General features: G+C 52.8%; 2 protein-coding genes and 1 long non-coding RNA gene across 6 annotated transcripts in view; 2 read left to right on the top strand and 1 right to left on the bottom strand.

Annotated features, from left to right (window-relative positions):
• The first annotated feature begins 41,172 nt into the window (after nucleotides 1-41,172).
• KHDRBS3 (KH RNA binding domain containing, signal transduction associated 3) lies at nucleotides 41,173-200,910 on the top strand. Of its 4 annotated transcripts, XR_010730189.1 has the most exons (11): nucleotides 41,173-41,693; nucleotides 93,036-93,154; nucleotides 112,705-112,821; nucleotides 118,386-118,532; nucleotides 121,538-121,677; nucleotides 134,541-134,736; nucleotides 159,655-159,737; nucleotides 191,050-191,108; nucleotides 193,106-193,256; nucleotides 194,763-194,827; nucleotides 200,710-200,910. XR_010730189.1 is itself a non-coding variant. In XM_066265612.1 (9 exons), exons 1-9 carry the CDS (start codon nucleotides 41,606-41,608, stop codon nucleotides 193,195-193,197), a joined length of 1,041 nt encoding a protein of 346 aa, XP_066121709.1. In that variant the 5' UTR covers nucleotides 41,173-41,605; the 3' UTR covers nucleotides 193,198-193,726. The 4 variants fall into 4 exon arrangements, 3 of the variants coding, with proteins under 3 accessions (XP_066121709.1, XP_066121711.1, XP_066121710.1); XM_066265612.1 differs by lacking the exons at nucleotides 194,763-194,827; nucleotides 200,710-200,910 and having other exon boundaries at nucleotides 193,106-193,726; XM_066265614.1 differs by lacking the exons at nucleotides 41,173-41,693; nucleotides 194,763-194,827; nucleotides 200,710-200,910 and adding an exon at nucleotides 42,910-42,928 and having other exon boundaries at nucleotides 193,106-193,726.
• A 47,499-nt stretch (nucleotides 200,911-248,409) lies between these two features.
• LOC136329720 (putative uncharacterized protein ENSP00000383309) lies at nucleotides 248,410-252,923 on the bottom strand. The gene is made up of 4 exons (XM_066266382.1): nucleotides 252,816-252,923; nucleotides 252,325-252,532; nucleotides 251,510-251,705; nucleotides 248,410-250,030 (listed from the first exon to the last, which is right to left on the bottom strand). The coding sequence occupies exons 1-4, from the start codon at nucleotides 252,921-252,923 to the stop codon at nucleotides 248,410-248,412; spliced, it is 2,133 nt and encodes a 710-aa protein (XP_066122479.1).
• A 12,946-nt stretch (nucleotides 252,924-265,869) lies between these two features.
• The window catches only part of LOC136328454 (uncharacterized), an 11,218-nt gene continuing 684 nt past the window's right edge, over nucleotides 265,870-276,403 (top strand). The window contains exons 1-3 of the long non-coding RNA XR_010730040.1: nucleotides 265,870-266,046; nucleotides 274,938-275,031; nucleotides 276,244-276,403. The exon at nucleotides 276,244-276,403 is cut by the window's right edge and continues 684 nt beyond it. This is a non-coding gene — a long non-coding RNA (uncharacterized lncRNA). The remainder of the gene's footprint in view (nucleotides 266,047-274,937; nucleotides 275,032-276,243) is intronic.

Here is a 276,403-nt window from a genome sequence, read left to right as displayed (position 1 = left end):
CCTTTTTCATTTGTGAGGCGTGGTCATGTATTTTAGCGGGGACGTGCCTGTTTATCGGATGTAAGGAATGTCTGTGTTCGAATCTCAGCCCACAGCTTTGTAGTGCACGAACCTGGAGCTCCTCTCCTCGTCTGGAAAACGGGCACAAGGGTGTTCCTTCCTCAGAGAGTCGGGTGAGAGTGAAAGGACTTAACACAGGTTCTGGGAGCAGAGCTGTTCTCGGGGCACGGCCAGAGGTCTCTGTCATCATCACTGTTGGGTTCACTCATTTCTTTGGCAAACTTATGATGCCCCAGGGCCACGTGGTGGTGGAGGGCACTGTGAGGAGCAAGGCCTGCTGCTCATGTGTAGAGCTGTTCTCACCAGAAAGTGAACCGAAGGCCAGTGAGGGGAGGGACGCGTTTCTAGCCTGTCACTTGGAGTAATGTGAGACGTCCCCACATGTCCCTTTCGAATGACAGCAAGCAAGGCCACTGCTGAAAGACAAGGACTCCTATTAACAGGGAGCACAAAGGAGCCGGGCATATTACCATTTGACTTTGCAGAAGGAGAGGCGAGGGCGCTGAGTGGGGGTCGGAGGCAAACGCCGCCTCAGAGGTCACCGGTGGGATCGCGGCCAGTGGAGAGCTGCTCCCCCGGCCCCTCCCGCAGCAGTGACCGCGGAGTCCGAAGGAAGGAAGGACCCAAATAATGATCTCAAAATATTATCATCATTGCCATTTTTGACAATCAGGTCCTAACTTACATTCCTAGGGTGTTTTCCTTTTCACGGGCGTTAGTTTCAGTTCATTTGTTTATTTGAACCTTACTATACGCTTGTGAGTCGGCAGAGGCTGGTCGTATTTTTCCTATTTTGACTTGTAAGCCGAGGACCAGTTATGTACGTGACCTACTTAGGGGCAAAGCTGGAATCAGAATCAAGACTCTCCACCCGGCAGGCTAAAGATCTTCCTCCTATAAATATATCCCACCCCCTTTCTGGTTGTTCCTGAAGTCCAGTCCAGGGCCAGACTGGCTTCTGTTCAACTTGACAAGGAGAACTCACTGTCCACATCGAGGGAGCTAGTGGTCAGTATCATGCCGCTGCGGTCAGTGTGCTCTGCTTCGGGGAGGCCGTGTGCACAGCGCCGTCCTCCGTCCCACCCACAGGTTCCCAGACGTCGGAATGTGATGTATCACAAATATTTTGAAGACAAACATAGGGTGGTCAATTTTGTGTTCTGCAAAATGAGAGAATACAAAGTAATTTGTAAAACTCTACCACATCCTATCACAAAGAAGGACTATCTGGCATTCCCTCCAAAGCCCCCAAACTAGGAAGAACCCAGCATCAGACCGAGGATGCCCCCTGCAGAACGGGTGAAGGAACACCTCAGACAGAGGCACTGCCCGTCGGGGGTGCTGAGAAGTGGTCGCACGGCTTGTGCACCCCACAGCTCCGGGGCCGGGGGTGCCGTTCACGAGAAGCATCCTGACTGTGCCCCTATTTTATCACTTCCCCACACACCAGCAGATTTTTTTGCAGGAAATAAACTGACAGGTAAGAGTCCCCCTAGCATGTCAGTTCGATAATTCATGATATTCCAGGAGGATATAGACACCATCTGGTCCAGAACCGTCAAGGTGCGCTTTGAGGATCACGGTGGAGTCCATCCCATCTTCCCAAGGGCCACATAGTCTCAGCAGAATGAAGCTTTACTTCCGTTTATGTAGTAGCCCCCCATGCAAGCATTTGTCGAAGACAGTGTTTTGCAACAAACAAAAGTTGGGAAGCCACTGGTCCGGTCCACACACCTCATTTTACAGAGTAACACAAAATCCCCAAGAGGGCATGTGACTTGTCAAAGAACATGCAGTGTGTCCATGGCAAACCTGCTTGGCAAGAGGTTGGAAAGATGGGGACCACTTTGGGCAGTAGAAGTTGATACATCGATCGCAGCTCCACAGCATGTCAGCTTAGAGCTTTTGGATAATCAGAGATGGCCTTGTTCTTCACTATTGCCTCTCCCCCCTCTCCCGGAAATGAGAAGCGGGGAGGAGGCAGACAGACAGACTCCCGCATGTGCCTGACCAGGATCCGCCCGTCATGCCCACCAGGGAGCAATGCTCTGCCCATCTGGGCCATTGCTCCACTGCAGCCAGAGCCATTCTAGCACCTGAGGTGGAGGCCATAGAGCCATCCTCAGTGCCCGGGCCAACTTTGCTCCAGTGGAGCCTTAGCTGTGGGAGGGGAAGAGAGAGACAGAGAGGAAGGCGTGGCAGAGGGGTGGAGAAGTAGATGGGCGCTTCTCCTGTGTGCCCTGGCTGGGAATCGAACCCGGGACTCCTGCACGCCAGGCCAACGCTCTACCACTGAGCCAACCAACCAGGGCCACTTCACTATTACTTCTTAACCCCTTGGGAGCAGTTTCTAGGAGTCTCTTGTTACTGTTGCCCTAGTGGCGCTGTTTAATCACTTCCCTGTGCCTGTGACCTCTGCCCTGCAACTCTTGGTTCCCTCCCATCCTCGAGGTGGGCTCAGCCGTGTGACGCACGGTGGCCACTGAGGCGTGGAAAACCCTGTGCGCAGGCTTCTTCCACCGCCAGCTGGCTTTCTGGGGGGATGCATGTGAGAAACAGGAGGAGAGCTGAGTGTTTTTATCCAAGGGCGTTCTAGGTGAGCATTTCCTGAGACATAGTTTATACACACAAAAAAGTGTTGTCTATCTGAAATTCAAATTCAACTGGGTGGCCTGTATTTTTATTTGCTCAATCTGACTGCTCTGTCCCCAATGAAGAGCCTCCGGGTCAGCTGACTGCAGACACGCGAGTGAGCCCGGCCAAGATTAGCGAGCCTGGCTCAGCTCAGCAGAACTGCCCAGCTGATCCACAGGCTCAGGAGAAAATGAAATGTCTGTTGTTTTAAGCCACAGAGTTCTGGGGTGGTTTATTACGCAGCATTAGCTGACCTATACATCCAGCCTCTCGCCTTAGAAGAATTACTCTGGTAACACAAGGAGCTGTAACAGAAGGAAGCCATAAAAAAACAAAAAAAAACAAACCACGCGTATGAATAGAAACAAAACTTGCCTCAAACACAACCTGTTGATAACGGTGTCCTTTCTGAAGTCTCTGACGGTTCACTGCAGTCTATGTTCGCATTGCTAGCAGAGTGAGGTGCCTAGTGTGTGTGTGTGAGCTCCACCCCTCAACACACACACACACAATTCTCCAGATTTGGGGAGATGTCGTCTTTTTAAATGCCTGGTCACTATTTATCTCTGAAATACACTTTTGAAGCTGCACAGGCAGCCATTCTAGGAAACCATGACAACCGAGGTCGCTTGTTCTTCAGACCCTCTGAGTTCTAAAACAGCCAGAACGGGCTGGGCTGACTGAGGGAGAGGCTCTGTGATGACTTCAGAGAGAATGAAGTGCACGATGGCCTGGCTTCCCTTCCATCCTTCCGTGTTTGCCTTGTTTCTTAATATCACAAGAAAAATGAGCACATTTCCACTGGGAAACTTTCCTGTAACACCGATGTATATAGCAAAAGGCAAGCTCCCCCACCCCCAAAGAGACAGATCTGATCTACTGTTACATGCTCTTCAAGGTTTTTTTTTCTAAGCCCCAAACACACACAAATCTGTGTCTAGTCTACACACATAGGAGATAATAACATAATCACGGTTGTGAAAATTGCTGTTTTCGCTTAAAATATTCCATGCAGCGCCTGACTCTTTGTGAGCGAGTGGAGAGCTTTTCGTGGGCCTGCGGAGAATTGTTTATACACTTCCCTTTTTAATGGGCATTTAGGTTATTTCCACTTTCAATGTTAAAAAATAAATTTCCAGTTAATATCCTATTACATGCTTGCGCCCAAGAATGAATCTTTGTTTAGGATGTTTTCCAGAGAAGTAATGCTCTCAGGCCAAGGGTACATTTTCAGTTTTGATAGCGATTATCAGATTTCCTGGTGGCAAATCTCTACCAATTCATCTCCTATCAACAATGTGTGCAAGTTCCTATCCCCACACATCTCCCCTGTCCAGGGTTATCCGCCTCTGATCTTTGCAACTCTGGGAGGTGTAAAATGTGAAGTTATTTTGATCTGAACTTCTTGAGCAATGAAAGGAGTGTTTATTTATTTATTGGCTGGACATGTTTCTTCTGTGCCTCAGCCCCTTTTTTCCATTGTCCTTCTGGGCTTTCCTAATGATTAAACGATATTCTTGATATATTCTGAATGTTGATTAAAAAATATAATCTTTTATTCCAATAATTTCATCCCTTTGACTTTATTGTCAAACTAGTCAAACCCAAGCAATTCTTTTCACTATTTAAGTGTTCATTTATTTATATATATATATATTTTTCACTTTTTAAGTAAACTTTTAAATCTAGAACAGGTTTTGATTTACAGAAAGAACTGTGAAGAAATACTGAGGGTTCTCACACCCCACACACCGGAGGTCGCGGGGTAGTGACGCACTGTGTTTGGTCGCGCCGTACGTTGTTACTGCTAAAGCAGTGTTGTAACAGCAGCAGGCGCTAAAGCCCGTGCTTTGTTCATATTTCCTTCACTTTAATGTAGCGATCTTTTCTCCTTCCAGGATCCCACCTGGGACACCGCATCGTTCTCGGTCATCGTGTCGCCTCAGGCTCCTCTAGGCTGTGACCGCTTCTGGTGTTTGATGACCGTGACAGTTTGGATGAGTACCGGTCAGGTGTTTTGCAGAATGTCCTTTAGCTGGCATTTGCTGTTTTTTCTCATGAGAAGACCAGGGTGACGGTTTTGGGGGAGGAAGGCCACAAGGGAGAAGTGCCACTTTCGTCATATTGTATCAAGGGTACATACTGTCCACGTGACGCGTCACTGTTGATGTCAAACTCCATGGCCTCTCTGAGACCGTGTTTGTCAGGTGTCCCCACCAGAAGATTAATCTTTTCTTTCCCCTTTCCATATTGTACTTTTGCAAAGAAAGTCATCCCATACACCCACCTGTGAAAGTGTGTGTGTGTGGTGTGTGTGGGAGGTATTCTCTATTTCCTGGAGGGCACAGCATCCACATAAATCATTTGGACTTTTTCCAAATGCATGAAGAATAGTCTGTGCTCCCCCACCTTGTTTATTGACTCAGCCATTTATTTACATCTGGACCCGTGAATATTTACTTTATATTTGGGATGATAACCCAATAGTCCTCTCCTTTCTGTTGCTCAAGTTCTCACTTTGATCACTGGGAGTTCTTTCATTTCCTGTCCCCTTGCTAGCTTCTCCTTCATCATTGTGACTTTTTTCTTTTTTTTCTTTAACACTTCCTTACTTTCTGGCATTACAAGGCTCACCTTCTGTACTATTTTCTGCCCCTGTCTCGAATCGCCCAGCCCTCCAAGGACTCCTGGTGTCTTTTATTGGAGAGAGGTATTGGCAAACAACATCTGGGTGGGAGGTGTGCGTGTTGCCAGAGATAGTGTGAGGTTTTTACTGGATTTCAATCCTGTAATAGTTGTTAGCGGCACCTGATCGGAGATGGGATTTGAACTTCCCTAACGACAGACAGCATCGATCACTTTCTCACATGTTTATTTGCTTTCTGCGTATCTTCTTTGATGAGGTGTCCGTACTGATCTTTTACCATATATTCTACCATAAATGGTGGTAAAATATATATATGCCATAAAATGTACCATGTTCACCATTTCTTTTTCTTTCTGTTTTGTTTGTTTGTTTGTTTGTTTTAGTGAGAGAGACAGAGGGAGGGACAGATAAGGACAGACAGACAGGAAGGGAGAGAGATTAGAAGCATCAGTTCTTTGTTGTAGCTCCTTAGTTGTTCATTGATTGCTTTCTCATATGTGCCTTGACCCAGGGGGTTCCAGCTGGGCCAGTGACCCCTTGCTCAAGCCTGCGACCTTGGGCTTCAAGCCAGTGACCTTTGGGCTTAAGCCAGTGACCAGGGAATCATGTCTATGATCCCACTCTCAAGCCAGTGACCTCAGGGTTTTTAACCTGAGTCCTCTGCATCCCAGGCCAATGCTCTGTCCACTGTGCCACTGTCTAGTCAGGCTGTGTTCAGCATTTTTAAGCGTACATTCACAGTCTTGTATAACAACCACCAACACTTGTCTCCAGAATGCTTTCTTTTTCCCCAAACTAACCCTCTATCACACCCATTCCCTTCTCCCCGCAGCCTCTGGGAACTGCCAGCTTAGAGTGGGGTCCCCAGATGTCCACTCTCAGGGACCCCAGAACTTCTCCCTACATAACACGCATCCCAATTTTAAATAAATAATATGCAACCGTAGTTTCATGTCTGTCTCCCTCGCAGAGGGCAGGGACGAGGGCACATTGGACCCCCTGGCCTCGCCTCCCAGGCACGGCCAGGGACTGAGCGTGAGTCTCACTGCCTGTTCTGAATCCCTTCCTGCTCAGAAGGCCTGGAGGGAGTCCTCCCCTCCTGAAGCCCGTCAGCACTCAGTGCGGGGGTGGTTCCAAGAACAGGACATCCGATGTGGGTTCTGAATCCCTTCCTGCTCAGAAGGCCTGGAGGGAGTCCTCCCCTCCTGAAGCCCGTCAGCACTCAGTGCGGGGGTGGTTCCAAGAACAGGACATCCGATGTGGGTTCTGAATCCCTTCCTGCTCAGAAGGCCTGGAAGGAGTCCTCTCCTCCTGAAGCCCGTCAGCACTCAGTGCAGGGGTGGTTCCAAGAACAGGACATCCGATGTGGGTTCGATCTGAAGGCAGTCATGGCCTCATCCCCAGCGGGAAATCGAATATTGGGAGTGCTGGGCAAACGTTGGCTGTGAGACAAGGCATTGCAAAAACAAGATGCACTCAGGGGACCATTATCTGGCTGTAAGCAAAAATAAACGGGAATAGAGAGTCCAGAAATGTAGATTCTTAAAGGATTCAAAAACAAAAAACATAACAAACAAACAAACAAAAGAACTGATTCAAGACTCCAGATGGTAGAAAATAAAAATTTAGAAAGTCTTTATCTAAAGATACAAACAAACCCTGCCCCAGATCAGATTAAGAATGTGGTCTAGGCCCTGACCTGTTGGCTCAGTGGTAGAGCATTGACCCAGTGTATAGATATTTTGGGTTTGATTCCCAGTCAGGGCATACAGGAGAAGAAACCACCAGCTTCTCTACCCTCCCCCTCTCCCTCTCGCTTCTCTCTCTCTCTTTCTCTTTCTTTCCCACCAGAGTCATGGCTCAATTGGAGCAAGTTGGCCCCAGGCACTGAGGATAGCTCCATGGCCTCTACCTCAGGTGCTAAGAATAGCTTGGGTACTGAGCAATGGAGCAACACCCCAGATGGGCAGACCATTGCCCTGCCTCTGCTGTCTGTGGCTTGCTGGGTGGATCCCGGTTAGGGTGCATATAGGAGTCTGACTCTGCCTCCCCTCCTCTCATTTAATATATATATATATATGAATGTGGCCTACCCACTTAACCCTGACAGAGCCATGCATCATGGGTGAGGAAATAGACAAAGGATCTGTAAGAAATACACCCAGGAAAGCACTTTAGGGACACTATGGGTGCACAGAACTGACTGGAAGCAAGAACATCAAAAGTCTTTTCGGGTTTTGCGAGGGTCGTCTTACCAAAGATGCCACCATTTCAGACTAAAACAATCCTTGATAATTTGAGTCTTACGACAGACCTCGGCCCTCTAGCCTTCTATAAGCAAACAGCAGAATCCAAAACACTGTACAGTTTGTAAGGCAAGCCTCTTCCCAGCAGCCACTTGTGATGCGGTCATGAAAGAGAGTGAGCAAGGTGACCGCCCCGCCCAGTGGGGAAAGCTGGGACTACTGAGGGAAATGGGTGTGGTCTTTGTGCCCAGAGAGCAGGACCAGAGTGTGGGGGCATCCTCTCTGCCAGGGCAAGGAAGCCGGGCAGCGCCCGCCCCACGGGGTTCCTGCAGTCATTACCCCGTGCCTCCTCGTCTCTCCCTTTGAGGACGTGGACGGGAGATGTCATGTGGCATTCCTGTCCCTGCCCACCCTGTCCCTCGTGGTCCTCCAGACTCTTTCTCTCCTTCCCACCCACAGCGTGGAAGTTAATACCTCGGATGACCAAGAGAACCACGAGCTGGAAATGGCATTGTGTCCACCAGCCTGGGTCCCTGAGTGACCACGTGGAGCAAAGCCCTCAGCAACCCATATTGCATGGCTCTGCCAGAGAGGAGCAAGCGGTTACTGTGTGAGGATGTCCACCTGGGGGAGTTATTTGTTACAGCAGCTAGAGTCAATTATCCTGACTGATGCAGTAACTCAGACCAAAGCAGGCCCAGTGCCCAGGTCTCCCAATCCTCATCCAGAAACTGTTCTACTTTTAAACACCCGTCTGGTGCTGCGTCTAAACTGACAGGTCTCTCCCCCCAGGCCCACCCGTGTCCGCTAGAATAATGACACGGCCCTGCGGTTCCTCAGCCCGCCTCTCTCGTCCAGGTTAGCGGGCGTGATGGCCGCGCCGTGGCTGGCCCAGTTTCTCTTCCTCTCCCGTGTTGAAGGATTTTATCAAGGGCTGTAACCACACAATCACCCTGCTCCTTCGTGAGCGCAGACAACATTTCCTTTGTTGTTATTGCCCTGAATGTCCTCGCTCGCCAAGGCGCCTTTACAGCTGTGGGCACGGCCGCCTCCCTCTTGAGAGACTCAGGAAGATCCCTCAGCGCTTCGTCGAACGTGTCACAATATTTTTTAACAGTGATTCTTCTTGTGTTTTTTTCCGTGAGAGCCTCCTGCCCACATCTCCCCTGGTGACACCGGGAGGGGCTGAAGGGCTCTGACAGTGGGAAGCAGCTTTCTTGTAGCAGCAGCTGTTTCCCGGGGCTGTGCCCACCCCCGGCTGGCTTCTCTGTGCTTTAAACCCACCACCCCGGGCTTCCTCGGGAATGTGAAGGCTTGAGGTTACAGTTGGAAAGTCTTTTCTTATTATTCTTCTTTTCCATCAGTCGGGAAAAGAAACAAACCATCCTGAAATAGACTCTGAGCTCAAAGGAGCCAGGGCAGATGCACGGCCTTATCCAGAGGTTACCAGCAACAATGATGCTAATAGCAAGCATTTGTTTACAAAGCACGTCCAGGTATCATTCGTGTCCCCTCCACACACACACACACAACAGCTTGGGAGGTGCACGATAATTTGTTACACAGTCTTTGAGATGCAGGTCGTTGTGGCCACCCTGGGGAGACCCTGTCACCTCCCCCCTCCTGCCACCCTCACTCCACTTTGTTTAGATGCTTTTTCCCTTTCTTGATTTCCCCACAACATTCTAAGCTTATTTCTTGTATAATATTTGTCTGTTTTGAGAACAAGACAGCTGTTCCTCTTGGAATCCCGGACGCCTTAACCAGTGTCTGGGATGTTGGGAGCCCCCCAGATTCATTAGGCCGACAGTGAGCACCTCTAGGCCAGGACGTGTCCTGGGGATACAGGGTGAGGACGCACGGAGCAGCGACCCCCTCCCCGCATTCCTGAGGCAGGGCTCACCCTGCAGGCACCGGGATTCCTGAGGCAGGGCTCACCCTGCAGGCACCGGGAGGAGGAAGGAGTGTCTTTATTTCCATACTCGGGAAACGTGAGGACGGAAGACAAAGGGACGCAGCCAAGGTCTCGGAACTGGGGACGGGATCCAGTCTAAGTGCCGCGTCCATGCCGTCTCCCTTACGCTACACTGTGTCCCTCCCACGGGTCTCAGGGAGGCAGGAGCCCCAGGGCCTTATCTCCTTTTTAAAAGTACCATCCCTGGCCCTGGCCGGCTTGCTCAGTGGTAGAGCGTTGGCCTCGTGTGCAGAAGTCCCGGGTTTGATTCCTGGCCAGGGCACACAGGAGAGGCGCCCATCTGCTTCTCCACCCCCCCCCCCCCGGCCTTACTCTCTGTCTCTCTCTTCCCCTCCCGCAGCGAGGCTCCATTGGAGCAAAGATGGCCCGGGTGCTGGGGATGGCTCTGTGGCCTCTACCTCAGGCGCTAGAGTGGCTCTGGATGCAACAGAGCAATGGCCCAGATGGGCAGAGCATCGCCCCTGGTGGGCATGCTGGGTGGATCCCAGTCGGGTGCATGCGGGAGTCTGTCTGACTGCCTCCCCGTTTCCAACTTCAGAAAAATACAAAAAAAAAAAAAATGTACCATCCCTGTGAACAATCGTCACCCCTGACATTTTGTGAACACATACTGTGTCCTGGGAACTGTGCACGGAGAATGACACACATCACCTCATCGAGCTCTCAACAACCCTGGGGGGTAGGTAACCGGACGGAGGCTCAGAGAGCCCCTCAGTCCAAATCAACACAAAAACTCTGTAGAATGCTGGCGAGCGTCAGGAAGCAAATGGAGTCTGGAGTCTTTCCCGCCATGGTGTTCCATCTCCAGTAATCCACCAAGAAAATGTGTGTTGTTCTTGATAGTATATGTAATTCCTTCGGAGGTGGTCACGTTGATTCCCGTGGGATTTGAACTGTGGGCCAGGTCGGGCTTCTGTGACCAAGAGACCTGGGGCGGCAAGGAGGCCGTGGGGACGCCGTGCCCGCCAAAACCCCTCCCTGTGCTGCAAACTTGCTCTCCAGAAGGACACTGAGAGCACCGTCCAGCACTCGCCCCGGTGGGTCACCCTCCAATGAGCACATCAAAAACCCTGAAACCCAGTGGACAGTTCCCTTTCCGCTGACACGGGAGAGCGTCCCGCATGCTGTTGAACACATCCCCTCTCAGAAAAGCGAAGAACCACTTTTGCAAGTGACCCAAGACTAAACTTTTTTTTTCTTCCCCTCCTTCACCCAGAACGGCAGTCCCTTCATCTGTCTTACATTGTAATCAGATACAACCTTGGCACAATGAAGCGGAGGTCACGCCGAACAAACGGGCTCTTTACGTGCTCGGAAAAAGGTTCCTTTGTAACAGGGAAATTACAGCATTTCCGCGGAGGGAGTTCTTCTGAGAAGGACAGGCTGCTTTGTTCAAAGGGTGCTGATCTCAGCGCTCCGAGGAAGGGGCCCTTGCTGCCTGCGGCCTGTGGAAACTGGGGGGGCTGCTTTGTTTGTGGGAGCCCGCACTTGTTCGGGGGCGTCCGTGAGAATAGAAAGAGTAAACCGTCTCTTCTCCATGTTCTGATGGTCCAAAAACATCAGACAGAAGGTAGGCTGGTCCCCACTTGACACTTGGCTGACCTAGTGTCAGATGTCAAAGGAGCACTCGTGAGACGGGCTCCACTGCTCCCCGGGAGGGGGTCCTGAGTCACACTCTCTGTCCCTAAGCGTGTCGCCTCTCTTTTAAGGGGTGGCGTTCCGGATCACAGTATTAGACTTGCATCTGAAAGGAAAGACAACCACACAGCACTCCTGAGTGGAGGGAATGGGTGGGAAGAGAGGCGACGTGACCGGGACCCCGGGGCGCGCGGCCGTCCGCTGGAGCCGGGCCGGACGTGGGGAAACCACTCGCCAGGCACAGGTGTGGAAGGGGTGTGAACGGTGGTGTCTGAGCTGAAAAGCAAGGTCTGGTATCATTCCAGATGCCAGGCGTGTCATGTCTCAGCAGGTAATGTTATCAGAAATTAAGCGAAGTGTCTCATTTTCCCGGTGTCGGTTCTAACACGCGACGGTATTTGTGGTGTCGCAACCTCTGTTTTCCTTCCGTGAGGCCTTGTGCGTGAGAGTAGGGATTCTCTGTCTGCTGTTTTAATAGTCACTTGTGCTGCTGAGGGGCGGGTGCTTCGCTCTATGAAACCTGACTGTTTATGGCTAATCCTACAAGTTTTACCATACCTACTGAATTCCACGTCTGTGTTTCCGGTATTGGGTTTCTCACCCCCTTCGTACGTCATGAAGGAAACCAGTATTGTTATTTTGCATGAAACAGCTCCGTGGGGGGGGGGGTTGTGAAGTGAGACTTCTCACCCCCTCTCCTAGATAACAACACATTCCAAGGTGACATCATTTCATTTCATTCACAGCGTAGGGTGCTTTGTACTCTGACTCTGGGCAGGAAGGGGCTGCCGCCCTTAGCATCCTAGGGCCGCTGTATTACTTTTCAAGAAACAAGGTAAAGGTTTCATTTACAGGGAGACTATGAATGTCCTGTGTGCTCCTGACCATATGAAGGACAGCCACCTGGCTGTCCAGCCAGGGGCAGCGCGACCTGCAAACTTCTTACTCTATGAAGCCACTGAGATTTCAAGGTTCATGCATTAACTGGAACGGAGCATGGCCTGTCGCAATAGACCGCTGCTTCCCGGGGCTGTCATGAGGCTCACGTGAGATACAGGGCAGCACCTGACATGTTGCCGTGCTCAGTAAATGGTAGCCCCCCCCCCATCTCACTAAACCTGTGTCCACACCCAGACTGGGCCCTCAGCACAGGTGAGCAGAGAGAGGCTGACCTGGCACCCAAGTGGCCTGCTGTCCCTGCCTCGCCTCTGTGAATGTCACCAGCTCAGACGATGTCCTGGAGCCGAGGTGGGCATGTGCAAATGCAGTGTGAGGCTACCGGGGTCTGGAGAGTCGTTCATAGAGCTCTCAGGCGAAACAAGGCAGCTCTTGCAGGAAGAGAGTGGAGCCCGGGCTGGGGTAGATGTGCGAAGAGATGGTTTCCTCTCCTGATCAGGCCTTCCTTGGCCGAGATAATAATCAGCCGGGTAGCCCGGTCCTGGCCCAGGGCTGCTAACAGGGTCCGACATTCAGGGGACGGGGCCGCAGGTCTGTCCTGGCCCAGGGCTGCTAACAGGGTCCGACATTCAGGGGACGGGGCCGCAGGTCTGTCCTGGCCCAGGGCTGCTAACAGGGTCCGGCATTCAGGGGACGGGGCCGCAGGTCTGTCCTGGCCCAGGGCTGCTAACAGGGTCCGGCACTCAGGGGATGGGGCCGCAGGTCTGTCCTGGCTCAGGGCTGCTAACAGGGTCCGGCACTCAGGGGCCGGGGCCGCAGGTCTGTCCTGGCTCAGGGCTGCTAACAGGGTCCGGCACTCAGGGGCCGGGGCCGCAGGTCTGTCCTGGCCCAGGGCTGCTAACAGGGTCCGGCACTCAGGGGCCGGGGCCGCAGGTCTGTCCTGGCTCAGGGCTGCTAACAGGGTCCGGCACTCAGGGGCCGGGGCCGCAGGTCTGTCCTGGCCCAGGGCTGCTAACAGGGTCCGGCACTCAGGGGCCGGGGCCGCAGGTCTGTCCTGGCCCAGGGCTGCTAACAGGGTCCGGCACTCAGGGGCCGGGGCCGCAGGTCTGTCCTGGCCCAGGGCTGCTAACAGGGTCCGGCACTCAGGGGCCGGGGCCGCAGGTCTGTCCTGGCCCAGGGCTGCTAACAGGGTCCGGCACTCAGGGGCCGGGGCTGCAGGTCTGTCCTGGCTCAGGGCTGCTAACAGGGTCTGGCACTCAGGGGCCGGGGCCGCAGGTCTGTCCTGGCCCAGGGCTGCTAACAGGGTCCGGCACTCAGGGGACGGGGCCGCAGGTCTGTCCTGGCCCAGGGCTGCTAACAGGGTCCGGCATTCAGGGGACGGGGCCGCAGGTCTGTCCTGGCCCAGGGCTGCTAACAGGGTCCGGCATTCAGGGGATGGGGCCGCAGGTCTGTCCTGGCTCAGGGCTGCTAACAGGGTCCGGCACTCGGGACGGGGCCGCAGGTCTGTCCCGGCCCAGGGCTGCTAACAGGGTCCGGCATTCAGGGGACGGGGCCGCAGGTCTGTCCTGGCCCAGGGCTGCTAACAGGGTCCGGCATTCAGGGGATGGGGCCGCAGGTCTGTCCTGGCTCAGGCCCCTTGTTCAGACTTGGGAAAGGCCTCTGTTGTCGCAGGGGCCAGCTGATCCTTCCTAGAATGGACCCCTCCATCTGTTCCCTTCCAGACATGAAGGGCGGCAGCCAGGTTCAAGCCTCCTTGCTGCCTCAAACCAGTTGTGTGCTTGGGGGGGCTCTGCGCCCCCCAGTGCTTCCCACCTCTCCTGCACACGGCCAATGGGAACAGAGCTGCGCTTTGCACGTTTCAGGCGGCCACAGCAGGACCCACTTTTCCAGCAAAATCTTGTGCAGAAATCCAACATAAAGAGTGCAAAAGTAGAAACGATTAGGTCGAAGTAGGAACGAGGGCCCAGGGGACGCTCCACAGCCCCCTCACCAGCAGCCCCATGCTGTTCCTTGCTCTGCACGATTCAGGTGGGAAACTTCAGACGCTGGCCACCTTGCGGGCCCTTGGACCTCTGACATTCAGTGGCTCCTACTGTGTCTTTCACGAGAGGTTCCCCTCCCAGACGGGCCCTGAGTGACTGTGCCCATGGCTCTGGCTTCCCAGCAGTCTGTTTGTCTCTGGATTTTCTCACATCTGATGATGGGCTTCTTCTCTTTGGAGGATCAAGAAGGTAGCTCTTTAATGACTGGGCCCTGGCCAGTGGGATCAGTGGTAGAGCATTGGTCCAGAATGATGTGTATATCTTGGGTTCAATTCCTGGTCAGGACACACAGGAGAAGTGACCATTTGCTTCTCCACCCTTCCCCATCACCTCTCCCTTTCTCTCTCTCTCTCTCTCTCTCTCTCTCTCTCTCTCTCTCTATATATATATATATATATATATATATATATATATATCTTCCTCCCCTGCAGCCATGACTCGATGAAGCAAGTTGGCGCGGGCACTGAGGATGGCTCCATGGCCTCCACTTCAGGCTCTAAGAAGAGCTTGGTTGTTGAGCAATAGCGCAGCTGCCCCATATGAGCAGAGCATCGCCCCCTAGTGGGCTTGCCGGATGGATCCTGGTTGGGTGCATGTGGGTGTCTCTCTCTGCTTCCCCTCCTCTCACCGAATAAAAAAAATAATAATAATAACCAGCCTAGTGCCTGAGGGAGCCACCTCACTGGTTTTCCACTTTGGGGAAACAAGGAAGGTAACGATAGGAACCATTTTGTGAGTTTTCATAGAACTTGGAGTTTGCTGAAGAAATTATAGAGCGTTAACTCAGTTGAAGAACAGGGGAAAGAATGAGAGAGGGTGAGGCTGCCGCCTTCACCTATACGAGGGTCCAGTTTCTGCTCAAAGGGTGACCGGGGCTCAGTGAGGTGTGAGGACACTCCCCATGGCCCCACTCTGTTCCTCCTCTCCGAACCCCGTTGCCTGTGTCTCTGCTTCCTTCCTGCGACCGGAGGTCTACCTTCCTCCTCCCTGGATGTGCTGTCAGCTGCACAGACTCCCCACTCTGCGTCCACCTCTGCTCTGGATGCTGGCTCTGGCCTCTATGGGGTGACCCTTCCCACTCCCGTGGAAAGCAGCCCGGGTCTGGGGCCCCACTCGTCCTTGACACAGTGGGGGACCCCCAGCTCCCTGAACACCTTTTGGGCACCTTGGAAGTTGGATTCGGCTGTGTCCTTAAGGCACGGCCCGCGCCCCTAACCATGCCTCACTCCTGTCTGCAGCTCTGCCGGGTCAGGTTCTGCCCACCACCCCTTCCAGCAGGAAGTACCAGGTCAGCTCCACAGCTACGGCCTCACGTCTGCACAGCCCTTCTCGTTCTCCATCCTCCACACGAGCCTTGGCAAGTGTCGGGTGACCTCCAGGCGTCAGCTGTGACACCTGCCGGCGAAGCTCTCAGCTGGTCCTCCCTGATTCTGTCAAGAAGAGAGTGGGAGAACAGAAGGGAGAAAAGGTACTTTTAAAAAGGTTGGTTTTAAGTGCCCCGAAGCCTTTGAGATGAGACCCTCCTGGTTTCCGAAAGGAGAGTGGGAAGTGTGAACAGGATGCTGGGACACACACATTGGTGGCCCAGTATGGGACCAGACGGGCCCTCTAAGGCCAGGGAGCATACAGAGGCCACCTGCTCCCAATAGAGGAGGGGGCCGTGCCCCTGCGTCCCTACACGGTGTCTGGGAGACGAGCGGAGAGAGGAGAACAGCCCAAAACGGCAGGAAGAGGTCCAAGAGGAGCTCGGACTCAGAGCGGATGCAGCATGTCTCCAACAGAGACCGGGTTTAACGGAAATGGGCTGTCTCCGAGTGTTTTAGCTCGGAAGAGACTGAGTGTATACCCTCCACCACCATCTGCCCGTTACCGCTCCAGCAGCTGGAACAAGGAGGGCCCTGGGGCACGCTGAGATCATCTCCGGAGGAAAAATTAAGCCATCATTTCTGCGCTTCCGCGGCTTGGTGTGCACACTTCAGTCCCAGCACACAAAAGTGGGACACGGAGCGAGAATTATGGGACAGGGAGGCTGACGTCCTCAGCTAGCGTGATCGTTTAAGCCCTGACCTAACAGGTGAGTAGAAGGCGGACTCACAAAGAACCTATAGAAAAAGGGATTCCTGGCAGAGAGAACAACAAGAAAAATGGCCCCGGGCTGGGAAAGAGCTTGGCGTGAGCGGCCGGAGGTGGAGGAAGAGAGGGACGTGACGTCAAGTCGAAGATGTCAACAACGAACAGTCCGAGCAAGTCCTGGGAACTATGGTGGGACATCACTGAAGGCCTTTGGGTGGGGCCATGATGAAATCCAATGCATATTTTTTAGAAAGATCCCTCTGGTGATGTGTGGGTGCTGCTGTAGAGGAACACACTCTCGGGGAGCTCCGGACACACTCCACGCAGGAGATGACCGTGGCTCTGACTAGGGCAGGAAGAGGGAGGAAGGCATGGATGGATTTGCAGATATTTTGGAGGGAGACTCACCCAGATGTGTTGATTGCGGCTGGGTCGGATGTGGAGGTAAGGAAGAAGGAGCGGTGAAGAATGACTTCCAGGTTTTTGGCTTGAGCAGCTGGGTGGAAATCACTGTCCTTTATCGGGTTGGTGAATCCTGGTTGTGGAGACCTTAAAAATATGGCTTCAAATTGTTACCTCCCCGGCATCAAGAGGTGGCCTTTCGGTCTTCTTCCCTTGCCTGTCCTCACTGCACTGACCAGTGGAGGACAGCAGAAGTGGTTATGATGTCACGGCCAAGCCGAAGAAGACCAGGAAGTGTCCCTCTTCTTACCTGGAGCACCAGCGCCAGGTCCCTGGGTTGTCACGGTGCTGGTTATTATGGCTGCAAGACAAGTTACACAAATTTCTGTTGTGTCAAGCAACTGTTCATTATGCGTATGGGTTCTAAGGGTCAGAAGGTCACACGGATGCAGTGAGGAATGCCCATGGTGATCATGTCCACTCGGCCATGCAGGTGTCTCCAAGGTTGGGGGTTGGACTGATCCGAAGGTGCTCTCACTCCTGGGAAGACTCAAACAGCCAAGCACTGGAGCAGCTGGAGCCCTTGGGGCGCCTCTGACCCCCTGTGGGCCCCCCACCTGTTTGCAGCTTCATGGTGGCCACGTTAGTGTGTGTCAGTCCAGTAGTCTGAGGCCCTTCCCAGAGTGTGAGCCAGGTGGAAACTGTATCACCTTTTCTAGCCTAGTGTGGCGTGTCGCACAGATCACTTCCTTTCATAAGAAGCAAGGCACTAAAGCTGGTCCGTATTCAAGGGGAGGGAATTAGACTCACATTCTGGGGAGTCAGTGAAGGAAACACACAGTGATAGTCATGTACGAAGCTTGACTACCTTAAGACCACCATGCTGGAGAGCCCATGTATGGACACTCCAGTCAACAGTCCAGTGGAACCCAGGCATCCAGCGATTCCCACCGAGCACCAGATATATGAATGGACCCTCTCGAATAGCCCATGTGCTAATCACCACCCAGTGACCTCCATCAAAGCCGCATGGAAGGGAAAATCAGTCAGCTGAGTGCTGCTCTGCGTGAGCCACAGAATTATAAAATATAACTAAATGGAAGCTGCTTTATGGTCTTAAATTTTGGAGTAGTTTGTTACACAGCAATTCATAACTGTAGCAATTGGTGGTGTATCTATTTTTGGACTCAGTGATGGTTGGGAAAAGAGAATCAAGAGTTTGCTTGCAAACCTGCTAAGCTGGCATTAGTGCTGTCAAAGGCAGTTAGAGAAAGGGGCCAGGAGCTGCAGGGAACCAGCCAGGAGCCCTGACATTATCAGGAGACGGTGGCAGGGCAGCTGCCATGAAGCGCTGCTTGCCCACTCAACAGAACATGCCTAGATCCATGCATGCGTGCATGCGCTCATTCATGCATTCATTTATTTATGCCTGCATTCCTTGATGCATGCCTTTATTTATGCACTTATTCATTCATCCATGCATTCATTCATCATTCATTTATTCATGCCTGCATACATTGAAGCATGCATTAATTTATGCATTTACCCATGCATCTGTTCATTTGTGTGTGCACTCATTCATGCATTTATTCATGTATTCATTTATTCATGCATTCAGGGTTTTCAGCCTGGGTGAGGTGTTTAGCCTCTCTGAGCCTCACTTCCCTCATTTAGAAAATAGACAGTTCTCGTGTGCCCAGGAGCCCGGGATGCCAGCACCACATCATTCAACAACCCCTCCCTCCACCTTCCCGCCAGGACTGAGGCCAGCGTAAACTGAGACCCAGGATAGACATGGAAACCCTCATACCTCAGTGTGATCCTAAGAGAGTAGAAAAGATGGCTTTTTGCCGCATGATGGTCTAGAACAATACCCTGAAAGGAACAATGTCCTAAAATAAAATGCCATTTCTAAATACAACTTAAAATATCCAGGTTTCAGGTGACTTCTCCACCCCCACCTCCAAACTCACAGAAACGACGAGGAAGCCCGGGTTATTTATTTATTTATTTATTTACTCAAAACATGTGGGGCAAAAAGTCCTTTTCTTCTTTTTCACTCCTGAGCCCTATTCACGTGCCTTCCTACCCATGGGGACTCTTTTTTTTTTTATTTTTTATTTGCAATTGACAAATCTGAGAAGAGCTGCCGAGATTTTGTTTGGGAATCAGAGGGAGCGAGGGCCCTGCTGGGTCCCCCCCATCTGTCTGCCTGCTGTCTGCTCTTCTCTCCTGCAGGGGACACAGCGAGAGAGGACAGGAAACTACCCCCGGGCCAGGGCCCCCCGCACAGAGCGGCTGACGGACAGGCACACTGAAGTCCAAGCTGGGCGGTGGGGGGACGGTGACCTTCTTTTCAAATTGCGTCCTGCTTCCCCTCCCTGCCAGCGACCTCCTCCCACCCCTCAGAAGAATTCCTCCTATAGAAAAATAAGATAATAAAGCCATCACCGTTATTTTCCAGAGGTAAGAGAAACATCTTAAAGGTATGAGAGCTGTCTGGGGCAAGGGCAGTGCGTGCAGGGGCCGGGAAGGGTGAGAGGGTAAAAACGGTGGGGTCCCCACCAGAGGCTCCAGGTCCTCAGTGCTGCCTGCTCCTGGCAGAGACGTCACGAGGTCTCCAGGCTGCTTTGATGCTTTTCCGAGGCTCAGAGACAACCCTTTGGAGCCCAGGTGGGATGTGGAGCCCACCCCACAGTAGCGGGCACACCAAGCCTTTCTTCTGCAGACTGGTTTGCGTCGCAGGGATCAGGTGGGGATCGCAGGCGGCGGGGTGAGGACTGCGTGGCGGGTGGAACCGAAGCCACAGGAGGCGCTGGCTGGGGCCGGGGCAGGACCGGCCAGACCCGAACCTCTCTCCGACAGGGCCGCTCACAAAGGAATGAGCTCAACTCTCCGGTGTGCGTTCACCCCATAACCACCGGCTGCTTGGGTGCTTTGAAGTAAGACAGATTTATCTCCCAGCAGCCTGGGATGAAGAGGGAAAGGTACAAAGACCAGAGTGACAAAGCATGAAGTTGAAAGCGGTTCCTGCCAGCTTGCAGAAGGGAGGATGGGGAGGTCCAGGGGAATGGCCAGCCCCAGGCGTAAGAGAGGCTGCTGTCTGCTGTCCAGAGCGTGGCATGACCTTCCTCCCCTGCTGTTCACCAAGGTCTGCAGGACCCGGGAGCCAGCTAGGGCAAGGCTGCCTGCTGCAGGGCCGGGGGCTCCTCCCTCCGACGCGAGGCTCCCAGCTGGGATTCCTCTACAAAGATGATAACATCGCCTCCAAGACCTGCGCCCACCTTTCCAGGCCTCTGAAGGGGTCTATCCTCCGGGCATCCCTTGGCACAGAGGAAGACAGTTTCTGAAACCGCTCCGCCCTCCCTCGCCAGCCCTGTGCCTTTGTCAGATAATCACCCTCCTGTTGCCCTGTGACTGACTCTGAAGGGCGGGACTGACTCTGATGGGAGTGGACCTGGTTTGCGTCACAGGGATCAGGGGGGTGCCCCTGCCCTCTGTCAGGAGACTGGGTCTCCTCCGGTGCCCCTCTGGCTCTGCCCCGTATGCAAGTCTCTCCCTGTCAGTCACCCGTCTGTCAGAGGAGGGCACGAGCCGGGTGATGCCTCCTGTCCTCGTGCCTGCGGCCCCCCGTGACTCCACCATGGCCAGAGCCGTGTGCTCACCCCCTGGTGGCTCCGAAGCCTGGCGTGGGCAGTGAAGGGAAGTTAGAAGGAGCTCTGGAGAGGACCAGAGCGAACGGAAGCACATTGTGGAGGACGTGGGAGGTAATTCCTCGGGAACCGAAGGCTCTGTCCATGGGTGGGTCCATATGCCTTTCTGACCGCTGCTGGAACAGATGACCACACGCTTAAAACAGTGCACACGTGCCCTCCGACAGTGCCCGCGTGCCCTCCGACAGTGCCCGCGTGCTCTCCGACAGTGCCCACGTGCTCTCCGACAGTGCCCATGTGCTCTCCGACAGTGCCTACGTGCTCTCCGACAGTGCCCGCGTGCTCCCTGACAGTGCCCACGTGCTCTCCGACAGTGCCCACGTGCTCTCCGACAGTGCCCACGTGCTCCCTGACAGTGCCCACGTGCTCTCCGACAGTGCCCGCGTGCTCTCCGACAGTGCCTACGTGCTCCCCGACAGTGCCCACGTGCTCTCCAACAGTATACACGTGCTCTCTGACAGTGCAGGGTCAGGAGTCTGACAGTGCCTACGTGCTCTCCGACAGTGCCCACGTGCTCTCCGACAGTGCACATGTGCTCTCCGACAGTGCCCACGTGCTCTCCGACAGTGCCCGCGTGCTCCCCGACAGTGCACATGTGCTCCCTGACAGTGCATATGTGCTCTCCGACAGTGCCCACGTGCTCTCCGACAGTGCCCACGTGCTCCCCGACAGTGCCCACGTGCTCTCCGACAGTGCCCACGTGCTCTCCGACAGTGCCCACGTGCTCTCTGGCAGTGCGGGGTCAGGAGTCTGACAGTGCCTACGTGCTCTCCGACAGTGCCCACGTGCTCCCCGACAGTGCCCACGTGCTCCCCGACAGTGCCCACGTGCTCCCCGACAGTGCCCACGTGCTCTCCGACAGTGCACACGTGCTCTCCGACAGTGCCCACGTGCTCTCCGACAGTGCCCACGTGCTCCCCGACAGTGCCTACGTGCTCTCCGACAGTGCCCGCGTGCTCTCCGACAGTGCCCGCGTGCTCTCCGACAGTGCCCGCGTGCTCTCCGACAGTGCCCGCGTGCTCCCCGACAGTGCCCACGTGCTCTCCGACAGTGCCCGCGTGCTCTCCGACAGTGCCCGCGTGCTCCCCGACAGTGCCCGCGTGCCCTCCGACAGTGCACACGTGCTCTCTGACAGTGCGGGGTCAGGAGTCTAACAGAGGTCTCATTGGGCGAGAACTGCGGGTTGGCAGGGCTGGCTCCTTCTGGAGGCTGGAGGGGAGATTGCATTTCCCTGTCTTTCCAGCTTCTGGGTCCACGGCACTCCTTGGCTTGTAGCCACTTCCCTCATCTCCAGATCCAGCAGCGTAGCCCCCTCAGGTCTCTCTGGGACTCTGGCTCTCTCTCTCGGACCCTTCCTCCACTTAAAGCACCCTTCTGCTTATACCGGGCCCACCAGATAATACAGGATACTTTCTTTTAAGGTATGGTGATTAGCAATCTTAATTCTATCTGCAGTCTTAATTTCCCCTTTCTGTAAAAACTATCCAGTCACAGTTTCTGGGGGATTAGGACAAGGTCATCTCTGAGGGGCCTTTATTTTACCTTCTGTAAGATCCTAACCCCAGATCTCAGACGGGGCCAAGAAACTTCCCAGGCCTGTGACCTCACCTGTGGCCACTGACCCCATAATTGGGATGAGGCCTCCAGCTATAAACTCCTAACCCTGTCCCTTGAATAATCTATTTTAATTGCTTGTCCAACAGCGGTATTCTTCCTTGAACTGTAACTTCCACGAGGCAGGAAACAGTGTGTCTTGTTGAACCCTTGACCCCAAGCTCATACTGTATCCATCAGCATTGCTGTGTTAACAAACACCTCCTCCCCTCCCCCGGTATGCACACACACATGCACACACACAGCACCACCACCACCACCACCACCACCACCACCACACCTCACTGAGAAAACGAGGATTTATTCAGTGCTACAGATTGCATTCAGTTCCGTTCCGTGTGTGTTCACATTCAAAGACCCAGACAACAGTGAGGATATATAATCCTCTTATGGGGGGAAAAGGCAGATAATTGAGAATAGTAATACATTGCGCCCTAACTGGGGTTGAGAAGCACACGTCCCATCACACAGATGACTAGACGAGCCACATCTGTAAAGGAGGGAAGGGTCCGGAGGGGTCCCAGGGTGTCCTGTCATTTCCCTCTTCAGAGGAGGCGCCTTTGTCAGGATTGAAGATTAAAACTGTGTTCTCTCTGTCTCTCACGTTCACACTCTTTGCCTGATTTATCTTTCTGGAAGAATTATTGGGAGGCTAAGTCAGGCTAAAATGTGGTCTTGAGGGGCTGATGTGTAGTCCATGAACCTAAGTTATTATTCGTGATGGGGAGTTTGATGAATGCGAATATTTATCATGAAAACAGTAAGGAGCCACTGTCTAAAAGCTCTCCAGTTCTCTCTTACAAAGATGAAGAACGCCTGAGCAGGGGTTTGAATCCAAGCTCCTCGGCCGGCCAGGACCTCCCCTACTTCGTCTCTCCCGGCCGGAGCGTCCGCTTGCTGTGGCGTCGTGGAGCAGCTGACAGGGAACCGGCCCAAACCGCGCTTGCTTTCCACTGTCCGCCGGGACACGAGAGTCAACGATTCGGTAACCCAATTGTCCAACGCCAATTTTCTTCAAGATGATTACTGATAAAATCGGAAAGGAAACGTCAGCAAATCTGAAAACAGATTAGACGGAACGCGCCAGCCCAGCGGGCCGATATTAAATATTGTTTCAGTGCCTGGGATCAGACTTCGTGTTGAATCTAGATGAACACCAGGTCGTGGGGTTTGGATGAAAGCCAGGCAGAGTCGAGTCTCCCGTTACCCGCGGCGCTTAGATCGAGGTGGGGGCTGGTGCCTACAGCCACATACCTGTCTTCACCTCAGACGCGCGGAGATGAAAGACTGGAATCCAAGAAGAGCTGCACCCGAGATCAGAGTAACCCTACTGAACAGTCCACTGATGTACGCACACCATCGCCCACCAACCTCACCTGCTCAGAAAGAAATGGACGTTACTTTCCTCATGTAACAGATGAAGAACTTGATTCTTGTCCAAGTGCACAGAGGGCTGAGATTCAAAGCTGGGGGTTTGTCGGAGGAGTCCGATCATCTCGTTGGACCACACTGCCTCTTCGTCTGTCCTGAACCGTGGTAACCGCCTCCTACACTTGAGGTCAAGGTCTACTTTGGGTAATCCTATTTAGCTCTCTACACTGATTAGTTTAATTCTGTTCCGGCCACAGTCATTGCTGCACAGAAAAAGCTGAATGTAATCAAAATACCAACTATTCAAACAATTGTGCATCTGCAAAGCTGAGGACAAATTGAATTTTTAAACAACACATCGTGTTTTATATGCAAAAACATCTTCATTAATTTGTTCATTCAACAAACATCAGTTTCTTGCTGCCGGCAGACACCAGAACAGACCCTGGGGGCACAGAGAGGAGTATGAGCCAGGAGCTGTTTCAAGAAGCAGAGACCCTCGGCAGGGGTGATGGACCCCTCAGTGTCATGACGACGCTCCCCTCCCCACCTCTTGTCTCCTCCACCCTCAACTGCCCCTTTCACCGGGTTCCTGTCCCAGAGCCACCCGGGGACCTGTTTCCTGCTCTCTGGTATATTACCCCATCAGTCTGCACCTTCCTGAGCCGGTGCCAGTTCTCTGCCCCACCGTGAGGGGCCAGAATGACCTGTGCGTGAGCACAGGCTCCTCTCTGCTTACGTGAGCCAGATGTCAGCTGTGGCCCCCTGCACCCCGGGAGCCGGGTGCAGTAGTGTCGGCCCCTTCCGACCCCTTGCTGGCCCGGGGACATCCAGAGCTGTCTGGTCTCTGCCATGCCCGAGAGACTCCCCTTCTCGACTGAAAGTAACAAGACTGTGAAGTGCATCATTCTGAAGTCATTCCTTGACAGGGCAGGGCCAGGCAGGGCCCAACTCCTGCCCCACAGGGAGCCCCTGACCCCTAGATGGAATATTCAACAGCTATGCCCCACGATGCTCACATAGTCATTCACAACACAGGGAAATGCTTAGCTTTCCACAGAGGATCAAATGGCGATAGAAATGGTGTCCATACAGTATCGTGCTGAGACCCCGGGAGGGGGCAGGGTCTCTCTGCTCTGCCCCCCCCCCTTCAAAAGGGAGCTCTCACTGACTTCTCAGGATCCGGGTTGTTGACTCACTGCTCCTCTGAGCTCAAGACACGAGGCTGACCCTCAATCTCCTCTTCCTTCCTTACTGAATGGGATCCTCCCCCTCTCCTCTCTATACCCACAGCAGAGGTCAGAGGCCCCCTTTCCTTGACTTCCTGGTGATGGAGAAGGGGCGAGAAGATTGGAAATCTGGTTTGGAGGTGGTAGACTGCCTGAGGCCGCTGGCCTGGCCCCAGCTTACCAGAGAGCTCCTTTGGGTTGGAGCCCAGGTCAGCTGGCAATGAAATATCACACCTTTTTTGTGTGCGTGTGACAGAGACAGAGAGAGGGACAGAAAGGGACAGACAGACAAGAAGGGAGAGAGATGAGAAGCATCAATTCTTCCCTGCGGCTCCTTAGTTTTCATTGATTGTTTTCTCATATGTGTGTTGATGGGGGGGGGCTACAACAAAGTGGGTGACCCCTTGCTCAAGCCAGCGACCTTGGGTTCAAGCCTGTGACCATGTCTATGATGTCCATGATCTCACGCTCAAACCAGCGACCCCGTGCTCAAGCTAATGAGCCCACATCAAGCCAGTGACCTTGAGGTTTCAAAACTGGGTCCTCTGCATCCCAGTCTGATGCTCTGTTCACTGTGCCACCACCTGGTCAGGTGAAATATCACTTTTTAATTTTTGCTTTGCATTGTTTCTTGTGTATATCTCTTCTTTGTGGATCTCACTGGGAAAGACATCTACGGTCTGGACTGATTCAGATGTTCCTGTATTCCTTGGCTATCATGACGTCTGACCTTTGTTCCTTTAGATGACACATGTTTATTGAGCACCTACTATATGACAGGCGCTGGGGAGGCAGCAGAGAATAAAGGAGATGGAAGTTGCTAGCCTCATTCTAGAGGGAGAAAAAAGACTCTCAGTGGCAAAACAAAAGAAGTGAGCTACGTAGATAATGTGCCAGAAGGTGAAGATTGCCACAAAGTGTGAATAAAACTTTTCCTGTGCAAATGCCAGGGGGCAGGAGAGTGTGGGAAGCAGAGACTGGCTGGGCTGCAGTGAGTAGGGGGTGGGATGGTTGGAGTGGGGGCCAGGGAGGAAACGGAGGGGCCGGCAGGAAGGACCTTGTGAAGTCTGTGGCCCTGACGTCCAGTGAGGTGGGAGCCATTGGAGGAGGACACAATTGGACGCCTGTTTACACAATCAGACGCTTGCTGTTGTTCTCACCCCGTGTGTTCTGGAGAAACACATTCCCACCAGCACAGGTTTGCTGCTGGGTAGGATACAAGAGAAAACACTGAGGCAGGGCTCCAGCCTTTAAGGAAGTGACTGTTCTGTTTGAATGGACCACTTGATCCATCTCACGGGTAACAAACCGGGCCAGTGGCCAACTGCCCCGGGTGCAAATGGAAAGAGAGGGGGAGACAGTTTTCTCCGATCTCCTGCCGACCCCACCTGCGACATTAGAGCAGAAATAAGAACAAGGGCTGCTTTATCTTCACGGCCCGTCTCAGACCAGCTCCCACTCTCCCACCGGTGTGCAATCTGCCATCACAGTGGTGCGGCTTTCTGTGGAATAGTGGCCGACAGAGGGGTCAAACTTTCTACACATCCTCTGTGTTTTTAAATGCATACTCTAAAATATGAAGGCGTGAACAATTCATTGTACATGACTCTGGCCTTCCCGTCTTCATTCTGATGTCCAAACCGCCCTGCTGGCTGTCCCTTCTTGTGCGGTAGAGTACTGTTCTCCTCTCTGCCGCCTGGGGGAGCCGTGCTCCGCGCGGAGGTGAGGGAGGCTCCCGCCCACCCGTGGCTGTCCTACCGTCTAGGCCAGTGGGAGCCCTGAGTCTATAGGCGCTTTGCTGGCTCTGAGTGGACAAGCATCAGGCGAGGGTGTCAGTGGTGGCTCCAGTTCCCTGCCCCCAGCTTCAACCAGAAATGTTGAGCCCTTGTGATATTTGGGGCGGGAGGGAAGAGGACGAAGGGGTAGAAGGAAAAGAGAAAGAGAGGGAGGGAGGAAGAAAGAAAGATGTGAATTACCTCTACCCAGGAATTTCTGTTCCATTGACAACAAAGCCTGAGCTAGCAAGAACGAAGGCAGGCGGTCAACTCACAGAGGGCAGTGTGAGTGGAGGAAGACAGCGCTGAGGGGCCCCAGATGCATTCCAGAGATAAGTGAAATTCCGTGATGAGGAGGCTGGCTATTGTAAGAACGTCTTTGCCATCAAGAATGACAGAGTGGAAAAAAAAAGAGGGGTCCCATGCATCACAGGAAAAGCACTTTGTATTAGAAAAATGATGGTGTTGATATCGTCTCAACAAATCTTTGAAGGCCGTTCTTCCCCTTTGCATAATGAATGGCGGATAGCAGAGAACATACTCTGTGACAGGGCTTCGTTCTATTGGCGCTACCATCTAACGGACTATAGATCGTTCTAGAAGAGGTCTGGGCGTATAGATTCTGATTCCCTGGCTGTCAGAACAAGCACGGATTATCTGGCCGGGTTTCTCCTTCCCCCAGATCTCACCCTCGTGGCTCTGCAGCCAGTTGTTCTGTGTCTGTAACACGTGAACACGTCGTTCCCCTTCAGAGCTGAATGATGTTATGTGAGAAAAGAAAAGGCAGTGTTCAGACACAATGGGAAAAATTTTTTTAAATAAAAAATAAAAAAGGAAATGGGAATGAAAATAATTCCCCCAATGGAATGATTGTAATTGGCTTTTGTCAATGATTCATAACGGAATCAGGAAGAAAAAGGAACTATTCAAAGGGCGTCTGTTTGAGTGAATTAATTAAATAAGATCCTAGACTGTTGGAGCTAGAACGACCTTAGAAATAACCTGGCTTAGTCCGTGTCTGTGAAGATGAACCGATCAAGCCAGGGAGGATGGTGACTTGCAACCTGGTGAACTCGCGGGGCGAGCTTGGGCTTTGGAAAGAGGAGACCGGCGTTCTGCTTCAGCCCTGTCCCTATACGGCCTCGGACAACGCAGTCTGAAACCCTCTGGACTGCATCCGCCCGTCTCACGGGAGGGCTCCGGGCCAAGTAATCTTCCTCTCGTCTGTCACTTTCCTCACTGCCCAGTTCAAGCGAGCACTCTCCCTTCCTCAGAGCCTGTGCCCCAGTTTGTAATTTCCATATTCTGTGTCTTTAATACATGCCTTCCCCAGGGGAGGGGCAGAGACCGTAACTCCCTGAGGATGCAGCCATCTCCCTGTCGCTCCCGGGTGTCCGGCAGTGGTCCCTCCACGGTAACTCTACTGCACGAAGACAGGAACGAACCGCTGAGCCCTGTTCTGGTCATCGCTGAGGTGGAGACTCGAATCTGCATCTCCTGAATATCAATTACAGGAATAAATACATACATAACACACAGAAAGCTTTTTTTCTTTCTTTCTTTTTTTGGCTCACATAGATTTTCACTTTATTGACATGGATACCCATATTTATTTTTACATAACTGGCTTTTTAGACTTGATATGTAACAAAATATTAAGTAAGTTAACACTCCGTTTCACACCCTCAGCGGCTGAAACCCGGGAACTGATGCTCCTGTGAGTACAGGAGAAGGGTGCCCAGGATTTGAAGACCCCTCCTCCCGTCCTTCCTTTCCTGACCCAGGTCTCCGGATCACACCTGCAGAGAATCCCCCCGACCAGGGCTCTACGTGTGCTGTTCTCAATGCTGACACCGGGACTCCGAGCCAGTTTCCTTCTTCCTTTGTACGTGACACTGCCCCGCCGCAGAAGAAGACAGCCCAGTCTAAACGTGCCGCATAGGAGCTGTGTGCAGATGGCTTATGGGGCACATGTTAAAATAAATGTATGTTTTTTAATGGACTGAATGGAAAGACGTCCCACAAACTCCTGGCTACCGTAGCGAAGAGCCATCTGTTTATCTGTCCAGCTGACACTTACCAAGCCCCTCTGGCTCCTGAGCTGACACCACCCACGGGGGGTGGGGGGTGGGGGAGGGAGGAGTGAGCAGCCCCACCGTGAGGAAGCCCCGTGCTTGCCGGGAGCCCAGGGGAGGCACCTCCTCCAGGAAGGACATACCGTCAGGATGAGTTCTCCGGGGTTAATGGGCGGAGCCCCGGGATGGGGGAGGGCTGGGGTACAGGATCCTGGAGCAGAAACGGGCAGCAGACAAGTTGTCCTGCAACCTAAGGACCAAGGACAAGTACTCAGACTTTTTCACTGTAAGGAGATGAACACCTAGACAGGAGAGGTTCAGAGAATGGGGTGGCCTCTGCCACGTCGTGGTTGGAAGCCCCAGTGATCAGTTACACAGACCGTGGAGGCTGACAGTGGCCCCGGCAAGGTACGATGGGAAGCCAGGCAGTGGTTACCCCCGGTTTCGCCATCTAGTTCAATGTCTCCAGCAGATGAGGAGCTGACTGACCTTTGCCCTCAAGTTCTTTATCTGCGAAACAGCCATGATAAGATCTTTTGGCCGACTCTGTACAAAAAGGAATCTAATTTCAATGACTTCCCCACAACGCAATCCTAAGAATGCCAGCGTGTCGGCCCCTCCACATCCCCTCAGCTCTCTTCTCCTTATTTCAGAAAACAGGGCTTCCTCGGGAAAGGTGGTTTCCATGCAGGGAGTCTCCATTCAGACCCGACGGGACTTCCTGCTGTGAGACATTACCACTCACTCCAGCAGATGGGGTCAGGTTGTCCCTCCTGAGTGTCCCCTGCTCTTGCCCAGAGCTGTCAGGACCGGCTGAGATAGCCCGTCCCCAGGCCTGTGTGGTACGGAGAAGGGGCCAAAGGCAGAAAGAATGGATGAGAAGGAACGCTAGAGAGATGGAAGGAAGGAAGAAGGAGGGCGGAGGGAGGGAGGCACCATGTCCGCCCCTAGACAAGGTAAATCTCTCAGAAGCTAACAGGATCTAAAGTGAGTGTGGCAGAGGTCCGGGTTCGTTTAGGTCACTGTGGCCTGAAGCAATCCAGAACCTTCCTGCGAGAGAAGAACACCAGTCAAGAGTAGGAGTTACCCTGACAGACGGCAGTATCCTGAGATCACGGACGAATCTTCACTCCCCACCCCCAGGAAGCCCACGCATGGGGCCAAAGAAGGACAACAGGCCGAGGACGCCTGGGTCACCTGCTCCCGGACACCGCCGGACAAGCCGCCACACCTCAGCACCCTCTCCCCGCAGGACAAGGGGAGAACAGAGAGACCTCTTTACTGAAATGCAGCGAGGAGCAGAGAGGACATTCCTGGCAAGGTCGGGGTTACAGTGAGCGTCCCTCCCCTGCCGGGATGATTCCGGCTTTGACCTAGCGGCGAGTGGGAGGGACCCAGGGTTTGGAGTCTGGGTGGCATGGCTTTGCAGCCTGACTTACCAGTGACGTGCAGGGTCCCCTGGAGGCGATTGTTAACACTGAGCCCAGGGAGAAGGGACAGCTTGGCGTTTGTTCAAGGCCACCCTGTGTGGGTCTCTGCATAGTGACGTTCGTGAGTCTGGTATTCAAAGCTTACCACCTTGATATGTCCTCCTCATCACTCTTACCTTCTTCTCTTCAGTATGTCATTGTCATTGTCATTTTGCAGATGAGGAAACAGCGTCTAGCCGGGAGGTGATGTGGCTCGTCCGAGGGCACGCTGAGCTGCAGGGGCGGCGTCTGGGTCGGAGCTGTGCGTCTGGGAGTCCTCCACTGGGTCCGTATGTCCCAGGCCCACCCTCAGCCCGGACTGCGCCACCTCTGCCCGTTGTCATGACCGGCTCCTTCGTGTCAGAACAGTCACCTCATCTGTTTCTGAAAGAGGGGTTTTCCCTGGTCACACCACTGGCTAAGTCCCCAAGTCTTCCCCCATCACTGCTTAACCCTTGTCACTTCAGATAACTGCTCAAGATCTCCAGGTCCACCTCCCCCTGTTCACGTGACAGTGACACAGAGCCACCACTAACCGAAGGTGTGTCACCCTGCTCCTGGTCTGAGCACCTGCCTGTGTTACCTCCCTCGTTACATCTCATGTCTGTCTCACCACGTCAGCACTCAGCCGCCTAAAAATGCTGTTTTAATTCGTGAACAACGCTGTGAAGGTGACGTGACTCTTTTCATGTCACAGATAATGGAACGGGGACCCAGAGAGGTCAAGTCACTTCCTCAAGGTCAGAGAGCTCATGAGCGGCATGCCTGTCCCCTCCGTAGACTCTAGGCTTGATGAGGGCTGGGACCCTCTTCCTAACCCCTAACAGGAACTGCCTCAATTATACACCGCCACACATGGGGTGGAGCAGGGGATGAACACCAAGGAAGAAGGTCACAGAAGTGCCATGAACTGCTGGGGACACCGCTGCTGTGTCTCTGATCACGCTGATTTGTTGATTGACAGCCCAGGCACTGGCTTAGGGCTGGGGAGAGGTAGGTGAGTGAGTGAGTGTGTGTGTGTGTGTGTGTGTGTGTGAGAAGTTCAGTGGATTTTGTCCTGGTTCTTGAACTTAAACCACCTCCCCTGCCCCCAGGAGATAAGCCAGCCATAGAAGAGCTGTCGGCCTCTGAGTGCACAGAGGGAGAGGAACTGACAGAAAGTGGGTTAGCGGTGGGTCACGTCACACGGTGATGCTACGAGCAAAAGGGGGGCCTTTGCAGGTTCTGGAGCACCCATTCGATTCATTCAGGGTACCGGTCCCCAAGCCCCGAGAGCAGAGTGACTGGAGAGAGAAGAGGCTGGCAACACGGTCAGGGCCAAACCCCACAGGGCTGTCGGCTGAAGAACGGATTGTCGGGCTTCGTCGGAACCAGCAGCAGTGGGGACCAGGGGCAGGGTCCCAGCGCGTGGGCTGACGTGCGTTGTTAGAGGCGGGTCTGGATGCAGCGCCCGCAGTGGACGAGAGGGAGGCCGGGGGCGGGGCAGAAGGCCAGCGAGAAGTTGATGGAGAAGACGGAAGGGGAGAGGGAAGCGGGGGGTGTGAGATGTTTAGGGGGGACAGCACCGGGGGTTCCGGGGGAGTCCCTGTGGGGCAGCAGCATCCTCCGGGGCTGTGGAGTGATGGAGAGGCGTCTGCTTGGGCTTGACTTGGAGGAAATCGTCCTCGTGTTGTTAAACTGCAGCTTCTTCGGCAGAAGTGGCATCATATCCATATTATTTTGGGGGGAGCATAATATCCCATTCCGCTCTCCATTTCAGGAAATTTAGAAAACAGGCCGTCGGTGAAAGAAGCAATTTCTGTGGATTTGTTTTTCTTCATCCGCTTTGTACACGGTCCAATTTGACGAGAAGCTTCATTCTATTTCGAGGGGGACATGAACCTGTGGTAACAGTTACCGTTTCCTAAGCCCCTCACGTGCCCAATATTAGTTAGTAAATTTCAGTATTTCCGAAAGGTAGGTATTTACAGCTGAGGAAACGAGGCTTAGAGAAGTTAAGTTCAGTGGCCTTGCCTCTTCAGACATTGAAAGACCTTTCAGTGCTGAAAAAGATAAGAAGCGTTAAGTGACCAGCTAGAGGCCATCTCACACATGGGGCCCGGAAGCCTGGGCTGCAAAGTCTGTGTGCTTCCCGCTGTTGGACGCAAGTCCTCCTTCCATCCAAAGTGAAACGACGGCAGAGCCTTCTGCCAGTGAGCACAGGCGAGAAGCCGCCCTGTGCATTCATTACTTAGCGAAAAGGACACAAACAAAAAAAAGCAAACCCTGCTGTACACGTGTGTTCAGACCCGCCCACGCTTAATCAACTGACGTCATCCGTGAAATTCAGCCTCCCAAACCATATCGTAATCACCCAGACTTCCCCGTTGTTGTGCGTAGACTTTCGAAGGCAAAAGGGAGCAGGAAACCACTGCCCCGGCGATGTCACTGCTCTGTGCCTGAAGGAATGGGTGACATAGAAACGACCATGCCCATTTCACAGACGGGACCGTGGAGGTGCAATGAAAGAGGGAGCCGCTGGACCGCGTGGCACAGACTGGTCAAGGAAGGGGTATGGACTTCATTTCCAGGTTGCTAGTTAATTCTGTCGTTGGTGATTGAGAAGTGTCAGGGGGCAGGGGTTTGTTTTGTCCAAAAAATAAAAAATGTCATTATCCTTAAGGCTACAGAATGGGAAACAGTGGTGCTCAGTGACTCGTGTCAACAAGGGGGCCCCTCGTTGCTGACTCAAGCATCCTCTGCCTTTCTCATGGAAAACAGTTCTGATTTGCTCTCAGTGCCTGACGGGAGAACAGTGTCTCAGACCAGCACCCAACACCGAGGAAAGCGACTGGGCAAACTGGGTTCACAGAACTGAGACTTCTCAGTGAATTCACAAAACCTGCGTGGAGCACCTACTATGTGCCTGACCCTGTTCTCAGCACTTTCAAATATCAACTGATTCGTCCTCATAACCATTCACTGATACAGGTGCTACTACAATCCCATTTTTACAAGTGAGGAAACTGAGGCACAGAGCCGATAAGTAAGTAGCTAAAGGTCACACAGCTCGAGAGACGCCGTCTCCTTAGGTGATGATCTTGACCACTCTGCACAGCAGCCCTACACACGACCTCAGACCAGGGAGTTCTTCAGCAAAAGCAGGGGGGGAGTGGCTTTTACACTGATTTTTGTTTTTGTTTTTCTTTTTCTTTCTTTCTTTCTTTCTTTCTTTCTCTCTCTCTTTTTCTCTCTTTTTTAATTTTTAGAGAGACAAAAAGAGAGACAGAGAGAGGGAAGGAGAGAGACAGACAGGAAGGGAGAGAGATGAGAAGTCTCAAGCTCATGGTTGCAGCACTTTAGTTGTTCGTTGATTGTTTCTCATATGTGCCTTGACTGGGGGGCTCAAGCTGAGCCAGTGACCCCTTTGCTCAAGCCAGGGACCTTGGGATCATGTTGATGATCCCACACTCAAGCTGGCATCCCCGCACTCAAGCTAGTGAGACGGCGCTCAAGCTGGTAACCTCAGGGTTTCGAACCTGGTACTTCAGTGTCCCAGGTTGATGCTCTATCCACTGCACCACCACCAGTCAGGCTACGCTGATTTTCTTTTTCCTGATGACAGGGAGCCACCACTCCTGAGCCTGTCATGGATTTTGTTCCTGCTCAGATGCCAGAAACACTTGCCTCTGTTATTACTACCCTAACCGGATAAAGAAGACATTCCCTTTTCTCTCCCTGGCTGAGCCCAGAAGGGGCGCTGTCCACCCTGCTGGTGCTGATCTGGCCCTGTGCTGCCCCGGCAGGAGAGATGGAGGGAGTTCACTGCGCACTGAGCACACAGCCTGCATCTCCGTGCTTGTGACAGGGTGTTGATCAGTGCCACACGGTGTTCTAATCACTGTAACAACTCATTTAATTCTCACAACAACCTTATGTAGTAGGGACAATTTTTCTTCATTTTGAGGATGAGGAATCTGAGATACAAAAGGTTAAGTCCTTAGCCCAAGGACACAGGCTGCCCGCGGACACAGCTGGGGTCTGCGTGCACATGTCCCACGTCTAGAACGCCCCCTCTCAGCCTCGTGCCCAGCCTCCACAGAGGAGCAAAGACACAGGGGGCGCGTCACATTCCATCTAGTGGTCACCACCAGGCAGCACTTAAATTGGGGCTAGCATGAGTGAAGAACCGCGTTTTTATTATTATTATTATTTTACTTCATTGATGTAAATTTCAAAAAAAAATGGAAGGAATTGGAGGTGTTTTCCCATTAAACCCAACTTTGTGGTTTTACAGTTTTGATAGGACCCCATTTGACTTGAGCCGTTGACATTTGCATCTGGCTTGAGAGGTGCTTTTAGGTGCAAAACGCATATTGGAGTTCCAAGACTTGGAAGAAAAAGAACAGGAATGTATACTACCTTATTAATATTTCAAAATCATTGGTCACATGTTGAATGCTATTCTGAATATGTAGGGTGACATAAACTATCTTGTTAAGGCGAATTCACCTGCCACTCTCCCCCTTGTTAAAGTGGCTACTAGATAGTTTAAGATTACATGTGGCTCATTCTACTCCGTGCCCGCTGAGTGCCCGGCCCTGTACTCGGCACTCAGTGCTAACAACCTCGAAGGGCCTGTGTGAGGTCCCTCCTTCATTTACGTTACCAGAGGGCAAAGAGAGACCAGCAGGGGCTACTTGGCCCAAACCTCCCAGCAGGTCAGAGACAGGCCCACGCTGGGTTTGACACCTGCGTCCCAAGCTCAGGGTAGCGTGTCACGCAGAACTGTGCACAGATCATGATGATTTGTGCATCAGAGTGGCTGCAGCATTGCCCACCTGTGACCAGCAAGTGTGTGTGGCCCAGGCAACCGGGAGAGAATGGACTCTCAGGGTGAGTGAGATCTGACAGAGGAAGCTGCAACTCTCTCACGTGCCAGCTGCCAGCTGAGGCTGGACCCGGTCCCTCACAGTTGCCTGGATAGCCCTGGCACCCTACCCCTGCCCCTGTTAACAGCCAGCGTGGGATTGTGAGGTGTTATCTCTCGCCCCAGCATAAATCCAGATGGGTAGTGTGGAGGGCTTGGAGTGCGGGAAGGCTAGTATACATATTATGCAGAACCCAAACAAAGAACTCCATAGCAAGAGCACAGACTGGCAACCAACAGGGAGTCCACCTTTGTTTGCAGAAGAAACATTTTGTCATGGAACTCAGTGGACATAGGCACACAGCTTCCAGGTCACGCCCGTTCTTTGTCTACCACCATGGCTGCTCAGATGACGTCTTCATTGTTGAACTCCAGAATATAACACAAGCGGGCATTTTTCTATGTGACCTGGATGTGCTTCCTTTGGCAGTGGACTTCAAAAAGGTCATCACCCCCTCCCCACCCACGCACCCCTGGGTGGCTGTTGGGACGCCGTAGGTGATGAGTCCTGCAGAACTATTCTGTCTGTGACCCTTCTGCCAGAGCCGGAAGTGTGCGGTCTCGTTGTAAAGCAGGGGTCCCCAAACTTTTTACACAGGGGGCCAGTTCACTGTCCCTCAGACCGTTGGAGGGCCGGACTATAAAAAAAACTATGAACAAATTCCTATGCACACTGCACATCTTATTTTAAAGTAAAAAAACAAAACGGGAACAAATACAATATTTAAAATAAAGAACAAGTAAATTTAAATCAACAAACTGACCAGTATTTCAATGGGAACTATGCTCCTCTCGCTGACCACCTATGAAAGAGGTGCCCCTTCCAGAAGTGCGGCGGGGGCCGGATAAATGGCCTCAGGGGGCCGCATGTGGCCCGCGGGCCATAGTTTGGGGACCCCTGTTGTAAAGCATGCCCCGATGTGGACAGGATTACTCTGTGTGCGCCCCTACGTGGACTGACAAGAGCAAGCCGGAGAGGAGCCGGTTGCGGGTCTCTTGTTGGCTGTGGCAACAATGTTTCACATCCTGACAGCACTGTTGGAACCACAGCCTCCTACAGAACACGTGAGCTCCTGCTGACCGGATGCACTGATGTGGTCCAGCACCGCATCTCACCTTCCCGTCCCGGAGGCAGAGGACGGGGTGGGGTGGGGGCTGCCGCCGCACGGAGGGCGATAATAAAACACATTTCCATGAGACTTCCATCTGGGAACTCAGCGCACTTTTCAGGGTTTCTCAGCAAATTGTTCGCATCTGATCTCAATAAAAAAGGCAGAAAACGACGGCTGTTGGCTCCCCTTTTACAAGCTCGGAAAGGGAGAGTGAAAAAGATTTAGGTTTTAAAAGGATTATCAAGTCAGGCAGTGATGGGGTCAGCCATGGGGTCCCTGTCCCCTCTCCTCCCTGGTTCCTTGTCCCCAGCTGACTGCTCCAGGGTAGCTGGCCAGCCCTGGGCACGTCAGTTCCTAGTTCTCATTTCTATTTACTACTTTCTGGAATGTTCATCTTGGAAACAGAGAAAAGCTGAGCGTAGAGAAACATCCCTCCTTTAAGCTTTCCTTATCCTCTTGCGCTCTCTTCCTATTTTAGCTTTTTTCCCCCTTTCTTTTCTCATTGCCGTGTTCTCCCTCCCTCACATTTTTCCTTCCCTTTTCCCTTCTTTCTTCACCTTTTTTCCTTTTTGTGCTTTCACCCGAGATCAAACTTCACCATCCTCTTTCCTGGAAGGGGAGTTAAAATCCTATGTGAGATTTCCTTTCTGGGGAGACCAGGTCCAACCCAAGTGGTTATCAGTCTGACTCAACATGATCTTTTGGGGGCATGCGCTTCCATACTTGGCCACGAGGGGGTGTGTGCGTAATATCTGTGGCTTTATTAGCTGCTCATACTGGAGGGCTCCCCTCCTGGTGAAGGAGGCGGCCAGAGGGCCTGGAGTTTAAATCTGCCAAATAAAGAGAGGGGACAGACTTGTAGGGAACATGGATACAGAAAAAGGGACAGGTGTCTTCAGGTATGTGAATGACTGGGCTGAAAGGTCGGATTTCACCCATCGTTAGACACAGGTGGAGTGTGTGTGTGTGTGTGTGTGTGTGTGTGTGTGTGTGCGCGCGCGCACACTCGCAATTGTCTAATTCCTACCTTTGGGTCAGTTAAATGTTCTGAGCAACAGTTTCTTCACCTCTGGAAACAGGTGACTTGTGAGCCGATCTCCGTGGTTCCTTCCAGCTGCATTTTGTAGGACGCAGGAGTCGTGGGCAGGTGGGTTGAGTGTAACGGAGGAGAACTACTAACAGGCCTGCCGGCCCTGGGCAGGGTCCCCCGGGTCCTCCTCCAGGGGGTAAGCCTTTATAGTCACACTCCAGGTTTGAAAATACACTTCCTGCTGGAACGAGAGGGCTCAGGAATGGGAGGGAACAGCCTCGGAGCTTCTCTCCCTGACACGGGAATGACTGATGTCCAGGTGAGGCTGTGCCATCCTTTGGTGCTTGTCTTACATGACACACTCATTTGTCTCAGGCAGCTGGGAAGCAGGGCTGTTAGGAGACCACCGCTCGGGAGAAATGGACTGGAATGGGTGTCGAGTGCTTGCCGTGAACCAACAGCCTGACCATCGTGGAAGCAGAGGGGTGCCCAGGTGCCCGGAACCCGATGGATCAGGTGTGAAAAGGGGCACAAACAATGCCAGTGGAGGGAGGGGAATGTCAAATGCTTTAAATGCGGTCCTCTAGTGCCTAAGAACGAGCTAAATGCCTCAGTTTAAACCGTGCAACGACCGTGGGTAGGAAGTAGTCCTTTCCCTGTGCTCAGAGACATCAGCGGGCTCAAGGTCGCACGCTAGTGAGCAGGAAAGCCGTGGCCACACCGAGGTCTCTCTGGCCCGAGTCCAGAGTCCAGGTGGATTGAGACTTCACCACCCAGGGCACTGCAGGGTCTGGGGAACCGGCCTGGGGCTCACCTTTCCTTTGGGAAGAAAGGGCTCACCTTTCTAATCAAAAGGAAGAGGAAGTTTGTGGTATACAGAGCAATCTCGTACACAGGTGACAGCTGCCTCAGGGACACACCTTCACCCGTGTGAATCCGTGGATGACATTCGGTCTGACCTCCTCAGTCGGTGTCTTCACTTCCTTCTGTCCCCACGGGTGGGGATTCTGACTGCCGTGGTTGTGCTCGGCCGGGGCTGCAGGGACTGCTGTGGGGGCACCACGGTTCCCGAGAAGGGCAGTGACGCTCGGTGAGGCTGGTTTGGGAGGTGCCCCCCCCCCGCCCCATCTCTGGGCTGAGAGTGGAATCCCTGAGCCAGGGACCTGAGGAGAAAGGGCAGTCAGTTTCTTAGTGTAGGGCAGGGTCTCCAGGCCAGGGCAGGGTCTCCAGGCCAGGGCAGGGTCTCCAGGCCAGGGCAGACGGCCGCCCTGGCTGGCGTGGCTTTGGAGAAGCCTGCTTTGCCCGTGGCCAGTCCCGTGTATCCAGAGCAGGCCCTGCGTGTGGTCTGCGGTTTGGGAGAGCTGGGCTGGGCCGGCAGGACCGTGGGCCTGAGCTCAGGGGACCTGAGTGGGAGGCCTAGTTGCAGCTGCTTGCAGACAAATGACCACCTTCCTCCAACCCGATGTTCTCATCTTCAGAGGGATCGGAGGGTTGGTGCCCACAGGACGGCCGTCTCAGGAGGACCAGCAGGAAGGCGGGGAGGGGCCCCCCTCCTGACCCCCAGCCAGCAGTTCAGCCAGGTGGGTGGGCGGGGACGATTTCCTGAGCATCTCACAGATGCATTCATCTTCTTCCTCCCTGGAGGGTCCCACAAGGGCACTCCCAGGGCTGGGCACCTGCCCTCTTGGAAGGTTCTGTGAGAAGGAGGGTCGGAGCAGAAGATTCAGTGTCCCTGCCGGCGGCTCCGTGGTGTACAGCCCTCCCCACCAGCTGCTGGTTGACACCCCTGCCAACTGCTCAGATGGGGTGGGGGTAGGGGGAGGAATGAGGGGGGGTAGGAGGGGATGGAGCCAGGCAGGAGCGTCACAGACCGCTACCTGGGAGGACAGAACGGGAGGACTGAGATGGGGTTTAGCGTCTGTAGGCTTGCGGCCCCGTACTGACAGCTGCAGGGCTTGGGCATAGCGTCAAACTGCTCTGAGCCTCGGTTTCCTCCCTGGTAAGTGGCACGGAATAGTATCCTCCCTACAGGGTGTGGACAGAACTGAAAACAGTGAATGCCAGGCTGCTGGCTCTGCACCTGGCGCTTAGTACATGCTCAATAAAAGCAGCGGCTCCCACCCAAGGTGCAGACTGTCCCTGGGACAGAAGGTCGGCTGGAAAGGAGAATGAAAGAACAAGTGATGAGGGGCAGCTGAGCCTCTGGTCCCCAGTCCCCACTCCTGGGGCTTGTCCTCGTCCCAGACACTGTCCTTCTCCCTGCCTCCCTTTGCAAGCGGCGGTCGGGGGCTCCAGCCCTAGAGTGTGAGTCCCGTGATGGAGAAACGGGGGAGCATGCCATTCCTGTTACAGGAGAGAACACCCCCCTTGGGTGCTGCCCGCTGCCCTCCAGGACAGCGCGGGGTGAGGGAGGGTCAGGGAGGGGCTGGGGTCACAGCCCTTCGGGTCGCTGTCCCAGCAGCCCCACTCAGGACCCCCAGGTCAGAAACGGAGCAGTCTTGTTGCAGGCCCTTCGCTCAGTCTGCCGGGCAATGCAGAGCACCCAGCAGTGAGGACTACACAGGGTGGGAGCTACAGCTGAGGGGAAGGAGAGGTTTGGGAGACCTAGAGAGCAGCCATGCAGGGGGACTCAACAAAGATGGCCAGGCATGTCCTATGTCCTGCAGAGTGACGGGGGTGTCCTTATGAGTTCACATGTTCAACCTTCACAACTCTCTTAGGAAATGGGTTCTGTTATGTCTGCATGTTACTGACGACGAAACAGGCATAGAGAGGTAACTTCTCCCGGATACTCAGCCGTCATTCCACATCCAGACTGTGGTTCCGGGGTCCACGCATTTTCTTTCTCATTTGACTGCCTCTTGCAAGTTTAGACCAAAGAGCCATAGAGAAAGTTCCTGTTGGGACTCTAGTTGGGCAGCTTAGGTGGGAGCCAGGTCAGTCTAAGGTGGAGCAGGGGGTGGGGTGCTGGAGAGTGGGGGCAGGAGGAGGCTGAGGGCTGGGAGCCAGAGCAGCTTAGAGCTCCTGGACTTCCACTCTGCATCTGTGATCCGGGGGTTGCATCCTGAGTGCAGGGGGTGTCTGGGAGGCTGGGAGGAAGAGTCAGCCCCAGACAGCTGCCCAGAGGAGGGGCATGCCACTGCTTTATTCTTTCAGCAGACATTCCTGGTGCCCCCACACCTGCCCCACGGCACCAGGTGCTGGGGACTCTCTCCCCCAAAACAAAACTTAGTTCTGCCCATGAGATGCCCATAGTCCGATGAAAACAGAATTACAGCCTTGTGTGAACAATGGGGTGGGGGTGGGGGGGCGCACAGAGCAGTGATACACTTTGCACCAGGGGAGGGAGGAGGGGTCTTGGAAGGCTGCTCAGGGAAGGTGACATTGAGGCCAGGACATGATGTGGAGCTTTGGCGGGGGAGGCAGGACAGAAGGGAGTCCTTGGCCTGCTGGGATGGTTACTCCTCCAGCTCCAGAAATCGCAAACGGCTAGGGGAGGGTCGGCCTGGGAGGGTTGGCCGGGGCGGAGGGGCACAGAGGACATCAGCATCCATGTGCATCCAGGGGGCCCTCTTCGCGAGGGGGCCGGTTCCAGCGCGCTCCCTCCCTCCTCGTCCAGGCGGGCCGGCTGACGGGCGAAGGGCTTGACAACCCGCTGGCAACTCGGCTGACAAAGACGCCCTGAAGGGCACGGGCTTTTACGTAACCGACCTCCGCACCAAGGGTCTGGGGTGGGCGCCCAGAGCGCGGCGCCGAGAAAGGACAGCGCGCCGCCTTGTTTCCTTGCAAATAGGAGGGGACAGCAGAGCGAAATAAGTTAGGCAAGTCCTGGGAGCCGGTGGCCTTTCCCCCGAGCGCTCAGGGGTGAGCCCGGGCCCCGCTCGCCGTCCGCTCTGCCGCCCCGGCCCCTGATCCCGGGGCCGAGCGCGCAGCCATCCCCCGCGCCCACCCCTCCCCCCGGGATTGCTCGCTGGGTGACCTTGGAGCGGCCCCTTGACCTCTCCGGGCCTCAGTTTCTCGGCCTCTGCGTCTGGCAACACTGTATCAGCCCCGTGGGGCGCCCCCAGGGCCGGAGGAGCGCGCAGAGCAGGCGGGAGGCGCCCGGGACACCCCTCCCCGCGGGCGGGCAGCACGGCCAGCGCCGCCCCACCCGGCGACGGCGGAGCAGCGGGGCGCGGACCCCCGGGCGCGGGGCGGGGCGCAGCGCGCAGGCGCGGCGGGGCGGGGCCGGGGGCGGGGCGGGCGCTCGGCGCGGCGGCTCAGAGCGCGGGGCGGCGCGCGGGGTGCGGGTCGCGGCTGCTGGGGCTCGTCCGGGACCGCCCGAGGCTCGCCGCCCGCTCGCCCGCTCGCCCCGCTCGCCCCGCTCGCCCGCTCGCCCCGGGGCCCCTCTGGCCGCCTCGGCCCGCGCCCGCTCCCGCTCCCCCTGCGCCCGGTGCGGGGACGCGGGGACGCGTCCGGGAATAGCGGCTGCCGGCGCGGGGCGCGCAGTGGGCGGCCACCCCCGGGGACCGGGGCTGCGCGGCCAGTTCCCGCCCCGTGCCGCCGCCGCCGCCGGGCCGCCTGCCCGGCTTGGCTCGGCCGCGGCGTCCGGCCCGGGGTCCGCGCCGCTGGGGCGCGGGCGCGGTCGGGGGTTGCGGGGCCGTTGCTGCCCGCCCGCCGCGAGTCCGCGTCCCGGGCCCCGGCGGCCGGCGAGCATGGAGGAGAAGTACCTGCCGGAGCTGATGGCGGAGAAGGACTCCCTGGACCCCTCGTTCACGCACGCTCTGCGGCTGGTGAACCAAGGTGAGGGCGCTCTCCGCCGGCCCCGGGGGCCGGGGGCTCAGGGACGGGGGAGGGTCGGGGCCGAGTAAGGACGCAGGGCGGTCCGGGGGAGCCGGCTGGACACAGACCCCGGGGAGACTGGGGGAGCCCGGGAAGCAGTCTGGGGGCATTGGGCGGGGGATTGGGAGAACACGGGACAGCTGGGGAGAGCCGAGCTGTGTATTCGGGAGACTCGTGACGGAAGGGGGAAGGCTGGGCGGTCGGCCGAGACGGGAAGGCAGCCCGTGGGGACCCGGAGGATACTCAGGGGAAACTTGTGGGTGAGGACAGAGAGCGTCTGGGGGCTTTGTCGCGGCGGGGGTTGAATGATCTCATTGGAGAGGAGGGTGTTGCGGGCTCGGGGACCAGGGTTTTTGGTTCTCCTGAGCAACTGGAGAAAGAGCTGGAAGAAAATGGAAGGATTTGAGGGGATGGATGCAGAAGAGGTGAAGGGAACAGGTGCTTGGATTGTTAGCGAAGTTTGAAGACCTTGGAGGAGGTTTGGAGGCAGACCCCATGCACCTCAGAGAAGGACCCAGTGGTCCTAGTGGCAGAGCCCAGTTTCCTTTCTCAGCCTGTGTTTGTCCCACGTCTGGGCAGGCTCTGCCCTTCCTGGGGGCGAGCGAGTCCTGAGCAGCCTCGAGGCTGGCTCTTGGCAGGGGCAGGAGGGGAGAAGGGGCTGCCACAAGAGCCCCTCGTGGCTCGCCTTGCCTCGTTTCAGGAAGAGCTGGGTGGGTGACCCTCATTGGTGGCTGCCTCAGGGTTCAGAACCCTGACCGAGGAGTCTTAGCTGCCCATGCCATTTTAGCACTACTCCAGCCAGCTGAGGGCGTGAGCAGCCCTGGGAGGCACAGGACAGGGCACAGGGGCGTAGGGAGGCGTGCCCACCCAGGCCAGCATCCCCTGGCGCTTGCCTCCTCCGGCTTCCCCAGGAAGCTTCTGGGATGGAAGGTAAAAATTTAAGCCTTCCTTCTCCAGAGCGGTTTTCTGCTCCTCCTGTGTCTGGAATACATGTTTCAGATAAAGACGGGTTTGGAGTCCGCGTATCCTCTGGGTGGTGGCAGAGGCATTATCCAGTCCGATCCGTTACCTTTTGCACAGGATCACTCTGCAGCGACAGTCGGTAGTTCCCGAGACAAATCTGGTTGGCTGGTCTCGATGCTGGCTCCGGTTCCTTCATTGCTGAAAGTGGAAGATGAGGCAGACATATTCTATTTGTATGTAGATATCTATATTTTGAAACAGGGACCTCCGGTGTTTGCCTAATGCAACCAGTTTTTCAGAGTGGCGTGTGTGTGTGTGTGTGTGTGTGTGTGTGTGTGTGTACTGATGGTGGTGGCAGAGCCTCTTCAAGAATTGAAGCGCATTTGAATTGTTGAACAAGAATCGTGGACAGAGCTCTCCCAGGTTATTTTCATTTTAGGCTCATTTTGATCCCTTTAATGAAACAGGCTTGTGAGGAAGCAGTAGGCGTGCTTTCCTCAATGAGGGAAAAGGAATTTAAGTTTTATTCCCGGCTCTTCTGAACAGCTCTCCAGCTAGGACTGCACCCCTTGCCCTTCTTGGTCTGCATGTCTTTTTGTCTTCAGCTGGGCTGTCATCTCTGCGAAAGAAATGTCTTTGAACGTTGTGTGACTTCCGTGGCGTTAGAAGTATCTGGACTTTGGGACCCAGTGAATTTTTCTGAATAGGGAAGCTGAATTGGAGTTGTGTTGTATGCGGTTAAGGAAACAGTTTAACTAAAAGTTTAATGTGTTATTTTAAAAGTCACAATTACTCTTCTGTGCTGTGTTCCTATGATATTGTGTTGCTAATACAGTCAAAGTTCTTTTTGGTTTCTATGTTTTGTACCAGTGTTAATGGCTTTCAATTACTGTACTTGAAACAGATATTTGTCAATGTTGCCGTTTAGTGTTGTTGTTTTTTAATGTTAAATCTGATTATCTGACTTTTCTATTAAAAACATCATGTTTGTGAGGAGTGACATGTCTCGCATTAAACAGTTATGTGAAGGAAGGAAAGAGCTACTTGTATGCTCTTAAAACTGTTAAGTTAGGTTATTTCAGACTGAAAGGGTTTTCCCTTAAATCATAAGCTGATATCCAGCATGCAAAGCCCTGTCATTTAAAATATTAATTATGCTGTTATGTAACTCTAAAATTACCAGTGCATTTCCAGAAATGTCTTAAATCTGAATTCAAATGGTTGTTAGGAAGCTTTGATTTTAAATCTGATAACTATCTTATTGGCTAGAGGGAAGCATTTTTTTTTTTTAATTCTTATTTGGTTGGCTACATTTTAAACTATTTGCCTCTAAGGGAAACTATTTTTTTCCAGCAGTTATTCTGAATCTCGATACTGGGATGGGTATTCAGGCACTAACTTGTACAGGGATGGTGGTGGGTCGGCAGTGCACATCTGCGGACTGGCATGTAGTGGCTGTCACTAATGGTGAACATCCCCACATGCTAACACTGCCTCGTGTTTGCATGGTCCTTCACAGTTTCCGAGGCTCTCCGGCTCCTGCGATCTGGTTCAGCTCTCACCCTCGCACCCTTGGGAGGCTGACATTGATGTCTCCATCTTCCAGGAGCGGGAGCGGAGGGCCCGGTTCTGCAAGCTTGCAGGCAGCTGAGACAGATTTAATTTGAACCCAGCTCTCCTGTCTCTTAAGCACGTTGTTCTTGCTACTCCTGCCTTCCGGAAAAGATAGAGCCAACCGCTTTGCAGGTGCTAATTTAAAACCCTGCAGAAATCAACATCACTAATATGCTTGGTTCTGGTTGACTTACCTTGATTTTACAACAACAACAAAAAAGTGTCTTTCGGTGTTTGTCTAGTGGTCTTTTTAGAAGAAGCAAACATTCCCGGGAGACTTGTCCTGCAGGATTTTAATGGTCTGGCCAGGAGGCTCTTTTGAATTCAGGTCCTCCTGAAACCACTGTATGACTTCAGTGATCAACACGTTATGATAATGGAACAGTTTATAAATGAGGGGTTGTCACTTTAAGAAAAAATTAAGGCTTTGTTAGTGCGGATCAGTGTTCTAGCTAGCTGAATTATTACTATTTTCTTGTCACTAATAATCTTGAAGGAAAAACTTGAGCCGGGAGCACAGCAGGGGGCAGGCTCCCCAGCTGACCTAGGCCGGCTTTCCCACTTTCTGCGAGCTGGTGTGGTCTGGTGGCCTCAGTTGCTGACTTTGATCTTTATTCTCTCGGGATAATTAGTTCTCCCCCCCCCCCCAATATCGCATACTTTTGTTCCTTGACCAAAAGTAACGGGTCATGTTTACTTGATGGCAAACCAAATCAAAGAAGATTGGCTTTGCTGTTCTCACCCCCACCCCACCTCCCTCTCCCCCACCCAAGCACACCATGCTCATAGCATTGACAGTGCACTTTTTTGCCAAGAAGGTTAATTGGAGATGAAAGTACTGTTTCATGTTTTATATTATATTTGCTAGTAGTGGATGTGCTGACTCTGACCAAAAGCCGTCTCCAGAAATGTCTTACGCAGTATAATTTAATCCGGCGCTCCGGTTTTGCTTTGGATGGTTTTCAATACAAGCCGAGTAACCATTCAATAGGATTACGGGACCCTGTATTTTTCATTATCTGATATGATATACGGATTGGTGGCTGACCCACCGCCAAGTTACGTTTAGTGGTCGGTTACGAGAGGAAGTGGGACGGAGGGGGCGAGGGAAAGGCCGTCTGCGTCCAGGTTGATCGCGTTCATTGTTGGCATTCTGAAATAATTATTCAGGTCGCCTCAATCTCTCTGCTTTTAGGACTCAGTACTACTCAGGGTTTGCGTGAGGGGTTCCAGTGGATACAGTGAGGACCGCCACTGGGTACATCTCTCTTGTGACAAAACCCAGTGGTTAAAGTTTAATTTTTGAAGACCCCTCCTGGAGAATATTTTTGATTTGCTCGGATGTCATCAGGCGTGTGAAGTAAGAGAGAAAAGTGAGAATGAAAATTGCAGAATTATATTTAGATGACACTCTGCTTCACCCAGAGGAGGAAGTGATCAGTTAGTGTTTAATTGCATTTCTTAGGATTTTCAGTTTTTGTTTTGGGTGGAGAATGGATGTGATGACTCACATTTTTAGAGAATTCATTTCTTTTTTTAAATTCTTTTATTTATTGATTTTAGAGAGAGAGAGAGAAAGCGAGACAGAGAGAGTGACATCATTTTTTTTTTGTTCTACCTATCTGTGCATTCATTGGTTGATTCCCGTTTGTGCCCTGACCAGGGATTAAACCCACAACCTTGGTGTGACGAAACGGCGCTCTAACCAGCTGAATTACCTGGTCTGGGCAAGAAGCCTTCTCTGAATATTCTTTAGTGTGTTACAACCCAGAGCGACCCAATGATTGTGAGTGACGGCGTCTTGGGATCTGGACATTAGTGACAAGTTTTTGGAGACCCTACCATGCTGGTCCTCGACTAGGCAGAGAAAGTCACGGTTTCGGTTTCTGCTCCGGAGAGCCTTGTGCCTGCGCGTGCGCTAGTTTGAGAGTGAGTGTTAAGTTCAGAGGTGGCCTCTGCTTTCCTAAGGACTGTCTTCTTAGTCGTTGAATTATCTTGTTGCAATGCTTAGTGACCAGGTGGTTTAGGTTCAGCTAAGTCAGCCCAGGGATGTTTGCAAGCCACCTCCCCGTGCCCCTCCTCTAGTGATGCCGGTACCGGTAACAGCCCAGAAATGTTGAGGTGACCCGCCTGGTTTTTCAGTTGTAGAAACCGAGACGCCAGGACCTGAAGTGACTTACCCAGGGTGACACTCTTACAAAGTGTGCGAGGGAACGTTCAAGCCATTGTTCTTTGATCTCACCAAGCTGGCCCTCAGAAGTGCCAGGGTCACCCCATGATGGGACAGGCAGTTAGTACGGAGGAGATGAAAACGGGGCATCGCACCGTGTTTGTTTTCTTCTCTCTAACCTGTGCTGGAATTGGGACATAAACTGTAAAGCAGGCGTCCCCAAACTACGGCTTTCTGGCTGCATGCGGCCCCCTGAGGCCATTTATCCGGCCCCCGCCGCACTTCCAGAAGGGGCACCTCTCTCATTGTTGCTCAGTGAGAGGAGCACTGTGTGTGGCGGCCCTCCAACGGTCTGAGGGACAGTGAACTGGCCCCCTGTGTAAAAAGTTTGGGGACCCCTGCTGTAAAGCATCCTTTTTATATGTAACCCTTCCAACTTCCTCCCTGGGGCATCTCCTCTGACCACTTCCCTCCTCCCAGACGGGTAGGCGGCCCGTTTTCTGGCCCCCTCGGGCCGCAAGTGCTTTGCTCTGCTGGTGTGATGCTCGTCACTCTGTCACTGGGACCTCTTGTCCCCTGGAGGAGAGTGAGCTTCTGGGAGCAGGGCCTGGTCTTACCTCTCGGTGTCCTCAGCCCCCGACATCGGTCTTGGTCCCTGACCCCTTCGACTGCGGTCTTCCACGCCCACCTTCCTTTCGGGGCGATGTTTGAATCACCCTCTAGGAAGAAGGGTCAGTGTACGTGGGGTTCAGTGGTCACGCGCGAGCTTGGCTCACTAGGGAGTTAGAGCGCCCACGCTGGGGGCGGCAGGAAGTATCTATTGCTCCTCCGCGCAGAGAGAGGCAGGGCCCGAGGGAACAGCGGAGTGAAACAGGCTGGGGGCCATCCCTGCCCTGGAAATGCAGTGAACATTAGGGACTCTTCCCGGGGGGCAGGCAGATAGATGTTGCCAGGTCTGCTTCGAATCAGGTGTTCATGGGCTTTTATTCTTTCTGGAGGAGATTCTTCTAATACAATGAGCTCGCCTTCCTCAACCCCCTCATGAGGCTTCTTATAACAGATACGTCTCAGGTGCCACACAGACACCCAAAGCTGGAGGGCGCAGTGGAGAGAGTGGCTTGCGTCATCACGCGACCCTGTTGCTTGTTGTCACCCTCTCCCACAAGTAGGTGTTTCGTAGCATCGGGGATAATGATTATAACAAAAGCTGCCAAATTCAGGGCCTCTTTTCTGTGTCAGGTGCTTCCTGTGCATTATGCCTGATCCCATGTGACCTGCCAGGTTGGGGGGGGGGTTTCATCCCTGTCTTTACAACAGAGGCGCCTGAGGCTCGGAAATTGAGGGTAATTCGCCCAGTCCAGGCTCACAGCTGTAAGTAGGCAGGCTGAGATTTAACTGAAGCCTGCAGCGTTTTGATAAGATACGCTAAGGAGAGAGAGATGGAGAGGACAGAACTTGATGTTGCTGTTTGTTTTTAAGTAGAAGTTTCATGATAGTCGAAGGCAGTTAGGGATTTCTACTGGTGATGATGAATTTTTAGAAGCGGTTCCCGAAAATGTGATTTACTTTTTTCCAAAGCTAAGCTCTCCAGCCATACTTTTCAGTCTTGAGTAAGCATTCAAGAGAGGGATTTTTAATTATGCATATGTCAGTGGTCAGGCAGGAAATAGGACAACTTGTGGTATGGACGCTTCCTAAGCGAAATTCCCGGTAGAGCCTGTCTCTCCTGAAGGAACCTGTTGGAGGCACAGCCTTTGGGTTTTAATGTCCTGGTTATCACAGAACCAGGTTGAGAGTTGGCTATCAGGGATGTATAGTCAGTTTATGGTATGTTTTAGACATTCTCCATCTTCTAAAAATAGGCTTAGCAAAGAAGAAAAGTGTGTCAGGATCATCCGAGAACGTATTTCCACAGGCAGTGATGTTGGCTCTCTGAAGGGTGTGGGGGTTTGTTTGAATATACTTACCCTGCAGTTTCTAATAATAGTAGTTAATGTTTATCAAGAGCTTTTTCTGGGTTAGATGCTTTAGGTACATTATTTCATTTAATTCTCCTCATAGCTTTAAAAGAGTAAGTAAAAACAGAGGCATGGAAGCGTGGAAAAGACTGACAGCTCTCGGAGGGGAGGGAGTTGTGGGGGACTGGTTGAAAGAAGGGGAAGTATTTAAATATGTATATGTGTGTGTGTGTGTGTGTGTGTGTGTGTGTGTATATATATATATATATATCACCTAGACACAGCAGTGTGGTGTTGGCCACGGGGCAGGGGTTTATGCTGGGTGGGGGCGGGCAGAGGTGGGGACAATGGGGACAGAAAGAGACATCGCTGGGGTGGGCAGATGGTGGTTTGTTGTGTTGTGCCCTTGAGATCTGTATGGTTTTGTGAACCAACGTCATCCCAATAAATTCAATAAAAGAGTTTAAAAAAATTAAAAGAGTGAATCATTTTACCTTATTTTACAGATGAGAGAACAGAAGGCAGGAAGGTCAAATAATTTCCCTAAGGTCAGGCAGCTAATAAGTGGTATACCAGGGTTCGGATTCGTATCCTCCCACCGCCAGGGGGCACTGTAGAGTTCACCTGTGAGCGGCAGGTGGAGGAGCCTTCCCTGAGGCTGGGTTTTCCTGTGGGACTCCTTTGGGAAATTCTCTATCATGGTATTGGAAAGGTGCCCTGTGAGCAGGGCAGAGTGTACCACACTGAGGGGCATTTTTGTGGGCAACAGCCGTATTTAACAGGAGAAGAGCTGGTGCAGTAAGGGCCCTGCGATTATGGGTGGTGACAACTTTCTAGTCGGTAGCTCTGTACAGCGTCATTCCATGGAGCCTCAGTGTCCCTTGGATCTGTATAGTTGGGGATCTTATACCTCCTTTGTGGGTTGGTTTTAGAGACATGTCCGGAGTCGAACACACAAATAGGGCTTAAGGAACATGACCTGCTCTTTCTACAGAATGGCCCAAGACAGAAAGTGTAGTATTGTCACTTTCCAGACATGAAGTATATCATCATAATCTAATATCTCCAGCCTCCAGTTTCATGTCGGAGGGTAATTTTATGTTATTAGAATGGTGTTGGTTTTCCAATCCTGGAAATAAGGACGGAGAAACGCATTCTTTCGGAAGAAGCCTCTCTCATTAACCTCACGTTCGGAATTAGCAGCGGCTCTGATGGGCTTCTTGATGATGCTATTCCAGGAGGCAGCACCTGAGGCTTCAATGGACAAGCGGGGCTTCCATAGCCAGTTTTATGACGGCACGTCTTAGACACGTCTAGACACTCAGCAGCGTCTGTCCACAAGCACGGGATCTCTTCCTGTGCCTTGCTGAGCGGTACATTTCCATAATTTGTCACCAGCCAGCCCCTGCTGCTATTTTAAGGACTTGACAAAGCTATTCCTGGCACAGTACCGGTGCTCTTCCTTGCGTGGTAAGAGCGTGAGTATGCAAGAGCACCCTTTTTTGGCCTCTCTTGTAGATATAAATCTTCCATTTGGAGTCTCTGTTGGTTCAGCCTCCTGTGGAGAAATTATAATATAATGGGGAGGAGAAGGGGCAGTTTTCATTTCAGGCATTTCTCTCCTCCTCCCTCTCTGTATTTCAGTACTTACGCCATTTGTATGCTGCTCTTCGGCCACTAGATGGCGCCCCACATAGCGAGGTCGCCCTCTTCGTCCACCCTGGTCGCTGCTCCTGAAAACAAGCTTGCATGGCTTTTGATTTTCGGGTGCTGATAGTTATCTCTCATGGCTTGGGTATTTTATCCTGTCTAACAAGGATGTTTTTTTGTTTTGTTTTGTAGTCACCATTTCCTGAGTGCCTGGTGTGTGCCAGGGACTGTGTGGCTGGGCTATGTTTTTCACACCTCGTGCCTTTAGCCCTGGTGACCGCCTTGTGGAGGTGTTTTGTCCTCATTCTGCAGATGAAGAACTAACGGTCACATGGAGATATAACTTGTTCAGGGTCAAGCGGCCAACTTTCAGCTGAGGGCTTCCCTTGCTTGGAAGAAAAAGATGACTCGGAAAGCAGTGAACTGAAGCACTGTTTCTAAGGAGTGTGTTAGGGTAGTCTTTCGTGCCTCCTGGCTGTTGTAAGCTGTTCGTTTTGCTGGGGAACGTGACAGTTCCGACAGTTCCTTGCATTGGCCGTTGTCACTCAAGCGCTTGGATTGGTGTAAGGCGGCAAACGGCAGTTACAAAACGGGTGTGGCCATCCCGCCTTCCCCCTGCTGTCCGTGGCCCGCTGACTAGAGTGGGCTAAGGGATGCGGTCAGCCCCAGGTACAAAAGCTGGGGGAAATTGTGGGCAGGTGCACAATTCTATCGGTGGTCATTTTAGCAGAGCTGAGTGCAGGATCGAGCCCACGGCACCCTAGAAATGGATACTGAGGTTTCTTTCATCCCATTGTTCGTGTATTCCATTCGTCCTTGTGGAGCGTCCGCACTGCTACGTTGAGCTATGTGTTCCGGGCCGGCCGCTTCTCCGAGCCTGTTTTCCTTCATCTGCACGGGGCCGGGACGCCTGCCTCCTCAGTTGTCATTGGGATGAGACGACAGTGATTTGAATCTGTTTTTGTTTTATCCTGTATGGTTTGTTTAGTTTAATATCTATATGATTTCTATTTGTTTACTTTTGCCACACATTTTTAACAATATAGAATACTTACTATATATTTGTTATGTCTAAATAGGAGATTTCATCGCACATGTGTGTTTCTCTCCCTCATATGTTACCTTCTATGTCTGAATTTCATACATGGGCTCTTGGTTGTCAGCCAGGGTGAGGCATTATATGCTGGCTATAGATACTTTTTTTTCTTCTTTTCTAAGTGAGAATAGGGGAGATAGACAGATTCCTGCATGTGCTCCAACTGAGATCCATCCAGCATCCCCCATCTGATGCCAGTGCTCTGCCCATCTTGAGCCATGCTTGCAACCGAACTATTTTTAGCACCTGAGGCGGAAGCTCCCTGTAGCCATCCTCAGCGCCTGGGGCCAATGTGCTCAAATCAATCAAGCCATGGCTGAAGGAGGGGACGAGAGAGAGAAAGAGAGAGAGAGAGAGAGAAAGAGAAAGAGAGGGGAGGGGAAAGGGTAGAGAAGCAGAAAATCATGTCTCCTGTGTGCCCTGACCAGGAATCAACCCCTGGACATCCAGACCTCGGGCCGATGCTCTACCACTAAGCCGACCAACTAAGGCTTATATTTCTTTTTTTTTCTTCTTCTTCTGTATTTTTCTGAAGCCGGAAACGGGGAGAGACAGTCAAACAGACTCCCACATGCACCCGACCGGGATCCACCCAGCACGCCCACCAGGGGGCGACGCTCTGCCCACCAGGGGGCGATGCTCTGCCCCTCCAGGGCATCGCTCTGTTGCAACCAGAGCCACTCTAGCGCTTGGGGCAGAGGCTGAGGAGCCATCCCCAGCGCCCGGGCCATCTTTGCTCCAGTGGAGCCTCGACTGCGGGAGGGGAAGAGAGAGACAGAGAGGAAGGAGAGAGGGAGGGGTGGAGAAGCAGATGGGCGCTTCTCCTGTGTGCCCTGGCCAGGAATTGAACCCGAGACTTCTGCACGCCAGGCCGACGCTCTACCACTGAGCCAACTGGCCAGGGCCGGCTTATATTTCTTAGTGACGGTTTTCTCCTACCACCTGGGGCCTCCTCTGTCCCCTGTTTTCAGTTTGAGTGTCCTCAGGGAAGATAAGCAAAAGCAAAACACTGAGAAAAGCCCCTCTCACCTTTTGTTTACCTGCCCCGTGCATACAGCCACCGCAATCTAAAATTGACATGGAAATAAGAGTGACGATTTGGTGAGAAAGGGTAGCTGAGGACAGTGCTAAGGACGTCACACCTGAGTTCCCATCTCAGCTCTACCACTTCTTTGTGCTTAGACCTTGGATGCATGAACCCCTTTCAGCCTCATCCCCATGTCTGCCACGTGGTGAATAAGAAAGATAAAGCCCCTTGGGTTATTGTAGAGTTTAAATGAAGCATGTAAAGAGTTACTTTGTTTATGCCTGGTGTGTAACAGGGTAGAGGAGATAGCTGCTGCCACCTCCATCATCATCACCACCATAACTGTAACCAGCACCACCACCACCACCACCACCACCATCATCACCGTCACTGTTACCACCATCACCACCACCAACACCATCACCAACACCATCATCACTGTCACTGTCACCACCACCACCACCGTCACCATCACCACCGTCATCACCACCACCACTGTCACCATCACCATCACTACCACTGTCACCATCACTACCATCACCACCACCACTACCATCATCATCACCACCATCACCACCACCATCACCATCACCACCGTCATCATCACCACCATCACCACCACCACCACTGTCACCATCACCACCATCATCACCACCACCACTGTTACCATCACCACCGTCATCACCACCACCACTGTCACCATCACCACCGTCATCACTACCATCACCACCACCACTACCATCACCACCACCACCACCACCACCACCACCATCACCATCATCACCACCACCACACCACCATCATCACCATATTCACCATATTCACCATTTTCACCATCATCATCTTCATTTTTTACCAGGAATTTGTACTCTGGTGGGGCAGTAGCCATGTAGTGAGGATGCTTGTAGGAGTGTGTTAAGCGCTAAGGTAGAAGAATGCCCTGAGGTTGTTGGGGCTCGGGCAATGTCCCCTGGCTTCTCTCAGGACCTGGATGGGCTTTCTTGGGTCTTGTTGAGCAGGGAAGCAGCTGGATGCAGAAACCCCTGTAGTCAGGGGAAGGGACTGCGCAGGGGTGTCTCCTTTGAGCCCTGCTCAGTATTAATTCCAGCCTCCCATGTGTTTCCAACATTTCTTCATGTTCCCACTTATCACGGTGTCTTGTCATCATTTGTTTATCTGTCTTCTCCTTTCTTCCCCCCACTCCCATTCTTAAGACCTTGCTTACTTCTTCCTGGCATTAAAGTACTTATTGGGAAGAAATTTAAGCGTAGCGATGAGTTAAAAGAACAGTGCTAAGAGCCCCTGTGCACCCACTGCTTGGACTCACCCATTGTTAGCCTTTTCCTATATTTGTGTTCCCATTTTCTCTGTGTGTAGATGCGTTTTCACGACTCACTTGATAATAAGGCGGGTCTGTTCTCTCCCTGTCTCTCTGGATACTTAGATGCCTTGGTATATACTTCCAAGAACAAGGTCCTGCTCTTGTATAACTGAAGGTGCAGCGAAACGGGGGAGTTAATGACGGTTCGAGAACTTGTCTGACCCACAGTCCACAGGTGAATCCTGGCCCTGGGCCGTCTTGTCAGTCGCATCTGCACTTGGCTGTCAAGGGTCTTCAGTGTCTTGGTTCCTAAGACGGACGCTGTCTTCCTGCGCCTTTCCTATGTGCACTTTTGAATACTACACAGGCCATCTCCTTTTTGTCTCTCACTTGGGGTTGTCTGATATTTCCTTGAGACCAGATTCGCGCTCTGCTCTCGTCGGGCAGGAACTGCACTGAGGTGTGTGTCCTCCGTACACTTGTCCATGGGCCCAGGCTCAGTGCCACTTCTTCCACTGGTGATGATGTCAGGTTTGGTCACTTAGTTGGGGGTGATGGTTATCTCCACTGTGGAGTTACTAGTCGTTAGTACTTTTGTGAAGAGATACTTGGAGACTCATGAAAATAGTCCATTCCTCATCATACACTTCCTCATACATTTTAGTTTCCATTAATGTTTTTTACCTGAATTCATTATTATTGCGACGGTCCTAAAATGGTGATTTTCTAAATCTGTCCTTCAGCCTACATTTATTGGTTGACATTCTAACTGAGAGGAACCTTTTCAATTTTTTCTTCCCTTTCTCTTTCTTTCCCTCCTTCTGTATACATTCAGGGGGTTCTTCTTTAATTCAGTTGGTTATAAACCTTTAACTATCATTGCATATGTTGATGCTTAAATTGTCCCACATTTGGCCATTAATAGCCCTTTCTTGGCTCCTGTGTCCCATTGACAGGATCATCCCATACAATTTTTGAGGTTTTTTTTTAACTTTCTAGTAGCATTTTCTTCTGGGCTCCTCCTGTCTTTGGTTTGTCCAGCCCTGGAGTCAGCCATTTCTCCCCTGGTTCTGGTTTTGTTTAGTGCAGAATATCTTAGAAACCCAGGATTGGGCTGAAGCTACAGCTGCTGGACACGAGGAGCAGGCTTCACCTCTGCCCTCACAGCCAGCACGGCAGGGCGCACGCACCGCCGCCCGGATGGCTGAGTCTGCGACGACTTAGCTGGGCGGAGGCAGACCGTTCACTGCCCTTCCGTGCGTCTTCTGGGTGTTGATTTCTGGTGACTCGTTGATGGGTTGAAGTCCTTTCTTGCAAGATGAGAGCCTTTTAAAAACATAATATGAACATTATACGGAGCAATACAAAGAATAATTTCCTGAAACTCCTGAGAGTGTTTTCCTTGCTGTGGCAAAGTACTTACCATGTTCTCAATAAAGGCCAGTCTCGCGGCCGTGCCGTCCCATGTGCCGCCCCATGTACCGCCCCATGCGGGCGCGGCCCCATGCGCCGCCCCATGTGCCGCCCCATGTACCGCCCCATGCGCGGCCCTGGCCCCGCTCCGTCGAGCAAACCCTCGTTCCCTGGGTTCTCAGCTGGAGGGCAGAACGCCGGCACCGACCCGCTGGGTGAAAAATCTCAAAACTGCCCCCTTTAACCGGCTCAGAATAGATTTATCTTTACACAGTATGTTCTAAAATATAATTTATCGCTCTATTTCATTCAGAAAAGGACTTCATACCCAGCAGTGACAGGTGGCTTTCGTCAGGGAATGAGCCCATTCTCAGAGAAAGAATGTCCCTAGGGAAGGCCTGGGTCAAGGTGACAGGGGACAGTGACAGCGACCAGGCCCGGACCCGTCACAGCAAACAGGAAGCTGGAGCGTAAAGGTGGAGCAGAGCCAACCGAAAGTGTCTCTGAGCCCGAGGAAGCCAGGCTTTCATCACTGCTCGCTTCTTGTTTTTAGTAAGTTCCGGAAATGCACCGTCTGGTGTAAACTTGCCTGTGAGCAGTGGTCCGTGTGTCCGTGCTTCCCAGAAGCAGTGCGAAGCCCTGCCCGTCTGTTCTCTAGAAGCCAAAACCGTCGTTTCCGAGTCGTGCGTTGCAGGACAGACGGGGCCGTGCGGAGGGTCCTGGTGACAGAGGTGACGCTGAGCAGGCCCCCTCCTGCCCCTCCTTGGCCTGTGTCTCTGGGTCCTGAGGTTTCTCATAAAATTTTGAGTGGGTCCGTGAGTATCACTGTTTGTCTGGTTTGGTTGGTTAAGTCTGAAAAGGACCGGCGTAAGGAAATTACACTTCAGAGTCTGTCTGTCTGTCTGTGTCTCCGAGTGACCCAGAGATGCACGTGGAGGAAGGAGTGTCTTTACTGTCTGACACAGGGTCCGCCATCCAGTGCATCTTCGTCCCCTGCCTCATGCGTGCATGGTCTGCTGTGACGTGGATGAACAAGGGGACAGGAGGCGATGCCACGTGACCTCACCGTGCGTGGCCCCATCCTGTCTGTGTTTGCGTCCAGCTCCCTAAGTGGACACGTAGGCAGGTGTGTCACTTTGAGAATCACATGACGCACCATGAGCCTCAGTTTCTTCGTCTACAGAGTGGTCACGAGACGGTGGCAGGTTCCCTCCCGCGAGGTCGGTCCCCTCTCGATCTGCGGACCAGGTTCCTGCTTCCCTTCCCCCGGGCCGGACCCGGGACTCGGGGCGTGCTTACTGGAGCAGTGGTTTAGAAAGCCGCACAGGAACCCTTGGCTCGCCCGTCTTCACGAGGGCACCGGGTCACTTCTGACAAAGGGGGCGGAGCAGGGCGTGCTTCTGGGGGTTGGGGGCGTCAGGTGTGTGGCCCAGGAGCAGGAGAACCTGACAGTCGGACTTCAGACTGAGAGCCTTCCGGGGCTCACGGGCCGGCGTTCCCGGAAGCCGCAGGGGGACTCACGGGCCGGCCTTCCCGGAAGCCGCAGGGGGACTCACGGGCCGGCCTTCCCGGAAGCCGCAGGGGGACTCACGGGCCGGCCTTCCCGGAAGCCGTAGGGGGGACTCACGGGCCGGCCTTCCCGGAAGCCTTAGGGGGGACTCACGGGCCGGCCTTCCCGGAAGCCGTAGGGGGACTCACGGGCCGGCGTTCCCGGAAGCCGCAGGGGGACTCACGGGCCGGCCTTCCCGGAAGCCGCAGGGGGGACTCACGGGCCGGCCTTCCCGGAAGCCGTAGGGGGGACTCACGGGCCAGCGTTCCCGGAAGCCGCAGGGGGACTCATGGGCCGGCGTTCCCGGAAGCCGCAGGGGGACTCACGGGCCGGCCTTCCCGGAAGCCGTAGGGGGGACTCACGGGCCGGCCTTCCCGGAAGCCGCAGGGGGACTCACGGGCCGGCCTTCCCGGAAGCCGCAGGGGGGACTCACGGGCCAGCCTTCCCGGAAGCCGAAGCCGTAGGGGGACTCATGGGCCGGCCTTCCCGGAAGCCGCAGGGGGGACTCACGGGCCGGCCTTCCTGGAAGCTGTAGGGGGGACTCACGGGCCGGCCTTCCTGGAAGCTGTAGGGGGGACTCACGGGCCGGCCTTCCCGGAAGCCGCAGGGGGGACTCACGGGCCGGCCTTCCCGGAAGCCGCAGGGGGGACTCACGGGCCGGCCTTCCTGGAAGCTGTAGGGGGGACTCACGGGCCGGCCTTCCCGGAAGCTGTAGGGGGGACTCACGGGCCGGCCTTCCCGGAAGCCTTAGGGGGGACTCACGGGCCGGCCTTCCCGGAAGCCGCAGGGGGGACTCACGGGCCGGCCTTCCTGGAAGCTGTAGGGGGGACTCACGGGCCGGCCTTCCTGGAAGCTGTAGGGGGGACTCACGGGCCGGCCTTCCCGGAAGCCTTAGGGGGGACTCACGGGCCGGCCTTCCCGGAAGCCGCAGGGGGGACTCACGGGCCGGCCTTCCTGGAAGCTGTAGGGGGGACTCACGGGCCGGCCTTCCTGGAAGCTGTAGGGGGGACTCACGGGCCGGCCTTCCCGGAAGCCTTAGGGGGGACTCACGGGCCGGCCTTCCCGGAAGCCGTAGGGGGACTCACGGGCCGGCCTTCCCGGGAAGCCGCAGGGGGACTCACGGGCCGGCCTTCCCGGAAGCCGCAGGGGGACTCACGGGCCGGCCTTCCCGGAAGCCGCAGGGGGACTCACGGGCCGGCCTTCCCGGAAGCCGCAGGGGGACTCACGGGCCGGCCTTCCCGGAAGCCGCAGGGGGACTCACGGGCCGGCCTTCCCGGAAGCCGTAGGGGGACGCGCTCTGCAGGGTGTGTTTCTCTGGGCCGCCCCGCTGGACGGCAGGGCGTTCCATTCCAGTTCCCGTTCCGTAAGGATCGTGTTCCAGGCGCGGCTCATGCTGGGCCACCAAACAGGGTCACACTTCATGCCTGCTTGACGAGTGTCCAGCTCAGTGGGGAAGCGGCCAAATTAAGACGTTTATAGTGCGGGGTGACCAGTGCGTAACAAAGGTGAGCACACAGGCTGCCACGGCCCCGGGTCGGAGCTCTCCTTCGTCCCAGGAAGAGGATCCTGGTGTGGTGGTAGAGACACCTGGGCGGCAGAGGGAGGCCGACCTGGGCTGTGCTGTGAGTTGGTGACATCCCAGAGTCTGCTTCCCCAGAGTCAAACCCCGGACACCTGTGTGGACGGGCGCGCTCTGTCTGGCACGGCGCGTGTGATGAGTGAGGCCCTGCCCCCCCCCCAGGGCTCCCAGCACCTGCCGTCCCTCCTCCCACCTCTCTGTCCCTGCACGGTTCACACTCCAGACCAGTGGCTTCCTACCTTTTTACAGTTGAGGACCAGGAAAAGAGAATTATTTCGAGGACTGCTGAGGCAGAAATCACCCTGAGCATAAGCCAGCTTGGCTAAGAGCACTGGGTCTGTAATCTTCCTACGTCATCAGGGTGGTTCACTCTTTTGCGGACCGGCACAAAATTTCCGGTGTACCAGTCCCCGGACCGGCAGCTGAAAACCACTGCTTTAGATGATGATGATTTGTGGGGAGTTAGTTCTCCCACTGGAGTGAAAAAAAATAGACAGGAAACCTGGCTTGTTATCTTAGACTTTTCCTCCGGGACTCGGCGATGTCTTTGAAGTGGATGGTCAGTTGGTCTCAGATTCCTCTCTGTGGATGGGGCCCGTGCCTTCGTTGTCTCCGGATGCTTTGGTGAAGGAAGATTGGAAAGGGGTGTTTTTCTCCTACGTGAGTTTCCAGCCGCTGATTTTGAGGAGAGATCTGCTGTTGCTGAGGCAGGTGTGCCAGGCGTGTGCTCCCTGCCATGTGGGTACCAGCCTCGGGTCCGGGCCTGGGCCCTGTGGGAAGACTGTCTGTCTTTCTGTCTGTATGTCTCTGAGTGACCCAGAGATGCATGTGGAGGATGGAGTATCTTTACTGTCTGACACAGGGTCCGCCATCCAGTGCATCTTCGTCCCCTGCCTCGTGCGTGCATGGTCTGCTGTGACGTGGTGAAGAGTATTTATTATAGATATGGGCGCACACCTCTACCTCTCGGTCAGAATTCCCATGCTTTCTGCTTGTTAAAACAGGCAGGGTGCCCCCCACCCCCCAGGAAGGTTCAATGTGACATACGTGACACTGCGTATAACCAGACTCCCGGTTTCTGAGACCTGGGCTTTCATTCCTGGAACAGTGCCTGACACACAGGAGGCACTCAGGGTTTGTTGAATGAATATGTGAAGGCACCGGATGTCAGTCTAACTGAATTTAAGGTAAAAGCAGGACTGTACTGACAGATGGGGCTGGAGGGGCGGCAGGGGCTAGGACAGGCAGGGCCTACGGACCACTGAGGAGTGTGTAACTGTATTTTGAGGTGCTGGAGTGCCCCCAGAGGGTACAGTGCAAGGGGGTGGCATGGGCAGTTGTACATTTTGGAAAGATGGTTTGAGATCCTGAGCAGTACAGGGTGGGACATTTTTGAATTATGTAGCTCAGAGTTGTATGTGGTATTTCTAGACACCTGCTCTCACTGAAAATGCATTGCCTTGTGTTTGGAGCTGTGGTCAAAGGTGAGCCCCACGCCCACCCCCAGGAGAGAGTTCAGAGTGGAGAGCGAAAGGGCAGAGGAAGAAAACCTGTGGCCGCATCCACACCGAAGGCTCGGGGAAAGCTGGAGAACCCCTCCCCCCCAATTTCCTTTTCTTACGGTAACTAACTTCATCAAGTACATGCAATTCCCTTGGTGTAAATTACACTTAAGATTATTTTAAAAGTTGTTTCTTTGTTTTGTTTTTGTGGATTTTTTTTGGTGATGTATTTCTTTGCAGTAGGAACCGTAAAATTTGTCACTACTGGTGATGCTTAAGCAGAAACAGGGTCTCTGGGCTTCCCGGACGGAAGCGGATAAGGACCTGGAGGCCAGCCCTTTGGTGGGAGGAGCTCAGGGAACGTGGTGAGATGGTGTGTCGCCGCTGGTCTGTCTCCAAAGCTGATGGCTCTCGGGAGCTTTTCTTCATCACTTGACCACAGGTCGTTCAGGTTGACTTGGGGTTGGTTCATGCTTTCCGGGTGGACTTTAAATTTAGCTGGTACATGTGTGGTTTCAGTCCTCATTGTCAGTATAAGCTGACATGGCAGCTTTGTGGATGTGTTTGGTTAGTGCGGCTTCATCAGCAGCGGGTGAGTGGTCAGTCCAGATTCCATTCTGAACGTGAATCCTGCTGCCCAACAGAGGCTTCCCCATGCCTCAGAGGCTCCTGGGGGAGTGACAGATATGGAGACCCCATGCCAGGCAGATGTGCACTTCTTATTATTCAAGAACTTTGGCCACAGATGTTTGATACATGAGCTGCGACAGATTATTCTTCCCCAAGTCCTTCCGTTTAGGGGTTGGGTCAGAACACATTCTGGGAGATGCAAGGGAAAGGACAAGGACAAGGATTCTCTCTTGGAGCTTCTTTCTATAAGGAATGTTGCCTTACATCCCATTTTAGACTTTCTGACCTCCAGGACGATAACCTAATGCATTCATGTTGTTTTAAGGCTATTAAGTTGATGGTAAATTGTTACAGCGGTGATAGGAAACTAATTCAATGTCCTTAAATAATTATGAGCTATGTAACAGTAATAGTTGGAGACTACAATACCCTTTTGAAATAATGGATACAGCCACTAGTTAGAAGATCAGTAAGGAACTGGAAGACTTGAAGAACAGTATAAGCTGAATAGACTTAACAGATATCAATAGAACACAGTTCCCTAACAGAGACAATTCTTTCCTCAAGTGCTCTTAGAACACTCTGTGAGAGATCATATACTACTCCATAAGATAGACCTCAATAAATTTTACCATATTAAAATCATGCAAAGCATGTTCCCTGACCACAGTGAAGTTAGAAATTAATATCATAAAGGAATTTGGGAAATTCACAGATATGTGAAAATCAACGGACTCCTAAAATAACCAGTGAGCCAAATAAGAAATCACAAGGGATATTAGAAAACATTTTGAAAAGTATGAAGATGAAGACATAACTTACCAAAACTTATGGGATGCAGCTAAAGCAGTCCTTAGAGGCAAAATTATAGCTATAAACACCTAGTTATCTAACTTTTCATTTTAGGGCACTAGGGGGGAAAAAAGCAAATTAAATCTAAAACAAGCAGAATAAAGGCAGCAATACAGATTAGAATGAAAATTAATGGATAAGATAGAAAAACAATAAAGAATATTAGCAAGTGAAATGTCGGTTCCTTGAAAAGATCAACAAAATTAATGAAATTTTTGCTACACTTACTGAAAGAAGAGAGAGAAGGATCAAATGACTTAAATTAGGAATGAAAAAGAAGACATTACTATTTATTTTACAGAAACAAAAAGGGTTATAAGGAAAAGCTATGTACCATTGTATGCCCTTAAATGGCTTAGATGGAATGGACAGATTTCTAGAACACTTCCAAAACTGACTCAGAAAGAAATAGGAAATCTGAATAGAATGGTAGAGAGATTAAAATGATAAACAAAAACCTACTCACAAAGAAAGCCCAGGTCCAGATGACTTCACTGGTGAATCCTACCAAATATTTTTTAAAAAATTATTAATACTAATTCCTGACAAACGTTTCCAAAAAATTTAAGAGGAAAGAATAGTTCCCACCACATTCTATGAGAGTAGCATTACCCTGATTCCCAAATCAGACAAAAGATATCACAAGAAAGTCAGAGCAGTATTTCTTGTGAATATAAACACAAAAGTCCTCAACGAAATACTAGCAGACCAAATCTAGCAACATATAAAAAGGATTATCCACCATGATCACACAGGAGTTAATTCAGGAATGAAAGTTGGTTTGGCACCTGAAAATCAATTAATGTAATACAGCATATCAATGGTACACAAGAAAAAAACTCATAGTAATCTCAGTAGACACACAAAAAAGCATCTGACAAATTCTAATACTCTTTCATGATAAAAAACACTAAACAAACTAGGACTAGGAGGGAACTTTCAAAACCTGATTCAGTGTGATCTATGAAAAAACCCACAGGTAACATCATCCTTGGCAAGGTGTTTCCCTTAAGATCAGGAACAAACGAATATGTCTGCCTTCACCCCTTCTCGTCAGCATTGCCCTGGATGTTCTAGCCAGGGATGGAGGGTAAGAGAAGGAAACAAAAGACATCCAGATTGGAGAGGAAAAGATACTACATTATTAACTCCATTGGTAGATGACATGATCTTTTTTAGTTATTTATTTATTTTTAATTTTTATTTTTTGTATTTTTCTGAAGCTGGAAACAGGCGAAGCAGTCAGACAGACTCCCGCATGCGCCCGACCGGGGTCCACCTGGCACGCCCACCAGGGGGTGATGCTCTGCCCATCTGGGGTGTCACTCTGTCGTGACCAGAGCCACTCTAGTGCCTGGGGCAGAGGCCAAAAAGCCATCCCCAGCGCCCGGGTCATCTTTTGCTCCAGTGGAGCCTCGGCTGCGGGAGGGGAAAAGAGAGAGAAGAAGGAGAGGGGGAGGGGTGGAGAAGCAGATGGGTGCCTCTCCTGTGTGCCCTGGCTGGGAATCGAACCCGGGACTTCTGCACGCCAGGCCGACGCTCTACCACTGAGCCAACCGGCCAGGGCGATGACATGATCTTATATATAGAAAATCTTAAGGAATCCACTAAAAACTACTGCAGCTAACAAGTTCAGGACATTCCCCTCTCCTTTCCCTTTCATATTGAAACTTAGAATAGACTGTTCTGGCCCTGGCTGGGTAGCTCAGTTAGTTAGAGTGTCTTCCCAATGCACCAAGGTTGCAGGTTCAGTCCCTGGTCAGGGCACATACCAGAGTCAACCAATGAATGCATAAATAAGTGGAACAACAAATCAGTGTTCCTCCCTCTTCCTCCCTCTCCCCTCCCCCCTCCACCTCGATTTCTCTCTAAAATCAATCAATAAAGTAGACCATTCTGATAATAGAGTATGTGCTTCACTGGACTGTAAGTTTCATGAGGGCAGGGCCCATGTCTGTTGCAGAGCCCTGCGTAGCTAGCTAGCACCTGCACACGTGCCTGGTTCATAGAAATCACTCTGTATGCACTTGATAAATGAATACTTGTTAATGGAGAAAAGAGAAAATATACCATATAAAGAGGACAGTCGCATTCCTCCTGAAGCAACAATTTGGAGTCGTTGTTAATGTGTAAGATAGTTTCCTTCGCTGTTTAAAATTTTGTGTTTTGGTTTCCCATGCAATACTCTGACTTAATTATTCTCTTTCAGGCGTCCCCATACTACAGCCCGTGGGCCGCATGCGGCCCCTGAGGCCATTTATCCGGCCCCTCCGCCGCACTTCTGGAAGGGGCACCTCTTTCATTGGTGGTCAGTGAGAGGAACACTGTATGTGGCAGCCCTCCAATGGTCTGAGGGACAGTGAACTGGCCCCCGGTGTAAAAAGTTTGGGGACCCCTGTCTTAGGGGATCAGAAAGTTGGGAGCACTGTTGTTCATGGCCGTGTAATGCTCCATATGATGTCTGTTGTCACGTCCTTAGCTGACTTTGTGCTAATGAGCATTTCCAGTGTTTGGAATGGACAATCCCAATGTGTCCCATCCGTGTCCTTACACATTGCCCATTTCTGCCCATCAGCCTGGGTGTGTTACTTTGCCATGAGCTCGTGTCCTCTTTCGAGACTGGTGTGTTAGAAGGAAGCATGCAGAATGCAGGTGGTTTTGCTTTTTTTTAATGTTTTTATATTCAGTGAGATGAGGGGAGGCAGAGACAGACTCCCGCATGCCCCAACTGGGATCCACCCAGCAAGCCCACTAGGGGGCGATGCTTTGCCCATCTGCTCTGCTCTATTGCTCAGCAATTGAGCTCTTCTTAGCACCTGAGGTGGAGGCCATGGAGCCATCCTCAGCACCCGGGGCCAACTTGCTCCAATTGAGCTATGGCTGCAGGAGAGAAGGAGGAGGAGGAGAGAAAGAGAGAGAGAGAGAGAGAGAGAGAGAGAGAGAGAGAGAGAAGTAAGAGGGGAAGGGATGGAGAAGCAGATGGGCTCTTCTCCTGTGTGTCTTTATCAGAAATCGAACCCAGGACATACACATGCCCTCAGGTCTTTTAAAGATGCAAATCCAGTCAAGTCACTGCTTTGCTTACAGCTTTTCTCTGATGCAACATTTCTCAAGACAGAACCTTAATTTCTCAGCAGGGTGTTCAGCGCCTTGCTTACCTGTCTTCCTGTCTCTGCCACTCCCCTCTGTGGTCCTGTTGATTTCTTGTCTGACTTACCAGAGCCACGTGTTGTTCTCAGTGCTCTGTTGTTTTCTGCAATTTTTTTTTCTAATATGACTGTTCTTCTCCCTCTTATTATGTCCTTAACTCACTAATTTTCTCAGGGGTCAGCTTAGGTGTCATCACCCAGAGGAAACCAGTTTCCCACCCACTCTGAATTCGGGACTGGGGACCCGCCCTGTCTTTCTCTGAGCGGCCGGCCCTTGCTCGGTATACCTCCAGCAGAGCCTTTGTCAGCCTGGATGGTGCTGTCCTTCCTGCTTAAGCTCCCCTTTACTGGGCAAGCTCCCGAAGGCGGGGAGCACGGGCCCTATTTTGTGCTGGCCTTTCAGCTGATTTCCTTGGGGTCAGCCCCCAGACGTTGGGCGGCTGGGCAGAGTCCATCAACATTTTAAAGGTTCTATTGTAGATTCCCCCGTCACGCTGATTTCTGCTGGTAGTGTGTGTGAATGTCCTTAGATGTGGGGGGGGGGCTTCTAAATCGCATGGAGAGAGTATCCTTTGAGATAATTTGTGTTATCACTGCTCAGGCCGAGATTGTTTAGGGAGATGCTGCGTAGAGAGCGTTTAGTTGCTGGACTCTCGGCCTGTCATCTCTCGGGGGTACTTGGTCATAGGGCCTAATGCTCTAAACTAGCAAGGTGTGGGTATTTGGTTTTCCGTTTTCCGTTCTGCTGTGTGGTTGCCTTTCAGACGTAATTGGTTGTTCCTTGATGGGACAGCCAGAGAGCTTTCTTTGACACTCAGCCTAATGATCAGAACAGCCATCGGCACACGGGCACAATTCACACTTTCTCCGGACTTGGAGGGGCTCTGGGACAAGCACTGTTGTGTGGTTTCCTTACGGTTCTGCAAAGTTATAAAAAAAGGGGTACAATGTGGTTAAGTATTACATTACTATGTGACTTTAGAGCTGCTGGTTGGGCCAATGAACTACGATGGCTAAGGGTGTCCTGGGACAGAGAGAAAAATAATTAGCAGTGGTGTGTGTGGTGTTCGGATGTGCATCTAATGGCCTATAATAGAATACGGGTCGTTTCGCAGGGCTGCCCTGGGACGGGAGACGGTTAGCTTTATAAGGCTTAGCACTGGAGGAAGGGGGGAAGAGGATAGGAGGGCTGGGAGAGCCCACCAGCTTCTGGAAGGTAACCCTTCATCACCGCGCCGAGCTTTGCGTACGTGTGCATCGTCCCACAGGCACCTGTGTGCCTTCACTTCTCTCCACCCATTTCCATGTCTAAGGTGTGTGCACGCGGATGTGTGTGCACGCGGGTGTGTGTGCACGCGGGTGTGTGTGCACGCGGGTGTGTGTGCACGCATGGTGGGACGGGTGCGGCATGGCTTGGAGCCTGGGAGGAGCACGCCATTTGAGCTTCTGACCCTCTTCGTGATTTGGACGGGCGGTCTGACAGCGGATGTCGGAGGGCTCTGGGTGGGCTGTTGCGCAGGTGAGCTCACCTCTGCGGCACCTTCTTCCTCCGGGCAGCAGGAGAACAGTGCCTCGCTGTGGAGCTGCGGGGAGGTGTGTGTGTGAAGGGCGCCAGGAAAAGAGGCATTCCTGGAGACTCGAACCAGTGTCTGGCCCTTGGTGGCTGCCCAGCGCATAGGCCTCTCTGTTTCCGGAGGCTCTTCCCGTCCGAACATGGAGAGAAGCATTCTGTGCATTAAACCGCGGCTGTGGCGTTGTGAGCTGCTGTTCCCGGGGTGATCGGTTTTTCTTCTGCCATTGCTTCCCTGGGCATCCAGCCTCTCTCCTGCCCTCCTCCTTCCCTCCCTCCCTCCTTCCCTCCCTCCCTCCCTCCCTCCCTCCCTCCCTCCCTCCCTCCCTCCGTTTCCCCTTCCCATTACAAAGAAAGGTCAAAACGGGTGTGTTTTGTCTATTGACATGTTGTGTTTGCTAATTAAATCCTCTTTGCACCTGGCTCATGTTTGAAAGTTGCTGATGATAGTTTTGGACTCTTGGTCTCCCCACATTAAACACGTGGCACAGGGGTCAGACCTGGCTGGAACCCTCCTCTTTCCTCAAGCCAGTAATTCTTGTAGCTGTGTTGCTGTACCCAGTCCAAGTGCAGCAGGGAAACCCTCCCAGCTGCCGTCGTGTGCTGGCTGTGGTCTGCAGCTGCACTGCGGTCAGACCGTGGCACAATGCAGTGTCATCACGGTGACCAGGCGTGGGCAGGGGTGGGAGCAGGGCGAGGACGGCACTTTCGTGCTTCAGAGTTTGGAACTAAATAGACTTCTCTTTTCTTGGTGTTCTTGCTGTGAAGGCATCCTGACCCCCCCCCCCCCGCCCATCCCGGCAGCTCCTCTGCTGTTCTCCAGTGTGCCGAGCTCACTCACACATCGGGACCCCGGGGCCTCTGTGGCCAGCCTCCGCCTGCTCACTCTTGCCCCCTGTGCAGGACTGGGGGGACCCTGTGTCTGGGCCAGGGCAGGACATCCTTATATATGTCATGGAGCACAGATGTGCACTGCCACTTTGCTCCGACGAAAAGTGGCCAGGAACTCCAGGGTTTGGGAAGATGCATTGGACAGTGAGTTAAGACTGAGGCCTCCGGAGTCAGAAGGCTTAGGTTCAACTCCATCTGGTCACTCCCGCGTGCTGGCTGGCTGGCTGGCCACCCAGTTGGCTGGCTGTGTGCCCTGGGCAGCCCCCTGCATTACCCCAGTTGGGGTGAAATGTTGAATACATTAAAAATATTACCTCAAAGGATTGATGTGAAGATTAAATATGCTAACATGCAAAGCATTCATTACCTGGTGGGTAGTTCCAGTCAGTTAGTGCTAGCTGCTAGTATTAGTACATGTTATTGTTATCATTATTATTTTACTCGTGTTGAATTTTACTCCTGATGGATTTGTCAGGTGCTGTGTTGACTCCTGTCCCCTCTGGCATAGGACGCATTTGTCACTGGTCTCTCCGGCCTAGAGTACAGCAGGCTGTCTGCTCACTGCTGTATCCCGGCACCCGTAATGGTGACTGCCACGCAGCAGTTATTGAGTAAAAGATACTGGATGAATAAAGAGGAATGTGCTGTGGGAGCTCTGATGAGGAAACTGAGTTAGCCAGGGTGGGGCCTGGACACCTACAGAGATGGCACTTTCCACGGTGGGCCTGGAAGGAGAGAGAGTGTGCCAGCGGCCCTCAAGCTGGGGGTGGTAGTGATGATGGTGGTGATGGTGGTGGTGATAATGGTGGTGATGGTGGTGGTGATGGTGGTGGTGGTGGTGATGGTGGTGATGATAATGGTGGTGATGGTGGTGGTGATAATGGTGGTGATGGTGGTGGTGATAATGGTGGTGATGGTGGTGGTGATGGTGGTGATGATGGTGGTGATGGTGGTGGTGATGATGGTGGTGATGGTGGTGATGATGGTGGTGATGGTGGTAGTGATGATGGTGGTGATGGTGGTGGTGATGGTGGTGATGGTGGTGGTGATGATGGTGGTGATGGTGGTGCCGATGGTGGTGGTAATGGTGGTGGTGATAATGGTGGTGATGGTGGTGGTGATGGTGGTGATGATGGTGGTGATGGTGGTGGTGATGATGGTGGTGATGGTGGTGCCGATGGTGGTGATGGTGGTGGTGATGATGGTGATGATGGTGGTGATGGTGGTGGTGATGGTGGTGGTGATGATGGTGATGATGGTGGTGATGGTGGTGATGGTGGTGGTGATGGTGGTGATGATGGTGGTGATGGAGATGGTGATGGTGGTGATGGAGGTGGTGATGATGGTGATGGTGATGATGATAGTGATGATGGTGATGGTGATGATGATAGTGATGATGGTGATGATTGTGATGGTGGTGATGGTGGTGGTGATGGTGGTGATGGAGGTGGTGATGATGATGGTAATGGTGGTGATGGTGGTGGTGATGGTGGTGATGGAGGTGGTGATGATGATGGTGATGGAGGTGGTGATGGTGGTGATGGTGATGATGGCATCTGCAAATCACTTTCAGGGCTTTTACCAAAGATTTTCATGTGCTATTCCACTTGAGACTTTTAGTAGTACTAGAATGTATGCAGGACTGATTGGTATCTTTGGTTTCTTTTTTTTTCTTTTTCACTTAGGCCCCAAAATATGATACATAGTAGATTACAAAGATACACCAGGCAAGTCCTTTTATTACTACCAGCGGCCTTGGCTCCTCAGTCTCCTCGTTGTCTTGGACCTGTGCTTGCAGTAAAGCTGTGCTGGACCCCGGTTCCAGAGGGGAGAGAGCAACCTGCCTGAGCAGTCTGGTTCGTGGTTCCCACCCAGCTTTCCAAGGGCGCTGCCTGGGACCCCTGGGCATGTCAAACTCAAGGTTTTAGAAGCAAAGCAGAAGTGATCAATCTGGCAGGGCTTGGTGACCCCAGGTCCCTGTCCAGACCATTCATTACAGCCCTTCATCTTCCTCTCTGAAGGCGTTGTCCATTCCATGGGGCAGAAGCCCGTGAGGGCAGGTTCTTTATATTGCTGCCTCCTGACCCCACACAGAGCAATGTGTGGCACATGGGACGTGCTCAGTGAACACTTTGAAGAACGGCTGTGGAATGAGTGGTGGCCTCATTTTGTCTACAAGAAGTCCGTTTTGCCCTCGGTCCTCACCGGAGCTCCTGTTTGTGGGTGAAGGGGATACGGGGAAGTTTAGGTTGCTCCTGAAGATGAGAGATTTGCTGATGGGCAGGGTGGATGTTATCTCCATTGTCTGAAAGGGGTTACATAACCTGCCTAGGGCTGTATGGTAGGTACGAGGCAGGAACACATTCAAACCCAGGACTCTCCGGTGCACCTGAATGACTTTCTCAGTTCCACTAGAAAAGAATATAAATAGCTGTTTGTATACAATCTGCGGCATTTCCATACATTTTTGTCTCCCGGTGTAGGAACACAATTTGAATAATAACAATGACATTTACCTGTGTAGCAAAACCCGTGCTTACGTGGTGCTTATGCATTCTAAGGCAGCACGCTTAATTGTGACAGAAATTGATTTGCAGAAATACTGTTATCAGATCCAGTCAGATGCACACCCTGCTGCACACAGGTCTGGTTTTCAGAAGCATCCCGTGGAAAGAAAAGCAGTTTGCTGCTTCTCTTCCGTTTGCCCTCTTTTTCTAGAAGAGGATGGTTGGAGCTAATCGATTTGGATAGCATGACTTTTCTCTTCCACCTGGGATTTTCACCTTGACCCTGGAGACCCTATGTACATTTTTTTCTTCCTATGTGTCTCTTTCATTTTTTTTTTATCAACCTTATAAATCATTCAGATACTTACGTGCAACGTCTCAGTCTATTCATCTTATGATGTCAGCTGTCAGTGGTGGTTCATATGCTTAATAACACGAACATTGAAGGTCCACGGGGGCGTGTGTTGTGTCTCCTTCTGCCCACTGTTGGTTTTATGGCGCCCGGTGGGCCTCGGATGTGTGTGGGGCGAGTGAATTTATGAAATACGCATTGTGTTAGATACTGTGCCAGCGCTGGGGGGTGGGGGTCCGGCGAGAAGGATGATACTCTGCTTTCAAGGTGGACCCAGGCACGAAGACGTCATGAAGAAGATAAGGTGTCGCCCATTGTGACGCTGTCGAGTGTGGCCCAGGTGCTGAAGTGTGCAGTTCGTGGTTTGGTCGGAGTGCCTGTGCTACATTGTTGATTGGGTTTAAAGCCCACCTGGGATCTCAGGACAACAGGAAGGAAGGTAACAGCACATGTGAAGTCATGGACGCCTAGTGACCATGGTAGATTCTGGAACGGGGAGGCGTTCTGGGTGCCCGCTTCCTGGCGGAGGTAGGACATCAGCGCGGATGGATGACGCGTGGACGCAAGCCCTCAGAGGAACTGGAAGCGTCTTTATAACTCTTTCATGTTAGGATTAAAGGATTGTTTTAGCATTGGACCTTTTCCCACAGAAAAATAAACACACATTTTATATTTAATATATACATCTATTTCTATGAAAACATGAATTTTAGATAGTTATATATTTATATAGTAATATATTATTTAATAATTTTTATATATTATTATTTTTTACAGAGACAGAGAGAGAGAGTCAGAGAGAAGGATAGATAGGGACAGACAGACAGACAGGAACAGAGAGATGAGAAGCATCAATCATTAGTTTTTTGTTGCGCCTTGCGACACCTTAGTTGTTCATTGATCGCTTTCTCATATGTGCCTTGACTGCGGGACTTCAGCAGACCGAGTAACCCCTTGCTCGAGCCAATGACCTTGGGTCCAAGCTGGTGAGCTTTTGTTCAAACCAGATGAACCTGTGCTCAAGCTGGCAACCTTGGGGTCTCGAACCTGGGTCCTTCCGCATCCCAGTCTGACGCCCTATCCACTGCGCCACCGCCTGGTCAGGTTAATTATTATTATTTTTAAAATAATTTTTATTATATTATTTGATTGACTCGTGCACTTGCTAATACTGACCTTGCTTTTGTTAATGGGAGATTATTACCATTTTGATACAACAAAACAGAATTAAGGGGGAAGCCAATTCTTTTAGATCTTTTAGTTATTATTGCCAGATTGACTAATCAGCTTTTTTTTAGGTATACGTGATGGCGTGTAGGCGGGAACACCTTTCGGTTATTGAGCTGTGACAATATCCTTCCAATTATGAACAGTCCTGTAGCCTGGCACAGATGGAAGTTGGGAGACCACTCCAAGTTCAGCCTCATAGGAAAAACACTTTAGAAAAGGGTGTGCCTTATCTGCACTCCTGTATGGGTTCTGCGCCCCAAGATTAGAGTGGCCGGTGACTGCCAGGCCCCCTCCTGAAGAGCCGTGTGGCTGTCACCCGCAGAGGCAGGGGGTAGGGGGGCCAGATGAGGAAGCTGGGGACTCAGCGACTTCACAGCTCGGCGGGCATCTGGCTGTTCCCAGAAGCACAGAGGTGCCGTCTTCCCCCGAGGCTGAGCATGGTGGTCTGAATGCCATATGACAGGGTGACTTCACGTGGGAAGAGGGTGGGTGGCCCCTGTTGCTGTGATCCTCTTTGTAGTGGACACTTCAACATTTTCCGAGTTGAAATGCCGACGGTGAGCTGCACATTAGACAAGTTACTTAGCGTTTTTGAGTGTTCTCCATTGTCCTGACATCATGTGTAAAGCCCAGTGACATCCGTGCCAACAGCTGGTGCCCAGTTAGTGGTTCCCCGGCACGTGGCGTCGGCATCTCTGCCTTTCCTCGCTCTGTCTTCCAGCTCTGTGCTAAGCATTAGACAAGCGCAGCTTGTGGAGGGGGGTAGTCTGAGTCCTCCGCGACCGCACCCCCACTGAGGGCGCTGCTTCCGGTGTTTCCCAGCCCCTGGGCTCCCGGGGCAGCTTGTGGAGGGGGGTGGTCTGAGTCCTCCGCGACCGCACCCCCACTGAGGGCGCTGCTTCCGGTGTTTCCCAGCCCCTGGGCTCCCGGGGCAGCTTGTGGAGGGGGGTGGTCTGAGTCCTCCGCGACCCCACCCCCACTGAGGGCGCTGCTTCCGGTGTTTCCCAGCCCCTGGGCTCCCGGGGCAGCTTGTGGAGGGGGGTGGTCTGAGTCCTCCGCGACCCCACCCCCACTGAGGGCGCTGCTTCCGGTGTTTCCCAGACCCTGGGCTCCCAGTGCTGCTGAGGTCTGTGCAGCTCACGGGAGGCGTGAGACCTTGGGCAAAGTAAGGTTGACGATGTGTTGTTAGGATTCATTTTTCTGACTTACTCTAGACATTCGTATTGCAGACGTAAAAGCATTTTCATGTTTTGTGGTTAAAGAGCACTTACCACGGTCCCAAACCCCCCCTCCCCCCCAGACGCATCAGAAGTGACTGCTCGTGTGTGGGGAGGATTGGGGTTCTTCCTGGGGAGACAGAAGCTGTGGGTGGGTGTGTATATGTGGAGAGCAGGTGCCTTGGGACTCGAGGCCTCAGATGGTTGCTGCCATCTGCAGCTGCTGAGGCAGGTCACACTCAGCCTGGCAAAGTCCCAAAGGACTTTGAGAAGAGAGCATTCAGTCAAAAGCAGCACAGTGGCCGGCGGGGGAAGGGCAGTTTATTGTGCGGTCTGGTGAGTCAGGTCCTGCGAGTGGATTGGCTATACTCTTTCTTCTGTACAGAAGGGGGTCGATGACAAGAAGTAGTATTGGGACACTTGCTAGGCTTCCCACTGTCACTCCCAGTCCTTTGTTTCCGAAGAATAGGAACGGAGCCTGAGTAACCACCAAAACTTGACTTTGTCATGATTTGAGGAGTGATGGGGTTGATGGAAGTTTCGAGAAGCCCACTTACAGTGGGACTCCAGTGGGAAGAAGTGGAGAGCTCAGGAAATGTTTCCTAGAAGACGTGGAGAATAAAACTCAGAAAACCTGTATTTGGTCAAGGTCAGTTAACTCGTTCATGGAAAAAACCAACAGGGAACTCGTGATTATGACTCCTTTGTGGATTCTTTTCTTTTTCTCACTGACTCCCTGCTACATGCGAGGCACTACCCTGAGTGCGGGACGTGAGCTGACTCAGAAGACGCGCACGGTTGTGCCAAAGCCTACACAGTAGCATAGGGTGAATGCTTTGGAAAGATGAGTGAATGATTAACCAGGAAGTAGTAGTAGAAACTGATATTAAGTATATCACACTTGGATTAAATACACTCACTGAAGAAGGGAATAATTATTGCTGTAGCCCGAAATGGACCTTTAATCAAATGTGGGCTCAGTACCTGTCACTCACACTTCTTATCTTGGTAGGCGAGACAGGTCCCTCCTGTGTTTGTCCACCACCGTGAAGAATAATGAAGACAACATATTTAAAGGAGCCTCAGCCACACTGGGCTGCTCCTCGGTAGGCTCTCAGTAAATGCTGCCTCCCATCTCTTTCTCAACGTAAACTATCCCCACTGTCACTTATGACCAGACAGTTTATAAAAGAAACAGAAACAGCACTGGCTGCATTTGGAGCCCTTTTTCTTTTAATGTTTTCTTTCCTGTAATGTTTTCTTTCTTAGAATTTAGGGCCTGTGAAGACACTGTACCCGATGGGTTGTGAGTCATGGGCATATGTACAGGTGTTGTTAGAGTAGGTAGCTAGATGTTAATAGGACAGGGAGCGGAGGGCATCAGACATTGAGTATGATAAACCAGGGAGAAGGGAACCAAATATTAAGATTAATCAAACAGGAAAACGTGTTTTAGTAGGAAAGTACAGCATTCCATTTATGAGGAAGCTATAGCTTTTACAGTTCCGGACACCTGAGGGGATCACAGCCTTGCCCCGATAAGGAGATTAACAGTCCCCACCACCTCTCCCCCCTCCTACAGCCAGCCCGTCCCCACACTATGGGGGAGGTGTTTCTGTGCTCCCCCATTAAGGCATACCCAGTGGAAGCCAAGATGGCGGGCATAGAGTCCATCCTGTCATTCTAGCCTAGAAGGAGGATCTGATTAGTTAGGAGGAGGAATCATGAGAAGCCTGCAAGAGATTGAGAAACTGATTGGTTGGTTTAAAAATAAGCTAGTCCTTCCCAGCTGGAAAATATAAACACAGGCCTAACAAAGAAACAGCCTTTCTCTCTACCTGTTGGGAAAAACAAACTTTCCTCCTTCCCCTGTTTGTGAGTTTTTCAAGCAGTCAAGGGGTCCTAAAAGCCACCTGCAGGGTTGCCAGCCACACAGACCCCAAGCATAGACTCTGAGCAGCACCTGGACTGGACTGAGCTTTGATATGGTCTAAACCAGTGGTAGTCAACCTGGTCCCTACCGCCCACGAGTGGGCGTTCCAGCTTTCATGGTGGGCGGTAGCGGAGCAACCAAAGTATAAATAAAAAGGTAGATTTAACTATAGTAAGTTGTTTTATAAAGATTTATTCTGCCAAACTTAGTGAAAATCCGACATAAAGTACTTGGTAAGTAATTATTATTATATGCTTTAACTTGCTGTAACTGTGCTTTATAAATTTTATAAAGTAAAGTTACTTCCCTACTTTATAAATCACCATTACTGTGGGACTGGTTGACGGTTAGAAAATGTTACTACTAACAGAGATACAAAAGTGGGCAGTAGGTATAAAAAGGTTGACTACCCCTGGTTTAAACCATGGTGCAGAATGTCTGGACTTTGGTCTTTATATTGGGCTGAATGAAGACAAGGCTGGATTTTTTCCTTGGTAAGACAGAGGGCCATAAGATGTTGGGAACCTGTGTGTGGCCTCCCATTTCAACCCAGAATAAATCTTACTGTGAAAGCCTTACCCCCTCCGTATCCTGTATAATGCTTTTCTGTGACTCAGTACAAGAGTGCCATTTCTTCCAGCAACGGCATGATGCCCCTGCGTTATGACTTTAACAGCCCACATGAAATACCAGCCATGACGTGCTTGTTTCAGGCAGAGATATTTTTTTTTAAAAAACATTTCTATAATTTGTAAAGATCATTTCTGGAAAAATCAAATGTAGTTATTGAAGCAAGAAACTTACAAGGTGTAAGGAATGTTTAAGAGTCCTGAATGCATTTTGAGGAAATAGGAATGAATTCAACAGATCCGAGCTGGATGTCGATTTGCGAGGTCAAGAAATATGAGATCATACATTTTTATCCATTCTTCAGTAAGACTTTTATCTGTTTTACCCGTTGTCCAGAAACGTAGCTTTTCAGTACTTTTCTTCCTGTCTGGTAGAAGAGTTGTAGTGTTCGGATTATTTTGTTGTTCTTTCCTCGATGTCGTATGACAGCATTTTCTTTGGAATCTTACTTCTAGTCTCAGAATAGAATGACCCTGTATCCACTAAGACGTGTCGGGTGCTGTAGTGTGGCAACTCCCACGTCTTGCCGTCTTCAGCCTCTGGCCTGAGACGGAGCGTGTAAGCCCTGAGTCTTTTCACTGAAATTCAGACCAGTGCATCCTGCACTGCTTTTAAATTTAAACAGAGAGTCTCAGAAATCGCTTTTGAAAAATCATTTTCTATTGTTGCACAGCCTTCTTGTGGCATCTTTGCCTATGAAAGTAGTTTAACCTTCGCACCACTAGCGGGAGACACTAACCCTCGAGGTAGGACAGAAGAGCCAGGGGCACTGCGGCCCGGCCGGGTCCCGTGCACTTTGCGCCCTTCCAGAACCATGCCTCTCCCTGCTGTGGCCTCTTGACAGCACCTCCCTGGGCTTCCGGGGCTTGCCACGGGATCTGCTGGCTGAGTATCACGCAGCCAGTCCTTCCTATCTGTCCCCTGTCTGATCCCCTTTCCAGCTTGTACGTCATGCTTTTTCACTCTGTCACGCAGTCTCTTTGTAGATACTGTATATATAGCCTGGGATCTGTCTGCAAAGCTTCAGTGCTGCTCCCTGCGCATAGGGCGCCCTTCTCATAGTCACGCCCTTCCTCAGCCACGCCCATCTCCAACCACCTTCCGTGGCCACGCCCTTGCATTCAGCGCAAATACTCTCATCCCGAGGCTCAGCTGGAACTTTGGACCTAGAAGTCCTTACTGCCTCCTTTAAAGTTCGTATAACCCTTCATTTGTGCTTTTCTTAAAGAGCTTGAAATTTGTGCTTTGCATCATTGAGGACCCACAGGTTGTCTCTCCTGAGGTATGTGTTTCGTGAGTGTAGGGGTCAGTATCACTGTGTCACACAGTAAGACACCCACCATTTATGGAGCCCAAGGTCACCACCCGGGCCCCTCTGTACTTGGCTGTCCCATCAGGCTGCTGCTCAGAGCAGCTTGGTGTCTGTTAGTGAGCCCTGGTAGGTGGTGGCTCAGTAAATTGTCTTTGAGTGAAAAAAAAATAAATGTTCAAACTTCATGGCATCTCTTTCCACTGGTCACCTGCCTTTCCACTTCCTTTCTCGTTTTTGGCTGGGTTCTAGAGCTGTGCTGTCCCGGCTTCCAGCCACTTGAGGCTCTAAGTTCAATTAATTAAAATGAAAGAAAACTGAAAGTTCAGTACTTGAGTCACGTGCACGCCAGGCACATTTCACGGACTTGATCACCACCCGGGGCAGGTGACCGCTGTGGAGGACTGCGTAGTTACACGCTTCCATCGTCCTAGGAAGTTGTGCTGGGCGGCACTGGCCCAGCAGGCTTTGACTGCCTGGGAGGCAGCCTGTGCACACAGGGCGTGAGTGTGTGACGTGCTTCTGGGACAGGAACAACACAGGTGACAGTGTCATGGAAACCCGTGTGCATGCTGTCACAATTCAGTCTCCAGCTCGTGTGTCCTTCTCGGACTGTCCCGGAAGGAAGCAGAGCTCTCCGTAGGCTCTGTGCATGGGCCCAGCCCTGTGACCCGCTGTGGGGAACTCTCCTTGACCCAGCAGGACATCTGCAGGGATCTGCAGAGGGAAGCAGAGGCCTGTCTCCTCTGGAGCCCCGAGCCCAGAGAGCCGGCCAGACCATCAGAGGCAAAGGTGGGGCTGGCCTGGAGCCCCCGAGTCACTGCATCTGGAAAGGTTCCCGCGGTGACCTAGGTGTTCTGCCGCTTCTGCTGTGTAGATCTGACCTTCTGATGGGGACTTGCCTTGGGGCCTTCGCTGTGGCGAGGTATTTGTGGTACGTGAGGTGCTCCTTCAGGTTGGGAATGGCCTCGTGAACACAGTCTTGTGTCGTTTCTACCTAGACTAAGTGAGGTCATAAGTGATCCCATTTTACAAGCAATGAGAATGAGTTTCAGAGAGGATGCACAACTCACCCAGAGGAGCCGGGAACCTTCGGGCTGAGGGTTCAGGGGCCTCTGGATGTCACCCATCTGCGCCTTCGCACGGCGGGGCTACCACAGCCGCTGTGACCAGCGAAAATCAGGGATTACCGCGACTCTATTCTCTGGCAGTGACCTTTGTCCGTAATTGTAATTCTATTAATACTGAGCATTTTTGTTTGGTTTTTATTAGTTACTTCCTCTCACTGAACCTCTGTCCTTGTTAAACTGCAGACGTACAGAGAGTGCAGGGGGTTAGTGTTTGTGATGCGCGGGGTCGTGGCGTGGCATCGAGGGGTGACATTCATCCTCACGGCACTGGAGGTAGGTATCAACACGCCTCAGCGCGAGTCAGGGGAACGGGGCGCCCTCTGACTTGCTTCTTTATTCCCAGGTCCTACTCTAGATAAGTGCTGGTCTGTAATTCGAGCCCATGTTTTTTTATTTTATTAGTTTCTATCCCTTCAGATCTCACTAAATCAAGCTCCTCTTTCCATATGACCGTTATACTCTTATCGCAGAGGTCAAAAGGGGAGACAGTTGTACTTGTCTAGAGGCTGTAGGTTAATGTACCGTTCTGGGAGAGCCCTTGGCAAGAGCAGGTGACAGAGGAACTCGAGTGAGCATTCGCTTAGGGCTGTTTTTTGACTTTTCGTCTGAGCAACTTAATTTTACATTCATTCCACGCTCCGGTTTGGCTTCCATTTGTTCCCAGGCTTGAGATCACGGAATTTGAAAGGACTCGGCTGGTCGCAGCATTTGCATGTAATACCTGTAGCACCCTTTCTCTGTCAGAGGCGTAATTAGCAATATGATTTGTACATCGCCCGCCTTCTGGTATTCACCACACAGTTTGTAAACTTAATTAGTTCTTGGAATAGCAAATGTTTTGAAGATGATAAACACTTTCCCTCTGAATAATGCCTTGAATGGTTATATATTCGCAGACATTTATTCTGTGCCGCTCAAATTAGCATGCCGAGGGGAGTGTTTCTCAAGGAAAACATCACCTCTGCTTGCCCATTCCCAGGCGATCCGTGTCTTCCTTGGCTTTTCACAGGGGAAATCAGGAATTTAGCTCAGGTAATTGAGCCTCTGGGATATCCATTATGGCTCCATTGTGTGGAGAACATCTATGCTAATGTCATTGCCCAGATGCGTTTTTTCCCAGACTCTGATGGGGATGATTTTGCACGTACTGGCGGTGCCATGGGTCATCCACAAGCACCCCACTACCTCAGCGCTCCCGTGACCCCCGCCTCCCCCCCAGCTCTCTGGGACTCTCGCAGAGGAAGGGAGACTGGCTCTCAGCAGGTAGAAGGTGAAGAAAGCCTGCTGCCTCCCAGGAGCGCTTGTCTGGCATTTTCTTCGGGGCCTTGTTACCATGAATAAAGCACTGCTCTAACAAAGTTTAGTTATTTCGGTTTCCAAGCAGCATTGAACCAGAATCAAACTAGAAGTGGCTCGATGCCATTAGGTTAGTGACCCCCAAGAGTCAGGGATGGGTCACAGCTGTGACCTCTGCTGCTCTGCCCTGTCTGTGGTTGGCACTCTCCAGGGTCCTGCTCAGGCCCAGCGTGGTACCTGGCCCAGCGTACTTAGGACCAGCGACCCCTGGGTTCCCACGTCCTCTCTGCTTTACCTCCAGGAGTTTGCCAGGCTGTGCTATCCGTCAGGGGCGGGTCAGGGAAACAGAAATCACCCAGGTATCTTTATCAGAGGGTTTAATGTCCAGAAGTTGTTAAGACAGGTGCTGGGTGACTGAAAAAGGAAATAGGGAATGCTGAAGTCCCAGGAATAGTAACAGGCACTGCCCTGAGCCAGCACACCGCAGCTGGAGGGACAAGGGAAAGGCCTTGGAGGAAGTGATCTGGGTGCTAGGCCCCAGGTGCTTGAGGAAGGACCCCCAGGGCTGGGACTCAGGTCTCCGGAGGCAGGGTGGGAGACAGGGGTCCGTCTTGCTGAGGAGGTGTCTGAGTGAGCTTCTGGGAATGTGGGGGGTTCCGCTGTCACTGTCAGGGTTTGGAAACTCCTTTGGCACTGCCAGCACGGGAACAGAATGGGAGGGACTGTCCCCCTGCTCCCGCATGGTCATTGGGGACCGCTGGCAGAGGAGGAATCGGGCACACAGAATCCCCGCCCCGCCTCTGGGGCAGGTCCGGCCGGCACACGTGTGGCCCAGAGACAGGAGCCTCACAGCTGGTGTCCCTATCTGTCTTTGGATAGGAAAGCCTGACGACGTCCGCTTTGGTTCACGAAAACCTCGGAATTCCTGAGAGTTCTTCAGGCCCGTGCCTTTCTGCCAGTTACGCCATCATTCACTCAGCAAAGGCACGTTCTAGTCGTGGTGCGGGGCCGGGTCCTGCGCCTGTGATGGCCAGTAACACAGACTTATGCGTAGCAAGAGCTCTCTGTGCCATTTCTGCCCGGAGGGCCCGGCTGGGGCTGGGCCGGGGCTCTGTGGATGGACTTCAGAGCCCTTTACGGCAGCTAGCTTCACCTTTGCAAGGCGCTGTGCCTGTAAACCTCCCTCTCCGCCGTGTGTGCGGTGGCGCCTTTGTCTCCCGTCTCCATTTTTTACTTCTGAAGCCGCCACCGGCCTTTTTACCGACAAAGCCGGATCCCTCTTTTATGTGACACACGAAAGTATTTGGGTAGAAGTTTTACTTCCTCCTGAATTATTTATCCTCTAGGATAAGCATTTTCAGTTATTTCAGTGGGTTTTCTTAGTGCTTTTCAACTTTTTCTCACCTGTCGTCACTTCCTCCCTTACAGAACCTTTTCAGACAGTTCCCCCCAGTCGTCCGCCCGCACTCCCTCATGAAGTGGCAATTCTTCAGCTAGACGGGGTACTCGTTTGTGCTGTGGCCCTTTGGCGGGCCAGCAACCGGGCGTGGTTGCTGTAAAAAGAATTGGTAGGTTTTTGAAACTGGTCTAAGGAGATTACTTCTCGCTGGATTCCGGGCCACGTTACTGGTCTCAGGGTCCTCACTGTAGTTTGTTACTCATTCCTAGAATTGATCAACATATGATACTTGTTCTGCTTCCTGCGTTTGAGACAAGAGAATAAAAGACCGTCGTCAGATATCAGCCTAAGATATGTATTGTTAGCTATAATCAAAGTTGCAGTCTGTGTTTACCTTTTCCTTCTGTCTCGCTTGCCTGTGCGGTGCAGTTCCACGATTCTGTAAAATAACAAGTGATCGGCTTACTCAGCCCTGAAATAGATCCATCAGCTGTCAGTAGATTTGGCAAGTGGGATCCACTGGACCGCGTGCTTGCTAACTAAGTACTTTATGGTTGAAGGACAGAGTGGAAACAAGCAAATGCTATCGACCGGCCTTTAGTGTAGTTACTTTTCTGTGAGGTCCCTAGATGATTTTAATGGACAGTGTGGTCCAGAAGATGAAGATCTCTACCTAACTTGACAAATCCCTTGATGAACCCCCGCCCCCAGTGGGAATGCCCACTGGAGAGAGATTGCATCAGACTCCTCAGAAGAAGCAGTGGACCTAAGTTGGCTGGAGAATGGTCTGTTCTGGGTTAGCCCTTGTTGGCTTCACTTGAAATGGGGCGTCATCCTCGCGGTGAGTGGTTGTATGCTGTGGGTGCTGAGACCTTTTCCTCGTCCTCAAAAGCTGTGACAAAGTGCATGCAACTTGTTTTCTGCCAATATCTTAACTTTCTATGAGGACTCAATCGGAGTGGCAAAATATATGTTTCTGCTGTAATTCTGTTTTGTTTCTAAAAAGTGTTTTGTGCCTATCTGGCCATTTTCATGTGTCTTAGAACACAGAGTTATGAGGGAAAGGTGGTTGTATTAGGTATCTGCTATGTTTTGTGCTATTAGTAAGCTGCCAGTTTTTCTTGCCGCGTTTCTTATTCTAGCATATCTCCTGTGGTTTTGTTGACAGACCTTTTATTATTATTATTATTATTATTATTTTGGTATTTTTCCAAAGTTAGAAGTATGGAGGCAGTTGGACTCCCTCATGCGCCCGACCGGGATCCACCCGGCATGCCCACCAGGGGGCGATGCTCTGCCCATCTGGGGCGTTGCTCCACTGCATCTGGAGCCATTCTAACACCTTAGGTGGAGGCCATAGAGCCATCCTTAGTGCCTGGGCCAACTTTGCTCCAGTGGAGCCTTGGCTGCTGAAGGGGAAGAGAGAGATAGAGAGGAAGGAGAGGGGGAAGGGGGAAGGGTGAAGAAGCAGATGGGCGCTTCTCCTGTGTGCCCTGGCCGGGAATCGAACCCAGGACTTTGCACACTGGGCCGACACTCTACCCCTGAGCCAACCAGCCAGGGGACAGACCTTTTAAACAACATCAGAGCAGGTCGGTGCGGTGGGGTCCTTCTTCAGTCCTTGATTATGCTATTTATTTTCAGAATTCTTTTTATAAAAGGGACCCTATAGATCATCATCAGATAAAAGTTGGATGTAATGCTTAAGGATTATTCCCCCATCCACCAGTTGCCCTGACTTTTTGCTTTATAAACAAGGAATGTTTGTGGTTATGGAACTGACCTAAAAAATTAAAAGTAGCCATAGCATGAGTATATCTTGCTCTGTGTTTTCAGTGGTCCATCTGACTCAACGAGTCTATATTACTGTATGTCTGATCAATAGAAAATAGTCACTGTGGTCTTAGGAGAGCAAAATGCTCATATTATATAGTGATTATAGAATATCATTAGAACAGTCAAATTTCTATCTCCAAGTGTGATAATGCCGGCAGGATAAATGAGAGGGACATTGAATCTTCACACAAAGGAAATGGGTTTTATAATGAGTGCCATCTGAACAGAACTAATCTCTCTCTTGGATCATTACTTCACCTAATCAGAAAACTTTTTTTTTTTTTTTTAATTTAAATCCTTGCAGGGTTCTAATTGGTGACCTCTGGAGTCTGATAATTGTTTAAGATAGCTGTATGCTTAATGATGTTTGCAATTAAAAGTGAGAAATGAGGTTTAACCCTTAGGCAGATAGACCTAAAAACTAGATTTTTCTTCTTTTTAATCTTTGATAGTCGTTCTCATCCCTACTCCCAGTAGTTACTGACTGAAATAAATCTCAACTTGAATTAACCTAAATGCACTATTTTCTTTATTTAATCTCTGTGTGTGTCACATCTTCACTTGACAAATGTGTTGAGTGATCGTAAGAATAATCCTAGTCATTTCAAGTAGCCAAGGGACTGGGTCTGTCTGGGAGGGCAGAAGATGCCAGCGTCGTCTCCTGTGTTCTCTCGGTCCCTCTTCCTGCTTGTCTTTGTTTTGGGTAACTTCAGCTGCAAAGCTGAGACAGTCTTTGCAACCACTCTCAATCAATATTTTGGAACTTCCCGTCTTACCGGAGAATGTGCCTTTGTTCACCATTAGGACTGTGGGACCGGTCATTCGTCGTCCCCACCGCTGAGCATCACAGCTGGCAGGGAGTCAGTTGGCATTGTTGTACGTTCATCCTGTTTGCCTGCCTGCATTCTCCGGCTCTGCTGCTCAGTAAACAGCAGGCATTCAATGGAGGCAGCTGACGGACTATTCCTATGGGATTCTGTCGATGTACTGGAGGTGGGACTTCAGCAGTTTCCTTTGCCTGTTGGCCTGGAAGGTCTGGTTTTGCTTTGAAGCCCGTTCTTGAGCATTTTGGAGAAGCAAAGCCCATGAGTGTCAGGCAGTCCTGTAGTCAGATTTCAGCTCTGCTCCTTATCGGATGTGAGAAAAAAAGAGGGTGACAGTTCCAGCCCTGACAGTTCTGGGAAGTTCTGAGGACTTAGCCACCAGAAGAGTGTCGAGAACAGGCTGATAATTATTCAGTGTGATCCATCCTTCCACCTGTTCTCAGGACCATTTCATCTGCATTCCAGGCTTTGGTCTTTGTTGTGTCAAAGTTGTAAGGGACCATTTCCAACTAGAAGCTGCCTTAGAAAATTGTTAGAATTGAGTACTAACATCCAGGAACCTATTCGTGTCTGAAGGTCTTTGCGTTTTTTGCTTTGTTTAGATGAGAATTGTGTAATTTCACTGAGGCCTTGAGCTCGCATGTCTTATTTTTGTGTTTGTTTTTCTACCGTGATGCCTTTTGTTTGGTGAATGACTACACATATTTAAGAAGAAAATAAAGGGGTCAATACACTGAAAGTATTTTTGTTTCTTAAAAATTTGACAGACTTTTTATAATATTAGTAGCACTCAGAGTTTTGTTTTTAGCTATGTGGCTTTAATTCTCTAGAAGCATATTGCTTTCACAAATCCTTCTTGAAATTCCACAGTGAAATACCGCAAGTAGAAGTAAGTCATCACAAATTAGGCATTGGCATTCTGTGTTATAGTTTTCAAAGAACTTTGCTAAACAATATTTTTTGATACTTGCAATAATTTGTTTAGTTTACCCACAAGTGAAATAATAATCCAAAGCATTTTTTTTTTCTCACTCAAAATCAAATCCCTTTACTGTCAGAATACCAAGAAACCAGAGGGAGCATCGATTTGGGAATCAGGTGCAGCGGGATTAGAATCCTGGATCCGGGTTGGCTGCGAACCTTGGCTTAGTCACATGATGTCTCTAACCCAGCAGTTTCCAACCAGCCTGCTGCAGGAATTTTGAGAACATGTGAGAACTCACTGTTTAGTTAGGGGCACTGACCTCTCTTCCCTTAGGCGGTCAAATAAAAAACGGCAACAGCTATCTGATGTGAATGAATTAAAATACTTTTTTTTTTGTCTGATCGTCCAAAATTATATTTTTTAGTGTGCTGCAGAATTCCTGTAATTAGGGTCCGTGTGCCACGAGATGGAAAAGGTTGAAAACCACTGCTCTCAGCAGCTTTTGCTTTTCTGTGTAATGAAGATTGTATCTACATTTGCTACAGTTGTCACGGGATTAAATACCTGGGAGAGAGGGAAATTCTGTCTTCTAAACTCCAGCAGCCTATGATCCTGTTAAAAGTTTGCTAATTACCCATGATGAGAAGGACTAATTCCCTCCTCTTTTCCTCTTCCTCCTTCCTTCCTTCCTGGAGGAACCGGACTGTCATTTCCGTGCGTCTGTGTTTTAATCTGAAGTGCTGCATGTCTCTGTAAGGCTCTTCTGCGCACAGATAGTTGCTCTGTCTTGAGAAAAGTAGTTCACTTCCAAGCAGCCGCGACAGTTAGCGTATTGACTGTTTCCTGGAGGGTGTAGTTTGCGGGTTTGTGATGGGCTTGTTTGTCCTCATTAGTCCGTGATCTGCATGTCGGCTCTGCTGTGCTGTTTCTCTCTGTTTCTGGAAGATTATTGGTACGATCCTGTGCAGTGTGAATCAGTCTAGTCTGGGCAGGTTTTAAGTGTCTTCAGCTCCGGTTTGATTCTAATAGGTGTTCCGTTAGGTTTGGATTGCTTAAATAAAATAATTCCTTGGTGAATGCATCTGTCATGTTGGAGGTTAAAAAATTTCTTTTTCAGACCAGCAGCCCCAGGAATGTTTCTGTAATCCGTCAGATAGAATTTACAGTGGCTGTGCACACTATTTATATATCTTCTAAGATCAGTTTAAATCCTCCAACTGGGCTGTTACATTATTTTGGAACGGATTTCTGAATGTCGAGCGAGGAGGTATTCTGATCCTGATGTGGGCTTCTCATTTTAGCGGGGAGCCAGCTGAGCCCTGGCCTGGGAAACGTTTGCACTGAGTAAAGGTGCGTGGGGAAGGGGGGCTGTGTGTAGCGTGTCACTGTCCACAGCGGTTTTTTTGTCACGCAGGCTGACTTGCATTATTTAGTTATGCCTTCCAGCCCTTCTGTGGTTTTTTATTAAACAGCTTTCGAACACCTAGTAAGACTCAACTGATTATTAACTGTCCAACCCTTGGCAGGCTCCTACCGTGCGGACCTTCAGGGTCCACTTCTGTAAAGTGGGCTGATAGGTCCTAGATTCGGGAGAGTAGAGACTTGAAGTCAGACCCCAGCCCTGATCTTGGCGAGTCTTCGTCAACGGAACGATAATAATAATTACTCACTTTGTAGTGGCTGGTATGACCGGTGGTCTCTAACACGCTTTCATTACTCTTCAGTATTTTACTGTGTAATAATAGTGCATGTGGTCACCTCACATGGAAACTCTTGGATGGAAAAGCTGGCATCAGAAATTTTTTTTTAAATTACTTTATTTTTAACATTTTCAGTGGCAGGAAAATTGGACTAGGAAGTAAGAGATCTTTTATCTATTTACGCGTTTTAGGGAGAGTGGAAACGGGGAGAGAGACAGAGACAGCAATTTGTTGTTCCACCCATTCATGCATTCCTTGGCTGATTCCTGTCTGTGTGTGTGTGCCCTGACGGGAAGCGAACCCACAACCCAGGCGCATCAGGACATTGCTCTAACCAACGGAGCCGCCGGCCAGGGGAGAAACTCTTTTTTAAGGAATCTGTCACTTTACCGAAGGTGCAGGGCTGGGGAGCTGCTTTCTGTTTTACGGGGTCCTCTTTCCACCCCCTCTCTCCTGCTCTGTGCTCAGGGGGCTGAGGGGGGTGCTGGCCACTAGATCAGTGGACAGCCACACCTACCGGCCCACCCCTTGGAGGTCACCTGCAGAAGGCCCGCAGGAAGGCAGCGGTGACATCAGAGTGTGTGTTCTCTTTGGTTTCCTGTTGGGTCAACACATGTTGACCGCTTCCGTCTGTGGGACTCTGTGCCCCTGTCCTGGCCATAGAGGCTTCTCTCTCCCTTCCCTTCCTGCCCTTCACGCTTCATGCCCCGGGGCGGTAGCACCTCCCTCCCTAACCCGCCACAGGCGGAGTCCTGCACCAGTCCTGGCTGCTGCTGTTTTAGGCTCTCCACACCTTTATCTGTCGGCCCTCACTGTCACCAATCTCAGGTGACCCAGTTTGAATGCCACCTGTTTCCTCCTGGAATCCCATTCCTTTTGGGTCGTTCACCCAGGGAAAGAAGGGGCCGTTCCCCCTTTCCGTTCTTCCCGAGACGCTCTAGGAGAGGGCGGAGTGGCGCAGGGTTCGGGCTCCTTGCCAACAGTTTCTGATAGCCGTTCTTTCGCGGACCTGTCTCCTGAAGGGCGTTTTCTTCTCTTCGTAGAAGCCCATGTAGCGAAGCACGGGCTGAGCGGGTGGTTAGCTGGACAGCGTGTTCTCATGGCCTGCGGATGGAATGTGCTAGAAACTGTCCCAGATTTGGAGTCAGTCTGAGTCTTGCTAATGTTTCTTGCTCACAGTGTGACTTTTAGCGATACATGTCCCGCCTTCTCTAACGTGTGAAATGTGAAGAACGCTCCGCCTTCCGGCACTGTTGTGGGGAGGACGTGAGCCGAAACAGAGAAAGTACGACGGAAGACCTGGAGCCAGACGCCCGTGTGTTAGTGACACGTACTCCGATCTGTGAGCCCTAGGCACCCGCCGGGCGCTGCGAAGGGGCTGGAAGGGGGTACCGGACAGGCTGCTGGACAAGGGGGACGCCAGGTAGGAAGTGATGCCCGTGTCGGGTATCCTAGGCAGCTGTGGTTTTGTGGCTTAGCCTGGGGATTCAAAGACAGCCTTTCCTTGGAAGTGGACTTCAGGCACAGACACCAAAGAGGAGGGTACCGCTGGCCAGACGTCCACAGACATGTTCCCGTCCATTAGGACACGTTCAGCGCCTGCCGCTCGGCGAGAGTGGCAGCTGTGGACAGGTCGGGGCTCTGGGACAGAGAGCACAGGCGAGGGCAGCGCAGCGTGTCCCCGTGTGCGTGCTCACGGGGCGTTCCGCAGGACCGGCGCTTTCTCACAGGTGGAGGGGTTGGCCCGCTGGTTTTCACACCCGTCCTCCTTCCACGTCAGGTACCGGTTCAGTCCCTGTCTGTTGTTCGTCAGGACACGTTTCGTGACCCAGCTGCATTTTAACCTGCTTCCTGTCCCTCTGCTTTCCACCCATTTCACTCACTGCCCAGCAGCCTGGCTCCCTTCCCTCGAGGTTCTCCCTGGTCACACGCTGGCCTCAGGTAACGGTGACACGTGGAGCCTTCCCGTCATCGTCACTGAACTGTTAGAGCCTCAGTCTCGCCGTTGAGGAGCCCGGCCAGCCTCCTCGTGCTTGTGTCCCCGTGTCCCTCGTGGGGGAGCTGCCTCTGCTCACCCTGACCCTGTGCGATCTTTCCACAGGGACCCAGGGCTAAGGGTCCGGAAATTGAGAGCACATCTGTGGGCACTGACTCAGATGGCAGGATCGTGTCATTGTCACTCGTCTGGTTTGTTCCACGCTGTGTGGTTTAAAGAGAAAGGAAGAACACACAGGTTGCGACATCTTGGTGCATCTCCACGTATCCGCGATATCGTCGGACTGGACGCGATGAGTGAACGTGGTCCGGCGTTCCACGGGGCTGCTTGACCCGCTGACGCACTCCCCGTTTCTTTGCTGCTGACTTTGTTCTTTGTCCCTGAACAATTCAGCACCTGTTTGCTAGCTTTTGGAATAATCTTCCCAATTTCAAAAAGCTGTTAGTCCCTCTCCTGCAGCCCCCTGTACATTGTATCGCATCTGTCTGCCATATGACACAGAGTCCCCATATTCTGGTCCCTGCACCTGGGGCACTTCCTAAACTAACCAGAACTGAATCATGGGTTTCTTTGGTTTTTTTCTGGTGCATAAATGCTGGTCTCCCCCCCATCCCCACCTTCAAATGAGCCCCATTGCACGTAACATATGATGACATTCTTAAACTAAACTAAGCGACTCGGAGTTTTCTGAAGCACCTCTGTTGCTTCAGGTGAGGTAAGCAGTCCAGGTAAATTCTCCATCATAGCTTCAGTGGAAGGATACTTTAAACGAAGACGTAAAAAACAGTGAGCAAGAGAGCAAAGCTCTGGGTTACCAGCTAAGATGCAAAATATAAGCATGGCCACCTCTGTACACATTTTAATTTGATTCTGTTTTAGTTTTTTTTTAAAAAATCAACAGAACTGTTTTAAATGAATTTTGTGTACATTTAAGTGGGTAAAATATTTACATGGTTCTGAAACTTAAAAGGCTGTAAAGCAGCGGTTCTCAATCTGTGGATCGCAACCCCGGTAGGGTCGCCTAAAGCCATCGGAAAATACATAATGCATATCAGGTATTTACATTCCGAATCATAACTGTAGCAAAATTACAGTTATGAAGTAGCCACCAAAATTATTTTTTGGTTTGGGGTCACCTCAACGTGAGGAACTGTATTGCGGGGTCACGGCCTTAGAAAGGTTGAGAACCACTGCAAAAGCGTTTCCTGGCCCAGGCCAGTTGCTCAGAGGCCAGAGTGTGGGCCCGGTGTGTGGACGTCGCAGGTTCGATTCCCAGGCAGGGCACACAGGAGAAGCGACCATCTGCTTCTCTCCCGCTCCCTGTGCTCTCCCTCTTTTCCTCCCACAGCCAGTGGCTCTATTGGTTTGAGCATCGGCCCCAGGCACTGAGGATAGCTCAGTTGGTCCTAGCATTGGCTGCAGAGGGGTTGGGGGTGGGGGTTGCCGGGTGGATCCCAGTCAGGGTGCATTCGGGAGTCTGTCTATCTCCCTTTCTCTCACTTAAGAAAAAGAGAAAGAAAAAAAAAAAAAAAAGAAAAGAGAACCATTTCCTGTTTCAAACCCACTCCAGTCCCCTGTGCCGGTTAGGTAACCACGGCTCTTAGTTTCTCATACAGAGGGAGCAACTGTGTGTGCACACCAGTCAATCTGGACGTGTGTGCTCATACTGCTTTATCCTGCGTCTGTGTCTGTGAGAAAAGGGTGCATTTGGGGCAGACCTTTTCCTGTCTCGTAGCTGCGTGCCCTTGCTCATGTAATCGGGCTCCGACTGTCGGCGTGCGGAGATTTCCAGGGTTTCGCTGGTAAAGACAGTGCGGTAAATAGCTTAGCATGTAGTATTTCATGTCTGCCCAAGCCCTCTGTCTGCAGGGTCAGTGTGTGGAAATGGAGTGACCGAGACCAAGGAAAGACACCTGTGTAGATGTGTTTGGTCCTGTGCGAGAATTTTCGTGCTCAGATTTTTTACGTTGGGCATATAACTCATGTACATCCGCAGATTACTTGGTTGCTTTTTGGCAGACGAGCATATTTAAGTTAAGTGGCCCTTGGCTGAACAGTTAAGTGGCCCTTGGCTGAGTAAGCTCCATACCGGGTGAAGGCAAAAGCTCAAAAAGAAAGGGAAAAAACAAAAGCCAAAAAAGACACTGTTGCTGATGTTCATTTCTGGGTGGACAGAAATTCAGTGTCCGTGGTTTGGAAACGGCATTTTAATCCCCGACGTTATCGAAAGCCTCATCACGCACTGATTATTTGTGGCGAAGGGATGACATTGGTGTATGAAACTGTGTGGGAACCAGTATAAGCTAGGGATTAGTGAGAGTCAGATTCCGTGTGTTCGACCTTGAAAATCTGATTGGATTCTTTATTCCTGTGGTTGGCTTTCATGGGCTTTAATTAGCTTAAAGGTTACATCCGCCTTGGTGAAGCCCAGTGCCTCCCCTTCCCTAGGGAAGGTCAGAGCGGCGGCAGCGACGGCGGGAATGGGAAGCTCCCACGTAGGGACAGGCGTAAATGCCGTTTCACGATTTCATAGGTCCTCTTGCACAGATCCCCGTTTTCTTATATTGTATCGTATTGGAGTTCATGGAAACATCCAACTACGTATTATCCTCAGTCGAGTAGAAAATATAAAATTGTTGATTGACCTGTACCTAAGGAAAGGAGAGTGTTGACCAGTTTTGACTTTTATAACCAGAGGGTACAAAGGCCATGATGGCAATCAGGTCAGTTTGATGCCCACGGGGGTGGAGGGGGGTGGTTGGGATGTCTCCATCCCCCTGTGCTCCGTTAGGGCCAGTGTGTGGGGGGGAACCTTTTAGTTTTAACACGAACTCAGGCTTTAAAATTTTATAAAACTGTATCTTCATCAGTGACATGGATACAGTAACATAATTCAGAGTTGACGTAAGGTAACAAAGTGTTTTTAGCAAGGTGTGATTTGCACAGTTGACTATCTAGAAAGGAAATTAGTTTTTTAACCTGTATTCTCTTTTCATTTTTATATTCCTCTTTAAAATCATAGGCATATCTCCAACTTTAATACGATATATGGTAAAACACATTTTTTTTCCCCTTAATTTTTTAACCTTTATGACTTGACACGTGACTTCGAATGTTCAGTATTACTGATGCGAGGAATAACGCGGTGGATTCTGATCAGGGAACCGCACGTGGTGCAGGTTGTAAGTTCTCTGGAGCCGGAAGATGCTCTTTATTTGAAAAGACAATAGGTACTTAACTCTATTTTGACAAACCGTAGGTCCATTAAAATGTCTTTCTTTCTTTCCTAGGAAATTTCAGTGTAGCAAATGTTGTTGACTCTTCCAACTATGCTCGAGGCCCACTGCTCACAAAAATTAGGGGGTATTTTATAGCTTGATCTTCGTTTTGAAATGTCCCCTAATTTTTGTGAGCAGTGTATGTCCAGAAGCTCTTCCAACTCTGACTTTCAGGGGCTCTTAGGGAGTTTTCCTTATGTGGGTCACCGGCAGAAAGGGGCTCGCTGTGATGACAGGCGGCACTCCAAGCGCTCAGGCGATGCCAAGGGGTTTAGGAGCTCTGTGCCTGGAACTGGGGACAAAGACCAGATAGATGTTTTTCATGACATCCCTCCTACGTGCTGACTTTCTACCACGCGTTATTAAGGAAAACATAGTTATTCTGAGCCTTGTTATAACTCAGCACTACCACTGTTGGGGAGAGAGGGCGGGCTCAGTGTTGAAGACAGCAGAGACAGCGGGGACGTTGAGCCAACGAGCAGAATGAGGGGTCAGTGGATGGAGAATTACTAAGAGGGGCATTCCGGCCCGCCGGGTTCTGCAGTGCTGACTGAGGCCCTGGGCCCGCAGCCGCCAGCTTTGGACACATTTCCCACTCACCTAGGGTGCTGTGAACACCTTCTCTTCTGTCTGACCTGACGTAGAAGTAACGAGGGAGGGCGTAGCAGTGGCGTCCTCTACTTAGTGTCAGGAAAGCCTGGGGGAAGTCCCACCGTGGCCATTTGTCAGCAAAGGGACCTTCCTGACCTCCCTCAGTGTCATCCCCTGTGAAGACCGAATCATGTAGTGACTGAAACATATTAAACGGAAGCAGAAGAAACATACGTGTGTGTCCCTTTATACAACTGGTGCCTTCTTTGAACCTTCTCTGTGCTTAGTAACCCTTTGAACCGTCGATGGAGTGTCAGTAAATCAGGAGGCTTTGGCTAGAAATAAATATTTGTTCAAGGGTCCTAGGGTTTGCAAACTGGAAACACAACTCAGCGATACTCAGAGTGCTCTAAAGAAGAAAGAAAAGCAAAGAGTTCTTATACTAAAAAAATACATTCTTGAGAAGATTCAGTCATGCTTTCTTCCCGTCTGGATAGATCCGGGATGGTAATCTTACAGACGGCCAGTTGTCTAGACAATGGATGTCAAGGGTCTGGGCACATGAACATTCCTTCCTGAGTCCTTCAGGGGTTAATCAGAGATTCAGCGATAGGATTTCAATGTATCTCTATCTGTGTATGTCGGTACACACATATATATACACACACACATGGACAGGTATATGTATAGACATACGTATATACACACACGTACAGGTATATCTGTATCTATAGGCATGGCACAAGAGTTCAAAAGATTTGAGTTCTCCAGCTAGTTAAAGTAAGAGCAGAAATAAGAATGCCTCAGCCTACTTGATTGTGCAACTCAGCAGCTTGCATGGTGACTCCATTGTACTTGTTCACTCTTTTCCTCAGAACCCAGGTGTCTCGTGGCCAGTCCATGGAGGAATCGGTCCCCGTGCACATCTGTCCAGGCACCTGCTTGTGGACCTCTTGTGCAGCCAGATGCTATACTCAATAATGCGCGAAACTGATACTAATGTTTCCTAAGATCTGGAGCGTGCACGTAGTGGGTGCATAGTGGCAGATGTTTGTTGAATGAAGAAACAGATGTGACCTAAGAGAAATGTAGGATCTGGTGGGAGGGCGTCTCAGTTCTCTAAAGCTTCTCTAACAGAATAGCACGGACTGGGTAGCTTATGGACCACAGAAACTTTTCGCAGTCATGGAAGCTGGAAGTTCTAGGTAAATGCACCTGTAGATATGGTGTCAGGTGAGGGCCCACCTCCTGGTTCACAGAGGGCAGGTCTCCCACTGTGTGTCCTCAGCGGGGTGGAAAAGCTCCTCAGGGTTTCCTTTCTTTTTGAGGGCACTGATTTCATTCATGAGGGTGCCACCCTCATGACCTAATGACCTCCCAAAGGTCCCACCTCCTCATCCCATCACATTAGCGGTTAGGATTTCAGTATAGGAATTGGGGTGGGGACACGTGCACTGTCCATATTGTAGAGAGTTTCGACAGAGTTGTGTGTGAAGTGCATTGTGAGTGTCAGGGTGGGCGTGATGGGTTCTCCCACCGCGGCTGCCCCACGGAGGACAAGGTAGAGGCACCCAGAGAGTGGCCTTCGCTGTGGTTGACTCTTGAAGGAGAATACATGCGAAACTGAGTCGTCCTAACATCACAGGTAGAGGGAAGAGTGCTAGCGGAGACAAGAGCCTGTGGTTGATCTTGTCACTTGTGAGGAGAGAAGATTTGGTGGGGGGAGGGCAGGTGACACAGCTTGTCCAGGGCCTTGAACGGCACCTGAAGACTCACTCCTGGTTGGGCTAAGCCATGGAGAGCCAGGCGAGGTGATGACCAGGGATGTCAGCAGTCTGGAACCTTGAACTGAGGACCCTTTCTGGCTCTTCTTGGCTATTTGATCAGCCTTTCTCCAGGATTCCAGACGGCCCTGCGGAATTTCTTTTGATTTTGATGATTGCGTGCATTTATTAGCCTCCCTTAGCACGGGCCACTGAGATTTGACTTGGTAGAGCCATGGTATATGCGTTTTGTTTTGTTTTGTTTTGTTTTCCCACTGCACTGGTGAAGAATGATCGACAGAACGGGAACTGTATTGTTACTTGGGAAAGAGTGTAGCAATCTAATAGTCCGTATTCCTGTATTTGATTTCATGCCACAGAAGCGCTGAGGAGAACTCTGGGCCTCCGGAGTTCTGAGTCATACACTTCATGGATATCTTTTTTCCTCCACAGAAATAGAAAAGTTTCAAAAAGGAGAAGGAAAGGACGAAGAGAAGTACATTGATGTGGTGATTAATAAGAACATGAAGCTGGGACAGAAAGTGTTAATTCCTGTTAAACAGTTCCCTAAGGTAAGAAGACAGTGAGGCCCGCTCAGGGTGTGCTAAGCTCCATGGTGAGGAGCAGATGTTTTAATTCGTATGCCGTCTGATATTTTCTTGAGGTGTTTTCCCCTTAGCTCAGCCCCTCCCCCCGATGCACACAGACTTCTCAAGTCTTACTTAGTGATTCTGTCTTCACGATTTGTCTTTAGCCTGAGGTATGGAGCCCTAACACATTATGCTTATGAGGCGTACTAGTGATGTGACTTTGTACCGTTTACTTAACTTCTTTGTCTTTATTTGTGAGGTAAGGCTGGATTAAGAATGAAATGAGATTACCCGTGTGAAATGCTTAGCATAGGGTTTAGCACATAAATGTTCAAAATACTGTTTATGCATTCTACAAAAAAGTTCTGTTTTGTATTTATTGCAAGTGTTATTTTGTGTTATTGAGCACAATTACATTAGGTGCTTTAAATTCTCTAATTCTAAAATCTTGGTTGTCTTAGGGCTGGCCTGAATTGAAACTCTGTTTTACCTTGTTTATCTTTTTTTTTTTCCTTTTGAGTGTCCATGATTCATACACAGTGTTGTACATCTCAGTAGCTCACTTTAGATTGCCGAATAATAATTCATTACCTGACTATGCCACAATTTATCCATTTGCCTGGACAGTTTTCAGTGTGGGGTTATTATAAATTAAATTGCTGTGAATGCTTTCATACAAATCATTTTGTGAGCATATGTTTTCATTGTTTTGGGGTAAATACCTAGGAATTTAATTGCTGTACATTTGTTTTTATAAGAAATTGCCATACTTTTCACCCCCAATGTGGTCAGACCTTGTGACATTTCCAAGGATAGTGTATGCAACTTGTGGTTGCTCCATGTCTCTGTCAACTTTTGATGTTATCAATCTCTTTATTTTAGCCATCCTGCTAGTATATTATATAGTGGTATTTCCTTGTTTGTGTCAATTTGCATTTTCCGGATTAATGATTTTGTGTTCTTTTTCAGTGAATGAATGGTACTTATTGGCCATTCATTTGGCCAGTTGTGTACCTTTGATGAAAATCAGATGACTACAAAAGTGAGGGGTCTATTTCTTTACTTTCTTTTTACTTATTTAGAGAGAAAGGGACAGATAGGGACAGACCAACAAGAAAGGAGAGTGATGGAAAGTATCAACTTGTAGTTGCGATCCCTGTGCTCAAGCGACTGTGCATGCAAGCTGGTGAGCCTGCACTGTAGCCAGATGAGCTTGTGCTCAAGCCCATGACCTTGGGGTTTCAAACCTGGGTCCTCAGCATCCCAGGCCGACACTCTATCCACTATGCCACCGCCTGGTCAGGCGGTGAGGGGTCTATTTCTGCACTTTCTGTTTTGTTTCATTGATTTATTTATGGACCCTAGTGCTGCTACCTCCTGTTTTCATCACTGTAGCTTTTTAGAGTAAGACATCAAGTTAGGTAATGTAGTCCCTTCAGGGTTTTTTCCAAGCAGAGAAAAAAAAATAGATATTTTACATACACATATTTATACAGGAATCAAATATAAATTCTGAAATAGATTGTTATAATACCTAATATAAAAATTGTATCAGATGGACTTAAAAGAAACTAATGGTGACATGGAAAAAACAATGACTAAGATACAACAGCACAAATTGTCCAATCTAAAGACTAACAGGGAAAAAGAAAACTAATAACAAAAGTGACTAGAGCCATCAAAATCCTCGGCATGTCACTAATCAGGTTTTATTCTTCCTTCTCAGGGTTTCTTGGCTAGGTCCATTGTAATTCCACATGAATTAAGTAATTGTTTTATTAATTTCCCCAAAACATTCTGCAGGGAGTATGATTGCCAGTTGCATTGACTCTTTTGATCCATTTAGGGAGACTCGCCACGTTAACAATATTGAGTCTTCCTTTCTTTGAACATGGTATATCTTCCCACGTATTTAGATTTTTAACTTCTGTCAGCAGCATTTTATACTTTTTAGGATAAAAGTCCTATTTGTCTTTTGTTGAACTTATTTCTCAATATTTCATGTTTTTCACACTTGTAAAATGAATATTTAAAATTCTTTTCCACTTTTTTGCTTCTAACATAACATTTTGTTTCTTAACTTATATTCCACTATCTTGCTAAATTCACTTGTTAGTTTTAATAAGTTATTTTATAATTCTTTAGGATGTGCTATGTATAGATTCATAACATTTGTATAAACAGGTTACTTCTTTTCCAATTTGTATGCTTTTTATTTATGTAGCTTGTTTTATTCTGTTGGCTAGTATCTCTAGTATAGTGTTTGAATGCAGGTGGGAGGATTAGGCAGTCTTCCCTTGTTCCCAATCAATGTGAGAAGCATTCAGTATTTTACTGTTAAGAATGGTGACCGCTGGGCCCTGGCCAGGTGGCTCAGTGGCTGAACTATCATTCCAGTGCACCAAGGTGTTGTGGGTTTGATGATGAGCTCAATGTCTTCACTCGGCATGTCGCTAATCAGGTTTTCTAGCTCATCTTTTGTGAATTTTTCTGTGTGTTTTTCAAAGGATTTGTCCATGACTTGCTTCAAATACTTTTTTTGAGCCTCTTCTCCCCATATTTTGAGACGTCAGGTACACATATGTTCAACCTTATTCTCAAAAGGATTTTGATGGCTCTAGTCACTTTTGTTATTAGTTTTCTTTTTCCCTGTTAGTCTTTAGATTGGACAATTTGTGCTGTTGTATCTTAGTCATTGTTTTTTCCATGTCACCATTAGTTTCTTTTAAGTCCATCTGATACAATTTTTATATTAGGTATTATAACAATCTATTTCAGAATTTATATTTGATTCCTGTATAAATATGTATATGCAAAATATCTATTTTTTTTTCTCTGCTTGGATGTTCTACTTTTTCATTCATTGCAGGTGCTGTTTTATGTCATTGAGCACAATGAAAATGGATGCTTTAGGCCTCTATCTAATTCTGAAATCTTTGTCACCTTAGATTTGACTGGACTTGATAATCTTTCGTCTTGGTAATGAGCCATATTGTTCCAGTATTTTGTATGCTGAGCAGTTTTGGGTTGTATACTAGACATTGGGAGAGTTCTACTGTAGAAACGCCGGATTGGATTCTCTTTGAGGAGAGCTGCTGTTTCTGGATTCTGACCGCAGACTTGGTCTCTTGGGTCGGTGTGTGGGTCTCGGGTCAGTTATTTTCTTGCGTTGACTTCTGCCTTAATTTTTTTGGCATACCTGACTTCTGGGGTCAGCCAGAGGTTTTGGGAGATTTCACACACAAAATTTGGGGCTCCTCAGCTTTCTCTCTGTCGTGTGTGGTACTTCTCTGTCACATGTCAGCACTGTGGTTGCCTCAAACGCTGTCATTCCGGCTATCAAGTCTAAAGTCATTCGACTTTCTCCCTTCTTCCAAGTCTTATGGCCGTCCGGAATCTCCCAGGTTTCTGGTTCTTTTCCACAGACTTCAGATAGTTGGTTTTTACATTTTGTTTAGAGTTAAGAGTTCATAAAACAAGCTACATAAATAAAAAGCATACAAATTGGAAAAGAAGTAAACTGTTTATACAAACTGTCAGCCTGGTAGGAGCTTGGTCGTACTTAAGAATTAAAGATAACACATTTTCAGTAAACAGAAAACTATGTTGTGAGCCTTTCATAGAGTCATTACCAGGCGAAGCATAGTTTATGGAAACCTTTATAAAATGATAACTATGCCCAGTATTCCCTGTATGCCCGATAAGCAGTGGGTAGAAGGACGAATGTGCCCGTTCCGTCCTCAGATAGTTCATGACCTCGTAGATGATTAATCTGTAATTAAGACTGTTGCCTAAGAGTAAGTCTATTCAAGAAAGTCTATGCATTAAAGTTGCAACTGCTGCTTTTCTCCGTCAGCCTGGACGAGGGCAGGGGAAGACAGATGATCATCTCCGCGTCTGAGAGCAGAGTCCATTTCAAGTATTTATAATGCCTGAAGTAGGCTGCTTAGAAAGCCGTTGCTTTCAGAGTGCTGAAGAAGGATATTTCTGCTTAGCATAATTGAGCGTGCGAGTTTCCAGCTCACCCGTATAAAAGGCTAAGATGGCACTTCCATCGGTTCTAAGAGAAAGCTCTCCTGCCGGTGTCGGTTAACGACTGAGCTGGAAGAGGCTGGCGGTGCTCGGCCCTGCAGAGCGGCAGTGGGTGGAGGACAGCGCGCTGGGGGCTCAGGGCCGACTGGGCGCTTCCCGCTTCGGGGGCGAGAGAAGCGGGCTGCGTGTGAGACTCCCTCTAATAAGATGGTTTCCGTTCATGGAGTCCTTTCCCCGCTCCTAATGAACCATTTTCAACGCTCTTTCCATGGCACGCCATTGAACTTGAGTCTCCCTGGATTCAAACCTGAAGTACATTCACTCTCTGAGTTACACGTCTGAGCACGCAGAGTGGGAAATTCAAGGCAAACACTGTGTTATGGTTATTACACCGTGTTTGGAGATGCTGAGCTGGAGAAAGCGTTCTCCCTAGTTTTCCCGTGGGTAAGCCCCCCCCCCCCCCCCCAGTGCTGAGCGGTGCCTGGGTGTCACGGAGCTGCTCTTCATCCCCTGGTTCACTCATCAGTGATACTGTCCACTCGTCCCTCTGTCCATCATCCATCTGTCCATCCATTCATCTGTCCATCTGTCTATCCATCCATCCGTCCATCCGTCTGTCCCTGCACCTCACCTGTCTTGTGGGGATGAAGGCACGTTTCCCCATCAGAAACCCTCCGTTTCAGGGAGCCTGGGGATGAGTAAGTTCATGCTGACACCACAGTGTGGGAAGCTCAGTTAGGGTGCTCCCGAATGACCAGAGAAGACCAGGCGGACACCGCTGGAGGCTTCCCGGGGTGGCAGGGTGGCGGGGGCTGTCTCCAAGGAGCTGGCCCGGGAAGGACTGGGAGTTAGACAAAGCGAGGTTGACGTGGTCACGACAGGGGAGCGCTCTGTGTAGGGCAGAGGCCATTTGAGAAATTACACGCCATTTTATTCTCCTACATGGGTTTATTTCAGTAAGATGCACAGACTATTATGAAGGTTTTTAAATCAAGCAAAGGGGGTAGAGCGTGGGGTCGTGCTGGTCAGGGGCAGCGGTGAGGTGGAGACGTGGGGTTGGAGTGGTTTTAGAGGACGAGGCAGGGGCTTCTCTAGGTGTTCCCTGATTGGGGGCAGGTTCAGGTGCGGGGGTGCCCCGTGCAAGCTCATGCTAGAGTGGAGAATGCTTGTGCACCATTAAAAGTGAGTCGTACTATGAAATGAAGTGAATTAGTTCTCTGTGTCATTATACATATGTGATACATGGCCCTGTTGCCATGGTAACATAACAATCCTATTATATTGTTAAATTATAAAAGGAAAACCAAGGTGTACACAATCATTTGGGGAAAAGAAAAACTAACAAGTTTCCTAAGAGCAGTTACTTTCTGGGGAGTAGGATTATATACTTTTTTTCTACTGTCCTTTAATGTTTTAACAGTAACTTGGTGTGACTTTTATATAATAATTTGGATTAAAAAGAAAAAGATTTCCATTTTGGGGGAAAATAAGGGCCCCTGAGTTAATTTATGCAATATCTTTGTACCATTGTGATGTGTTCTTTTTTTTTTAAAGATTGCACTGAGTTAAATTCTATAGGTTTAAATTAGATCTGAAACATTTCTTAATTTGGTAATTGTTTTCATCTGTGAGCATTCTAATGTGCACATGCTCTTTATCTTCATTAAGTTTGTGTAGTCGACATGGCTTTTCTACATGGTCTTCCTATGATGTGCGCATGATACTCTTGACATATTTGCTGCCTCAGGCATGCTCCTCAGCTCAGGGTCTTGAGGGAGGAGAGGGACGCTCCGAGCACGTGTTCCCGCCTGGACTGTCGGCTTGCGGTTTCCTCTGCCCCGTGAACTGGCGGCTAGAAGCCGAATCCACAGAAATTATCACGGGTTTAAGAATTTCCGTGAGTGGTGCATAGTTGACAGGTTTCCTCTTCTGTCATTCCTAATTGATTTTCAGAGGCATGTAATGTGTTTTTTTCTTTCCAGAGGATGAATGTGTAAATGCTTTATAGTTTTTGTGCTCAGTTGATAGGTTCCCTGTAGCTGTAAAGCGTTGATGTGCTGGCATGATGTGTTTGTTTTTTTTACATAAGTGCCGTTGCCGAAGTTAATACGGCCGGCTAATGAGGATTTTGATAGTAAGAATAATTATGTAAAGATAGCCGTCTTTATCCTAAGTCACTGTGAATGTCCCTCCTGGTGTTCTTTGAACCGTGTGACCCTGGGTTGATGTAGAGAGGGGTTGCTCAGGGTTACGGGGCCTCAGGAAATGGCCGCTAGCCCGTTGTTCATGGTGCAGTCCCTTCTGTGTGCATGATGGTGGACGCAGAGGGCAAGCTAGACGGCGGTGGAGGCGAGAGGAACACCCCTTCGGAAGCTCCTTTTGTTGTTTTCTGAGGTCTCCTCCGGGCTCTGGGGACCCTGTGACACATCCCCGAGGCCTGAAGGGCATGTCCCCTGGTACTGGCAAACATGACAGCATTCAAAGGTAGTATGGAAGGACTTCACATCTTACGTGGTAGCCTTTCCCGTACTCTTTTTAAGATGTTTGGTTATTTTAAACGTAGTGGTTGAACTCAGATTATTAAGTGGACCCCAGAAAGCAGCCCGACATGTACCGAGGGTTGCCTGAGAGAACTGACTCATGTTGGCTTGGGGGGTGATGATTATTGCTGCTGCTGACCCTAATAAATAATTATAAAATTTGGATTTATGCCCCCCCCCCCTCAATCTGATTGCTTTCCAAAGACTGGAAATGCTACTTTGGTCACAGAGCAGAGCGCTCAGAATTTAACGTCTGTGATGAATGTTGTTACATGTGTATTTTTCTGACGTGGCTGCTTGCTTTCTGAGGGGGCACTGCCGATAGATCTCTTAAGTGTGTTGCTCAGCCACAAGGTACAAATATTTTTTAGTGCCTTGTGACCAGTGACGGACTTAAATGGTTTGGGTATTACTAGATGGATTGTTTTGGCTCCGGGTCCCGTGAGGACCGTCACATTTGGACTGAGCGGAAACAGCGTGACTATATTGTATTAGACAGAGGGAATGTGACCAAGGCTTAGTCCCTCTCTCCTGGGACTCCCAGCGTGCTCTGCTGAAGTCCATGGCTCACCTATGAACTTTGGTCCAAACCGGTCACAGACACCGGCTTACACAAAACAAGGGGCACATAACGCACTTTGGGACCGAGGGCGTAGTCGCAGAGGGGAAGGCGGTCAAGTTCAGGAGCCCCCTCTTGCAGATGCCCAGCTCTGCCTGGAGGATAGTCCACGGGCATCTTAGCTTTGACATGCCCGTGGTGAACTCACACCTTCTTCTCTTGGTGAACTGGGCCTGTTTCCTGTGTTCCCTGCTCACGTTCATGACGACGGCTCGCCCATCTCGGTGCAAGTGCCAGACACCGGGGTGTCATTTCTGTTTCCTCGTCTCCTCTTCCTCTCCCTCCTCCCCTCCATCCTTCAAATGCTGTGACTTGCACATTTTGTTCTTCCTGTCCCTGGATTATCATCCATCTCTTTCTCTGCACACCACTGCCACCCCTTAATGTGGACGACGGCCACCCTCACCCAGGCTGCTGGAATAGCCCCTCATCCAGATCTGTTTCCTGCCCTCGGTTTCAGACCCTCCGTTCTGTGCCCCACACCTGCCGCCAGACCGTTGCGGTCTGGAATTTTCTGGATTAACCATTTCACACTCACCTGCACTGCTTGTCTTACTGGGTTCTGCCATCCACCCCTCCCCTCCCCTCCCCACCCCTCAAGAATAAAATCCAGCCGTGAGCAACTAGAGATAGCAGCTACATAAGGGAGGTCTCAGGTGGTTGCCGCCTGTGTGCGTGTGTGCTTATGTGTGCGCGCGTGCACTTATTTCATTCACATCTCCTCCTGGAGAAATTGCTGCCCACTTCTCTGATTTTTAGAGTTGCTACTGTCTCCATAGATTGGGCTGTTTGCCATTTAGAAATCGAAACTGTTAAATTACAACCAGGGGAACAACACCAATTAATTACCAACCACCAGTCATACTTAGAGGTTTGTGATTGCAAACTTCCTCAATCTAAAGAATGAGTCTTACATCTCTAGTTTTAATACGCGGCAGTAGTTTCTGCAACAAAGAAGATCAATGAAAACCATGTTGACTGGGTGCCGTTTGGGGGCAAAATAAACTGTAATTTCCCAAGTATTTATCGGGAGCCCTCCCGTAGGAGGCATGGTAAGTCAGATGTGGCTCCCAGTTACTCTCTAGGAATTGATACGCCAGCCGGAGACAGTGCCTCTCTCAGAGCCACGCAGGGAGGCAGTGGAATAACTCGAGGGAGGTGGAGGGGCTGTGTGTGACGTTGAGGGTGTGAGAGGGAGAGTCATTTCTGGAGAAAGAATTACAGGTGGAATTGAATGGAGTCCTCATGAACAAGTCCAGGCTGTGAACAAGCAGGGTTCAGGGGGAAGGGCAGAGTAATTATCGGGCTAGAATGATTTAATTGTGGGGAAGGCTAGCTGGTGGCCTTGAAGACAACCTGCAAACATGAAGCTGCTCAGTCCCTGGCCCCAGACCAGACCCACACCAGGCGGGGCCCTGTGAGTCGGAGGCAGCGTAAGGGTGTGTCGGCGGCAGGCTAGGGCTTCAGCCTGCGGGGGGTGGGGGGACAGAGAGAGCAGGGAGGGACCATGTGGACTGAAGGGAATTGCTTTGAGCAAGGATGAGATTTCTCCCAGGAGTTGATTTTTTTGTCTATGAAATCATAAAGTGCATTTCAAGGAAAATAACTAGTATAAAAGGAACAGTAAATAATCCGTGTGATAATCAGGGAAGACACCATAATAATACTTTTGGGTATTTTTATCTTGGTGAGCAGGAGAAACTGTGCCAGTGAAAGGACTTATTATTATTATTATTATTTTGTAAATGTACACACACATACACAGACCACTAATTCAATTAATTCATAACGAATCAGTGGACACTGAATCCATCATTATAAGGGGTCTGTATACTCCAAAATGCCCTCCTGTTTTAACATAACCAGATCTTATATACAGTTCAACAAACAAGCTTTAAAAAATATTTTTTAAAGACTTTATTCATTTTAGAGAGAAGAGAGAGAGGGAGGGAGGAGGAGGAACAGCAAGAAGCATCAACTCCCATATGTGCCTTGATCAGGCAAGCCAGAACCTAGAACTGGCGACCTCAGCATTCCAGGTCGGTGCTTTATGCGCTGCTCCACCACAGGTCAGGCACAAACATACTTTTAAAATAACTTTTCGTCTAAGGAGAAGGCAGGAGGGATCTCGAAAGCCCCCAGCCCCCAGCTCAAAGGAGGCAGAGTGGGATGAGGGAAGGCTGACTGAGGAGATCATAATATAAGCTGCCTCCGCCCTTGGGCCAGCTCTGGGCTGGGCAGCGTCCCTGCTGGGCCAGGACCCGCCCCCAGAGGGGACTCGCTGTGCTTCTGTGCTGGTCACCCTGCCCTGGTGGGTAGGCAGAAGGAGTTAATGTTTGGAGATTGTTTCCCTCCTGTGCCAGAGAGTGTTTTATATTTCATGGTACTGCTGATACAGCTGGGCTGTCTGAGAATAAAGCAACAGTAGGCAGGACACTGGGTTCCTGGACCCGAAGTCCATTAATTTATTCCTTTTTGCTTTTGTTGATTCAGTATAATTTTTTTTCTTTATTTTTTTTTGGAGCATTCCTGTGTGCCGGGCAGTGTATTAAGAGTGGAGACGGGAGTCGGAGGTGGGGAAGGTTTCAGATGTGAGAACGGCTCATTCCCTCTTCCCCGGAATGGGCGGGGAGAATTTGTCAAGCGTCCCTGAGGAAGCAGGAGGATGGGAAAAGAAGGTCAGGGCAGGTGCCTGGAGGAGAAGCCCCCGGGGCCGGTTAGACTCTGATGACCCAGGACTGGCCCCTGCCTGTACTTTATAGCAACCTCGGGTTTGGTCCATTCCAGTGTAAATTCTCTGTTGTTGTCAGAAGAGACATGTCAATGTGAAAAATATCAGCAGGGACCAGAACACAGAGAAAATGACAGCACCTGGAACGCTTCCATATTTTAAACTTGAAATTAAACCCGAAGTCTGGACGGTGGCCTGAATGGCCCAGGTGGGTGCGTCTGTGCCTCTGGGCTCCCTCTGGGCCGCCTCTCCCTTCCCTGCCTGTCCCTTTCCTGCCCTGCATCACTCCACCCCGGTCAGACTGGCCAGTGTGCTTCTCACATGTTCCTCGGCATTCACATTGCAAGCAGTTGTCTGCTCCCGGGTCCCCGCAGAGGACACATCTCATGTGTGACCATTGCAGGGAGGCCAGCCTCACCAGTGGTCACCCACCCTGCCGTGAACACCATGCTCTCTGTGGTCCCGTTCTGCGCCCCTGGCTGGGTGCTTGCTGGCGAGGAACGAACGTTATCTTTGAGTGTGTGTCTCACTGGTGTGTCACCTGGCTCTTTGCACCAGACCGTGTGACTCCATCAGCACGTGGTCATTGTCAGTGTCTGTGGTCCACCGGGCACCTAGACCACGTGTGTTCTTTACCACCGTTGTGGCGCTGACAGCACTACCCAGGGCTGGACGCTGAACTAACACCAGCTTTGTTGGTTTTGTCCATATTTTAAAAAGACCAAGCGACGTGGTTCGTTGGCCGTCCTCCTGCAGACTCGGGCTTCTGTTCAGAAGGGGAGACGGTGGCGGTGGTGGTGGGGGGTGCAGGGCTGCGCAATCTCAGCTGGGGTTGCTCTTCTGTCCTTCCTGCACCAGGGCAGTTGTGGTCTGAGGCTGCGTCCTGCATCTCCCCTGTGAGCTCCTGGGGGCGGGGCGTGTGCGGGAACCCCCCCATCAGTGAGCTCCTGGGGGCGGGGCGTGTGCAGGAGCGCCCCTGGTCAGTGAGCTCCTGGGGGCGGGGGCAGGGGCGTGTGTGGGAGCCCCCCCTAGTCAGTGAGCTCCTGGGGGCGGGGGCGTGTGCGGGAGCCCCCCCTGGTCAATGAGCTCCTGGGGGTGGGGGTGTGTGCGGGAGCCCCCCCCTGGTCAGTGAGCTCCTGGGGGCGGGGGCGTGTGTGGGAGTGCCCCCCCCAGGTCAGTGAGCTCCTGGGGGCGGGGGCATGTGTGGGAGCCCCCCCTGGTCAGTGAGCTCCTGGGGGCGGGGGGCGTGTGTGGGAGACCCCCTGGTCAGTGAGCTCCTGGGGGCGGGGGGCATGTGTGGGAGACCCCCTGGTCAGTGAGCTCCTGGGGGTGGGGGGCGTGTGCGGGAGCCCCCCCAGGTCAGCAGACTCTGGGTCTGGTTTCTCCAGCGGTCCTGTGCTCCCTCCCCGGTGCCTGTGCCCTCTCTCCGGTCACTGGTGTCCTCTCCAGGTGCCTGTGCTCCCTCCCTGGGCGCTGGCTCCCTCTCCCAGAACGTGCTTCGCGTTGGCCCTGGGCCTTCTGCGTTAGCCTGAGTTCCATCCAGCTTCCTTCTGCTTCTGAGACTGACAGTGACGTTTGTGCCTCAGAGCTGAGATGGGTAGTTCTTGGAACACAGCAGTTTTGAGAAAGTAAAATAAGTCTAGAATGGCTAACATCTAAAGCAGGAGAGCAAGGTGAAGCTTGGGGGGTAGGAGGGTGGGTGATCAGAGCCAGCCTGTTGCAGCAGGCTGGTTCCCAGGACAGCTGGACAGTGGTGTGTTAGACACAGACGAGACAGACCGACTTTGAGTTCAGCCCTCCGAGTGGGCTGGTTGAATATGTACACATGGTTCCGGAGGAGGGTCTATAGAGGGCTCGCTGGGAGGTGGCCTGCCCGAGGGGGCTGTGGTGGGCCACAGGGCGACAGACAGACCTGAGATACTTGGGAGGTAACACCGTCAGGACAGAATTCATTCATTGGACATTTCCGGAGTGCCGTCTCTGCACACATGCCAGAGCAGTGACCCCGAAAGGCCTCGTCACTGCCCCGGGGAAGGAACATGGTGCTCTGGGCTGGACCCACCGCAGGAGGCAGTGCTATTGGCTGGGCTAAGGCATCTGGAGAAACAGCGTGTTTGAAGCTGTGGTGGCCGAGGCTCCAAGTTCAGTGTCAGTGTTGGGCTAGAGGTCAGTAAAACAGCCCTTTGTTAGACTAATCATCCAATTAAAGGATACCTTTTCCCTGAGACGGTGACAAGTTCTGGAGGCTTAGTTTATGTACTGGCAACTTACCTGTAATTGCTTCCCAGGGAACAGTGTCATGTCACGAATATAATTTAGATCACAAATAGCAAATGCAGAAAGGCACTGCCAGGTCTTTACCAACAAAGAACGTAATGATAGGCTGGTCTGCCTTACGCAGGGAGCATCAGCTGTGCTTCCTGGGTGCTGATTTACCATCATAATCACTTGAAACGTTTTTTATGTACCACTGTAACCTGTGTAACATAATACATCTGTAATGTAATAATTGGCATTTGGAGAAAAGTCAGTGGTCTTGGATAGGATAACACTTTCAACCTCTGTGCAAATCTATGCACAGATGAAATCATTAATAAAAATGGAAGTTGAAATGTATCAGATTACTTACTGGCTGTCCTGCAAATACAGTTATCAAATAAAACCTGATACAGTTATCAATATCAACCCTACTCTTTGGAAGGGTCGTTGGAACAGGGAGGGAGCCCAGAGCGCGAGGTCTCGCTTGTCTCGCTTGTCTCCGGGGTCAGGTAGCGAAGGGTTTTGCTCTTAGGAGGAACCTGAGCAAGGCCAGGGCAGTGAGGGGCAGTGAGAGGGACGGGTGGAGGCGGCCTGGTGGGACATGGGGTCAGAAAGTATTTTATTTACCTTGAGGCTGGTCCCTGGTGACAGAGGGGCCTCTCAGGAGAGTGGTCTCCCGGCTCAGGCTGTGGGTGAGTCCCTATTCAGGGCCCGAGGAAAGAGGAAACTTGACTGAAGTTTGATCAGGTCAGGGTAAGGGGCGCTTTCTGACTGATCAGTGGGCACATTCAGGTCAGCCATTCTTTCATGGAGCCAAGAGTGGGGATCTGGAGGGCCCACGTCTGACCAGGTCATAGGAAAACGGGGGATCTGGAGGGCCCACGTCTGACCAGGTCATAGGAAAATGGGGGGTCTGGAGGGCCCACGTCTGACCAGGTCATAGGAAAACGGGGCTGTCAGCAGGCCTCCCCTAAGTCACATGGAGAACAGTGGCCCTTTCAGGAAGCTACTTCCAGCAGTGTGAGAGGTTCTAAGGACTTTTGTGTGTGTGTGTGTATGTGTGTGTGTGTGACAGAGACAGAGAGGGACAGATAGGGACAGCAGGAATGGAGAGAGATGAGAAGCATCATTTCTTCATTGCAATACCTTACTTGTTCATTGATTGTTTTCTCATATGTGCCTTGACTAGTGGGCTATAGCAGAGCGAGTGACCCCTTGCTCAAGCCAGTGACCTTGGGCTTCAAGCTGGTTAGCCTTGCTCAAACCAGATGAGCCCGCGCTCAAGCCGGCAACCTCGGAGTTTTGAACCTGGGTCCTCCACGTCCCAGTCCAACACTCTATCCACTGCGCCACCGCCTGGTCAGGCTGAGGACTTCTTTTTTTTTTTTTTTTTTTTTGCATTTTTCTGAAGCTGGAAACAGGGAGAGACAGTCAGACAGACTCCCGCATGCGCCCGACCGGGATCCACCTGGCACACCCACCAGGGGCGACGCTCTGCCCTCCAGGGGGCGATGCTCTGTCCATCCTGGGTGTCGCCATATTGCAACCAGAGCCACTCTAGCGCCTGGGGCAGAGGCCAAGGAGCCATCTCCAGCGCCCGGGCCATCTTTGCTCCGATGGAGCCTTGGCTGCGGGAGGGGAAGAGAGAGACAGAGAGGAAAGTGCGGCGGAGGGGTGGAGAAGCAAATGGGCGCTTCTCCTGTGTGCCCTGGCCGGGAATCGATCCCGGGTCCTCCGCACGCTAGGCCGACGCTCTACCGCTGAGCCAACCGGCCAGAGCTGAGGACTTCTTAATCATCCCTGTTTTCTCTGGAGCGCAGGGCTCAGGTAGAATGTGCGTGGTACAGTGCTCAGCACTTTATCTCTTCTGGTCGTTGTGATAACCCCTCAGGGTGCTGGCTGTTGTAAGCACAGCTCTGGTAAATACGGCGAGGCTGTGGGCTGGAAAGGCCAAGGTTGCTGTGACACAGGCTGGTCAGAGGGAGCGTGTCTCAGACACTTGGGCAGAAGCCCACAGCCTGGATTTCCGAGCCAGTGGCACAGAAGAGAGCTGCGTTGCCTGAGTTGTTTATTTTTATATCCTCTAAGTCTAAAAGTGTAAAACATAGACTCAGGCCATACGTTACTTAGGCCTTTTCTTGTTGCAAGGACTGACCACGCCCAGTGGAAGGGTGGTTTTGTCTGTCACTCCTGTTATAGTATGTGCTAGAATCCATGGAGGGACTGACCTTGTAAACCGAGAGGACAGCAGCATGGCCTTGCCTGTAAGTCTAAGGGACAGAGAGAGTGACCAAAGTCTGGCTCCTCTCTCTAGCAGTGTGTCCTTACCGCGACACCCTCGGTGTGTTACAGGACACTCATACAGTGTGAGAGGTGGTCCCTTTCTGATGTCTGACACTCCAGGTCTTTGCCCATCAAAGGCCTGTATGACCCGCAGTCATGTGACTACCAAACAAGCAGGCCATTTCCAGATGCACTGCCCCCCCCTCCCCCGAGGTGGTGCAGGGAGTTGAGAACCCGGCCCAGCCCACTGCCCTCCCTGACTCAGTGCTGAGGACGCTTCGTTATCCACACGCTTAGTCTGAACGTCAGGCTCCCTGGACTTCAGGTGAAGGTTGGGTGGCCTGGGTGTGGTCAGGTTGTGTCAGTGTGGTGGCTCCCTCGGTGGGTGGCCTTGTGGATGACGGGGAGTCAGTTCTCAGTAAGGGGTGGGTATCATTCACCTAGAATCCTGTGTCCCCACAGGAGTATGGTCTCTGTGTTGTAAATGAGGCGTCGGACACTCAGGCGGGTTAACCTGACTAGAGAGAGAGGACTGTTGCACCATCTGTGGTTGAACAAGGAAGGGGATAAAAGGGCTTCTGGTGGTCAAAATACTTGTTAACGTCCTTTTTTTGAGAACAAAATACTAATAGATGTTAAATGGAGAAAGGAAACACCTACAGGGATATAACAGGAGATAAAAAGCCTTTCCTGATGGTATAGAACCCTGTTTTTATGTTTTATCGAGTGACCTTGAACAGGACACACCGCTCTGCGGGCTTCAGTTTTCCCAGGGTAAGATCAGGTGTTTGAATCGGATGCCTTCCTGGTCTCCTGACAGTGGTTCACTAGGAGATAGGTCACTATTAAAGGAATGTAAATATGGCGGTTTCACCACCTGCAGTTAACTTGACGCTGTTGCTGTCCGCTGTCCTTGAACCCAGCAAAACAATGCCGATGAATTAAAGAGGCACAAATCCAGGAGGATAGGAACCCTGTGTGAGGCCATGGAAGGCGAAGGATGTCGGGAAACTTGCGGGGCTGGGAAATCAGTGGATCAAAACGGCGATGCCGCCGGAGACGGAGCAGACAGAGCCCTGAGCTTGCAGGATGGGGCCGCGTGGCCAGAAACGGGCTCGTTAGTGCGCGAGGACCTGGGGGAGACTCACCGCCGTGGACACTAGTTACTGTGCAGGGGGGTTTATGGGGCCGGGCGGAGGGAGGAGGCGGGGCGGAGGGAGGAGGCGGGGCGGAGGGAGGAGGCGGGGCGGAGGGAGGAGGCGGGGCGGAGGGAGGAGGCGGGGCGGAGGGAGGAGGCGGGGCGGAGGGAGGAGGCGGGGCGGAGGGAGGAGGCGGGGCGGAGGGAGGAGGCGGGGCGGAGGGAGGAGGCGGGGCGGAGGGAGGAGGCGGGGCGGAAGGCTGCGAGGGAAGGCGTCGGACTGCTGGCTGGTTTTCAGCGGGCTTGCCGCAGGAATTTTTAAAACGTGGCACTTACCTGACCTCTTTTCCCTTAGACTGTCAAATAAAAAATAAAAAATGACAACAACCAACACAATGAGAGCCATCTGCTGTGAATGAATCAAAATTATACCTTTTTTTTTTTTCATTTTTCTGAAGCTGGAAACAGGGAGAGACAGTCAGACAGACTCCTGCATGCGCCCGACCGGGATCCACCCGGCACGCCCACCAGGGGCGATGCTCTGCCCACCAGGGGGCGATGCTCTGCCCATCCTGGGCGTCGCCATGTTGCGACCAGAGCCACTCCAGCGCCTGGGGCAGAGGCCACAGAGCCATCCCCAGCGCCCGGGCCATCTCTGCTCCAATGGAGCCCTGGCTGCGGGAGGGGACGAGAGAGACAGAGAGGAAAGCGCGGCGGAGGGGTGGAGAAGCAAATGGGCGCTTCTCCTGTGTGCCCTGGCCGGGAATCGAACCCGGGTCCTCCGCACGCTAGGCCGACGCTCTACTGCTGAGCCAACCGGCCAGGGCAAATTATACCTATTTTTTTTGTTTCTGTCAGATTGACAAAAAATAATAGTTTTGGGTGTGCCGCAGAACTTTAGTAGTTAGTTCCTGTGTGCCGTGTGATGAAAAGGGTTGAAAATGGCCGAGTTAGACCCCTGGAGGCTCGTCTCACTGACAACTGGACATCTGCCTTTCTTTCTCTTTCTTTCCTTTTTTTTTAAAAAAATTTTTAGTTTATTTGAGAGAGAAAAGAAAGGGGGGAAGAAAGAGAGAGAAACATCAATTCGTTGTTCTGTGTAGCTGTGCACTGACTGATCACTTCTTGTACCTGCCGTGACCAGGGGTCGAACCCACGAGCTCAGTGTGCTTGGATGATGCTTTATCCACTGAGCCACCCGGCCAGGGCCCGTCAGCACACTTTAACCCAGTAACAGACTAGCCATTTCCCAGAGAGGCAGAAGTCAAAGAGCGGTGGGCTCCGAGACCCAGCTCCGTACAACGGAGGCTGGACCCAGATGCCACTGGGACAGTAGGGAGTCCCTTCGTGTATAAACAAGGTGTGCGTGCACTCAGGTGTGGGACCTCAGAATCCCAGCAGCTGGACGGATGCCTCCCCGTGGGGGACTGGGAATAATTCCTCTTCCGGTCACTGCCTGGCCCAGTGGGGAGAAACGCAGCTCTTGATGTTTGGGTAGATTGTGATGAGGACACTGGGCTGCCGTGTCACTGAGTTGTCAGGTCCCGTGTAGGAAGGCAGACCGTCCAGGCAGCCTGAGTCTTAAACTCCTAGGGACAGGCAGCGGAGGGTATTGGCCATTTTCCGCGGGAGGTCCCCGCCATGGGAAGAGACCAGTTCACACAGGCGGGTGGGGGTGGGGGGTGGGAGAGGGCCACTCTCATTAACATCCTCAGAGAGATAGGAATGTGGATTGCTTTCATAAAATATTTTTAAAAGCCATAAAAACAAAAGAAACCTAAGAAAGTACTATTAGTAGTTAAACATCTGATAGTGGAAATGAAAGAATCAATAGATGCGGCCGCTTAATGTGATTAAACCTCCCAGAAGCTGAAGAGAGAAGGTCACAGAGAAAGGGAGGAAAGATAAGAAACTTAGGGACCTCGCTCAGGAGCTCCGACACCCAAATAATAAAAGTCCGAACATGGTAAAGCAGAGAAAACAGGTGACAGGGACGAGGCAGAGAGGAGGGTTGGCACCCTGATTTTCTCCCCACCTTGTATGGTGTCTGGTGTTTTAAACTCTGCATTACTTATATATTTAAAAACATCATTTACTTACAATTTTTAAAAAAAGGATGTGAAGGTTAAAAATAGGTAATTGAGAGTCTTGTTAAAGGCAAATAAGATTAAAAGTGGGCAGGGAAAAAATACTTTTGAATTTTTTAAGAAAGTAGTTGTTTCAGGAAAATTGTAGTTAGGCAAATTGGGGGATATTTTTCTCTTAAAAACCACAGCATCCCAACCCTGGCCGGTTGGCTCAGCGGTAGAGCGTTGGCCTAGCGTGCGGAGGACACGGGTTCGATTCCCGGCCAGGGCACACAGGAGAAGCGCCCATTTGCTTCTCCAACCCTCCGCTGCGCTTTCCTCTCTGTCTCTCTCTTCCCCTCCCGCAGCCAAGGCTCCATTGGAGCAAAGATGGCCCGGGCGCTGGGGATGGCTCTGTGGCCTCTGCCTCAGGCGCTAGAGTGGCTCTGGTCGCAACATGGCGACGCCCAGGATGGGCAGAGCATCGCCCCCTGGTGGGCAGAGTGTCGCCTCTAGTGGGCGTGCCGGGTGGATCCCGGTCGGGCGCATGCGGGAGTCTGTCTGACTGTCTCTCCCTGTTTCCAGCTTCAGAAAAATGAAAAAAAACAAAAAAAAACAAACAAACCCACAGCATCCTGGCCGTGACATAGAATGTGGAAGGTGGCTGGTGTCAGAGCATCACGGGTATGAGTTTGTCTTCCAGAATCTTGCCTAGGAGAATAGCCCACTCCCCGGCTCACAAACATGGCAGTCTGCCTTTCCACCAGGGAGCAAGAAGTGTTCATGGTTTACCTTAATTATAGTAAGGCTTGAAAAAGTGTGTGAAATTCCTCCTCATCATTCTTTCCTTCAGGATATATTTATTGTCTGTTTTGTGCCAAGCATTGTTCTAGGTAATCTGTATATATGGACCCATTTCTTCCCCAGAACAGCCCCATGAGGGCAGGTCCCATTTAACACACCAGGAAGCCCAGGTACAGAGAGGTTAGGTCACTTGCCCAGGTAGTTACCCAGCTGCTAAATGGAAAAGCCAGGTTTTAAAACCATGGCAGCCTAGCCTCAGAGTCCATGCTCTTAATTAATTCACTTCTCGCACCAGCCAGGCAGCTCAGTTGGTTAGAATTACATCCTGATGCCCCAAAGTTGCAGGTTCAATCCCCGGTCAGCGCACATACAAGAATCAACCAGTGAGTGCATAGATAAATGGAGCAACAAATTGATGTTTCTCTCTCTCTCTCTCTCTCTCTGTTTCTCTAAAACCAATCAATCAAAAAACAATTTTAAGATTCACTTCTACTCTGCTTGTTAAGTAAAGAACCCTGGGCATCTGGGTTGTCCACATTCCCATGGCTAGTTGAGAAGAGATAGGTGGGCCTTATGGGAAAACTTCTGTTAGCACTGAATGTGGAAGAACTCGTCTGGGCCTGTGCACTCATTGGTTGACTGACCAAGGACTAAGTGTTAACCTGGTAGAAGAAGCCCGAGACTCCCTAATGATCAGTCAGGTGACATTAACGTGACTCCAGCATCATTTTTCCTCACCTGTACTCCAATCCTGGCACTGTTCACAGTGGACATTGAGTGTGTGTGGGAACTGTCAGGGAATTCACTGCATTTACGATTTGTGAACTATGACCATCATTGAGGTCATTGGTGTAGAGAGCTCTATCAACTTTTAAAATGTTTACTGCTTCTAGCCCTATTATATATGGTTTGTGGAAATAGTGGGATTCATGTAGCAGCAACTGAAGTATATGTCATTAATCAATAATGTGTAGCCTCTCACAGTGTCTCCTGATATTCAGGACTAAGAAATTGCTTTCATAAATGAGTGTCACAAATTTGGTTTGTTTGTTTTTCCTAGTTCAACTTTGTGGGGAAGCTTCTGGGTCCACGTGGCAATTCTCTGAAGCGTTTACAAGAAGAAACCTTGACAAAAATGTCCATCCTTGGAAAAGGTTCCATGAGAGATAAGGCAAAGGTAATACTCATTATCGACAGTGGCTACTTTTCTGTAGACCTGACAGATCACCCATTTTACTAATACTTATTATATAAAAGCTAACTAGAATCTTAAATTAGGTCATAGAAAAACGTTATATAAGGTGATATGTTTATGATACTGTTCATAAAATGGAATCACACTGGCCAGTTCAGACTGTGCAGCATCTTAAACTTGCATTTGTAATTTTTACATTCGTTTATAAAATAATGTTGTAGTCCCTATGACTTTGATTCTGGAAACAATATGTTGCCTTGTGAAAAGCAGAATGATAAAGAAATGACCGTGAAGAGAAATGAGAGTTGTCTGTAGTCTCACCTTCCTGGTTTGTCTTTTACATGATTAGTTCCCTGGGGTCTTTTCCTAGGCCTGTGCTCCACAAAATTGAATTGATAAAGTATATACTTGTATCTGGCCTTCTGTTGGTGTCCTTTGTATTTTATCCAATTAAATTTGATTTTAGAAGTTTTAATGATTGCTTACCCATAGTTTTCTATTTGGATATATTTGCATTAACTGCCTCCTTTTTTGAGAGTTTCAAGATTTATTTATTTTTTTTATCGAATTTATTGGGGTGGCATTGGTTAATTACAGTTCTATAATAGACCATCTATCTATCATATTGTGTGCTGCCCACCCCGACTCGAGTCTCCTTTGTTCACCGTGTACCCCTTTACCCTCCTCCACCTCCCCCACCCCTTTTCCCTCTTGTCATCACCATGCTGTTGTCTGTATCTGTGAGGCTCTTTAGTGCGTGCTCAATCCCTTCGTCTTTTCCACCCAGCACCCCAACGCCCTCTCCCCTCTGCCAGCTGCCAGTCTGTTCTGTGTGTCTGTGAGGCTGTCGCTATTTTCTTTGTTAGTTCATTTTGTTCATTAGATTCCACACATGAGTGACATCGTATGGCACTTGTCTTTCTCTGACTGGCTCATGTCACTTAGCACAGTGCTCTCCAGATCCATCCAGGCTGTTGCAAAAGATAAGGTCTCCTCCTTTTTAACGGCTGTGTAGTATTCCAAGGTGTAAATGTACCATGGCGTTTTATCCACTCATCTACTGACGGGCACTTGGCTGCTTCCAGATGTTGGTTATTGGGGACCGGTTATTGCAGATAAAACTTGAGTGAGCAGAGGGGGCATACATTCTTTTGAAGCAGTGTCCTGGGTTTCTTTGTCTGTATTCCGGCGTCGTAAGGCAGTCCCAGGTTTAATTTTCTGAGGAACACCACGCAGCTTCCCACAGGGCGGCCCCAGTCTGCGTTCCCACCAGCAGTGCACATGGTCCCCTTTTCTCCACATCCTCACCAGCACTTGTTTGCTGATCTGTTGATGACAGCCACTGTGACAGGTGTGAGGTGATATCTCGTCGTCGTGTGCCTCCTTTTTTATTATAATAAGCTAAAATTACTGTTTTTATTCATCACTCTCTTAAACCCACTCTGAAAGAAATTTCCACGTCTCACAGCGAGCTGTGACTTACGTTGCTCCCCATCTTCACTTTATGTGGTGGTCATTGGTTAACGACCCGTGTTACTAAGAACCAAATCCACGTTCAGTGGTCCCTTCCCGTGACATGTTGAACACCGGTCGTGTCGGACAAGAAAGGCGTTTAGACGAAACCCAGACCCTTCCCGAGAAAGTCCATGTAGCTTGCTAACGGCTTTCTCGTAACATCTGCCACCGTTGGTTTATGGGACAGCCACGGTGACTCAGACGCCGTGTGACAGTTCCGCGCATTGCCCTGTGCCACCGTCAGGAAGAGGACGGAAGATCAGCATAATCGTGTTTTTAAACTTTACATGTGAGACAGCTGAGGTTCAGAGAGTCTGAGAGTGCTCTCTGTTAACTGGGGAGGTTCATCAGGTGGTTTGATTAGAACACGGCTATGTAGCAGACGCAGAGGGACCCTGTTTACACGCGTGCACAGACCCCTGGCCCCAGCCTGTTCAGGGCGGGGCCTTCACGTGAATCTTCCGTCGGTGTTTGAAATAACAGTGATCTCGGCCAGGCTGGTTAACTGCGCACTAAGCGGTGCCCACGTCTGCATCGTCGGTTTTCTGACTGCTCCGTCGCGGCCGTAGAAGAGGACCCCTTGTGCCGTCCAGCTGGTCAGTCAGGGTGTGTGTCTGGGAGAACAGCATCCCACCCTTGCTGATATCTACATGAAGTCTTTGGCAAGGCCACCTGGCCATGAGGCGCCTGCTGTCACCAGTGGAACCCATCGGGTCATAGAGTTTTCTGGTCAGAAGCAGCGTTTCGCGGCATGCCACAGCGGTGGTCAGGGCGTGCCCAGATAGTGTCACAGGCGGAAGGGGGCCCGGGAAGGCGCGTCTTTATCTGGATGACACAGCCACAGAATAGCAGGTGCCTGGTTGTCCTTGCGATGAAAGGGAAGCTCTAGACACCACCAGCTTGCCCCCTGGGCTTCCGTGGTCTGGTCCTTCCAGGTGATGGTGTCGTGGTTCAGGGGCTGCAGGTAGTTCTCTGCTTTTGGCATATTGGACACTTGGGTGGCAGTGGCCAGTGTCCTTGGAAGGGGAGTCCGGTGTGTATTTAATGCGTAACCTCTCTGTCACCGCGGGCACTGGATCAGTGAGTCCCTTGAGTAGCACAGGTGGCTGAGGGGTGCGGTGCTTTGGCGTCTGCTACCATTGGTCCCCTCGGCTACCCGGTCAGTGGCTTTGCCAGCTGTGCATCTCATGAAGTGCCCTGTGCTTCCACACATGGGCCCTGTTCCCAGACCACTTAGTGCCCACTCACGAGTGCTTTCCTTTCTACGCCCTCGACCACATGAGTCAGCGAGTCAGGATGGAGCTTCTGCAAGTGGCTGATTATTAGTCTTCCATACAGACCGCCAGAAATGGGGGGGGCAGTACACATGTTGTAGGTTGGCCACCCACTGCCCCCGCCAGCCCCACCTCTGATGGTGGCTGTCAGCGGATGCTTCCGGCACCCCGTCCACCGCACGCGCCGTCATCAGCCTGACTGAGGTCTGGAACACGGGTTCCACGCGATCCTTTGCACTAGGTTAATTTCAACTTGCAGAAATTCCCAGCTGAGAGTACGTTTATTTCTAGAGAGATTCCATTGCTTCCTGTTACCATCGTGTTCCTTGAGGTTTTCCGAGTGTTTGCCATTGAAGTCCTCATGTGAATGTAATTCATTTTCTCATATGTGCCCCCTTGATGAAATAGAGGCATCCTCGCTGACAGGTGCCGGCTGGTTGTAAGGCCTAATAATCACGGCAAAGCTTGGGAGCCCCCCACGTGTGCCGCCATGGCGCTGGATGCCCTGCCCGCATTGCCTGTGCTATAGAATAATTAACGCTAGAGTTGTGTCACCCTCACCGTCATCGTTATAAGATGTATTCCTGCCTCCATCACTTATTGAGGGCTTGTTGTATGTTAGACATCAACCTACAGACGTTTTCTGTCTTTGGACACAAAAGCCCTTTATCGCTATAGTTCCTTTATTACCGTGTACTCCTCATTCCTGGCACAATAGCCCCTTTCTTGCTGCAGTGGCCCTGTGAGCAGTAGGTGCTATACGGTTCCCACCATTTAAACTCGCCCCTTTAAGGTGGGGATAAAGTAACCTGCCCAAAGTCACGCGGTAAGTGTTGGCTTTGGGATGTGAATGTAGAACATCGAAGTCTGGTGTTCTTCCCCAAACACCACGTTGCCCCTCCTCTCATTAACCTTGAAATAGTCTGGTGACGACCACTCACTCCGTGGACGGCTGTGATGACTGTGGTTGTGGGGAGGAAGCCCCTCTGTTCCAGCGTAAGCTTGCGGTGAGAGTGGAAGTGCTGGGCTCGGAACCAACAACCGTCCCCGCCTTAAGATGATTATTTCAGCACATGTTAGAAAAAGATGAAGAGTGTTTATTCATGCTTTCAAAGAGGAGCTGCTGCTGTTCATGGAATCCAGGGTTTGGAGCTTCAGCCAGAAAAGGCGGAATACCAGGTCACACGATTAAAAGTGTCCTGATTAGAGCAGCGGACAGTCTGCTGTTGGCTTAGAACAGCAGTGCTTCTTGACTCAAGACGCATGTCGGAGGACCTGCATGGGATGTTAATGGCAGCTCTTGTTTGCTCTGACTTCAGCTGTTTTTCTTGTTTGCTTTCGGTGCCTGACCCTCTTCCCTTCAATGTGAAGGATGCTGGCGTCTTGAGGGCCTGCCCAACGTCGGGCGGGGGCCGGGCAGTGCAGGCACCATCTCCTCTTCTGCCTGTTTTACAGAAAGCCGGTCCTCTTAGTCTCAGGGGCCCTAGAGTCGTGTACGTGTGTTAACACCAAGCTGACTTTGCGGGTTCAGCGTTGGGTTGCCTGTCAACCCTCTAAAGCCACACACCTGGTGGCCAGCGTCGCCGCGATTCGGGGGTGTGACGCAAAGTCCCGTGCCCTTTCCTCGTTGACCCCCTTTTCTTTGTAAGAAATCACATCGGCTCAGTGAGCAGATGTGAGGCCTTCAGGGGCGACGTGGAGGGGTGTGTGCCTCTGCGGCCCCCGGGCGGCTGGTGGCGAGGCAGGACGGCAGTCAGGCGATCCTGGCGTGCTCTCCCGGGACAGGTGGCTTTGGGGAGCTGAGAAAGGAAGGTTGCTCCTTGGGACATCACTTTGGATGGAGGCTCCTCCTGACCTTTTCCAGCTGTCTGATCTGAATGTTGGGAGCAGGGCACAGAAAGACTCGGGGCCTGTCATCACCGCCCCGATGAAAGCTAAGTTAGGTCAAGATAATGGAGCGAACTTGTTAGTCCCTTAGTTATCTGTGTCTTTCCTCCCAATCCCCCGCCCCCCGCCGAATTTCACTGTGCAAACGACGACAGAGAAACTGGGCCATGTGTATCACAAACGTGTCCAGTCCTGCAGCAGGGGTTCATGCCAGTCGCTGGTCCCTCCTCAGGGAGAGGACGGTGCCCGCCTGCAGAAGGGCTTGGTGAGGGGTACGGGCACGTGCCCGCGGACATGGATAGGAACCACTGCTGATCGGTCACACTCGTCCCACGTGTGCTGAGCGTCTGCTCTGTGCCTGCCAGTTTCTAGGCATGGCGAACGCAGCGCCAGGCGAGGCAGTCGTGGCTTGAGCCACGTGGCTGTCGCGTCCGTGAGAGAAGTCGGAAAGCGGGCAGGTCGCCAGCAAGCCCCTGAGGTACCTCAGACATTGGTCACCACCTCATGACAGCTGCAGGCAGGCAGTGTGATGGGACAGAAATGAGCTGGACCACCGTCCTAGCCAGTCTTGAGAACCTCCAGGGAGGTGGGCGCGGGGCCCGGAGGGGCCTGGGGCCGAGCCCGAGGACAGGGCCGGTGGCGGGACCCCCAGGCCAGAGGCAGGAGCTGAGACCGACTCCTTCACCACAGCCTGGGGTGGCAGGGTCAGGGTGACGTGTCACATACACTTCTTCCTCAGGTGGTGGTGGCTGGTGGGTGAGTGGCTCTTTGGTGACGCCCACCTGCCCGATAAGCTCCGGTGGTTTTTATTTTCTCTCTCTCTCTTTGTGCAAAACGACACCTCCTCCAATGTGACCTGTCTCTCCTCAGGAGGAAGAGTTGAGGAAAAGCGGAGAAGCCAAGTACTTCCACCTGAACGACGACCTCCACGTCCTGATCGAGGTGTTCGCCCCGCCGGCCGAAGCCTACGCCCGCATGGGGCACGCCCTGGAGGAGATCAAGAAGTTCCTCATCCCCGTGAGTACCGCGTCCCAGCGCCGCCTCCACCATGGTCCTCGGAATCTCTAATCGGTGACAGGTATCTGCCTGGCACTCTGCCTGCTGTGGAGCTGCGCAGGGGGCCGTGGCCAGCAGACCCACCGGGCCCGGGCGTGACTGGCCCTGTCCCTTCTGCAGGGGGCCACTGGGTCTCTGAGACTAAAGAATACCGCTGCGGGCGGGCAGGTGACTAAGGAAAGTGAAGAGCACGGTCGCTTGTCCAGCTGTGGGACAGCGCGTCCTCAACCTTGTGACACTGCTGTCACCTCACAGGTTTATTGTTCTGAGACACAGACTCTGAGTGTTCTCCGGGTCTGTGACGGGGGCCCAGTGGACTTCTTCCCCACGCGGCTGTCACACCCGCTCACACTCAGCACGGCAGCTATCTAGCATGTAGGCAGCGCGTTTTATTTAGAATGAAGTGAAATGGCAGGAAATGTATCTATAGGTTTGGTGTAGAGCTGCAGAAATGCTGATGGAGTCCAGCAACCCTTCTGAGGTCACACGGACCCCGATAGGTTAGAGAGGGCGTCTGTGTGTGTTCACAGTGAAACCCAGCCTCATCCTCAGCCTTGCCTGCTCCTCGCAGGGACGGGAACCCACTGTCCTTGCTCTCTCGTGCGCCCGCTCTGCGGTGTGCCCTGATCGGGCCTGCCCTTCACCTCCGACCCGGGTTCCGGTGATTTTCCGTCTCCAGTGTCTCCTGTGACACTCTGCAAGTCAGTGTTGGCGTTCTGCATTACGATCAGAAATTATTTACATTTTCTCATCTTTCCTCCACTTCTGTGCTCCAGATCGCCACGCTGAAATCCAGCTTCCATCCGGTGTTGGCTGCCTCCAGCATGGTTTTTGTCCTTTAAGACCTTTCTTGAGATTTAAATTACAGACCATAAAGTTTACCCTTGGAATGTATACTGTTTACGGGGTTTTAGTACGGTTGGTCCCCCACTTAGGATGGTTCCACAGAGAGCTGTGTGCTTTATGGGTTACAGTGACAGAGTCAGAGAGAGGGATAGATAGGGACAGACAGACAGGAACGGAGAGAGATGAGAAGCATCGATCATCAGTTTTTCGTTGCAACACCTTAGTTGTTCATGGACTGCTTTCTCATATGTGCTTTGACTGCGAGCCTCCAGCAGACCGAGTAACCCCTTGCTCGAGCCAGCGACCTTGGGTCCAAGCTGGTGAGCTTTGCTCAAACCAGATGAGCCCGTGCTCAAGCTGGCGACCTTGGGGTCTTGAACCTGCGTCCTCCGTGACCCAGTTTGACACTCTATCCACTGCGCTATCGCCTGGTCAGGCCCAACTCTTGATTTAAGTTTCCCTATTTTGTATTCTTTATTTTACTTACTTCTGGTTTAATTCCTATTTTTTCCTTCTGCTTTGAATGCTTAGATAATTTTTTATTCCTTAATTTTTTTACGTATAAGCCTTTGAAGCTATATATACACACACACACACATATATATATATATTAATGTAGACACACACACACACTTCCCTCTGAGCAGTGCCTTGCGTGCGATCCTGGAAACACTGGTGCGTCCTGTTTTTATTTGACTTCATCTCGGGGTGCTTTTTCGTTCTCCTGAGTCCTGGTATTTTGACGCAGGGCTTATTGTGACTGTGTTTTGTCATTGCTGTGTACTTGTGGAGTTCCCAGGTTTCCGTTAGAGGGTTTCTGATTTCATTCACTGTGGTCGGACCATGTGCTTGGTCTGAGCTCAGTACATTTAAGTTACTGGGGCCTGGGGACGGCCTAGCACAGGGCCTGTCCCAGTGGGTGTCCGTGTGCGCTGGGGGGCGTCTGTGTGTCTGGGTACAGTGTCTTATCCGTTTCTGCTCTCAGCGCTCGGTATCCAGGTACACGGGTGCTACAACGATCCTTCCGAATCACAGCCCTGACTGTGCCCTCGCCTCCCTGAGACAGCTCCGTGCTTCCTGGTCCCCTGAGTTCCAGGCGTGTGCAGGTCCACTTAAACCAACTTGCCGCTTTATGTGATTTGGACTCCGCCTTCCCCTCCCGTTGTAAGCCACCTCCCTCCCCAAATTATTTCTATCATTCATCCAAATAGCACTTCTTTCTGTTCCCTGACACACCACCGTTCCTTTGATCTTTAACTGGGCTTCCCCCTCCGTCTGGGGCCTTGACTCCCCTTTCTCGGAAGGCTAGCTCACACTCACCCTCAGACGACACTTCTCAGAGAGGAACCAGCCTTCACGCTACAGCTGGGTTAGGTGACTTTCCTGCGTGATCATTGACACCTGAACTTCCTTCTACTGTGAAATAAAAGATCACAGTTTTCTTTATTCATGACACATTTTTCTTGCTGGTTGTGGAAAGGAGCTGGGATATTAAGGGAAGGAGCAGAGTCAGAGATAGTCCCACGGTTTCTCAGTTGGCTATTTAGACAATACTATAATAAGATACAGAAGAGAAGTTTTCAGGTATAAGATGATGTATTCAGTTTTGTAAACGGTAACTGTTGCTACTGGTGCAGTAGCCAGATGGAAAGGTGCAACAAGAATGCAGGGGTGGCTGCCTGCCCTCCCTGTTCTCTGTTACTGGGCAGTCACAGATGTTCAGTAACTACTGGTTGAATTACGTTGTAAACAGCAACGCCTGTATATCTGTTACATGGTATTTCAGTTTTATTATAAGCATTTTGCTTGGAAATCATGCCTGGGGAAAGGAGTTAAATGGCTGATTGTAGAAAATTTTAGTTTTAGGGAAAACACTGTTTTTTGTTTTTCTTTTTTACAATTTATTAATACATTTTTTCTTTAAAAATTTTTTATTATTTTTAAAATTTTTATTTGATGCATTTTTCATTGTAACAAATTCAAATCTTTGTTTTATGAATTCACCTGTTTCCCTATCCCTCCCACCTTTTTTCCACTATATTTACAAAACCGTCTGCCTCTCGCTCTGAACACTGCCGGGTCTCACGTGGCACGCTCGCTGTCTTCTGTCTCGTGTGTAGGACTACAACGACGAGATCAGGCAAGCACAGCTCCAGGAGCTGACGTACTTGAACGGAGGCTCAGAAAACGCGGACGTCCCCGTCGTTCGAGGGAAATCCACCCTGCGTACGAGAGGTGTCCCGACCCCGGCGATAACAAGGTAAGGAACGGGTCACTGACGGGCATGTAACCAGGTGAGGCACGGGTCACTGACGGGCAGGTTTGATAACCAGGTGAAGCACGGGTCATTGACGGGCATGTAACCAGGTGAGGCACGGGTCACTGACCGGCAGGTTTGATAACCAGGTGAAGCACGGGTCACTGACCGGCAGGTTTGATAACCAGCTGAGGCACAGGTCACTGATTGGCAGGTTTGATAACCAGCTGAGGCATGGGTCACTGACTGGCATGTTTGCGGTTAGACTCTGATACCCTGCCGGCAGTTACAATGTTGCCTTTCCCGATAGCCTCTCCACCTGTCAGTCTTTTCTCTCATCCTGTCTCCTATCCTTCCCCATCTCCTCCACACTACGCTTCCCATTGGTAGTCACGGCGGTCTTAATGGTCTTTTCAAATTAAGTTAGATGAATTTTCTCCCCGCATTACATCCTTTGGGGGCTTCCTTTGCAGCTGGAAGAAATCCCGCACTTCCTGGCACGCACTGTTGGCATCCGGCACGGCTATCCGCCCCGCCTGACCTTGCGCCCTGCCCAGTCTGTGCTCCAGACAGACAGACACAGATGGGGCTGAGCCTTTCTGACCCTCACAGGCCACGCCCTTCTCTTTCCCGAGTCCTCCGATCTCACACTGCCCTCTTGGAATGCTGTGTCCCATCACTAGCGACCCCTCTTGGAATTGCATTTTCAACACACAGGCCCCTTTGCCCAGGGCTGTCTCCTAGTCAGAACTGTGCACAGCAGCCTGTCTTGGTTACTTAGTAGCATTTGTCAAGTGGGCTTTACCTTTCGTTTGTGTTTGCTTCTCATTGGTCTCGCCTTGTTTTGAGATAATCCCATAGAGGCCCCTGCATATGGCAGTCCTCTGTGAAACAGTGGTGGGTGACTGCAGGGACAGAAAATCCTTTAGGCTCTTTCTGATCAAGTGTCAGCCATTGTAAGATTTTTGTTTGTTTGTTTGTTAATGAAGGTCTTGTCTGTCACAGACTGAATTAGCTTTGTGGGATGGGTGGCAGGATGTGACCGCTCTGGAATTTTACGGAGGAGAAAGTTATTCCTGTCAGGGCACGATACTTTTCTGGTAATAGGTGTAAACGGTCTAAAATTAAATCCTGCCATGGGGAGTGATAGTGTTTTAATGGAAACTTTGCATTTCAGGACATAGATTTCCTCTGTCTGGGGGATGAGGAAGTTTCTCTACATTGCACAGTCTGTCCTGTGCTGTGTCTTTACAGCATCGCAGTGAATTCGTGCCCTCCCTGTCCCTGTCCCCTTGCCTGTCCCCGCCCCCTCCCCCGTCCTCCTCCTGGTCAGCATCTCTCAGATGCTGCGTGAATTATCAGCGTAAGGGACTGGTTTATAGTTTCACCGTTAGGTCATCCCTCCGGTGTCCATGAGGTCACACTTTGCAAAACTGGTATTTCAGCCTGTGCTGTGACGGACAGTCAGCAGCCAGGCTCTGTGCCCATGAGTCACTATAGAATGTCTCCAACCATGTGAGAGGCTGTCCCTGTCCCTGTCCCTGCCCCATCCATGTGGGTTTCCACACGGTCCGGATTCCCTTTAAAACGTGTGACGAATGATAGCCTAAGATGCGCAGATTGTCTCAGTGACCGGGGACGATGCATTTCCCTCAATGTGTATGAAGTACCCAACTAGTCGTCAGGAAAACTGAGTTCTTGGTGGCTGGGCCATAAATATTTCACCCAGCTCTGTCTAAAGACCCTTTTGTATTTTTTTGTTGTTATTGTTACTGAAAGGGTGATTATAAGAAAAATGATAATGTCTTTTCTTTCCTTTTCTTTTATGTGAGAGGAGGGGAGACAGACAGACTCGTGTATGTGCCCAAACTGGAATCTACTGAGCAAACCTTGTCTGGGACTGATGCTCAAATCAGTTGAACTATTTTTAGCACCTGAGGCTGACGTGCTCGGACCAACTGAGCTATCCTCAGTACTGGGGGCCAAGTCTAGAATCAGTTGAGCCACTGGCTGCGGGAGGGGAAGAGGGAGGAGGAGAGAAGCAAATGGTCACTTTTTACATTTGCTTTGACCGGGGATCGAACCCAGATGTCTATACACTGGCCCGATACTCTATCCACTGAGCTACCAGCCAGGGCCATAACATATCATTTCTACTAGACAAAACTTTACTTTAAAAACACGTTATTGGGATGTTATTCACATTGTCTGATTCCCGACTAGACTGACTTCTCAAGACATCCCCGCACCTGAACTGTCAGAACTGTCCCCTCCCTCCCTCCCTCCCTCCCTTCTAATTCTGTGTCGATGGCATGTGCCTGTCATAGGAACTCAGGCACACACACGTGACATGTTGGCCCCACGACCCGGGCAGACTGCTGGAGGGCCTTCCTTGGAGCAGAGTTTGTCTGCATTCTCTCTCCACTGAGCCCCCCCCTCTCACCACGAGGTCCCCTCTCACCACTGAGCCGCCCCCTCTCCCACTGAGCCGCCCCCTCTCACCACTGAGCTGCCCCCTCTCCCACTGAGCCGCCCCCTCTCACCACTGAGCTGCCCCCTCTCCCACTGAGCCGCCCCCTCTCTCCACTGAGCCGCCCCCTCTCACCATGAGGTCCCCTCTCTCCACTGAGCCACCCCCTCTCACCACCAGGTCCCTGTCTCTCTTTCCACTGAGCCGCCCCCTCTCCCACGAGGTCCCTGCCTCTCTCCACAGAGCTGCCCCCTCTCTCCACTGAGCCGCCCCCTCTCCCACGAGGTCCCCTCTCTCCACTGAGCCACCCCCTCTCCCACGAGGTCCCCTCTCTCCACAGAGCCGCCCCCTCTCCCACGAGGTCCCCTCTCTCCACAGAGCTGCCCCCTCTCCCACGAGGTCCCCTCTCTCCACAGAGCTGCCCCCTCTCCCACGAGGTCCCTGCCTCTCTCCACTGAGCCGCCCCCTCTCCCACGAGGTCCCCTCTCTCCACAGAGCCGCCCCCTCTCCCACGAGGTCCCCTCTCTCCACTGAGCCACCCCCTCTCCCACAAGGTCCCCTCTCTCCACTGAGCCACCCCCTCTCCCACGAGGTCCCCTCTCTCCACAGAGCCGCCCCCTCTCCCACGAGGTCCCCTCTCTCCACTGAGCCGCCCCCTCTCCCACGAGGTCCCCTCTCTCCACTGAGCCACCCCCTCTCCCACAAGGTCCCCTCTCTCCACTGAGCCACCCCCTCTCCCACGAGGTCCCCTCTCTCCACAGAGCCGCCCCCTCTCCCACGAGGTCCCCTCTCTCCACTGAGCCGCCCCCTCTCCCACGAGGTCCCCTCTCTCCACTGAGCCACCCCCTCTCCCACGAGGTCCCTGCCTCTCTCCACAGAGCTGCCCCCTCTCCCACGAGGTCCCCTCTCTCCACTGAGCCGCCCCCTCTCCCACGAGGTCCCTGCCTCTCTCCACTGAGCCACCCCCTCTCCCACGAGGTCCCTGCCTTTCTCCACTGAGCCGCCCCCTCTCCCATGAGGTCCTGCCTCTCTCCACTGAGCCGCCCCCTCTCCCACGAGGTCCCTGCCTCTCTCCACAGAGCTGCCCCCTCTCCCACGAGGTCCCTGCCTCTCTCCACAGAGCCGCCCCCTCTCCCACGAGGTCCCTGCCTCTCTCCACAGAGCCGCCCCCTCTCCCACGAGGTCCCTGCCTCTCTCCACTGAGCCGCTCCCTCTCCCATGAGGTCCCCTCTCTCCACTGAGCCACCCCCTCTCACCACCAGGTCCCTGCCTCTCTCCACTGAGCCGCCCCCTCTCTCCACTGAGCCGCCCCTTCTCCACTGAGCCGTCCCCTCTCTCCACTGAGCCGCCCCCTCTCCCACGAGGTCCCTGCCTCTCTCCACTGAGCCGCCCCCTCTCCCACGAGGTCCCCTCTCTCCAGAGAGCTGCCCCCTCTCCCACGAGGTCCCTGCCTTTCTCCACTGAGCCACCCCCTCTCCTACGAGGTCCCCTCTCTCCACAGAGCTGCCCCCTCTCCCACGAGGTCCCTGCCTCTCTCCACTGAGCCGCCCCCTCTCCCACGAGGTCCCCTCTCTCCACAGAGCCGCCCCCTCTCCCACGAGGTCCCCTCTCTCCACTGAGCCGCCCCCTCTCCCACGAGGTCCCCTCTCTCCACTGAGCCGCCCCCTCTCCCACGAGGTCCCCTCTCTCCACAGAGCCGCCCCCTCTCCCACGAGGTCCCCTCTCTCCACTGAGCCGCCCCCTCTCCCACGAGGTCCCTGCCTCTCTCCACAGAGCTGCCCCCTCTCTCCACTGAGCCGCCCCCTCTCCCACGAGGTCCCCTCTCTCCACTGAGCCGCCCCCTCTCCCACGAGGTCCCTGCCTCTCTCCACTGAGCCGCCCCCTCTCCCACGAGGTCCCTGCCTTTCTCCACTGAGCCGCCCCCTCTCCCACGAGGTCCCGCCTCTCTCCACTGAGCCGCCCCCTCTCCCACGAGGTCACCTCTCTCCACTGAGCCACCCCCTCTCCCACGAGGTCCCTGCCTCTCTCCACAGAGCCGCCCCCTCTCCCACGAGGTCCCTGCCTCTCTCCACAGAGCTGCCCCCTCTCCCACGAGGTCCCTGCCTCTCTCCACTGAGCCGCCCCCTCTCCCATGAGGTCCCCTCTCTCCACTGAGCCACCCCCTCTCACCACCAGGTCCCTGCCTCTCTCCACTGAGCCGCCCCCTCTCTCCACTGAGCCGCCCCCTCTCTCCACTGAGCCGTCCCCCCTCTCCACTGAGCTGTCCCCTCTCTCCACTGAACCGCCCCCTCTCTCCACTGAGCCGCCCCCTCTCCACTGAGCCGCCCCCTCTCCACTGAGCCGCCCCCTCTCTCCACTGAGCCACCCCCTCTTCCCTCGGAGCCTTCATCCGGGCCTGGCTGGGGTATCCGTGGGCAGCTGCCCTGGCACTGAGGAAAGGGGGACAAAAGGAGAGAAGTGTGTTTTCTTTTAAAATCACGTCGTAGGCTTTGGGAAGTCAGCACCGGAGGCAGATAACGGGGCAGGTGGTGTGAGAGCCCCTGACAAGACGTCGTTTCACTGCCAGCGGGGAGGGACAGATCAGACGGGCCCCCTTGGGTTCTGCCCGGCCAGCCGCGTGCACGTTGCCCGCCGCTCGAGCTGGACGGGGGCTCTGGGCCCTCCTGGGGCTGCGGTGCCCCGGGCGGAAGGCGTTCTGCCACCAGCGTACCCACTGGTTTTCCTGGGGTGATGTTGACCAGGACCCCGGGCACGCGGGGAAAGGAAGCTGGAGAGCATGTGTGCGGCCGGGGGGTCTCTCCCCACCGCACCCTGGGGTTTCCCAAGTGTCGTTTTTGTTCCTCTTTGAAAACCCTCTGTTTTTTTTCTGATGTGAGGCCATGGGACATCACACCTTATTCCTGAGCTCTTCCTGTCACAGGGACTGGGTTTGTGGAGATGCCTAAGTTGTCCTGACGTCAGAGTCTGACGGAAGAGCCGGGGGAAGAAGTGGCTGAGCTGCCGGGATAAACGGGGAATGAAGGAGGGGTACGAGAAGAAGTGTCGTGGAAGCAGGCGTGGCGGGGGCGTGGGGGTCCATAGTCTCAGCAAGGAGGCCAAGGGCGAGACAGGGTGGTGCCTGACAGAAGTCCTTCCAGCCCCAGGCGCCGGGGCAAAGGCTTTCAAGCGAGAAACAAGGGGACTGTTTGTGGCTTGAGATTGGGGTGTGACACTGGGAAAGGCAGAGGCTCCAGCATCACCCCTGGCTCTGCAGCCTCAGGGGTCTCCTGTCCGCCGGCTCGCCTCCCCAGTTCAGTGGACGCGGGAAACGGAGCACACGCGAATCCAAACCCCACCACGTGTCTAAGGGGCACATTCGAGTCCAGACGGGGCTGACCCCTTTCCTGATTGCCCAACATGACCCCCCCACGACAAGGTGGGTGTTATAGTGCCGGCCCGGGACCCGTCCCTCACTGGAGGACCTGAGCCAAGTCATAGGCCCCTGCTGGACGCCTTCAGCGTCCAGGTCGGGGTTCTCAGCGTCCAGGTCGGGGTTCTCGGCGTCCAGGTCGGGGTTCTCGGCGTCGAGGTCGGGGTTCTCGGCGTCGAGGTCGGGGTTCTCGGCGTCGAGGTCGGGGTTCCCGGCGTCGAGGTCGGGGTTCCCGGCGTCGAGGTCGTGGTTCTCGGAGAGGCGGGAGCTTGGGCTCCATGTCCCGAAGGGCGGGCCGTTAGCAGCAATCAAGGTCTTTGCTGCTTTTGCTTCTGAATAAAGAGAAGAAGTAAAGACATGCCAGTGACCAGACTTGGAAGACGAGGGTAGACTTCAAAGTGAGGTGCGAGTTCTCTGTGTTTAGGGGGCTCCCGCCCGGAGGGAGGGAGATAGATCGGTTTCCTGCACTTTGTTAGCGGCCCTGCGTCCCCACGCACGGGCTCAGAGGGCCCAGTGTTGACTCCTCACCATCGTGTAGCTTGTTAGAGGAAAAACCAGTTCCCTTGGATCTGCTCTGCTCTGCCCCGTGTAAACAGTTGCTCAGGCATTTTCTAAAAACATTACATTGAAGATTGGACAGACCACAGAAGAAAGAAATGAGGTCACCCACAGGTTTCAGCACCGGTCGGTGACCTCTGGATCTAAACCACCTCCAGCAGCCCTCGGGGCTTGTCGGAAAGAATCCCAGCCCCTGGACCTGTACCGAGGGGGACGATGCCCGGAAACAAGGTCCCCAGGGCGTGAGGCGCTGGTGAATGTTGCAGAACCACAGTGGTCTGGAGAGGTGCTCAGGGTCGCCCACGCCCCCTGCTCAGAGTCTCAGCCTTCATCAGCTCTGACACGTCGCATGGGCCTTCTGAGGGGTCACAACTCCAGGCCGAACTCGCCTCTGCCCTTTGGCGCGGCCTTGTTCACCCGTCAGCTTCGGCAGGAGGGAGGCCTCAGTGATTAAGCTGTACTCTCAGGAAAACACTCACGACAGAAGGAGAAATTGTCTCGAATGCGTGAGGGAACCTGTAGGGGAAATAAAGGACCCCTTGGGTCATTACTGTATCAAGTGTGGACCTCTCATTGATCCTTGGATCCTGCAGGCACCCCCTCTGGTCAGCTGAGGGCTCCCCTTCTGAGGCCCAGCGGTCAGCTGCGGTTCCCAAGGTCACCAGGGAATAATGCTGGCGCTGCCTGGAGCATTCCGGCTGCCGCCACACACACTATGGCTTTACCCTATTCTTCTGCTTCTCATAAAATTTAGGGCGAACGGCCCAACAGGGTACGGTGTCTGTTTCCTCCGACTCTACCAGACTGCATGCGTCACTGTTGCTAGGGGAGTCAAGGGTGTCCGCTTGGGCTGCGGCTCAACACCTGAAGTGAGGACTGGCGTGAGTGGGCCCTGCTCTCCGCCCTCCCCTCCCCCTCAGGACAGCGTCCAGGTAGAAGTCCACTCCCGAGCTGCCTGTGCTGGTCTAGGTGTGAACCTGTGTGTAAGCCTCACAGCTGTTCTGCAAGAGCCGGGTGTTATTAGCCCCACTTCACAGATGAGAAAACCAAGGCTCAGCTGCGAGGTGACGGAATGGGATTTGAGGATGCTGGCACCCAGAGCCTGTGCTTTTTCATCTCATCTTAGAACCGGTTACTGATTTATAAACTAGTTTCTGATTACTCAGTGCTTAGTGTATTCGGTCATTGAAGGCCCTATGTCCTCAAAAATAGCTGTTCACTGCAAAACAACAAGAACAACAACAACAACAAAAAAAACCCAAAAATCAACAACAAGAAAAAAACACCTTTCTAGGTTACTTTTATGTTTTGAGTTTCAAACCCAGAAACCATGGCCACTCCTCTGAACAGTACAAACAGAAGGGACCATCGCGGTGACATCTGCCCACCTGCCTGTGGAACTTCCTGCTCAGTCTGCTGTCTGTCCACCCGGCCGTGCTGTAATTTGGAGCAGTGCGGTTCCCTCGTCCTGTCAGTCTGAATAAACTTTTCAAGGAAAGAACCCTGACCACCAGCTATCTGTTCATCTCCCCTAACGGGCACTTTCTGTTCTCACGGAGTTCTCAGTCCCGCTGTTGGGCTTCGCCCTGGACCCCGTTTGCCGCGTTCAGCGAGTGCTTTGCCCTGTGACAGGGTTTCTATGTCAGCAGGTGCCGCTGCCTCACGCCTTCCTCCCACCAGAGGTTTGTTGACGGCAGTACTGATGCCGCTGCTCACCACCAGGATGCTCATTCACGAATGGATGCTCACTTAAAATGGGACCTCCAGATTATCTTTTATAGAGGACTCTCTGGAGCTACGTACATTGAAGGACCTCTCTGAAATCCTACAGCCGATACCCCAGGGTGACTCTGTACCCACAGTGGGCACAGGATCTAGCAATGTCGGCGACGGTGGGAAAGAACTGTGAACTTCTCGACTATAGGAATGTATGTCTTTCAATCTGATGAAAGGCATGCATTTATGTATTCACAAGACATTGAGTATCTGGTGCCCCACAGGGTACCCTGGATGGCAGTGAGCGGGTATTACAGAAGGAAGCAGAAGCCTTAATTAGTTTGAATATATACAGATCACCAAATAAGTGGAAACTTTTTTTTTTTCTTCTGATCACATTGAAGATTTTTCTAGATCTATACCGGAGATAAAAAGATGAATAAGACACTCCAGGAATTATAGTGTCTTTCAGGACAGTTCAGAGTGATCGATATTTGTGTGATTGTTGATCTGCGTTGAGGAGGAACTGTGTGCAACACTTTACACATCCCATGTCACGTCTCCTTGACAACAGCTCTGAGAAGTGGGTTCCCTGCCCCGTCGCGCACCCGAGGACCCTGGCCCGGACGTGGGACTCTTGAGCAGTTTGAATGTTAACTGGAAGGCGGACATTAAGCTGGTGGATAGTCGGGAGTTGAATTCAGATCCGACCCCAGTGTCCTTGGACTTGACCCCCATGTTGACTGGACTCATATTTATGGCTGGGAATGAAAAAAAAGTTAATTTGCAATACCCATGAAAGGGATAAAGCATGTTCTCTGAGAATGAAAGTCTTAAAAAGAGTTTGCTTGTGATGAACTTTTAGAAGTACGGTATTGGTCAGGTTTTTCTAATAAGATGTCCTCATTTGGGATTTCTCTAAGTATTTTCTCACGACGAGCCTGGAGTTATTACTACGAGTTCGGGGAATTTCATCCCATGATGGCGAGGGCACATACTCTCCTTGTGACTGATCCGTGGTTGCCGTTACCTCGGTAACCTGACTGAGAGGAGTGTCTGTCAGGGTTCCTGGCTACACTGTTTCTCTCCCCCCCACCCCCAGGGCGGGGCAGCTGCATAAATTGTTCGGAAGATTTTTCTCTTCTCTCTCACTGACTGAATTATCATTTGTTTGCATCAGGATGGACTCATGGCCGTCTGTCTGTCCTACACATGGCGGGGATTCAGCACCACTACCGTTCTGGTGCTCGAAGTGCCTGGGCTTTGGCCGTTGGCTCTCTCCCCGTTGGGCTCTCTCCCCGTCGGGCTCTGCTCCTGCCTCGCACCACCATCCATGTGTTTTTTCCCCCGTTTTGAGCGCTGTCTTAGCTTTTGGTACCTCAGGGTGCACCCTTCTCCCTCGTATGTTTCATGCCCCTGTCTTGGAATCAGAGCCCTGGGTTCCTTTTCCTGGGGGAAGAATTTGAGACCGAGACCTGGGGGTTCGTCCTGCGTGGTGCTGCCGGGGGGGGGGGGTGTCCCTGCTCCCGGGCCCTCTGGGCGACACAGCGAGAACGTGCGTGCACGTGAGTGTACTGACCCGAGCGTGGCACAGGCCCGTGCCTGTTTCTGTGTTTGGCTGTCTGTCCCCAGTGACTGATCATGAGCTCATCGTCGTGTCTCTGGCTGGGGTCCCGACCATATTGATCACTCTAGCCCCCTCCTCTTGCTTATCTGTAACCTTCACGGCCGGCCGCACGAGAAGTGTGGCCCCCACTGCCCCCCGACCCGTCCGTCTGCTTAACTCTTCAGCGGCAGGGTCTGTGTAAGTGCTGTCGCAGTGCTCCACTGGTGCCCGCACGCCTGCCCTGGGGAAGGAGCTGTGTCACCCAGGACAGAGCGTCACTCCTTCCCAAGTTTACTTACTTTCCTCCCATCTCCTTTAATAGATAGATAGATAGATAGATCTAGATATATATACATAAATCTATCTCTCTCTATATATAGAAGGTCTACTGGAAAGTTCTGTCCGTTTTTGGAATAAAACAAAATACAAATTTTTCTTACCATCAATAAACTTTATTAAATAATATAATGATTTCTTGCCACCATGAGGGCAAATTGTATATCCCATTTTTGAAAAATGTTTTATCTTTTGATGCGAAAAATTGAACCAGTACTTGTTTGATATCTTCTTCATTTTTGAATTTTTTGCCTTTCAAAAAATTGTGAAAGGACAAAAACAAGTGATAGTCGGAGGGTGCTAAGTCCGGAGAATATGGTGGATGCAACAGACATGCTTCTGTAGCATTTCTTCCTTGTTGAAATTCGTAAAAATTACAGTGGCGTAAATGAACTTTATCAGTAGCCATGGGTACACTATCGCTTCACACATAAGACTAACGTGAATCAACTTTGATTTAGTTAATTTGCTACGTCAGTATGTGTACATTAAGTAATAAAAGCAGAGAGGCACACATGCGCCAAATAAACGTGCTTATGTGTCGAAACTTGTGATAGAAATGGACAGAACTTTCCGGTAGACTATACTGTATGTGTGTGTGTGTGTGTGTTTGTGTGTGTGTGTATTTTTCTGAAGTTAGAAACGGGGAGGCAGTCAGACAGACTCCCGATACGCCTGACCGGGATCCACCCGGCACGCCCACCAGGGGCGATGCTCTACCCATCTGGGTCGTTGCTCTGTAGCAGCCAGAGCCATTCTAGCACCTGAGGTGGAGGCCATGGAGCCATTCTCAGCACCTGGGCCAACTTTGCTCTAATGGAGCCTTGGCTGCAGGAGGGAAAGAGAGAGACAGAGAGGAAGGAGAGGGGGAGGGATGGAGAAGCAGATGGGTGCTTCTCCTGTGTGCCCTGGCCGGGAATTGAACCCGGGACTTCACACACCAGGCTGACGCTTTACCACTGAGCCAACCGGCCAGGGCCCATAGATATATTTTTAACACAGTGCAAATGTTTTGTCGCATTCAGCATTTCATTCTAGAAGACCTCAGTTTCCTAGATTATATGTTTTTAATTGGCATTTGTTGAAGTTCACTTTTTGTGCTGTTAGGTTCCGTGGGTTTGACGGATGCTGTGGATCATGTACCCACCATTTCAGTATTCTATTATTTTTTTATTTTTATTTTTATTTTTTTTTTATTTTTCTGAAGCTGGAAACAGGGAGAGACAGTCAGACAGACTCCCGCATGCGCCCGACCGGGATCCACCCAGCACGCTCACCAGGGGGCGACGCTGTGCCCACCAGGGGGCGATGCTCTGCCCCTCCGGGGTTTCGCTCTGCCGCGACCAGAGCCACTCTAGCGCCTGGGGCAGAGGCCAAGGAGCCATCCCCAGCGCCCGGGCCATCTTTGCTCCAATGGAGCCTCGGCTGTGGGAGGGGAAGAGAGAGACAGAGAGGAAGGAGAGGGGGAGGGGTGGAGAAGCAGATGGGCGCTTGTCCTGTGTGCCCTGGCCGGGAATTGAACCCAGGACTTCTGCACGCCAGGCCGACACTCTACCACTGAGCCAACCGGCCAGGGCCCATTTCAGTATTCTACAGAGTAGTTCCTCACCCTAAACTGTTCCTGCTACTTCGCCTGTTCAACACTCCCCACCCCTGAACCCGCGTCAGCCACCGGACTTTAGTTTATACATCTTCGTCTGTCTCTTCTCCTGTGTGTCATACAGCTGGAATTACACAGTATGTATGCAGCCTTTTCCAACCAACATCTTCCACTTAGAAGCCTGCATTTTAGAGTCATCTCCTGCTTTTTCATGGGTTGTTAACTCACTTCATTTTATTGCTGAATAATACTCCCTTGTGTGGATGTACCCCTGCTTGCTTGTCCATTCTCCTGTTGAGGGGCGTCTGGGTTGTTTCAGCGACCGTGAAGAAAGCTGCTACAGTTTTCGAATCAGTTGGTTAAATACCTGGGAATGCAGTTACTGTATTCTACGGTCAGACGATATTGGGCTCTGTAGAAACTGCCACATAGTTTCAAAAATGGCTCTACAATTCTGCATGCCTACCAGCAGGGAATGAGAATACCCGTTTCGCCACATCCTCACTAAATGGGTCAAGTCAGTTACTTTTGATTTTAGCCATCCGAATAGCTACATTTTAATTTGCAGTTCCCTAATGGCAGATGATGTTGAGTGTCTTTTCATGGGGTCATTTGCCACCCGTATATTGTACTGGGTGAGCTGTATATTGAAGTCTTTTGCCCATTTTTACTTAGATTGTTTTCTTATTGTCGAGTTTTATAAGTCTTTAATGCATTTTGGGTGCAGGTCCTGTATCAGATGTGTGTTTTGAAAATGTCTTCTCCCTTTCTGTGGTGTATCTCTTCATCTTTGAAGAGTGTCCTTCTCAGAGTAGAGGTATTTAATACTAATAAAGTCCAGCTTGCCAATTTTTATTTCATAGGTTATACTTTTCTAATTATGTCTAAAACGCATCATCAAACCAGGGTCACACTGATTTCTCTTAACATTTGCTATTAAAAGTTGTATATTTTATGTGTAGGTCTGAAGCCATTTTAGAGTTAATTTTTGTGAAAGATGTAATGTTTGTCTTCTTCCCTCCCTACCTCCCTCCCTCCCTCCTTCCCTCTCTCTCTCCCTTAATTTTTATAGAACTATGGAACATTGATCTTTGTGAGGTGTATATCTTTGTGAACCATGGAATGTTAGGGAAAGTGACGAATATTGCTACTTTGACTCTCTTGCTTGCAGGGGAAGGGGGGGAGCCACAGCCCGGCCAGTGGGAGTCGTCGTCCCACGAGGAACCCCAGCGTCCAGGGCAGTCCTTTCCACCCGAGGGCCAGTGAGTCGAGGAAGAGGACTTCTCACTCCCAGAGCAAGAGGAGTCCCCCCGACTGGGTACCGACCTCCACCGCCTCCCCCAACACAAGAGACCTATGGAGACTACGTAAGTGAAGGTGTCAGACATCAGCTCTGATGACCTGAGAATGTTCCACCTTAGTTTATTTAGCAATATTTATTGATTGCTAAATAAATACTTGGTACAAGAGGTGCAAAGGCTGAAAAAGAAATAACCTCTTCTATCAAATAGCTTAAGTCTACAATCTTGAAGATGAGTTTGGGTGGTGGGTTTGGGGTTCAGGACTAGGATCAAAGAGATGTATTACCAAGCTTTGATAGGATTTTAGTGTAACATCCTTTCGTATGCCACTCCAGGTCTCCTCTTAGTAATTCAATCATTGAAAAAATAATTGCCTACCTGTACCAAGCTGGGTTTTTTTTACCCTGAAGTGTTTTCTCTTAAGCTCTGCTGCTGAATATGGGTTCTTAGTGGAGAATATTTTCAGCAAAGAAAACAAAAGTTCACAGTTTTTTAAATTAATGCAAATCAGTTTTTCATTTACCATTCAGTAATTCTTTGATATGGTTCATAGACTCACTTAACATAAGAGGGAGAGAACAGAACCCTGACAACAGGGTGGGGGGAGGGGAAGCGGAGTTTCTCCACAGGAGTCGGGGTGGGGGGAGGGGAAGCGGAGTTTCTCCACAGGACTCCAACCTCCCCCGAGTCCTGCTGCATCCTCCTAGTTTCCCGTAGGGGAGGAACATCGGCAGTGGAGAGATGTTTCATATAAGTGATCAAAAGAATTAAAGAAAGGGTGTGTCACTGTCGTCAAAGGAAGGGAAGCAGCATCCAGGTGGAAATGCAAAACCCAACAGGTTTCCATGTTTTCCTTTTTTTTAAACTGAATTTATTGAGGCAACATTGATTAATAAAATCACGTAGCTTTCAGGAGTATAATTCCATAGAACATCGTCTATAACACACTGTGCCATGTGCTCTGCACCCCAAGGCGAGTCTCCTTCCATCACCGTGCATCCCCTTGACCCTCTTCCCCCCCCCTGCCCTCCGGTGGTCCTCATGACCCTCTCCCCCCTTGCCCTCCGGTGGTCCTCATGACCCTCTCCCCCCCCGCCCTCCGGTGGTCCTCATGACCCTCTCCCCCCCCGCCCTCCGGTGGTCCTCATGACCCTCTTCCCCCCCCCCCGCCCTCCGGTGGTCCTCATGACCCTCTTCCCCCCCCCTGCCCTCCGGTGGTCCTCATGACCCTCTCCCCCCCTGCCCTCCGGTGGTCCTCATGACCCTCTTCCCCCCCTTGCCCTCCGGTGGTCCTCATGACCCTCTTCCCCCCCGCCCTCCGGTGGTCCTCATGACCCTCTTCCCCCCCCCGCCCTCCGGTGGTCCTCATGACCCTCTCCCCCCCTGCCCTCCGGTGGTCCTCATGACCCTCTCCCCCCCCCGCCCTCCGGTGGTCCTCATGACCCTCTCCCCCCCCCGCCCTCCGGTGGTCCTCATGACCCTCTCCCCCCCCGCCCTCCGGTGGTCCTCATGACCCTCTCCCCCCCCGCCCTCCGGTGGTCCTCATGACCCTCTTCCCCCCCCGCCCTCCGGTGGTCCTCATGACCCTCTCCCCCCCCGCCCTCCGGTGGTCCTCATGACCCTCTTCCCCCCCCGCCCTCCGGTGGTCCTCATGACCCTCTCCCCCCTCCCGCCCTCCGGTGGTCCTCATGACCCTCTTCCCCCCCCGCCCTCCGGTGGTCCTCATGACCCTCTTCCCCCCCCGCCCTCCGGTGGTCCTCATGACCCTCTTCCCCCCCCTGCCCTCCGGTGGTCCTCATGACCCTCTTCCCCCCCCTGCCCTCCGGTGGTCCTCATGACCCTCTCCCCCCCCCTGCCCTCCGGTGGTCCTCATGACCCTCTTCCCCCCCTGCCCTCCGGTGGTCCTCATGACCCTCTCCCCCCCCGCCCTCCGGTGGTCCTCATGACCCTCTCCCCCCCCGCCCTCCGGTGGTCCTCATGACCCTCTTCCCCCCCCTGCCCTCCGGTGGTCCTCATGACCCTCTTCCCCCCCCTGCCCTCCGGTGGTCCTCATGACCCTCTCCCCCCCTGCCCTCCGGTGGTCCTCATGACCCTCTCCCCCCCCGCCCTCCGGTGGTCTTCATGACCCTCTCCCCCCCCGCCCTCCGGTGGTCCTCATGACCCTCTCCCCCCCTGCCCTCCGGTGGTCCTCATGACCCTCTTCCCCCCCTTGCCCTCCGGTGGTCCTCATGACCCTCTTCCCCCCCGCCCTCCGGTGGTCCTCATGACCCTCTTCCCCCCCCCCGCCCTCCGGTGGTCCTCATGACCCTCTCCCCCCCTGCCCTCCGGTGGTCCTCATGACCCTCTCCCCCCCCCGGCCCTCCGGTGGTCCTCATGACCCTCTCCCCCCCCCGCCCTCCGGTGGTCCTCATGACCCTCTCCCCCCCCGCCCTCCGGTGGTCCTCATGACCCTCTCCCCCCCCGCCCTCCGGTGGTCCTCATGACCCTCTTCCCCCCCCGCCCTCCGGTGGTCCTCATGACCCTCTCCCCCCTCCCGCCCTCCGGTGGTCCTCATGACCCTCTCCCCCCCCCCCGCCCTCCGGTGGTCCTCATGACCCTCTCCCCCCCTGCCCTCCGGTGGTCCTCATGACCCTCTTCCCCCCCCTGCCCTCCGGTGGTCCTCATGACCCTCTTCCCCCCCCTGCCCTCCGGTGGTCCTCATGACCCTCTCCCCCCCTGCCCTCCGGTGGTCCTCATGACCCTCTTCCCCCCCTGCCCTCCGGTGGTCCTCATGACCCTCTCCCCCCCCGCCCTCCGGTGGTCCTCATGACCCTCTCCCCCCCCCGCCCTCCGGTGGTCCTCATGACCCTCTTCCCCCCCCTGCCCTCCGGTGGTCCTCATGACCCTCTTCCCCCCCCTGCCCTCCGGTGGTCCTCATGACCCTCTCCCCCCCTGCCCTCCGGTGGTCCTCATGACCCTCTTCCCCCCCTGCCCTCCGGTGGTCCTCATGACCCTCTCTCCCCCCGCCCTCCGGTGGTCCTCATGACCCTCTCCCCCCCTGCCCTCCGGTGGTCCTCATGACCCTCTCCCCCCCCGCCCTCCGGTGGTCTTCATGACCCTCTCCCCCCCCCCGCCCTCCGGTGGTCCTCATGACCCTCTCCCCCCCCCGCCCTCCGGTGGTCCTCATGACCCTCTTCCCCCCTCCCCCTGCCCTCCGGTGGTCCTCATGACCCTCTTCCCCCCCTCACCCTCCGGTGGTCCTCATGACCCTCTCCCCCCCCGCCCTCCGGTGGGCCTCATGCTGCTGTCTGAGTTCTGTGTTCATCCCTTCACCTTTCTCATCCAGCCCCACATCCCCCTTTCCTCTGACAGCTCAAGTCTGTTCTCTCTGAGTCTGTTTCTCTTTTGTTTATTTTACTCATAGGATTCCACTTGTAAGTGAGATCATATGGTCCTTGATCTCTCTGACTGGCTTAGTGTACTTAGTGTAATGCTCCCCAGGTCTGTCTGTGTCGTCACAAAGGGTAAGATTTTCTTTTCTTTTTATTTAATGGCCGAGTAATATTCCATTGCATAAGTGCACCTCACCTTTTCATCCATTCATTTACTGACGGGCACTTGGGCTGTTTCCAAATGTTGGCTGTTGTAAATCATGGTGCAGTGAACGTAGGACAAAAGGGAGCTGTTGACAGGAATACAGTTATAATAGGGGATTTTAACACCGTATTGCCATCAATGGATACATCTTCCAGACACTAAATCAACAAGGAAATGGCAGCCTTTAATGGCACTCTAGATCAGCTGGATTTAATTGATATCTTCAGAGCATTTCACCTCAAAGCAGCAGAATATCCATTCTTTAAAAGTGCACATGGAACATTTTCTAGGATAGACTGCATGTTAGGACACTAAAAAAGTCTCAATAAATTTAAGAAGTTTGAAATCATATCAAGCATCTGTTTTGACCATAATGGCTTGAAACTAGAAATCACTCACAAGAAGAATACTGAAAAACCACAAAGACATGAAGACTAAATAACATGTTACTGAAGAGAGAATGAGTTAACAATGACATCAAGAAAGAAAACAAAAGATAGCCTGAAACAAGTGAAAATGAGAATACAACAGCCCAAAAAGCTATGGGACACAGCCAAAGCAGTCCTAAAAGGGAAATTCATAGCATTACAGGCCTATGTCGGGAAACAAGAAACATCTCAAATCAGTAATCTTAACTTTGCATTGAAAGAACAGCAAACAAAGCCTAGAGTGAGTAAAAGGAAGGAAATAATAAAGATCAGAGCAGAAATAAATGACAGAGTCTAAATAAAAAAATAAAAATATATATATGATCAGTGAAACCAAGAGCTCTTTCTTTGAAGAGATAAACAATGTTGACAGACCTTTAACTAGACTCGTCAAGAAAAGAGAGAATCCAAATAAAAATCAGAAATGAAAGAGGAAATGTAACTACTGACACCACAGAAATATGAAGGATTATATGAAAATACTATGAACAACCATATGCTAACAAATTGGACAATCTGAGTGAAATGGACGAATTCCTAGAAACATTCAATTTTCTAAAACTGAATCAAAAAGAGTCAGAGAATCTGAATGGACAGATTACAACCAGTGGAATTAAAGCAGTAATCATAAAAATCTTAGCCAACCAAAGTCCAGAACCAGATGGCTTCACAGGTGAATTTTACCAAACATTCAAAGAAGAACTAACAGCTGTCCTTGTCAAACTATTCCAAAAAAATTCATGTTGTGCTTTAATGGAGGTCTCTTGCTAGGTGCTTCGTGCCTCTTCACGCAGTTTCTGGAAGGTTGCAGATAGCCCCCAGGCCACGCACAGCCTCTTCCGCATCCTCTGCAGCCAGCGGCGAGGTCACCGTCTTTTTCCTGGACACCCTGAGATGAGTTCCCTGCGTGTGCTGTGTTCTCTCAGGCTTCCAGACCTTAGTTCAGGCTGCTTGCGGTCTCTGCCTGTCTTGTGTGTCCTTCTAGACTCCCGTTAGCATTCACTAGGGAGGGTCAGAGGGGCTGACCTGTTGAGCATTGCTGTAGTCATTACTTGCCTCTCTTCTACCTCTGGAAGGACAAGGTGGGCGGGTGGATAGCTTTTACCGCTTCACGCTCCGCAGAGCGTGCGGACTGGGAGCTCAGTGCACTCTGTTTAACAAGTGGAGCGCAGAGTACCCAGTTTCACCAGTATGCTCTGCAGTCGGGGAAGGACGTGGCCTCTGTCTCTCCCTTGTATTCCTTCCGGTCGGACGTGTTTCTGTTTAGACTCTTCTTGCCAAACTCACACAGTAGCCATGCCTCAGGCTCTTGAACAGAGGCCGAGTCTCCTAAAGATAGCAGAGCGTGAAGCCGAGGAAGTGTTGTTGAGTTCCTTCCTGGTGGGCTGGGCGTCTGTTCCCACCTCGTCATTCTCTCAGGTGTGGAGTCATGGCAGGGGCTACAGGGTAATGATTAGACCCGGGGGCAGGGGACGTGGGTCCCAGGTTGCAGTGAGAGCTTCTGTAGTGGACACTGAGCATGACAAACACTGTTGGCCGCTAACGTGAGGAGGGGACAGCCCCTCACCTCTGCTCTGCAGGGGTCATGGGTCCCAGGTTGCAGTGAGAGCTTCTGTAGTGGACACTGAGCCTGACAGACACTGTTTGCCGCTGACGTGAGGAGGGGACAGTCCCTCACCTCTGCTCTGCAGGGGACATGGATCCCAGGTCCCCTGTACCGAAACTGTGTGAGTCAGGCGAGCACCAGCCCAGTTTGGCTTCACAGTCCACATATTTCAGAACGAGCTATTCACTGACTTCTTTCATGCATTTATTCATCTCTTCACCCAACAAAGACTGAGTTCCTGCCGTGTGGACACGACACACGTGTCCTCTGTCTCAGCGTGGACATAGTCCAGTGAGTCCAGACTGTGGTGAGATGAATACAAACACACATTGTTTTGAAAGGCCACAGTTTGGGGGAGGAAACGGAAATTCACGGCGTTGAAAGGTTTCTCTGTCTGCAGTCCTGCTTTGTATGGATGAAGAATGGGGAGGCACGGAACGAGGGGTTCGCAGGACTTGTGTAGAGTTCATTGCTTTGCCTTTCCATCCGCTCCCGTGGGTGAGGGCTGGTGGCCGAGCTGGAGAACCCCTGTCCCTCGGGAGCAGATGCGGTTAGACAGTTTTGCTGGGATCAGGCGCCTTTGTTGTCTGTGCCCCGTGCTCACACCTGACCCTCCCCAGGCTCTGCTTGTCACTGTGGCCACTGTTCAGCCCAGGTCTGCGCTCTGGCTGCCACACTCCCATCAGGATGGCGTGCGTGGCCATCATGAGACATACTATCGTGAGTACCTCCCTTCCCAGAGATGAACAAGAATTTAGAATTGTAAGGGCTATAATTTCCCCTCTTAACTTTGTATATGTTATTTATATTTATTAAAATTAATAGCCAGTCCTGACCTGTGGTGGCGCAGTGGATAAAGTGTCGACCTGGAATGCCGAGGTCGCCAGTTCGAAACCTGGGGCTTGCCTGGTCAAGGCACATATGGGAGTTGATGCTTCCTGCTCCTCCCCACCTCCCCTCTCTCTCCTCTCTAAAATGAATAAATGAAATCTTAATAATAAATATATAAATAAAATTAATAGCCGGGAGCAGGAGTTTCCCCTCTCAGCCTAGCATTTCGAAACTCGCCACCCAGTTTCAGTGAGAGCTTCTGTAGTGGACACTGAGCCTGACAAACACTGTTTGCCGCTGACAGGAGGAGGGGACAGCCCCTCACCTCTGCTCTGCAGGGGACATGGATCCCAGGTTGCAGTGAGAGCTTCTGTAGTGGACACTGAGCCTGACAAACAGTGTTTGCCACTGACAGGAGGAGGGGACAGCCCCTCACCTATGCTCTTCAGGGGTCATGGATCCCAGGTTGCAGTGAGAGCTTTCGTAGTGGACACGAGCCTGACAAACAGTGTTGGCCGCTGACGGGAGGAGGGGACAGCCCCTCACCTCTGCTCTGCAGGGGACATGGATCCCAGGTTGCAGTGAGAGCTTCCGTAGTGGACACTGAGCACGACAAACAGTGTTTGCCGCTGACGGGAGGAGGGGACAGCCCCTCACCTCTGCTCTGCAGGGGTCATGGATCCCAGGTTGCAGTGAGAGCTTCTGTAGTGGACACTGAGCCTGACAGACAGTGTTGGCCGCTGACGGGAGGAGGGGACAGCCCCTCACCTCTGCTCTGCAGGGGACATGGGTCCCAGGTTGCAGTGAGAGCTTCTGTAGTGGACACTGAGCACGACAAACAGTGTTGGCCGCTGACAGGAGGAGGGGACAGCCCCTCACCTCTGCTCTGCTGCCCGCGTCGGGAGCTCTGCCTCTCAGGTGGGCTCTGTTGACCTCCTCTTCCTCCCCCGACCCAACCTGACCTGAATTTCCTTCCTGAAATTCCTAGGGCTCTGCAGTACTCTCTGGTGTGTCCGCAGTCACTGACCGTCTGTCTTCGCTGTTTGAGATCCTGCGGCGACTCAGACAACTTGCTTAGCTTTGTAACATAGGAAGGGGAAAAACTCAAACTTGTAAGAAAGAAAATGATTTTGTTTGCCCCTGTAGGACCTCAGGTCGGGTTGGCAGACTCATAAGGTATCCGACGTAGCCTAGGATCCTAAACCCCAGAATGTGTATCCGTTCGTGGGCCAAGTGGGACCACTGAAGTCGGTCTTTGCAGGATGTCCTGAAATAATTATTCCATTGAACTGGAATCCTCAGACACTAGGTTCTGAACTCCGCGGGAGGAGTGGACCCCTCCGCCCTTCACCTTGGTGGTCTCAGCACTGAGTATACTGTCCGGCACGTCAGAGGCCCGTCGTACGTGTTTGCTGAGTGAGCGAATGAATGAATGGTCTCAAGAGGGAGTTTTTAAACACTGCCACCTGTGGAGGACCCACCTCAGGTGCTTCCCCGGTGGCTTTTCATTTTTCCTCTCCTAGCAGCTTTTGTATTACTCAGTTACCAGCACAGCTCCGTGCAGTGCAGCCTTCCGTGAGTATGTCTGTGGATGTCCAGGGAAAAGCACTGTGTCTGCTAATTAATCTCTAGCCACTGGCATCGTTCCTGGCACGCTGTCAGCACTTCAGTGCGTGTTTACTGAGCTAGACCCCCCTGCACGGAGACGTGGTGAGTTTTCCGACGGAGGTTACCCCTGATCCGCTCCAGGGCCATGCCTGCAGCCTCCCGTGGGGGAGGAGTGAGAGAGACGGCACTTGAAGAGGACCCCGCCCCCCCTTAGCTGGGCCCTGTCGGTTGTGGGCTGTGACAGAGACGGAAGGCTAACTGTGCGGCTCCCACAGGCAGCACATCACCATGTGGAAGGCTCGTCTTTGTGGAGAATGGACTTCCAAGGAGACATACCATTTGATGAGGAAACATTCCCCACAAGGCACTTTCATTGTGTTGTGTCCTGTCCTCACTCAGTGAGATTCACGATCGGGGGAAGCGGGTGTCGTGCTCCAGACCAGGTGGGGGAACTCAGGGTCTGGATTCCTCCTTGAACAATCCATGTTTTATTAAAAACAAAAACAAGGACCCCAAAATTAACAAAGAAATAAAAAACACCCACAGCGTTCTACTGGCTGAGATGTTACGATCCCAGCAGGGGTACAGTGGCAGGTGGGTGGGATGGGGTGAAAGGCCCAGTGGGCCCTCGCGGCTCAGGGGTCCTCCGGCTGCCAGCTGCCTGAGCAGGTAAGCAGAAATCGAGCACAGTTCGGGAGAATGGGGCAGGGTTAAGATTTTTTTTAAATGTAATAAACAGAGCACGCTGAAAGAATTTCAGACTGTCTCTGTCTTCTAAAAGTTCTATTCCTTTGGAACTCTGAAATGTAATTTTTTTTTAAATATATTTTTTGATTTATTATTGCTTCTTAGAGAGAGAAAGAGAAACAATTTGTCGTTCCACTTACTCATGTATCTGTTGGTTGCTTCTTGCCTGTACTCTGACCGAGGATTGAATTGCAACCTTAGTGTACGGGGACGATGATCAACTGAGCTACCCAGCCAGGGTCTGAAATGTAATTTTTAAAGATCTTCTTGAACTACATTCATAGTGGTATATTTCTGTAGATGTTGTTTGGTGATATATAACCACTTCAATTTCCTTTTCATTTTAATTTTCCTTTAACATTGAGCACCTGAGGCCATTATTTCCAGAATAGAAGATGAAAAGAAATTCTATCATTTGTTTAAATAAAAAAAGGGATAAATCCTATTATTTCAAATCCTGCCACAGCTAATCCTTTTTGAGAGAGTATATATTTCATTCCTTAAATTACTCAAAATTCCTCAGGTGGTGTGTACTAAAATAGACGTATTCCAATGTAGTTATAGGCCCAAGAAAAATGGCATGTATTGATATCATTTTTAGTAAATAGGTATAGTCTGTCCCTTCTAAGGATGTGCTTTATTTGGCCAAGTGTGGAAGCCTGATAGTTCAAAGGTATTTCCTTGTCAGAATGTGCCTGTTGAGGCCCTGGCCAGTTGGCTCAGTGGTAGAGCATCAACCCAATGTGTGCAAGTTCTGGGTTCAATTCCCGGTCAGGGCACACATGAGAAGTGACCATCTGCTTCTCTCCCCCTCCCTCCCTCTCCTCCTTCTCCTCTCTCTCTTCCCCTCCCACAGCCATGGCTAGATTAATTTGAGTGTGTTGGCCCTGGGTGCTGAGGATGGCTCCAGGCACTGAGGGAGGCTTCGTGAAGCCTCTGCCTCAGGTGCTAAAAATAGCTCGGTTGCAAGCATGGCCCCAGATGGGCAAAACATTGGCCCCAGACGGGTGGATGGGTGGATCCCCGTTGGGGGTATTTGGGAGTCTATTTCCCCTCCTCTCATTTAAGAAAAAAAAAATGTGCCTGTGAAATTTGACTAAGTTTTCTCCAGGTGAGTTGTGAAGATATTTAGTCATTTATAATGTCATCTGAGCCAACTGTTCTTCATCAGAGTCACTGTCACAAAATAGTCCCTGAGTGTGAGTCATTGAGAAGAACATCTGTTAGCAAGTACATCTATTTGATTGTGGGAAGATTATTATTATAGGGGACATCTGACATCCACGGTAGCTATTTGGTTAGAATATGCCAGCCATTCAGGTGACCAGCTCATTCTTTTTATGAATACTTGTCTTTTCAGAAACGTCTAAGAAAACAAGGCAATTCAACATGATTAGCTTTTTCTTTTCTAGAAAAAAGAAAATAGTGGATGCATTTTCAACCATTTGAGTATAAATTGGGACCTTCTGCTCCATTTTTAACTTAGTAAAATTAGATATAATTATAGTTACATCTCATCTCTTCTTTGACACAAAAAGTATCTTTTTCCCAGAGACTGTATGAACAAATAATTAACTGGCAATTGATTGGTATAACCCAGAATATAGTCACGGAGAGCCCTTTATTCAGAATGTTGATGTCATTACACAGAAGGACACGTCTGATGCTTCCAGACAGAGCCCAATTTGCACGTGAATCTCAAAAGGGAAACCATATGTGATAAATTGCTTTCGGCTCCACGTGCAAAACATCCCACGTTCCCTGAATAGGTGTGTGTTCCCCAGACACTTGGCATGGTCATATTGGTTTTATTTACTGACTCTGAAATTTATTCGTTTTCATCATTTCCCCTAACGTACCTGCTCCTAAGGGCTAGACCTACGTCTCTGTGCCATCTCCGTCCGGCGTCACCGCCCTGTGTCCGGCTCTCCCCGCAGGCAGGCGCTGTGAGTGCTGTGGGACAGGAGGCACAGGGCCCCGGTGACCGTGAAGGGCTGCGGGGCCTCACTGCTCCCCATTCCGGTATCCACACAGCCCCCACGCAGTCTCACTTCTTCGTAAAGAACTGCCGCATCTCCAGTTTCTTTCGGCTGCACAGCACCTGCGTCCGTTAAGCTGCTTCTCCTCCGTGGGAAGCAGTCCCCAACCTCCCGTGTCCCATCCTGTGCCCTGATTATGTCCTCAGAACACCTGTCACAACGTGCAGTTACTGGCTGGTATGTTTGTTTCCTGTCTGACCTCTCACCGACTGAATGTGTTCATTCTCTTATTCCCACTGCCTAACACAGTAGCCCCTCCATCAATCGGCTTGTTTAAATAAATGGACAGACGGATGGACAGGCACGGAGACAGTGGCCATGGCCTCCTTAGTCGCACCTGCACTTCTCCGCCCCGCTCCTTCCCCTGAGTAATGTATTATCCATACACTGCTGGGGCACTTCCCAGGGTCTGAAGTCTGGCCATGCCACTGTCCCCCACCCTGCCCCGCCCTGGCCCCGCCCCAGAACTGGAGCTAGTGTGGACGGGTAGGGGTCTCATTCACGTGGGAAGGGTCTCCTGACTCTGCCCTGTCTGTCCTTGGCACCCTCGGTCCTCGTGTACCCACACATTGTAGCCTCACATCCCGGCAGTGCCCTTCACGGCCCTGTGAACACGCCAGGCTTGATGGGACACGCCCTGTGTCCCTCCGCACGGGCCACCGGTTCTCTCCAGTGGCCTCTTGTTTTGTCCACGGCGGCTCTTCACTTTTCGTCCTTCAGCTGCGCAGCCCCCCTGGTCCTGATGGGGCGCGGTGAGTAGTGTCCTCGGTGCCCCTGACACCCGCCTCCACGCCGCCTTCCTGGCTCGGTCCCCAGCAGGCTGTGGCTGGCTTTAGGGCGGGGACTCCGCCCGGCCTGGAGCCTCTCGCAGGGCCCGCCGTTTTGGAGGCACTGAATGCACAGGAACGGAACAGCCTGACTAATTCTGCCATTGCTTGTGTCGTGTGCACCATGGAAAACAAGTGACACAGTAGCGAGTCCCTTAGGCCCGTGTCAGCCACCATAGCGTGGCTCCTTTAGTGAGGTAATCGATACGAAAGACAATGCAACTTAATAAGGATAACAGTATTCCGAGAGGTGTAATCCTTGATTTCTAATCCCGCTTCTTGTCAGGATCACCACCTATTTCTCTATTAGACAAATTATTTAACTTTTTTGGACCTTAGTTTCTAAGTTAAGTGGAGAGGATAGTACCTTACTTAACAGATGAACGGGGTAGACCAGCTGCTGTCCTGGCCTCTTCTTCCAATTTGAAAATTCCATAATGGGTTGAGTGTTTTCTGAAACTTAACCCAGTTTCCACTGTCACCCTGAAAGTCATTTTCTTCTAATAAGAAACTAATTCTATCATTTAGAAATCTTTTAAGCATCTTTTTTTTAAAATTTTTTTTTAAATTTATTTATTTTTAGAGAGGAGAGAGAGAGACAGAAAGACAGAGAGAGGAGAGGCCGAGAGAGAGAAGGGGGAGGAGCTGGAAGCATCAACTCCCATATGTGCCTTGACCAGGCAAGCCCAGGGTTTCGAACCGGCGACCTCAGCATTTCCAGGTCGGTGCTTTATCCACTGCGCCACCACAGGTCAGGCTCATTTAGAAATCTTGATACTAAAGAGAACGTCACAGAAGAAACAAAACAACCATTGTAATGAGAGGAAATAAGCTAAAATTGAAAGAGGAATGTAAGTCTTTTGAATTGTAAAACAAAAGTTCTGAAAAATATTTTAAAAATGATATATTTTTTTAATTCATTGAGAGGAGGGGAGGCAGAGATAGACTCCCATGTGCGCCCTGACCAGGATCCAACTGGCAAGCCCACTAGGGGGGGATGCTCTGCCCATCTGGGGCATTGCTCTAATGCTCAGCAACCAAGCTCTTCCTAGTGCCTGAGGCAAGGCCATGGAGCCATTCTCAATGCCCATGGCCAACTCACTTTAATCGAGCCATGGCTGTAGGAGGAGAAGAGAGGGAGGAGGGGGAAGGGTGGATAAGCAGAAGGATGCTTCTCCTGTGTGCCCTGACCTGGAATTGAACTTGGGACATCCAGCCTGATGCTCTATCACTGAGCCAACCGCCAGGGCCGAGATTTTTTTTTTTAACTCAGACTTACTATTCAAGATGTGTAAACCAAAGTTTTCTTAGAAATTCTAATCATGTTATTTTCTAACTCATTTAATTATGTCCAAATTAGCTGTCTATTGATAGAAGTGTTTACCACTCGCTAATACCCCTTGCTGTCTTCATATTGTGTAATCATTCTAAGCTTTGGAGGCTGTGCTGATGGCTTCATCACCTCTGAAATGGAGTATGTTAAAGCATCCTTGATACAGTCATACAAGTTCATCAGAATGTGAAAGCTCTTTCAGCTACAGCTGGACCTCAGATACGTTTTTTAGTTCAAGGTTGTTTCATGATGACACTGATGAGAAAAAATATATATCGGTTCCCAGCCGGGGCCACTGTCTGTGTGGTTCGCACATTCCCACCGCCTCTCTGTGGTTTGCTCTGGGTCCTCGGATTCTGTCCACACCCCAAAGATGTGGACGTGAGGTGAGTTTTGTGGCTAGCTGGTTCCAGTCTGAATGAGCGGGTGCGTGTGATGCACCCTGAGATGGAAGGGTCACCTGTCCAGTGTGGGTCCCACCTTGTGCCCCAGCTGCTGGGACAGGCTCCAGCCCCCTGTGAGCCGGAATAAGTGGGTTAGAAAACCATCGTCTTGCTTGGTTTTATTACTCTTTCTTGTCTGTATAGCTCGCATTTGTTTCAGTGTTTAATATGAGATGTTTTGGGTCTTTATTTAGAAGTTTGGCATATTTTGTGGTCAGAAATATGCCATAGGAGCTTAACTCTCGTTTACATCAATTTTGCTTCAATTGCAAAGTTGCAATTTCCAAGAACCTGTCGAAGGCGTCGCAGAGTTGATGTGCTCTGAACACCCTGCTGTGTGTACCGAGCAGAGCGTGGGACTGTCCTCGAAGAGCCCATGTGGTGTGGCAGTGCCCGCTCAAGAAAGGGGGGCAGCCAGGCGGCGGAACGGCTCTCCTTGTGCCCGTGCTGTGTCTCGGGGTCCCGTGTTCCCGTGAAGATGACAGAGGCTCCCCCAGGCTGCCCTGTAGCCCGACCTGGCACAGCCAAGTGCATCTGGCTGTGGGACCCACGCGCCCTTCTCTGCAGATGCCCTGGTCAGGATCTGTGGGGAGTAGGGCCCGGGTCTCCCTGTGTCAGGAATGTGCCACAGCGACGTTGGTGTCCCTCACACCACCGCATTGGCCCTCACGATGGTGCCGTTCTTCCCTGATGGGAGGAGCCATGGTCACGGAGTCTCAGACAAGGACAGCCCCCCAGCCTGTGCTGCCCACGGACAGGCATGCCACCAGCCACCTGCATGCATGGGAAGCGAGCGAACCAAGGTTGGAGCCCGGATTCTCCCAGCCGCCGTGCCGGTTCTAAGCTGGACAGCGTTCGGGGCGAGAAGGCTGGAGGGGACGAGCGGGGACGGAGCCCCAGCCGGGGCTCAGGCAGGCAGAGCTCTGTGCGCCGGGGCAGCCTTGCCGCGGAGCCCGTTGCCACAGCTGCCGTCCTCCGCGCTGCGGGCCTGACTGAAGAGGACCCGGAGATTTCTAGGTGCTTCTCTGTGACGTCATCAACTTGAATCACGAGGCCGGACGCTGCTGCTTGAGTTGGTTAGGCATGTGGAGGGTCCCTCCCTGGGCAGGTGGTTTCGTTTGGAAGCCCTGACGGAAGTGTCGCCCGGTGTCTCCAGTTTTCCCGGTCCGCTCGTTGTCCGAGGTGGTCCTCGCCGAGGGCGGCGTGCTGTTCAGCTCGGCCAGACGGGCAGGAGGAAGGGTAGGTGCTGCGTCCCCGGTGCTCCCTGCGCTCCACTCACCGTGTCAGCTCACTGCGCTCCACCTGGGACCCGGCACGGTGACTGCGTCCTGTCCACTGCTGCAGGTCACTGACACCCCCCCCCCCCGTCGCCCTTCCTGTAAGTAAGCAGGGAGCCTATGTGCCCTGACCCGTGGGTCTGCCACAGCCATCAGACAGCTCTGTGGGGTCAGTGCTATGGCAGGGTCAGGCAGCTGAGGAGGGAAAGCCTAGTGGTCAGGAGCTCCGTGGGGTCAGTGCTACGGCAGGGTCAGGCAGCTGAGGAGGGAAAGCCCAGTGGTCAGGAGCTCCGTGGGGTCAGTGCTATGGCAGGGTCAGGCAGCTGAGGAGGGAAAGCCCAGTGGTCAGGAGCTCCGTGGGGTCAGTGCTACGGCAGGGTCAGGCAGCTGAGGAGGGAAAGCCCAGTGGTCAGGAGCTCCGTGGGGTCAGTGCTATGGCAGGGTCAGGCAGCTGAGGAGGGAAAGCCCAGTGGTCGGGAGCTCCGTGGGGTCAGTGCTTTGGCAGGGTCAGGCAGCTGAGGAGGGAAAGCCCAGTGGTCGGGAGCTCCGTGGGGTCAGTGCTATGGCAGGGTCAGGCAGCTGAGGAGGGAAAGCCCAGTGGTCAGGAGCTCCGTGGGGTCAGTGCTATGGCAGGGTGAGGCAGCTGAGGAGGGAAAGCCCAGTGGTCAGGAGCTCCGTGGGGTCAGTGCTACGGCAGGGTCAGGCAGCTGAGGAGGGAAAGCCCAGTGGTCAGGAGCTCCGTGGGGTCAGTGCTACGGCAGGGTGAGGCAGCTGAGGAGGGAAAGCCCAGTGGTCAGGAGCTCTGTGGGGTCAGTGCTAAGGCAGGGTGAGGCAGCTGAGGAGGGAAAGCCCAGTGGTCAGGAGCTCCGTGGGGTCAGTGCTATGGCAGGGTGAGGCAGCTGAGGAGGGAAAGCCCAGTGGTCAGGAGCTCTGTGGGGTCAGTGCTATGGCAGAGTGAGGCAGCTGAGGAGGGAAAGCCCAGTGGTCAGGAGCTCCGTGGGGTCAGTGCTATGGCAGGGTGAGGCAGCTGAGGAGGGAAAGCCCAGTGGTCAGGAGCTCCGTGGGGTCAGTGCTATGGCAGAGTGAGGCAGCTGAGGAGGGAAAGCCCAGTGGTCAGGAGCTCCGTGGGGTCAGTGCTATGGCAGGGTCAGGCAGCTGAGGAAGGAAAGCCCAGTGGTCAGGAGCTCCCAGTGGTCGGGCTCCAGGCCCACGATCCTCACCAGGACCCGGTGCTGCCAGGACAGGTCGGTCTCATCCCGTTCAGAACCCTGTGTCTGCAGGTGGGGAGACTGACATGTGGGGGACAGGATGGGGTCAGTTCAGACGTAGAGGTGGCTGTGCGTAGAATAAGTTGCTGTTGGCTTTACCAGTCCTTCTGTGACTACTGAAGGGTGTTTCCTCACGGGACAGTGACCGCCAGTCAGCTTAATCCCGGGGCAAAGCACCAAGGACATAGTTGAGTGGGAGCAGAAATGGGACCCTTGTGTTCCATGTCTGGCCTCAGGGCTCAGTAAACCTATACAGGGCACAGCGTGCCTTAAGAAAGATGCTGTCTACGGCCACACGGGCATCGTCCTCTGTGACGTGGCGGGACAGGCACTGCCATTTCCTGCATTGGCCTCAGAATGAATCTCTTCTGAAATTCTGATACCCGGGCACATCCGTGAAGGTTCTTCAGGGAAAGCGGATACGTGTTTTAAACACAGTGGAAGTCTTCCATCTGTAGTTTATTTAAAGATGCAGTGACGTCGGGCTCCTCTCCGTTCTTCTCAGCGCTCACCTGAAGTAATAGTTATAGGACTGGTGCTGGCACCTCGGCCACTGGGGCTGTACCGGGGGCAGTTTCCCAGGGCAGAGAGGACCCGTGGAGTGTTTTTTTTTTTGACAGTTAACTCATCTTGAAACTTGCTTCAGTTATCTTGTTTTCCATACCGAGGAATTAAAAGAGTACATTGTGCAAAGGTTATTTATAGAAATGCATTTTAAATGTGAATTGAAAAGCCTAGGGACACTTTTTTATTTTTATTTTAGATAAAAAAAGATGAATGCCCTATAATCTTTCATATTTCACCAGAAGCAAGAATACGAGTCGTGCAATTTACTTGAAATGTCTGTCAGGAGCCGCCCCCCTCCCCCACCCCAGGTCTATCTCCTTTCTAAACGCTTGAAAGATTGACCTATTTTAGAAATGTAAAACTCAAGGAAATAATTTTAGATTTTAAATTTATGGATATGGAGGGTTTTTATTATTATTATTTTTTATCCTTACTTTAAACAAAACAACCAAAAAAGTGGCTTATTCGGGAAGTGGAGGGCTCTGGAATTGCTGCCCCGAGGCATGGACAGTGGCCCCCCTAGGTGGGCTTGCCCCACACAAGGTGGCCAAGGGGAGGTGCTGGTGTCTGAGTTGCTGTGGTGGGCATGTCACATCCTGCAGGGGGATTAGCCTGAGGCAGGGAAGGACTCTGGAGCCCTGGCTGGGTTAGTCCTCTATCCTCCTCCTTCTTTTTGTTTTTGGTATTTTTCCAAAGTGAAAAGCAGGGAGGCAGAGAGACAGACTCCTGCATGTGCCCAACTAGGATCCACCCGGCATGCCCACCTGGGGGCAATGCTCTGCCCATCTGGGCCATTGCTCCGCTGCGGACAGGGCCATTCTAGCACCTGAGGCAGAGGAGCCATCCTCAGTGCCTCAGCAACTTTGTTCCAGTGGAGCCTTGGCTGCGGGAGGGGAAGAGAGAGACAGAGAGGAAGGAGAGGGGGAGGGGTGGAGAAGCAGATGGGCGCTTCTCCTGTGTGCCCTGGCCAGGAATCGAACCCGGGACTTCCACACACTGGACCAACGCTCTACCACTGAGCCAGCCAGCCAGGGCCATAAGTCCTCTGTCCTAATGGGCTTATTACAAGAACCTGCTATCTTGGTTTGATCGTCTTCCTAGAGTGTCTGATTCACGTTCTTAGGACTCAGTCCTTGCCTCAAGTAGCTGAGCATGTAGAGAGGAGGACAGCCACCGTCCTCACCATCCTACTTGGAATCCTCTGTAACCCGTGTATTTGGGGCAGTTGTTCTCTGTTACTTGAATCCTTGTGTATACGTCCTGTGTTGGGCGCGTATCTTAGAGCAGCGTGATCACTCCTTGATTTCTCGTCTCGTTTCCCACTATATTGACATTATTGAGGACAAGGATCATGCTTTTTTTTTTTTTTGCGTTTTTCTGAAGCTGGAAACAGGGAGGCAGTCAGACAGATACCCACATGCGCCCGACTGGGATCCACCCGGCATGTCCACCAGGGGGCGATGCTCTGCCCATCCCAGGCGTCACTCTGTTGCAACCAGAGCCATTCTAGCACCTGAGGCAGAGGCCACAGAACCATCCTCAGCACCTGGGCCATCTTTGCTCCAATGGAGCCTCGGCTGCGGGAGGGGAAGAGAGAAACAGAGAGGAAGGAGAGGGGGAGGGGTGGAGAAGCACATGGGCACTTCTCCTGTGTGCCCTGGCCGGGAATCGAACCTGGGACTCCTGCACGCCAGGCTGACGCTCTACCACTGAGCCAACCAGCCAGGGCGGACCATGCTTTTTTATCCACAGGGTCCGGCATGTAATAAGCAGTTGATGTTTGATTTCTTGATACAGAGACAAAACACAATTACTATTCATGGTAAGAACACCTGTAACTGACTTAAGGTACAGAATACATAGGGAGGAAGCCTGACCACGCCCCTTGTCTGGGAAGGTGGGGCAGCTTTCCAGAGGAGATGCCACTGAAACCAGGCGGGAGGGTGGACTGCGGACCCAGGGCAGACCTCAGCGGTGAAGGCTGGGGGGGTCCTCCTGGGAGAAGGTGTTTTCACCTGGTAGGCCCAGGGGAGAGGTGCGGGAACAGGGGATAGGTGAGCAGGGAGCAGCAAGTCCAGATTTGCAGTGGCCTGGGAACTCCAGAGAGAGGCTTCCGTCATCAGGACACGGGAAAAAGCCAGGGGGTGAGTGGGAAGATCGCTCACATCCAGCCCAGAACTCCTGAGTGATCTGCGTGCAGCCCGTTGGGAAGGTGGAGGCGGGGTGGGTGTGAGCGGTCTGGGAGGTGGAAGGTGGAGCTGCGCTGGCCAGGTGGGATGGCCGTGCAGGGTGACGCGGGATCACCCAAGGCGGGATGGCCGCGGAGGGTGGCGCGGGATCACCCAAGGTGGGATGGCCGCGGAGGGTGACGCGGGATCACCCAAGGCGGGATGGCCGTGCAGGGTGACGCGGGATCACCCAAGGCGGGATGGCCGTGCAGGGTGACGCGGGATCACCCAAGGCGGGATGGCCGCGGAGGGTGGCGCGGGATCACCCAAGGCGGGATGGCCGCGGAGGGTGGCGCGGAATCACCCAAGGCGGGATGGCCGCGGAGGGTGACGCGGAATCACCCAAGGCGGGATGGCCGTGCAGGGTGACGCGGGATCACCCAAGGCGGGATGGCCGTGCAGGGTGACGCGGGATCACCCAAGGCGGGATGGCCGCGGAGGGTGGCGCGGGATCACCCAAGGTGGGATGGCCGCGGAGGGTGGCGCGGGATCACCCAAGGCGGGATGGCCGCGGAGGGTGGCGCGGGATCACCCAAGGCGGGATGGCCGTGCAGGGTGACGCGGGATCACCCAAGGCGGGATGGCCGTGCAGGGTGACGCGGGATCACCCAAGGCGGGATGGCCGCGGAGGGTGGCGCGGGATCACCCAAGGTGGGATGGCCGCGGAGGGTGGCGCGGGATCACCCAAGGCGGGATGGCCGCGGAGGGTGGCGCGGAATCACCCAAGGCGGGCAGCAGCGTCTGCAGAGGCCCGTGCAGGCGGAAGGTTTCTTTGCGCTCGGCGAGGGTGTCTCTCCAGCTCCCCTGGCTCACAGGGGTGGCCCCTGTTCTAGAAGTGCCCGCTGGGGAATGAAACATCTTCGTGGGGAGCTCTGTTAAGTGTCCTCTGTGGGAAATTCCGAGGTACTGAGCCTAAACAAGCGTGGACCGCACTCACTGGCCTCCTCTGAGGAATGGCTCTGAGAGGTCTAGACCCGGTAGGCCGACTCGGGGCAGGTGAGGGGACTCCGTGGGGACGGACGTGGCGAGCTTTTCTCCTGGAGGCGTTTGGTCCAGCAGCCTCCTGAGTGTTGCACTGCGGGTCCTCGCTGGCTGCAGGCACTGCCGGGACGGAGCTCCCCCCGGCCGGCCGTCTCTGTCCGGGAACGGAGGCACGCGGCTGGGCTGGGCTGCAGGAGTGGCAGCGGCCAGAGGCTGGTTTCGCTGGACCGAGGAGACAACTGAAGAGGAGACGCATTTGAGCTCCATTTTGAGAAATTCATAGGCTGGGGGAGGGGCGGAGGCCTGGGCGGACTCACAGGGACTGGCGGGTGAACCGGATGTCACTGTTGTGTGTGAGGCACAGGAGGACGCATGGCCAAGTGAGGCTGCCTGTGGGCCGGGGCCAGGCCACAGAGGGGAATGTTCTCTAGGAAAAAACCTAGAAATGGGAGCCATTACACAGACGCCAGTGTAAACAGTTCTTCAGCCTGTCAGCACCGCGGACGGGGAAGCCATCCAGGTTCCCAACAGCTTTCCAAGAGGGAGGGAACACAGCAGAGCTGAGCTGCGGGGTTGAACTGAATGTGTGACGTCCCCTTCCACGCAAGATTTACGATTCCGCTCCGTGCTGTGTTCACCGGTAGCAGATAATGCATTCTGTATCTGTATGTATGTCAAGTACTACTCTAGCCACAGAAAAACCTAAAGAGGAAACTTCTAACGTGAAGTTAACTAAGGAAAACAAGGAGCCAGTATGCGGGAACACTGGGAGGTAAGGGCGTTAGAAAAATAAAAGGGGTGCTAATCCTCAGCCCCCTCAGTGTTCTGACAGAGGCCTGGGGTTCAGAGGCTCTAACCCAGCTGGGCCGCCCCGCCCCCCCTCATCCTGACCATCGGGCGAGCCCGGAGCTGGTCCACCTGCCCTGTTCCCAGTCAGTGGCCTCACCTGCCGCCTTGCAGTAAACCAGCAGGGTGGTCGGCAGGAGTGTCCTCTGGCCCCACCCCCGTGGGCAGTCACACCCAGCACTGCCCCGCCTGCAGTCGTCTTCACACTTCCCGATCGTTCCCAAGTGTTGTTCATCGAACAAATAATGCTCAGAACGCGAGGAGGATGGTGCACCCCCACGTCAGACCCGACTGTGAAATCGTCCTGAAGGAAATCTTGTGAGGATGGCAGACTGAATCCTTTAAAACCTGTAATGTAAAAAGAGGGAAGTCCTAACCAATTTGGAAATTGAGACAAGTTGCTCCCGTTGTAATAACCTGACAGCGTAATTGTAACGAGGGTGAGTGACGTAACGGGGTTACACCAGTGTGGCACTTGACATTTTAGTTATGTCAGAAAGCTCCGGTCACCTTTAGATAAGCCCAGGGATGGCGTTCTCCACTTGGCCGAGCCGCCTTCTCTCCAGGCTCCGACGCTGTGCCGAGGAAACAGGTGCTGTGCCTTCTGCCCAGACTGCGGTGCAGCAGCCCGGTGGCGTGCCCGGCCCTCAGCGGTCAGCCCTGCCCCTGCCGCACCCGGACACCGTGTTACTGAAACGCAGCGAGGATCACACCACTTGGCGTCTGAATCTGCGCTCTCACCTCGCTCGGTCACTCACGATCTGGCTGCAGCCTTGTCCATGGTGGCATTGCTCCCGCTCTCCTGTCCCCCTCCCCCCGACAACTTCTCTGCCCAAGGCAAGCTCTCTGCTCCCCTGAGGGGGGGAGGGGTCTCCTGTGTCTGTGCTCTAGTCATTTGCACCTGCTGTTCATCCTGCCTGACTCTTACTTTGAATGACTTTTCCCAGCACCTTCTGCTTCTCTCTGCTTTTGAAACTACGATCTACCCTCCGGCCTCTCGGGACATGTCCTACCCCTAGCCCTTTCCCTGCCGGGCAGTTTCTGCAAGCTGGGTGCTCCCCTTGGCCACAGCATGTGATGTGTCACGCTGGTTCTGTAGCTGTTGTCTCTCCCACCCCTCCTCGTCCTCCCTGGACAGGGACACATCTTTACCATCCCTCGTGTCCAGCAGCGTGCCAGGCGCAGGGGGAGGCGCTAAACAACAAAGCGGGTTTTTTGTTTGTTTGTTTGTTTGTATTTTTCTGAAGTGAGAAGCTGAGAGGCAGAGAGACAGACTCCTCCATGCACCTGACTGGGATCCGCTCGTCATGCCCACCAGGGGGTGGTGCTCTGCCAATCTGGGGTGTTGCTCCATTGCAACCAGAGCCATTCTAGTGCCTAAGGGCGAGGCCATGGAGCCATCCTCAGTGCCCAGGCCAGCTTTGCTCCAATGGAGCCTTGGCTACAGGAAGGGAAGAGAGAGACAGAGAGGAAGGAGAGGGGGAGGGGTGTAGAAGCAGATGGGCGCTTCTCCTGTGTGCCCTGGCTGGGAATTGAACCCAGGACTTCCACATGCCAGGCCGATGCTCTACTGCTGAGCCAGCCGGCCAGGGCTTTTTCTTTTTTAATTTAGTAAGACTACTTTCATTAGGAGCAGCAGCTTTTAATTCATTCATTTGCCAGAATTATTAGTTATGTTTGCATTATGCTACTTATAACTAAAATCATCTCAGTTTATTTTCTTTTTTCATCTGTATCTTGTCTACTGGCTTTCTCCAACCTTGTATGCCATTGGAAGGTCGTGGCCACGTTAGTAATCCACCTTGAGTTACGGTGAGGAGCTCAGTGAGCGGCTTGTGTGTTGTATCCTAACTGTAATCCTGATGGTCCTTTCTCTGCCCCTAGTTAGTGAGCGTCCAGGTTATATTCTGTTCTGCCCTGTGTCCCCAAGTACTGGACACATAGCTCTTCAACAAATATTCAATTCCTGTTTGGTGACCAAGCATTTTAATAATTTAGGTGGTTGTGTAGAAATCTATAGAAGCCTTCCTCCTATGAAGATAGTACCATTCCTTCGTGTTAATTTTTATTTTTGAAAATATTACAATATACCTTCCTATCTAAATATCTGTGTTTTTCGAACTCAAATGAATTGAGCTTCAATGTTTAGTAGACGCTTTCCAAAAGAGAAGAAGGTGATCCCATTGAAATGAGTCGTGCGGCTCACACCCGTGCCTGTGGTGGCTTCTGACGCGCTCAGTCCGAGCTGTGGTCACCTCGGGATGTAGGGGAGGGCCTGCCTGTTTCACAGTCAGCAGTGTGAGCTCTCCTCTATACACTTCTGATAGATGTCATGTCCTTTGCTGGAATACAGGCTTTATGCACGCAGGGCACGGGTCACCCTTTCACAAACGGAGGGTTGGTTTCTGTTGCCTCAGTTCAGTTCTGTGGACCTGTGTGTCCCTGCCAGCTCCTCTCTGTGCCGATCACAGCTTTGTGGTAAATTTGGAATGGGGAAACTAGATGGTCTATTCTGCAGAACCTTCCATGTCTAATCAAAGAGAATGTGTATTCTTCCTCTTAGCAGGTAGAGTGACCTGTTAGATGTCTCTGTAATTGTATAGCATTGTTCAAATCTTGTTTCTTTTTTGACTTTTTTTTTTTGTTTTTAGTTCCTTTAGTATTGAAGGTGTGACCCTGAAGATGGGCCTTTTTTAGTTTATCCTATTTGGAATTTGTGGAGCTTCTTGGATGTATAGATTAAAGTTGTCTTTTTTTTAAATCCAATTTGGGAAATTTTAATTCATTTTTTTTTTCTCTCCAAATAACCTTTCTGTTTCTTTCTTTACTTTCTGGGTATCTCATTATAAATATGTTCATATTTGATGGGTGGCCCACAGGTCTCTGAGACCTTGTTTTCTTCATTTTTTTTTACCGTTTTCCTCCCAACTGTGTAATCTCAATTGATTTACCTTCAAGTTTGCTGATTCTTTCTTCTGTCAAGTCACATCTACTATTGAAACTCTCTGGTGAATTTTTAATACAGTCATTATACTTTTCATTTCAAGACTTTCTTTGGATTTTCAAAAATTATTTCTATATTTATACTAATATTTTCTTTTTGGTGAGGCATTTTGTCATAGTTATTTTTTAGACACAAATTATCCTTTAATTCCTTGAATATATTTCAGATAATTGATATAAAGACTTTGGCAAGTGAATCCACTGTCTCAGCTTCCTCAGGCACATTGCAATTATTTATTCCCTTGTTATATGGATGATACTTTATTTTTCTTTGCATGTCACATACTTCTTTTGGTTTAACACTGAACATTTAATGTGCTAAATGTGGAAATAAAATTCTCTTTCCTCAGGATTTCTTTGTTTTTATTTTGACTTAGTGACTTTTCCAAACAAATATGATAAAGTCTGTATTTATCAGGTGTTGCCACTGAACTGTTCCCCCTGTGTTACCTTAGTGATCAGCTCATAATTGGACAGAGATTTCCTTGAGTGCCTGGAAGCTAAGCCCCTAGTCTTTGCCTGGAGCCTGTGAGTGCCGGTTGGAGCCTGTCTTCAACGTTCAGCCAGTCAACCTAAAGCTAACTCTGCCTTCACCGCGCCGGTCCTTCTGGTCCTGAGCCTCCAGGTCGGCGCCAGGAGAGAGCTCAGGCCTTCTCGGGTCTCCGGGGCGCGTACTTGAGATTGTGGGTGCAGAGTCTTGTAGATTCCCAGGAATGTGTCAGAGCTTCTCAAAGCCCAGACTGACAGTCTTGCTCCCTGACTCTTTCTCCTTAGCCTATTGTTTGCCTAGTTTTTCTCTACCACCTCGGGCAGCAGAAATCTTAAGTAATTGCCTCTGATTATTTTCTTCAAACACTGCCAGTGAAAAGGGGTTTTTCATGGGATGAGCTCCAGGTCATGTCAAATAATGACACCCCTCTGAGAAGGGGGTTTTGCTGGAGCTCCCACCCTGCTCTGCCCCCTATGGTGGCCTCTAACCTGCTGGTTTCCATAGTGACTGCGGCTGTGGGTTCCTTTTCCCATAAAATATCACAAAGCTCATTGTTCGTACCAAGAATGAGCCATTAAAAAAATAATAATAAAGCAAAATAAAAAGAATGCTCCCTAGATCTCTGCAGGCTCTTGGTTAATTTCCAGAGTTGTGAACATGTTGCTTCTCACCATTTTTTGCCAGTCTCTCTCTCTCTCTTTGCTTTTTGTTTTTGGAACTTCTCACGCCATCACTGTCATTGATGTCACTGTGGTATTTTTCTTCACGGTATAATTAGATACACAGTTAAGGGCTACCTGAGTTAACAGAGTCACTCAAAGCGGAATACCTCTTCCTTCCCGGACACCTCTCTGAACATTTGTGTTCTTCTCCTGTTCTGTTCTAGGACTATGATGATGGATACGGCACTGCCTACGATGACCAGAGCTATGATTCCTATGACAACAGCTATAGCACCCCAGCCCAAAGGTAGGAGTCATGACCGCACCCCACGGCCAGCACCGTGTCCTTCCTCATGTGAATGCCCTGGACAAGGGTGGGAGGGAACGGCCAGGGAGGGTACTCGGGAGTTGGCCTGCTTGGTTCTCTTGGCTTTCATTGGAGAGACGCTCCTGTCCTACCGCCTGGCGTGCGTTCTTCCTCCGCCATCCATGCTAGCGTTACAGTAAGGAGGCTCGGGAAATAGACATCGGAATTTTACGCCAACTACTTGATATAACTGTTCAGCGTATTGTGAGGAGGGACAGTGTCCACAAGGTCTGTGCTGAGTCAAATCCTCGGGCCGGAAAGCGCATCAGAACTGTGTAGACGCCCGACGTTGTCTGTGCCCAGAGCGTTGTTTCGTGTTCATGGGACGTTGCTGGTTTGGGTTCCTGTTAATAACAAGTCAGTTCCCCTCCATTTTCTAAAGAAGTGTTTCTTCAGAGATAGATGTAATCAGAGGCAAAAATGGCTTTACCGTTGCCTCTTCTGATGGCGTACCAGGAAGGACGTTGGTGTTTGAAATAGGCGTTCAGGCTGCTCAGGACGTTTTCCTAAATGCCCCGAAACCGCTTGCTTTGTGTTTAAAATTCTAAGTGGAGAATAATGAGAGACACGTGCAAAACAGAATATCGACTTTATGAAGCATTAAAAGTATGGATGGGCCCTGGCCGGTTGGCTCAGCGGTAGAGCATCTGCCTGGCGTGCGGGGGACCCGGGTTCAATTCCCGGCCAGGGCACATAGGAGAAGCGCCCATTTGCTTCTCCACCCCCCCCCCCCCTCCTTCCTCTCTGTCTCTCTCTTCCCCTCCCGCAGCCAAGGCTCCATTGGAGCAAAGATGGCCCGGGCGCTGGGGATGGCTCCTTGGCCTCTGCCACAGGCGCTAGAGTGGCTCTGGTCGCGGCAGAGTGACACCCCGGAGGGGCAGAACATCGTCCCCTGGTGGGCAGAGCGTCGCCCCTGGTGGGCGTGCCGGGTGGATCCCGGTCGGGCGCATGCAGGAGTCTGTCTGACTGTCTCTCCCCATTTCCAGCTTCAGAAAAATACAAAAAAAAAAAAAAAGGTATGGACGGCGTGGTTATCTTAATGAAGCGTGAGTTCACTTGTGAACTCCACTGGGCTCCAGACGCGGTGTGAACAAGGAGGCACCTTTTGTTTGTTTTCTCCGATTCTGAGGCCGATGGGTTTAGACTTCCATGTTTTTTTCTCTCTCGTACATTGTTTTCATGTATAATGTATAACTTTGGGCGCCTTCAGACTTTGTCAGCTGGACCTTTTTGTTTTTGGTGGAGGCCCTGTGCATCCTGTCAGTATCTTTGAGGTTGTCGGTCGCCTGCCCCCCCCCACCCCCACCCTGCGCAGACCTGCACTGGTGGCTTCTAGGCGGGACCTTCCATATGGCATCTCGTGGGAGGGTCCCCCGACTCTCTGCAGAGTGTGGGGCCCTACCGATGAAGAAAAGGGGCGCAGAGCATAAGATTAAGTAATTTGCCAAAAAAATCACCCCCAGAGTGTGATCCCTCACTGCATTAACAGCAACGACAGGAAGAGTCAACGCGCCCCCGTCTCGCGGTTGATTGGCCGCAGGCTCAGAGAAGTACATGACTGACCCCCAGTGCGGGCCCAGGCTCAGTACCTGGTGAAGTCCTCCTACCAGAGCTGATCGCCCACATCCCTCCCTTTGGTCGTTTATGTAGCCAATGCTTACTGAGTGTCCACCATGTGCTCGGCACTGTGGTCAATGCTTGGACTCCAGAGATGACTGAGGGAGAGGGGGTCTCCCTGAAAAGCTCCCAGGCTAGGAGGGAACGACTCTCAGGGTATAAAGGCGGCGTGATGTGGGGACACCGGGAGCCGTGTGACGAAGGGTTTGGGGTTTCCGTCAGAGAACCGTGCTCGGGTGGCTGGGAATACTGGGGGGACTTCACAGAGCGCGTGGAGGATCAGCAGGCGTCTGTGGGGGACAGATGGGGGGACACTGCCTGGGGCAGGAAGTGCCAGGCCCAGAGCCACAGGTGGGGACTGCCGTTTGGTAGGGCCACGTCGCTTTGTAGAGTGGAGGCTGTGATGGCCAGGGGAGAGAGGAGGCAGCAGTCAGAGGGACTGACCGCATCTCCCGTCCTTGGGGTCCCGAGGCTTGGTACTGCAGGCAGCACTGGGGAGCCACCGCAGACTTGGGTGCAGGGGGCTGGTGTGTGTAGACTTGGATTCAGAGAAATCGATTCGACGACAGTGTAGGGGCTGAGTTGTCAGATGGTTAGCCTGGAGGCAGAGGCAAACAAGAGGCTGGTGCATTCTATATTGCAAGCCCTTTGAATGCCAGGGAAGACTCCCTTAAAGGAATGTGACAGCTGGTGGACCTTTGATGTGAGCTGTTCTGTGCTGCCGCGCCCCTCGCCTGAAGGAGGCAGGGATGGTGTGAGAACTGCACACCTTGACAAGTGTAGGAACCACTGTTGGCAATTCCGAATATCCGTTTAATCCTCAGAACCTCTGGAGTAGGCACCAGTCCCTGTGAGGAAAAAGAAAACTGGGATTCACAGACAGGAGGCAGCTTCCCGGGGGAGGAGCTGGACCTTGAACCCCGTCTGTCTGCGTGCACGTGTCTTCCTTCGCGGCACCCCCGGCGGTGCAGTCCCGTGTCTTCCTTCGCGGCACCCCCGGTGGTGCAGACCCGTGTCTTCCTCCGCGGCACTCCCGGCAGTGCAGACCCATGTCTTCCTCCGCTGCAGTCCCGTCGGAAGCGGCTCCATTGTGGAGCTGGGGGAGAAACAGTCTGTGCGCCGTGCTCGTGCGCTAGAGTCACCACAACAAGCGACCACTGGCGCTAGAGTCGCCGCGACGAGCGACCACTGGCCCTAGAGTCACCGCGACAAGCGACCACTGCCCGGGCAACAGAACCCTCCTTCCTCTCAGCTGAGAGGCTGGACCTCCATCCGAGATGAAGTCGCTGAAGATCTGGTCCCTCTGTAGGCCTCCCTCCTTGGCTTTTCAAGGTGGCTGCCTTCTCTGTGTCCCCTGTGTGTGCTGTCCTGCTGTCTCTTTATGTGTCCAACTTTCTTCTCTTGTAGTGACACCAGACAGATCGGGTTAGGGCTCACGCAAGGCCTCAGCCCTGTTTTCCACATGCGGTCACGTTCCGAGGTTCTGGGGGTGAGGGCGACAGCACGTGGTTTGGGGAGGGGAGCGTGCAGTTCCGCCCACGTTATGACACTGGTTCGAGTGTTCCGCCACAAGTCTCAGCATCAGGAATCTCGGGCATACACCAGTTAGGGCAGCCACGTTTCAAATCATGTCCCGGAGGAAATGATCTTAACAAGGGAATGAATGACAGCCACCGCTCTCCCCACTGACTGAGTGTCTACAAGATAGGGTGCCATCCATACTTGGTGTCCGCGTCTAAAAGTCCTTGATGTTCACAACCCTGGCTCTCTCAGATTAATTCCATACGTCACAATGCACATTTGGAAGTGCAAGCCCTGTTTCTGGAAATGCGGCCACTAGAGCAGCTTTCGCTGCACGCTTCTCTTGGGGAGCTCGGAGTTGAAGCTGTGGGCTCTCTGTGGACACAGCTCGGGGCAGCGGCCGTGGTCAGGGCTCCCCCTCCCTCGGTGCCCGCAGGTCAGCTCGATGGACGCATGGAGAGACCCGGGTAGCGTCAGCTGCCACTCATCTCGTTACAGTTCCGTTCTGTGTGTGAGATGCTGTGCTGACACTCCAGAACGCACGTCACACACACAATCACAGTCACCTGCTTGAGACCGGCTTGCTTTCTGATGCACAGGCACCCTCAGAAACACCAGGGGACCCGAGTCACAGGGGCTGTGACCTGGACAGACCAGTGCTTTGACCCCAGCATGGACATTTACTGAGTGTGTGACGTGGGGCAGGTCGTCTCACCCCTGTAGGCCTCGGTCTGTGAAATTTCTGACCGTTTCTGCTCTAGAGGGTGACCTGGAGGTTGCATGAGACCGGAGAGCCACAGTCCCTGTGGAGCAGATGGAGGGGTGTGTCCTCCACCAGGTCTCTGCAGGAGGCCTCAGTGAGGTGACTGACAGGAAGGATGCTGTCGGCATGGGAACGCTGGTCCCCGCCCTCCTTCCCCAGCTCCTGGTGCAGTGTTCTGTCAGGGCGGTCACCCAGGGAGGACCGTGCAAGGATGAGATTTACGGGGAGAGTTGGCGGGGGTGCCTGGAGGGGGCTTCTCCCCACAGGGACGGCCGTGTCCGTGGGTGCCGTCACCGGGGACTAGAAGGTGAGTTGTCATGGTCCACTTGGGAACAGGACAGAAAACAGCAAGGTGGTGTGGACCTCCAGTGTCCTGTCTGCTGTGGGTTCTTTTCTGTAATGACGATTCCACTTTGTAAGTCCTAATCACTGTGGAAGTTTTGTGGGGTCTTTTTTTGTTTGTTTTGTTTTGTTTTTGTGGTAGAGACAGAGAGAGAGGGACAGATAGAGACAGACAGGAAGAGAGAGAGATGAGAAGTATCAATTCTTTGTTGCGACACCTTAGTTGTTCACTGATTGCTTTTTCATATGTGCCTTGACCGGGGGCTACAGCAGACCAAGTAACCCCTTGCTTGAGCCAGCGACCTTGGGCTCAAGCTGGTGAACCTTGCTCAAACCAGATGAGCCCACGCTCAAGCCGGCGACCTCGGGGTCTCGAACCTGGATCCTCTGCATCCCAGTCCGATGCTCTATCCACTGCGCCACTGCCTGGTCAGACCGCTTTGTGGAAGTTTCATTGCAGATACAACTGTTTCAGGATGTTTTACTAATGAGAGTTTTTTTTTTTCCTCTCAGTTTTCAAATACCTTGCATTAAAATTAGAGTACAAGATAGTGTCCCTGCGGAGCGCTGGGGCGCTCCCCATTGATTTCTGGAGGACTGTGATGGCGCTGATGGCGTCCTGCAGAACAAAGCATAGTTCGTCTAACTTCCCCCACTCAGTGACACCAACAGGGTCACCGAGCAGAGAAACATGAACGAATCCTTACAACATTGAAACAGTTCTGATATCCCGTGGCTGGAAATAGTTGTTGATTCATTCTTATGGATGGACAGCCCCTCACTAGGGGCTCGTTAGAATAAGAGAGAGGAGGTGACAATGATCTGTGCCCCCAGGGACCTGCCCTCCCCAGACGGGACATCATAGTTTTTTAGAGTTTTTTTTGTATTTTTCAGAAGTGATGAGCAGAAGAGGTTGGAAGCAGGGGGAGGTAGACAGATAGACTCCCACATATACCCGACCGGGATCCACCCAGCATGCCCACCAGGGGGCGATGCTCTGCCCATCTGGGCCGTTGCTCCATTGCAACCAGAGCCATTCTAGCGCCTGAGACGGAGGCCATGGAGCCATCCTCAGTACCCAGGCCAACTTTGCTCTAATGGAGCTTGGCTGTGGGAGGGAAAGACAGAGACAGAAAGAAAGGAGAGGGGGAAGGTGGAGAAGCAGATGGACACTTCTCCTGTGTGCCCTGGCCGGGAATCAAACCCAGGACTTCCACACACCAGGCCGATGCTCTACCAGTGAGCCAACCGGCCAGGGCCGATGTCATAGTTTTGACTCCAGGAAATATATTCACTTCATCATAAACTAAGTGGAGTTAAGTTATATTTGTGGTCTTACTTATAATCCTAATAACAATCACAACTCACAGCATGTTGACTGCAGTTGATATCATGCTGTATTGAATTCTGGGAATCACTAAGGGAAGAGTTTTCAGGTACTTTTGTTACAAGGGGAACATGGGGGGCAGAGAGTGGGAGGAGATGATATGCTAATGAGTTTGATTATAGTCATCATGTCACTCTACTTGCTCACTAAATCGTTGTTTACACCTAATATCCAATTTTTATTTTTTAAATAAAAGATCACACTATTTTGGTCTGTGTCCCTGCAGAGTTGTAAGTTCCCCAGCAAAATACTCAATTCCTGTAGAGATCATAAGAAAGCAGAACAAGAGGGTTTCAGACAAGCGCTGATCACCCCTGAGCATACGGGAGTGGATGTGTGCCGGGGAGAAGTCTTAGTTTCCAGAGGTGTGAACGTTGATCTGATTGCCCACAGCGCCGTGTGGTTGGACCGTGCTGTCGGTACAGACTTTCCTGCGTCCTCCGCAATGGCTGTGACGGTCGTGAGAACACTGGCTGTGCCCGTAGAAAAGGAACGAGAAATAACAGCTGCCGGTATTGAAGAGTCGATCATGTCTAGTGCCCGGCTCTCTCTGCTTTTTATATGGATTCTCTTTCATTTTCCAAACCCAGAGGTGTCAGCCCAGGGTCTATGTGCACCTGTCAACACCTTCATTCTCCGCCCCGGACCTGGCACTGAGGTCAATCGATGTTTTCTATTTTTTAAAGGAAGGAGGGTGATAGTGAAATGGCGACACGACAACCAGAAGGGGCAGGAAGGGGCGGCCCGAGGTCGGAGCCTTGTCTGTGAGTGTTGTGTGAATAACTGTCCCCGGGCGCAGTGGTCGAGGATGGAGCTCTGGGGGGGGGGGTGTATGTGCCTGTGCGCCCCCACCTCCTCTGGGCTTCATTTCAGCTTGGAAGGTGGTGGTCCCCGTGTCCTCTGCAGAGAACGGGTGTGGAGAGGTGGATGAGCGGCCCGAGGTCGGAGCCTTGTCTGTGAGTGTTGTGTGAATAACTGTCCCCGGGCGCAGTGGTCGAGGATGGAGCTCTGGGGGGGGGGGTGTATGTGCCTGTGCGCCCCCACCTCCTCTGGGCTTCATTTCAGCTTGGAAGGTGGTGGTCCCCGTGTCCTCTGCAGAGAACGGGTGTGGAGAGGTGGATGAGCGGCCCGAGCTGCACGCTCAGAGCGCCAGGCGTTTCAGCGCGTCCGCGTTTCGGTCCCCGAGCGTTCCTCAGGGGGCGCATGTCGCTGCCCTTGCACAACGCGAGTTCAGGTGGCACAGGGCAGGCTGTGCACAGTCTTGATTACATTTTAAAGTCACCAGAGAAGGACGGAGCACGTGAAGCGCGTGATCAGACAAACGTTATCGCTGTCGTTCAGTGATGACAGAGTTGTTGAGGTTGAAACAAAACCGGTGTCGAGAGTGATGTTAGACCCCCAGCAGGAGCCCCGGGGGTGGCCCACCCGTGCTCGCATCTGATTCCCTAGGCCACGCGTCAGCCGCGAGCCCTGGCTGGTGGGGCAGCGTGACCCCGGGACTCGGAGCTCCCCGACTAGGCTCCGCCCTCAGGTGCAGAGCTACCCGCTCAGCCTCCTCCCTCGACTGTCCTGAGAGTGAGCTAAGACCCCGTGGCGCTCCAACAGGAAGTCCCTTAGCTTTAAACTGGTAGAAGAAAAGAACAGGTTTTTTGAGATTCATGAAGTTAATGAACTTTGAAAAGAATAAAATACCTATCTGGCACCTGCTGAGCATTAGCCTGTGCACGGTGGTCCGTCTCGTTCTCCCAACCGGGAGATGGATGCCCAGAGCAGGGGAGCTGGACCCAGGCCACGAAGCCAACACGGAAGTCAGGCCTGCTCCCTGTTCTCCTTAAGGTCCGTGCCCTGGGGCCTAGCTCGAAGGCACCGAGTGAGAAAGGTCCCCCCTGGGAGAGAGGAGAACCCCGAGACTGCACACGTGCCACAGGGCCCTGCAGGCCTGGTCTCCCGGGTGTGTGGGGCAGGTGGCCGGGCAGAGGCGTGCTGCTGCTGCAGCAATGCCCGCGTTGAATATACACGGGTTTACCGCTGAGGACCTGCAGGTAAAGGGTCGTGTGAGAAGACAGAGCCCACCGGGGGGTGTGCTCCACCCTCTGGGTTGAGCGCTGCCATCTCCCCAGTGGCACCGACAGCACCGTGCTTACGGTCGGCCACTCCTGGCAGGGCCGGGCGCTGCGCAGAGAGGACGCGCCAGGCAGGGAGCTCTGTGACCAGAGTGTTGTGCATGTGACAGCGTTTCTGAAACGTGGGCGTGTCGGCCGTCAAACCCCTAATTTTATTACTTAAACAAATTTTTAATTGAATTTTACTGCAGTGACACTGGTTAACGTCATTACACAGGTTTCAGGTGCCTGATTCTGCAGCACTTTCTGTCCACCGCAGTGTGCGTCCACCCCCAGGTCAGGTCTTCTTCCCTCAGCATTGCTCCCCCCGCCCTCCTCCGCGCGCCCCCCGCCCTCCTCCGCGCCCCCCCGCCCTCCTCCGCGCCCCCCCCCGCCCTCCTCCGCGCCCCCCCCCCGCCCTCCTCCGCGCCCCCCCCCCGCCCTCCTCCGCGCCCCCCCGCCCTCCTCCGCGCCCCCCCCGCCCTCCTCCACGCGCCCCCCCGCCCTCCTCCACGCCCCCCCGCCCTCCTCCACGCCCCCCCCGCCCTCCTCCACGCCCCCCCAGCAGTCACCACCATTTTCAGTCTTCCCTCTAGAATTTTAAGTTCTGTCAGTTAAAGATATACTCTGAGTCTTCCTGTTTGTTTTCCCCGTGTTTCCTACATCCCTAACATGTATTTCTACTGATTTTTAGAAGGATTTTACTTTTAACAGACCCTGCACTCTTTTGAGTGGGGGGGGGGAACATGCTGCGTTTGTGTAAGACCCACTCCTGAGTGAGGCGGCAGGCGTTCCAGGAACCCGGGACTGGGAGAGCATGCCCCCCGGGCTGGACTCCCAGACCCGGCCCTGCCTTCGCGGCAGGACATGTTACGTAACTCCTCAGATTCCTCTCGTCTCATCGGTAAGACGGTGGCAGTAAATCTTGTCAGATCGGGGTTCGATGAGGCGGCAAGTGTCAGTGACCCAGCCGAAGTCCAGTAAGCGTCTATGGTCACACGTCCTGGGTGCCACATGGTGTTCTAAGCATTTCACAGACTTCTAAAGTCAGGTGACTATTACGGTCCCGTTTTATAGATGGGGAAACTGAGGCACAGAGGGTGCGGGGGTTTAGAGCTGGCCCATGAACCCGGCCGTCCGAGCGCGGGGCCGTGCCGCCTCTCTGTGTAGCTGCGGTCATTAGGACCGTAGTGACCGCCTCGGGAACTGCGCAGTCTTTTCTGAGGAAGACTCTGTTTGCTAGAGTCCCAACAAATAAACAAGCTGAGTAGAAGGATACATGCCATTTAGATTCTCCATTTGTGAAATGAAAAGTTATGGGAGGCCTCACTGAATCCAGACTCTTCATAGAATCCTGAAATGTGTGGAGGTGCAGGCGGGCGGTCAGAGCCTGGCACGAGGCGCACAGGATGATTGATGCCAGTGTCGGCGGGCTTGGGTTTGTCAGAGTCTGGCCAGACCCCACTGGCAGAGCTCACAACCTGAGGAGCTCTAGTAGTTCAGACCGGGTGCAGACTGTGTTTTCCCTCTGTGTTTGTCATCATGCAGGAATAGGTCCCTTTGGAATGTCATTTACAAGTGCACATCGAGACCCTGGGACGTGTTTGTAGCCTGCGGCCCAGGATTTGTGCCGTAAGTGCCTGGACTCACTACGTAATGAGTGTTGGATGTCGTAACTGTGAAAGGAAGGGCAGTCTCTGGCAGGTTCAGTGCAGACGTGGATAAAACGTATGTGTGTCAACTTAGCCAAAGTAACCCAGACAACACCATGCCTCCGTTGAGGCCGAGTCCCTCCCAGGCTTGGTGTAGAGTGAGAGGAGCTGATATTCCAGAGCTCTGTGACCACATCTGGCAAGTGATAAACCCCGTCATTGGCGACCCTGGAAGTCCTGTCCTCCTTTAGGTGAGACCCTCGGGATAAGTGCCGTGGACTCAGAGTTATTTTACTTTGTGAGGAAAGTATGGCTCCATATCCCATGTTACGTGATTCCAGCGCTTCTCCAGGGCAGGGATCGCCCTGGGGGTTGTGGGACAGGTATGGGTGAAGAGAACGTGACTGCAGACGGATGGAAGGCGTGTTCCGCAACCTGAAACCCCAGGGGACTTCCTGGAGGGGTGGTGTTGAGCCTGCGCCATCTGTAATCCTACCAAGTGTGACAGTGTCGCTGGTGCTGAAATCGGGATAAGTTCGAGAGTGAATACAGGAACCCTTGTCCGTTAGAAGCCCTCGCACTGACCAGGCCTCTCTCGCTTGGGCCCTGTGACAGTCACCCTCTCCCACCGTCCAGCCTTGTGTTGACTGTCCAGCATGGTTTATTGCAGTGTGCTCAGTGACACGTGGACTTGCTCTCAAAGCACAAAGTACTGGAGTGAATTCACTGTTGTTCACATCTTCATGGCTCCTTTGGTTATTTTCTTCACAAATATTTTTGAAGACATTGTGGTTATTTGGCATATTTCTAATAAAATGACATGCAGTGTTTTTTGGACATTTTCAAAATAATGCAAATAGGATAATTTGCTTTTCTTGACCTTTTCGTCCTTGCCCAGATTGCTGGCATTGCGACAGTTCCTCAGTAAGTGGTTTTCTCATCAAATAAGCTCCCCTCCCCTCTGCCCCCCCCCTCCGCTCCTCTCTCCTCCATTCTGTGGTCTGTTAAGTGCGAGCCCATCTTCCGTGTTTCCAGAATGCTCCGCCTGCCTCTGTCTCCCCTACTAGGCTGTTGAGAATCTGTCTCCTGTGTACAGAGAGCCCTCGGTGACAGGGACAGCTGTGGTCATCGTCTTTGTATCTCCACGCCTAGTACAGGACTCATCAGATAACTGACCTGTCTGTGGTTTCAGTAAATTGATAACATTTAAGAATTCTGCATCTTATTTTCAATGTCGTTTTCTTTTTATTATTATTTTTATTTTTTATTCTCCACACGGTCAGAAGTGTGGCGCCGCTGGAAGTCTAATGTGGTCACTCACGGGCGTGGCCCCCGGTGCTGGCCGCATGGAAGAGCCCCGTACAGAGCGAGCTTAACAGAAGGGGAAGGAGGTGTCGAAGCCAATCTCCTGCTGGTTTGTTGTTTTTCGTCTGGGTCTTGGTGCCGCCCAGCTATTCGAAAATATTATAAACCCTGCAGGTAATTCTGACGAGCAGCCCAGGCTGAGAACTACTGTTGATTAGCAAGTACTGTACAAAGGAGCCATTATATATAAAGCACTTTTTACAATGCCTAGCAGATGGTTGCTAAGTAAATTTATTTCCCAAAGAAATAAATTAGCGTTTCTGTAACATCTTCCACTGATTCACTCAGCAGACAGCTAGTCTCGGTCCCGGCTGTATGCCAAGAACTGTCTTAGGGGCTTGATCAGTATCGGTGAACGGGAAGGATAAAGACCCTCCCCTTCAGAGCTTCCGCTCTAGCAACTGTTACAGTTCAAGGTGGCACCATGGTCAGCTCCACAGAGAAGATGATTTCCAACTTGCAGGGTGTGACGGAGTTTGCCCGAGGGAACGTCTGTGGGAGCAGAGGTCTGCACACACGCCCGCTGGTAGCTGGCACCCTTGAAGCAACAAGTCTCTTTCATTTGAACTTGCAATTTCAAACTCCTTTAACAGAAAAACTTCACGTTTCCTTTTGGAATAAAATGTTTCTGAACCGTTTGGAACAGAATGCTTTAATTTTGCAAGAACAGGCTGTAGTAACTCCCCCCTAGTGTGATTAAAGGAACCTGCAGACAAACGGTGCCGGTCCCGGAGAAGGCTGTTGCACACCGAGGTCTGGGCCTGTACATATGTGTCTGGGCGGCACAACGGGTGCGCTCCGTCTGCGCCCCAGACCTGTGGGCGCGTCTTCTTCCAGGGCCTTCGAGGCGCCGCAGGCGTGACTCCGTGAGGAGCCGTGGTGGAGGCAGGTTATTGTGGAATGTCTGGGTGGGCCCACTGTGGTCACAAGGGTCCTCAGAAGGATCCCACAGGAGGCAGCCGGAGGAGTGTGTCACTATGAAAGGAAGTTACAGAAAGGTGCGTTTGAAGGAGGGAGGGGCCACAGCCCAAGAATACGGGCATCCTGTGGGGTCTGGAACAGGCGAGGAGGCTGGTTCCCCCCTGGAGCCTCCAGAAAGGAACATGGTGCCGATAGCACCTCAGCCCCCCGAGCCCCCCGTGAGACTCTGTTCTGTGGAACTGCAGCATCACCAGTGTGGGCTGAGCTGCTAATTTTGCAGCTGTTTGTTGTTGCGGCAGAAATGGAACACTAACCCAGCAATTCTAGCGGCCTCACACAAGGAGGGGCGTGGCCTTCGCGTGTGTCAGTCTCATTTATCTCTTCCTCTCTGTTCTTGCAATAAGAATTCAGTAACGTTTATGAGAAAAGATGACCCAGAGTCAAGAGAGAAAGTAGTCAAGAGGAACAGAGAGCCCAGATTTAGACTTGTCAGACAGGGTCTCAAGTATCTATATGTGTATACGATACATACAACGGGGGGCGCTGTGCGGAAGGTGTGCAGCGTGAGTGACCCAGCGAGAAGTCAGCAGCTGGAAACTAAAGGAAGAGCCGAGGGGCAGGGCTAGAAACGGAGAATGACAACGTCAGGGAGGATGTTCCTTTGGGCTCGTGTCTAGGTTGTACAGGAGGGAGCGTAGTGAGAGGACTTGACGAGGAATGCTCCAAACAGCACACAGGGAGGGGGAGACAGCGAAGGCACGCTGCCCTGCGTTCTGCAGATGACACCAAACAGCACACAGGGAAGGGAGACAGCGAAGGCACGCTGCCCTGCGCTCTGCAGACGACACCAAACAGCGTGCGACCGGTGTCCCGGGTGGGGAGAGAGACAGTGTGGGCACAAGGCGTACCTGAAGACACGGTAGGTGAGCGTTTTCCAAAAGGACCGGAAAACAGGATCACACAGATGAACAAAGCTAAGGGAAGCGCAGGCAGGATAAATAGAAATGAAAGCACACCGACGTGTAACCTATACAAATTGCTTTAAAAAAAAAAAGAAAGAGCCCAAAGAGAATGACTTGAGAGCAACCAACGGAAAAGGCCTGGTCCCTGCGGAGGAAAACCGAGATGACTGACTTCCGACCAGGGGCAGTGAGGGCTGGAAACAGTGGAACAGCGTCCGCAAGGCCGTGGGGGAAGCACCTGCCTGCCCGGAGTGTCGCTGGCTGAAAACACTCTTCAGAGAGGGAAACGGAGGGTGTTTCCGACGGAACAGCGGGAGAGTCAGGAGTTCGCATTCAGCAGAGCTGCGTCGCAGGGACTGCTGGAGGACAGGCTGAAGGGAGACGGTGCCCGACAGAAAGCTCCTTTGTCAGACAGACGGGAAGGAGGCCTGAGAAGTAGCTATGGAATGATAGGGGCCGTTTTTAGGAAGTATTTACATACGTTTATTTATATTTAAGTCTCTTAGCAAACTACTACCTATGGAAAGAGTGCAACCAGCAGTAATTGTGGAAACCATAGCACCTTTATTGCGTACATTGCGAGGGACTAGGAGAGCGAGCGATCCACAGAGGTTGAGGCGACTGGAGATGGGTCGTCCGGTTCTGACCGCGTCTGGAAAAACACGTAGGTATTTATCAGAAATAGGTTTGTAAGTTAAAGACGCGTGTTGTAACTTCTTGAGCAACACCTGAAAAACTGAAAAGAGGCCTAACTAAAATAAAAGTGAAAAAATAAATTACTAAAAATATTTAATTCACCCATAGAAAGGCAGAGAAGGAGAAATGGAGGGAAACAGCAGTTTGGAGAATTAGAAACCAAATATCAAGATAGGAGACTTGAATCAAAATATATCAATAATTAATTTAAATAAAAATGGATGACAAGCTAAATTTAAAAAGAAGAGTCTACACCAGTGGTAGTCAACCTGGTGCCTGCCGCCCACTGGGCATTCCAGCTTTCATGGTGGGCGGTAGCAGAGCAACCAAAGTATAAATAAAAAGATAAATTTAACTATAGTAAGTTGTTTTATAAAGATTTATTCTACCAAACTTAGCAAAAATCCGACATAAAGTACTTGGTAAGTAATTATTATTATATGCTTTAACTTGCTATAACTCTGCTTTATAAATTTTATAAAGTAAAGTTACTTCCCTACTTTATAAATCACCATTACTGTGGAACCGGTGAGTGGTTAGAAAATGTTACTACTACCAGAGATACAAAAGTGGGCGGTAGGTATAAAAAGGTTGACTACCCCTGGTCTACACAGACTAGATACAAAGAACCAACTATATGTTGTTAGAAGAAATCGGATTTAAACATCACTATACAAACACCTTGAAAATAAAAGGTAAAAATTAGGAACTGTGCAAAGAGTATGGATTGAACTTCTAGCACGGCTGCACTAACCTCAGACACAGAGGATTACTAGAGATAGTGAGGCATGTCACAGTGAGAAGTGGGCAGTGCATCAGAGACATAAACACTGTTACATGTGTAACCTAATAACAGAGCATAAAACTGAAAAAAAGTGAAAGAATAGAAGAAATACAGACAAAATCACAGTTGCTGGAGTCAAATCACAAACTTGGAGACTTTGAGACCCACCTATCTAGGTAACTGATAGAATTGATAGAGGAAATCAGTGAGGAAAGGACAGATTGGAGAAACATTATCAACCCCCTTGACCTAACTGTTATAAAATAAGAGCAGAATACAGTGTCCTCAAGTGCGTGTGGGACGTTCATTTATACTGGGCAGTAAAGCAAGTCTCAGCTTTCCGTGGGTCAAACTAACGGAAACCCCGTCGTGCCCAGATCTGGGTTTCTAGTGCCCTTCCCCAGCGGTAGGAACGGCGGTTCCTTAGAGAAATGGCTGTTTCTAAGACTAAGGGAGGAAGGAACACAGGATGAGCCTGGAGCATCTCAATACTTTCAGAAAGTGAGGACGTGTTAGAAAGAAGGAATGAGCGTGTGAATAAGTGAACGGATGAACAAATAATGAGGGATGTCAGAGACACAGGTGCCAACTGACAGTGCCACATTGCCAAAGCTGGGATGTTTGATCGACAGATAAAATAATATCTGATTATAACCCAAAGTATAAATACCTATAGTGCCTGTTGATATAGATTAAAGAAAGAAAGAAGAAAATAGAGAAAGAAAGAAAGAATACACAAATCTCTCATGCAGAAGAATGTCAAATAATTTTCTTTGCTCTCAGGGACTATCTATATAAACTCTTTGGAATTATTCTGCCCTCAAGGAAGTGAAACATTTCTCCTTCCAGAGAGTGCGGTATTTGAAAAAGGAAGAAAAAAGTAACTTTACAGTGGAGAAGTTCAACAGGCACTCCCTCAACCATGTGATCAAAGTAACATCAGCAGTGATGGTTTATGTTGAGAATATATACTCCAGAGTGATATAATGAAAGACACTAGATGAAGACTAAGGGGATCTGCAGAAAGTATAGAGTTCAGTTAATAAATAATAATAATACAGATTAGGTTCTTAGGCTACAGCAGATTAAATTAGGATATCAATGCTATTTCTAGAAAATCCAAAAACACTTCCAGGTTAAGGAGCACACTACTGAATGATGCAGGCATTGAAGAAGCAATCACAAAGAAAATTAGAAAGTATTTTGTTTCTTGAATGATAATGTGAGCACAAAATATCTTAATTTGTGGGATGCAGCTAAGCAAAACTTAGTAAAAAAAAAATTTTTTTTGCCCTGGCTGGTTGGCTCAGCGGTAGAGCGTCGGCCTGGCGTGCAGGAGTCCCAGGTTTGATTCCCAGCCAGGGCACACAGGAGAAGCGCCCATCTGCTTCTCCACCCCTCCACCTCTCCTTCCTCTCTGTCTCTCTCTTCCCCTCCCGCAGCCAAGGCTCCATTGGAGCAAAGTTGGCCCGGGTGCTGAGGATGGCTCTGTGGCCTCTGCCTCAGGCACTAGAATGGCTCTGGATGCAACAGAGCGACACCCCAGAGGGGCAGAGCATCGCCCCCTGGTGGGCAGAGTGTCGCCCCCTGGTGGGCGTGCCGGGTAGATCCTGGTAGGGCACATGCGGGAGTCTGTCTAACTGCCTCCCCGTTTCCAGTTTCGGAAAAATGAAAAAAAAAAAATTTAACATCAATTATTTATCATCTTGAGAAGCTACCAAGGACAATCAAATGAAACCCAAGTCAGGAGAAGAAAGGGAAGGATGAAGATGGGACTAGAAACTAAGAAAAGTGAAAACAATAAAGGAAGTAGCGGGAAAGCAAAACGTTGGGCTTTTAAAAATCAGCTTATTAATAGTGATAAACTGGGTAAGTGACAAAGTGAGGGGAAAAAAAGAGAAAATCTGAAATTACTGTTGGAATTAAAGAGGCTTTTGTATGTAAAATCTTCTAAGACCTCATCTGTATATTGCATTTATGACAGCAGAGTCATTTTTTAATGTGCTATAATGATATGCTCTCATAATATCAAACAAGATCCCTTCATGACTGCGACTTTACAGTGAAGTGATTCTCTGTCAATGTCTGCTTTAAAGTTCTTCGCTGTCTTAGGCACCAGTGCCTAGCACAGTGCCTGAAATACGGGAAAATGCTCAATAAATAGTTATGGAATCAATATCAACAGGTGGAATTTAAGTTCACATCTTTGATTTTAAAGCAGGAGGTGTTCTTATCTGAATTTCTTGATGTTGAATTTGAATTTAAATATACCTTCTGTGGGTAGTGTAGTTGAACTTATTTTGATTCTCCATAATTGAAGAAGGAGGCTGAGTAATTTGATACACAGATTGATGCAGTTAGTGTGCTACCAGATTTTCCAACAACACTGAAAACCGTTTCCTCGTCTAATACTGTCTCCCAGGTTTATTGACGGCCCCACAAGTAGTTAAACATGGTCCTTCCATACTCATATAATACTTCCCATGCACCAGTATCGCACATCACAATTAAATTTCCTTAAAGGGTATTAGCTGGTGGCTTTGAAATCCAACAATCAAATATATGTATCAAAAATCACCAAGAGATTCCTCAGTATAGCAGATGGAAGTGTGGGCTGCAGAAACCAAGTTGCAGACCCCACAGACAAACACCGTTAACAAAGGGTCTCACGCAGTATATGGTGAACTGCTCGTTAATGTGGGCAGTCCATCTCCGGGGCTATTGCAAGAGCCAGAGACTTCAGTACCAGGCGTGGCACACCTTGGCACGCAGGACAGTTGGACTTGGGTCGTCACAAAAAGAAATGCAAATAGATTGGCCTTGAACCCAACCTTCATTTTATTCATGGACCAAAAATTTTTCATGTTTTTTACTCTTTCTGGTACATTATTCATTCTTTTTATTTATTCTTTTCTCTTAGTGAGAGAGACAGAGGGACAGATAGGGACAGACAGACAGGAAGGGAGAGAGATGAGAAGCATTAATTCTTCGTTGTGGCACCTTAGTTGTTCATTGATTGCTTTCTCATATGTGCCTTGATGGGGAGGAGGGGGCTACAGCAGAGCGAGTGACCGCTTGCTCAAACCAGCGGCCTTAGGCTCAAGCCGTAGACCTTGGGCTTCAAGCCAGTGACCTTTGGGCTCAAGGCAGCGACCATGGGGTCATGTCTATGATCCCACGCTCAAGCCAGCGACCCTGCGCTCAAGCTGATGAGCCCGTGCTCAAGCCAGCCAGCAACTTGGGGTTTCGAACCTGGGTCCTCTGCGTCCCAATCCAACGCTCTATCCATTGCACCACTGCCTGGTCAAGCGATTCTTTTGAAATTAATTCTCAGCAGCCTTGCCAACCTCCTTCCCACTTTGGGGACCCTTTTTCTACTAGACATCAAGACATTCTAATCTATAGTTTTGATACTTTCTGCAAAGAATTCTCATTAAGACCTCTTGGGATGTCTAGTGATAATATATGTAATTGATAAAAAATTTTCAAATCATCTTTTGCCAAAAAAAAAAAAATTAGTTTTAAAAATGGATCCCACTCCCTGTGTTTCTTCGTAAGAAATCCTAGTTCTAAATGTTAGTGTTTCTGAGAAATTAAAATTTTGTTGAAATTAACAGCCACAGTAGAAACACGCTTCAGTCTGAGACCGGTCTCACCTCGAACCAGCCCTGTCACTTTTGGCGTGACCTTGAGCAGGCCAGCGGCATGCCTTGAGGAACCTCGCTTTTAATGAAATAAACTGAGTGGACAGGGTAGTACTGATCTTCCTGAAGATTAAGTACAATTATGACATTGGGAGTGCTGTGCAAATAGAAGGAAACGATTAGCTATTGTTGTGTGTTTGTTTTTGGCTAGACTTGTATCACTGAAGATAAGCAGAGGTAGATTACATAACATCAAAGTAAGCGCTCTGGGGAAGAATATTACTTATTTAGATAAAAACCTCTGCTTTCATAATACTGATAACAGCTGGCCTTGAATAAGAGCTTAATAATGTAACACATTATCTTATTTAAACCTCACAACAGCCTTACGGAAGATTTATTTTTAAAACCGTTCCCCGCAACATGGAATTTCTGTCGCCTGAGCTTGCACACGGGACCTGCAGGGGTCTCCGTGCTCTGAGTGTGCTCGCCTCTGAAGCCTGGTTCCTAACTAGTGATTCTAGACTGTCTCCCAGCGGAGTCCAGGAAGGTGAGAACCCTGTCACAGAGCGCAGAGGTGACCTCGGGGGCGTGCTGACCTCGCGGGGTCCGCGCCGCTGGCTGTGGCTGGGACTTGCCGCTGGCTGTGGCTGGGACTTGCCGCGGGACGTGGCTGGGACTTGCCGCGTGACGTGTGGCTGGGACTTGCCGCGGGACGTGTGGCTGGGACTTGCCGCGGGACGTGTGGCTGGGACTTGCCGCTGGCTGTGGCTGGGACTTGTCGCTGGCTGTGGCTGGGACTTGCCGCGGGACGTGGCTGGGACTTGCCGCGTGACGTGTGGCTGGGACTTGCCGCGGGACGTGTGGCTGGGACTTGTCGTTGGCTGTGCCTGGGACTTGCCGCGGGACGTGGCTGGGACTTGTCGTTGGCTGTGGCTGGGACTTGCCGCGGGACGTGTGGCTGGGACTTGCCGCGGGACGTGGCTGGGACTTGCCGCTGGCTGTGGCTGGGACTTGCCGCGGGACGTGGCTGGGACTTGTCGTTGGCTGTGGCTGGGACTTGCCGCGGGACGTGGCTGGGACTTGTCGTTGGCTGTGGCTGGGACTTGCCGCGGGACGTGGCTGGGACTTGCCGCTGGCTGTGGCTGGGACTTGCCGCTGGCTGTGGCTGGGACTTGCCGCGGGACGTGGCTGGGACTTGTCGTTGGCTGTGGCTGGGACTTGCCGCGGGACGTGTGGCTGGGACTTGCCGCGGGACGTGTGGCTGGGACTTGCCGCGGGATGTGTGGCTGCCCAGTTCGTCAGGTGTGAGAGCAGGAGGAAGGGGCAGGGAGAGCTGTGGAGGCTCTTGCAAACAAAACTCTTTTCTTTTTACTCTTTCCTTTTTCTTGGAATCCAATCAGAATTTCATAGGTGGTGTTTTTGTTTCTTTGTTTATTTGGACGTAGAACCATCTGCAACCTTTTGAGCAGCGTTTCGACAGGAAAGAATAGTGCTACAGAGGCGTTTTCTGTTCAGATACGGAACCACAGTTGGATAGCTCCGCATCAGGAAAAAAGAGGCACTCAGCCTCCGTTACTAGGGAGGGCCGCGCTCTGCTCGCAGGACCGGGGAGAGCTTGATATTAACCATGTACTCAGAACAAAGCAGAGGCCGGTTTTCCCTACTGTAAGAATGGAAACAGCTTGGGCTGAGAGGACAGCCCCTCACAGTCAGTGTGGATGCAGGCCTCGTCCCGCCAGGCCATCCTTACCCCTGCTGTGCGTCTGGGGCTCCTCAGTCTCCAGATGGCTGTCCAGGTCCAGCCAGACAGTGGGGTTCAGGCAGGAAGGAGGGAGAGGAGTTGGGCGCCCGCCTTCTGCCTGGGTTTGTGTCTCTCTCTTCCACAACTTCGTCCACGGAAGTGGCTGAGAAACAGAGTTTTTGGGGTTGGTATGGTATCTCTAGCCTCTCGTTTTGGTCTTCCTAGGACTCTTTGGGGGGGGGAGGGAAAATGCATACTAATTAGGCAATGCTTATATCTTCCCTTTCAACATAAATTAAGGTGTTTTCTTTTAGATTTTTAATTTTTTCTGATATACTGTACATAAGACAGGGAGCATAAACTCACCCACATCTGAAGTGAAGAGTGTTTGGTGAATGTTTTTGCCTGCGTACACACCCACGTGGCCAAGAGAACACTCCCCATACCCGAGGGCTCTCTCGGGCGTTGGCTTCTGACCAGGGAATGTCTGACCTCCAGTCAACTGGCCTTCTCTCCCTGGACTGCCTGGCTCTGTGAAAAAGTACCCAGACTTCTTTCCTGCTGTTCCAGAAATGTCGTCATGGATAGCTAAGTCAGGCCGTGGCGGACAGCCAGGGGAGTGGGGAGGACCCACACTGAGACCTCTATCTCCACGGGGTTCCAGCCAGTGACCTGGGAGAACTTCCTCTGTCCCTGATTCGCTGCTTTCGTATTCCAGCCACACTGTGTGTCCTCATCATCCCTTTTCTCCCTTCTCGTCCGGCCGGCTCTTCTCCTGCGTGTCAGTTTGGACCTTTTTCCTCCAGAAGAGCACCCTGGTGTGCCCCAGAGCTGGTCCAGGACCCCCGCTCTGGGTCCCTGAGAGCTCAGCCTCCTCGGGGCCACAGGCTCCGTGGGCCAGCGTGCGCGGGTCCGACGGGCGCACGGAACGTATTTTATCACCAAGACCACGCCTCGCCCGCGTCCACGTCCCAGCGCCCAGCACACAGTAGGTGCTCCCTAAACACCTGTTGAGCAAACCTTGAAGGAAGAGGTGGCATCGGGGCTTTGTAACTTCCAACAGAGGATCATCTTTCTCAGGAGATGATGTAGAAGGGAGAGTGTCTCTCATCCTGAGTGGTAGGAAAGAGTTGGGTTTTTTTAACCTAACTTTATAGACTAGAGCTAGTACCTGAATGCAGGTTTGATCTAAAAGTGAGAGGATTGGTGTGGGTACCACTGTGCCCGTGCCCGGCCCGTGGCTGGCTCATCCTGGGCGTGTGGTCTGTGTGCCACAGCTGCTGCCGGTCCTGTGCTCAGCCGTGGGTGCCCGTCGTCGGCCCAGCAGCCAGCGCCGCACGGGAGCAGCTGGCACGGGTCTTCCTTGGAGTCGGGCCCCGCGAGCTCCGCGGGCACGGCCGTCCTCCTGTGCTCTGTAACCTGTCTTCTCGTGCGTTCCTGGGACAGGCTCTTCCAGCTGCGTTTCCAGAGCGCTTTGAAGGTGCAGAGAGAATTATTTCTTTCACAAGATTAAGACTAGTTAGCCCGAGGGCCAGGGGACGCGCCTGCCTCTGCCCTCTCAAAGTTGGTCTCTTCCCTTTGATGCAGCAAAGAACCGGTGTGTTCCTGCGCTGCGCCTGAAGCCACATTTGGAAGATTTCCACGGCAGGGAGCTGGGGGAGCAGCTCGGAGCGGCCACCTGGGTGTCTGATTCCCGCTCCCCCTCACACACACACTCACCTATTAGTCTTTAAACCTTTTTATTTGACAGTGTAATTGTTGCATCAGAAATGAGGCTTTGCAAACTTAAATGGCAACAATACGGTTAATAACAGTCCCCGTTTATGTTGTACCTGACTCGGTGGAAGGCTGGTGAAAGGCGGTTGGTGTGTGTGCACTAATGCCATCGGTCCCCGTCCCCTGTGGCTCCGTCACGGAGACACAGCAGGTGTCACTGACTGAGCAGTGACCACAGCTGTGTGGTGTTTCTCCTGGGCACCTCCTCAGACATGTCTAGAAGCTGGAACTCTGAAAGATGAAGCTACCTGCCCACGGTTACACTGCTCATCAGTGGAAGAACGGGGTCTGCAACCACGTGAGCCAGACGCCCGGACTCTGAGCTCTCCATTTGCCCTGACTCTCTGGGCGAACTCACGCGAAGGCCGGTTCTAGGATGAGGACCCCAGAGGTCTGCCTGCAGGTCGGCCCTCCTCCTGACCCTAGATGGCTCCTCCACCGCGCCTGAGAGACCCCTCGCACCTCACGGGGCCCGAGCGCTCGTCTGGCAACTCCCCATCCCAGGAGCACTTTCTGCCTCACGCTGCCCCACTGCAGTCACGGGCCGTGGGAATGCCTAGTGACAGAGCCTTTCGGACCCTGCGTGACCCACCTCTGCCCTCCCCCACCGTGACCCTCCCCCAGCCGGTCCCTCTGACCCACAAGCGGCAGGAATGCGCCCACGGGAGGACTTCCCCGTGTGACAGCCCTCCTGCACAGAGCACTGTTCCCGCTGGTAGTACCTGCACAGCTCAGGTCTGGGTGCCTGCGACGGCCTCACAGGGAGGGTCCTCTGCCCCGGGCTGTCAGAAAACTTGATTCCCCTCCCTGCAGCCCCGTGAGCTGCCCTTCCCAGTCTCACCCGTCTTCCTGCCGTGTGTTTGTGTCTAAATAGCTCGCTACACGAAGGTGGGGACGTGTCTTGCTTCTTAAGTATATAGTTTCAAGTAAACTGAGCGCATGAGGGAATGCGTGAATAAAGGAAGGAGTGCGTGAAGGGCTGGGCTGCGGCGGGTGTGTGCGCAGAGCCCGGTCAGGCAGGGTCCAACGTGCCCCCTGCACTGCGCAGAGCGGCAGGGCCGCCTTCGCCTCCGGGTGCCTGCACACTCACAGCGTGTGCGCCTCCTCCGTGTGCACGTGACGGGGACAGAAGTGGGCGGCTAGAACTGTGACAGGACCCACTGAGTCAGGGGAATGTATCAATACTTCTCTTGTAGAATTTATAGAAATATAAACTATCATTGGCTCTGGCTGGATAGCTCGGTTGATGAAAGCATTGTCCAAAGCTCGCAGGTTTGACCCCCGGTGGGGGCACACACAGGAACAGACCCGATGTTTCTGTCTCTTCCCCTCTCTCCCCCTTCCTCCCGCTCTCTAAAAATCTATAAAACTAATTTAAACTATTATTAATGTCACAGTAAAATCCAGATTTTAATAGGTTATGTTTTACAAAGTACAATAGCTTAAATATTCCCAGTATAAAAAGTTTCATTGTTTTTTTTTAATTACTAATTTACTGGTCAAGTAGAAAAAGATTTGCTTTCTCATCTATCATTTTAAAATCCTATTTTGTCTTTGCAAAAAAAAAAAAAAAAGCTAGATACAAACTTTCAACTACTATTTAAAAAATCTTTTCATCATGTACGTACTTGACAGCGACCCATTTCTTAAAATAGGATTCCAGTGTAAACTGAGGTTTTTGTTAACTCTGATTTGAATAGGGAGCAGGATGATTCCTCAAATTATTTTAAGCTCCACTTCCCACTTATTATTATTTTTTTTACTAAATCTTAAGTATCTGGTGGAATTATTTTTGAGACTTGCCCGTGTCCACCCGCCGGGTGGTGGCGCTCTCCTGCACTGTGGGATCTCGGCAGTCGGGTCTCCAGGGTCACCTCTGAGCACTCTGCGGACAGGAAGCCAGACCTTCGGTTCCTGGGGGTGGAGAGCGTGACCGAACCTTCCTCTCAGAGAGGGAGACTCGGACTGAACCGGACATTTTTATCTGGCCCTTAAAGCAGAAAATCTAAACATTCCAGTGACTGGCAAATGCGTTTAAGTTTTCATTCGTCAAGAGAATTACTTGTTTCAGACCTAAGTGTATGTCTGTCCTCTTGCATTCCTGGCACTGGGAAAGGGCACACCGCGGAGGGGACTGGAGCTGTCCCTGTGCTGGACGGTCCCTGGAGGGTGCGGGGGACCTGCACCTTTGCCGTGTTCACCAGAAGTGTCTCTTCTCCTGACTTCTTTTTAATTCCTGTCTGACCCAGAAGACAGGTATTTAATCGTGGTGCTGAGATCTGAGGCTCAGCGGTGGTGACGTTGGGCTCTGTCCCCGGGCTGTCTCTATAAGAGCGTCCCTCCTGCAGGGACAGGGGGACAGTTTCCCAGATAAAAGGATGGTTCTTCAGGCAGGTGTGGACAGCACTCTGCCCTCCCCACCCTGCCGCAGTCAGTCACCCTTAATCCTTGGTTAAAGCCCGTGGTCTCCCCGTCCCCTTTTAGCCTCGCAAATACCAGCGAGGGCCTCACGGTGCTTTAGTGCATCTGGTTGCTCTCTGTTACTGTTCCTTGTGGTCAGACTTAAAACAGAAATGTTTAAACATACTTACTAATCACGTAATATGTCACATAAGGCAACTCAATGCATGTTAGCATACAAACTATTTTTATAGAAATGTACTATTTTCATAAAAATAACTAGTAAGACTTGTGGCATGGTTTTGTATTTTGGCAAATCTCTTTAATGTCTGGAACTACCTTAACAAAATACCAGTACAGTTTGGTGCCACGCCTTGGTATTGGTGGAGTCCTAACGCTTGACCCACTGCATTCAGTGCAAACGTCAGCGCGGTGAGAAAGATGAAGGATGTCTTATTGTTACTGTGAAATGAGTTGAATGTGTCGGAGGCCCTCTAGGGTCTCAGGGACTTGTGGGAGGCCCCGGGCCACACTGAAAACCGCTGCCCGGAGCCACTGGGAAGAGGCAGCATGTGCCAGTGCTCGGGAAGAGGTGGAGAGAAACATCCAGGGACACGGTCCCGAAAGCAGCTGAAACCTCACGCCACATTCCATCAGACCGGTGGCCATTCGCACGGTGGGTTCCCCGAGGGTGGAGAGACCTTCATCGTGTGCCGGTCGCCCGGCGGACACTCTGGGCCAGTGAGCCCATGCGGAGAGGCTGAGTCCTCGCCTCACACCACAGCTCTGCCCTGGTCACCTGTGGACCTCTCAGGTCGGAAGATCACGAACAGCCAGAGCCAGCGGGGTAGTCGGAACACACGTAGCAAAGTGCAGAGGACGGGACTGGGCGAGGCGGCCGCGTCTCTTTCCCGGGTGAGATGACAGGAGCTCCTTGTAGCCAGAGGGCAGCTGGGCGCAGTCAGATGGCCGGACAGGGGCTGTAACCCTTTAGCCATCCTCCAGCCTGTCGGCCCGATTCCGGACCTCATTACTGTGTGTCTTCCTGGGGAGACGTTATTAGATGTTATGAAAGGGCCGCTGGACGAGAAAGACGGACTGCAGGCAGACTGGACGTGTTCCAGCCGGTTCCCTGGGGGCGGGTTTCATTTCAGATCGGCGGGGAGGCGGCCATGGGCAGGCAGGGTCGTCCCAGCACCACCGGCCACACAGCGCCATGCGTTCATGCCGCTTCAGCTACAGAACGACTTTAATGGTCGTAGGAGGATTAAAGGCCCTTGGGCGGATAGCCAGTCTGGAGCTGCTGCCTGTGTGTGGGTGCTCGGCCCTTCCGTTTTTCCTGTCACGTAGTATGCATTTATTAAATGCTTGCTAACACACTCATTTTTATCATCGTGATTACAGATAAGATTTTTCTTGAAGGAATGAATGGGCCAAAATTACCAGGAAAAAAAATGTCAGCCCTTTTTTTATACTAAGGTCAGACAGCCCAGAAATGACTAATTTAACTTCTGAAGAGATTGGCTACTCCTCGCACCCGAAAGAGTCGTCACAGCCATTGCAACCAAGCTAACGATCCCCTCAGGCTGCTCACTGAGACGAGAACCACGCGGCCGGACCTGGGGTCCGTGGGAGTCTCTCACCCATCACTCTGTGTAGGAATGCTCTGGACGCTGGAACACACACAGTGCGGATGAGCATGAACTAGACTCAGTTCCCATCCTCCGACCTCACTGTCCTCCCTGGAGAACGGAGCAGTGTGTCGTGCTCAGACGGGACTTGAGGGTGAAGGCATCATCTAAACGCTTGGCAAACTGAAAAGGACTTAAAACGAGATGGGATGATAAACCAAGAGGCTGGACCAGAAACATGGACCGACTCCTCCATCCCCTCCTCAGAACCCCAGGAAGCGACAGGGAAAGGTCACCACAGCGAGTCCTGAGCCGAGGAAGCCGTGAAACCAGGCCTGTGGAAGACACTCTGTGTCTATTCCTAGGTTAAAGCTGTAACAATGCAAAGCCGGACCTCAGGACCGCCCACGGGGGAACCCAGGATAGTCTCTAGCCGTCCCTTCTCCAGGGGCAGCGGGAGAAAGCTGTTTGACCCAGCGGAGTCGACCCAGACACCGTTGTCCTAAACGGAGAATCTCAAATGTGAAAATCAACACAGCCAAAGTTTACCCAGAATTTAAGCAACAGACTCGAGAGACAGAAAACCTCACCACTTGGGAGGACAGAGCTCAGAGAATGGCAGGTGACGGTAAAGAAGTGGCCCCAGATGTCCGTGGGTCAGAAGACGTCTGCTCCACGCAGGCCAGGGCTCTGCAGGAGCCGGGAATGAATTCAGTCTGCAGCCAGGCGGGCTGCCGGACAGCACCGCGGGACGAAGAGCTGTCCCTGCGGCAGAAGGACCCAGAGACGGGGAAGGCGGAGCCCAGGACAGAGCGTAGCCTCGCTGGGGTCACCAGAACGGAAGAGCAGAGAGTTGAAAGGGAGGAGAGGGGATTTTTACAAAGGAGAAGGAAAAACAACGGGAAGTTGAAGAAAAGCCCGAGTTAGCCAAGTTGCCAGACGGATGTGAATTGTAGCAAGAGCTGAGAGAACTGTGCTGTTCTCAGCAGACTTGGGTAGTTTTCCTGTTGAGAGGATCAGCTCCAGCCGGGTGCTGGGAAAACACCCGCTGTTGTGGCCTCACACACACCTGGTGCTCAGCTCCATCCCTGTTCATCCTCAGGTAGTGACCCTGCCAGCGGGGACTCACGAGAGTAGTTCCCTTGACTGTAAAGTAGAAATCCGTGCAGAGGCTTGAAGAAGCCGGGAGGGATAGGGGACAGCAGGATACATGTCAGTTCCTTCTTCCTCCCGTTCGCAGAGATGGGGTGCCCTGGGGACTCGGAGTTTTTGTCCCGATGTTGAAGCCCTGCTGACTGTGGGCAGACGGCCCAGGGACACACGGACCAGCCCCAGGGACAGCGTTTGCTCCTTCCCTGAGTTCCCTCTGTCCTGGGCGTGTGTCCTGACTCTGATTGATGGAGTCAGGAGCCTCTGGGGAAGGAAGCCAGGAACTGTGCGGAACGTTTAGACTCCCTTCCACCCCTGACATGAGCTGTGGGGGGAGGGCACTGGAGAGGGACAGAGGAAGCCCCGCTCTTGACCGACGGAGGGAGCGGCCGCCCTTGAGCCCGTTGGATGGAGTGGAGGTGATCCGGCCTGATGCGCGTCCACAAAGGAGGAGATGGACAGTGTTTCCCCTTCCTTACGCCGTCGGGGGGTGCAGGGTAGCCTTGGGAAGCAGGACACGTCTGCTGGTGACTGCACCGTTGAGGTTCCGAGATGGAACGCCGTGAAAGCAATCCCGGTGTGACTGACAGGTGTGAGGACGGGGCTCAGCTGCTCCCTGCTCCTTGGCTGATGACAGTCCTGCAACAAATAATCAGAAATGGGGTGAAATGATAGAAAATGTCAGTTTCAAGTTTTCACTTGTCAGAACTAAGATTGCCCTATCACCAAAGCCCTGCCAGGTGGAATGACGCCCTTGTCATCCTCTCGGTCACGGGAGAGCGTGCTTCGCCTCGGCTGTTCCTGTGCCGCACGGTGTCGGAGCACCTGGAGGACACGTCCCCCGTTCGGGGGCTCTGCTTGGTCAGGGAAGCCGTTGTCCGGCTCTCTGCTGGTGCTGAGCCCCGGAAGCCGTCGTTTAGGGTTCCACGTTCAACAGTGGGGGCCCGTCTCGTCTCTGGGAAGGAAGTGGTTTTGAGTTCTATGCTGAGGTTACTCTCCCATCATCTGGGCAACAAAGATAGAACTTCTCAAGAATGCCAGGGGCCATCAGGATGTAACTTCTGACCTTGGAAAAGAAGCCTCAGGTTCACTTCATTTAGTGCTGAGCTTCTGAGGAGAATTAGCCAGTTTATTTACAACAAAACGAGAAGAGGCTAGGCAGGAGCCGTGGAGGATGGCGGCTGCCTGGGGGTCCGCGCGGCACGCGGCCCGGGCCCCTGACGGCTGAGACCCTAGGACCCCGCGAGCAGTACACTCAGGTCGCCCAGCGCCGGGAGGCCCAAGGTTAGACCCAGATGTCTTGACCAACCTTTGACACGGTTTTATGAAGAGGTTTGCCTCTAAGTTCCTGTCCCCAAGAGGAGAAAAATACTCTACTCTGATAGCTGTTCTCAGATTTAAAGCTACAAAGTCAAAGGTGGGATAGCCATATTGTTTATTTTGTTGTTACTTATTTTTGCTGGAATATAAAAATTTCTCTGGTCTTTTTTCAGATGGCTCCTCCCCTCTCCTCCGCCCCATAAACGTGTGTTGTGTTTGAGAGACAGTAGGGGCTGCAGAGAGGGAGGGTGGGCGGGGGGCTGAGGTGAGACACTCCAGCCGTGGTCATTCTTCCCAGGCACGGGGTGAGTTTCGTGCGTGGCTGGACTTCTGTTTCGGAGCACAAGGAGGGGTCACGTGAGCCCAGGGCAGCAATGGGACATTCGGGAACAGCGAGTACAGAACAGGTCGGGGTAAAGCAGGAACTGCGGGGTGAAGGTGGCCTGCTTGGGCACACTCTGCCTTTGGCACATGGCCGTGGTCACTCCCTGAGCTCTGAGTCCAGATGCTGTGTGGCCCTGGCCAGGTGGCTCACCCTCTCTGAGCCTCAGCAGCCCCTTCAGTAAAAGCAGAGATTTCGTGCAGATGGAGTGAGATCGTGCACGTACGGGAGGGGCTGGTCGGTCACGGTGCCATGTCTCTGTCACTCCCTCCCTGTCTGCGGGTTCCCCAGGGAGGCCAGCTCTCCCACTGGGGACCTTGATTAGTGAAGCTGTAGCTACCTGTGGCCCCTGGAGACCTGGCACGTGGCCCACTGGTGTGACAGGCCAGCTGTGGGGGTGGCGGCTCCCTCCCTGGGCAGCACGGAGAGCTGCCGGCCAAGCTCGCAAGCGCCTGGAAGGGAGCCCCTGTCTGGTCTCCGGGCCACAGAGCCCGTGGCAGAAGTGGGCCACCCTGCAGCCACGGGCGTGCGAGGACGTGGTTCAGTCGGGACGGGGCCTGCCCTGTGGTTTGGCAGCGGCATCACTTGACACTGGGGTGCTCAGTCCTCACCAACTCTGATGGAGGGGATCATGGACTCGCAGGTGGTTCAGCCGGTCTGCTGCCTCCGTCTTGCACACCCCGTCCCCTCTGCCTGGAGGGTCCCCCAGGCTGTGCCGTCCGCTCTGTCTGCGCTTCGCCCTCACCGCCAGCCCCACGCCCCCTCGCCGTCTTGCAGAACACCGCTCAGGCACCACGCTCTCCGAGAAGCCCAGTGCCGCAGCAGCTGCAGGAGGCACCCCTCTTGGGGACCCAGGGACTCACTTCACGTCGAGTGTGGGTCTGCCTGGGGCCGGGAGAGGGGGGGCGGGTGAGAGACAAGGAACATGTGCTGCAGTGTCGGCCTTCTCAGCCCCCGCCCGCAGTCCGCCCCCCCCCCCCGGTCCCCTGAAGCGAGAACCTGCCGATGTCGTGTGAAGAATGGAGACCCAGTGATGAGTCTTTTGTACAAAACTCTGCCGTCCTGGGCCTCTGCACGCCCTGCGAGCTCAGGGTGGTTCCCTGAGCAGGTGGGGGCTTGGAGGAGGCGCGGGCAGGGAGACCAGCCCCACACGCCGGAGGCCACGGGCCTGCCGCCCCCTCATGGGCACTGCCCTTCCACACTTACCGCCCTTGGTGACTGGTGCGGAGTCACCGGCCAGCGGGGAATGCGAGCGAGAAGCAGGCGGGGGTGGAACCCACAAAGGTGTCACCTTATGCCATGGTCTGTGAGGTTTTATTTTTAAATTTTTTGATTTGTTGGTTTTAGAGAGAGGAAGTGGGGGTAGACAGCGAGAAACATCAATTTGTTGTTCCACTGATTTATGCGTTCATTGGTGGATACTTGTCTGTGCCCTGACTGGGGATCGAACCCGCAACCCGAGCGTGTCGGGACGATGCTCTCTAACCATCTGCGCTGCCCGGCCAGGGACGGGCTGTGGTTATGGCAGGAGCCCTGGCCTTCCTGACCCGCAGTGCCCTTGCCTGTGACATGGGTGTGATGGTCTTTTACGTCAGGCGGTTATGAGGCCTGGTTGGGATGGGGGCCCAGCCGCTGACGTACAGCCGCGCTCACAGTGTGGACCTCGCCGTTCACGCTGTGGCTCCCTGAGGGCTGGGCGGCTGGGCTGACCACTCTCTCTTTGATCAGAACTTTTTATTTGGTCGCATGAAGTTGGGATCATGAGAGGGCTTATTTCCATGACGATGCAAGATAACAGGTGGGTGGAGAAGGGACCGCCCGTGAGGGTGAGTGGGAGCTTGTCGCGACCAGCTCAGCCGGGGGCGTGCACGAGAGGAAGGCGCTGCAAGACTTAAGAAAAACACACACGACAGAACATAGAGGAAAGATGGGCACAGGGGACTCCTGGCCTCCAGGACTGAGAGCCCAGCTCTCTGCAGCCTCATCGCATTTATTGGTCTCTTTGTTCATCAAGCAGATTAGCAGAGCCTAGGTCACATTAGTCTACGATGGATTCAGGTGCAGAGAAAGATGAGCCACCGATGCCCCCCGGGCATGTGGGAAAATGGCCATAGGGACCAGCTGCTTCCTATAAACAATCACAGCAGTGCTTGTGGGCAGTGTTCTGCCCCCGCAGGACTTGGGTTACAAAGTCCACACCCAAGACTTGTCTCAAAGCTGCAGTCTAACCTCTGGGCCATTTTCCTACAGGAGCAGACCCTCGGACACTCAGGAGGGAACCCTGAAGCAATCATACCCACTCTGGTTCCGTACCCTAAGTTTTCCACAGATTGTTCCTTCCAGCAAGCCTGCCTGATGCAGACAGCTGTGCATGTGTAGCCTGTGTCGACGCCCCATCCTGCATCTCAGGGGCGATTGTTCGAGCACACAGGGCATGACTGCGCCCTGCAGGGCTCCGGCCTCTGCTTGCAGACTGTGCCTGCCGGCCCCCCACCCCGCCCGCTCGCGGGGAGCCTCCCGCCCGCTCTGTCGCCGCAGATGCTGAGGCCAGGGTCACCCTTCCTGGTGGCCACGAGCTGGCGCTGGGAAACGAAGTGTCTCATCTCCGTATGTGTCACCGTGTGGTAGAGTGACGTCCTCGTAGCGCGTGCAGCACCGGGTTTCTGGCAGGTGCGGCTGGAAGAGGAAGTGAAGGCCTCCGTCTGTGAGCGTGCGCTGTGTGGGAGAGGAGCCCAGGCGGCTTCCTCGGTGCCGGGCGCTGGACTTGTGCGCCGCACGCCCGTCTCCCCTCTCTGCCCTCCCGGGACGGTGGTGCCGCCGTCATGCCTCTGGGCACAGCAGGCCCTCCCTCCGTGCTGACTGGCCGGTGGCTGGGGTCCAGGTGTCAGCATGTTTATTAGGTAATAAAGTGGAGGGAAGGGACCTTCCATAGTCTCCAGTCCACGGCCTCTGTGTCAGAGTTGTGTGACCCGGCAGGAATCTTATCCGTTGTTATTCTCTTTAAGATTTTGAATACCTGACGGGATGTGATTTAGACTCACAGCCCTGTGTTCTCACCTGTTCCCTTTCCCATGTTCTGTTCCGTTCCCTGCAGTGGTGCTGACTACTACGATTATGGACACGGACTCAGCGAGGAGACGTATGATTCCTACGGTGAGTGAGGGGCCCGCGGGAGCCATAAGTGGGTGTGGGGGGAGCTCGTGGGACCACCATCAGGGTCTTAACTGAGAGAGACTCGCAGAGATGGTTAGACTGGGGCGCACCGGCTTCTCTGTCCGTCGGCGCCTGTCTGGCTGTTTTCAGGAGCTCCTTTAAGATTTGAAATGGAAAGGCTTGCAGAAAATTGCAGGAGTTCGGATTCTGAACTGAGGTTTCCACTTGGGTTGGTTGCCGCCTGCCCAGACTGTTTCCAGACTAGTGTGCCCGCCTGCTGTCCCTGGTGGCGTGGGTCTGTCTGAAGTGCTTCTGCCTCTGGACAGCAAAGGAAAGTGGACAATGGAGATGTCACCTCCTCTCTAAAGGGATCCTCCCTTCCCCATCCTTACACTCTAATTCACCCCGGATCTCAGAGCCTCTGAAAACATTACAGCTGGAGTTCGTTCTGTGAGAGGTCACACCCGCCCTGAGCCTGGGCAAAGAAGAACGCAGTCCTCAGCTCATGGGGAGACAGCCCAGCCCCCACCCAGTTTGGGGGAAACCCGTGTCCAAATCTTCCACGTGCAGAAGGGTGACAGGTTTAATTGAAAGAAGTGGCGGCAGCAACCTAAGGATGGGAAGAGGCTCCTTAGCTGTGGGGCGAGGAGGTCAGAGAACCGGGAGCTTCCGTCAGCGGCCGAGCACGGATGAGTCCCCGGGCTCGGCGCACGTGGTCGGTTCCGGTTAGTGGATGTTCTGACATTTCTCTGAAGGCACCGGAGGACCTTTTCCAGGTGTTTCTTTTGAAGTGCATTTTATTCTGTTGCCTGCCCCAAGCTGTACTGGCCGCACCTTGGACTTTTTTGTTCTTGTTATTATGCAAAGCAAACACTGCAGAGAGGCACTCTGGAACTCCGTGCACTCGCACTGATGCCAGTCTGCTTGAGGGGATGAAGAAGGACGTTGATGGCAGGTTTGCATCAGAAGAAGAAGTCATTTTAAGCGTTTTCCTTGGCAGCTTCATTCAGTTGCTGTCTCTGCACACACAACTTTCAGACAGCTCTGCATTGCTTGCGGCAGGGTTAACTGCTTGTTGTTGAAGGCTTTGGGGCACCTGGACATCCTGAGTGGCAAGGGAGTTTAATTTCAGGACAGAAAGGTGACAACGCCCTTGGCGATGATTCAGCATGACGAGTGAGATGTGGCATATAGTCAGTAAGTCACGTTCATGTCTATGAAGTGTTTCTGAGGTGGGCCGTGCCCCCAGGACAGCCCTGTCCCCCTAGGACAGCCCTGTCCCCCTGTGGGGGGGCCCACGACTAACAATGCCCCGCCTCTCTGCCCTCCCACGCTCCCACGCTCCCACGGGGCCTCTTCCCGTCTCCTGCCTTCACAAAGTTTCACCTGTGTTTTCTTGGTAAGAAACCCAGGTGACCCTCTTCCCCTTCGTAAATGGCTTAATGTTTAGCCAAAGGCAGTTCCGTTTGCTACTTGAGTCCGTGAGCTCTTGTGCAACAAATTGGCCGAAAGGGAGTTCCCGTGAAAGTAGATGCCGTCGAAGATGCAAAATTATTTTCTTCCAGCGCCGATAGGTTTCGGTAACCAGATGATCGCGCTCCATTGTGTTTGTAATTTTTTTAGAAGTGAATTCTCGTGTGTGTGTGTGTGTGTGTGTGTGTGTCCACTACGTCATGGTGTGTATCTCCAATCTGACCGGTGTGTGTGTGTCTGTCTGTCTGTGTCCATGTGTCCACTACGTCATGGTGTGTATCTCCAATCTGACCGGTGTGTGTGTGTGTCTGTCTGTGTCCATGTGTCCACTACGTCATGGTGTGTATCTCCAATCTGACCGGTGTGTGTGTGTCTGTCTGTCTGTGTCCATGTGTCCACTACGTCATGGTGTGTATCTCCAATCTGACCGGTACGGTAAGTTCAGGGCCGAGTTAGATGCCGAGAAATGATGGTGGCAGGACCCCAGCCATGATCTAACTGTGATTCGTCTTATTTTCTTTTAGGGCAAGAGGAGTGGACCAACTCCAGACACAAGGCCCCGTCGACGCGGACGGCGAAGGGCGTCTACCGGGACCAGCCATACGCCCGCTTCTGATTGTTCTGTCTGGTGTTGTGAAATAGCCCATCTCCACCAGCCCTGTAGACTGTTTCAAAGTAATTTTTTCTATGAACAATCCCTTTTTAAATAAATCCAAATGCTTAACATCTCAATGGATGGAACCTTAAAACTACTTTGTGGAAACATCAACTTGAGCAGAAAGAAAAAAAAAAGACATGTAAAATTTTGTTATTTCTAGTCTGTCTATGAAAAAAATTAGGTCATCAAAAGGAAGAAAAAAAATAACTGATTAACTAGTGTTAAACAAAAAAATAGGTTTACTAAATATGTTAATCCATCCTTTAACATAAGGTTCACCTTTCATTTTAAAGGTTTCCATAGAGCTTAGTTATTTTATCTTTCAGCCATATGCTAGTTTTTTTTCCTCTTGCCAACATGCGTAAAAAGAGAAGCCAATTACAAGTGCAAATAATGTGGTATTCTTTTGTAACTCAAGTCTTGAAATGTTCTGTAGTGTTAAGCAAAGTTTCCTCTTGCTTGATACTAAATAAACTTTTGAAAGAAATTTTGTGTGTGTGAGCTAACAGTTTCATGGGGTTTTTTTTTTCCTTACTTAAAAAGGCCTTTATAAATAGCGGTAAACAGGGAAAAGGATTCATTTAACCAACGCTTGTCATTAAAAGGGTCACACTAAATGTCTGTGCAACTTATTTTAAAAGCGGTATAAAACTAAATGTACCATTCATCATATACTCACCGTAGACTTAAATGCTGTTTAACGAGTCCAACTGGTATCAGACTGCTTGCGTGGCAACGTTAAAAACGACGCAAAACCCGAATCTTGTTTAAAAACTGGTTTTAAAACATAACTACTGCTTTCTCTGAAAAGAAAAAAGAAAAGAAAAAAAAAGCTGTGGTCAGTGTTCACCTTGTCAAGCGTTCTTTCACTAGTGCAACTTTGGATTTTTTTATGAGACTTTTGGTTCCTTAATGAAACACCTCGCTCCATGCTGGGAACAGTAAGCACAGAGCTTGTTAGAGACACTCTGACTTGACTAAGTGAGGTCGCCCTCGCCCAGGCGGAGGACGTGCAGCCCCTAAACGGTCTTCGTTGCCAAAGGTAAATAAACCAAATAAGGTTCTAATCTCACTTAATTTCTCTTAACGCAACTACTAAAGCTAGGGAGGTTACCGAGTTAGCCGGTTTCATTCTCCAGTTCAGAGAGGTTTTTTTTTTTTAAGATGATCACCTTAAATTCTCACTTTAAAAAGCCTAATTTGTTGCAGTCATCTAAAAAAAAAAAAAAAAAAAAAAAAAAAAAGCTGTAGTCCAGCCAGTGTAACTGGGGCCAGGGACACCCTCTTAAACAAATGTAAAACCGCATAACTAGTTGTTTGTAACACAGTCTTCCGGGAGTCATCCAGAGCGCTTCCCAAAATGGACATATATGTAACAAAGTTATTCTTTAATCATTCGGCTTCAGTTTCCTTTTATTTTTTTGTTTTTTTTTTACACCGTAGCTTATGTAAAAGTGTTTGATTCTTTATTTCTCGAGGGTGTTTCTGCACCTGGAGTAAAAGAAGCTCTTTTCTTTCGTTAGGAAGCGTCAGCCATGCGTCTGCTCATGTCCGAGGAACGGGTTGTGGTCCTGGAAGCCCAACGCAGGTGAGCGTCTTCTGTTCCAATTATTCTGATGGGTGGTGGACAAGGATGATGATTTCCTGCTTAGCCAAAGTCACAGGGAGAATGTCCCCCGCTGGTTCCTGTCAGCAGCGCCGGTGCGTGTGGCCAGTGAACTCCTCCAGTTGGACAAGGAACTGCTTGAACGTAGACAAGTCAGACCAGGCCGGCTCTGTCTGTGCGGGGGACTCTGGCCACCGCGGTGTTTAAGTGTGTGGTTACTTGCTTCAATAAGAATCTAACAGCCTTGTCAACAGCATGAAAGAGTTCCCCGGATTAAGTGCAAGAGCGGTTTACCAAACTCGTGTCATCAGAGGGTCCCACTTTCTTTTTTAAACTGTGCATGTTCTATATCTTTGTGGGCAGGAGTTTACACAGGTGTGCTGGAAATGTTTCACAGTAATTATCTTAGGGTTGTGGAAGTATGATGTGTGTGGGAGAGCTTTTTCTATCCTTTCTGAAATTTGCAAAGCAAATAATTAACTTTTATAAGATTATTCAATGTATGTTATATAATTATTTCGTAAGATTTTTTTTAAATCTAGGTGTCTGAGAGGGAAAGGCACCATTCATATGGTCTCATTTTTCAGACAGAGGGCCTGTTTTTCTGAACCGTCAGAAGCGCTACCGAGGCCCTGACATCTTGGAGTCTTTTTAAAAAAAGTATTTGTATTTGAACTCCGCCCCTTCCTGTGTGGCTGTGGGTGAGCCTCACCTTGGGCCTGAGCGTAGTGAGGAGGAGGAGGCCCGTCTCCTGTAGCCGTTGTGAGCACGGAGTGAGATCCTATCACCGGGTGCTTTGCAATCCGGAAAGGGATACGGTAACGTGAGGGTGGATTGTCCAAGTTGAAGGCTTGTGTTTCTTACGTGTGGGAAATGTGAGCTTTTCATTTTTCACAGTAGCCAGAGTTCGTATGAAACAGTTCAACAGCCTCAGGAAGAAAACTGTGCCCCTCCGTCTCAGAGACGAAAATAAGTTCATTTCTTTTGTTTCGGTCTTTGCCTTCCTTGCACAGGAAGGGAATATGACATTTTAACTTTTTCTTCAGTGTGCAGTGTTGTATTGAAATTTTTCACTAGTTTTTATAATAGGTAATTTTCTTTTTAATTTTAGGAATTGACATATTTGAATAGTAAGTATGCAAATTTCTTCAATCAGAAATTATGGAAGGTCCCTAGAGGGTCCGGTACCCAGGTGGTCTTCAGAGCTAATTCACAGGAGTTGTGCAATCTTGTCTGTATTAACTTTCTAAGAGGAAGCCATAGGACTATCAAGATGGGTTGGGAGCCAGGAAGGCCAGGCGCCACCAGGAACACCGCTGGCCGGGATTTGTCCTGCTTGGCTTCCAGCCACTTCCCTTGGGCGCCCCGTCCTCTGCCAAGACCTGCGCCTTCCTCTCTGCAGGGTGTTCCCCCGCCCCTGGGAACATACCACTTCGTTCCCCAATCTCCCACCTCACCTACGTCTGCCCCCTGGTGTTTGTTCTTTTCCTCATTTGACATTTCCTGAGCACGAGCTCTAGACTAGACACGGAGAAGGCAGTGAGAATACACGGGTCCGTAAGGAGGGGACCTGACATTGATGTGACTGAACAGCCATGGAGGTGGCACCCTGACCGGCCAGTACGCCTCATCCCGTCCCCTGGAGGTGGCACCCTGACCGGCCGGTACGCCTCATCCCGTCCCCTGGAGGTGGCACCCTGACCGGCCGGTACGCCTCATCCCGTCCCCTCGCCCATGACGTCTCCGCCTGGCAGGCGGACCAGGCACAGCCCTCTGTGCTCTCTGGGGCAGCACGCTCAGGTCACATGTCCTCATCTCAGGGTCCAGAGGATGTGGCTCCCGTCGGTTCCAGGTTGTCATGTGACCGAGCCCCTGCCCTCCCTTTCTGTAAATGATTTCATCGAAGCCTCACACCTCTAACAGGTGTCGTCCCCGCTCACAAGGGGAGACACTGAAGCTGCAAGAGGTGAAATCACTTAGGTCGTAGTTTTTCAACCGCGGGTCCGTAAAAGTCGCCCACCCCGATGCTGTGGGAGGCTAGAAACCGCCGCCTTAGGCAGGGACTCACCTTGTCGCCGGGAGAGCCACGATTTCAGCCTCCTCTTAACCCTGGGGGGCTTTGGTCTCGACTCTGATGCTCCGTTCTCAGTCCTTCTGAGCTGGCTCCAGCTCCCTGTTCAATTAAAGGCTCCTTAAGAGCAGGGGCTAACTTCTGTTTCCTGGTATCCCTGAAACAACCCCACATCCCTGAGAATTGGCCGGACGCGCTGACTGCTAACCAACACTGCCTCCCCCTCTCCACCCCCACCTCCATCCACCCGGATTCCTTCCCGGGGAGAGTCTTTGTGTTCAGGTTCTGACTCTCTTTGCAGAGGGGTGGGCACAAGTGGGTTTATAGTGGTTTTAATGGAAATAAATCACAAATAGTACAATAGTGATACGAGTATCAACTGTTTTGCATACTCATAACTGTGAACCTATTTTTGCCCGCCCTGTTATCTCAGGTACCCTGAGTCGAATCAGTGCCCGTGTTCATTAGGACGCACTGACTGAGCATCCACTGTGATGCAGCCGGTGACACTCTGGTCCTTGAAGGCGCCACCGTCTCCTGGGGAGACGGGCAGGGAGGGCGCCAGGAGCAGGGCTCTGACACGCAGGCGCTCGGGAGGGGGACAGGTCCGTGGGGTGGCGAGCGGCAGGCGAGGGTGCCGGCTCGGTCGTTAGGACCCGCGGGGGGCGGCCGCACAGGGAAGGCGTCCCTGGAAGAGTTTCTCTCGCAGCCCCATCACTTACCCTCTCCGGCACCTTGGGCAAGTTGCTTAACCTCTCTGAGCGGCAGATTCCTCACCCATAAAACGGGCATGGTGACTTGTCCCTTGGAGCACGCCAGGCGCAGAGAGAGGCGTCCGCCCTTCTCTCTCACTTCGTGCGAACGTTTTATAGCTGTGAGGACACAGGGCCATCGGGAAATTTCCACCACATTAGATAACGAGAGCGGGTAGTTAGGGCAGGAGATGGGGAGGCAGGGCACACAGTGAAGGCTGTTGGGGTCCTGCTAAGGAGCTGAAAGGCAGGGACACCACTTTGGAATGCCACGTCCCCTGGGCTCCTAAGCTGGCCCTGCCCCCCCCCCCGCACCCCCCTCCCCCCAGGAGACAGTGCCTTGTTCAGCCTGTGCTCCAAAGAGAACTTTGTGCGGACCTCTGTCCGTCCCGGTTACTGGTCTGGGAGCCAGACGGCGAGTGTCTTGTTAGAGGACGGGGCCCTCACCTTGTCACCTTCCTGTCCCATCTCAGCCCAGAGTCGGGAAAAGGAAAGGTCTGGCAAGGCAGTGAGCTCGGAAGACTGACACTGTCAGCGTGATCCACGGGGTCCTGACAGGCTGTGTTAGGAATAGTTAGCAGAGATGGAAGGAAAGAAGCAAAGATATGCCTCATGTTAACTGATAGTGTTACAGGTCGGACAGCCTAACGCCCTCGGCCTGACTCAGCACTGGACAGTGCCTTGGGTCACCGTGGGTCCCAGAAATTAAAACTGAAGATTTAAAGAAAGAAATGTAGATAAAAAGGCAATCCACCACCATCTAAGCCACTTTGTAGGGTGTATGTGCCGAATATGAATACCGAAGTTTGTTACTTTTATGCAAATGTTGTCTACTGTTGTTTCCGTCAGTGTCTTGCCGATGGAAAGGGAGACTTGCATCATTGTATTTAAAATGCAGGAGCTCCACTTTCTGCTGATCTGTGGTGCTTTCCTCCTTGAGAAAGGCTGTGGTCTGAGCTCCGTCCTCCCATCTAGTGGAGCACCCCAGCCAACCAACGGCTGTGGGTTCCGAGTGGACTTTTTTTTTTTTTTCCATTTTTTCTGAAGCTGGAAACGGGGAGACAGTCAGACAGACTCCCGCATGCGCCCGACACGCCCACCATGGGGCGATGCTCTGCCCACCAGGGGGCGATGCTCTGCCCATCCTGGGCGTCACCATGTCGCGACCAGAGCCACTCCAGCGCCTGAGGCAGAGGCCACAGAGCCATCCTCAGCGCCCGGGCCATCTTTGCTCCAATGGAGCCTTGGCTGCAGGAGGGGAAGAGAGAGACAGAGAGGAAAGCGCGGCGGAGGGGTGGAGAAGCAAATGGGCGCTTCTCCTGTGTGCCCTGGCCGGGAATCGAACCTGGGTCCTCCGCACGCTAGGCCGACGCTCTACCGCTGAGCCAACCGGCCAGGGCCCCGAGTGGACTCTTAACATCAGAGGTCTTAGCAGTCGGCACTGGATGCTGAAATTGTTTTTCACATCTTGGTATAGAAGTCCTTCCGTGGCTTTGATGGCTCTTGGGACAAAGCTCCTTGGCCTGAGCAGAAAGCCCAGTTTGGTCTTGGTCTCCCTGTCCCTCTGGCCACCGTGCCCCGGCTGTGGCCCGCACCCCACGGTGCTCCAGCCTGGCCCAGGAATGCCCCGTCCTGCCGCTCTCCTGCCGGCACCATCTCGGCCTGAAGTCACACTGCCCTCCCCCACCCACCCGGCTCCAGGTAGAGCCACCCGTCCCTGTCTGCCCAGCGCTGAAGGGAAAGGAAGCCCTGTCTCTCCTTGGCCCACTGTCTCCTCCTCTGGCCATGCTCGCGCCCCTAAGTGAGACCCTGCCCAGCTCTCCGAACCCCGCCGCAGGCTGCCCTGGGACCAGTTATTTACACCCAGCACCACCGGCCCCAGCGGGTCTGGATGTTGCCGGGCAGGGGCCACGCCTGTCGCCCGGGCCCTTGGACCAGGGCCTCAGTGTCTGGCAGATAGTGCAGGAAAGCGGGTCAGGGTGGCACAGGCCTAACTGTAGCGAGGCAGAGTCTTCCATCTGCAGAGAACTTAACGGGATTATTAACTGTCGTCGTGTGCATGTGTGTGTGATCTCATGTGACCGCCTCCACCAGCCCGACCCGGGCCTGACTCACCTCTGCACGAGACTGGAGCTCTGCACTGCGCGTGGACGTGCTCACACAGACCCCAGGGTGTCACAGGGACCCCCAGGGCGGCCATGCGCTAGCGAGCCGGCGAGTGAGTGAGCAAGCATGCCCGTAGCTCTGAGCGCACTGACGCGGCCACTCTTCGCTCTGAGATGCGTTCCCAGTGGAAATGCTGTTTCCTTCCGGAACCACTGCTGCTTCAGTATGAAACAGCGAGCTGGAAAACCCACGTGTCCTTTACCTAATGGTGCTGCGTTTGCCAGGTGCAGAGCCCGCGCTTCCACGAGAACCTGGTGCAGAGCTGTCCACCCCCACCCCCACCCCACGGGCCCCCGGCCCCCAGAGGCAGCGGCTGGTGCTGTCTTCGTGTGGAGTCTTCCCGCGTGGTCCCGCACGGGCAGGCCGCAGGCTGGTTTTTAGTTATTACCCATGGCCACGACTTTTTATTCTAATCATTACTATGTTTACATACAAGACAGCACGCTGTGCCAACCCTGCCTCTGCCTTCCTGAGCACACACATGTTGTCTTTAATGTCTGCTTTTCTCGGCCTGCCCTGTGGTGGCGCAGTGGATAAAGCCTCGACCTGGAAATGATGAGGTCGCCGGTTCAAAACCCTGGGCCTGCCTGGTCAAGGCACATATGGGAGTTGATGCTTCCAGCTCCTCCCCCCTTCTCTCTCTCTGTCTCTCCTCTCTCTCTCTCTCTCTCTCCCTCTCCTCTCTAAAATGAATAAATAAAAAAAAATGTCTGCTCTTCTCTTTTGTACTATTTTACACAAATACCTTCTCTTCCTGTTAAACTTCCACCCGCCTGCTTCCTCTTCCCAACACCCGCCGTTCCCAACCTTTCACCGCCGAGTTAAGTATTCGTTCCTTGATGCGTACAAATCTGTTCCATGTTCCTCTCTTCCAGGACCCTCTCTACTGTGAACTGCTGAAGACACTCCGCTCACCAACACGCCTCGTCAGTAAAAAAATTCACTTGGGAATTTGAAAATCATTTTATGATTATTTTTGGTAAAAAATTTTGTGCTCTGTGAAATGTTCTATGAAATGGTATGCTTTTTAATTTTGGAAATTCTGTTAAAAGGGAAGAAAAGCCTTATTTTGTGGTCTCCTAATAAAAGAATAACCAGCGATTTGTGTATTCCGTAATAAAGGCTGCCTGCCCGATCAGCCGTCTCCTGCGTTAGCACGGACCTGGAAGAGCCAAGTCCGGTGACAGCAGCACGGCTCTGACCTTCGCACGCCTGGCAGCCACGTGTGCTGCCTCTCACCGCAGGAAGTCAGGACTCTGCACACAGTCCAGGCTCGTCCGTCCCACTTAGGGACCAATAGACGTGAGAGCCCCGTGCCAGAGGCAGCCCGTCACCTACCAGGTGGGCAGGACGGGCTCCTGTGGAGCAGAGGGGCCGCCAGGGAGGAGCCGGCCTCCCCAAGCTCCAGGACGGGGCAGGACAAACGGTCAGAGTCCCCGTGGACGGCGCTGTTACTCGCTCCTTCTCTCTGGCGGTCACTCACTGGAGCGTTGTGACTTCAGTGCCGTCCGCCCCGGGAGGACCTGTGCTGTTCCCCCTGCCAGGAGCTCACACACCACGTTCCCTAGCCTTGGGGTTTCAAGAACAGTTCCGTGCCTTGTGGAATGGTCACTTTCCTTACCTCAAAATCACGTGTCCTGGAGGCCTCCGCGCTAGGTGGGGGGTGTGGCGAGTGCTGCGTGAGCAGCGTTCTCTCTCCACTCCGAGCCGCGTCCCGAGAACGCCTCGCGCGCCCCCTGCTTTCTCTCTCCACTCTGAGCCGCGTCCCGAGAACGCCCCGCCCCGAGAACGCCCCGCGCGCCCCCTGCGGCTCCAGGTCGGGCCTCCTATCCGTGTCCAGGCAGACGCTCCTCCCTCTCAGAAGCGCGACTGGACGCACAGTGCAAACCCACAGATGATGCGTTACACGATGGCACACCTGAAACCCGTATAATTTCATTAGCCAGGGTCCCCCCAATAAAGTAAATAAAAATTTAAATAAATACATGTTAAGTGTAAAATCCAACCAACCAACCGATCAAACAAAAGCATGCAGGCTGGACAGCCCAGCCGGACTGAGCTCGCTGCCCCGAGCCGGTGGGGAGGGGTGTGGGTGTGAGCCCGGGCCGCGGAGGTCAGCTCCCTCCGCCCTTCTGACGGGAGTTCTAGAACATGCTTCAGACAGCGGGAGACGGGAAGGAATGTGAGCGCCCCCTCTCCTCACAGCCTTCCCACCGCACAAGCCGTCAGCCCGCAGATGAAATCCCTGGGTTCCGGGTGCCTCTCGCCTGTCCGTCCCCACCTCCTGACCCCACTCTGAACACCCGACACTGACCTCTCACTTTGCTGCCTACGTTACTCACCCCATTCAACACACTGAGACTGTCGTGGGTGGGTGTGGGGCACAGCACAAAGCAGAGGGTGCCCGTGGGTGGAGACGGACCATCACCCGGGACCCCCCCCCTCATCCCTGCTCTAACCTTTCCGCCCACAGGACACACTGCGTCACAGGCGTCTCTGTATCCCCAACTCAGCCCAGGGCCAGACCCCTAGCAAGTGCTCAGGGTGTCTACACGGCCGCACCTCCATTCTCAGTCTGGGGGATACAGCGGAAAGGGAGCTGTTGAGCACAGGGCAGTGAACAAAGGTCCCCAGACTAGGAATGTGGCTTTCCTCTCCTCCCTCGGCGGGGACCCTCCTGCCGTCCCTGCCTTGTGAGCAGCAAGTATGGTGGGCGGACATGACCGTTCCAGCCCTTGCCCACAAACGGCTGAAGGACTGACTCCCTGTGCTTGTAAGAAGGACAGCTGATAGCCTTCCCAAACTCGACCGAACTGTGTCGGGGCCTAAGCTCGCTTTTTAAAGAGAAGCCTTAGTGGAATTGGTGGCCGCCTCGCCACAAGCTTCCCTCTTTCTGGTGGCCCGAGGTCTGCTTGCCTAAAGTCGGCCAGGGGACCCGGGCCAGGGGGCTGGGCAGGGACAGGTCGGAAGGTCAGGCCGTGTTGCTTTGTGCCGCTCACAGCTGCTGGTGTCCCGGTTCACGGAACTTCCAGAGTTCCACTCACTGACGGCCCTTCCAGCTGCCCGGCGCTGACCTCGCCCCAGTGCCCAGGTCTGTGCCCCCCTAACTGCCCTTAGCACCTACGCGTGCGTGGGAGTTTGTTACAAGAGTCACAGGGAAGCCGGTGCAGCTGGGCCTGGGTCATAGCCCGCAGGAGCAGGCTCGGGCTGAGCTGGGGACTGAGAGGAATGAAAACGCTGCCCCACGTCAGAGTGCCCCTGTCTGCAGAGCGCCCCGACCCCCAGCTGGGGCGAGGAGGGCGCTGGCCCGAGCACAGAGAAGCAGAAACGGAGAAAAAGAGGGAAAACGGGAGCCCTCGCAGGAGCTCACGGGCAAGCGCAGACACTTGTCTGCGGGTTAATGACTTTCTATTTTTAGATGGCAGTGCTGTTTGTGACCTGCTTTGTAAACAGCTGCTTCACGGGACAAATCAGTCATCCTGAGGTGGGGGAGGGGGAAAGGCCTTTCTCCCTCCCTTCTCTCTGTGCCCCTCACTGTGTTTCTGGGTCACCTCCAAATAAACCACAGTAAGTCCTCATGACTGAGGGCGGTTGTCTGTAGGTCTTGCGACTTTAGGCAAAACAACGTTTAAGGGAAACCAGTTTCGCCACAGGCTCACTGATCCGGACAGCAGCTGAGCCCCCACTGTGTCTCCTCCATATTGTAACAGAATGACGTAGAAGGACATGACGTTATTGGAAGGCTGACACACATGCACCTGAGTCCTTCTCCCACGGTCTGCTTTTGGGGGGGAACACAGGCTGTATGTGGTCGACGAATATCCCCCGAATATTTCCGTTTTCCGATCTCCAAACCTGTCAGTACCAGTCTGTTACCCGAGGAGGCGAGAGAGACCTCATAGGTGTGGTGAAGTTAAGGACCTGGAGGCAGGAGGGGATCCCGCCTTCCCCAGGGGAACCCACTGCAGTCATTAGAGTCCCTCTCAGAGAGAGGTGAGAGGTCAAGATCAGAGAGAGGAGGGGTGAGGACAGAGCCAGCGACGCACTGAAGACGGAGGAGGGAGGGACCTCCAGAGGCTGGGCACAGTGGGAAAGAGGTTCTCCCCTGGAGAGCCCAGACAGGAACACGGGTCTGCCGACTCCCTGGCTTTAGCTCCGTGAGACTCGGCTGAGCGCATGCCCCGCTAACCTTCAGACGGTAAGGCCGTGACGTGTGAGGGCACTGAGTGTGTGGCAGTGCGTCTCAGCAGCAACCGGAAGCTAATACACCCGGGACGGCTCAGGGACCGGTCCTTGGAGGCCATCAGAGGGACTCGGGGTCTGGAGCGAGGCCAGCCTGCCTCAGATTTCCGGGCTCTGCTAATGAGCTGGGACGCTGCGGGTGAATGACACACCTGGTTTCCAATCTTCTGACAGAGCTCTGAGGTTACTTAAGAGAAAACGCAGCAGGACACGGAGGCTAGGAAGAAGCCAGGGGAATTTATTTTGTGTTTCCTTTAAATACCAACAGCATTTTACATTCTGTGAGGAGGAGACACACCAACCCACTGCCTCCCGGGAGAAACGGATTGCTCCTATTAGTTTCATAATTGGATTCGTACAAGCGGGTAGATGTTCATCATTTCTGTTTACTTACTCCCGTGCTTTGTCTCACCATTCCCCACGGAAGGGTTCGGGGATGGTTCCCGCAGTGCGTGCACGCTGTACTGAGGACAAAAGGCAAAGATGAGGAAGTGTGGGGGGCAGCCAGGGGTGGGGGGTGTAGGAACTGAGATGCCACCAGAGGAAGGTGAGGTCTGAAATGGGCCCCTGAGCCGACTCAACACACAAGTGAACTCCATCAGCCTGGGGCCGGGGGCAGAGGGAGGAAGGTGGGAACCAGGAAGCCTTCCTGGAAGAGGCAACAGGGGTGGGGGGGTGTAAGGAACTGAGATGCCACCAGAGGAAGGTGAGGCCTGAAATGGGCCCCTAAGCCGACTCAACACACAGGTGAACTCCATCAGCAGTTCAAAGTCAAGTTCTAGCTTCCTCCCTGGGGCCGGGGGCAGAGGAAGGAAGGTGGGAACCAGGAAGCCTGGTTCATCTTGAAGATCTGGAAAGTGGGTGCGGGGATTCCGGCAGGCCTGCAGAGCTGGAGGAGAGAGGGGAGGGAGGCGGGGAGAGGGGGAAAAGGGAAGGAGGAGGGAGAGCAGCAGGGAGAAGGGAGAGGAGAGGGAAGAGGGGAGAAGGAAGGGAGGAAGTGAGAGGGGAGGGAGGAGGGAGAAGGGTGGGGGAAAGGGAAGAGGGGCCATTCCCCGCACCCACTTTCCACATCTCCTCATCATGCTCTGCTCAGTCTGTCTTTTGCCTTTCCCTGGCCAATACGCATCCACTCGCAAGATGAAGCTCATGCATTGCCTCTTCCAGGAAGGCTTCCTGGTTCCCACCTTCCTCCCTCTGCCCCGGGCCCCAGGGAGGAAGCTAGAACTTGACTTTGAACTGCTGATGGAGTTCACCTGTGTGTTGAGTCGGCTCAGGGGCCCATTTCAGGCCTCACCTTCCTCTGGTGGCATCTCAGTTCCTTACACCCCCCCACCCCTGGCTGAGGGGAGGGGTTGGGGAGGAGGGGAGAAGGGTGGAGAGGAGGGGGAGGGGTGGGAGGAGGGGTGGGGAGGGGTGGGGAGGAGGGGAGGGGTGGGAGGACGGAGAGGGGAGGGAGGGGGGGCAGGTAAGGCCCCATGGGAAGCTCCAGCAGCACCTTTCACTGCCTCCCTGAGGAACTAGAACTTGACTTTGAGAAAGGGCACTGGGGAGTCGGGTTGGGGAAGCGGCATCGTGCGGTCCACATTTTAGAAGTTAGCTGCTTGTGGAAGGGGGTCAGAGGGGTCAGGGGACCTGCTGGAGGCAGCCTCTTACAGTCCTACCTTATTGTTTTCCTACACGCCCCGTCCAAGACTGTGCGATAAACCGTCTCACGGGTGTACAGGAAGGAGACAGAAGCAAGGTCCCCATAAGCCCACGAGGCCACGGTTCTCTCCCGACCCCCCTTTCCCCAGCCCTGCGCTCAGACTGATCCCCTGAGAACCAGCCCTGGCAGCCTATGGAGCCCAGGAGGTGTTCCCAGCCATGCAGAGGGACACTTGGTCCAGCAGTAGCGGGTCCAGAGGGCTCCAGATCCTGCTGCCACTGGGTACCTGGGAAGCTCTGTCCATAGGGACACGGCCTCCTTGTGGCCAGACGGCCACTTTCACCCTGTCCCCGTCTCTGCAGGGCAGGAGGGAGCAGCCCTCCGCATGCACTGAACGTGCTGAGGCGAGGAAGGCAGGGGCTCAGGCCCCTCGCAGGTGAGGAGAGCTCAGGGGAGATGTGAGGTGGGCGCTGTGCAGGGTGGGGGGTGAGCCCACGACCTGCCCCCACCCTTGGGTTTCCAGAGCTGTGTCCATGCTCAGAGCTAACTGCCACGGTTAGTGCTCGAGCTGTCCTGGGACCCAAAACAAGGACACCCCTCACGACGAAGGGTGCATGAGGCGTATGGGCTTCTCAGGTGCCACCCCAGCTTCCCCTCAGGTCTGTCTGTGTCCCCATGGGCAGTCGCCTTCACTATGTCTCCCTAGTAGTGAACGGCACCCGACTGATGGCTGGTGTGAGGGTCCCATGCGATAGCGAGAGAGACCTGCTGATCACTGACCCCGACGGAGGGCCTGCAGCCAGTACACGTTCGCTGCTTTGTTATTAGTATCATCGTTATTATTCATCACATTCCCGATGGGATTACTGCAGCAGGAAGCTCAGAGCTGTGCAGAGGTGAGGTGGGACCCCCCGGGAGCCCCAAGATGACGAGGGGCAGCATCGTGCCCAGCGCTTTGCACACCTGGGGACGGTCGGGCTTTCCCGAGTCTCTCACTCGCGCTGGGCTTTGAGCTTTGTATCAGAACCTCCTGTTCCACGTGTCAGACAAATCCAGAACAAGCGGGCTTTCAGCCAAAGGGGACTTACTGACTCGAGCTGGTGAAGAGTCCAGCGGGCAGAGCTAGCCTGTCCCACGGGCCTCGTTCCGGTCTGGCCGCCGCTCTCGGGTCTCAGGATGCGCTCCGGCCTCCCAGGTGGCCCCCCTTAGCAGGCAGAAACTCCGCGGTCCACTGTGATTGGGTAGACGTGGGTCACGTGCTGCCAGCTCGCAAGGTGCAGATTCTGATTGGCCCAGCCCTGTGTCCCAGCTGCTCGAGGGAAAGCAAAACTGGGATACAGGTGCCGCAGAAGGGGCGTGGCTGGGAGCTACAGTCCGGTTCCGTCCGGTCCGCAGGGAAGGCTCGCATTTCTGAGCAAGGCATGCGTTCAGTCCGCCCAGCGGGCCTGGGCCTCGGGCAGGGAGAGAGGACCGCGTCGCGGGCGGGAGTCACAGATGCTCTGCTTCCGGGCTTCTCCCACCGCGCCCGTCTCAGAACTGGAGCGCACCCACCCGAGGGTCCGCAGACTGGGTGCCCCTGGGCGAGGCTGGCCAGATTTAGGAAACTGACGCACAGGACAGGATGCCCCGCTCCGTCTAAATTTCAGAGAGACAACAAATATGTCTTCAAGTACAGCCTGTCCTGTGCAACTCTGGGGAACCCGTTTTACTCGAATATGCAGTTTGTCTGAGACTCAAACTTAACTACTGTCCTAGGTTTCATCGGAAAATGCTGCTCTCGGGTCCCTGTTTGTTTTGAAGCATCCTCGGAACCTTCACAGAGATTACGCTTGTTCTGCGTGGCTCTGGGCATGACTCACACCCATAGCTTCAGCCTCCCGCAAGACTTTCCAGCTCAGGGTGATGAGGAACCTTCCAGCACTCAGAGAATAAAACTCCAAGGAACTGTGACCTAAACAGGATAGAAGTTTGTCTCTTTCTCACATAAAAGATGCCTACACATCAGTCAGATAAGGTACCCTGGTACAATGACTCCGCAGAGCTCCCACCCTTCATCTCCATCCTTCGTACACGTTTCTATCTGAAGCGTCACCTCAGAGGCCAAGAGGGCTGCTGGGGTTCTAGCCATCGCCTCCATGTCCCACGCTGGCAGCAGGAGGCAGAAGGAAGGACAAAAGGGGTATCCATCTCCGCGAAGTCAACTCTTCCTCGCACGACCTTCTCGGAAGACTGTCACAGCATTTTGGTTTCTGTGTGCTTGCCCAGTACTTAGCAGTTTGATCCGTCCTGGCCGCAAGGGAGAGTGGACAATGCCGTCTTTAACAGAGTGCATATAGCCTGCATGGAATAAGGCTATGGAGGAAGGAGAGGGGGGGAGAGAGAGTGAGAGAGAGAGAGAGGGAGAGAGCCTTGTGTGACCACCAGCGGCCTCTGCTAAGAGTAGTCAGTGGTGCCGTTTTGATCCCCAGTCAGCTGACTACTGAGTTCTCAGTTGGCTCTGATCTGGGACGAGCAAGATGGGGAGGTGTGTGTGTGGGGGGGTGTCTTATGTCAGCTTCCAGACCACCCGGGAATTCAGGCAGGTGCTGGAGGCTTCCTCTGGCCAGGGAAGATATTCCTACATTCCAAGGCCATTTGCACGTGGCCAGCAATTTTATAGTTCTTTCTTCAAATGAAATCTTACCCATAAGGATGCGTGGTGGAATTGGAGCTGTCCAGGTTAAAGCCAAGCCCGGAAGTTCGCCCCGGATGCCCCCTTGTGCTGAGCCCTGGCAAACGCAGGCTGTGGGAACGGTTGGAAACCACTGGACCAGCCAAACTCAGAAGCTCCTTCCTGGATGAGGCCCAATGACTCTAAGACTTGGTGACCACAGGGTCTCCTTCCTTCAGAAAGAGAGAGAGAGAGAGTTCTCCCAGCTTTTTCCGCATGATTCTGTCATGGGGTGCCCTGCTAAGAGTTAGAGGATCCTGCAGGACTCAACTTTGGACGTGGGAATTCACTACGGCCAAACCGGACGTCATTAAAGGTTTAAGCCTCCACAGGGAGTTCAGGACTCTTCCCTTCCCCAGAGTCTGGGTCGAGGCCAAGGCCCAGTGGGTAGAGGTGGCATCTGGGGCAGTATATCTCCTTCCGGTGCGTGAGTGGGGGCTTTCGGCCACCGTCTCCACCATTCCCCACCTGCCCTGGTTGGCGTGGGGTTCTCAGCCCGCCTGTATGGCCCCCTTCCGCTCGGGAGAGGTGGCCTCGCCACAGTGCCTCACGCGCCTGAAAACCACCAGCTAGGAAGAAGAATGAAAGGGTAAAAGCCTGGTGTGGCCCTTTGCGTCTACTTATAAATAACCAACATCCTTCGAGTTCTGCCTAACCCAGTCCAGCCCACGAGGTCCATGCCCTGGGCTGGGCCACCGGAGCCCTGCTGACGGCTGGGGGTCGCGTCTGTCTTCCACGTGACTTCTGTGTCTCCGAGGATCAGTAGAGGAGGTTTGTGGAGCACAGACTTGGGGATCCTGGCTGCCCGGCCACCCTGATCCTCCCGTCAGCAAAGACCAGCCGGGACGGCCAGGTAGGGATCACTCAGGTGCGCACGCTCAGGGCGAGTTTGTTATTTATAGCTGCTGCTCCTTCCCCGGGGTCCAGAGGCTGCCTGTTGGAGATACCCCTCCCTCCTCATCTTGCACCACGTGGGGCTCACGTGGGTGGTCAGGGCTCACCACACAGAGCACTGCTTTTGCCCTGAGTGACAGCCAACCACAGAGGAACAAGATGCTGAGGTGGAAACGACAGTCTGCATCCTCTTGACTTATTTATGCATTGGTTCATTTATCACTTATGTCCTGTCTACCCCTTGGAAAGAATTTGAGGACTATCCCAATATTAAAACACACATAGAAGGACCTGCCCCCTCCCCTGAAATAAAACCCTACAAAAAAATAAAAATCATTTAAAAGCAGAAAAAAATGTGTGTGCTAGGTGCTCAGGCTGACGTTAGCTCCTGCCTCGGAGCTGGTGACTTAGCTCCCAGATGCCGGTCTTGGAGAACACACGACCACCAGTCAAGGTGGACCCGGGCCATCGGAGGGTCCTCAGGCCACTCCGGCCCTCGGGACATTCGCTCTGCCCACTGTTCCCGTAGTGGAGCCATTTCTAGGACGCGGCCTGCGGAGTAAGATGTCGCTGAGACCGTCTGGACGGTAGACGCGATCGAACCCGTTTAAAGCCTCTGTCTGTACACAGAAGCTCTGAAGGTTCTGGAGGCTGGGGGTGCCCAGGACAAACCTGGGGAAGGAGGTCAGCTCCCCTCTCCCTGTGCTTTGGGATTCCGGCTTCATTTCTAATCGCCTGTGGGACTCCCCACCGCTGGCAGGCCTTGCACCTTCCCTCGACACGGTGTGGCCACTGGCACGCAGGGTCAGGCTACGCAGGGCCAAAGCTGTCCCCAGGTGAGAGCCGACTTCGCCGCTGCTGGTCCCGCTGGCTTCTCTTTTCTTCCAGAGTTTTTGGCCCCCAAAAATATTTCTGGTTTTCTTCTAAGCTGGGCAAGGTGTTAAGAACAAGACAGAACGTGTGTCCAGCATCTACAGTTGTTCGACGACAACAGCATGGTTCAGGCCAGGTCAGGACCACGGCTGGTCACCCTCGGCCTCCTCCGCAGGTAAAGCCAGGGCCGGGAACCAGCGGGGGGCAGGAGGACTCCGTTTCCGGCCGCTGAGTTCTGGGCTGGTTTGCGACACAGTGTATGTAGATGGTGAAACAGTGCAGACCGGCCTCACGTTCTGCCTCCTCCACGCTTGGGACACACACGTCGGAGGCTTGAACGAGAGAGGCTGGTGAGAGGATGCTTCTCTGGGCTTTTCACTTCACCTCCCTGGAGACTTCGGCCCCCTCACTGGGGATTTCAGGCAGCGATGACTGTGCCCCTTGGGCCTCCCTGTCTCATCTCAGACGTGAAGGGCTCGGACCAGTGCTGCCGTGAGAGCCTCAGGTCCCCTGCAAACCTCGCCTTCGCTGCCTCCAGCCCACCCAACACCCATCTGGACCTGCTTTGGAACTAGGACCTCAGGGGGCCAAGAACAGAGATAAAAGGGCGGCTGGGCCCTCCGGGGGGAATGGCGCGTGCCCGTGGAGGCGCTGGGTAGAGGGCTCGGGAGGCAGGGTGGGAGCCGTACCTTCACGTGGGGTTCTGCTGCCCTCCCCTTTGGACCAGGCCAGCGGGCTGCTGCGGGAGTCACCCAGCCACCACCTCCGCCTGTCTGGATGTAAGCGGGATCCTGTAACGGAAAGCAGGAGGCAGGGACCTCACAGCTGATGCTGAAGTGTGAGGCCAGGAAACCCTGAGCAGCCGGGAAGTTGGTCCCTGACTGGGGGTCCCGTGGGGACGGTGGCCTGGTGGGCTCAGGAAGGCCAGGCTGGCACGGTGGCTGCCGAGCAGTGAGTGGAGGAGGGGAGAGCAGAGTGACAGTAGGACCTGCATCCCGGGGGGACCTGGTTCCTGCCAATGGCGCGGAGAAAGCAGCGAGCATGGCCGTGGCTGTGCTGGGCCTTGAAGACTGCTCACTGCTGCAGGGTGGACACAGGCTGCCAGGAGGGAGCGTGGGCACTGGGGTCCAGGGGCCACATGGGAGGGGTAGGACCACCCAGCAGAGAATCAGGCCAGGTGCCCCGCTGATTCACCCTGGGCTGATAGTAGAGGACCAGCAAGAGTTGCACTGAGAGTTTAAGGTGGGAATTCGGGCGTCTGTGGGTGTGGGAGAGGCATTAAAGGCCACCCTTGGGGGTGGGCCACTTGGAGCTGGGAGGAGATGAGAGACACTGAACCCATCGTGCTGCTGGACCCGGAGCATGGAAACGCTGTCCCCCACTGAGCTCCCTGCCAAGTGCTTGGACCCTGGGGGGGGGTATTCCGAGCCGTGAAGGTCGCAGGGCCAGCAGGCAGGCAGATGAGGCAGGCAGATGAGGTGACACAGAGCCCGAGGAGAGCAGGGACACCGGGGCTCCCAGGCACCTCTGCACATGTCTGTCCCCAAGGAGGATGGCACCTGCCTCCCTGCCGCCTTCCCACACACAGCCCTGCCTAAGCCGCGTCCACACCCAGGGCCCCGCGGGGCAGCGAGGACCCGGTTGGACAGGAGCACGGCGCCCCCTGGGCAGTGGCCCCCCAGCTCCCTGGCCCGCTGCCCTCACCTGCTGGATCCACTTCCCTGTGCTGCACACCAGCCTCCTTCACCCGGGGCGAATGGCGTTCACTCTCAGCTGCCGGGCTGCGTGTCCTGGGGCCTCCAGCACCAGGCACAGTCGGGGGCTCGCTGCAGCTGAGAACTCCTGGGGAGCGGTGGCCTCCCAGCCCTAGCTCAGGGAGCAGAGGCCCTGGAGGTGGAGCGGGGTGGTGGGCGGCTTCCGGGGGAACAGAGGGGATGGGCTGGGGAGGGAGCATAAAACCCACTGTTCTAGCACGGACCCTGGGGCCCCACACTGAGGGGTCCGGAGAGAAAGAACACCAAGGCTGGGCCTGAGAGAAGAGGGGGAGAGAGACTCACAATAAAAAACAAGGCAGAGACACAGAGAGACAGAGATGGAGACAGAGGCATGAACAGGGGGAGACAGGAACACAGAGAGAGCACCAAAGGTCTGACCCCCGGAAGACAAGCCAATGATTAGCTCGGGCGGCAAGCCCAGGTCAGGCTCAGGAGACAGTCGGCTGGGAGCCGGGTCACATTGGAATGAGACACTCATGTCCTGTTAGCAGCATGGTCCAGGCTGGTCTGACTCATACTGCTGGGGTTACCGTGAGCCTGGAGAGGAGGGATCCGTGAGTCGTCCCTTTGAAGCCCGGGAAGGCTTCCTGGAGGAGGCAAGACTTCTTTCCTGGTCCTCCTCTCTTCACTGAGTTGAGAGTCAGCTTTGCATTCCTCTTGGACTCATTTGCCCCTCCCCTTTTGAAATGAAGTCACCATGAAGGCGCCAGCCCTCCGTGAGCTCTCACTGTGACCACCAGTGGACGTGTGATTTCACACTTCCACTACCTGGTGCCATCTGTCCTGTTAAACCCATGTTGTAGAAGAGAAAATGGTGTCTCAGGGAGAGTCAGGACTTGTCCAGGGGTACAGAGCCAGGAAGTGTCCTGGCTGTGGCTCAACACCCAGCCCCCCAAGTCTGTTCCTGGGTCTGCTGGCTGCTCTCACCGCCTGGGGGTGGGGACCTGCGAGGTGTGCATACAGTGACAAAGGTCACTCTCTCCCCTCCTGCGACGGGCCGTGATGTCACCCCCTAACCCTTGTCAGGGATTAGTTCACCGCACTCCACTCCATCATGCCAGCTCTCCGCAAACTTCCATCATTTGACAATGATTAAGTCTTCCAGCCCAGTAATTATGTTCCTTGGTGATCATTTCCATTTCTCTTGTTCCCCTGGTAACCTTGTATCGGCCGGGGACGAGGCGACCACAGTGATATTAAATTCTGTGTCTCAGTGGCTCTGGAAAGGCAGATTGGACAGTCAGGGAACCAGGTGAGTTGTCCAAGAATCCCACCCAATAGGCAGGGCCGGCCAACGTGTGGCCCGAGGCCCCAGGGGCCCGGGAGCCCAAGTCTGAGCCTTCCCCGACTTTCATGTCCCTGATACTTTGGGAAACGTCAGCCCAGTTCTCTTGTAAACGCCCGTCACCTGGGGCTGATGTTTTCTCAAGGTTCTCTTGTGGCTGTTGTCTTCCAAGCTCAGACTGTATCTAATTCTTCTGTGTATACTGTTACTTGCTCCTGGGCCAAGTATACTAAAGGCACTCAGTAAATGCTTGCAGTGTGCAGGAGAAAAGGACGACATGGTCAAGGCCCCGAGGCGTGAGGGAAGGCAGAAGTGAGCGGTCAGTTCTGATGGAGGGAGCCAGTAACACGTGGTCGGCAGGAGGCCAAGGTCCGACCACAGGGGGCTCAGGACGTGTGGAAAGGGGCCATTTCCAGGCCCTGGGACGATGAAGAGTTCACAGCCGCCTTTTGGCCCGAAAGGGGGAGGTCCAGCCTGTGTTCTGGAAGCAGCTCCCGGACTAACCCCTCAAGGAGGTGCCAGGAAGACCACGGGAAAGCGAGGGAAACCCGGGGCCTCTGAGTGACCCGGGAGCGGTGATGATGCCACCTGCTGCCCCAACCGTGACCTTCAGTCACTTCTGCAGAGGGAAACCCAGCCCTGCTCTGACAGAGGCGGTGTTTCTGTTGTTCTCGCTCGTGAACGCGCAGGCCGGGGGCTGCGTCTCACACCCCCCTGCTCGCCTGGCCGTCTGACCGGGGGGCTTCCCTCCCAACCCCCGGGTGGCCGTCCTCTCTCCGCCCGGGGGACGACTGCTCACTCAGTCCTGTCGGCTCACTGCTGAAGGCTGGTGCGCTGGGCGGGTTTTAAAAACATAACTCTGTATTATTGCTTTTGGATGCTAGAGGCCGGCGGGGAATGTGCTAGGTGGCTGTGACGGCGGGGTCCGGAGCCTGGGGTCTGTTTCAGAGCCCGCACGGTGGCGTCCTGGCTGGTCTGGGCGTGGGCTGACGGGGCACACTCAAACAAACAAGCAAACGTACCCCCGAGGCAGGAGGAAGGGTGGCTGAGCAGCTGCCCCAGGCCAGCCCAGTGCGGCGTGCCCGGACGCCGTCCCCACGCCGATAGACCCCCGTGCTGTCTCCTGCTGGGGGACGGGCAGTGCTCACCGGGCTGTTTCCATGTTGCCCTGCCTTCAGGGTTGCTGGGCTATGGTGCACCCACTGATGGCACCGGGTAGTGGCAGTGTGAAATCACACGTCCGCTGGTTGTCACAGTGAGAGCTCACGGGCCTAGGCTTCCTTCTTGTGCGTCTTCTGATCAGAAGTCTCTCATGGTAACTCCGCTTTGCTCTCATTGGCTGGAGCTGGGTCGTGTGACCATTCTCAGGTGCAGGAGGTCTGGGAACAGGAGGCTGGGCCTTTCTAGCCTTTCTCCTAGGGAGGCGGGCTCGCTGGCTATTGGGGCGACTGGCAGTGTGTGCCTCGGCCAACCCCACATCTGCCTGACTCAGGGACAAGCTCCCTGAGGACTGACACTGGATGGGGCTGTGGGAGGAAGGGTGGCCACTTCCCCCGTCACGAGAATGTAAGGGCCACACCATTGCCTTTCCAGTGCAGAGGGCATTCTCTGGCATACAGCAGGTGCTCAATAAGTACTCATACAATGAACAAGACGGGGGCTGAAAATGACCACTACGTGGTGATGACCCTTTTAACATCGAACAGGGTCGGGGAAAATGCCCTTGGAAACTGACTCTGGCCTGACCAGGCAGTGGCACAGTGGACAGAGCGTCGGACTGGGATGCGGAGGACCCAGGTTCGAGACCCTGAGGTCGCCAGCTTAAGTGCGGGCTCATCTGGTTTGAGCAAAAGCTCACCAGCTTGGACCCAAGGTCACTGGCTCGAGCAAGGGGTTACTCAGTCTGCTGTATCCTCATGGTCAAGACACATATGAGAAAGCAATCAATGAACTAAGGTGCCACAATGAAAAACTAATGATTGATGGTTCTCATCTCGCTCTATTCCTGTCTGTCTGTCCCTATCTATCCCTCTCTCTGACTCTCTCTCTGTCTCTGTAAAAAAAAAAAAAAAAAAAAAAAAAAGGAAAGAAACTGACTCTGTTCTGGGGAGAATCTGCCCTGAGCTCTAGTTCTGAGAAACGGATTGAGGGAACAGGTGGGGGGGGGATTTATCAGAAATTCCCCGGAACCGCGAAGTATAGGGTTGTGGAGTGCAGGCCCAGCTGGAGAGAGGGGAGGGGCTCCCCCTTCAGAGCCTGAGGATGTGTCAGTCTTGGCGACCTGTGTGTCCTGCACGCTTGGCTCACCATCTCCCTGCACAGCCGTGGACGAGACGCTCCCCCGCCCTGGGCACATTGTCCACTGACAGGAATGCGGTGTGGTAACACCCTGCCTCTCGGGCCGTCTCCGCATTCACGGGAGAGAACTCGAGAAAGTCCCCGGGACACAGTCGGCGCTCAATAAGTGACAAGGACGATAATAATAATGGCTATTACCTGTTCTTGGTCTTGGAGAGCCGCCTTGCCTTGTAATAGGTGTTCAGTCAGTTATTCTGGTCGGTTTAATTTCCCTTCTGAGTCTCAAAAGGATGGGAAGTTCCCGACGTCGGATAGAAGGCTCCCCCCGTGACCTCCGTGGTCTGAAGTGTCAGTAAGGCCGGAGAAAAAGCATTTCTCTGCTTCACGTTTTACAATCTCATCCTCTGCTACGGTTTTTAGACGGGAAATTGTGATCATCAATTAGGAATCTGAAAAAAGTCTCCTTTTTTAAAACGCACGCGCACACACACACACACACACACACGCACCATATTTCACACGAAACCAGAGCGGCTGCCGGCTAGTCAGGATTTGCCGCTGTGTGTCCCAGCAGAGCGAATCTGCAGCTGGATTAATGCCCTTTCCTCTGGTCGTAAATCAGTGTAACGCATGTGGCCGTATTTCCACCCAGGTGACAGGCAGCGAAGAGGAGAAGCTGGGATCGCGCCTGAGCCCTTTGCAGAGGAGGGTCACGTGGAGTCACGTTTTCCCGGGCTGAGGCTTTCTAGAAAGCTCAGCCCCGCCAACCCCCACACAGGACGCTGAGGTGGGGCCTCTCCCTCACGTAAGCACACCTGAGCTCCCTGTCAGGCCGGTTCTTTACCGTGGCCTCTGGAGAGCGTCCTAGGGCCGGTCAGCTGCTTCCCTGGTTTGGGGGGCTCTGGACATCTCCCTCGTGGCCCCACATATGCCCCCTCCTCCTGGCTGGCTTCTGTCCCCCTACAGGCAGTTCCCAGGCCAGACCCAGGTGTGGGCTCTCGTCACGCGGAACCTGCCGGGCCAGGCCCTCGCACAGGTGAAACATCCTTGCACAATCAGTCAGATGACCTTGAATGCCTGCCCTTCTCCTGAGCGTGGCCCTCACTGAGAGTCTTAAGCCCCTTGGGGACGAGCGCCCCCAGCCCCCTGCACGGAGTCTGGGGCACCAGTGCGGCTCAGTGGGAGGGTTGGGTTGATGACAGCCGGGTGAAGGACGGGGCCAGAGTGGTGACGTCACCACCAGCTCTGTATTTTGAGTGCAAAGCTCTAGGGTGGGTGGAGGGAGATGCGTGTGGAGAGGCAGGGGGGCAGGGCTGAGGGGAACACGTGTCTCTCAGGGTCGTTCAAAGATGCCGGCTCCACCCCAGTGCCTGGGAAGCATGCCGTGGTCGGGGCGCGGGTTAGCACCCTGCTTCTCACCAGGAGCTAGGGCGACAGTTCAGACGGTGACTTGGGGTCCAGCGGGCCTGAGCCTCTCCATTGCTGACGGGCCCCCAGGGACGGGCAGGGCTGCTGGCCCCAGGACCACGGTTTCAGAACCATCACTCCCGGGAGCCGCTGCAGGACACCCTGGACGGTGAGGAAGAAGGACACTGCTTGGGAGGCAATCAGGATGGCCCAGGACCTGAGGGACAACGGCCAGGCTGAGGGGAGTAGTGAGGACAGAGGGAGAGGGGCTGAGCTCTAAGGTATGGAGCGGGCAAGCCAGCAGGACTTGGGGACCTTCCAGGTGAAAAGGGAACTGCCTTATTCACGACTATCCAAGTTGCTGTTTCTTGGATATTTTACCAAAAAAAAAAAAAAAAAAAAGCATTTAGTGGCATATACACCGCTTATCAGTACTTGTGATGAGCTTGTTTTGAAACTGTAAGAACTTAAAAAGAAGATCTACCAAATAAATACAATGAAAGCTCTGCATTTTGCTGAGAATGATGGTGTGTGAAGCGTGCTGCTCTCTGCTCCCTGGCACGGGGCTCACAACCCCCACCTGTACAGGGCAGGGTGTGGAGTCAGTCCGGTCCCTGACGAGGTCCAGGTGCTCCTGCTGTGCGGCTGGAGCCCGGCCCTGAACCCAGCTTGTTTGGGACCTAGGCCTCCAAGACCTCTCTGCTCTTAGCTAGATGCTGTCTCTTGGCCTCTACCCCCTACATCCTGTTTCTATAAGACGGGGCAGCCGGCGTGGTGTGATTGTCACACCGGGAGTCCAGTTCCCTCCATCAGCCTGCAGCTCAGACCCTCCTGGGGTCCTGGCCGGCCCAGATCAGCCCAGATGTCTACACCTCTTACCATCTGGTCATGCCTGGTACCTGTGTGCCTGCCTCCTCCCCTCCCTTCCCCTTCCCCTTCCCCTTCCCCTTCCCCTTCCCCTTCCCCTTCCCCTTCCCCTTCCCCTTCCCTTCCTCTGCCTTCCTTCCTGCCTGCCTTCCTGCCTTCTTTCCTTCCTGTCTGGCACTCAGACCCTGGTTGTTCTGGGCAGAAGCCACCTGCAGCAGAGTCCGCTGGTCAGCTACCCGTGCCTGTTCTCCCCGCTTCCCTACCGACAAAACACCAGAACTCTCGTGTTGTTAGAGAGCGCCAGGACGTGCCCAGACGTTACACTGCTCACCACCCCGCAGGCAGGTTTGGCCATGGGCCCGAGTTCAGCCAGTGTGATATGAGCAGAAGTTGTTGGACCACGCTTTCTCCATTTTCCTTCCGGCTCCCCGGAATGAGGATGTAGTGGCTGGAATCCCAGCATCCACACTGCAGCTGCCCAGTAAGTGACTCATGGCCCGCTGCGGTCCCTTCTTATCTCTCGGGCATCGCTCGCTTCCCATGAGCGCCTCTTACGCTCAGTCAGGCAACTTGGTATTTTCTAGGGATTTTCTCCTCCGAGAACACCTCATTTCTCTCTCCACGGGATCCTCAGCCGTTCTAGACCTGCATGGGAAACTGGCCCTCTCGATCCCCTGCTCCCGCTTTGCCCCGGGGGCACCCAGCCCCGCATTCCCCAGTGCCCATGGCCGCGGGCCTCCTGTCCCCCCACGGGCGGACGGGGCAGGCCCAGGCTGTGCCAGGCTCTGCGCTAAGGTTCTCACACATTTTGGGCCAATCATTCAGCGTCACTTGTTTATTCACTCGCCCAGAAATTACTTGCTGGGTTTTTTTTATGAGCCAGGGGCCGTTTTCGCTGCCAATGCTGCCCATAATGGGGGCCGCTTTCTGAGATGGAGGAGTGGCAGGGGGACAGGCAGACCCACGCGTCACCCAGCAAAGCAATGACCCCCCCCCCGGGAGTGGAGCCAGCCCCTCAGGCCCTCTCCTCCCAGCTGAGCCTCTCTGGAATCCGGCTGGGCTCTAGGGAAGAACAGACAGAAGAGGCCCCTCCGGTTGGGCTCAGTTTGGAAAGAAATAAGAAGTTTCCTAAGGGGAGAAAAGGCAAAAACCTTCCAACACTCTGAAATGAAAGTTCTCAATCAAATTCTGTGCTCCCCCCCCCCCCCCCCCCCAACAGCTGTGGCTGTGGCCTCGTCGGTGACCAGTGTCCAACTTAGAGAGTGTGCGGGTCTCTCTTCGGAGAACGCAGGTGCCGCGGGCCTGGGGGGTGGGGAGGGGCGCTGTCCGTGGGGCAGGGGCTGCATCTATCGAGAGCTCTGCGCCTTAATGGCCCCGCATTGATCAGAGCTATCGACCCCTCGGTTTCGAATAACTGACATGGTTTCCAATTGGATCCAGATAATTAAGACTTCTCAAATGGCAACTAATAACTTGCATGTGCAGTGCGGGGGACCCTCGCTGAGGGAACACGAAAGGGAGAGTCATCCTGGTGGGCATCTGGTCATTGCTAATGGAGCCTTAGGAAAATCGTTTTGCCCTCTGGACGGATCTCCCCGACGTTCTGAGTGACCTCGGGGAGCGATTCTCATTTGTCGGAAAGCACTTAGGGCTGGCTCACTCCATTGGGGAGCGTGGACTGCCACTCAAATTCATCCGGGCTCTTTCTCCCTCTGCCGATCACAAAGGGCGGCTCTCAGAGCTCTTAGAGGGGCTGTCGTAAGGGGACGTTCTGCTTCCAGTCCCTCCCTCGCTATGGATCCTTCATGGAACCACTAGGATCTTCCTGGGGCCTTTGTATCTCTGCTCCCACAATTCCAATGTGTCCAGAATGAATTAGAGTCTAAATGTTGGCAGGAGATTGGTTCCGCGATTCTCTGCACCCCTGCATGCGACATCTATGCCCCTGCCTGAACCCAAGGGGCTGCAGCGAGTATACATCCCTAAACCTTGATGTTGGGCTTGGCCGTGGGTGTCTGTCTTTAACCAGTGGGATGCTAGTGAACCAGCCCCGAGAGGAAGCTTGGAGACAGGCTTGCAGGGTTGGGCTTCTCCTTGAATTGAGCATGCCTGAGCCGCTGCTAGTCCAAGAGGGTGGGAGACACGGGGGCAGGCTGGGCAGAGCCCCTGCTCTCACCTGGTGGCCCCTGGTTTGGCACTGTGCATGGCTGTCCTCCAAGCTCCCACCAGATCATTGCTGGTGATGATAGGGTGGTGCTGGTGGTGGTGGTGATGGCTGTGTTGTGTGTGTGTTATCTGTTGTGTCTTCGTTCAGAATGCACCTTCGTTGGAAAGTCTTATCAAGTCTTCTTCTGTCATTGTTCCAGATTTATTGCTTTAATTTGTTTTGGCTTTTTATACACAGGGGCTACATTTTCCTCTGTTCTACCTCAGTTTCAACCTGCCTGTAGGGTATAAAATATATTTTTTCTATTTCACCCTCCATAGTTGACTTCTCTGGTGAGCAATGTTTAAGCGAGAAAATGATTTGCTTTGGACTCGAGGGTCAGCAGAATGAGAAGTCATTTGTGTCTGCAGCACTCATATATATTTATGGATAAAAACATGCAGGCATGAAACTGGACCACCCAAGACCACTGGACCCCTGCGGGACGCGCCATGATTTTCAGAGGGACCTCCCTTTCATCTGACCCGTCTCCTTACCTTCTCACCGTACAGGCTGGTGCCCCTATCTGAAAATAGAATGCTCCTACCGAGATGGTGTCATTAGCCTTCACATCTGTGTCCCTACATTGCTCTTTCTTCCTTTCCTTTCTGCCTCAATCTCCTCCCCCCTGCTGCCTGGGGCCACCTTCCCACTGAACCTGCACACACGGGTCTTGTCTGAGGTCTACCTTTGGAGAAGTTGAAACGAAGACAGCGCTGTCCTCAGGTGCTGGTTTTATGTGTGGGGCTGAGTTGTTCACCGTGTGTTTTCCTCATGAGTCCAGGAGCACCGCGCGGGCTCCCTGTGCCCCGTTTACCTGTCACTGTAACCTGAGCACCATTCCTGGCACGCAGGGGGTACTCAATAAGACCACACAAAATGAATGAATGGTCACTGAATTATGAGGAAGATGGTCTGAGGTGTCTGACCTTCCCAGGACTGGCTCATGAGCGCACCTGCCACTTGGAGCGAGGTGGTCTGTGTCCCGTGGCCACCCCTGCACCCGTGTGAGGAGGGGGTCTGGGCTCGGGCATAGGACAGGCACCCCTCCACCTCTGTCTCGGCACGGGGCATCTCCTGTCACCTCGGTGGAATTTCAGATTGAGTCACCTCCAGAGACCACCCCCTCCCCAACCTCAATAGCTGGTGGCCACATCAGGGGGTCCCAGCCCCTGCCTGTGCGGTCTGCCCCTCGGGCTTGATCTCATCTGTCAGGGAGCAAACAAGGAGTGCTGAGTGCGTTAAAGCACGGCTTGGGGCTGGACCAACAGTCAAGGTCAAGGCACGGGCTGATGACCACGACGTCCTCCACCACACTGCTTTTCTTTCATTTGAACCTTGTTCCCCAGGCTTTGCTAGCTTCTACCTCGAGGCTCCGTGGCCCATAAGTCAGGGCTCTGCAGGGAAGCAGCACACAGCTCTGGAGGCCAGGAGACCACAGGCAAGGTGTCCACAGCGGGCGGGTCCTCCAGAGCCTAGGAGGGCCAGTCCACACCGTGCCTCTTTCTCCAGCCTTGGGTGGCTGCCGGCAGTCCTTGCCTGGTAGACACATCACACATCACTGCCTTCAACCTCACACGGCCTTCTCCCATCTCAGTCTTGCTCAAGATCCTAATGACATCTGCAAAGACCCTATTCTCAAGGTGGCTGCACAGGTCCTGTGGGTTGGGACTTGAACATACCTTTTTTGGGGACACAATTTAATCAACTACAGTAGGTGTGTTCTCATGAAGGTGTCCTCCACCCCCACATCTCCCTCTCCCCCCACACCTGCCAGGCCTCCTTTGCAGGCCCCTCTCCCCCCCTCTCCCCCACACCTGCCAGGCCTCCTTTGCAGGCCCCTCTCTCCCCCTCTCCCCCACACCTGCCAGGCCTCCTTCTCAGGCCCCCTCTCCCCCACACCTACCAGGCCTCCTTTGCAGGCCCCTCTCCCCCCCTCTCCCCCCACACCTGCCAGGCCTCTTTTACAGGCCCCCTCTCCCCCACACCTACCAGGCCTCCTTTGCAGGCCCCTCTCCCCCCCTCTCCCCCACACCTACCAGGCCTCCTTTGCAGGCCCCCTCTCCCCCACACCTGCCAGGCCTCCTTTGCAGGCCCCCTCTCCCCCACACCTACCAGGCCTCCTTTGCAGGCCCCCTCTCCCCCACACCTACCAGGCCTCCTTTGCAGGCCCCTCTCCCCCCACACCTGCCAGGCCTCCTTTGCAGGCCCCCTCTCCCCCACACCTACCAGGCCTCCTTTGCAGGCCCCTCTCCCCCCCTCTCCCCCACACCTACCAGGCCTCCTTTGCAGGCCCCCTCTCCCCCACACCTGCCAGGCCTCCTTTGCAGGCCCCCTCTCCCCCACACCTACCAGGCCTCCTTTGCAGGCCCCCTCTCCCCCACACCTGCCAGGCCTCCTTTGCAGGCCCCTCTCCCCCCACACCTGCCAGGCCTCCTTTGCAGGCCCCTCTCCCCCCACACCTGCCAGGCCTCCTTTGCAGGCCCCCTCTCCCCCACACCTGCCAGGCCTCCTTTGCAGGCCCCTCTCCCCCCACACCTGCCAGGCCTCCTTTGCAGGCCCCCTCTCCCCCACACCTGCCAGCAGGCCCCCTCTCCCCCACACCTGCCAGGCCTCCTTTGCAGGCTCCCTCTCCCCCACACCTGCCAGGCCTCCTTTGCAGGCCCCCTCTCCCCCACACCTGCCAGGCCTCCTTTGCAGGCCCCCTCTCCCCAGTCCAATGAAACCTGGGCAGGGCCTTTCTGTCTGGACTCTCTTCCTCCCCCATGATGGGCATGACAGGGGCACCATCCCTCGCCACCTCTCGGGCTGCAGTGAGGTCACACTGCAGGTACCTGACACTGCCGTGGGGGAGGAGGCACACACTGTATAGTCTGCACGCCCCGTTTCAAGCCCAGATGTCACTGGCGCACCTTGGACGTCACCAGGAAGCTGGCAGCAGCCCCCCCCCACCCCCTCTTGCAGAGACGCTCTGTCACACGGCAGGCTCACCAATCTGAGCTAGAGAAAAGAGTTCACGCTGTCAACTATGTTTCTTGTCATCTTCCTCCCTCTTTTGCTTTTCATTATCATAGAAAAGACTTTTAAAAAAATATTGATTGCCCTGGCCGGTTGGCTCAGTGGTAGAGCATCGGCCTGGCGTGCAGGAGTCCCGGGTTCGATTCCCGGCCAGGGCACACAGGAGAAGCGCCCATCTGCTTCTCCACCCCTCCCCCTCTCCTTCCTCTCTGTCTCTCTCTTCCCCTCCTGCAGCCGAGGCTCCATTGGAGCAAAGTTGGCCCCGGTGCTGAGGATGGCTCTGTGGCCTCTGCCTCAGGCACTAGAATGAATGGTTCTGGATGCAACAGAGCATCGCCCCCTGGTGGGCAGAGCGTCGCCCCTGGTGGGCGGGCCGGGTGGATCCCGGTCAGGCGCATGTGGGAGTCTGACTGCCTTCCCGTTTCCAGCTTCGGAAAAATGGAAAAAAAAAAAAAGATATTGATTGATAAATTCCTAAAAGGAGACAATTCCTCAGAAAGGGGGCGTTACTTCATGCCACCCAACTTTGCAAGTCCCCTCACCTGGAGCGCCCTGCCTCTGTGTGTCCCCCAGGCCTGCCAGCCCTCCGAGGGGCAGCTCAGCCACCGAGTCCCGCTGTGCGTGCGCACTGGGCTGGCACGGACAGCCAGGCCTCTTCCTGGCACTCCGCTGGGGGCAGCTTTCCTGCCTGCGCAGGACTCACGCCTCCACGCATGCGTGTCTCAGTCGGGGACATGCCAGCTCCATCACCGGGACCCTGTCTCTTCTCTGGTCTCAGTCCCCACCGCAGTCTGGCCACTGCAGCGAGGAGGACAGTGTCACCCTGTCGCTGCTCCAGTCAAGCACAAGTCACATGGGTCTGCTCAAACTAACCCCGTATTCCGGCCCCGTGGGGGCAGGGCTGTTTCTCAGCCAAGAAATATGAATAAGAAAAATAAACCAGGGCTATACACGATGGACTGCCTGGGCCCGTGCTGACAGCCCTGGGACAGTGGGGTTCCGATTGGAGCGTTTCTCCGACAGGATTGCTGAGGGGAGTGCTTTCCACCCAGTCGCCCTGTCCCCTCCCCCACCTTTCTGTCTGGGAGGAAGATTTATTGATGGTAGCTCTTTTTCTATTCTGGGGATCTCTCTATCACCTCTTTGCCAAAACAGATACTGGATTTCTTCTTTTCTTTCTTTTTCTCTTTCTTTTTTTAACTTCGGACCCTTATCACAAAAACCTGGAGCGATGTTAATGGGCAAAGAGAACAGCCTCTCCCCAGGGGTGTGAGGGGCTGTGATGAGTCCCACTCCACGCCCTCGGGGGGGGCGGGTCTTCGTTCTCCAGGACCCGTTCCTTTGTCTGACCACCAGGTCACCCCAGCAGAGCCCAGCCTGGCACTGAGGGCCTGGGCAGACTCCAGCTTCAATCCTGACCCTCCCTCCCTCCTTCCCTCCCTCCCTCCCTCCCTCCACACTCCGACTTGGGGCTGGGGGCTGCCTCTCCCCCCATCTCTGCTGCTTTTCCTCTGGCCGATGTGCCAGCAGACTTTGCCCCTCTCACCATGCTGTCAAGCAGTCCTGCCCCCCATGCCCACGCCCCTCGCACTCAGCTGGGCTCCCCTGGGCTGCGCCCCTCACCCAGGAATGACTGCACTCAGGACTGGCCCACAGATCCGAGTGTTCCCTCCGTCAACCGTTACGCTTGCCCACACCTGCGTGACCTTCGGAGCGAGACCCAGGTCTCCAGCACTCACAGCACCCCTGCGCCCTCTCCGCTCGTTGGCAGCCAAGGACTCGATTATCCTAAGCACTTCCACCAAGGTTACTTTCATCTGTGTCTAACTTCTGCTGAATGGAATCACACAGCGGCCACTCCTTTGTGTCTGGATTGTTTTTTCTCTTTCAATCATGTCTGTGTGATAAATCCAATTTGGTGTGCTTAGTGGATTTTTTTTTCCATTACTAAGAAGTAATCAATTATCTTAGTTCTTTCGGGCTGTTTTAACAAATACTACAGACCGGGCAGCTTATAGACAACAGAAATGTATTTCCCCCAGTGTCTGCAGAGAGGGTGCACCCTGGTCCGCGGCCTGTTCTCGCTGTGTCCTCACAAGGAAGAAGGGCCACAGGACCTCACGGGGATCTCTTTGACAAGGGCACTAATCCCATTCATGAGGACTCCACCCTCATGACCTAATCGTTTCCCAAGAACCCCACCTTCTAATAACTTCCTAGTGGGGATTAGATTTCAACATACGAACTTCAGAGGGACACACACAGTCTGTAGCACCCGTTAAGAAATCTATATAAGGCCTGACCTGTGGTGGCACAGTGGATAAAGCATCGACCTGGAAATGCTGAGGTCACCAGTTCGAAACCCTGGGCTTGCCTGGTCAAGGCACATATGGGAGTTGATGCTTCCAGCTCCTCCCCCCTTCTCTCTCTCTGTTTCTCCTCTCTCTCTCTCTGTCTCTCCCTCTCCTCTCTAAAATGAATAAATAAAAAGAGAAAAAAAAAAGAAATCTATATAAGATACATAACTTATATTTCAGATGATCTACTCTTATTGGACAGTTAGTAATTTCCAACTTTTGGTTATTGTGATTAATGCTATCAGCATTCTCAAAGTAAGTTTTCATTTTTCTTAGGGACAAAGCTAGAAGTAATTATACTGGTCATAAAGTATGTTTGGCTTCAGTTATTGAATAGTTTTGACAAATAATTCTATAATGAGGATGAGACAACTGACAACTCCCAGCAGCTGCTCAGGAGGGTTCTGGTTATTCTAGAGCAGGGGTCCCCAAACTCTTTACACAGGGGGCCAGTTCACTGTCCCTCAAGACTGTTGGAGGGCCAGACTATAAAAAAAAACACTATGAACAAATTCCTATGCACACTGCATATATCTTATTTTAAAGTAAAAAAACAAAACAGGGACAAATAGAATATTTAAAATAAAGAACAAGTAAATTTAAATCAACAAACTGACCAGTATTTCAATGGAAACTATGGGCCTGCTTTTGGCTAATGAGATGGTCAATGTCCGGTTCCATATTTGTCACTGCTAGCCGTAACAAGTGATATGACGCGCTTCCGGAGCCGTGACGCGTACATCCCACATCACCGGAAGTAGTACTATAGTGAGCGACGCTGCTACATATAGTACTCCAGGAGCACAGGATATGGATGCTGACCACCAGTGAAAGAGGTGCCCCTTCCAGAAGTGTGGCGGGGGCCGGATAAATGACCTCAGGGGGCCACATGTGGCCCACGGGCCATAGTTTGGGGACCCCTGTTCTATAGCATCACCCACACTTGTTGTTGACAGTAGACTTGTGTGCGTGTGTGTATGTGTGTGTGTGTGTGTGTGTGTATGTGTGTTTGGTCCATTCAAAAAAATCGAATCATCAGTCTTTGATTTGTAGGGATTATTTATCTATCCTGGATATGAGCCCTTTTTAATACAGATGTGTGGCAAATATCTTTTCCGCAGCCCGTGGCTCGTTTTACCACTCTCTAAGGATGTCTTTTGACGAGCGGAAGTTGTTCACTTTAATGGATTCCAACTTATCAATCTTTCCTTTACGGCTGCTGCTTTTTGTGACCTGTGTCAGAAATCTCTGCCCACTCAAAGGTCATGGGTATAGTCTCCTATGTTTTCTTCTAGAAACTTCATTGCTTTACTTTTTGCACTGCGATTGATGAACCATGTCAAATTAATTTTTATGCACTGTGTGAGGTTCACCTTGACTTTTCAAATAACCGCTTCCCTGGGACCCACCCCAGCTTTCTATCTTGAATTGTCCCAATTTTTGCTGCTGGTGTGGTGACCTGTTATATAAAGCCAGGTCTGATCACATAACTTTTCTGCTTAAAACTATATTGTATTTCTATGACCGTAAAGTTTAGAGTCCTTAGCATGGTAGGCAATGCCTTTCTGGCTTCATATCGTATTAAGGAGATGCATTTGACTCTCTGGCCACAAAAATTCTAAGTATCTACTCTTATGTGGAAGTCCTGGCCCTCAGACCCTCAGTTTATGACCTGCCCTGGGACAGAAGATGAATAGTTCATCACAGCAGTCTTGCTCCTCGCGGCAATATCCAACACGGCTCCTGTTTCAGATCTCTCCTACGGTCCCCTAGTGACAAACCACCCTGAAAGTTAGTGACGTCAAATGATAATTTGTTAATATCTCTCCTGGTTCCATGGGTAGACAAGGTCTTAATTGGGTGGTGCCTACTTGGTCTCTCATAGGGTGGATGTTGGAAGACAGCTTGGGGGTGGAGTCTTTTGAAGACTCAACTGGGCTAGACATCCAAGATGGCATCTTCACCCATGTCTAGAGCATTGTGTGGGGTGGACAGAGCACCTAGGGGCTGGCAGGGTCTCTCCTTTCGTGTGGCCTCTCTTGGCTGTCTGGGCTTCTTCATATCATGGCAGTAATCACGTCATCAGCTGCTCGTGTGGAACCTGGTTTCCCTGAGAATGAATGCTCCAAGGGACCAGGCTCTCTTCTGACCCAGCCTCAGAGGACCGGCAGTCTCACTTCCTCCACACTCTGCTGGTCAGAGCCACAGGGCCAGCCTCGTCAAGGGCAAGGATTTTGCAAGAGTGTGACTACTGGGAGGCATGGCTCACCAGGGCCATGGGGAAACTAGTTATGTTAGCTCCTTTGTGTATCCTCCTTAGCCGTGGACGCTTTATCTTTTGTTCCAAAAGGCTCTAATTAATGTTAGTCAGGAAAGGGCATTGATTAGACCAGTAATTTATTCTGCAGTCAATTCCTTATTATAAAAAGTGTGCCCAGCTCTGACAGCTTATCTAGATTAAAAAACAAAACAAAAAAATACAGAGATGATTTCAAAGGATGGCCTAAAATGCCTTCTCTAAATAATGAGACCTCAACAATGTAGACGTATTTCACAAATACTATATATCATTGTTTTACAACTGCCAGTCCACGGACCATGCCAGTCTGCCAGAAATGTCATGTTGGTCCGTGAAAGAGTTAACCACCCTGATGTTGTTGTATGTGCCTTGACCAGACAAGTGGATGTTGTTGTATGAAGACTATAGACCCAGTGATCTTAGTCAAGTTCACTTATGCTCAGGGTGATTTCTGCCTTAGTAGTCCCCGAAATAATTCTATTTTCACCAGCCTCCAAGTGTAAAAAGGTTGAAAACCACTGCTACATATCACGCTGCATTAATTAAATAATGGTTTACGAGGATGTATCAAGACTGATATCCAGTTGACATTTTGAAATACAGACAATAGAGTAACTCTTAGATTATTACCTTGGAACTTTACGTTAAGAAGCACCAGAATAGATTATCTCATTTTAATCTCATGGTAATAATTAGTAACTTAATTATACCCAACAGAACTCATCAAAACAACCATGTAATGAAGCTAAAGATGTATTACACACATTTCATAACGAAATAGGTGGGTTTTCAGACACCTAAAGTTTAAAAATGGCTTAACATCTTTAGCCTAAATTTACTAATGCTCTCCTCAGGTCTTGAACTGTTATTATTATTTTTTTTAGTGTTTATTTTATTGATTTTAGAGAGAGGCAAGGAGAGAGGGACAGGAACATTGATCTGGTCCTGGATGTGTCCTGACCAGGGATTGAACTGGCAACCTCTATGCTTTGGGATGATGCTCTAACCACCCGAACTATCTGGCCAGGGCTTGAACTGTTATATTTATGTATAAGGTGTTCTTATGCTCTTAAAATTTCCTGAGGCCTGAAGATTAGACAACTTTGGGAACTCCTTTTGAAAACAAGAAGAGAGATTGTGAACATAAAATTAGATTAAAAACGAGTATTTACTTAGAATGAGAAAAAAAAATAATTATATAGATTGAAAATCTACAAAATCCAAAATAATCTCACAAAATTGAGGGGGAAAAAAAGTAATATTTTTTTAAACTTCTGGGCACACCTTGATAGCACGTTTTTCCCTAAGATTTTGGGTCTAGTCTCTTCTGTGGCCTCTTCCCAGGAAAACAGTTTTGTACTAATTTCTAATGAAGACAATAGAAGATGCCTTTTTCTAGCATGGTGGGTTAAAATCATCTTCACTGATGGTTTAGAGAAATTCGTTCAGTGTCCCAACCTACTGTTGGTCACGCCTTATACATTTTTAGGATTTTATCAATTTTGAAAGAGAAACTCTATCCAATATCTGCCATATGTGAGCTTACAGTTTCAGGGCATTTTAACTTTTCTTGTGTAGCAGCTGAACATTGATTCAGCTCTGAACTGCTGACACTCAACAGCCCGCAATGGCAGCCTCCGAGAGTGAAGTAGTCTGCCTTTGTACGACCTCCATTGAAGTCAGCATTTTGCTTCCAATCAGCCAAAAATCTGAACTGTCTTCTCAGTCTATTGAGATGAGTCACTCCTTTAGACTGATCAGAATGTCAAACAATCCGGGAGGCTGTGCGCTATTTCTAGGAGAGTCACCCTTTCTCCTAATGAATTGCCAACAGTCCTTGTGATCTAGACATTGTTTTCATTATGATTTGCTTCTGAATGTCAGGTTAATTTCTATCGCTTTTTAAAAAAAAATTTCCCTTCATGTTTTTCCTTTTGTTTCCTGTAATGTTTAATTGAATTTCTGTTCTCCTTAACAATAACGTCGGATGATAAAAGAAGGAATGCTTTATAAACATCCCATTCAGGAGCCCGTTATTTTATTATTTGTTGTATTTGAAACATTCCATCTTTTCAGTTCCATTTGAAATGATGTAGCGAAGCTCTATTAACCTTTTGAATACATCTCTTCTTCCTACGTTCTCTTTGTTCTCAGGTTTCTCCTCTGCATCTTCAAAACTGGATGGATGTCAGGGTCCTCTCTGCATCTCTGTGCCCCCGCGCGAAGCGCGGGGAGCTTTATAATGCCAGGCCCTTGTCACCTGTAGAGTCTTGAAAGACGAGGCGAAGTGGGCTTGTGCATGGAAGACCACGCACGGCCAGCGCAAAGCCTGAAAGGAAAGCACGTCCTGGGGCCGACTCCCAAAGCGGTCCACAAGCTCAGCTTTGTGGAGGCGGCGTTTCCCTCGGCGGGAGTAAGGGCTTGAGACACGTGCGGTTCCCGGCGGTGCCGCACGGTTCCCAGCGTGCCGCACGGTTCCCGGCGTGCCACCCGGTTCCCGGCGTGCCGCACGCACAGCTCGGTGTTTTCATAGGGTGGCGGAGGTCTTGTTTCTCCATAAAGAGCAAAGCTTTCATACAACTGATTAAGAATGACATTCAAGGACACGTGACAACCGTCCAAAATTTGTTTCACTTTGTAGAACAAAGTGGTAGATAGTTGTCAGTTGGCAAAAAGACAAGTGCTTCTTGTTGAGTTTTCTGTTAAGAGGGTAGCGTGCGGTATTGGTCACAGGTCAGTGTCCGTCACGGCCAGGGTAGTGGCTGGCTCGTTCGATGCACCCCTTGATGGAACACAGTCTGTCATCCGAACAGCATGAAGCCGCCCGGGACACATGTATAGGATATCACCTGGACACCCGGGAACTCTGCAGTCTGGCCATTAATTTTTTTCTTTTTAAATACTTGTTTCAGAAGCGTCTTTCCTGTCCATTTTATCTTCTATTTGATTCTTTATATTTGTAATATGATTCTTCATAGTACTGTGATCATGATAGAGAAAAAAAAAGTTTTTATTTTAGTTAGATAAGAATGAAAGTAGTGCTCATTGTAACAAGACATCAGGGAAGTTTCCAGACTTTCTGAAGTCGATGACTCCAGCAAACCGCAGGGACTGTGGCTCTTCCTTGCAGCCTGTCACACATCCAGATGTGTCTGCCTTTGCCTTTATTTTCATCTCCCTACTGCTTTGGGTTTCCTCTTGAAAACATCCTGATTGTCACCATCTTTGTTATCTCGTTAATTGCCACTTAATTTTACACTTTTGGCCACGGGGTCTCATTTTCTGCATCTCCATGGCTTTGACCCTCAGGGGTCTCGTTCCCGTTGTGATATAATGAGAGAGGTCTTGCCATCGTAAGGATTCTGCCCGTCTCTTGATGAGTTTCGTGTTTTCGAATTTTGCTTTGATCAATAATTCTGCCAATGTACAGATGAGTCTGAAATCAAGGCACAGACAGGAGCAATCCCAGTACTCTTAAAAGCTGCCGCTAATCTGGATCGAGCTATAGTTCTTAGCGCTATAAATCCAATTATTATTCCTCCACAGGCACTGACTCACTGAGGACAGAGTAGGGACTCCGTCACGGGTCCTTCGGGCTGTTTGGCCGTGTCCCCGACGATGTCGCGTCTCCTTCTCCTGGAGCCGGCACCCTCACTCAGGACAAGATCGACTAGGTTGGGATGGGCACAGCGCGGCTTCTCACTGAGACTCACTTGCTGTGTGCTGTTCTGGTGCTGCCTTCCACTCTCCAATCACGGGGCTTCTGGTCCCTTCTATCTTGTACAGCTCCCCTCACAAAAGGACAACACGTCCAGCACATTTGCGGTCATGCCCGCTGAGGTTCTGAGCATTCTGCGGACCGGAGAGAACCGTGCTGACCGGGCATGAGGGGGACCCCAGCTGATCGTGACCGTGCACGGCTGACGTTGGGTAGGGGTGGGCACCACCGGGCTTCCGGCCGGGCTCAGTTCAAAACTTGTTTCTCTCCCATGAGCTACACACACCCAGGACCAGGGTGGAGAGGCAGAGTCCTGTTAGGATCAAACTGCATCTTCAAGTTGTCGTGCAGGGTGAGCTGACACAGAGGAGAAAATGGAGGCTTCTGGAAGCTTCTGCTCTACCGGGAGGGCTAGCAGCAACTGTAAGTGTCAGCGCAAGTGAATCGCCGAAGTAGTTCCCGACACAGGCCCACTAAATAGATCCCCAGCTCAACCTCCCTGTCGCCCAGCGAGCTTCAGCCTTTCCCTCTCGTGGCACATGCAGTTAATTGCTAAAATTCCACGGCACACAAAAAAGTATATTACATTTTTTTTTTGTCACTCACACGCACAAAAAAATAGATACACTTTTGATTCATTCACACCAGATGGCTCTTGTTGTGTTGGCTGTTTGTTTTGTCTTGTTTTTTTTTTTTTTTTTTAATTTGACAATCTAAAGGAAGAGAGGTCAGTGCCCCGACTAAATAGTCAGGTACTGCAATGTTTTAAAAATTCTCGTGGCGCACCAGTTGAGAATCGCTGCTTTAGCCAGATCCCCAAAGCACATAGAGTCATTCACTACAGCAAAATGATATGAGGCAAAATCAGCAATGGGTAAGGACGCCTGAGGAAATGCTAGAGGAAGCCGGGAGCGACCCTCCGAGTCCTCTCCTGACAGAGTGGCACAGGACACACGTGAGCCCTCCGGCAACGAATCAGGACAGGATGGGACCGCAAAATCCTGAGCAAAATGTTAACAAACAGTTCAACAGCGCATTTTTTTTTTTTAAAAAAGCACAGCTTGCTATACGACATTTATTCCAATACTCAAGAGTGGTTTGTTGTAAGACAATATGTTTAATTCATCGTGTTGATGTTGCTAAGGAAAACAATGGCAATTTTCGTAGATGCCCAAGAGGCGTAGGCTGAATCAAATATGCATTCTTAGCTTTAAAAGAAAAAAACCTAATAAAATAGGAATTCACAATATTGTCCTAACTTGGTAAATGATATCTTTTTATCCCCCAAGGGCATTTTGAGGATGAATGAGAAAGCACTAGAAATATTCCGGCTACACTCAGGGTAAAGGCAAGGATGCTGTCTCTACGATGGTTTCTCAAGATATCAGGTGCATTAGTAAAAAAAAGAAACTGTATATATGAAAACTTGGAAGAAGGAGGTGAGGCGATCCCTAAACACAATATGATTATATACTTGGAACATACAAGGCAATCGCATTAACCAAAAATGAATAAAGATTGTACAATTATTCAATAAGATAGTATGACTCGTGATTCATAATTAAGAGATAGAAATCAATACATGGATAGTGCACATACATTACTACGCATAATACGCTATTGCCTGTAGAATGTAATCAGCAAAATAAGACAGTCTATGCCAGGGGTTGGGAAACTTTTTGGTTGAGGAGCCATGAATGCCATATATATTAAAATGTAATTCCGTGAGAGCCATACAACGACTTGTGTACATTAGGCATTATCCAATAAAAATTTGGTGTTGTCCCAAAGGACAGCTGTGATTGGCTCCAGCCACCTGCAACCATGAACATGGCGGTAGGAAATGAATGGACTGTAATACATGAGAATGTTTTATATTTTTAACATTATTATTTATTTTTATTAAAAATTTATCTGCGAGCCAGATGCAGCCATCAAAAGAGCCACATCTGGCTCGTGAGCCATAGGTTCCCGACCCCTGGTCTATGCTTTAGTCTCTTCCATGTCTTTGAGCGCGTTCCTTCTACCGACCGGGTTCTTAGAGACGGTATCAGGTGGGAACCAAAGGCTCTGTGTCCCCAGGAGGCCAGGTGGCCTCAGGTAAATCTCCACACACCTCCCACCTGCCAGGCTACAGGTCTTTGCACTCATAGCAGTAGAAAACCAGCACCAGAGCCAGGAAGAGAGCTTCCCCCTTGGTAGAAGCAGGGTGGGGGAGGGAGGGGCTGAAATGCCCGGAGCAGGAGCCCGGGCTGAAGGCAGTGACACCTTGGAGGGAACCAGGTGTGGGGGCTGAGAGACCAGGGCAGAGGCTCCTACAGAAACGGTCCAGTGGTAATAGAGGTCTGGACAGATCGAGTGCCCCACGGTGGAGATAAAATCTAACCTGTGCCATGTCTTCAACATCCTTCTAATAGTCGTATTAGCATTTTAATTACGGCTATTAATTTGTCCAATTGACAAAAAGCAGAGGTCGGGGTTTCAATCTCTTATAATTCTAAAAATGCTTCATCGAAATTCTCTCAGTAGCAGCCTCCCAACGCCCCCACCTATTACTGCAGCTTATCCAGAGGTCCCCAAACTTTTTACACAGGGGGCCAGTTCACTGTCCCTCAGACCGTTGGAGGGCCGCCACATACAGTACTCCTCTCACTGACCACCAATGAAAGAGGTGCCCCTTCCGGGAGTGCGGCGGGGGCCAGATAAATGGCCTCAGGGGGCCGCATGCGGCCTGCGGGCTGTAGTTTGGGGACGCCTGGCTTATACTGTTCCTTATAATTCACGATGGATGTCAGATACTGTTCTAGATCTTCCTGGGGTGTCTCAAGTTTAAATTCACGGGAGGGAGAGAAAAATGGGGAGGAAAATACCAAGAGTGAACTCTTAGGTAGAGACTGAAGCGACGGGTCTAGAATAAAAACGGTGAGAATTTGAGTGACTGCCACAAATCTCTCCAGAGGATACTCAACTCAGTTCCACCAGCATTGGCTGGCCCGGGGCGTTGGGGGTGCTTAAACGATATTGAGTGTGGTTTCATGAGCACGGGACAGCTTGAGTTACATTTGAGAGATTAGAATGAGAACTGGATATGATTGATGCGCCCCAGGCCTTTTGCACAATAAATGTGAGAAGGCACCTTACACCTCTAGGTGAGGCCTTCCCTGCAGTTTGTCTACTCGTTGGCATCAGCCTTTTTTTTTTTGCCAAACGAGCCATTCAAGACGGGGACCACAGTTAAGAAAACACAGACGGAAGGTACTCTGTAAAAAGTCTATAGTGTGTTAGGACATGAAAAAGATGCATTCCCTTGGGAAGCGGACGTTCACAAAATTGGAAAATCATAACATTTCGAAGCCCTTAATACCCCAACCCTCTACTTGTTTTTGACGTGAGTTCCACAGACAATCAACCCCTGGCTGGCAGGGTAGTTTGTCACCACTGAACTTGGCCACCTGGCTTAATTCCCCTTTCAGCTTGGCTTGGTGATAACAGCCGCCTAATGGCATCCCGTCTCCAGAATTTCTCCGGCATCCCGGCCTCGCGCCACGGAAGGAGCTAATCACGTTTTAAAGAGACTAAATATTACAGTGACATAAAAAGGTTCATTATGCCTTAGTCGGGAATATTAAACATCTGCGACCTGGGAGAAGAGGAAGGCAGGAGATTAGGTTTGACGTCTGAGTGGAAGCCGGGTGATAAAAACAATTAGGGCGTAAATGGGGGGAAGACGCTGCGCTCTTCAGCACCATTGACCTTTCTGAGCCCATCGCTTCACTCTGCTTCGAGTCTCTGATTGCTAATGATCTCGACAGGGGAAGAAAAGATCATTTTGGGGGCTGGGTGAAAATTCATTCAATTTCTGCTCTGCTCCATGACCTGGAAGTTGGTATCTCTGTCGGCTTGTTCCCTATTCAGTGAGCCACTGACCCATCAGCACCCTGTGCTGCTCGACGACACGAACATAGAAGGGTCTGGATGCCCAGTCAGAATTGTACCCCCATCGTGGCGTGCACGTGCAGGTGATCGTAGACCAGGCTTGAGGGGTGTGTGTTAAACACACAGTGAACAGATGAATGAAGCCGGGGGTCAATCCTTCTCCAATGCCAGCTGGCTGTGTGACCTTCTGCAAGTTTCTTAACCTCTCTGAGCCTCATTTCCTCATCTGAAAGGGGAGGTAGGACATCAAGGGCTGTGAGATCAGATCAGATACTTAAAAGAAAAGCACCTGTGAGTTCCACCAAATCCACTAAGACTTCAAGCAATCTTTTAAGTTTGTAACCAAGATAGCAATAATGAAAACATGGGGAAAAAATTTAAATTATTTCACCATGGTTCTATATATGCAATTTTGTACGGTTTACCCGACGCACATATATAGCTTTACAGAATTTCAGCTGCAGGCATTCATTCACGTGTGAAGAGAAAGGTCCCATTTTTAAGCTTACTGATGTATAAAAGTGCTATTTGCAAAATAAACCACAAATACATGCAGAAATGAAATATTGCCACCCCCCCAAAAAAAAACGACCTGCCTGGAATTTAGCCGAGGTGGTCCCAGCTCTACACAGTCCCCTTTGGGAAGAAAGCACAGCAGGGCCCAGCACCCACGTCAGCAGGCTGTGCTCAGCGCAGAGCCTGGGCCCCTCGCCCCTCCAGGCGGGAGGCTGGGAGACCAGAGACCAGAGTGCCCAGCTTGGCTGGGACCAATCCTGATCTTCCCCATGGGGCGGGTGTGTTACTGCTCCCAGCAAACTGGCTCTCCTCAAGCCATAGGGGGCCAGGTAGTGCACCGTCTCCTGTCTGCCCCCCAATCCTCGAATGCAGCGGTAGTTCCTGCTCGGCCCCTGCTCCCCCCGTCACTTACCGTGCATGTTTGCGTTCCCTCACCTACCTGTGGTTGTCCACGCCCCCACTGGCGGCCACCCCTCACCTCTCTGTCCTCAGGGGTTTACATGCAGTCCCTTCCCTTGTTGTCCTTCTCCTGGGCTGGGGAGGTGGCTGCTCTTAGCTGGCAGTCTAGAGCCCATGCACGACTGCTCCGGCATCCCAGCTCTCTGCAGCCCCGCCTCTTCAGCAACGCCCTTTTCCAGAGCCCCCTCACACACTCCCTGAGGGTAGGGAGCCCCTACTCATCCTCCCCGCCTCCCAGACTGACCGCAGGCTTGGCTGGCTGCAGGTGCGGGGAACGCCTTGCTGAACGAAGCCACTCTCCGGACAGGAGAGCTTACGTCTCCTTGGGGTCTGTCTCCTTGGGGTCTGCCGGGACGGCTTCAGCCAGTGCTCTCTCATGCCCGCCTCCCCAGGGCGGAAGGAAGGCAGGTCTTAGTTTTCACGAGAAAGCAAGGAGAGTCACTGAAGCTCGCAGGGGCATTGTTTGAGAGTCCAGAGCCAGGCTGAGGCGCATGTGTAACCGGGCCTCGGAGGTGGCCGTCCAGGGCTGGGCTGGAGGGGAGGAGGAGGCCTGGCGGTGGCCTCCAAGGAGCTCGGTGAGCTGTCAGGGCTCTCGCAGGAACTGGCCCCCAGTGCCGGCAGCGGGAGGGACTTCAGAACCTCGGTGGGTCCGCCCGGACTGCTGAGAGGCCGGAGCCGGAGCCCGGCTCCATGGATGGTTCCGCTGCTGACCGTGGGAAGGGCTGCAGAGGGAGGGAGAAGTGGGGTGCTGAAGGGGACTGTCTCACTGAAGGGGACCGTCTCACTGAAGGGGACCGGCTCACTGAAGGAGACCGACCGTCTCACTGAAGGGGACCGACCGTCTCACTGAAGGGGACCGTCTCATTGAAGGGGACCGACCGGCTCACTGAAGGGGACCGGCTCACTGAAGGAGACCGACCGTCTCACTGAAGGGGACCGACCGTCTCACTGAAGGGGACCGTCTCACTGAAGGGGACCGGCTCACTGAAGGGGACCGACCGTCTCACTGAAGGGGACCGGCTCACTGAAGGGGACCGGCTCACTGAAGGGGACCGACCGTCTCACTGAAGGGGACCGTCTCACTGAAGGGGACCGGCTCACTGAAGGGGACCGGCTCACTGAAGGGGACCGACCGTCTCACTGAAGGGGACCGGCTCACTGAAGGGGACCGGCTCACTGAAGGGGACCGACCGGCTCACTGAAGGGGACCGGCTCACTGAAGGAGACCGACCGTCTCACTGAAGGGGACCGACCATCTCACTGAAGGGGACCGGCTCACTGAAGGGGACCGACTCACTGAAGGGGACCGGCTCACTGAAGGGGACCGGCTCACTGAAGGGGACCGACCGTCTCACTGAAGGGGACCGACTCACTGAAGGGGACCGGCTCACTGAAGGGGACCGGCTCACTGAAGGGGACCGACCGTCTCACTGAAGGGGACCGGCTCACTGAAGGAGACCAACCGTCTCACTGAAGGGGACCGACTGTCTCACTGAAGGGGACCGGCTCACTGAAGGGGACCGGCTCACTGAAGGGGACCGACCGTCTCACTGAAGGGGACCGTCTCACTGAAGGGGACCGGCTCACTGAAGGGGACCGGCTCACTGAAGGGGACCGACCGGCTCACTGAAGGGGACCGGCTCACTGAAGGGGACCGACCGTCTCACTGAAGGGGACCGACCGTCTCACTGAAGGGGACCGGCTCACTGAAGGGGACCGGCTCACTGAAGGGGACCGACCGTCTCACTGAAGGGGACCGGCTCACTGAAGGAGACCAACCGTCTCACTGAAGGGGACCGACTGTCTCACTGAAGGGGACCGGCTCACTGAAGGGGACCGGCTCACTGAAGGGGACCGACCGTCTCACTGAAGGGGACCGTCTCACTGAAGGGGACCGGCTCACTGAAGGGGACCGGCTCACTGAAGGGGACCGACCGTCTCACTGAAGGGGACCGGCTCACTGAAGGGGACCGACCGGCTCACTGAAGGGGACCGTCTCACTGAAGGGGACCGGCTCACTGAAGGGGACCGTCTCACTGAAGGGGACCGGCTCACTGAAGGGGACCGGCTCACTGAAGGGGACCGGCTCACTGCGTTCATTCGTTTGGGGCATCAGAACCTTGACTTGAAAAATCAGGCAGCACCCACCCAACCCAGCCCCCACTACGAGCAGGTGAAACGTCCTTTGACTCTGACTTGGCGGAGACGACACGGGGTTTGAGACAGAAGGGCTGTGCCAGCACTCTGCCGTGAGGTGGGTCGAGTCTTTATTTCACACGTGTTGGGAGGGAGCTTACAAATGTGACTGGGATCTGACAGGTCTCCACAGCAAGAAGTTTTAGGAAAATGGGATGCATCCTCTCTCTCCCCTCTCTTTCTCTCTCTCACAGCTTTGTTGAGGTTTAAGTGACATATAATAATCGGTATGTATTTCCAATTTATAAGTTCCATTATAGGTGTAGACCTTGAAACCGTCACTACAATTAACACAGTGAACAACTCCATCCCCCAAAGTGTCTGCGTGCCCTCTGTAACCGTCCTGACTCCTCCCCACCCACGAGCGACCGCAGGTCTGCTGCCTGTCACGACACGTTCATTGCATTTGCTAGTATTTTATATACATGTGCAGTATGCCTGCGTTCTTTTCTGTCTGACATCTTTCGGCACGGTTATTTTGAGGTTTCATGGTTGAATGCGTATCGGCAGTTTTATTTTTTATTGCTGAGTAGAATTCCATTGTGTGTGCATGCCGGAGTTTGTTTGGCAATGTACCTACTGACAGGCATTTTGGGCGGGTTCCTGTTTGGTTGGCAGTACTAGTAAAGTGGCACCGAACACCCGTGGACACACCGTTGCGTGGAGTAGACTTCCTGTGGCTCTCGCACTCTCCTGTTCCCACCGTGGTGGCGTGGCTGTGTCCTGTGTCAGGATCTCTGTTACCGGGTCTCAGCCTTCTCCCAGGTAATAGCTCACTTGACCCTGAGTCTTCACTAATGAACTGTTCTTTCTGGGAGCTTCTGTGCCTCTCGGGTACAATCTGCAGCGTGCTGGCCGGGCTGAGCAGCCCTGCAGCCCTCTGTTGGTCAAATAAGTTTTTAAATATGATACATGTTTGCTTGCTTATAGTTTGCATTGGGTGTGGGGGACAGGCTGTAAGCCGGCAGGGTGGTTATAGCGTAAGGCAGGGGTCCCCAAACTACAGCCCGTGGGCCGCATGCGGCCCCCTGAGGCCATTTATCCGGCCCCCACCGCACTTCCGGAAGGGGCACCTCTTTCATTGGTGGTCAGTGAGAGGAGCACATTGACCATCTCATTAGCCAAAAGCAGGCCCATAGTTCTCATTGAAATACTGATCAGTTTGTTGATTTAAATTTACTTGTTCTTTATTTTAAATATTGTATTTGTTCCCGTTTTGTTTTTTAACTTTAAAATAAGATATGTGCAAAGTACATAGGAATTTGTTCATAGTTTTTTTTTATAGTCCAGCCCTCCAACGGTCTGAGGAACAGTGAACTGGCCCCCTGTGTAAAAACTTTGGGGACCCCTGGCCTAAGGTTTAGTTTTTAGACTAAGCTTTTCCCCACACCCTTGACTGATTGCATGATGTGGGGTGGTGCACTCTCATGAGGAATCCCATTATGCCTCAGATAAGTGTCTTTGTATCAGAGACTTCCTTATTTGTATATTGGACTAAAGGTTTTGATTTCTACACTATAAAGTGGGGCAGACCAGGAGCTTGCTCACTCTTGGTTCCTGAGATTAGCATTAGAGAGGAGAGCAGAGAAAGGCCACATGGAGGAGGCCAGGAGAAGCAGCCGAGATGGTAGAGTGCTAAGGGAACAGAGGTGAATAAGGCTGGTGAGCTAGAAACCTTTGATTCTAGGAAACTCAGATAAGTCAGTAGCTTTGTGAGTACTGAATGAGTGGGTTTGGAGCCCAGTGAGTGTTTTTACTTGCCCGCCGGGTGCAAGCTAGGATTAAAGATGATGGCCCACCAGTTCTTGGCTCTGTTGTTTCATTACCATCTGTCCAAATCTAATGCGACTCTGCACGGCCAGGCGGCTGTGATGGTGGCCGTGGATACTGGCTTCACACCCTCCATGTAGCCCGCGCTCCAGGGGTCTGTCAGCCCCTTTGAGTCCCGCTGAGCAGCCCCCTGTTCCCTCTGGGAGCGGTGACTCTTCCCTTTGCTGCTGCGGCTGCTGTGGGAGGAGGCGCTTTGTGCCAGGACTCCTCCCCAAACATGGCCTCTCTCTGGGCAGGGGCACAGATGCCAAGACACTTCCTGTGCATCCTTTCACATAACCCTCCAGCAACAACTGATGGGGAGAGGAGGAGGACCTTATCCTACATTCTGGAAGGATTAGCATGTGGCTGCAGCATCACATTCTATTAAAACTTCTCTCTCTCTCTCTCTCTCCCCCCTCTCTCTCCCTCTCTCTCTCTCACTCTTTTCCCCCCTAAACCACAATACAGACCCAGGCATGATAGGAAGCCTTTCCAGATTGGCTTCTTTCACTCAGAAAATAGTATTAAAGTTTTTCCAGGTCCCTTCATGACTTGCTAGCTCATTTCTCATTAGTGCTGCATGACACGCCATTGTCTGAATGGACCACCATTGATTGCTATCTATGCACTTACTGAAGGACATCTTAGTTGCCTCCAAGTTTTGGCAACTATGACTAAAGATACTAGAGACGTCTGTGTGTGGGTTTTCATTTGGACATAAGTTTTCAGCTCCTTTGGACAAAAATACCAAGGAGCACCACAGCTGGACTGTATGGTGAACGTGTGTTTACTTTTGTAGGAAACTGCCCAGCTGTCTTCCAGAGCGGCTGCACCATTCAGCACCACCCCTGTTCCCTGGCGACGGGCGAAGCTCCTGCTGCTCCGCGTCCTCCCCAGCACTGGGTGTTTCGGGGACGTTGGGTTTCGTCACTCCAGTAGGTGCATAGTGGCATCTCACTGTGGTTTTAATTTGCATTTTCCCGAGGACATGATGTGGGACATCTCTTCCTGTAGTTCCTTATTTCCCATCTGTATCTTTTGTGGCAACGTGTCTGTTCACATCTTTTGCCCATTTTTAATCCGGTTATTCATTCTTATTGTTGAGGTTGAAGTGCTCTTCGCATATTTTGGGGCACAGCCCCAAATATGTATCAGATGTATCTTTGGCAGATGTGCCCTCCCAGTCTGGGGCTCTCTTCCTCTGGTTCTCTTGACCACCGATGGTCTTTGACAGCCGCCCTGGGATAGGACTTTTCTCACTGTGTGAGCTCTGAGTCAGGTCGGGCAGTGAACAGCCCGGGTCTGGCAGCGGCTTCTCCAGGAAGTGGTGGGGCGGTGGGGGCGGGACTTCCTGCGGGGCTCCCGCCCACGGCTTGTTTTCCCAGCTGGGGGGCCATACTGCAGCCCCTTTAGGGGGTCCGCGGAGCTGAAAAGAAAAGGATGAAAACAGGGCAGGTTAAAACACAACACAGCTCCCTATGTTTACCGAGCTTCAGCTCTTTCCTCTTGAATAAATGCTTCTTGGGTTATTGTAAGGAATGGCGTTCATTTGCAGAGTTCTGAAAATCCTGCTTTGACATGTGTTCCCCCCACCCCGTCCGTGTTCTCGTTGTCTTTGTGGAGTGGCAGGTTTTCAGAGGTCCTCTTGTGATCCCCCCCGCCCCCACCCTATCCGTGTTCTCGTTGTCTTTGTGGGGTGGCAGGTTTTCAGAGGTCCTCTTGTGTCCCCCCCCGCCCCCTCCCCCCCGGTCCGTGTTCTCGTTGTCTTTGTGGGGTGGCAGGTTTTCAGAGGTCCTCTTGTGTCCCCCCCCCGCCCCCACCCTATCCGTGTTCTTGTTGTCTTTGTGGGGTGGCAGGTTTTCAGAGGTCCTCCCTCTGCCCTGCTGTTCCTTTCCCGGGTGATGGTCTAACAGAGCAGTTTCCGAATTGCGTGTGATGTTGAAAGGTGTTTCCAACAACAAAGATTTTATGCTCAAAAACGTTTGGAGAAAAAGAAAATACACAAGCAGATTTTAAAAATAAGTCTCCTGCGTCGTGCTCTCTCCCCCGCTGTGATGTCGGCGCAGCCTCGGAGCTCAGGCCCGCGCCTGCCGGCGTCCGACGTCCCCCGCTGCTTTCCGTCTCACTGCTTCCCCTGGGACCCCCAACACCCTTCGGCTGGTGTGACCCTGCCCCGGGTATGAGAGAGTTCATGCTTTGGGGGCCAACCCTCAACCAAGAGGGAAGCAGAGGTGGGGGATAAATACAGGCTTCTGCAGTGGGAGGGGACATTCCCCTGTCCCGACGGGACCCCCAGAGGTCAGTCCTCATGTGACCACAGCAGTAACGGGCTCAGCAGTGTCACATTTACTGTCTTATCCTCCTTTCCTGTCTCTCCGTTCCTTCTTTTCCGATTACGGCGACCACCTTTCAAATGAGCTATGCAAATTCCTGTCCCAGGCTTCCCTTGTAGGAAACTCGAAACAATGTATCATGGGTTGAGGAAAAGCAAGACAGTTCTTTACTACAGTTCTCAGAGAGTTCTATCCTATCTTACAGATCATTATGATCTCAGAGCGTGTTAGGGAAGGCTTTTAGTCACTGAACCTGCTACAGTTTATAATCTCGAGGGCCCGTGCCCCGTGGAACATGAACGTGCTTTCAGACATGTTGGTTCAATGCACGCAACTACCGATCAGAACTTCAGATAGCCTGGAGCTGCCAATTAGCAAGGGGTGAGCCCCGCTCAGCATGAAAGACACACGGTCCCCTGAGGCTAGGGCAGCAAAGTGCCTTGGGGGGTGGAGCAAAAATACCTTGATGCCAGGACCCCTCAGTACCACACACACTTGATAACATCCAGGCCCACACCGCCCGCCAAGGCACTGCGGCCGGTGTGGCTCAGTCCGATGGGGCGATGAGAGACCTCTCTATGGGACAGACTTAAACGTTCGTGTTTTGACGAAACATTTGTGATGTCTCCTCTGCAGCAGAACAGTGGACTTGTGATTCAGCTGGTGTTGTGTCATAAGATGCTTCGTGTTTTATCACTTAGAATGTTCAGTTTGGGAGACATTGGACTTAGGTTGCAATGCTGGCCTGTAGGCGTGCGTGTGTGTGTGTGTGTGTGTGTGTGTGTGTGGCGGTGACTATATCCTGTCAATGTCGCTCGCTTTGGGGGGATCCTGTACCCCTCCAGGCGATGTTGGTGGTATCTCCCACTTCCACTTCCGGGCGATTAGAAAAGTCCAGTGATTTTTTTTTTTCAGCCCATTAGAGACGCTTCCAGACGGGTCGGAGGTGAGGAGCTGTCTCTTCCTGTTGAATCGGGGGTTGTAAGCACACAGGCCCGGGGCTGGTGACGGCGGTTTCCCTGCCACGTGGGGAAAGCTTGACTGGACGAAGAAAATAAAGCCAGTGAAGAGAAGGAACCAGAGAGGGATGTAAGTGGACAGAAAGATGGAACACTACTGTCATCACCGGGGCCCCTTATATAGATAGAACTGTGCCTGAAGGCAGTTTGATCCCAGGACTCGCCCGTTGTACGAGTCAATAAATTCTCTTTCTTGCAACTTACTAGTTGGTCTTGGAATTCCGTCACTTGAAAACAAGACTCCCGACTTAGAGTAATCTGAAATGCAAGGTAAATACGGTGTTTGATGGTGGCTCCCCCCACAGCCCCCCAACCCCCTGCAGGGGCTGTGCCTTTGACGCGGTCGATGCTCGGATGTCTGCTGGCTGCCCGGCTCTCACTCAGACCATGGCACTTCCGACGGAGCCCTTTGATACCGCCCGTGCGATACTTCAACTGCAACCGCTGTGGACTGGGGGGTGGGGGGGGTAAGAGTGAGGTGTTTGAAGACCCCGGGGCTGGGATTCGATTTCGTCGTCCTCTTTCGGGCCCATCTGCTTTGCTTCCGACTGAGAAGCCCTCCCTGAAGTCAGCAGGAAGTTTGGGCTCTTGGTGCGACATAAGTTCAGGCCCTTAGACATTCTATTTTTAATAGATAGGCCTGGTTGATTTTTTTCTAAATGAAAAAATAAATCAATATGGCTTTGATATGGAGACTTTACTTTTCATTTTCTTTTCTTTTTATTGTGGGTACTTTTTTTTTTTTTTTTTTTTTTGGTGAGGAGTGAAATTCGCTCTGTACCAAAGAAAAATGATGTCCGCGGATGAAATATGTGTTCACTGACGCTTTCTGACCAGCTCCGTGCATACCAGGTTCTCGGGGACGCGACGTCCTGCTGGCGCTGGGGCAGGCGTGCGGAAACTGACTTTGTGCGTCTCTTGGTATTTTTACGGACTCTGTGGTTATTTTGAGGTGTCTGTTGGAAGTCAACGTGTTCGTGGTTTATTAAATTTAGAAATAGAGCTCCCCAGGTAAATGAAGACTCTCATCTGCAGGGCAGGAACTCTGTGCCCAGTCCTGGTCCCTGACAATTAGTATACACATCCGGTGTCAAACCCCGATGGGCGGTTCACACTGTCAGGTCTCAAAACCCGTCGACAGGTCTCCCCTGCCCGCGGCTCCTTAGCCTGCCCTTCACGGGGCAGTCCGGTTGGACATCAACCACAGCCTCGCGGCTAAGGAGGGAAAGACCCAGGTTCCAGGGGCAGGGAGGGAGGCTGCTCGGATGTGTCTCCCTGCCTCCCTGGATTCCGAGCCTCCGTAAGCAAATCTGGTGGGCGAGATCAACTCTATCTCCTCTTGCTCTTCTGTTCTTTTAAATATCCTTTATCCGTGCCTGAGGTTCTCAGCCTCCTCTCCCACCAGCATGGACCGCTGTCTGCTCTACGCCAGGGAATCACCACACATCATCCCTTTGCTCATCATGTAATGAGGAGAAGTCATTTGCGTGTTAGCAGAGGGGAGGCCAAGATCCGAGGTCGCACAGCCGGGGCGGGGCAGACCCCCAGCGGCCGGAGGCTCCACTCAGTGTCCAAGGCGGTGACTATGAGTCTTACTAAGAGGTACCACTTGAGGAAATAGAGGCTGAAAGTTCTCGGTGCCACCATGAGGTGGACATGGGCTCTGATCTTCATGAAAATGGGCCGGAGCCTGTGCTGTTTAATTTCTGGAAGGGGCATAAAGATCACTCTGTAAAGACAGCATGGCTCAGTGGAGATGCTCTGACGGGCACGCCCATGGTGGCCCGTCTTTGCCGCCTTGGTTGTGGCACCGGGTGTGTTTCTCATGGAAAAAGAACACACACTTGCCGAGCGTGGGACTTGGACCATTTCCTCTCTGAGCAGGATGCCGTGCATCCGGCACGTGTCATGGGTGTGAAAGCTGAGGTCCCGGCGACGTGAGGAGCCGGCCCGTGTCCTCCCAGGGGATCCAGGGCCGATCCTGGGAGCACCCGTTTCTCCAGCCCCGCAGGCCTCTGCCCAGGCTGCAGGCTCTGCTCACACAAGGAGCTCTGAGCACAGACTCACGCCTGGGCCCCCCACCAGGGAGTGTGACTGACAAGGTCCAGACTGGGGCGCAGGAATGTGCCTTCCATGAGGATCCCTGGTGACACCGAGGAGTGCGGCTGCTCGCTCTGGAGCCCGGCTTCCGCGTCAGGCCTCCTGGGTCTGAGCGTCCCTCGGGTGTCGCTGACATGCAAGGTAGGGTTTCTTTCGGGCTCCCATGTGAACCCCCAGTGTGGACTCTCCCCAGTTTCCCAAGACACAACAGGACCCAGAGTGAAGGGGTTACTGTGGGTGCTGGTGGGAGAGAGCGATGTGACAGGTCTGGGAAGAGAGGAGGAGTCTCCTTGCACATCAGAGTCAGAGGACTGGAGCTCACGCCTGACCTTGCTGCTGGGCTCGGGGCAATTTAAGAAGAGAGAGTCTTCATAACTCTTCCCAGCTTCAGCCAAGGGAACTTCCTGTGATGAGGAACTCTAAGGGTTCTGGTGCTCGAAGGATAAACCAAGTCAGGCTTGCTTTCCCTTCCTTCCTTCCTTCCTTCCTTCCTTCCTTCCTTCCTTCCTTCCTTCCTCCCTCCCTCCCTCCCTCCCTCCCTCCCTCCCCCCTCCCTCCCTCCCTCCCTCCCTCCCTCCCTCCTCCCTCCCTCCCTCCTTCCTTCCTCCCTCCCTCCCTCTTTCCGACTCGCCGTCCATCATCCAGAGACTAGGTGCCTCTTGTGTGCTGGGATGCGCTCAGAGATAACGGAGTTGCCGAGGAGACCGGGCAGCCGCCCAGAGCTGGACAGCACACGGTCCTCAGGTCAGAGGCTCCCACCCTTCACTGAACCGAGAACACATCTGGGGAATGTCCTGCCAGAGACCACAAGCATGGTTTAAGCAGCTTGGGGACGATTTCAAAGCAGAGCTCCATTTATATATATATTCACGTGATCATATATATTTTTTGTAAAATTCATAGAATTAAGATCTTCGTGTCATCTTTTTCTTAAAGTAGTCGCCCAATTTGGATGAGCTTTAAAAAACGTGGACCAGGCCTGACCTGTGGTGGCGCAGTGGATAAAGCGTCAACCTGGAAACGCTGAGGTTGCCGGTTCAAAACCCTGGGCTTGCCTGGTCAAAGCACATATGGGAGTTGATGCTTCCAGCTCCTCCCCCCTTCTCTCTCTCTTTCTCTCTCCCCCCTCTCTATAATGAATAAATAAAATCTTAAAAAAAAAAAAACGTCGACCGTGTCTGTTCCCACGCCTCCTGTCTCCTGTCTCCACCATCCCTTTCCTTCAGCCCGGATGGAGACGTTTTCCTGCCTACGTGTGTGAGGGGCTTTGACCCGGGTAAGAAGAGTCACGGGCTAGCGCACAGGGCCAGCACGGGCTGGGGGACCCAGAGGAGACGAGCAGGGTATTGTCCCTAGCGTGTTCCCATCGTAACCGTCAGTACACACAGCATTTTCATCTCTGAGAAGGAATCTGGACTAGATTCAGGGAACATGTTTTTCTTCTTTTGCTGTAAAACCTGGAGCTAGTGTTCTGTAAAACCTCCTTTGAGGACCGCGAGCTGGGAATGCTCCCGTGTCGCCAGCAGTCCAGCCTGGGGTTGGCGAGGAGAGGAGCATTTGCACCGAGTACGCCCTGAGGATTGTTGTCGAAGCTAGTTGTGCACCAGACCCCCGACCTGATGCCAGGGACTCAGTGGCCAGCAGAAACGGGCCCGCTCCTACGCTCCAGAGGCTCACAGCAAAGACAGATACATCAAGTACATGCCTAGCGATCCACTTCAGTAAGGGTTATAACACACACAGCATGGAGGGCAGGAGATTCTTAAAAAGAGGGCATAGCATTTGGTCTTACAAGTCCAGGAAGACACATCCTTGAAAGAGTGACAAGGAGTTGCGACCTGAAGAATGAACAGAAGACGTTGGCTTAGACCGGGAGCAGCAGAGGACCCAGGCGGTGGAGACCACGGCCCAGCGGGGAGACAGTGCCACGCAGAGCGGCTGAAATGGGAGGCCGAGAGCCATCTTCATCCCACCCCTTGACTGGTCCCGGGATTTCTGAGTACGTTCTCTCTCCAGCACCGTGAGGATGACGGGTGGACTCGGAATCGCCTCTATGAGCTGCTGGGTAATATCCTCACGTCGCTGACCTGAGGCCATGTCAGAACGTTAGTGGGATGTTGTTTCCATGGCAACAGTACTGGGTTCACAAGGCCAGTGCCTGCCGTGTGGTGCTCTGGGACGTCTAGGTGCCTGGTCTAGTCTTTACACCTCATCCGAGATAGAGGGAGAGCCTCCACCCCGTTTACTGCCCGCCTTTCGTCGGAAGAGTGCAAAGTCTTACTTTCCTTTTTCTTTTTTAAATTATGATATCACACTCACACACAAGGTGGCAGTGGGAACGGTCACACAGAAGGAATGCCACATGGGACAGCACACAGCACACCCGCAGCACACAGAAGATACGACATACGTGTGCAGTGCGACGCCCGCGGGAATTGCGTTTGAGGGGCCAGCGACCCGTCCTTTCCTCGCTCCCAGAGGACGCGGATGCTCTGCTTGTGTGTGCCTCTGCTTGACCTGGCATTTCCGCACGCCATTCTTTCATAGATCGTCCCCTTCCCCAGCTCCGAATTCTGCGCCTAGAGGCAAGACAGCCATCCCCTGCCCGGGTCACGTCTGCAGGACGCTGTCCCTGACTGAGGACTCCGCGATCGAGACTGCCTCTGGAGGGAGCTCTCTGGAGAGGGCTCTCTGGAGGGGGCTCTCTGGAGGGGGCTCTCTGGAGGGGGCTCTCTGGAGGGAGCTCTCTGGAGGGAGCTCTCTGGAGGGGGCTGTCTGGAGGGGGCTCTCTGGAGGGGGCTCTCTGGAGGGGGCTCGCTGGAGGGAGCTCTCTGGAGAGGGCTCTCTGGAGGGAGCTCTCTGGAGAGGGCTTTCTGGAGGGGGCTCTCTGGAGGGGGCTGTCTGGAGGGGGCTCTCTGGAGGGGGCTGTCTGGAGGGGGCTCTCTGGAGGGGGCTCTCTGGAGGGGGCTCTCTGGAGGGGGCTCTCTGGAGGGAGCTCTCTGGAGAGGGCTCTCTGGAGGGGGCTCTCTGGAGGGGGCTGTCTGGAGGGGGCTCTCTGGAGGGGGCTCTCTGGAGGGGGCTCTCTGGAGGGGGCTCGCTGGAGGGAGCTCTCTGGAGAGGGCTCTCTGGAGGGGGCTCTCTGGAGGGGGCTGTCTGGAGGGGGCTGTCTGGAGGGGGCTCTCTGGAGGGGGCTCTCTGGAGGGGCTTCTCTGGAGGGGGCTCTCTGGAGGGGGCTCGCTGGAGGGAGCTCTCTGGAGGGGGCTCTCTGGAGAGGGCTCTCTGGAGGGGGCTGTCTGGAGGGGGCTGTCTGGAGGGGGCTCTCTGGAGGGGGCTCTCTGGAGGGGGCTTGCTGGAGGGAGCTCTCTGGAGAGGGCTCTCTGGAGGGGGCTGTCTGGAGGGGGCTGTCTGGAGGGGGCTCTCTGGAGGGGGCTCTCTGGAGGGGCTTCTCTGGAGGGGGCTCTCTGGAGGGGGCTCGCTGGAGGGAGCTCTCTGGAGGGGGCTCTCTGGAGGGGGCTCGCTGGAGGGGGCTCTCTGGAGAGGGCTCTCTGGAGGGGGCTCTCTGGAGGGGGCTGTCTGGAGGGGGCTCTCTGGAGGGGGCTCTCTGGAGGGGGCTGTCTGGAGGGGGCTGTCTGGAGGGGGCTCTCTGGAGGGGGCTCTCTGGAGGGAGCTCTCTGGAGGGGGCTCTCTGGAGGGGGCTCTCTGGAGGGGCTTCTCTGGAGGGGGCTCTCTGGAGGGGGCTCGCTGGAGGGAGCTCTCTGGAGGGGGCTCTCTGGAGGGGGCTCGCTGGAGGGAGCTCTCTGGAGAGGGCTCTCTGGAGGGGGCTCTCTGGAGGGGGCTGTCTGGAGGGGGCTCTCTGGAGGGGGCTCTCTGGAGGGGGCTCTCTGGAGGGGGCTCTCTGGAGGGGGCTGTCTGGAGGGGGCTCTCTGGAGGGGGCTCTCTGGAGGGGGGTCTCTGGAGGGAGCTCTCTGGAGGGGGCTCTCTGGAGGGGGCTCTCTGGAGAGGGCTCTCTGGAGGGGGCTCTCTGGAGGGGGCTGTCTGGAGGGGGCTCTCTGGAGGGGGCTCTCTGGAGGGGGTTCTCTGGAGGGAGCTCTCTGGAGGGGGCTCTCTGGAGGGGGCTCTCTGGAGAGGGCTCTCTGGAGGGGGCTGTCTGGAGGGGGCTCTCTGGAGGGGGCTCTCTGGAGGGGGCTCTCTGGAGGGGGCTGTCTGGAGGGGGCTGTCTGGAGGGGGCTCTCTGGAGGGGGCTCACTGGAGGGGGCTCTCTGGAGGGGGCTCTGAAGCGGGGCTCTCGCCTACGGCAGGGCCGGGCCTGCTTGTTTCAGCTCCCCCAGAAACCACCCCAGGACCAGAGGTTGAGAGCTGGTGGCTCACTCAAAGGGTGACGCCAGGAGAGGCTAGCAAAGGTGGAGGGCGGTGAAACAGGGAGGAAGGCAGCCAGCGCGACATCCATTGTCGTGACAGTGCCTGCCGTGACAAGGGGGGGGGGGCTCAGGGCTACCAGGAAGCCTGGAAGTCAGGGGAGCATGTGCCCCCGAGTCCTGCCTGGGTGGAGATGTCTGGCTGTATCGCCACCACTCTGCTTCTGTTCCTGGTGAGGACCACGTGGGTCCCCCAGCCTCCCCGTGTGTGGGTGTCACGGGTGCTCAGGGGGAGCCCTCCCTGGGCGGAGGGGGGTTCTGAGCAGATAGGAGGGGTCCCCAATAGTGCATGCCACAGGGCTGCTTCCCCATGAGCCTAGACCTGTCGATGGTTCGGGAAACCAAAGGTTGCCCTTAGGAGTGGCAGAGGGGAGCAGCAGGGAGACCTGGGGTGCCCTCAGGAGTGGCAGAGGGGAGACCTGGGGTGCCCTCAGGAGTGGCAGAGGGGAGCAGCAGTGAGACCCGGGGTGCCGTCAGGAGTGGCAGAGGGGAGCAGCAGTGAGACCCGGGGTGCCGTCAGGAGTGGCAGAGGGGAGCAGCAGTGAGACCCGAGTGCCCTTCGGGAGAAGTCCTTTCTGGGAAGAGGAAGGCACCTCCTAAGGAGGCCATGACGGCAGAGGAGAGGCAGACCCCACACCGAATGCGCAGTGCCGGAGGACGGCTGGGGATGCCAGCGCCGGGTCCTTTCCTCGGCTGGCCTCGGTGTTGTGTTTTCACACTAATAAAAAGCACCGAGAAGCTGTCAAATTATTCTTCTTTCTTACAATCATGCCAGCGTTCATTGGCTTACTCTTGCCACTCAACAGGACCTCCGTGGGCTGGAGACAGGAACCTCCGTGAGGAAGGCGCCGGGGACACGCGTCGGACAGGAGAGGCGTGTCCAGCTTCATCAGATGGGGGAATGCACACTCCTCCTCCCTGCCCCCACCCCCCCAAACAGAGAGCATCAACTAAACTGGAAACATCACCTCCCCGGTTGAGCTGGAGAGAGAGAATTCGGTCTTCCAAACGCCGCTTCTTAGGATCAGAGGCGGCTCGTTCTCTCGGGGACTGTGGCAAATAGAGCTTGAGAACTTGAGCTCTTGCCACGCCGCCCTTAGCCTGGATGGATACACTTGAGTCTTTGTGTCAGAAACTTCCCAGCCGGCTGCTGGTGTAACTGACACTGTACAGCGTGTCTGTGCACCGTGGTCTGTGCAGGGGACCGAGCTGACGGGGAGGCGGACAGCGCCTGTCCTGCCTCTGGGAATTCACGGCCTGGCGGGGGGAGATGGTACGGGACACAGGTAACTCACGGGCCCGTGCAGAAGGGCTCTCTCCAGAGGGTGATGGGTGGAAGGACGGGGGCTGCTGAGGGTGTGACCCGGGGCAGGCTCCACAGGAAGGGGCCGTCTGAGACCAGCTTCAGTCGGGTGGCTGCTGACTCCCGTGTCCTGGGGGACTCGGATTTGTGCGTGGGTGGCCGAGAGAAAGCACGGGCTGTGGGTGTGGCTGCAGGGAGATGATGGGTCCCATCACGTGTGATATTAAGGGATGATCTGGGGAGACGTCCTCACAGAGGGGCAGGCCGGGAGCGAGGAGGAGCCATCTGGGCTGGAGCCGTGGGTCTGAGAGTCAGCGGCGTGGACCCCCATTTGTGGCAATGTGGTGGGGAGTGGTCCCTCTCATTATGACAGGGGGTGTAAGCTAGGGACTGGAAGGGGAGCGGGCCAGGAAGAGCTGAGCAGGAACGGCACGGGATGTGGTTGTGGGTGTGTTTCCAGAGGTGGGGGTGGAGGCGGCACTGACGGTCTATGTGGCGCCGTTCCGCTCAGCTCTGGGGTGTTCACAGGCTGCGTCACTGGTTCCCCACAGCACTGATGACAGGGAGTGGTTACCATGGCACAGAGAGGGACACGGAGACCCAGAGTGATGGTGTGGGTGGCCAGCCTCGCATATCCGCCAGGGAGCAGGGGCCGCTGTGCAACCTCATTCTCCCTTCTGGCACCGAACCACCACTGAGGAATCAGAGATGGGAGATAGAAAGACAGCGTTCGAAATGCCAGCTCTGTGGCACAGGGAAGTGACCGGGACTGCAGTTCAGATGTGAACCCTGGAGGGGCTCGAAGACCTCGCCGCACAGTGGAATGTGCCTGCTCTGCCGTGGCCTCTGAGCACTGGTGGGAGAGCACACGGCTGTACGGGCGCACACGGCTGTACGCGCGCACACGGCTGTACGCGCGCACACGGCTGTACGGGCGCACACGGCTGTACGGGCGCACACGGCTGTACGGGCGCACACGGCTGTACGCGCGCACATGGCGCAGCGACAGGGCGGCCTGGGGCCAACACGGGCTCTCCCTTCCGAACTGGCCCGTCGGATAAATCCTTCCCTCGGTCTGGACAGCCGAGCGAGGGACAGAGAGGAAGTGAGGCTCTTTCTCTAGAGGGGCTCCCGTCCAGGGAGCAGGTTGGACGTCCCTTCCCGTTCTGGGCAGTAGAAGCAGCGGGGAAGCTGGCCAGCGTCCCGTGAACTCGAGGCTGCCTGACTGGGGCCGTCGTTACCAGCCCCCCCGAGAGGCGCCGGCTGGAAGCATGGGCCTCGGAACCACAAGATCAGACATTCACGGCATCCAGTGCCTTCTCGTGCCCACGCTCCCCTCGGCGGCCTCTTCCGGGGAGGAGCACGCCTTCGGAAGCCTGGGCCGTGGGTTCCCATCCTAGCTCCATCTCGGTCTCCTGATGAACCCCAAGTATTCTCCTGACGGCTCTGTCCGCTGGGGTGCAGGCAGCGCCGGGGTGGGGGGAGGGTAGGCTGCGTGGGACTCTCCCTTTCTCCGTAGGTGGTGCTGGGGGTTAGGGGTTCCTTTGCTCTGCTCTCAGGAGCAAGGTTTGCCAGTGTTAACGCGACTCGATGGGGCAGCCGTTGTACTCCTTGCACGAACGTACTGAACCCTTCCTGTCTTCTACGCACAGCACTGTCGAGAAGGACGTCGTGTGAGTGGGAGGTTAGGGCTGGGCTTGCTTTGTACCCTAGTTCACTGGTGGCGGGGGGAGCGGTGTTCTTATTTTTCTTCACGTTGTTTACTCAATCCTAACACCACACCCTCAGTTTAACCACGTCCACCCAATTTAATTCTTCCAAACGTAACCAGCTCACCAGACGTCATGAACAGAAGAAGTTCTCTGTAAGTCCAAAGAAAGTACTAAATCGGTCCCTCAACCAAACAGTATTGAGAACCAACAACAGTCTGGGTCAGGACAATGTTGGAATAAATATCCAAGATTATGGAGGTAGTTCGGGTGTGCCGTTGACAGAAACCGGGAGGATTCTCAAAGGAATTGAACTGTGAACTCTGTTTGCAAGGGTGATTCACAGCCATCTTGCCAGAAAAGGGACACCCCGGGCATTCTGGATGGAAGGAAGAACACAGACAAAGTCTCAGAGGTGATAAAAAGGATAGAAAAATCCTAGGAATCCCAAGAAGTTCTATGTGCCTGAAACAGAATGCAGGGAGAAGGCGGGACAGGCAGGTCTGAGGGGGACGAGGCGGGAATGGGGGTCATGCCCGCACCACAGACAGCATTCTGTGCCTTGCCCAGGGCTCTGGCACTGACCCGGAAGGAGCCACCCCTCACTTACTGCTGCAGATGGCGTTTCCTGTACTGCACTGACCCTTGGGGGAAATCTCAGTCCCCGTCCACACACTGGCCGGCTACAACGCCCCTCACTTGCAGTCCACCTCCTCTGCCTGTCCCCCACTCCCCCCAACATCTTTCTCTAGCTTCCTAACTACTGTCTTTCTAGACTGAATCCTTCTTTACAGATTTCCAAACAGACGCTCTAACCTAATCCTAGGAGCAACGAGCCCCCTGGGTCGTTGACACTGCATGTGATGGTGAAAGCCCACGGCTCTGCCTGTTGGGCCTCTTCTGCACCCATGGCGTACAGAACACGTATTCTCTTTCGACAGAACACAGCTCTCCTACTTCCTGGTGTACTCAGCCACTCGGATGGAGAGAGGAGGTCTGGCGGAAACCCGCCTCTTGTAAGGAGGAAATGAAGGACGAAACAACACAGAGGCAGGTGCTACGTGTCCCCCCCCCCCCGACCCTGGGCAGGTAACACCGTTCACAGAAAGGGCGAAGGGAGGACCAGAAACCGGGGCTCCTGCCAGCCCCTCGAGACGGGGCTCTGGGACCTGTGGGGAAATAACAGCGTGCTGACGTTTGGACAGACTCCTTGCCTCACTGAAAGGGTCGCACCACGGAGACATCCTGCAACCTGGTCCTGAATTATCCTAACGATATATTTCCATGGCTAGGTTCAGGGACAAAGCGAGTCCCCTCAGCCCCCGAAAATATCACAAGGACTTTAGGAAGCATGTTGAAGAGAGAAAGAGAGAAAGAAGAGAGAGAAAAAGAAAAAACCACACAATGACCATATTCAAGCAAATAATCAGTGGTGAAATTGGCTACTGAGGCATATTATCTCTCACTAATTATCATTTTAAATAATGAGAAAACTCAAAATGAAGGGCACTTTCTCCATCCCTGTGCTGCAGAGAGTGCCCCCTTCCCAGCAACTCCAGGTGCCAAGGGCTTAATTATTTCACTTAATAACTCCGCCCCATCTCCTCACGCTGCTGTGAATGGGGGCCACGCTTCTCCCAGACAGTGCCATTGTTAAAAATAACCCCCTTTCCCCCCCTCCCCACTCCCTCTCGTGAGGAATGACTATAATTAAGAAGAGCCCAGTGATCAGCCGCACCTCAGGGCCCATCACACACCCCCCACCACCACACACACACCCGGCAAGCCTACCGGCTGCTCTGCCTCGAGTGGGACGTCCCTCCCCGGGAGTCCAGCTCAGACAGGCACTTCGACTCGCTCTGGGTTCAGCGCAGCCCGACTGGCCCTCTCCCTGCTGTGCACGTCCCCCGGGAGGTTGGCTAAGGACCGGAGTGCTGGGTACTGGGCACTAGTATTTACGCCGGTCATCTGGTAGCCTTCTGGGAAGAGTCCCAGCTCCCGTTCTTTGCACGCGGATGAGAGGCGGTATGTTGAGCGCCCTCGCCGATTCCGCGTCTCACTGATCGACCGGCCGCAGGGTGAGCACCTGTCTCGGGGCGAGCGTCCCGCTAGGAGATGCACCCAGGAGAGCGTCTGTTCCTGGGTCCCTCAGAGGCGGGCAGGTTTGCCAGCGATCAGGGCACGGAGAAATGACTGGAGTGGCCCCTAGGGAGCTTCTGCTGTTGGGGCAGACAAGGGGACGTCTCTGAACACTGCAAAATAAGGACACGCTCTCTGCCTCGGCCACGCCTACGCCCCGCACTTCCCCGAAGCCACGCGCCTGCACGCCTCTGCCCTTGCTGTTTCGTCCCCCGACTTGCCTCCTCCCTGTTCTGAATGTGGAGTTCCAGACCCCCTCTCAGGGCCCCTTGAGGCGGCACACTCTCACGGGAGGGATGTGGACTTCAGAGAGACACTGTCTTCAGTCCTGGCTCTGCCGGGCCCTGGAGACGGGCAGGTGGTCCCCTCCCTCTGAGCTCGGTCTTCTGCCATAAGAAGGCAAGGAGAGCAGCTCGTGTTGCTGAACGGAGCCAGAGCCGGGGACTGGCATGGTGGGGCACACAGTGGGTCCTCCACTGGGGCCCCGTCCTGGCTTCAGAACCGAACCGCAGTGAGTTAGCTGAAGGAGACAGATGAGGAGCTCGATCACTACAAACGGGAAGAGATGCACCGTCTTCTGTGGTCTGAACCCCGAGCAGCAGCTACAGGAATTCCGTGCCGTGAGACCGGGAGAGTCCGTCGGGGAGCTGACTGGTGGTGTGACGACAAGACCAGCGCACCCACGACACAAAGCAGCCCCGTATTTGGTTCTGACATCCACGTGCACCGCGGGAGGGAGGGTGTCCATCTTTGACCCTCCGGTGACAAGCATGGTGCCTTTTATTGAACAAACGCATACATGACTGAACTGAACAATTAAATGAATATAATTTTTCAGCACTCTCTACAGCAACTAGTCCAAAGGACGAGCTTAGTAAACGATTATTAAATATTTCATTTAAGGAAGGAGTGGTTGGCACTCCATGTCATAGGCAGTGTATGACTCAGAGAGATGGGCAGCACCTTTGGGATCAGAGGGTCTGACCTCAGACCTGCCTACTCGCCTGCTCCTTGTTCTCTGTGACCTTCAGCAAGCCGAGGATTGATGACCACCCCGAGACTTGGAAGAGCAGAGGTCACAAAAGGACATCTCTCTCTCTCTCTATCTCTCTCTGTCTCCGTCTCTGGCTCAGAATGGGTCTCGGGGGTGTCACAGTCCCCTCGACTCCCCGATGTCATCCTGTCCACCTGCAGATTAGATGCCTAAGCACACTCCCTCAGGGTCTCCATGGGGAAGGCCGTGCTCGCGTTGGTTTCAGAGGCTGAGCAGGAGTGAGCCAGAAGTTAACGGGCAGAGGGCACCATGGTGGTTCAGAGGTCACGGTGCATTCAGGGGCCTGTGTGCTGAGCAGGCGAGGGTGGAGTGGGGCTGGCAGGGTGGCTTGAAGGGACAAGGACAGCTGGGGCGGGGGGCAGAGAAGGGCGGGGCTGGGGCACGAATGGCCTCACAAGACAGGCTCAGAGGTCGTGATTCGGATCAGGTGGACTGACGTTCTTCCATGGGGGCTGTTGTATTCCAGACGGTGCCCTTATCACCCAACAACGGGCAGCGAGGAAGACGGGGTCCCTGAGCTTGGGTCACCCAGTCCCCAGGGGAACAGCTGGGCAAGGAGCGGAACATCTCGGGGTCATCTGGTGGACGCGTGAGGGAGGTGACCGCAGGCGGCTGGAGAGGACGGTGTCCTTCTCACCGTGACGCCGCTCTGGCGAAAATCCTGCTTCAGAGGTGACGAAACCAAGCTTGGCTCGGCTCCCGAGCCTGAGTTCAGTTCGTTCCGCTGCGTGAGAGACACAGACAGAGCGGCAGCAATGGTGCCTTGGGCGTGGATCTGCCGTACTGGCTTCTAGGCCACGGAGAGGAGGACTCACCCTCCATTGCCCCTCGAGTGGTCCTCGCTGTCGGGGGCGGCGTGCCCCGGGGGGGTCTCCGCGTGTCCTGGCATGCCCGGGCCTTGGCAACCTCCCTACCTTCCGTCTCCCTGTCCCCCTGACATGCCGCCAGGCAGTTGCTTAGCAACCCCTCCAGCGAGACGGTGCATCCTGGCATACATAAATCGCTATTATGCATGGAGGGAGATTTCTCTTTCCTTCTCTCTCCTGCATTTTAAGCACAGAGACATCCCAAAATAGGACATTTTTCTTTCTTTCTTTTCTTCTTCTTTTTTTTTTTTTGACAGACAACTTCTGTGTAAATGTTGAAATCTGTGTTGTCTGTCAGGAGCAGTCAATCTGAAAACTTTGCTAAGGAGAACGTATATTTAGTAACGGGTGACAAAGAGGAAGACATTGAGATGTCAATTATTCTGGGTAGTTAATGCAAAAGCTGGGCGTTTAAATCAAGCGGTTCAGGGAAATGAGAAGGCGGCAGAGAGACAGCTCCGCGCAGACCCTCTTATTTTGAATGGCGAGGGCGCTGTTAGGCTTCACTGCAGCTGTCGCGGGGGCCGTCCGGGTGCCAGCCCAGCCCCTAAGCGTCCGTGAAAGCATCCTGGCCACTAGGTCGCTGCTCATGCTGGGTTTGTAGGTGCAGAGACTGGGTTTGAGCCCCAACTCTGTGGGTTTTCATAATAGGACACTGGTTTGTTAAAATTTTAGACTTCTGAATGAGTTTGTAAATGGCCTGTCTCCACCTCCGACCAATCCCTAAGTTCTCTCCAAACTCTCTTACTGGCCCCTCAGGACCCCCGCCCCCTGCTGCACTCAGCCTGGGCCTCCAGGACCCTATTTCAGTGGACTTCTAGGAGGTCAGCACCAGGGCTGGACCTCACAACTAGGGCGGGGGCGGGGGTGCCCCAGCTTCTGAGAGTCTGCTAGACGTCTGCTAGACACCTGTAGTGCCCAGGACGCCTCCCTGCAGCGAAGAGTGGCCTGGACCCCAGAGTCAGTGGCTCGGAGGTGGAGACGCCCACCGGGCAGGGACTGCACGCCTTGCAGGTGCTGCCGAATGCGCCTCGCCTCTCCCAGCCTCCCCCACGCGGCTGCTCAGAGAACCCCTCTTCAGCACGCAGACTGCCGAGCGAGAGACAAAGGACCCTCGGGACGGCGCAGACCTTTCCCTCCCAGTTTCAAAACCTGGAGACAGAACCCTCTTCCCGCAGCTTGGGCGGTATATCACTTTATGTCACATTTATGCTGGGTTCATCTCCCCAAAGTAGCAGTCACGTGACTACGAGGAGGACGCGCATCATCGAGGAAGAAAGCGGTTGGAGATGAGGCTCCTCGAGTTGCCCTTCGGGGCACCGTCCTGCAGTTGGTCAACCGTTTGTTGATGCCCACAGAGTTTTAGCTGTACCCCTTGGGCGGGGCTTTCTCATTCCTGGCATCCTCCTTGTTTCACCCTCAGCTCACCCTGACCTTGGAAAGATCTTCAGGTAGTTGGCTCTTTGTCTCACACCCTACGATGGGACAAGACAGGCTCAAGAGAGTCAACATGTCCACATCGCCTGGGTAGTGAGTCGCCCCAAAGAGACGCCCAAGTCCAAAACTCCCAGGAACTGTGACCGAGACCTTATTTGGTAAAATGGTCTTTGTAGATGTAGAAGGTCTACCGGAAAGTTCTGTTCGTTTTTGGAATAAAACAAAATACAAATTTTTTTCTTACCGTCAATAAACTTTATTAAATAATGTAATTGCCATTATTATTAATGATTTCTTGCCAGCGTGAGGGCAATTTGTATATCCCATTTTTGAAAAATGTTTTCTCTTTTGATGCGAAAAATTGAACCAGTGCTTGTTTGATATCTTCTTCATTTTTGAATTTTTTGCCCTTCAAAAAATTGTGTAAGGTCAAAAACAAGTGATAGTCAGAGGGTGCTAAGTCTGGGGAATGTGGTGGATGCAACAGACATGCTTCTGTAGCATTTCTTCCTTGTTGAAATTCGTAAAAATTATAGTGGTGTAACTGAACTTTATCAGTAGCCATGGGTACACTATCACTTCACACATAAGACTAACGTGAATCAATTTTGTTTTAGTTAATTTGCTACGTCAGTATGTGTACACTAAGTGATAAAAATAGAGAGGCACACATGCGCCAAATAAACATGTGCTTATGTGTCAAAACTTGTTGTGATAGAAACGGACAGAACTTTCCGGTAGACCTTATATTTAGTCAGGAATCTTGATATGAGGTTACCTTGGATGTAAGGTGGCCCTAAAGCTCATGACATGTGCCTTAATAAGAGAAAGGTGATGTGAGACTTGGCACCGAGAAACAAAGAGAGACAACAAGAGGAAGACAGAGACAGAGGCCGGAGGGATGTGTCTACCAGCCAATGAGGGCCAAGGACTCGCAGGGCCACTGGGAATTAGAGGAGGGTGGTTGATTTCACGTGCAAAGCTGACTTGACTCTGGGGTCAGCTATCTGGTCAAACATAGTTTCCGGGTGTGTTTGTGAGGATGCTGCTGGCGGAGATGAGCATCTGAACCGGTGCACTCAGTAAAGCGGATTGCCCTGTCCGATATGGTGGGCATCATTCAACCCGTGAGGGGCTGAATCAGACAGAGGACAGAGGACACAGGACAGAGGACAGAGGACAGAGGAAGGGGGAATTCACCCCTTCTGTCTCCCTGCTGAGCTGGGACACTGTTCTTCTGCTCTCTCCTCAGGACTCTCTCTTTTGGCCTCAGGGCTTTGGGCTCAGACTGAACCCCACCACTGACTCGGCCGGGTGAGAAATGCATGGGAGGCAAGTCTCATTCCCCTGGCCTGGAGAATCCCGACCAGCGCACTCCCTGAGAGCCTTCTGGATGAGCTGACCCCGCTAACAGCTCGACTTCACACTTCCGACATCCGTCCACAAGCACCACAGAATACCGTCCTGTTGCTATAAGCCACCCAGGTGGTGGGAGTTTGTCACTGCAGCCCTAGGAAACTAATCTGCACCCCACCCGTGCTGTCTGGGCCCCCCTTATAGCAGTCACGACCGGTCAACCCCTCTAGGGTCCAAATCTTTCCTACTTCTCTTTCCTCTCCTCATTCACTTTTATGATTTAGAAACACATCACCGGCCCGTCCCATGACCGGTCCTTGTGCCTGTGCCTGGGCGTGCGGAGGTGAACAGCGCGGAGCTCACGCCTGAGCAGGGGAGAAAGACACGGATCATGACTCGCTCTGGTCCAGGTGAGGTGAGTGAAGGGGGAGGGGTGGCCAGTGTTGTGAGTGACTGATGGGAAGTGGGGTTATTGAGTGGCGAACCTAGTTTAGGGACGGAGAAATCTCTCCTCAAGGAAGCAGCATTTTGCTGATGGGCGGAGAGGTGAGCTAATGGGGGGGGGGGAGGGACAGATGGGGACAACCCCACTTGGGGTGCAGGCTGGCACGCTGGGAACCTGGGTGGAGGCGAGGAGGCTGGAGTGAGCCGTCGGGACAGAGACGGTGTGAGGCCGGTGGTCAAAGACGGGCTGGGGCACAGGGTCCCAGGGGGCGAGATAAGGGGCCTGGACTTTATTCTAAATAAAAAATGAGAAGCTCTGGAAAGGCTTTAGGTGGGGAGTGAATGGGTCAGACAGAACTGAGCTAGCACGAGGCTGCCCAGCGGAGGTGGACTGAGGAAGGTCAGGCCTCGGGACACGCGTCACACCCGTCAGGAGGCCCCTGCAGCCGTGAGAGGGGACGGCGGCCTGACCCAGAGTGGGGCCCAGAGGTGCATCGGCGGGACCTGCTGGCTGGCGGTGGGGTCGGCGATGTAGAGAGGGAGCCGCCAAGGGGACCCCGAGACTCTGGCTGAGAAACAGGCTGGTGGGTCCCATTCACTGAGAGAGAGAAGACAGGGGCACAGCCAGGGCGGGGGGCGGGGGTGGCTGATGTCCGGTGTGAGCCTGCCAGTCCGCCCGGCTTCCCCCTCGCCCTTCTCCCTGCAGATCTTGCTCTGGGCACTCCCCAGCTCTGTCGTCTGCGGCCTCGCCACCAGCCGCCCTTCCGCCTAGAATTCCAGCTGTGCTTTCCTCCCCTGGGGTAACCCTCCTCTAGGAAGCCTTGTCTGCTCCTCCATCCTGCGTCTGGTCAGCCCCCTCCCCGCACCCGGAGGACTCTCCCTCCCGGATCTCCCCCTCTGCTCCTCCAGCAGGTCCTGTTCTCGGTATAAAGTCATCATCTCTCAAGGGTGCGCGCCCCCGTGCGCACGGATAACGCCGCTGGGTGAGAGGAGGGTTGCCTGCTTCCTCACAGGGGCACATCTGAGCCCGGCTCACACCCAACCGGGACCCCAGCTGCTCGCCCCAGTGTCAGAAGGACCCCTCTCTACCTTTCCACCTGGGGCAGCTGTGAGCGCCTGGTGAGGGAACAGGCGGGGAAATGTGTGATAGACGCACGGCACCCCTGATCCGGGAGGCGTGCTTGGACGCAGGATGGGATCTGAGTCTGGACTCTCTCCTGCTGGAATGCTGAATTCTGTTATGGAAATTTCCAAAAGGCTCCTTCTGTTACTTACATGTGTTACTGAAATATATCCTCTAAATCAGGAAAACCAGAGACAGTGATGTCTTGAGAATCTTGGACATATATTTTTAGAGCAAATGTTCCCAAACCCGGGTCTGTGGGCCGAGATGTGCATAGAATGAAGCTTTTACCTGTTCACAGTAAACATGTCAAAATAATGTGGCCAACTTGCCTATTTTACATTGCTGTCTTTTACATTGATGTTAGTATTTTTAAATTTGTTTTTAATTGACTGTATTGGGGATGACATGGGTTAATAAAATTATCTAGGTTTCAAGTGAAGCAGTTTATCATACATCATCTGCACATGGTCTTGTGTGTTCATCACCCAAGTCAAGTCTCCCTCCAGCAGCAGATGTTGTTGCTGTTTTTTTAAATAATCTGTATCAAAAGAATAATGTTCTCACCTTAGCCTTGATTATTCAATTGCCTTGATCATTATTTTTAAACAGCCAAAATAGATAAAAGTTGTGTGCAGTGTTTTAGGATACTCTTTATTTTGGAGTTTTTTTTTTTTTAACCTGTTGAATTTCTTGTAAGTGCTGAAGGAACCCCAAGGGAAATAAATCGAGTTGTAGCACCGGTCTATCCGCTCAAGGTCTTCGTGGGGCTGGGAGTCGAGTAAGAACCATGATTTATTGGGCTCTGGCTGGAACAGACAAGTTATCCAACCCCACACCCTCCCCGAGAGACGTCTCCGTGCCCTCAATAAGGTCCCCTCAGGTCTGTGGTTCACTTCCAGGGGCCGAATTCTCACTCAACCCCAGAGGGCCCTGCCATCCCTGACCGGTCTGCCTCTCGGAACTACCTCCCCGATGCCCAGCCCAAATCCGTCTTCACCACATGCTGCGTCCTGATCGAAATTCCCTGCCTGGAGTCCCAGAGAAGATTCCAAATGTTCTCTCCATGGGTGTGATTCAAATAAGAGAAGTGAGCGTTCTTGATATTTTTCTAAGGTGATGCACTTGGGCTCCCAGGAAACACACTGGACGACTCAAGCAGAGCGCCTTCTCCATGTTGGTGGTTCCTCTCTGTTCCGACCTCCAACCACGGGGCTGACGGCCCCTGCAGAGGCCCGGCGATGGGCTGGTCTGGATGAGAAGTGGAACCAACTGGGGTTAGGGGGGCATCTCTGGGAAGAGCAGGGGGACTCATGATTAGGCCTTTGTGGCCCTGAAGACTCAAAGATGTCAAGGTGGCTTCAGCACATGCGCTGCGACCACACTGCATCCCCGTCCATCCCCGTGGCCGGCCACGTGGGAGCGGGGATTGTCGCCGGCACCCCGAGAAGCCCTGTAGGGAGCGGGAGAGATTCAGTCTTGAGGCACATGGGCTGTGAGGACCGGCCGGCAGACAGAACGGAGGACAAGGAGCCAGGGGGCTTTCTCAGGGGACTGGGCAGCAACGTCCGCGGCTTCAGACCTCTCGTGCACTCAGGGTCCACGGCTGGGGGGGCCCAGAACAGAACAAGAGGCCCCGCCCGCACCCCGCGGCTTCAGACCTCTCGTGCACTCACGGTCCACGGCTGGGGGGGCCCAGAACAGAACAAGAGGCCCCGCCCGCACCCCGCGGCGGAACCTCCGGGGGTCCTCTGCATGTCGAAGTCCATTTGTATCAACAGCGGCTCTGTGAGCACAACGCAGATCTCATTATCGGTACACCAGGCCGGCTGAAACGCTCCGGTGCGTCCTTAAGGAGAACGCTATTGTTATGGCTGATTTGTGGTTTCACAGCCATGGAGGGGAGGGGCAAGGAGTCAGCAGGGTGATGAAAAAAGTATCTCCCAAACATATCATCGGTGTGTGTGTGTGTGTGTGTGTGTGTCTGCGTGTGTGTGTGTGTGTGTGTTTTAATGCAAAATCTAACATGGAAAGAGAGCCTCGATCCACGATCAGCAGGAGACTCGAAACCGAAGGGAAATATTTACACTGTGCTCCCCTTCCAGGGACGCCCATCTCCGGCCTCGGTTCCTGCGCTCTGCCCGGCGGACAGACAGGGCGACGGTGGATTGCTCACCCAAAGGGGAGACGGGGGTTGCAAACAGTTAGCGTCCTTGTTGTGTCTGATGCTCTCCTCCAGGGGTTGCGTGGTCTCCCCCCCCACCCCTGCCCCCCCAGCGTTATTGTTCACCTGACACAGCGATTGTGAGCTCTTTAAAGTGCACGTGGTGCAAGGATTCCCCTCACGCTCATTCCCACCTCCATCAGCTCCCGCAGTTCTCTCTCCCTCTCTCTCTCTCTCTCTCTCTCTCTCTCTCTCTCTCTCTCTCGCTATACGGGGGTGTCACCTACAGCCCCGTGACGGGCGTTAGGTCCGCAGGCCTACTTCATCTTGCAGCTGACACTTTGTACCCTTTTACCAACCTCTCCCTGTGTTCTCCACCTCTCAGGCCCGGGCAACCAGCTTTCTACTGTCTCTCTCTAAGACTTTGATTTTTTTTTTTTTTTTGCTTGTTCATTTTTAATTCCAAGTCTTTCCTTGAAATCTCCTAAGGCCATGTTGTACCATGAGAGATTAACCAGATTTCTAGAGACCAGAGAATCCTGTTAAAGGAGGTCGTTCGGCCCAAAGACTAAAAAACAACCTACGGGAATAATGAGCTTCACGTTGGGGTGACGGGTGTAGTACAGGGGACCCCGGGTGGTGGGAAGGGTGGCATTTTTGTTAAACCGTCTGGGTGGGCCCTGGCTCCCTTTCGTATAATCTGTTAAACCAGTTGACTGACTTTGATTCTCAGTTTCTTTCTTCCACGAGGACAATGAGGAGAGCCCTGTCCCGTGGGGAGGGCGCCGGGTAAACAATACGACATCAGACGGTGTGTGAGGACAGGGACCGGCGGAGCCCTGGAGAGAGGTGGCTCAGTATCAGTGGCTCTGGGCCTGTCTCCTCACTCGTTAAGTGACAGACTGGACCAGTCTCTGAGCGGCTTCCAGTTCCGAGACAGCCAGCTCACAGAGGGCACACACAGCCGGCTTCTTTCACGGTGAGCAGGTCATGACCCCCTACCTTGCAACGCATTGATTGAGACCAGCAAAGAACCAAGACGAAGAAGACAGTGCCCTCCCAGGGAAGATGGACATGTGAATAAACCAACCCCAGCAGGCAGGGAAGGCCGAGGGAGGGGGTGGGAGTTGCAAGTTCAGGAGGAAGAAGAGGATGGACTGAATGCACCCCCCTCCCGTCTGAAGGCTCCACGTTGGCATCGGTTCTAAAGCTTTCGACCCTGACATCTCAGACTGGCCCACAGGGTGGCCTGGAGGTCCGGTTCTTAAATTCCTTCTCGGTGGCTTTGTAAGAGGTGAGTTATACGGCAGGGAGGGAGGAGGTGGGCCTCCTGTCCCCGTTCGGGCAGTGGAATCCTAGTCGCCAGCCCGGCTGTCCTCCAGGTGTGAGGCCGGGTTAAGTGTCTCATCAGCGTCAGAGTCAGGCAGAGGGGCTCTTGGGGGGCCGCTCATCCACTGCTGGAAGTAGCAGCCCCGAGGATGAGAGCTTCTTCATTGTTATGAATCTGTCTTCTCCCACCCTCTTCCCTCCTCTGTGCCATCTGACGCAGAGAGTTCCCAGTCCCGACCGCCCCCAGAATCGCGGGAGAGCCTGCAGACTGCACCCTCGGCCCGCGGAGACGGGACCTTTGAGGGTGGGACCAGGATATACCGGGGTTCTTACTGTGCCCCAGGGGAGTCCAACGCGGGGCGGGTGGAGAACCCCTGGCCTGAGACTCCTCCTAGGTGCTGGCTCCCCGGGTTGCTCAGCTATAGGCACCCCATCTCTGTCCCGAAGACTCACCCTGCCTAATTCCTGAGTCAGGGTGGTGGAGGCAGGCTCGCCCAGGGAGGGGGGTCCAGACTGGGTCTCCTGGCTCTCACACGGCCGCCGGGCCACCCAGCCCCCTCCTTGACTCCATCTCCGCTGCCTGTCTCCCCGCTCCCTGTGCCTCGGTCAGTCCAACCGGCCTCCTTCCGGGTCACCCCGCTCGCAGGCCAGGCCGGCTTGGCCGCGGGATCCTGGCAGCTGCTCCCTCCCTTGGTTGGAAGTTTCTTCCTTTCGAACAGCTGTGTGGGGGTTGTTTTCCAGCCAATCAGAGCTCCGCTCAAAACTCCCCTCCTGACCCTCCCCCCCACCCAGGTACGCTCAGTCAGGGTCAAGTGGGGATCTGTTCTCCCCGTGGCTCTGATGGATGAGTGGCTGGAATCTTCCTCCTACTTGTGACGACCCCTCTGGTTGCACAGGACGTACAGCTGGTGAGTGCAGCAGGCCCGTGCTCGGGGCAGGGGTTAACTCCCAGGTGGGGGCCTTGCCGCTCAGGGCTCAGGCGTCTTCCTGAGTATTTACGGCTGGTTGGTGTTTCCTGCCCGATACCCAGGTTGTTAACCTCACCTTTGTTTACCGGGGACCTAGCTCTCGGTTCTTAGCCGGTTCTGTTTCCTGCGGTCCCCTCCCCCCGGTCCTCCACCCTCAGGAGTGGACGTTCACCATCCTGGTGGGAGGGATCTACAAAGCCTTCAAGCCCCGGGGACGGCCCCGGAAAGTGTTAAGTACAGAGAGCCTTCCATCCGCAGAAGCAAGGTATCCCTTGGAAAACCATTCTGTTTTCTTCCTGCTCCATTATGCCCTGGTTTGGAGAACACTTTTCCGGAACAGAATGTTTCGTTTGAGAGCTGCCTGTACACTCTGCTGCATTCCCTTTCTCGAGGGGGTTTATTAACTTAAAACGGAAACTCTCCCTTGTGGGAAGTGGGCTGATAGTTTTCCGAACACGCTGGACTGCAAGGTGCAGGTGGGTCCTCACTGGGCCCCGTCCCCGGCTCCAGCCCTGTAGCCCGGGGCTTTTCCCACAGGGTACACGCAGGAGGGGCCCCCCAGGGCCCCGAGCCTAAGTTCAAAGCTTCAGCCATCTTGGTCGCAAAAACATAAAGGGGGAAAAAAAGTAAAAGGGGCTGAAAAGAAGATTTCAACCCTAAACCGGACAGGGCCGCCAGGAACCAAGGCCGAGGCAGCCGGGCCCTGGGCCACAGAGCCACGAGGTCGAAGGACATGCAGGGTCAGTGGCATCCCCTCCCTGGGGCACTCGCCATGTGGCGGAAGCTCCTTTTTCATCTTCTGGCTGCTTGCACAGCTCCCTTGCACGCCCGTGCTCTCCCATGGCTCAGACGATTGTGAGCGGGGTAGGTCTGACATGATGACGGCGTCCTGCGTCCTGCTTTAGTGCGAGGAGCGCACAGGGACAGAGTCAGAGTGTGCAGGGGGCTGCCTGGGGCCCCACAGGGGACAGGCCGGAGGCTGCGGCTCCGCCCCCCAGCCGTGTGCATCCGCGTGCAGGGTGGGCCCACGGGGCCTGCGTTCTGGCAAAGGAAGGGCAGGGGCTACAGAGACCGGGACCCACAGCTGCTCGGGTCAACGCGCAGTGTGGAGATTCACCCGCTAGACTGTCCTGAGCAAACCCCTTCCCCTCTCTCTCTCCTGGGCAGATCCTCGGTCTGTGAACTGCTCAGGCCTCAGCTGGGGGCCTCCGAGACCCTCTCCTCCCGCTCCTCTGTGTCTCTGACACACTGGCTACCGTTCCCCCCAAAACATAAAACCATGGTGGGGGTCTCCAGGGTAGTGTTGCTATTAGAAGGTTAGAGGATTTTAATGTAAACATGGATGCCTCCATTCTGACTAGTTGCTGGTCAGATTTTCCCTGGGTGAAGAACTACCCTTCACTGGGACATACGATGGTGGAAGAAGAAGTGACCATGAACACAGAAACTGGAATGAGGACCCGTCAGGGCGCCAGCTTGCTCCTCTGCGAGTCGTGTGTGGTGTTGCTACCTTCTTCCATGATAAACGGGAGGGGGGGTTTGCACACAAGACGCGATGATAAACGGGAGGGGGGGTTTGCACACAAGATGCTGGCATCCCCAAGTGCAGAGTGGGCAGGGAGCACCTGGTGCCAGGGAGGGTCTCCCTGCTCCCCTGAACTTGGTGTCCCTGCCCTGGTGGGGGCTGCTGGATGTGACCCCTTTGCTTAGGGGTCCTGCTCTGCCCAGGCACAGCCGCGACCTCCGTGGCTGGAGGACTGACAAGGTTACAGTGGACGTGGTCAGCTCAGCCCAGACCGTGCCCTCTCTTCGGGAAGCGGTGTGCATGCAGACGGGGCTCCTGTGGTGTCTGCCCTGTGTGTGGCTGGCGGGAAGGGTGTCCAGGCCACCACAGACGGGGGCTAGGAGAAAGTGGTTTCCTTCCACAGTTCACTTAACAGGCCACTTGGCTCTTACTCTCAGGTGACACTCTGACCTTGACCCGCCTTTCCGATCATGCAGTGGCTCAGTGTGTTGAGAACCTGGGTAGGAATATATACTAATAATGTGCAGCCCACCCCCACGCCATGCGACCCCTCCCCTCAACTCCCACTTGACTACGCCTGGGCTTTTCCCTCAGCACCCAGCACCTGACTTTGAGAAAGACTGCATCACCTTGCTGGGATCTTTAAGGGGGCAGCTGACAGCCTCATCCGTCTCTTGCCCCCGTTCTCTCACAGCTCGCCCGGACACGCTCCCCTTCCGGCCGAGCCCACATTCCACACGCCGTTTATCAGACCCTCCCCTCCGGGCGCAGGGCACCTGGCCTCATTCAGGAGAAGATGGATACCTTGCTCGCGATCACCTCTCCTTTCTCACAAAGTCACCCCCTCTGCCTGGCGCTGTTTGTTATGTAGAGAGGTCTCCAACAACGTGGCTTTTGTTGGGTTGCCTTTCCCAAGCACAGCTGAATCTCGGGCTCATAGACTGCCAGAAGTAGCAAAGTGGGCAGGACCCTCCCCCAGGGGCACTAGGCGTTCAAAGGTGCTGGAGGTCAGCTCTGTCTGCCCCTCTGCCCACGCTGCCCAACTGACGAGAGACGTGCCTGGCTCAGACCCCCCACTGCCCTCTCCCCGGTGACTAACTGAGCTTCCCAGCTCTGACCACCCCACCAACCACATCACAGGATAGTCCAGGTCGGGAGTTCCTGGGGAACGGGGGCCTTTGTATGTTTCTGAGATGGTCCACGGACCCTTGGTAATAATCTGGTGACTTGTCTGAGAGCTGGGCCCTGAATTCGGGGCAAGGACAGCATTAGCGCTTGGTTCCATGAGTCCCTCCCCTGACCGGAACCCTGTGCTCTGGAATTCAGTGATCTGTCCTCCTCACCATAGCTCTCTGGGTCAGTCAGGATAGGCTGGGTTGTGCTGCAGTAACAACAACTCCGCAGTTACAGGGTCTTAATGTGTTGGTCAGCAGGGAGGGCTCTGCCCACGGTGGAGATCAGGCCGAGGGAACAGACACCATCCTAAATATTGCCAGTTTCTATGTCAGAAGGGAAAGGGAATTGGGATGAATTGTGCATGAGTCCTTGAACAGTCCCACGAGAAGTGACCTGTGTCACTCTGTTCGCACATCACGGGGCCAAAGCAAGGAACGTGGGCGTATTGAACTTCACTGGGGCGGGGACAGCAGTCACACCACGCATCTGCCAGCAGAGAGCCAGAAATACTTGGCAGACAGCACCGGTGATTTTTACATCTTGCCAGCTCCTTTTCTCTTTCCAGAGGGGGAAAAATTCTGTAAAACGTCAATTAAAACGGAGAAACTATCCAAGCATGTATTCTAATTTATTTAGTTTATTTCTTTAGTTTTTAGTGTATTTATTTTAAACTTATTTACTGACCTTTTTAGAGAGAGAGGAAATGAGAGAGAGAGAGACAGAAACATGGATCTGTCCTGACCGGGGATCTAACCGGCAACCTCTGTGTTATCGGGATGACGCTCTAACCAACCTAGCTATCCAGCCATGGCCTAATTTGTTGAGTTTAAAGGGAATGACCAGGTGGTGGCACAGTGGATAGAACGTCAAACTGGGACACAGAGGACCCAGGTTCAAAACCCCGAGGTCGCCAGCTTGAGCGCAGGCTCATCCAGCTTGAGTGCAGGGTCACTGGCTTGAGCATGAGGTCATATACATGACCCAATGGTTGCTGGCTTGAGCCTAAGGTCACTGGCTTGAGCCCAAGGTCACTGGCTTGAGCAAGGGGTCACTCGCTCTGCTGTAGCCCCCTGGTCAAGGCACATATGAGAAAGCAGTCAATGAACAACTAAGGTGCCGCAACGAAAAACTGATGATTGATGCTTCTCATCTCTCTTCCTTCCTGTCTGTCCCTGTCTGTCCCTCTCTCTGTCTCCCTATCTGTCCCTCTCTGTGTCTCTGTCCCTATCTGTCCCTCTCTCTGTCTCCCTATCTGTCCCTCTCTCTGTCTCTGTCCCTATCTGTCCCTCTGTCTGTCAATCAACAACGAAGGTGCCGCAATGATGAATTGATGCTTCTCATCTCTCTTCCTTCCTGTCTGTCCCTATCTGTCCCTCTCTCTGTCTGTGAACTTCAGCCAATTGGAGAGTGTGATTGTCCTAAAATCACAGAGAGCTGATGGCACATTAATTAGTGCTAGAAACCAGGTCTGTTGGCATCTTTGTTTTTTCCCTTTTGGAACCACAGGTCATGTGGACCTGTTGTTTCGTGGATTCATCCACGTCTATGTGGTTTTCTGAATCAGTACGGTTGTTACTAATTTTAGCGTGAATGGCTGGAGGGCAGGGATACTAGGTTGACAATCAGTGAAGGAGCTAATTAATTAATTGTTTTAAGAGTTATTCTTTATTAAGACAGGCATTGCTCTAACCTCTTTGACTGATGGACAGCAACCTATATACAGCAACCCATAAAAGAGAACCTATTCTTTTTTATTGGATTTATTGGGGTGACATTGGTTAATAAAATTATATAGGTTTCAGGGATACAATTTCATAATACATTATCTGTATATTGTAAAGGGAGGATAAATGGTGATGGAAGGAACTATTTTAATTTAATAACCCCCGGGCTTGCAAGGTGGAGCACGGGGAAGGTTGTCTCCTTGGGAACGTACATCTAAACAGCAACGCTGCCTGTGTCTCCTGTGGAGACGCGCAGCTTCCGGGGAGACCCAGGTTACTGAGCATGCGCTCACGGTCCCGCGTGCCGCCGGGCACGTGAACTGAAAATGCCGCCAGACATTACATCGGACAGCAGCCGCTGCCTGTGTCTCCTGTGGAGACGCCCCGCCTCAGGGGAGACCCAGGTTACTGAGCATGCGCTCAGGGTCCCTCGTGCCGCCGGGCCCGTGAACGGAAAACGCGGCGGGGCGATTACATCGGACAGCAGCCACAGCAGCGAGAGTCTCCTCAATGCCCTGTGCTGGGCTACTTATCATATTTTCATGGCCTGACCTGTGTGAGTCTCACGCTAACTTGGCTGGCGGAAATTGGTAGCCACCATTTATAGTTGAAAATATTGATGGTCACAAAGATTCAATAACTTGCTGGTTAGAGAGAATACCTTTGTCTTGACCACCATCTCCATTGATTGGGTAGAAAATCCCATATTGAGTTATTGTGGTCATTTATTTATTACTTTTGAATAGTGTCCCCCAGTGGTGGCTTACACACCTGTGAGGGCAGTGATCAGGGCTGTTTTGTCAGCCCCATAGCCATCGCTCCTAGCACTGGGTCTGCCGTAGCATAGCTATTCCACGAACAGGGAGTTTCCATTATTACAGAACTGTGCTGCCAGGGTCCCCGGCAGACTGGGAGTGCAGCCTTCTGCCCGGTGTCGCCCCGTGCTTTGGAATCTGCGTTAACCCCCTGCCATGCCCTTCCCTGCCAAAGCCTCATTCATTTCTCTGGAGTGTCTTCAGCTTCTGCACACAGAATATCTGAATTGTACTATGTTTGTCCCTCTCTTTCTCGTTCCTGCCTTTACTCTTGTCCTCTCTTGCTGTCCCTCCCTTCCTATTTCCCTCTCATTCTGCTGTTTGTTCTTTCTCTGTTTTAGTGATACAGGCACGGATGTACCGAGTCCGAAACTCACACTGGGTGAGTGGCTCCTTGCTGGGCGGTCACCTTCCGAGTCGAGGATGCACACCTCGTGTGCACGCCCCAGAACGCAGCCTGTGATGTGGCATCCTGCCGTCCCCGTTTAGGGTCTCCGCTCATTAGGGCGCTGAGATTCCCTGTAATTATTTTAGTCACCCAAGCTTAATTTTGCAATTTAACCGTGGAATGTAATAATTGGGTTCAGTATATCCGAGCCTTATAGAAAATGGATGCAGCCTCTCATGTCCCTTTGGTCTGGGCTGTCTGGTGACTTCATGCTATCAATTGGTGAGTCGTCAAGTGTGTACCGAGAGTGTGCTCTGTGCCAGGCAGTGCGCTGGTTCTGATGAGGTAGCAAGGAGGACAGGGACACGTGGCCTTCCAGCAACAGGCTCACAAATTATTGAGGGAGGAGGGCATCCGACCAGAGGATCGTTTATTCTTGCTGGCAGTGGTAGATAAACTCTGAGATGGCTCCCAATTACCCTCCCCTTCTGGCACCCTTGTCTCTGTGCGATCACCTGCCCCCAGAGGGCCTGTCACTTCCTCTATGCAATGCAAAACAGCAGAGATGACCGGTGTCACTTGAGTACATTGTGGAGGTATAACGTCCGTCTTGCCCCTCGCCTTTCTCCTGCTGACTTTGATGAAGCCCGTGGGCACGGGAACTGCCCTGCGGAGAGACCCATGTGGTAAGGGATTACAGGCAGGTTCAGGCCAACAGCCAGCGAGAGACTGAGGCCTTCGGCTCGGCGGCCTGCCAGGGACCGGGTCTCGCCGGCAGCCACACGGGCGGTGAAGGGCTGGGAGGAGAACGCAGCTCTGGCCGGAACGTCAGTGGCGGCTCTGTAGAAACGTAACTGCCCGAGGTTCCGGCCCTGTGGAGGCTAGAAGTGAGCGCTGAGCCGTGGTCACACCGCTGTGTAGCCATGCATTGCTAATGTGGTGCTCCAGGAATCCTTCCTGCGGGAAGCGAGGCCCGGACTGTGCCCTGAAGAGTGAGCAGGGCTTGGCCTGGGAGCCCCGGTGGAGTGTGGGTGCTCAGGGGACAGGGACAGTTAAAGCTGGATGGAGGACATTCACAGCAGGGGTGAAGGTTTGGGACAAGAAGGCCTGGGTCCTAAGGGGGCCTATTAGGCAGAACCATGTGAAATTGTTTCTATTCAACAGGTTTAGATTCACAGAAATGCCAAGTCCATTAGGTCTGACCTATTTTAAGCATCCCAGTGAGGCCAGAGCTCCAATTTTGACAGGAAGGAGGTCCTATGAACTCACTTTGACTTGTGCAATGTGTTTTATTTTTGTTTGTTTTCTTTTTACATAAGAAAAATTAGGGTGGTCGGTCTTTGTGAAATATCCTCCATTTCCTTGAATTCCTTTGAAACGTAAGACTTTCTGCAGGCCTGAGTGAGCTTCGCAAACTTGCATTTTCCCATGGTCACAGCCAAGCAGGGCTGCTGAGGGTCGAGACCCCCCCCCCACACACACAGCTGGCACACAAGAACATGGTAGTTTAGGGAGGTCAGTCCAGGGCTGGGTGGGAATGCCCTCAGTCCCTCCCTACCAGATGACCTACACCCGCCCCCACACGCTCTCCACCTCTGAGCATGCGTCCTTTCCCTCCTGCACAAAGCCGGCCCCTGGCCCACGGGCGTGACCCCACCCACTCTGCAGGTGCTCACCATAGTCTCCCCTCTCCTCCACCTCCTCGTTTAGGGAGGGCTGAGAGGCTGAGCCTGGCCTGCCCACCTCTGCAATTCACAAGGCACCCAGGTCACTGCCTCTCTGCTCAGGTGACATGGCTGACCACACCCACTTCTTCCTTCCGGGTCAGTGCCCTCCCCTGTGCTCTGCTCCTGTCCTCTGATTGGCCCTCCCAGCTGAGAACCAATGGAGGGAGAGCAGCTAGGTCACTGGAGGACTCCGGGTGGGGGTGGAGGGGTGGGAATGTTGCAGGTGGCAAGAACACCTGTGCGAGGATGCAAAGGTGACAGAAAGCATGACTTGCTTAAAAAAAATGAATGTGGCCCCCAAGGCCTGACGTGCTGTGTGAAGTGGAGTCTGCACACGGCTCTGACAGCAGCAGAGAGAACGGGTGGCCAGCGGGGGTCAGAAGGCACCAGGGAGCCCCTCAGGAGACTCACAGCAGCACAGTGGGGAGCGGGAGGGGACACTGCAGAGCGCTAAGTCAGATGGGGTTGATCTGTGCTCGTCACAGGTGTTAACAGATGACAAGTGGCAAAGGCAGCTGCTGAACCCAGGCCTCTCATGACCACACCCCTCCACACCACGTGGTCAGGGGTGCAGGGCCAGGCGACACTTGTCTGGACGGAGCTTTGTGACTCACACAAGCCTCCGCTCTGACTGCGGCCCGCCCACGGCTTCTCTCGGGAACAGAGGAGGGAACAGCGTGTTAACTCGGAACTGGCAGCCGCGGATGCTGCTTCGGTTTTGAGTGACCACATCGACTCCAGCTTCTCTGCCAGCATCGAGTGACAGGAAGAGAACAGATGTCTCTGCTTCGCGTTTTTTCAGTCCGCCTTGATCAGAAGCAATCAAGGCGATGGGGCTGCCGCTGAGCTCTGCAGGGAAATCAAGCTTGGGCCAGCCTGGAGCGCAGTGGGAGCTGGGACGCGGGAGCATTACAGAGGCGGCCGTGCAGCGGAGGGCCTGGGCACCGCCTACCTGAGGCTCTAATGCCGGCTGGCTCAGTGGGGCGACTTAGAAGTAAATTTGTCTGTTTCTGGGCACTTGGAAAAGAACCAGGAGGAAAGATATTTATGTTAGATGTTACCGTTCCCTGTGTTTTCTTTCAAAAGCCCTGATTTCCTTTTGTGCCAGCGCCCCCCCCCCCCAGATGCATTTCCAACCCACCTCCCCCTGCAGAATGCGGCTGTGCAGTCACGGAGTGTGGGAGTGTGGGGGAGGGGCTACGGGGAAAACGGCTTTTCTCCCCACCTGTAAGGAGGGGCCTAACAGTGGCATGGGCCCCTCACCTCTCTGAGGGCACCTTTGGATATCCCTCAACTCTGACAGGTGGGCGGGGTGGGGAGGTCCCTGCAGACCGGCCTGGACTTTACTGGAGAAGCCGCAGGTCTTCTGGCCACGATGGTTCTGTTTTCCCAGTCTTGGGTGGGGACGGTTTCCTCATCTTTTGCTCAGCAAACAAAAATTAAATATATATTTATATATACTTTCTTCTTTTACAGGCGAAGAACCTCAAGCTTAGGGATGAAGTGAATAATTAACTGCCCAAGGTCACGCAGACACTAAGTGGCAGGATTCGGATGTCTGTGAATCCGGGTGAATTAGTTGCTCCACCCTTCACAAACGTGAGCTGTTCCGTGCGCTCAGGACTGCGCAAGCTCTGAGTCTCAGCGAATCGACTTCTGAACCCGCGTTGGTTATAATTTAATGGGGAACATGAGAGGCGCGGGGGCTGAGAGGGGAGCAAATGCCTTGGGCTGTGGCACACAAAGACGGGGCTAGTAGGCTCACAGGGGTCTGGAGAAAGGAGGGCGGATCCGCCACCGTGGAGAAAGTCTAGGAAGAGAGGAGAATTGCAGATGGTCCAGGAAGAGTCAGACCAGAGGAGGTGAGGGGGTGGGGAGAGGGCTGGTTGTTCTAGGTGATGGGAACTGGTGGGTGGAGCTGTGGACACAAAATGTCAGGGCCAGTCTGAAAGCCCTTCTGGCCCGGGCCACATCAGTCACACTGCTGGCAGGCTGTAATGACTCGGGCCTGGCTTATTAAGCACATTTGAAAATTGGGTGAATTGCTTGATTTGGTTAAAAAAAAAAAAAAATTGCACAGTCCATTTAATCAGGCTTCCTTTAAGGAACAAATGTCATTAAACACCATGTAATTAGCTGCCCCTGCAGCCTGACTGGGTGAAAATTATACCCTTGAAAAATGACAAAATATAATTTTAAGGTCAAATAGGGAGAATAAAAATACTGCTGGATACCCCCGGGTAAGAGGCCCATCAAAGCTCGCCTCATTCTCATTCATGGAAAAGACTCATTCTGGGTCGCCGCTGATCAGAACGGGGGGGGGGGGGCTTCCTCCGTGGCAGACCCTTAAGACCCAGGGTGTGTGGGTCTTTCTACAAAACGGGTGGAAAATAAGAGAGCCAGAAAAACAGACACACACACAGATTCCATTATACACGTGCTTATCGGCCTGATGATTTGCTACTGGGATAAAAATGTCTGCTTGCGCTATTAATCCAGGACACCGTGGTATCTTATAGTGACCTGCGCTCTAGCTGTGCTCTGATAGTGAAAGCTGACCAGAAAGTAGTGGAGGGACGGAGTGGACGCTCAGAGCCATCGCTTACTTTACCGTATTTTAAAAACAACTTTTCAGTAACACTGTGCACACACTGTGCACAGAGATGGAGATGAGCGTGCCTCTCACAAGGGGGCTGCTTAGTCCACGTCCAGCTGCAGTCACCGGTTAGCGCCACATAATCAAGGACGCAGCCGCCTAAGGCATCCTCTCCGTCTTTCCCAGCTGCCTCTGCGCCCTGGGCGGCTGCTGCCCTGACTCCTCACTGCGGACACCAGTGTCCCCGCCCCTACTTCAAGGGATGGCCACATGCAGCAAGCACTCTCCTTACGCCTGGCCACTTTTGCGCAACCGTTTTCACGAGATTCGTCCGCGTGGTTGCGTG

The sequence above is a fragment of the Saccopteryx bilineata genome, chromosome 3 (assembly GCF_036850765.1).
Source record: "Saccopteryx bilineata isolate mSacBil1 chromosome 3, mSacBil1_pri_phased_curated, whole genome shotgun sequence".
NCBI classification, from domain to species: Eukaryota; Metazoa; Chordata; class Mammalia; order Chiroptera; family Emballonuridae; genus Saccopteryx; species Saccopteryx bilineata.
This window is presented reverse-complemented; position numbering and strand designations above follow the sequence as displayed.

Coding starts and splice junctions, on each gene's coding strand:
- KHDRBS3 (XM_066265612.1), top strand. CDS start 41,606: ATGGAGGAGAAGTACCTGCCGGAGCTGATGGCGGAGAAGGACTCCCTG. Junction 41,694..93,035: donor TCTGCGGCTGGTGAACCAAG/GTGAGGGCGCTC, acceptor TTTCCTCCACAG/AAATAGAAAAGTTTCAAAAA. Junction 134,737..159,654: donor AAGAGACCTATGGAGACTAC/GTAAGTGAAGGT, acceptor GTTCTGTTCTAG/GACTATGATGATGGATACGG.
- LOC136329720 (XM_066266382.1), bottom strand. CDS start 252,923: ATGGAGCTAGGATGGGAACCCACGGCCCAGGCTTCCGAAGGCGTGCTC. Junction 252,533..252,815: donor AGGCACTGGATGCCGTGAAT/GTCTGATCTTGT, acceptor TGTTGGCCCCAG/GCCGCCCTGTCGCTGCGCCA. Junction 250,031..251,509: donor GAGCCCTTCTGCACGGGCCC/GTGAGTTACCTG, acceptor AGCCCCCTCCAG/AGAGCCCCCTCCAGACAGCC.